Source organism: Watersipora subatra, chromosome 3 (genome assembly GCF_963576615.1).
Source record: "Watersipora subatra chromosome 3, tzWatSuba1.1, whole genome shotgun sequence".
NCBI lineage: Eukaryota > Metazoa > Bryozoa > Gymnolaemata > Cheilostomatida > Watersiporidae > Watersipora > Watersipora subatra.
In genome coordinates, this window is record NC_088710.1 from 20,799,293 (window position 1) to 21,012,390 (window position 213,098).

The window sequence follows — 213,098 nt, forward strand, 5'->3', positions numbered from 1 at the left end:
ATCGCAATAGCCAATATCAACTATAGCAATAATAGCAACTTAACGTGATATGATAACGATTATGATAGCAACAGAGCGTTTTAACCATGACCAAGTATTGTTGATTTTAATCTTGAAACATCTTGGCAGTCGGATCACCTCAAACAGCCAAAAACAACCGCAAACGATAGAAAAATATCGGTACTTCGATAAGATTTACTAAAACTCTGTGCAAGTTCTTTAATTGACTGTCCTCCCCACCTTCCTACCTCCCCACCACTCTTCCCCCAAGCATTCCTAGCACAAAGAGTATTTGGTTATCTGTGTAATTTACAACAAGGTATACATAAGCTCTTCCTTAGAATCAATTTCTTGTTCTGTTTAACGATCATGCTAAGCAGATGTTAACTATAGAGATATACCTATCTCAGTCAATTGAGTGAAACATGCACCATTGTGCTCAGGATCGACCTAAACATCAGCTTGCTTTCAAAAGATTCACAAAATTCATGAAATATCCCATCGAGACGCCTACATACATGTTACTGACAGAAGTTATCTATATACTAAGCAATAAAACTGTCTATGCCGTACACGCTGTAGGCTAAGGGTTGATACGTCATAGACTGATTTCTATACACATATAAAAGGTCGGGCAATGTTGCTATTTTTGCAGTTTGTTTCACATATGTGTAATCATGAACCCTCTCCATCGGGTTAAAATTGTCAACACTTTTGGGTCCGACAGTTAATTTTTGTCCAACTGTTTCTACATTATTCAAGACAAGTTTTTTTTAGATATTTAAGCAGGTTTGCGTTGAGTTAATAAATTTTTTATTTTAATTTTTACTACTCTTATCTGCTATATGCAAATGTGTATGATTGATTAAGATTTTTAGCATTTCTTGCCAAGTGCGACAATAAAAGCTGCCAAGCGATATCCGAGTATTCTAATGAAAGATTTAAATCTCTAATTCGATGAGTGATTGTTTGGCAAGTTATTCAATTGCTCAGCCTTCAAATTATTTCAAAGTTTAAACATTTCTTAAAAGTTTAACAATAATGTTTGAACTGTGTGTGGCTCGAGTATTTAAAAAAGGATTCCAATTTTTGAAGTTATACGATTAGGTTTGAGCTGAGTTACTTAACTTTACATTTCAACATCATGCAATAGCTCTTTATAGTGAGTTTCCACCAAAGTTAGGTGTATGGCATTGTCAATAACTTGAAACATGTTGTATTTGTAGTCCTGTAAAATAGTTCATTGGAATGAGGAGATCTTCAGAGGTATGTTAATTACAAAAAGCTACACTGTAAACTAGAGAACAGCAGAGCAGCCCACTTTTGCGCACCTGCACATTAGTAAGCAATTGCGCATTACTATAATAAGAGCTTAGTCTGTGCGTGGGTTCGGCGCTACGGTTTAAGGTTGTAGAAAAATAATTGCATCCTACTGGATTCAAACACTCAACCTTCAACTTGGTAGACCAAGGCTCATTCATCTACACTAATCAACCACCTCCTGGAACTTCAGAATAATTGTACGTATAGTTATTACACCTGATGATCTCCGGCAGCACACTAAACTGCCAAGGTACTAGTCCATATCACGATGGTAATACATAGCTTTTCAACTTTTTCAGGCTAAATACCAGCACACAGCACGCACTAACCTAATGACAATACGTCTAAAAAAAATTTCGCATTTTCTTTTTTGTTGATTATGTTGTGGTGGTCCCTTTTTCTGATTGTCTAAAAGTTAAAGGTATGCATAGAAACGATTGAGTTAAACAGCAGAGTTGAGTCCAGTATATAGACGTACTTTATGTACATCAAATGATGTGCTAACCAAAAACAAGTTGGTTAAGGTTTCATCACTATACTCTTTTAATCTTTGTGTGGAATAACCTCTGTTTTCCTCTTCCTTTACCTCTTCCTCTCGCTCTCTGTATGTGTGCGTGTGCGTGCGTGTGTGTGTGTCTCTCTCTCTCTCCCTCCCTCTCTCTGTCCCCCTCTCCCCCTCTGTCCCCCTCTCCCCCTCTGCCCCCCTCTCTCCCTCTGCCCCCCTCTCTCCCTCTGCCCCCCTCTCCCCCCTCTGTCTCCCTCTCCCCCTCTGTCTCCCTCTCCCCCTCTGCCCCCCTCTCCCCTTCTGCCCCCCTCTCTCCTCTACCCCTCTGCCCCCCTTCTCCCTCTCTCACCCCCTCTCCCTTTCTCACCCTCTCTCTCTAACCCTTTCCCTCTCTCACCACCCTCTCTCTCTCACCCCCACTCCTTCCCTCTTTCTCTCACCCTCTCACATCCTCTCTCTCTCACCCTCTTTCTCTCACCCTTTCCCTCTCTCTCACAGTCCTCCTATCTCACCTCTTTCTCTCTCATCCTCTCTCTCAGTTCAGCATTTTTTGTGTTTCGTAAGACGATTAATTAAGACGATGAAAAAATTAATGTTTAGTTTAGTTCTAAAACTTAGCTTTAAGTGTGTGTTTAGTAAGCTAAATTTATTTATGTTAAATGCAAAGTTTATGTTATATGTCTGTCTCAATGGTAACAACTCCATATGGTACGTACTGTACACAGTAGTGTTACATTTTACTGCAGACCGTAACCACTAAATATACTAAAGTTACTGTGGGTAACTATAGTTACTAGGGTTCATATACTCTTTTGTTACTAATTTTTAGTAATGCCCAGTATGTACATTATATAAAGTTTTCATGTTTATTATCAGAGGGTGTTTGCATTCTTATTTACTAATGGTTTCGATACCTCTCCAGACGACATTTTCGCCTTATGATGCTAACACCGTAACGCGTTAATGTCAGATGGCAGGGTCCACTGTACTTGTTTTGTTATCCATATGCTGTAGACCAGCTTATGTATTTGCATTACTTAGTGATATTCACAAGGTTCAAACATACACAAGTATTATTAACACAAGTTCAAATCCCGTATGATGCAATCTTTTTTGTAACCTTCAAAAAAAGACGGACGTACAAACACGGCTCTTATTATAGTAAAAATTCTTTTTCAGTTTGCACATAAGTTTATTAGTCAGCAATAGCGAAAGCTGCTACCAATAGAGGTTTACACTCCGTGATTTTCTAAAAGATTGTAGAAACCACAACTGCTTCAGCCTTACAGACCACACTGGCTTGCTTTACCAAATACACTTTTCTCATTTATTACTGTTATTATCTGACTATTTCCTTTTTAAGGATTTCAGTTCACTTGTAATTAATTATTTTAAAGGAAATGGGCCGACCGGCCATTGACCTTGTATTACTATTGCCTGTAACATATTGATCTTTCTTGGACCATGTTAAAATAATTTAACCTCAAAATAATAAAGCTACAAAATAATTAATTATGATTTACCCAATTTATCAAGAAAACACTTTACTAAAAAAATTAAAATTGCTTTTTGAAAACAGTGATGGGAAACTGACAACTTAGAATAGAACAAGGTTTGCGATAAACAAGTCCATTATTTCCCATCTCATCGATGCTATCAGCTACCTTCAGCAACTCATTGGCATGTTTTCACCACTTTGCACATCTACCAATGACACTAATTAGCTCGGCTATTAGTCACCATGTTCCAATTAAATGGCGCTGTTTGTTTTTCACTAGACCAATCTAGCTTTATCTTTTAGAATTTGGGTAAACCTTGACCTTGACCAACAATTGCCCTGTTGAACCATCATGTTAGGCTATTTGTGTATACCTCGAATGCTGATATAATTTGAGTCGGGCATGAGGTATGCCAAGTTGACAGAAAAAGAATGGGACAATGAGAAACGCTGTCGATTATTCTCTCATTCCATCAATCATTCTGCCATTTTTGTCTGCTCTACCACCACAGACATTTCCATCTAACGTCAACCAGTCATTATTCTTCTACGGGGCCTTAAATATTTACACTTTGAGCTGATGTTTTTTGTAGATGAGCGCTTTGAGACAAGATAACAAAGCTATAATTTTCGCAAGATGCAGACTACCAAAGTTCACAGTGGCAGCAATCGGGTACAAGTCACAAGTATACAGGAATCATCATAACAAAATCAAGATAATGGCTTGCTTTGCTGTACACTTAGTGCGCCTTCTCAGTATTGTTTTTAGGTGGATGAAAACATTTTCAAATGACTGGTAGGCTTTCAACAGCTTGCAAGGAACAGAATCATCACTTTTAAATTTTGAGTTTTTGAAAAAGATTGAAGGAGCAGATGCTAAACAAGATCTAAGTTTCACTTTGGTAATGCTGGTCACCTTTTTGATGCCGCTAACTTACCGAATCACGCTTGTTGAAGTAAGTTGCAAAAAGAGAAACATGTGTAAGTCCATGACCATGTCAACTAGCATATCAACATTTTCAACAAGAACTGTGACAAGTGAAACAGGTGCTCTGTAGGACTTGTAATATACAGTAGAGCATAGTTATATTATACTCTTCGAAGTTTTCGAAAAATGTTTTATCATAGGCAACATTCTCTATAGCCAAGATTGTTCAAACGATTTTCATAAAGAGAACGATACCGCTATGACTGGTGTAGTTGTGATATAGTGTGCGTCATATACATCATGTATTATTAATGTACTCATACACTGTAATACGATAAAACGGTTCCATAAAAGAAAAAGTCTGTACAAATGCTGAGATGTAGAGCTGAATGGTTCGATGTTGTAGAGCACCGAGAAAAAGTGAGAAATGGTAGAAGCCAGTAGCTAGCCGATAAGTAAACATTTGTTAAGTAGTCATTTGTTTAACTAACTACTAGCTGGCAATATTCCATAAATAATGCTTAAGAAGAGATCAGACCCTTATCAGCTAGTGATGGATTGAGCTCGGCGTTCTTGTTCAATGTTCAAGGATTGCCCGAGGGCACTCATCGCCGGACAATGAATAAACTCCTCTATCCAGTTATCTAGCAAAAATGAAAACTTTGAAATCATTAAAAAGCCGTTGGCTAGTAACTTGACACTCTCGATACAAATATAAAAGAATATGTACAAGGTATTCAAAAGCCAAATAGCAGGAGCGCTTGGCATCTCAAAGTAATGGCTGCGGCTGTCTTAATGAAAACCGGATCACTTTCCAGTTAAATCAGCAGGGTAGCTAATTTAGCGTTAGCAGATGCTGCCGTAAATGGAGTGAGTCATACGGCTGCTTCTCTAGGCGCCATACGGCAGCAACAGCAACAAATCTTTCGAAAGACCGAAGCCCAAGAGCTCATTGTCTTATTTGACCATATCCAAAATCCGGAGGTTATGCCCACGATGAGGTAACCGAGATATTTGAATATGAAAGAGGTAAAGTCTGGTCTGCCACCTCTCTGGCTCCCTACGGGACATGGTATGAACCCTTCAGAACCGGGAGTCTTACAAGCTTCCGAGCGAAATTGCTCCAACCATTGATCTCTATTCAGCAACTCGTATAGATTACAAGCTATGACTATAATCGCAGGAACCGTATAGAGTACGGAGAAGATTCCAATGCGAACCATTAATTTTTCTAGTTTATTCGTCTTTGTTCCGCTGTGCTTGATAACGTTACGAATATTGAAAAGGGAAATAAAGCCGGCAACGAGGAAGATGGTGCCGAGAGTGAGGTAGGCGACAAGTGGAGCTATTATATATCCAATCAGAGAAGTTCGATCCGAAAGTCCTGTAAAGCATATACCTACAACATAATAAAAGTATAAATATAGTATCACAGATATTCAGTGATGTTTGCTTACAACTCTCAGGTTATAAAATACCATGCTGCCTTCAAAAGTATGGGGATAGTTTACACAGTTTCGCACTGTTGCCTTCATTCTCAGGTTGTTATTATCATCATAAGGCCAGCACATGCTTTCGGAATATCTAATCTTGGCTAACTTGTCCATAAAAATTACATGAACCAAATATGTCTGCAAATGGAGTCGTCTGCTTGACTAAGTCTATTTACTAATCCTCAAGGTCACAAGACGATTTTGTCATAAGTCTACTCAATGAAACTTTCAATATCGACTAAAGCCTGTGTTCTATAAAAATATAGTCTCACTCTTTGGGGTAATTTATTTTTGACCCAATATATGAATGTCATAATTGTATTAAAGTTACGCGCTCAATGTTTATTCATTTGTTATTCAGCCAATACAAAAAATTACTTGTGGATGAACATTTTTCTTAATAATGCTCAAAATTTTCATGATTCTTTTGCTACGATAATGAAAATATTTCATATCTGGATAATACCTACAACACTTGTGAAGTATATTATCAAAATATTTTATATCTGGATAATACTTGCAATGCTTGTGCAGACATTATCCAGATATTCCATATCTGGATAATGCCTGCTAAATGAAGATGCAATGCTTGTGCAGTGTATTATTCTTGTCAACAATTTTTGGCGCTCAGCTATATTTTATCAAAGTCTAAAATGACCGATGAATGTTGAAAAACCTATATTGGCCATCTAAAAATGTTCTCAACAATCGCCCACAACTGCAGTTCTAGTTTAAAAACAATTTTTAAACTTTTAAACTTTTAAGTTTTTAAACTTGCCTAGTTTAAAAACAATTGTTGAGTTGCAATAACCAACCAGAGCAGATAAAGTGAAGTTCAGTTTTCTAACCCAGCCCTAACTGGAATGCGTTAATAGCTAATAAGAATGACGAACATATACAAGTGCGGCATATCAATCAGCAGTATAAATCGATCAAAGTGAAGCATATTGACTGTCGCAAAAATGGGCTGAAAGCTAATAACAGATTACTAACTAGTGTACATACGACTTGTGTTAGAACAAGTTATGTTAGGGTAAGTTATGTTAGAGTAAGTTATGTTAGAGTAAGTTATGTTAGAGTAAGTTATGTGAGAGTAAGTCATATGAGAGTAAGTTATGTGAGAGTAAGTTATGTGAGAGTAAGTTATGTGAGAGTAAGTTATGTTAGAGTAAGTTATGTTAGAGTAAGTAATGTGAGAGTAAGTTATGTGAGAGTAAGTTATGTGAGAGTAAGTTATGTGAGAGTAAGTTATGTGAGAGTAAGTTATGTTAGAGTAAGTTATGTTAGAGTAAGTTATGTTAGAGAAAGTTATGTTAGAGTAAGTTATGTTAGATTAAGTAATGCTGTATATTTTTATCGCTACAACTACCGCCCCTAGCGGTAGTATTTCTCTTCTCTTGTATCTCTCATGTACAGTAAATAAAAACATTTTTTCTTGTTATGCTTACCATTAATAGTGCATTTGTTTTATTTCTATGTATAATTACTTGCAATGTATATTAAAAAGATATCATAGGTTTATCGGGCTGAGGAGTGATGTAACTGAATTACAATGTGTTATTATAAAAATATTTACTTCAACCTACGACCGATTTAAAACACGAAGCAGGTATTAAAATGAATCCACTTTATATGTAGAGACACGGCAGTGTATTCTCTGTTTAGTTTAACTTTTTGTTGTTTTCGGATAATTTGTTGTTCTATCAGCTTTGACTGTATCAGAAGAAACCTTGACCAATAATATTTTATGGCTTCTTGGAATTATACTTAAACAGGGACTCATGAGTACGGCATTAAAAGTCAACAAGAAAAACAGAGCCATGAAAAAAAATCGCACTATCGCAATGATGAATAATGTAAGATAGATGACATGTCGAGGCTAGAAATAACTGATGAATAAGAGGAGTCTGTGGTTAGATTGTCCCACAAATTAGCATAATACTGACGGAATGAAAAACAATCACTTGGGCGCACTAAACAAAGAGCCTCACTCCTGGGCTGCACAGTTAATGTGTTTATAGCGATGAAGTTCATCTTGTCGATTCACTCGGTGCAGCCCTATTCAGTATGACCAGAATCAATTTAAAAGGGATTGTGAAGGAATGGCCTTTCAATTACAAGCTAGCCGAACAATCCGCTACATTGTTTCTAACAAATATGGCGAAATATGACTAGAGGCGGGTCTTTAGTCGAGAGTTTACAAGATAAAGTGAGGTTACGCTAGAGAAATACAGCTAAGACAGTAACTACCATAACAAGATTTATACTGTCAAAAATGGCGGCTTTTGTTAAAATGAATAGTTGAGATTTTCTGCCAATAAACTATTACAAGTTGCTCAAATATGCCAATATTTTATTTAATAAAACATGTTTGATGAAATGACAGTTTTGTTGGCACGTGTTCCCTCTCACTTGTTGTCTACAGATGCCGTACTCGAAGACCTGCCATTACCACAATTGGACATCCACCTTGAGGTTGCTGCGGTAAAGTTATGACACCCCTGACCAATTGATTTGATTTTGTGGTGATGTTTGTAACCAAGGGATCACTCTAGAAACACTGAACAACAGCTGAGTCAAGGTCGAATCAAGCGCTCACCCCTCGACCACCAAAAGGTTTTTACTAAGCTAAATCAAGCTTGCTTCTAAAACTGAACACGGTTGGTTCGTAACACGGCAAAAAAATGCAACACGTTTTTACTCATCTAATCCAACAGCCTTGTGTGGATAATTATTCATACGGTCAGGTCATAAGGTCATGGTTTATAGGATATTTCCTGTAGTACTTATGGTGCATAAGAAAATGTACATTTAGTAGAAAAGATTATTCAAACCATTGTTGCCGAAAGGCTATTGGTCGAAATTGAACCAGTAAGAACCATTGTTTGCTGCATAACTTCTGTGAATTTAACCCAGACGAGGCTTGATCAATTGTAATAGACCTCTGAACACTTTATTTTTTACATTCTAGTTTGAAACTCTGTCAAAATTGTCTACACTTTGGTTCAAAACTGTCAGTTTGTGAATTTGTAGGCACAAGAAACAATATAGAACTTCTGCCACAATACCCAATTTTTTTTTCAAAAATTGGTCACGATACCCATATTTTTTACCACATATCGAGATACTGTGAATTTTTGTTTCATGGTAGGCTACAGTTCTTGTTTTACAAGAAGTACACATAACATTAAAATTGGTCAATAACCCTATTAAATATTGAAGCGTATATTTAGGAACAACTTAAAAAAATATCGGTGAAAACTTTTCCGTCTTTGTTTATGCTTTTCAACTAAATTAGGGAGGTATTTTATAGTACATTTTTCGCTGTTATTTTTTATGCAAAAGTAAAAAAATGTTTTGAATTTTGCCATAACTTTTACTTTAGTCAGCTATGAGTTGTATGTAACATGAGTAACATTAGCCATGTTTTGTTCCATGATCATGCATGTAGCCATATTACGGAGATTGAATCAATCATTTTTCACACCATAATGACCAGGTGGTGGAGGATGTGTTTCAGTCATTTCATGAAAGTAGGTCAAACTGGTACTATTCAGTCTTCTTAGAGAAATATAGTCTAACCAAAGGGATGACAATGAAGCCTTCCTACCTGATAAGACATCTCCATCGATAGATCCTAGGGCTATCACTGTGATGGTCTTGATTGCTGGCACTGCCCATGCTGCGAGATGGAAGTATTGAGAATTCGATTCAATAGCCTCGTGTCCCCACTTTAAACCTGCTGCCAGCACCCACGTTAAAGTCAGAATGACCCACCAAATGGATGATGCCATGGTGAAAAAATAGGTCAACATAAAGAGAATAGTACAACCTTCATGCTTTGTACCCTGGGTAATTACAGATGCACCTCCGTCAGCCGTTACGCACGAGGCCTTATCTTCTAACGCAAATCCAACTACATAACAGAGAGAGATTACCAGGTAACAACCTGATATGAATATAATCGGACGCTCTGGATATCGAAATCGTCTCATGTCGATGAGATAAGTAAGTACAGTGAATAAGGTCGATATAAAACAGAGAATCGCCCAGCCACCGATCCAATATCGTGCAAACTCCTCCTGTTGTCGATCAAACATTACTTCGTGGCATGGCAAACCGCAGTCCTTTAAAACGTCATCCTTAGAAAATATGAGTTGGTATTTTCGCTTTCGTTCCATTTTCCACGTGTTAGGGCAAGCATTTGGAATTTTTCTTATAGGTGAAGGTGGCCTTGTAGTATGCTCTTGGCCAAAGTCTGGAATAGTTCGGGGCAGTTCAATTTTGGGAGATTCTAAATCGTCCTCTTCAGAAGATGTTCGTTCTGGTCCTACACAGAGTTCTGGCGTATCTGGAAACTTTTCACATGCCATATGCTCTGGCCAATTGTGACCAAAACGTTTCATTAAATCACTACATCCATCTCTGGCGGCTATACAAACACTCCTGCATGGTGGCACCGGCTCGACTAAGATAGTGCATACAGGCAAGTAGAGAGCGCAGAGAAATAGGCTCAGCTGCGGACTACAGTTGATTTTAACCAAGGGATGGTATGTAGTTACTTCTAATCCAGCATCAGTCTGTGTTTCGTGTCCTAACATATTAGGCATAAATGTTTGGTTATAACCGATACCTTTACATAGTGGAATTGTTATTGGTTCACATAATCCGTGTGTTGGTTCTTCAGGTCCTTGACTTTGACTTCTGCGACTTCCAGTATCCGATTGCACAAATGAGTGTAAAGTGCATGCTAATAGAAGCAGTCCTAGAGACGTATTTACAAATGATAACTTCTGTATGGCTGTCATCTTTAGTCTGTTCTAGCTGCTGTATTCCTCTTACATGTGACCCATTGTATCCTTCTTGAACATTTCAGCAATCGTTCTGACTCGAAACAATCACAAAGTACCTCTCAAGCTCTATCCTCATGGGACTAGTAAGCATATCTATATACTACAACAGATACCAATCAGCAACTACCTGCGCGCACCTGCTTATTGTGAGCTGGCTTTCCTTTCTTTGTAAAATTGCCCATTAGCGTTTGAGATTGACCAATGAACGACGTTCAATCACCAGTGCGTTTGTTGATTAAAGGTATCCGCATTGTAATTTTTCGATTATATAGTTCAACTAAAAATGTTTGCGGGTCTAACACACAAAACTACGTTAGTCCAAACGCATAAGTATGTAGGCAGGTTTTCGATAAGCTATTCACGTACTAATTTAAAACGATAGCACCTATGGGCAAACTAATACCTTAATAACTAATACCTAATAACGAAAGCTTTAGCAAATGTAAATATATTATATCGTCCAACATGGGTCGAAGACACGGCGCCAACTGCACAAATGGCAGCGTATACACATATCATGAAAAGGCCAAAGACAAGCGGGAATCTGGTTGGGGGAGCTTGGCGGCCAGACTAGGAAAAGACTCAGTCAAAGTGCGCGAACTCCGTTGTTTATGTATTCCGTCTATCAATTGCGATTATAAAGGTTTCTCTATGGACACAAACTAGGCTTGTAAATGCTACAAAATTTAAATTTTAAGCAAATTTATTTAAAAATATAAGCATGCACATTAGAAAGTACTGGCCTGCAGATGGAATATAAAGCTATATAGATAGTCATATATAAAAAATAATTTATGCAACTATAAGCGAGGGCATCGTATTTTCCTAGATAAGTAAAGTCAAATTTGTTATCTTGAATTGCTATCACACCTTACCAATACAGTATTGGACTATTCTCATATTGCATAAATATACGTAACTTACTTTACAATAAAGGCTGATATTCACAGCTTCTGATCTTTCCTTTTTTAGAATTTTGATTGTTGCTGTCTCACCTTACAGCCATGCCAACAGCCTGTGGTAACGTAAGTGTGATATGCATCTTATTATTTTTTAAGACTTGCAATATCTTTATTGCAAAGGCTACTTTGGTTATGCCTGGTATTTTGTTATTTCTCTTCTCAGGCTAGAGGGATACTTGTTTGACAAAATGGCAATAATTGAATACATGGTTCATCAGAAGAAGGAAATTGCTCGTAAACTAAAGGAGTATGAAAAGCAAGTCAAGAAAATACAGGTGAGGGTAAATAGACATGTGTTGCTGAAGTAAACTAAACTAACACCCAAGAAATAATTGGTATGACTCATGGGTCCTAATCTTGTTCCTGCAACCTTGAAAAAATTAAATCTTGTGAATACTTAAAAATTGCATTGTCAAATGGTTTCGAATAACAAAACTGATTCTATACCTCGGCGTACGAAGTTCTGATCTGTTCTGATATTTGCTCGGCATGTTGAAACTATCATATGTTGAAGCAAGTACTTTTAATTAGTAAATTGTATTTTGTTTAATTCATTCCAAAGCTCAAAAACTTGACAATAAACACATCAGGTCACCACTTATAACATTAATACAAATCCATCATATAAAACAATGGAAAAACTAAATGTTAACAAACTAAATGTGAAAAACTAAATGAGAAAAAATGTGAGAAAAATAAATATGAAAAGCTACTGTAATACTTCTATTTGAACGCCATGGCGTTGTATTTTTCAATCCTTTTTCTATAGTGACGTTTGATTAGAGGTAACATTTAAATTGAGGGTGGCGCTATATTTTTTGACTAGCTCATCAGAATTTTGGGAAAATAAATTTAACAATTTTATGGGCAAAGCAATGAGAATATCGGCTATATTTTGCACTCTCCCACGGGCGGAGCAACATTAATGCTGTCAGCCTGTGCATTTTTGCTAAACTGTTTTTCATATATGTCGAAGTATCAGACCAATTAAAAAAAAACTACATTCAGACGAAACATATTAGCTGGATACAATTATTAATTATTTTGATGGTGTTGCTTCAAAATTCTAAAGAAAACCCCATAAAGCTTTAAAGTTAAAAAACGAACTTTGATGCGTCATAACAATGGCTGCTATTACGCCATACGGTGTTCCGGAGTAGTATTCGCATAGTTCATCAAAATGCTCTAAAGTCTTCAGGTCAGATTGTAAGCCACATTATGGATGAATCTAAAAACAATGGATCGGATTTAGACCTTAGTGACTTCGAATCAGAGAGTAGCTCTGATAACTGTGATAATCAATTTTCTAAAACCATGACAACCAATACAGCAACAACAAAAGAATTAATTGTTATTGATGCAACTGAGTCATTATTAGTGGACACTTTTTTACTGATCACTTTCTATTACGGGTTCGTAACGATGAAAGAATGTCAAAGTGGCGCTCAAATAGAGGTGGCGTTTAATTAACGGGTGGTGCTGTATTTTTCAACCCTTCTTCCATAGTGGCGTTCTATTAGAAGTGACTTTCAAATAAAGGCGGCGTTCAAATAGAGGTTTTATGATAAATATGCAAAAACTAACATATATTGAAAAAAGAAATAATTCAAGTAATAATCAATAAAAACAGGCTTTTATTGGAAAATTACTTGTAGAAACAAGTGAATTGAGGGGTGGCCTTGTCCATACAGTAAACGAATGGTACTGCTTGAGTAAAAGTACTGATGAAGATATGGAGCTAGTGTGATTGAAACTATGCGAACATTAAATTAATATAACTCATTCATATCTTTTTTGTATTCAATATTTTAATGTTTTGTTTTTAATTATCACAGTCTCTCCACATTCTTTAGTTTCACTGTTGCTTCGAGTCTATTTGTTTGTGTTTCATTTTCACTTTCTTCCTCACAATGAATACTAGATAGCTTCAGAGATCTTTTAAGGAACTTGGCCTAAATTCTAAATGTTATTGCCACAGCTGTGCAGACGTGAAGCTGACAGTGATTTGAAAAGGAATTTTTTGCTGTTAAAATTCTCCACCACTTAAAAAGGCAATTTGAAATAGTAATTTTTATATTCAAATCAATTTTTTTTACAAATCGAGTCATTTATAATAAATTATTTTGAGGTTGCATAGGTACGAAAATGTGTTCAATATTTTTTGTTATTAGTTGTTTTATTTGTATTTGTTTCCTTTGGCCTTTCTCACAAATCCTTCAGCTTGCACCTTTATCTTCTCCTGGATCTGCGATTATAAAACTAAAGCAAGTAACGCAAATTTGATTTGAGTTCCCAAAGTTGGCCCTGAAATATCATTTTTTCTCTTGTCGCACTTGGCATCGCAAATGACGCGCAGAGGTAGCTCCATTCTATATACTAGCACTCTGGCAGTCTAGTGGGCTATGAGAGATCATCAGGTGTGCCGATATAACAAAGATAATAAGTATGTGCACAATTATTCATAAATACTTAAAGGTGGTTGACTGGTGCAAGTGTTAGAGTGTCAGTTTACCAAACTGGTTGTCACGGATCAGAGTCATCACACTTTTATCTTAGCATCTAACCTTGGCTTTGGAACAACGGACAGACAGACACTACTCTTATTATAGTAAATATATTTTTGATTAGTATTATTCGAGTCCTATGAGAACTATGTACTATGTGAAGGAGTACTGCATGCGTATGTACATATGCTTTTATTGTATTTTCATAGGATTACAAACAGCAATGTTTTGAGAAACTTTAGACACTGTATGTTTAAATTACTTTGTATGTCAAGACAAATCTTTGCTCAAATTTTATGCCATATGCCAAAATTTTCATATGCTGAGGTGAAGGTCCAGTTTGGCTCTAGCGAGAGCATGGTTGTGTTGAACAAAGTTATGTAAGCACGCAACTGCATATATTTCCCAACATCTGATGTTTTGAGCTAAGATGGAAATGAATTTAACTAACAGTTTAAATTAGCAGGCTTAAGGTATGGATAATCAACCACTGATGTCAGGTGACCTGCTAAGTTAATTAAATTATAAGCAAAAACTGAAATTTAAACAGTTTAGTGAGTAATAAAGTACAATAAACCACAAGACACGGGATGGCGCAGAAAAAAATCGAAATAGGAAATTAGTGGAAGTTGAGCTAATGATGTATTTAGCATTGATCTAATTTATTAGTTAAAGGCTAAAGAAGTCGAATGATTTTTCAAGTCACAATAACAGCAGAAATAAATTAGATCAAGGCAAGGCGTGAGTTGATATACCGTATTGAAACAAAGAATATTGAGGAAAATGAACAATTATGGAAGCTCCCGTTGATGTTTTTGCGTTTTTTCCTGTTTTCTTGACATGTCTTGTCTGATGACTTAGAAAAGACATGGTGTAAGTCAAGGAGCAGATGTGCGTGAAGTTTGAATGAAATCAGCCGAAAAATGTAGAAACGCAGTGTTTACACAGATTGACAGACGCACACAGTCTAAAATTGAATTTATTAATATCGATTTTAAAAATATATATACTTAACTTTTGTTTTTTAAATATACAACAAACATATTTTTGAGCCACTAATCCTCAGTATGCTAATGTTTTTCACATGGTGATAGCTTGTCACTTTTAAAGCCTCATGCATGAGTAATATGTTAATAAACATGTTTAATCATCTCTCTGTCCATATCTAAGTGTCAAATATTGTCAACCTGCATATCTATATTCATCATCAATCAGTGCCTGCAGGTTGCCTGTAAATCCTCGTTCAGCGTGATACATCATCAATCCACTTGCTGGTATATCTTGACTGTATTTGATTAATTCTTATTGACGGTTGGTAAAAGCAGTTTTTTGTGAATTATTATCTCTATACATGTGCCAGTCCTTGTTGCTTAGCTCTGGAGGACAACCCCTCCTCTAATTACTGTAGTGTGAGAACTGTTTGCTGCTTCTAAGATATAGACCCTCATTCTTTAACCAATATATTTTGTATGTATAACCCTTCACTAAAGTCTAAAGACATTGTCACATATTTAAACATTGTATGCTGAAAAATTACCGTACAACCTCCAATTGAATGCCATGGGGCTCTATTTTTCAACCCTTCATAGTGGCGATCAAATAGAAGTGACTTTCAAATAGAGGGGCATTCAATTGGAGGTTTTACGGTACACGACATGTCGAGATAAATATCTATCATAATCTTACATCTTATGTTGAATATTCATACGTAGAAGTGACAGACCTTTCAACCTGGTGCTATGCAAATGAGGGAGAAATTAGGATCTAAAGCCTCGCGCCAGCGGACAAGTTGTTAAATGGGGACCTAGGCAGGTTAACATTGGATTTCAGCTCTAAAATTATGCTTAACCCACTTTCAAACTACCCTTAGTGCTTGATGCAATGAAGGCAGGGCTGTACCTACCTGTTTGAAAATGGTACTGCGGGGAGAGTGCGAGAGGGGTGCCGAGCGCCCTCTCGGTGGGGGTTTCTCCCTCAGGAAATTTTTTAGTATATCTAGTCAAAATGGTGCAAATCTAGCACACTTGGCTCCTGATGGGGTACATATTCTAACAGTAAATTTGACATTATAAACCAGGTTTCTAAATATAAAACTGTTTATTGAGATTGTCTTTAACAACGCTTATTAAAAATATAATGTGAATGAAAGCTGCTAAAGGGTTGGCCACAGCTAGCATGAGGTAGAATTATCACCAGTTACAATGCTGAATGGTGTAGGAGACAAGTAGTCTCCTATGAAATAATTTAATTAAATAATATTTTAAAGTTAAAAAGTAAAATTAATAGAGCTCCATGTTAAATATAATGCACATACTATAGTCTACAATACTGAGCAAGTAGTAGATTTAAGTTTGAGCTATGCGTGTTACATGCGTATCTCAAACTTGAAGTTATTTCTATGAACAAAATACTTTGTACGTAAGAGTTAATTTACATATATACTACTACAAAAAAATACAACCATGTACAATTGTTTCTGTATGAAATGCTTAGAAGCGTTCCTTTCAGTAGAGTCCAACGCTATAACGTTGTCGCGCGAGCTACCATAACGATAGTTTTTCTCTGTATATTCCAAGTATAATAAAAGTCCAAAAGTTTTACATCACTTCTATCATCTGAATTATTTTTATTCTGATCAGACAAAAATCACTAACGATCGCAGGATCAAATAATTTTTTATTTTACTGTTTTGAAAGTCAAGCCGATGTTGACTGGGTTTTCCAATTTTTATTCTTTTCCAAGGAGGCGCGATTTCTTAAGCTTTTAGCACAAAGCAACCTCTCTAAGATAATCGTGTCATATTGTAATTCATCGACTAATATCTTGTTGATATTTAAAACTCACTAGCATTCATATCCTTTGTTTAACGTTACTAGACGACAGCTTTATAAATGTCTACCGAAAGCGACATAAATGTCGTTTCCCCACGCAACCGATAAACGACATTTTGGTCGTTTCCCCAGCCAAAGGTTTAAAATCAAGTAAAAATGACGTGAATTCCGGGATTTTGAGCCTCAAAAATTGGGACTGCCATGGCAGTAACCGCAGTATAGGAGGATACGGCCCTGAATGAAGGGCCATTCTTTGGTCCATTCCAGTTTAAATTTTGATGCGTACTTGACTTTTTAGCTTGACTCCATTTAGCTGTGCTTCAATACTGGAAAGGTCAATGTCATTTATTCCAAGTAGGGTAGAAACGTGTGATTTTAACTAACACGCACATATAATATTTTAATACATATTATGTAATTATATGTAATAAAATTAATTAGCGTAATAAAAGTAATTAAATGTATTATATTAATATATTGCTAAAATATATTGCGAGTGAGATTGGTCTTTATTTTTGAGAAAAAGTATAAGTACAATACAAATATGTATAATAATATAGTATAATAAAAAATGTTGGCACACTCTAAACAGTGGTAAAAGGAGCTGGCTAGAATGTCTAGGTTATCGACATGTTCATGAGTCTACGCTACAACATGCTCTATAACAGAAAGAGTCCACCATGAAGGCTTCTGAGGGAGATGTGCTTGAAAAGAAACGCTTCTTGGAAACGGAGAGCAGCATTAAAACTAAACAAGCCCATGCATCAACATCTCATGGTAAGCTTCTCTCCTGCTCTCTCTCTCTCGGGAGCATGGTTCACTTTGATTCACACTCAAAACTCACAGAAAACAATGTATGCGGAATGTATGTGAGAATATTGACGTGAAAGATGCATGGCTTTTAGTTTTGGTGAAGCTTTTTTGTCCCGCCTAGGCAGTGTGAGCCATGACAAAGTGTGTGTGGGGTTAGAGAATGTTCAAGTGAACCAGGCTTTTGGGAAGTTATTGGTAACACCATTTAAAGAGAAAAGGTGCTGCGGGTAAATGTGTATAGATTTTTGTCTCGAAAGGTTGTGGCAAATGTCAATCGTGTTTCAACTAATGACATGTTTGTCTACAGCTATTTATTGGCTCAAGGGTTCTGATGTTGAGAGTTTGGTCCATGTCCGTCTTGTTCTACCTGTTAGGTGAGGGTGGAGCGAGGGCTAAGACAGTTGCCTCGGTGTCCAATATGTCAGATGGGAAGGATAGGCAGCTGCCGAGTTTCTGGATCCCTAATGAGACCCCAGACAACAAGGAAACTGTCATACAAAAGCCAGTGGGTTTGTTATTTTACTTCCTAAACATTGTTATGCATCCAACAACATGGTCTTCCAGAGTCATCTGTTGGTTCTTGTATCAACACGATTAATTCGGTACTAGCCCCGTCTGTAGAACTCAACTCGCTGTGTTTCTGCCATTCTTCATGCATTGTTGGCTACCACACTAGTGTTGGCAGACTTTAGACAAGACGGTTGACACTACCAATTTGTATGGCCAAGTGGTTTCCAACCTTGTGGTATCGATGTTTTTTTTTAGTCAATTTATTGCCTTTCCTGATGCTTTTATTGCCAAAAAAAATAGACTTTTATTTCCTTATTTTTTATCAATGTACAGCTGAAGACCATATCCTTCTTTTTGGCTATTTTATTTATTTGTAAACGTTTCAAACTATTCACAATGCAACCTTCCCTATTGAAGACTGACCCTGAATGGCTATTGCAACCACAATCTTTTTACTAATATATTGCTGGAATACAACATTAAATAACTCGGCACAAAGGACCTTACATAATCACACAGATTTACATTCCCTTTGTAGAATTCTTAAGCCACACTCGACATACTCTGATATGTCAGACATCATCAAACTTGGCCTAGCGAGTTCGAATTTTTAATCCATTTTCTAGCAGGGTAAAGAAATTTTCATGTAGTGCAGAAGAGTGCTGGAAACTTATAAAGATAAACCAGGGAATTTTATTTTTTACCCCTAAACACCTTCATCTTTCAAAGGATGGACACCGGGCATCGTAAAAGCAATTGAGGAATAGATAATAAACTTTTATCTCCAGTGTTCTTTTAAAAGTCAATACATTAAGGGGATCATACGACAGCATACTTATAAGGGATGCACGGATGGGTCTAAATCTACCCATTGCGGCAGTTTTATCTAAAAAGACATAATTAGTTAGGATGGTAAGCCCTATATTTACATAGTTTGTAGTAAATGCATGTTATAAGTTATTGCAAAATGGAAAAGTTCTCCTTTTTTAAAAATCTTTTGAAAGTTTTGAAAGATATTTTGAAGTTTTGGAATTATGTGTGCTGAAGGCATTAGAACAGCTTTTGAACATCAATACCTACAAGAGCCATCTAGTTACTTATTTCAGCTCTATATTCCGTATCAACATATCAACATATTCCGTATCAACATATCAACATATTCCGTATCAACATATCAACATATTCCGTATCAACATATCAACATATTCCGTATCAACATATCAACATATTCCGTATCAACATATCAACATATTCCGTATCAACATATCAACATATTCCGTATCAACATATCAACATATTCCGTATCAACATATCAACATATTCCGTATCAACATATCAACATATTCCGTATCAACATATCAACATATTCCGTATCAACATATCAACATATTCCGTATCAACATATCAACATATTCCGTATCAACATATCAACATATTCCGTATCAACATATCAACATATTCCGTATCAACATATCAACATATTCCGTATCAACATATCAACATATTCCGTATCAACATATCAACATATTCCGTATCAACATATCAACATATTCCGTATCAACATATCAACATATTCCGTATCAACATATCAACATATTCCGTATCAACATATCAACATATTCCGTATCAACATCGGCTGGTTGACTTCCTGAGGCTCACATAGAATAGAGTTGAATTACTATATTGCCAACTACAATCCGAGTCAAATCTTTACAAACGATTTTAAAGTTTAATTTTTATTGCTCTCACAGCAACAGATAACATTACAGATTGAGGGTTGTAATAATATATTTGTGTAATTCTGACCAACTACCAGGTTTTATTAACATTTTGTCACAAAGTTGGACAAAAAGGTTCAAGATATTTGCAATATTTTTTGCAAACAGTCGCAGCTTTGAAAACAGCTGCGACGCTCTATACAGTCAAACATGGATAACTCGAACTTCACGGGATCGAGCAAAAGTGTTCGAATTATCAGAGCGTTCAAGTTATCAGAGCACTGTCACAAGTCCATGTATTTACTTATTTATTAGTAGATACATGTACATATGCAAACTATAATATACATCAAAAGCACAAATGGCTTGTTTCAAATTAAATGCTTCTAATGTAAAGTTTAAAACGTTTTTATCAAAAAGTATAGAGATTTTTCTATCACTTGAGATTGGTTTGTTGTTTGAGGTGATGTTATTGCCAGGACGTTTTTTAGATTGACATTGGCAAAACTTGATCGTTGTTGAAATGCTCAAAAGAAAAGACATCTTTTTCTTTTGAGCGGTTTACCCACGATCAATTTTGCCGATTTTTCTTGAAGTTTATGCAAAGATTACCTTACTTTACCTGGGATTCGTTAAGAGCAACACTCCGAGGCAGTTCAATTAAAAGTTTTATGAGGTTTTACGGTACATTCTATATCACTCACGCTTTTTGAATGGATACTTATTGAATGTACACACGTATTCTGTGTTTAGGTCAAACAATGAATAGTTTTTTTAGCTAAGACAACGTAAGACAACGCGCTTGTGAGTACAAGCACTTTCCGGTACATTCTTGGTGTCGCAGAGTGGCGAGTCATGATTGGCGTGGCATGTCTTATTTGAGAGAAGAAAAGTGGTGCTTGCCATTGCTCTTTAGGCTATAAGACTTTTTTATTAAAATGTTCGATGCCATTTGTGTGTAAAACCAAATGAGCTGATTTCCATTCACCAAAAGAAACCGGGACAACAAGACCTATGCTGTGGTCATTTTATTCTAGTTATTTATTTTAAGTTATTCTAGTTAGTTTATTCTAGAAAACAAGCTAAAGAGTATTACCCGCAATGCTAACCATTTGAAATAAGAATATGGCTATGATGCTTGCGTGAGTAAAAAGACTCCTCCAAAATGATGTCAGTAGTCAAACTTCCTGTTTGCACCTCTCGTTGTGACATCGGCTATTGTGTTCAAGATGCAGTGCTTCGCAAGTCACTATTGATATATTGTATTTTGTATTTACTCATGATTGTTGGAATAAGAATTCAAATATGGCCTCAGATCCTTTGCTATAGATGTTTCAAATGATTTAAAGATAGTTGGTTAGAATTTTGCCAATTTTTTTTTCTAAATGCCGTGTAAACATATGAGTACCAAAGGCTGATGACCTCATATATTTATCACTTATAAACAATATGCACAACTATTGACATCACTTGGAGAAGTCTGGCCACATCCAATTATTTTGAGCGTTATAACTGCGATCCATTTTTTCCGATTTCACCTTTGAAACAGCCTGGCAGTCAGATCACACCAGAACAACAAACAAAATCTACAATGGTAGAAAGATATTTATACTTTCCGATAAAATCCTAGAAATTTTGACCCGAGCGACCTTCTAACCTCAACTAGTAGAGGCAGCTACACATGTTGTTAGACCACTAATAACTTGCACTGCAACTCGTGGTCAATTAGTCAGTTGTGGACTTCCTAACCACTGCAGTAGTGATCGTTGTGGGAATTTGAAGCACCTTTATAGTTTTATGCCACTGTTGACATTGACACTAGCCAACAGTTTTGACTTGACCTACTACAGCACCATGTTAGGTCTCTTGTGATCTTTTCCCTCTCTACCACAACTACAAGGCACAGCTTATACAATCCCATAAGTAGAGTTTCACAATTTCTAAAAATCACCAGATGATTTGATATTGAAAATATACTTCATGATATAAAAGGCTTCGTGATATATCGTGATATTATTATCATGTAAACAAAACTTCCAATTTTTTGTTAACATTTGTTTGTGTACTTTAACTTAAAAAGAAACTGTTTTGCGTTCGTGATAATCGGCAACATCTATTTCATGAATACCATCTGCGTGGAAGGCGATGGAATGACCTGATTATAAGGCTAGATGGACTAAGCGTTCTAGTTCCAGTATCGCTCACTCTGGAAGTCATCAGGTGTGGCGATTTTACGACTACACGATTATGCCAAAATTACACTATTATATCATTTATACGATTGTCGATATCTCTTTAAAAAGTGGCAATTTTCAAATTGCCTACCTTAAAAATCACTACCTAACAAATAGACATATCGGGCGCAAGCACTTGCGGAACTGACTTTACCTTGGATTAATCTCCCTTCTACAGACATAGCAGTAGACAGACATAATGAAATGAGTTTAGCACCTAAGATAAGGGGACACTTGGGTTTGTCAAAATTCTAGTCTTGGATGTTCTAGTTTTGCCAGCTGCTTGGCTGGTTTAATGGTGAACTTGAACAAAATTTTAGAAGATTTTATCAGAAAGTATCGTTTTTTATTATTTGCGATTGCTTTTATGTTTGAGGTGATCTGACTGTCAGTTTCAAGATTAAATTTGACAAAACTCGATTACGTTTAAAACGCTCTGATCAAGTGAAAGTACGAATATGACATCTATAGCTGCAAAGAGACCAACAGAATAGAGGCTTGAACACTGCAACCTGAACGCAATAGCTGATATCAACTATAGCAACGATAAAAACTAATGATGTCATTTTGAACGTATTTTTCTTCTGAGCATTTTAACCAAGGTCAAGTTTTGTCGATTTTCGTCGTGAAACATGCTGGCAGTCAAATCACCTCAAACATCGAAAAGAATCGCAGATGTTAGAAAAATACAGATACTTTCTGATAAAATCTATTAGACTTTTGTATAAGCTCATCTTCAACATGTAGAGTTCGTGGAAGCTGGCATAGAATTATAGCTGAAGAATACATCAGCTATTTAAAGTTTTGTTAAGTCTCTGAGGAGAGTCATGTTGAGAAAAGAGACGATGCAAGCATATCCTTTTGTTATTGAGCCGCATCCTGTATGGTTGGAGCACAGGAGGGGGTTGTTTTAGTTTCAGGGTCGAAGTCTGGAGTACTTCCAGTGTGTATCTTGTCATGCGTGTCATTGATCTCTTCGTGCGTGTCATTGTCGGAGATCATCTTTATAAGCTCACTGGAAACCTTTGTATTAGGTTGTATTCGAATTTGTAAGAGAGGCTAGAATGCCGTTTCCTGTGTCAGCCTTACCTTACTAGACCTCGGTACATTGTGTAGCTTAATATACTGTTACATCTTTGCTCTTGATTTAGGGGGATGGGGGGGGTGCGGCGCCTCTTGAAGTAAAAAGTTCGAGTTTACTTTGAACCTTACCAAAGCAGTCATGGCCTTGTGGAACACCTGAAAAGCAAACAACAGGTTAGAGTTCCAATGAAGCTACTGGTGGTGACAGGAATGATACCAACCTTAAATTGCTCTCCCTTGAGCAGTCTCCAGTCGTCAAGGTTCCCTTGTAACTAGATGCAAAAATGTTTATCCAAGATTACAGAACCATTGTTTCTACAACAATGCTCTTAAAAACCACAAGCATTGCCTTCCCAAAATGCACTGTACAGGTGAAGGTCAGCACTTTCGAGATGGCATGGCAGCGGCCATTTTTGAGCAATCACCAGCGATGCAGCTTTATGTGAACATTAGCCGCCGAGCCTAGCACTGCAAGTGTTTTGTTGCACGAGAGTACCGCCAGGGTCTCGCATTCGATTTGGGAACCAGGCTTTAGCTGAACAGACATCCAACTCGATCTTCGAGAATTTACTATTTTGGGCTGCTGGCTGGTCTGTAATAAAACATACCAAATTATTAAATATGCACTACTCTCTCTTCTGGTAAATTGAAAAAATTGGTAAAAGAAATGTATGGCTGAATCTTGATATGGTAAATAAGGTGTCTGGCGCCAGCGACACTTGGCAGCTGCATATTACCGCTGACTAAACCACTGGACCAAGGTGCTAATGCAAACCTAACACCTTCACGCCATAGCTATTGCACAATGTATTAATCCTGTCAATATTGACCTCCATATGCAGTATTCATCAGTGTCATAGCAACAATACCATCTGGCAATAATTGATTGACGAATTTCATTCTCTCTGGTGTGAGCAGCTGCATCGCTTGGTGTTCTTTGGCTGAGACCATTATAATTTCGCTATGGAACTATTTTTGGGGAGATGTCACGTGATAGATATTGTCTCACATGATTGCCGGCTTACTTGGGACATCTGACTCATCTGCTGTTTATTCTTCACCATAGCTTTGGGTGTTCACTCAATGTGATGTCAACAGAGGATTCCAAATTGATCAAGGGTCAACTTAGTTTAAGTCAAATTGTATCATTTAAATGACTTGGCACTTTCTAACACATTGTTGGACAAGATAGCTTCACTGCGCACTTGGCAGATGGAATGGAGAGGAGGGATGGGTTAGATAATTTCAAAACAATATGTCAGACAAGATTTTGTTCCATTAACCAAGTGCTTTGTAATTGAAGCATCACCCACTTTTACACGCGTTTATTGGAAGGAAAGTAGCACTGGTTATGTTATCAAAATTTTTTCTGAATGTATTGAGTTTTAAACAAAACTATGGATCAAAGGCTTTTGAAAGATTCGATCCAGATTGTCTAACAGTCAGGACCGGGAGTACTTAGGGGTGTGCAATGGGTACACGGTGGACATTTAGATTCTTATCGTGTACCCCTCGCATTTGTAGGAGATATAGTCATACTTCGACTTACGAGCTTAATGCGTTCCAAGACTGAGCTCGTATGTCAATTTACTCGCATGTTGGTGCAATTTATTTATATATAGAACAATTAAATATATATTGATTGGTTTCCATACTCTAAAAAATGCAAATAAAACACTCAAAACAAGATATTGTAGCAGAAAGAACATGTTGGTTATTGTCATAATTTACCAAATGCTTTCAAAAAGCAACAAATAAAAAATAATGCAAGAAAATGTGATTAATTAAAATGTAAAATTAAATACTTACAATAGCAGCTAACGCTAGCATTTGCCAGAGAGGGAGATATAAGTTATCCTTCATTACAACAGTTGACTTTGATAAATTTGGATTTAATCAAAGTTTTAAAAGACAAACTTAGAAGCAAACCTAAAAGCAAACTTTCATTTTTAACTTGACATAATTAAAATTTCTTCGGCGTTCATAGTTTTAAGTTTCTCGCTGGTTAGCTAATTTTTCCTTTGTTTTGCTTTCACGACTAGCCGGCCGTTTTAAGATGAACCTATTCAAGGACATTTGCCTTTGTCGCCCTTTCAACATGTTGCGATTAGGACGAGCACAGGTGTCATCACAAAGGGTTACTGCACGACCACTAGCCAACTTGTCCGAATGTATATTTTTATAGTTTTGATAGATAGCACCGGCCTTTTCACACAGCATTGTTTCAGTTACGCTGTTACCGGCCAATTGTTTATCTTCTTATCCCATGCCTGAGCAGTCTCTCCATCAGCGGTCGGGAAGATCGCTGCGCCGTTTAGAAACTATAGTTAGTCCTTTTGCGAACTAAATGCCCTAAATATAATCCTTCTGTTTGATAATTGTGGATGTATTTCAGTCATATTGCTGAGCTAGCTCAATCACACATATACATTTCGCATATTTTTCAATAATTTTCCGTTTAATATCAATTGTTATCATTTGCATTATCTTTCATTTTACTGGCAAACTTTCGGTCTACGCACAGTACTTTTAATTCACATAATTATGCACTGAAAATCGCACACAAAAAATACGGTACAAAAGTATAACCTGATCAGTTGAAAAATACAGAGTGATGCTATTCTCATAAAACACCTCCCGGCATACTTGGCAACTGACTCGCGTGCTCGTATCTCAAACATGGCTCGTATGTTAGTGCTAAAACTTGCTTAAAAGCTGGCTCATATCTCAAGTTTCTCGCACGTTGGAGCACTCGTAAGTTGAAGTATTACTGTATATGGTAGGTTTCGTCTTCATTGGAATACATGATGGTACCAGGTTGGGTGGGATAATTTTACAGTGCATAGTGACAATGCATCTGCCAAAGCCGTAGATCAACATCTTTATAAATATGTTTATGTCTGTAGGCTATGATAACCGAACACTGCCTTTATAACAAATTCTTTTAGTGTATATTAAAAATGAATTTCCACAAAATTTGAGTAGATTTAATCAGAAAGTATCGGTATTTTTTATGATTTGCAATTGATTTGATGTTTTTAGGTGATCTGACTGTCAGGATGTTTCAAGATTAATTTCGGTAAAACTTGAACTCGGTTGAAACGCTCATATCAACCAAAAGTGCGATTATGGCGTCCATAGTTCGATAGAATAAAAACTTGTAATGCTACAACTTGACCACAATAGCCGATATCTACTATAGAAACGACAACTAACGATGTAATTTTACACAATTTTTTTTCTGAACGTTTTAACCATGATCAAGTTTTGTTGATTTTAATCTTGAAACATCCTGGCTGCCAGATCACCTCAAACATGAAAAAACAATCGCAAATGATAGAAAATACCGATACTTTCTAAGAAAATCTGCAAAACTTTTGTCTAAGTTCATAATTAAAAATGTTTGATTAGATTCATTCATCAGATTAATAACAGCATCATGTCAGCCACATATCCCTCAATATTAAAAGAAGATAACTCCAAGTTTATAGTTTATGGGTACTAATGGGACAACGAATGTTGATTGTGTACCCCATTACATGATAGAAATTTTCTCAATATTCCATCACTTGCACTTCTCTATAAACTCCAAAAGTATCCTTTCACTGTTATCATTTATTTATTCTTGGAGTTGTCTTCTGACTGATTCAATACTCTTGACCAAAGAAGTTGCTACAATCTAAAACGTAGTCATCTGAGTTTGATTACTCAACAATACATAACATTACCTTGCGACTGCTAAGTCTATGGCGAAAACAGTGCTTACATGTTTTTTTACTAAATAGGTTGTTACTAGTGCTACTTATAAGCATTTGGTAAGTTTTTGTTTTGTTTTCTTCTAGTACTAGTAGCATACCTGTGCACCGTCAGAGATCGCCATGCATAATCATTTTGTACACAATTATTCCATGATGCTGCTAGGTGGTCCAGTGGTGCAGTAGGTTGTGTGATTGGATGCAACGCTCAGATACCCAAGTTCAATTCCTGTGAGGGCAGTGTTTTTCCTTAATGCTCTTAGCGTGGCTTCGGGTGTTAGGGGCTCTTATTATAGTAAATATTGAGCTGTAAATGAATACCATTGTTGTATGGTGTGTCCAGTAGATTGGGATGCCCCACGAAGCACATCATTTGAGAAAAACGTTTTTTGCGGGTGCTCATCCAGCGTGCCGCCAGCGGGATTGCCCAGAAAAGAGAAGCGAAGCGCTCTGCTGCTCCTTAGTCTATAAGTTATAATTACTACTGAACAGCCAAACAGTCCTCATAAATAACAGTGAAAGATCACAAACATATGGGGCCAGATATGCTGCTTCATGTTCACGACACGCTGCTTCATGACACGCAATCATTAAACATCTCCATTGTTTAGAGATGGTTAGCAAAAACCGGGCAAATTTATTAAATTTAAGCTTTTGAAACTCGCTTTAAAACAGTAAACCAATAAAATGATCAATCATAAAAATAGACAACCTGCATCACCAGAATCGTGCAGATATGGCTGTAATCCTATTGCAAAAGGAATTGATTGATCAACCAATTGCTGAGTAGAAAAGTTATGCTGATGATAATTTCAGAGCCAGGCCGACTATCTGATTTACAAATTAGAATATTTAAATCATCAAATGTTCTTGTGTCAATCAGTGTGCAAATATTTAGATGGCAGGACAGGAGCACGTGCCCGCTGTCAAGCCTCGAGATAGTCTCATCGGATCTGCTTGGTTGGGACTATTCTCATCGATCAATAATAGCCGACTCACTTTGTTTCCTGCACAGGGATTATTCTAATACAGTCATTTTTGTGTTCCCTATCATAGCTCCACCTTTGCAGAAGCATGCAATTTATGTATGTTAAACGGATGGCCACATAGTGACTGAATATACGTTTTTTAAGGGTATATATTTTAGTGGTCGCGACAAGTTTTCACATGACCCTAAATCGAACTGATGAAATTAATATCGCTCCTACGATTTGCTCTTACGATTTGCTCCTATAGTTGTTGAGCGATTCCATTTTATTCTGAATCACATGTAAATCAACTAGTTATGGGAACGTGAAGCAAACATAGCGTTCACTAATAATCAGTTGCCCAATCAAATTTGAGGTTTTTTTATGGGTGATGGGGAGAATTTGAGTAAGACGGATCCAATTTGGTTTCGACTGCATCTGCTCATTTCTAAAATAGTGTCAGAAACTTCACTTCGGCTGCTGCGTGTGCGCCCTTTTACAGCGCACCACTTTTTGGACAAATTAATAGTCGAAAGTGCCACCGGTTAGTCTTGTGTAAATGTGTAAGCGTTCTAAAACTACAGAGTTAGAAATATGTGACAATAACCTGTTGGAGGGACACTATTATTTCTGACATCTGATCAGTGCGCAGTCTGAAGGTTTAGCCATACCAAATTTAACATGCTTGCGCTTCAATCGAAACAATCAAAATTTGTAATAGGCGCTGGGCACAGCTAGTAATGAAACTCAAAAATTAAGATCATTTTCATTTGATAATTTTTTGTTTTATTGCAGCGTGATTCCATTTGTATTGTTCTTTTTCAGAGTCACAATTTAATCAATCATTTCTCAAAAATAAAGCAAATAGTACGTTTGTCGATAGGAAGTTGTCCAATCAAACAGAAGCCAAATTGAGGTTTACACTTTGGCTAACATAAGTCAGCTTCATCTCCCCATTGTAGCTTCCGTCGTCCAAAACTCTAGTTCATTTGTCATGTGGTCACCCATTGGTTAAAATTCTAGTTCATTTGTTACGTGGTCACCAATTGGTTAAAACTCTAGTTCGTTTTTCACGTGGTCACCCATTGGTTAAACGGTAGCAAATGTGTCCACTTCCATTTATTTTCATTATACGAAAGGTTTTTCTATTTACTCAGCGTTTGTTTGTCGGAAATTTCTAACTCGAGCTCAATAGTTGCAGGTGATTGCATTCGATTTATCAATAGCAAACACTTTATAGAATTTTCAACACGTTGCACTCATCAATTACATGCCAACCGTTCAATATCAAAATGCTATTGTTAATATGGGTGCACCTTGAACTCATTTTGGGTTGCCTTTTGACGGTTGCAAATACGCTTCCCAGCAGATAGGCTACAGACGTAAATACAAATGCTGTCGGATGGCCAAACACTTCTCACATTTCTTTTAGGTAGCATCAACAAACACTGCATGGTATTCAATGTTGCTATTAAACATGCTTGGAACTACACCAACTAGTGGCTACCTGACTGAATAACTCATTGGGAACATCTTTTAGGACTAGAGTCACACAAATTTTAAGCTCTTCCTGTTGTGAATACTGTGAGGCGTTGCTGCGTCGATGCCTTGGCTTGCTTTTTGTTGTTATCGAGTAGCGCCATGATTTTTGCGATTTCCTTATCAACCGAAAATTGGGCTTGCAAAAAACGGTATTTTATTGATGATAAAATCGCTTTGTAAACTCAAAGGCAACTGTGTGCTCCACTTTTTGTTGCATGGAATGACCAGCTAGTTGTGGGCTCATTTGGCCTCAAGCCAGCTGGTGAGTGGTTCCTTCGGGAGCTTCCATCAACTTTTTCTCACATGCTCACAACATGTCATGTAGCAACAGCAATTATTATAAACGCCTGGATTTAGCATCACCATGATGACAGGAGGCTTGGCTGATGAGACGTCGTGACTGACTCATTGTTAGGCGTGCTTCCTATCTCTGCTATCCTCTGACCAATAAACCCCTAGAGGTCGTCAACAAGGGACTTATTGCTATTAAGTTAGATTTCCTCGGTGTAACCTCGGATCTTCCGTTTGGTTTGGAGCCTGCCACTTTCTGCCCACTTATGGGAGGCTTTGTTTGTTTAGTTCTTGCGTATATGGCTTGACACATGAATAAGGTGATAAGTGGCTGATAAGCTATGACAAGTAACCATATTGCTACTATTAGGCTATTGAACAGGACTTGACACTTTCTGTAATGAATAAGCAGACTTGGATGGACGGGTCACTGGGTGTTGTTATGTAAGGGAACTAACAAAGAAGATAAAATAATGGTCAAAGTTCTCACCGAGACCGTATAATGCACAACCGTTCCTCAGACTCCTTGCTAGACACGAATTTGGTGTTTCAATCGACTGGCATGTCTATTTCTATTGAAAATGAACTTACACAAAATCTTTAGTAGATTTTATCAGAAAGTATCTGTATTTTTTTATCACTTACGATTGTTTTTGATGTTTGAGGTAAACTGACTGTCAGGATTAAAATCAACAAAAATTAATCGCGATTAAAAAGCTTAGATTCAAGCGAAGATGTGATTATGACGTCACTAGTTACTCGATTGCCCGTTTCTCTCATTATTGATATCGGCTATTGCGTTGATGTTGCAGCGATAGGTGTCTCTATTCTGTTGTTCTTTTAAAACTAGAGACGTCATAATCACATCTTCGCTTGAATCTAAGCTTTTTAATCGCGATTAATTTTTGTTGATTTTAATCCTGGCAGTCAGATCAACTCAAACATCAAAAACAATCGCAAATGATAGACAAATACCGATACATTCTGATAAAATCTACTCAAATGTTGGGTATGTTTATCCTTAACCGGAGGTTTTTCTCACAGGATCCTGTTGAAGCAGCTGTTGAATGAGGATAAAAGGGTGTATAACATGAGTATTCATTGATTAGGCATGAAGATAAACGGCAGCGCTGCTTGATGCTCGCTGTTGTGTCACACCTGGCTTGGCCCATTGATTTCCTATATATTTCAAACTATCATGCTTGATTATGGCAGTGGAATCTGGTTTAGTCAAATAACCGCAGCTGACTCGGTAACCAAGTTAATAGGCTTTATCATAATCTCGACTAGATTGTAAATCAGTTTAGTTGCCCTGACTGAGCTGATTCTTCATGGCTCTGTTTAATTATTATTAAGGTTTTCATTACAAGTATGTGGTTACACAAATCAGCATTACCACACGGCTCTGATGGCATCAAGTCCAGGTACTGGTGTTTATTTGGGATGGCGTTACGATGCTTGCTACCCTTCATTGACTCTTGTGGAAAATTGCTGAAAATCATCATTCTTTTTGTGATTAATAAAAATAAAGATAATGGTTGTTGAATATAGACCTCAATGAATAACTTTATTGGTCAATATAATGCCAGTATCAAATTTCATTGGTTGATAGGTATACTTTTAGTATTTTAATTTTATTGGTCAATATATCGTCAGTATCGTAATTTCATTGATAATTATATTGTCAGTATCGCAGTTTCATTGGTCGATATATTGAACTTTATTGGCCAATACATTATTACCTCATAGTTTCATTGGTCAATATATTGTCAGCTCACAACTGCATTGGTCAATCTATTGTCAGTACTGCTATCAATGAAAAATAATGAATGCGTATAATTCGACTTTTGGCTTGCGTAGCTCCTAAGGTAGCGATGCCACATCTTTTGAGGTTGGTTTACATTAGATTAGAGATATGGTGTAAACGGAAATGTTTGGTGTGCTCAAACCGTTCCATTTGTATCGTGCATCATTTTCGTCTGAATGATGACAAATATGAATTAGCCCTTTGACCAGGTATAAGCCCCCCAAAAACAATCGGAACTCATGTAATTTATTTTCGAAAATATAATAAAAGCGATATTTTATGAACATGCATAGCTCAAATCTTAAATTTATTTCTATGAACAAAAATTTTTGTACATATACATTCATTTACATATCTACTACTCAAAAAAAATTACAACCATGTGCAATTGTACCTGTATGAAATGCTTGGAAGCATTTTTTTTTCGGTAGAGTCAAACGCTATAACGTAGCCGTGCGAGCCACCATAATGATCGTTTTCTCTGCATATTCCAAGTATAATAAAAGTCCAAAAAGTTTACATCACTTCTATCATTTGAATTATTTTTATTCTGATCAGACAAAAAATCACGAACGATCGCAGGATCAAATAATCTTTTATTTTACCGTTTTGAAAGTCGAGCCGATGTTGACTGGTTTTTCAACTTTTAATCTTTTCCAAGGAATCGCGATTTGTTTAGCTTTTAGCACAAAGCAACGCCTCTCAGATAATCGTTTCATATTGTAAATCATTGACCGATATTTTGTTGATGATAGTTAAAACTTACTAGTGTTCATATCCTTTGTTTAACGTTACTAGGCGACAGCTTTATAAACGTCTACCAAAATAGACATAAATGTCGTTTCTCCACGCAACCGGTAAACAACATTCTGGTCGTTTCCCCTGCCAAAGGGTTAAGCTTAACTGAGCCGCTCAAAAACATTAACTTTTTATTTACCACATTGACATGTAAGAATGACTACAGTTGCGAAAAAGAAAAAATGACAAGCGCCTGTTTGGAGAACGAAAGATGGATTGAAAATTTGCGTTTGTTTGCTAAAATGTTTCATTTCGTACAAACTAACCAGCAACTTCTATATGCGCCTGTTTAAAGCTGGTATATGCTTGTTGCCTGTTTCAATTTGGTCTAGTAACACCGAATATGTAAGCAACCAGATTTAGATTCTCTAGGCTCGCTGTCAGGGAAGTGAAGTCATAGAAGTGTCATAGAAGTGTCATTGAAGTGTTCTTGTAGGCTGGTATGAAGAGTCATGAGGGCTAGTAAGTAGAGCTGTACAATAGAGCTATGCCTACTGTATAGGAGCTGCTAAGGAAATAAGCCTATTCTTCATCATTCTATCATTGTCTGCCATCTTTATAGACAACTTTTATCGTTAAAAACACGAAGCTCCTAACATTAATTGTTGCAAACAATCCTTTAGTTTGCAAGTTTTTTTATTTTAGTATCAAAACAACACCGAAAAATACTATTAATCAAGAGAATGACGATCGTTTTCTACAAAGATGGTGGCTTTTTCGTGGATGAGTGCATGTGCAAACAGGGTGATGACGTCAAAAAAACGATGGATAGTCATTAAAGGTCTTCTATAGACATGAAAGGCCTATAGATATAGAAGGCCTATAGATATGGAATACCTATATACATGTGTGTGTTTGTTATTTAGGAGGAGAAAGTCCGCTGTCCGATGAGTGGGAAGGTGCTGAAGATGAAGGACTTAATAGATGTCAAGTTTACTATTGCTAAAGATGAAGATGACAAGAGATCGCTTATAGTGAAGGATGATGAACGGTACATCTGCGCTGTGACTCGAGACCTTCTGAGCAACTCGGTAGGCACTCTGAATACTAGTCGGCGTTACTTTCCTACCAAATCTACCAAACCACTCACTAGGCCACCAAATCCACCAAACCCTTATTAGATATCCAACGGAATATACCACTCACTAGGTCACCAAATCTACCAAACCCTTATTAGATATCCAACAGAATATACCACTCATTAGGCTACTAAACCGTTGCTAGATACTCAACATTTCTGAATCTGGTCTAGTAAACACAATAGTTCACTATGCCATTAGTGCAAGTTTTATGATTAAACTGTAAAGCTTTTTGCTAGTTAAATTTGTAGTTTGAAGTTGTCTCATTTGTCTTCTTGTCATATAGAGAGGACAACTCCATTATTATATTTTCTCTACATTCATTACTAGGTTGTTCGCTCGATAGAATGATTCTGCTGAACACTGCCAACTCTTACAGGTGCCCTGTGCAGTTCTAAGAGATTCGGGAGATGTTGTAACTCTTGAATGCGTAGAAAAACTCATCCGGCCTGACATGCTAAACCCAATCACAGGTCAAAAGCTCAGAGAGAAAGACATCATACAAATACAAAGGGTAGGTAACTTGTCCTTCCGGCCTAACATTCATGCTTGCATTTCTTGTCTAGCTCAAGTAACTTGTACCAATGGTGATAGTGGTGACTAGTAACAACTTGCTGTGAGTCTAGTAATGCCGGTATGATTGATGCATGTAGTACTAGTAGCAGTGATAGTAGTTGTAGAAGCAGTTTTAGTAGTAGAAGTAATGGTAGCCTTGTAGTAGTATCAGCATTCGTAGTAGTAGTAGTAATAGTAACAGTAGTAGTAGCATTAGTAGTAATAATATTAGTTAAAGTAGTATAAGGAGTGGTGGTAGTAGTAGTGGTAGTTTATTTGGAACGCCTAATGAAGAAACACTAGGTGTGAAATCTTATAGTAATGACTATAGGTTTTGGACAATACACGGTTTATTTAAAAGTGGCAGCAACGTGTAGTTTCTTTATCATTATGGCAGCAATACAGAAAACCTGTTTTTTCTCTTAACAAACACGCTTTTTTAGTCGTTTAAATCACAGATTTGTGGGGAACATTTCCATACTCTATTTGCTTTTGTCTCCGACAACTCATATCCACTCTGACACTGCTTGCTCTATGCAGGGAGCGACTGGATTTGCTGGCTCAGGAGTGGAGCTAAAAGCAGTCAAAGCTGGGGCAGCCATGCAAGTCGCTTGAATCTCAAATGGTTTAGCTGAAGCAGTGAAAGACGTCTGTGACTAGAACCACCGGGTAATTGACTAGCTTGTATCAGACTGCGCGTATGTCCTGATATTTAGCAGAGGATGTGACATCTGATGCTTGTCATTGTGTACCCAGTTTGCAAAATACAATATATTATTGAGTCTATCAAAATATATGGGAATAATATTTAAAATATTTCTATCACTGTTGTTCTTTGTATATAGCCTACTTATAAATCATTTTATATTTGTTCAATTCATGTCGATTCCATATTTTAGAACCTCTACAATGCATAGCAAATTTTTATTATGATTATTCAAAAGAATTACATTGGTTTCAAACCAATCTAATTATATATGGGTTATAATTCAGTAGATAGCCATGCTACTGTTATAGGACAAACATTACCCCGGGGTTCTGATTTCCATTTTTTAGCTAGCATTACCATTATCTTAAGACAGGCATGAGGCTGTGCCTGATTCCCATTATCAATATCTCAGTACATTCATCACAAAATAAAAGCTGAACGAGGTTTCAGTCTCTTTGCCAGCACTTAGTATTGCTACTGTCATAAGACAAATGTTAAACGGTATTTCTATTCTTCCACCATCTAAAATAACCACTGCATCACAACAGAAGCTGGGCTAGATTAAGGTTTAATCCATTTGCTAGTATTACTACTGTCATGCAACAAACATTAGACTAGAGTTCTAATCCTTGCTACTACTTACCTACTTAATTCCATACTCTGCAGTCAATGTGGGTGTGCAATTAAGTAGGAAGACGTTGATAATTAGTTCCAAACATTCTATTTGATATGATGATAAAGGCAGAATATAAACAAGAATGTGCGTATGTACATTAAGTGGAGCAGTTATTGTCATGCAGACTAAAGTGCACCCAGAGTGAGTAGATCTTCAAAGAGATTTGTGTGGAGAAAAATTATGTGGAGAGAAACTGGCAAAGAATAGTTATGATGCTAATCATAGGCTAGAAATACATGAGATAACACATCGATTAGCTCAACATATATCTACCAAAAGAAAAGAAAATGCTATAATTGTAAGTTATCCCCCTGATTTAGATACAACTTGGCTGCATTACACAAGTGCGCTAGCAGAATGTGGAATAGCCTTTGGATTAGTTCGTATAGATGTCCTTTTGTTGAAGGTCTCTTGTACCAGCTCGCAACCACGCACTCCAACCACAGGCTGATCTGTAAAATAAAAACTAGATATATGCAACGTTTCACAAATCGAGACTAAATGAATAGGGGAGGGATTCGTAAAAGTTTATTGAATGTCTCCTGGAACTTTTAGGACAATAGGTTGTAAATACGAGTACTAACACTTTTCTATTACCGGTATCATAAATAAAATTAAGAGTTGTCTCCTAATTTATTAAAACATACTAGAAAGAGCAGACGACTCTCAATATCATGCAAACAACGTGTCCATTCCAAACTTCAAAAAATCATTTGGTTAGAGGTTTCTTTCTCTATTGTCATTAAAATCATGAATCGTAATTGATATTGATTTTATGTCCAAATACGTAAATAAAGACCTATGTATTGGCTACCTAGACATCTTCTAGTCTAGGTAGGCAATAATTCTATTAAGGTGTTTCTACTTCCATGTCTACGCCATGGTCTCACATAAGTATTACCATTCATCTGAAGTACTAAATATATCACATAATTGAGTATCCCTCGGGAGGGCTTAGTCATGGCTCTGTTTGACAAAACCAATGAATCATTTTCTATCTTTCACAACAATGAAATTTAGCCAGACATAAATTTGGCCCTCCCCAAAGCCTAGCATCTATGTCCTTGACATGGCTCACTGATGATAAATTAGTGACTTCCGATCAGTAAGGTTCCCTAATTAGTGGCTCTGTAGAGTAAACCTAGTAAAAACACTAAATGTCAACATTTGTAAACCTGAACATTCTGTAAAAGACATTGATCTTATGTGGGACTCTTTTTGCATAGTAGCACTAGGCTTGTCTCTAAAGGTTCAGTCGAGTCAAATTTTAAAACATTTTATCAGAAAGTATCAATATTTTTCCATCGTTTAAGATGTCATTTATTATTTTAAGTGATCTGACTGCTGGAATGCTTCAAGATTAACATCGAAAAAGCTTGATCAATTTTAATATGGAAACACATCCTGGCAATCGGATCACCTTAACCAACAAATGAAATCTCAAATGATAGAAAAATATTTGTACGTACTTTTCGATAATATATTATATAATTTGATGTGAGTCACATTTTAAACAGACGTTTTGTCAGATCTGTAGAGCTATACTGAGAAGGCAAGGCAGTGGCAAACCCGATGCATTTAGCAAAATTAGTTCTTATGGAACAATATATGCATGCTCAACACACTTGCACACAGTAAATGGTAAATTAAAAAGGTAGGGCTTGAGAGTTGTCGTTCCAAAGTTTAATATATTCAAGGAACCACAATTGCCAACAAAGCATGTAAACATCCATTTATTCAGTGAGATCTAGGCTTTGGTTGAGTAAGTGTAACTAAATATTACATACTGGGCTTCAGTAAGTGCACGGCTTCAGGTAAGTCAGCAAAGTATGCGTGTTTCATAGCTTCGGCAGCACCAATTCTCTTTTCTGGATTAAGTTGTATTATCTTGCTAGCTAGGTCAGCGGTATGTTTAATGGCAGCAAGCCTTGGTACAATGCTGACCAAAGAGCGACTTGAGAACCTCTGCATCGTAGCTGTAAGGTCACAAAATACTAAGTTAGGTATAATCACTCATTTTTTATACGTAAAGTAAATATTTATAGTGAAATACGTCGTTATAAAGGAAAGATAAACAAACAGTCTGAACAAAGATGTAGACAAAGAACTTATTAAAGCAGCCAGCGGAAATTTCACCAATGCTGACTTTAGCATTCAATAATTTTGAGCAGCCCTAATTAAAACAAACAATGAACAGCGTTTGCCATTAGCCGCTGACTATAAAAGCAATCTAGCTCTGCTCAGCTGACTCATTGGATGCCGGAGCCATTCACAGGGCCTACTATAAAACCACATAACCATTTCCATTCACGGTAGAATGCATATCCCTAATAGGCTGACCTAGGTTATATCACAAAATAAGTAGACATTCCAGACTAGATTCTCAGATCACACCCAGCTATCACTATGCCTTTATTAGTAATACAAAAGAAGTCTGCTTACCGGCTTTATAGTTGGGTAAACTCTCGACTTGAGGCCAGTCAGAATTTGTTGGGGTACCCAGCACCTGCAACATCATCAGTTTTATATTTTTACTTTATACAAACTAAAAAATTTCTGGAAAGTCGATTTTTTTTCACTACAAATCTGTTTTACTGTGTTGCTCATCAGGTGTTTTCGTTAAAACAAAGACACCTGACAGCGACACAGATTTGTAGCAAGGAGAAACTCACAAATTGCTTCACTACAAATCAGCTTCGCGGTGTCGTTAGGCAGGTGTCTTTGCTTAAAACCAAGACATCTAAGAGCGACACTATGAAACAGATTTGCAGCAAAGAAAAATTTAACGTTTTAAAATAAGTTTAGTCTAAACAATTACTCCACTTATTGGCATTAGTGTAGATAATGCATAGTGTAGTGTAGATAGTGTAGAGTTCTTTTGTATAATTGAATTTTACTTTATCTTATTTAATTTTTCACATAACTAATTATTCTTATATTTTATATACAGTCAAACATGGATAACTCCAACTTCACGGGACCGAGCGAAAGTGTTCGAGTTATCAAAGCGTTCAAGTTATCAGAGCACTGTCACAAGTCCATGTACAGTATTTATTTATTTATTTATTTATTAGTAGATACATGTACATATACAAACTATAACATAAATCAAAAATCATAAATGGCTTGTTTCAAATTAAATGCTTCTAATGTAAAGTTTAAAATTTTTTTCATCAAAAAGTATAGAGATTTTTTTTCTATTTTTTTTAGAGATTCTTATATTTTATATATATTTATTTATATTTATAAATTTTATGGCAAAATGGTAGTTACATGTTGTGTTGTACATGAACTATGCCAAAGTAGTTCAACTGTTCCGAGATTATTCTGAACTTGCAAAAAAATCTGCTCTAATTTGAATTAATTGTGAGTTTATAGTCTTGCTTTCTGTTAGCTGGGAGTTGGATGTGTAGGGAGTGACTCCTCAATAGCTAACCGGTATATACTACAGATAAAAAAAATAAAAGGTCCACTATAATTATGAAGCTACTGTCAAGATAAGCGGGTGCTTTGCACCCGTACCCTCACCAGTGATAGAGACTACTGTCAAGAAAAATAGGTGTTTGACAAATATGTGATATACTAATAACAAAATCATTTCCAATTCACCAAATGTAAAGCCATGAAGTACTTTTTGCCTGAAAATCTAGCACCTACCGGCAAGAAGGTACAGGAACTCCATGAATAGACTACTAACACGGAGTGCGGATAATCCACATAAAGCCGAAGCTGACGCTTACCCGAAATATTTTTTCCATTTGATCATATGCATCCTTCATTCCTTGGAAGGCAGCCACTCCAGAGATCATCTCAAGGAATATGCACCCAACACCCCTGCAACAGATCCAAGCATTATTTGCAAAAACTAACGCAGGCTCTAGCATGCAGATTAACCAGATAAACCAGATAAACTTTGTTAAAATTCATGCTGATTGATTTGAGTGAAAAAAATTTAAAACAGTGGTACTCTTGAGCACATACATCAAGTCTCACAACACCAAATTTTAGTCAACTATAAAATTGAAACTAAAAGGTTATTTTCTGTTAACGTTTGGAAGCCTGAACCCGAAATAACTCGGTGAATTGCTTTTCAATGTGACAACAATACTCAGCTTTAATCACAACTTTCCCAAACAACTACCAACGATGCAGGTTCCCAGCAGGTGAGAACCAGGCAACTTAAGAGGGACAGCCGCCTTCAACCTCCTAAATCCAAGTTGCTCAATGATCCTTAGATTACAATGAATTATTTAAAACAAGAATACTCTGTGGCCATATGACTTTGCATGCTTTATATGACAATTGTTTACTGTACGTAGTGTCATCTAATCTATTTTGTCGCCTTTACGGCTAATATTAAATTATTAACTATTCACAAATATGTATTTCGATTAAATGTGATTTTTATTGTTATGGTTTGTGAATACTAACAGAGTCAAGCCAATCATTAACCTCATCATTTCATTTTCTCAGCTACTTGCTCAGCATGATGTACAGGGAGTTGTTTTCTCACCACTGCTCTCTGAGGTTCTCGTCTTCTGACTCGCTATCTTTTTTCTGAATGTTTGACTGACCCTCAAAATGACATGAAGTAAACGAGGCTACAACTAATTTCAAGACCTTGAAACCATATTATCTCAATAGAGGAAGCCACTTGTTGACAATAGATACGACTGCTGACGTCTGCTGGTGTTGTTCAGACACTTTCTAAGTGCCAAGCTAGAGCAACTATCAATTTCACGCCACATCAAACAGCACTGGATAGTCAGTGCTCTGGTGCAACTTAAGATCAAACCACCAGCAATTGAAGAGCAATAGTGAAACCAACAATTAATCAGTTTGGGAGGACGTGTGACACCCTCGCACCAAAGTGATCCGCGCAAGAGGTTACCATGGCAATGACTAAATTAATAGCAGAAAATTTGTTCTCAGGATGATTTCAGCCGAGAAACAAAGAAATTGCATGTTATTCAACAATTATTGTTATTATAGTTTCCTATTCAAGTCTGTCAAATAACAATGCGGTGGTCTGCTCAATAACTCTAGTACCTCAACACCATTGTCTTTGGAGAGGGGTACACTAGCCCATGCTTGTAAACATGAAAGTCTTATGTGACATTGTTAACAGGAAAGTCTTATGTGACACTGTTAACAGGAAAGTCTTACGCTCATTGTTAACAAGAAAGTTTTACATGCCATTGTTAACATGAAATTGTAGGTGAGCCAAGTGAATCACATAGATATTCTGATTGTAAATTTTAGGTGTTGCTGGTAAGTAAGCTTTATCCAATGTCTATCTCCATAACCTAGTATAACTATTACTTCTACTACTACCTGGCATCAAGTGTGCTAATAAAACACAGGCGATCATTATCTTCACAATTAGTCCATAAAGGCAGTCGTTGGTTGATTGGTGCAGCTGTTAAAATATCAATCCACCAAACTACAAGTCATGAGTTCAAGTCCTATACGATGCAATCTTTTTTGCCAATTTTCTGCCATAGCTTTGGACAGACAGACGGCTCTTATTATAGTGAAGATTCTGTTTGGTTACTGAGAATGCGAGCTTTTGACTGTGACTATGAATGAAAAATGACGAGGAGTCATCAACAAAATCGCTTTCTAGTCAAAAGAGCAACGATGCACACTATCTGTTCTTTTCGTCAGCTAATACTCATTAAATTTTTCTTTGACGTCTGCACATCTTTAGTAATATTCATAATGGTGCTAGACCCACTCTACATTATCACCTGAGTTGAATAACAGAAGCTAAACATAAATCTTGGGTTTCAGCACCTATAGCGTCACACTGTGAAACGACAAGGTTTTTACCAACATTTCACCACATATTATAAAAAGGATCGTAGGTATTATTTCTATGTGAGAGTAATGATTGGTCGTGGTATAGGATGACAATAAAATTTATTTAGACCTCCCAGAGTAGTGGTCATACATAGACCTCCCAGAGTAGTGGTCATACATAGACCTCTCACGAGTAGTGGTCATACATTCATTATAATGCAGCAAAGGCATGCTTCAACATTTCCACCTACATGGCACACCCAGCCCTGGGCTTTTTATGTAACAAAGATATGAATCAAGCTACCTGCTGCCATAACACTCTGCTTCTAATCTAAAACAGACAAATTTCTTGGCTAGCTACTCCTTCATCTATCTTGCTATTCAAGCTGATTCAGGCTGCCTAATGTGTCTGGCGGACAGCATTAATTGCGCTTCTTTAGCTAATCAGCTATTAGGCAGCTAAAATACACCATCACATTAGGAACTAGAAGTTTATGCTATGAAGAGGAAATGAGCGAAACCGTGTGCTAAGAAATTGACATTATCACCTCCATTAAGTTGCCATGCAGTCGAATTGAGCGGAATAATTTATGCCTGATCGCTGAAGTGGAAGTCGGCTAGGAGGAATAATGTCCAGTCATGGCTGTAATCAGTGGCCAGCACCAATGTATTCTGTATCGTTACCAGATACAACATGTTGATGTGTTCTGTATGGTTACTAGGTACAACATGTTGATGTGTTCTGTATGGTTACTAGGTACAACATGTTGATGTGTTCTGTATGGTTACTAGGTACAACATGTTGATGTGTTCTGTATGGTTACCAGATACAACATGTTGGTGTGTTCTGTATGGTTACTAGGTACAAGATGTTGGTGTGTTTTGTATGACTACTAAGTAATTTGTGTTAGTCTTTGCCTAGAAAGCTTTCACATCACTCACATCTCATTGGCTGTTTGGTGGTCATGAGTCTGCGTAGGTAGACCTATTGTGTTTAGGGAATTTTATCAAAAAATATATAAAACAATATTTTTGCGACTAATGAAAGGAAAGTAGCACTTCGAAAATATTTGCGCAAATATCCTTACCGGTCAAGATACAACCAGCATAGGCATCAGTGAAAGCATAACAACCACTGATAATATATCTACTGTATAGCCACCTTTAATAATATTGGCACTTTCTAGCCACCCTTAATAACATTGGTACTGTGTAGCCACATTTAATAACATTGGTACTGTGTAGCCACATTTAATAACATTGGTACTGTGTAGCCACCTTTAATAACATTGGTGCTGTGTAGCCACCCTTAATAAAATCAATACTGTGTAGCCAGCCTCAAGAACTTTGAGTAAAATAATAAGCTCTCACCACATATCTAGGGAAGCACTGTAGGTAGTAGAGCCGAGGAGAACATCTGGAGGTCTGTACCAAAGTGTCACTACCTCGTTAGAGTAGGTTTTGCTAGGTATCGACTTGGCCCTCGCCAGACCTAGAAGCAGCGGTCAAGTATGAAATGTCCATTTGCATGAGTTAATCTTTGAAGCACTCATCGAAAAACCGGAGATGCAATGTGCTAATGCCCATTTGATAGTTCTACCGCGTCACTGAATGAGCTAAGAGGTCTCTCTGGTCCGTAAGAGCCAGACAAATGTTATTGTTGAAAAATACCGCATTACTTTTAACACACCAGTAACGGTTTATTGATTACAAACATCTATCATGCCCTATTGGTCTACTCTCTGTATAACGACAATCGTTGAATCATCTCTCATTCAAAATCTTCACATTTTAAGAATGAGTCATTTTGACTACTTACCAAAATCTGCCAGCTTCAGTTCACCGATCTCACTGATGAGCAAGTTCTGCGGTTTCAAATCCCTAAAATAGTTGAAATAAATCAGCTAAAACTCGGGCTGTTTGGTAAAGTTATCCACTAGTTTGAATCATGATAGCATTGAGAAATAAACAGCAGAGCGTCAAGTTATGTTCTGGTCAGTCAAGTTGAGTATTGGAAGTCGTTTCCTCACACTAATCATCTCTTGATCATTAGATGTGATTAATAGGCTACGCAAGATGAAGGTGTGGTGAGTTATGGCACACTAGAGAAATATAGAGCAAATTTGTTGGTGATTCCACCAGGGGTAACGCTGCAACTGATTCTGGTATGAGTATGTGTATTAAGATGGTCCGATAGTTCTGCCTGCAACTTTGTTGCGATTGTCAGGAGTATGTTAAAAATAAAATGCCAAATGTACACCGAATTGATTAATGGTGCAAACTGAATTGCTTTAAAGTAATATATTACAATTTAGAATGAAAATCATCTTAAAAACACTTATTGAAACGTTTATTATACATATTATATCTATGTTACAAGGATCATCATAGAAGCTGATACGCATAGATGTCAAGGACAAAAGATTCAGATAGAGATTGCAAAAATTGCATTGCAAAATTAACACTAGTATAAGAATTGTGAAATGCATTCTTATTTTGGCCCCAGTGTTATCCCATCTTTAAAACAAGCAAATAATTTTCGGGTGGATTTCGATTTACTAGAAGTTATAGCTAAAATTATCCATAAGCAAAATGATCAAGAAAACAAATAGTCTACTAGTTTCTCTGGTCCGTCACACTAACGATTTGCAAATGACTTACTGCGTCAACTTGAAACATAGAGTTATCTTTCTTTGAACAACGAAAAACATTTTAAAAAAAACTGTGGACCATTTTAATATTGCCTTGCAACTTTTCTACTGACATTGTCTATACATTGATGACACCTTGCAGCCTTTTACAGCAGACTGAATTTAATAGTATCTAATTACGCAACAAGAGTAGTCCGTGACTGTTGCGCAGGTTTATTAGCCAATTATATCTAGCTACTCAGTTAGCAGCAGATGTTAAAGGTTAAAGTTCAACACGCTAGAATAGCACATCATTGCTAAAAGCTACCATAATTTAATCAGTGTGATGTGTATGTGTTGGGAATCCCACACCATGAGTGCTACCCAAACAAATTTGATATGATTGGTCTAACTATGGTTGGTCAAAATTCAATTGGTCTAATAGACCAATTCGTCCAGAGACATTTGGTCCAAGACTGATTTGTCAATTGTATAATTATATTAGTTGTTTTTAGATCAATCATGTTGTTGAACCAATCATGCCGTTAAATGAGTTGATTTCACACAAATTAGCTTTGAACAAATTGGAATAGGCCTACTCATCGCACCAATTGTCTTGGGCCAACCTCAAATACATAAAAAAATAAAAAAGATGAGTCAGCTCTGGATAGTAACTTACCTATGCAGGATTCTTTTATCGTGACAGAATGCCAAGCCTCTCAGCAATTGAAACAGAAAAATCTACAATACAACACACAACAATACATATCTATGTCTGGTTGTGATTTGAAGAAGCACATTGATTTATAAAACAATTAAAGTGAGAATTACACACAGAATGAAAGCGACACCAAACAAAACAGATACTGAGTTCATAACTTGCACATCTGGCTCAATATTGCTTTGACAAATTAGCGCCAATACTCTGGATGACGCTGGAGACTTTCTAGAATGTTTCAGAATAGTAGCAACATTACTAGTAATTAGTACCATTATGTTATTAGAAAGTAGGATTCCAGGAGCCGCATTTATCTCTGAAGAAATAAGCTTATTAAGTCATGCATTCATAAGTTACAGTCGCCCAGCCTTAAAATCTTGTCACATTCTCTAGAAATCTTTCGACCAAAGCAGCCCGTACTAGAAATGTTAAAAAACTTTTCATCAAGCAATTTTTTTAATATTTCTGTTCTTTTTGTCTCCTAACTAAATCAATAATTCAGACTCAGAGATACATTGCAATGGGAATGTTTAACATTAACGCGTATCCATTCTTAAAGATAGCATGTCTAACCTCTTTTACTCAAAATGCAACAAATTTAACCATTTTAATGATTCCATTGTTACTACCTACAAGCTGTTATGATGCCAACATTGTATGAATAGAAACGAACAAGAGAAACTAACATGCAAATAATTTTAATAATTCCTCCAATTTACCCTCCGAATACTTCAACATCGCACCTAAGTTCAATTTACCGCAGAACGTATCGCAATGACGACCGCTCATTCTCATAAACCTATCTTTCATGGACAGCGTTGAACACTAGGTGTGTGTATAATAGTATAGGAGATACAAGAGAACTAGATTTGACATAATAGTTATTTCCGCTACGAGTGACAGATCAGCATCATTTAATACATATTAATTGTTCTACCTAAAACCATATTTTCAAATATGTGAGGTTTTCAGAAAAATAATGATATTTAAGTGTAATTTAGAGCAAGGTATACTTATGTTGCTTTTGTTGGATAGTCAACTGAGTTGATGCACCAACACGCTATTAATAAGTTTTGAAGATATTGAAATCATTTGCGACCTTGCTTAACTTGCAAGGTCATATGAAGGATGGGCAGCCTAGAAACACAGCTTTGTGTCCAAGAGTGCAGAAGACTAGAGGTGGATGGAAGTTAGTGATAAAACCTAAACCATATAAGATGGTCGTTGTGGAAATGACCAACTGCAAGAGAGAGAAAGGGAGAGAGAGAGGGAGATGAATCGCTAAAGCTAGCATCAGACTCTTAGCAGAGATTCTACAAAACACACTGAAGATAAAATTCATATACCATCTTTTGTTTCGTTATAAAACTTGCGATAAAGCGGAGATACTTTTTAATGATTTTATTCACCAAAATGATTTTTATTTTTTATGTTCAATTGAATTTTTTTCAACTGGCACGATTTGGATTTCATTTTAAAATACAGGCAATCATTGGCCCAATCTCCAGAAAGCAGCCAATGAAAACACCAAATACTGCAAAGTACACATAAATGTGCTGCTGCACTTTTTGCACCAGCGACAGCAATGTTTAAGCTCATGAAATTGCTAAAAGTTTCACACAACGCTTCCTCAACTTGAGAGTGCTTGAACCTTGACAGCTTCCTTTGACCTTGACACAACGCCATGAGTTTGTGGCTTTTACTTTGACTATCATACAGGGTGTAGAATGCATGGGAAGCAAATCTTACTGGGAAATGACTGCTATACAGAATAATGATAAATACGGGTAGTATATCCAGGCTATCGCACTGAATAATTAAAAAGGATTTTTAAGAAACTCGAGCCACTCAAGCGAATATCTTGAAAATAAATATTTACAAATCCTAAATAAACATCATAAAAGTATAGATTATGCAATTCAAAAGTACTATAACACACTCTAATTCTGGAGTGTCTACAATCTACAGTCTGATGGTACTTGATGTAGATTATGCGCTACCCCAAGCAGCATTGTAGCGCATGGTAACTAAATCAAAACTTCTCAAACACAGCACCTAGTTCAACTGAACTAACAGAATGTTAGCTGGAGTACGAACTAGGAAAATTTGAACAGTTCAGGTTTTTTCATCTAACTGTCATGCGATTCTATTTGTTACAGTCTGAACCACGATTAAATCAACTGCTTGTAAAGAACTGAAACAAATATTGTAATTGCTAAAAATAAATTGTCCAATCAAACGAGAGTGTGAATTGCATCTGGCTGAATCTAATTGATCATGATGGAAGCCGTTTGGTTGCAAAAGTTTTTTATCATTTATTTCTTTGGCGCTTTCAACTATATCTTCCAACATTGGTGATTCATTCCTGTTGTCATGTGACCATCCGTTAAGACAATACCTGTTTTTATATTCAAGCAGGAAGGAATATATATAGTCATTTGTCTTAGAATATGATCAAAAGTAGTTGCCAAACCAACATAGGCATCAATCACAGTGTCTCCATGAGATGATGCTCTCTGACTATCAATATCTCATATTGCTTAGCACCGTCATAGAAATGTCATTTTTTGAATCATTTTAAAGATGGAGCTGTCTGCTCTAATAACGCATTTAGTTTATTAGCTGCATTCAAATGCAAGGTCACATGAGTGTTCCCCCATAACTTAATTCCTCCATCTATAAAGTTTCATTTTAGCGGTGATTGGAGATTTTCATACGAATATTATCTTCAATCTTTTTATTATTTCAGGTAAGTTAACGTTGAAGAAACATATTTAAATGGTTTACAGTATATGGTACGACACTCAGGGTTTCAATCATGTTTTGAATCTCTAAAAAAATCATCACCCTATGGAAATGAAGTGACTACATAGACAAGTGCCACAAATTATCTATGGTACTAGTCTGTACAGAATCTGACATACACAGCAAGGTGCTTCACGCCTAAGTCTTTAGGAAGTGACACATGTAGTGTAATGTTCTTAATGACACGCGTAACTAAGTGAAGGTGACACATATGATATCGTGTTCGAAATGACATGGGCAAGCGGGTGAAAGTAACATTGTGCTAGTGCAGTTTAGGCGAAGCTCAGAGCTGGAGAGGAAGCGGAACTTCGGACCACCCAGGTATAATTTGCAGTCTTACCTTCACGTTATGAGAATGCAGGCCTCCAGGATGCCGCTCATTGTACTGATTAAGGTCTGTTTGCTATAAAAGGCATGTGAAATAGTGACAGTTCTCTATATATGCACGCCACTGACTAACATACTAGAGAGATGCTTTCTATTGTTGTTTACATGAAAAGGTGAGAAATGAAATTGCAAGCTTCCTAGTCACCCATCCCGAGTCAGGATTAAAAAATCATCTCTGCTAGGTAGATTAACAAGTAGTTTTGCTAGCTAATGAAATCACAGGCCATCAGGAGAAATTTTTAACATTGTCGACACTTCTTATTATCGAAACTAATGTGGGCTAGCTCATAACTCTAAATATTTCCAGCTCAAATCGCTCCATGTCACAATTTTTTTTCGATGACTCGCTTAACATTCAAGAGTGGCTCTGGCTGCTCCCCTAGAGCTCAACATATCAATAATAATATGTCTGAAGAACATGTAGAAAATAATAACAACCTCAAAGGGAGTTGAGATCAATTTAATGAATACGACCAGCTTGACAGAGGAATACTATCTGATGTGGGATTACATGTAACTTTATCTCCCAGAATTATCCATAGCTAGCTCCATAATCGAAGGAATTAGGAATGGATTCGCTACAGCTTATGTACAGAGATAAGTAGCACCAACGCACTTACCACATATTCAAACACAAAGGTAAGTGTATCCTTGGTGTGGACTATATCATGAAGGGTGACTATATTCGTATGTCTCAAGTCCTTTAGCAAAGAGGCTGAAACAAAGATGAAGACATGAAGATTGTAAAGTGGCGTCTGTCGTGTTAATAAAACTGAAATTTAAAGTGTCTGCCGCAATTCATCAGACCAGATGAGGGGCAATAAAGTGCAGCAAGCAGAGCAAAAATTGCTGCATTTGAAGTTGTCAGCCCTTAATGGCACGCATTCAATACATCCAGTGATGAGCTTGCTATTTAGGTCCCATTTGCGATTTTTCTAAAGTTTCAGTTTGGTTTGGTTTGAGTTTCAGTTTGGTCACACAAATGATCAATCAGAATGAAACCCCGTTAGAGTGGAGTTCAGTCAGACCTCGACTTACAAAGTTAACTCGTTCTTATATTTCTATTTTTTGTATGTAAAAAAGCATTTTGTTTATTACTAATGCCAATAAAAGCTATACGTACATACATGCATAAAAATTATACATACATGCTTCATTTATTAAAACAGTTGTATGTTAGAGCAAATATTTCCCATATGACAACAAATACTGCTGACAATTGGGCATTAGATTAAGCAGCATAATAAAAAACTCATGCGAACAACTAAATGTAAAAACTAAACTAATAAACTAATAATAAAAAAATGATGTTTTCTTGTTACTTAGAGACACGTGAACAGAAGTGAAGTTCGGTGTAACTTACTCTATTTACACTAGGTGAAAGCTCAAATAATTTAGCTTAAATTGTTTTGTATTTTCACGGTTTTTATATTTTATTATTATTTTTTGTTAGCCCATTCAATTTTACCTCGAAAACTGCCAAGTTTTGAGAAAATTTGAGAGTTGTATGTTAGAATTATCTCTGGTATGAAGTTAAATATTTGCCGACTTTTGTGTCAAGCATTGGACAATTTGCTGGAATGAGCATAAGCAGAGGTTTGACTGTACTTTAAGTAAGCATAAGCAGAGGTTTGACTGTACTTTAAGTAAGCATAAGCAGAGGTTTGACTGTACTTTAAGTAAGCATAAGCAGAGGTTTGACTGTACTTTAAGCAAGCATAAGCAGAGGTTTGACAGTAATTTAAGTAAGCATAAGCAGAGGTTTGACTGTATTTTAAGTGAGCATAAGCAGAGGTTTGACTGTATTTTAAGTGAAATGTCATGGCATGATCAAAACTGTGGCAGTCAGCTATTTAGAGATAAAACTGTCTGTTAGCCAGAGAGCCTCGAGTTTGTTAGTCGTTCACCAAATATAGAACTATATAAAACCTGTTTTAGAAGGTGCATGTTTACGCCGACATTTACAAAACTATCAGCCAATCAGGTTTCAATATATAGATAGATTAGAGGCTCAGCCCTCTAGCTGTTTAACCAGGATGCTGGAGACCGCAGATGTTGAACAGCTTCGCTGACTCATGTAAACAGCATAAGCAGCGTGAAAAGACTACAAATTGACACAAAATTAAGAAAATTGGCAGCGTACCAAAACAGCCATAGATCCTTACCTTCTCTGATGGCTGTGAAGGGCGCCCCTTCCTCCTCCTTCAACCTTGTTTCCTTCAGAGCAACTATCTGCTGAGTTAATCTACAACGACAGATTAGCAGTAAGAGGGAAGCTACGCCTCTTCAGCCTACCTGGAAGTGGCTAAGTGGCACTTGGGCTAACGCCTAAATGTAAGCCAATTTGACTGAAATAGAAAGGGAATTGCTAAACCAATAACTGTACGCTGGGTTAATACGCAGGAGTCAATGTACCTGGGGATCAGATAAAGCTTATTAGCATTCTCGTGACTTGACATTTGCCTGCGAGACCAAGCCATGATATGAGAATACCTTTGAGACTACATCTGATTACATTACACAGTATTGCATTTTTAGATACATTTATTACAGATAAATTTTGGTTTAACAGCATCGGAGAATTTTGTTCAAGTTGCACTGAATAAACATTACTGTTGGAACTGCTAATATTTTGGATATAATGCCCTTTTAGTGCTAATAAATCATAGATATACATGTAAATAGCATTGCTACAAGGAATACTCAGGAGGCATAGCCTTACACGTTCAGCCACTATGTAGTTGTTCACAAAATTGTCTTCTAAACTAAAGAGCAATGGAACAGCTCGCATCCATTTTTCATTTTGACACAGACCTCTTATAGTATGCCTACTGCAGCACATGCTAAATGAAGAGCACTCTAGAGATAATACCTTTTCCCCAACCAGTTCATATGGCAACTTTCAAATTGCCTATACATGTAGGTATTTTTGTCTTAATGTTTTGGAAGCCATTGCAAACTCTAGGAAAAAAGTAATGCCAGGAGATAACAGAAAATCTCATGACAGACCATTCTTGCAGGTTTACATAATAGAGCAACAAAGAAATATTATAGTATTTAAAATGTTTCTAAACAAAAACTTGCAACATAAATTTGACTACAGGATTCAATAGATGTGTCATATAAACATTGAATGATACATCTATTGCAAAAGTTAAATGCCGATTGAAACATACGAAGGTTACCATAAGGCAATGTTACATAAACCTGAATAATGCACTTTTTTGGTACTTGAAGACATCGGTGAACTGAATTGCATACATTGAAAAAAATCTTAGTTTTGCATTTATATTGGCATTGAATAAGATTGCACGGTGACAAACTTGAGAGTGTAATACAAAATGAAGAGAGCTTATTCTGCAACTACCGTTATTCATTTATTCATACTAAAAAGTTGACATGTGACTTGATCAACTTCTGGCTGTACAAAAGACAGAAACTGAACAGCTAAAGTAGTTGATCGGAAATGACATCAAAATCGAAACACGAAGTACTGGTTGCTAAATAGCTCTAGCATAATCCTACTCGATGTCTATGATCTTTGAATAATTGAAAAATTATTAAATAATTTGAAAGGCATTAAAGGAGAATATGCCAGATAAAATCTATGAAAAAGGTATAGAGAGATAAATATACAGAGAACCTATTGGAAAGGACTTGCAAAGAATGGAAGAGGTATGAGTGTGAACACAATTCTTGGGCCATCGAGGATTTTATGCTGAAGCGTAAATGCGTGGCTATAAGACAGGGTCAATGCATGCTATATATTAGGGTCAGCCTATACTATATAAAATACAGGGTCAGCGTGTGCTATATATTAGGGTCAGCATATACTATATAAAATACAGGGTCAGCATGTGCTATATATTAGGGTCAGCATATACTATATAAAATACAGGGTCAGCGTGTGCTATATATTAGGGTCAGCATATACTATATAAAATACAGGGTCAGCGTATGCTATATAATACAAGGTCAGCGTATGCTATATAATACAGGGTCAACATATACTATATAAAATACAGGGTCAGTATATACTATATAAAATACAAGGTCAGCGTATGCTATATAATACAGGGTCAGTATATACTATATAAAATACAGGGTCAGCGTATACTATATAAAATACAGGGTCAGCGTATGCTATATAAGACAAGGTCAGCGTATGCTATATAATACAGGGTCAGTATATACTATATAAAATACAGGGTCAGCGTTTGCTATATAATACAGGGTCAACATATACTATATAAAATACAGTGTCAGCGTATACTATATAAAATACAGGGTCAGCGTATGCTATATAATACAAGGTCAGTGTATGCTATATAATACAGGGTCAGTATATACTATATATAATACAGGGTTGGCGTATGCTATATAATACAGGGTCAACATATACTATATAAAATACAGGGTCAGCGTATACTATATAAAATACAGGGTCAGCGTATGCTATATAATACAAGGTCAGTGTATGCTATATAATACAGGGTCAGTATATACTATATATAATACAGGGTCGGCGTATGCTATATATGATGTGAATTTGTTTAGTAAAGTATTTTAAAATAGCTGCAATAGAAGTTGGCAACTAACTTGCTTCTTTACGACAGCGTTTTGTAATATTCTATTCGATTCATTTACTTTTAACATTGGTTAATAGAAGTTAATATGAAGCAGCCAATAAAAATCTAAAGTTAATATACAGAATATCTGTTCCTCTCTGAAGATACTGTTTTGCAATCAAATATCACAAGGTGATCAATATTCATGTTGGCACGCATTTAATCTATTTACACCAAGAATTTTCAGACTCAATTGTTTTTTTACTTGACCAATAGAATTGAACATGAAATTGCCAATGGTAACCAATAGTTTCTTTAACAAATAATTACAAATGGGCTGAAATGTTCACAAGTGGAACTGTTCCAACTATAAAGAGAAATAAACAATCAATGAAAAACAATCGAGGTCAACCTATGGCAAAAACTTTTCTAATTCCAGACAGGAGGAAGTGGGGGGTGATGAAAATTTCTAGTGACTCAGGGTTTACTAGCCTGTGATATGATATTAGAGAATTGTTGATAAAATTGCTGAGCAAAAAGAGGGAGCAAGAGCACCTACTTGCTGATTCCTTTGTAGACTGTAGCGTAGGAGCCTTCACCTAGCTGCTCAAGTTTCTCATAGGCTGAGACCTTACCAAATGGTGAGTCAAACTGAAAAAGAATAAATTTCAACACTTATAAATAGATGAACACAAATAGATGACACAAACTTCTTTAACAGTAAAGAAACAATCTTACTACACTTCCAGCACTACTACACTGTTACACTTCTAATAATATGTATAAGAAACTTTTTTTTAAAGTAGTGAGAACTTCCAAGGAATTTTGGGTAATATTTCCCTGATGTAGGTTATACACCCGAGACCCAATAAAAGGCAGACCGATATGTTGTGAGACCAGATATAATGCAGTCAGAAAAAAGGTAAAAAATAAAATAACACCGTGATCATTTCTATCATCAACATAGTAATAAAACATCTACCGTACTTTTCGAACTATAAACCGCACCCTTATATAAGCCGCATCTGCTTTATTTCCCAAAAAGCGATAATAAAACAATACATAGGCCGCATCTTTGTATAGGCCGCAGAACTCAGAATGGTGCTTTTTAATGCGGCAGCAACTTTGCTGTTTAAAACGGAACAGTGCTTAACGGCACTGTTCCGTTTTAACCGACGCTTTTTAACCTAGTGCCTAATGGAACAGTATCGTTAGGCATTGTTTCGTATTTTCTTTCCCCGCTAGAGGCGCACTAACCGGAGATTCTGGTTAATGCGCCCTAGCAGTAAAAGAAGAAGCCACAGATTAGCCCACCCTTATATAAGCCGCATGGCTCAAATCATCAGAAAAATGTAGCGGCTAATAGCCCGAAAAGTACGGTAGTAAGGTTTAACAAAAACTTGACAAAAAAAGAAAAAAACTTCCGGGAAAAAGTTAAAAAAAATCTAAAACCCCGTTATAAAGTGGTGTCAGCTATAGCATGACCGACATTTTGGAGCCTGTTGTCCTCACAATACCGAGCCCAGGGTGTACTTAGAATATCCCTAAAACTACATGTATAGTTTAATAACATGTGCAAAACATTTCTCTTTTATATTTCGCATTACTCCTTAACCCACTTACTCCAAAGCTATAGCGTTTTCTGTTCTGTTGTGCTCTGTATAGTGATTGGTTGAAGCCTTCAGACTTAGGACGACTGGTATCGAGATCGGTTCGCTCATTGAGCATATCCCCAGTGGAGTAGTGTCTTTTTACTCCATTCTTGTCAGTCAACTGGCCCTCTGTGACATTAAATGAAATCTAGATTTTAGAGCAAAAAGTGTGACTCAACCTCTGGCAGCTAATGGGCTAATCTGGAGCGTACACAAAGAAATGCCTAGTTTGTATAGCCCACATGTGGCCAATGCATCCCTAAAAGCTGTACGATATGCCTTGTATAAAAAAACATGTTGATTTATCATATAGAAGAGATTGTTGATTAAACCAGAGTTGATTCGAAACAACCAGAATCCTGATTCCATTTTATTCATTTCTAGTATTAGTAGTTACATTCAAAAGAAAAGAGTAAGACTCAGTAGTCAGTACAAATAATGATTCATAGCCGACAAAATTTTTCGCACCTTGAACAGTTGTGTCATGGCTGTTGTTGCTGATTGGATCTAGGGTATTACAATATTTCCAATTACAGTCATGCTTCAACATACGAGAAAATTGAGCCACAAGTAGAATTTTGAGAAAGTTTTTTTTTATAGATATGAGTAATCTTTGAGATACGAGTGTACGACCCGGTTCTCGATGGCCACTATATGGATGGTCAAGTATGTGTGATGCTTTTCTTTAAGAACAGCATTGCTCGATCTTTCTTCTCAAACCAGTTTGAAAAAAGTTGTTAATGAAAAGGTCGACTAAAAATGATAGCGAACGCAAGGCAAAAAGCGCCAAACCGAAAACAGATAATAAAATATTAAGACGGCAAAATTAAAGTAAGTTTAGTAAAAGATTAAAACTTAGTTTTAAGTGTGTATTTAGTAAGCTAAATTCCTTAAAATTAAATTTCAAGTTTCTGTTATATAGCAACACAAAAGTTTAGTTTACCAAAATCATTGCTGTCAAGTCTCTCTCAGACCGCTGTTAACCAATAAGTCTGTCTCGAATGCAAAAACTGTAAAGCACATCGTGATGTTACATTTTATTGCAGATTTTAATAACAAAATAAGTATTTGTTACTTTTTTACGATAGATACTGAATAATAATAATTAAAAACCCGTTTTTCTACCATATTATCATGTATTATGTGTTTTCTTTTTCATAGTACAGTAACGGATTAATCTGTATTTAGTTATTTAATACAAAAAATAGTGCCTTGAGACACAAGTAAATTGACATACGAGCTCAGTCCCAGAAGGCATTAAGCTTGTATGTCAAAGCCTGACTGCATATGATAGCCACCAGTTTACAACGGTAAAGATTTGTTACAGCAGAGATTAATGAAGAAGCGAAAGAAGGAGAATAAGTTTCAGTAAGAAGAGAGGGACAATAAAAAGGGAGATGATACAGATTAGCAGAGCTCAGACCAGATCAACTGCCTTGGATACAGATATAAGTACTTAAGATTGAAACCTCAAATCTTAACTGAGTGTATACTACTACTAGGTAGCTAACTCCAGACACCTACGAACTGAATGTATACTACTACTAGGTAACTAATTCCAGACACCTACGAACTGAGTGTATACTACTACTAGGTAGCTAACTCCAGACATCTACGAACTGAGTGTGTACTACTACTAGGTAACTAATTCCAGACACCTACGAACTGAGTGTATACTGCTACTAGGTAGCTAACTCCAGACATCTACGAACTGAGTGTGTACTACTACTAGGTAACTAATTCCAGGCACCTACGAACTGAGTGTATACTACTACTAGGTAGCTAACTCCAGACATCTACGAACTGAGTGTGTACTACTACTAGGTAACTAATTCCAGACACCTACGAACTGTGTGTATACTACTACTAGGTAACTAATTCCAGACATCTACGAACTGAGTGTATACTACTACTAGGTAACTAATTCCAGACATCTACGAACTGAGTGTATACTACTACTAGGTAACTAATTCCAGACACCTATGAACTGAATGTATACTACTACTAGGTAACTCATTCCAGACATCTACGAACTGAGTGTATACTACTACTAGGAAACTAACTCCAGACATCTATGAACTGAATGTATACTACTAGGTAACTAATTCCAGACACCTACGAACTGAGTGTATACTACTACTAGGTAGCTAACTCCAGACATTTAAGAACCGAGTGTGCCCTACAAGTAATAAAATTGCTATATTTCATGTTTTCTAGAACTTACTGAATCCTAAAGTTGTACTGACACAGAAATATCTTCCAGTTGTCTATGACTAAAGTAGTGTTCAGCTAGAGCTACAGCCATCTAGTGAACTTGGGATGAAGAAGCGGTATGAGTCAGACTATATCATATAGGAATATATAAGAATATATAAGATCATTGTTCAGAATCGTGTCAAATATAATGAAGATCATATGTTATAATTTTCACACTTTCCCCTCGTTAGCTTCCTATGGAAATTTTTAATGAATGTATTCACAGGCATTGTTGAAGATGGATGAACAAAAACATCTCGCAATCAACATTCATTAAGTTCCTTATACTAAACTAAGTATACAAATAAAACCAAATCTCTAGTAACTGTAGTCTTAAGTACAGATTTCCAACATGAAACATTGAATTCAAGCAAACATTTGCCTCTAGACTTAAGTACATTCCAACTTACACGGGCATCGCAAGTTTCCAAACGTAACAGTTGTGTAAGTGAACATGAAAAAGCTGAAGGTGAAAACTAAAATGAAGCTCTAAAGAATAATAGATAGTGACAAATTGACAAGATAGTTTAGTTTACACTAGACTCAGTGTTACAGTAAATTACACTATATATTTCTGTTACTCTACCACTGAACATACACAATACCAAGCCTACTCGTCAGTTTACCTGGCTCTAAGGTAAAGAGCAATAACAACCTCTTGTTATTGATTATTTCTTTTTTGATTTATTTTTATATCTCTCTTTTGATATTTGATATTAATAGGTTAATGTTGTGCAGCCTCAGAGCTTTCCTGATACAGCCAGCAGCCCACGTATTGAGTAAGGTATCCATTTACCGGGTGATACATGTTTTCAATCAAACCAGTTACTAGTAACACACTTCCTCATGTTTTTATTGCTGATGTAATTACTGAATTATTTCCCAGATTTTTTATGAACAGCAGAGAATGTGCAAATAAGGAAAGCTATTTTGAATGATGTCACTTGTAACTTTATAGTTGAAACTGAGAAGTATGTACACGGACCAGGCATGGGACGGCCAAGTTGAAATATCAGTAATACATACACCCATGCATGCATATACGCACACGGACAAAGAAGCGGACAAAGTGCCAGTGACGTTCAATATATTTTAACTGAGCCACTACATATGAATATATATATATACACAGCAGGAGGGATAATTCTACTATCCAACAGAAAAACTAAAAATGAGTGATGGAGACAGATCATAAGGCCTGTCAGGTCAATGGCATCGAGTGTTCTAAAAGCTATTATTAAATCAAAACAACCTGAAAAATGGAAGGATGGGTGATGGACGCACTTCTAGTTCTGCTACTTAATTTTTATATCAATGTTAACGAATTGTAATTACGTTAAGAAAACACTGATATTGCTGTTTTGCTGTGGCGAGAAAAATTGTACACATGTATGAATGAATAGATGCGTTCACAGAAACATCAACAGACATGCATGCATGCACACATAGAAAGGTGTACGCATACCCGCTCACGCGTACATATTTGTTTATAAGCAAATGAAGAAATGCCCACCGATTGTCAACAACATAAAAATAAACAGCATTTTATGTGACACAAAATAAAATCAGTGTTTGCGCATTTATTGACGTTTAACTCTCAGTATGGCTGCCTCAGATTTACACGGCGCATCGTATAGCCTTAGCTGCTATAAAGAGCTTCGCATATTAAGATTCTCTATACTTAAAGATAGGATGAGCGTTAGTATTTAGAGATGTTCAGCTACTCTCTTACTCACTGACAAAGTGTTAGTCAATGAGCGCCTGATAGTTTACATGTAAAGCCGTGGTCAGACAACAACCAAAATATAACGCATCTCAAGCGCTGCAACTAAAGTTTGCTAAAGACCGCCCACGCTGGTCAGAAGTATTAAAAAGACAAGCGTCATTTAATCTTTATCTTATCTTATGGTTGTACAACTCTGCTTGTTGCATGTTGAATCAGCAATTAATTGATTATAAAGGAATAAAGTGAATATCGGATTCGTTAAAAATATGTTGTCCAATCAAACACGAGTTTCGGAACCAAATTGAGCATGACTGAAATTATTTGGTCACTACCTTTTATACTGCAACCAGTCGTCCCAATCATTGACATTGGAAGCTCGCTCTGGTTCATATGTAGGTTAAAAATAGCAACTTGTAGACAGAAACTGTCATCACATACATTCAGATTCTCACCTTGGCTAGCATGGAGGTGGTTATCACTTGTGGCCATAGTTCCAGAAGTAGCGTCCATGTTGAATGAGACATGGGAATGGGAGACGGTAGCATCTGCTGACCTAGGCCCTGTGAAAAGCTCTCCACTGCATGACATCTGCAAAAAATATTTATGTGACACGGTTTTCTTCGAGAAAATCCTGCATGATTTCTAGCTGATAGGCAGACCATAAAATTATCTTCTCTTGAAACATAAATTAAGCGCCATCTTGGGATGTTTTTATGGTCTGATTATAGTAACAGCCATATTACTTGAGAATATAAGCCAATAACCCTTTCACCATCCTGATGGATAAATATCCAATTCGTTATCACTAATCAATGCCGTTCGAAGCGCATTAGACAAGAAACAAGTAAAATATAGAACAGTAAAGTAAAATTAGGTGTAATGAAAAAAGTTTTTTGCATAACGTTGCTCTATAATGTGTATTGGCAAGGTGTTGGTGTCTGGTATAAGGTATGGTGGATATTTTGGGAAAGTAGGAATGTAATGGATGGTGAGGCAGGTTGGAGACACGATCTGAGTAGTTAAAGGCTGGTTCATACTATATCGCCGTATCTCGGCGTTGATGAGGCAATACTTCGGTGATCGTCGATGATAACAATGTTCACACCATCACACTCATCCGCGTTTGCATCAAAAAATACTTCGTGACGTAGCGTTTTCATTATTTATCTTTTTAAATTTTCGCGAAGAAACCTTTTTGTTTTCGCGTGACTGAAATAAAATACTAGTCCCACAGCAACAGTCACAAACGGAAATAAATAAATTACAATAACGGCGACAGCGAATTACTATCGCCGAAAGTTGATGCTCGGCGAAAGATCGAGAAAGTTTGAGAGCTGTAAACTTTTCCGACATATCCGCGTTGCTCCGTCGATGCCATCGGTCTACGGTTCACATAATCCGACGATGAACGCCGAAAGGAAAATGCCGACGTACTGTGGTGATATAGTGTGAATTTAGACAGCAAATACCTAGGAACACAGATAATTGGCAATATGGGCATTTAGACACTGATCGTAATTGTCCATATCAGGTATCATAACTCTAAATATGATTTTTGAAAGCATTTAAATGTTCCTTTATCCATCTTCGATACAAATGTATGCAGTTTGGAGCAGCATATGACAAAATAGACAATATATGACTCTGGTAAAAAGTGATATACGCAATAAAAGGTCCTTGACAAGATCGCTCTCGGTACCATTCAATCCAATAGTATTGCTTTAAAAGAAAAGCACTCTTTAGCCGAGATAGCTACATGTCTATGCATCAATGTCTATGCCATGCCAAATAACAGGCTGGTAACCATGGTTCAATATTCAGCTGGCAACTTAAAACTAGAATAGTCAATTAGATTCACAAAATTGTTGCTAAAAATACTTTCTTCCTGCTCGAAACAGGGGACTGACCGATCCTGATGAGCCATAACTAATTTACATAAGAATATGCAGTAAACAGCAGGTCTATAACCTACATACACCTAATGATAATCAGTTATTAACTTTTGACCACTGACATAAAATTAATCAAAATTCGATGAATCAGGGTAGATTAAAATTTACTTCCCAAACTACAAGTTGTTGACACTCCTGCACATGTCTCTGACATAAATTACCGATATTTCTTTTTTATTAATTATTTTACTATTTTAGGTTTTACCTCTATATTGTTAAATTCCTACTTCTTCATTGTGTATGTGTGTGTGCGTAAATGCTGTACGATTCCACAATTATTGGCCGATTTCATCTAAACTTCTCAAACATATACTTTCACCTGGTCGCTAAAAATATTCAGTTTCATAACTCCATCTAGTTTCTGAGAACCATCTTCTTAAACACCCACCTGCAGACTATCAGATTTAAAATAAAAAGATTTCTTGGCATACTTGCACTTACTACTAGTAATAAATAAAGATATAGAATAGATAAATTCTATTCTATAAATAATAAATCCTGGCCAAAGCCAGACTTACTACTAATTTTATATAATTTTTTACATTCATTGTCAACGACCTTGCATCTAATGTTATAAAGTCTATTAGTTTTAATACACTGTGTAACATCTTGCAGTATGTATCACCACGGTATTGCTGTATATATTATATCACTTGTAGTATATATTATATCACTTGTAGTATATATTATATCACTTGTAGTATATATTATATCACTTGTAGTATATATTATATCACTTGCAGTATATATTATATCACTTGCAGTATATATTATATCACTTGTAGTATATATTATATCACTTGCAGTATATATTATATCACTTGTAGTATATATTATAACACTTGCAGTATATATCACTTGCAGTATATATTATATCACTTGCAGTATATATTATATCACTTGCAGTATATATTATATCACTTGCAGTATATATTATATCACTTGTAGTATATATTATATCACTTTTAGTATATATTATATCACTTGTAGTATATATTATATCACTTGTAGCATATATTATAGCACTTGCAGTATATATTATATCACTTGCAGTATATATTATATCACTTGCAGTATATATTATATCACTTGCAGTATATATTATATCACTCGCAGTACATACTTTTGGGCTGAAAAACAAAATATTATAGGTATATTCGCTTTAACGAATCATGGTTTTAAAACAAACCAAAACGCCTAACAAGTTATATAAGGGTTTGACTGCAAACAATGCTTAGGTTGTAGATAGAGTACCGCTGGCCAGCCACACGGAAGTGCAGCCTTATTAGGAGCTCAAAACTCTTCATGTTTATGACACTATGTTGTTGTTTAGCTAGGTTGTTTAGGGAGTGACTTCACAGTCAGATCAGCTGAGGGAATTACGATGTTAGTTGACACCACAAATCACCTGTTGACACTAGCAGTTTGTTTACACACAGCGCCGGGCAACGGCATTGTTGTACATCAGCCAACGATAAGCATTAGAGGGAAACATGTAAGTTCCCTTTAGAGATGAAGATGGAGGAGCCAAAACAGGTGATACCATAGAATGGGTGAAAGAAGGAAGTGGAATTAGTGGATTCATGTGACCCAGCGACAATGGGTTACAAGTGGTCACGGCAAGAACAGCGTGTGCAACCTGTGATTTACTCCTAACTAGTGCTGGGCACAAGTAATAAAACTCGTTGAACCCTCGGGTTTATCTTCTCTCGAGTCTCGAGTAATAGAAATTTTGAGCATTTCGATCTTGCGTGCTCGGGTTTTGACTTACAAGTTCAAATTTTGGTACACGAATCCGTCGAGTAGAGAGTGGACAAAAACTCGGTCTATTGCGCCCTGCTCTCTAAGCACTGTTTAACAACCCGCCTGTTAACGCTGCGAGCACGAATATCGGTTGATAGAAAATAGTAAAAAATAATTAATAAATTGAATAGAATTATAATGGCATCGCAAACTTTAAGATATGTCTGTTGTTTGAAAATTTTAGACATAAAACCCGTATCAACAAACCCAATACCCGAAAAACTCCTCGCCAAGAAGTAGTCGTGCCCAGCCTTACTCCAAACCCAACCGCATGATGATCTTAGCTACAGAAAGTTATGGCATAGAATAAACTCCATGTCTGGTTGTAAAACTAATCATGATAATAAATATTTATGATCAGTTATAACTTGATCATAAATATGCTAAAATTGATTAGAACTGATCAATCAATAACCGATCGTACGGGTAATTTTTACTGTTTTCTGTAACATATTAAAAGCACACACAGTCAAACCTCTGCCTAAAGGTTCGACTGTGTGTGCTTTGTGTGTGTGTGCTTAAAAAGAAAGTTCATTAATTTTCAGATCTGGTTCCGATGTTAAACTCAAGCTAAGATGAACATATTATGTTAGAACCTTGTATATGTTGGAGTAAATATTACCATAGGAATACACAGTACATTTTTGCAAACACGTATAACAAATCCCTAATAAGTGCTGTAAATAATTACACATAGTATTAAAATAAATGCATAGTAGAAAATAATGTGAATACAAACTTATATACCAAAAGCTGAAGTACTACAAGTAATGTAGTTATTAATCAAAAATGGTTTTATTATTACTGTAGATTAGTGACTGGTGAACAGAAGTGTAGCCCTCAAAGCTAGACGTGATGATAGAGACACGGGCCATAACTCACTCTAACTTAGGCTATGTAAAATTTAACTACCACAGCTTGTTTTTATAAATTATTTTATGTTTTTTGACACATTTTTAACTTTCACCAGCTTATCCCCTTTCAGTTACAAAACTGCGATTTCTGGAGAATATTGTAAGCTGGGAATTACTTTAGGTATAAAGTGTGAATATCTACTTGAATTTCACTTTGTGCGTAAGTACGGTCATTATGTTAAAGTGATCATGTGTAAAGGTTTGACTGTATACACTGTGTTTTCATTGTAAGGATGATTTTTTGAGCACATTTTGAGTTACTGGGCGATAAGTGTTTCCAATAGCATTTCCATGTTGCATGCGAATTAACGAGGGTGCTTTTTTAAAAATATAAGAAATTCTATGCCAGAGGTCATAGCGGGGCACTCCTGTCTCGCTTAAAAGCGGGCTTTCGAAATTTGAATGATTTAAGTGTGGAAAATGTTTACATTGGAATAGCTAGTCAGGCATTTTCTTGTGCATCATTTGCAAGTTCTGCTTCCATCTTTCGCCAGAATAGAACATTCGGTGAAAATTTGCGAGTGACAAAATTCGTTTGACTTTTAAGCTTTGGCTATTTCTATCCTACGGATGTCACAGACTTGCAAATTAACAGGACATAGAAACATAGTGATAGTTTCTGGGCTTATCTTGTGCAAGACAAATAAACAACAGATTATATGTTTATGCATGAGATGTGTAATAATATGCAACATGTTATGATCATTTGTTCATGTATTACTCATAGGAGCGAACAACAGAGTCGATAGAAGCTTGTGGTTCTAATAGTGCAGAAATGAAACTACCAACTACATTTTCGTTGGGCAGATCACAAAACACAGCAAAGGTGTGGAAAACTGAGAAAGAATCCACAAATATTTTGGGTTCATTTGGATTTCCTGCAGATTAGCCCAAAATTAAAATATTGAAAATAGTATTTATCATTGTATAAAGTTACGCACTTAGCGTTTTTTTGGCCAAAGTCTATCTATAAACTTGGAGTTAGCCTCTCAACATCACTTTCAACAAAATGCGAAATTGACGCAGTAACAGTTCTATCGACTAGAGGATGACCCACAAATGAATCCACTAAAATCGTTTTAGTATCCACTGAAGCATGTGATTATCGTAGCTTACAACCATTACATATTTGTAAAGAAATCAGGCTATGGCTTTTGGTTAAACATCTTCTACCTAATATTTATTTTCTTAGTAGAAAAAGGTATTTTCAACGCTGTTTAACCATTTATTTGATCGACTAGCTGCTGATTGCCCTTTACCTCTTCTTTTCTATTATTATTCTTGTATAGCATAATTTTACAAAGTTTTATTTGAAATAAAATTACTGCTAATAAAGTAATATATAACACCGACAGAAATATTCATATCCATCATCAACAATACCTACTCTATGATGTTATTGCGTAGAAAAGGTTTTGTTGCAAATGGATAAGAACATGTCTGTCGATGTTTAACCAAAAGCCATGGTCTGAGTTCTGCGTTGAAATACATGAAGGTGTGTGATTATCGCGCACAGTCGCGTATTCCAATCAAAGTAAAAGCTAACATAATTCGTCCACAATCAGAAGGGGTATAGTATGTGATTGGAATCTAGAGACCATTCGAGTATCCTGTATTAGTATTAGTATACCCTGTCGTATAAACCTACGCATGGGGAACCAAAACACCATTAGTATACCCTGTCGTATAAACCTACGCATGGGGAACCAAAACACCATTAGTATACCCTGTCGTATAAACCTACGCATGGGGAACCAAAACACCATTAGTATACCCTGTCGTATAAACCTACGCATAGCGAACGGAAAGCAACCTCAGTTTTATAATATTGATTCTCAAGATAACCACAGCTTATTGTGATTGCTAGACATCAATGTAGCAATTATCCTAACCTATCACCAGCAGGTAAATTAAGCAAGCACTCGAAGCTGAAGATTCTCAGTCTATATCCCTGCGGCACCCAGACTATGAAAGCTAAGTAGAATATTCAGTGTTTCACTTCAATTTGCGCCTATATTGTATAATATAAAAATATATTACATTATAATATAACAACAAAGTTTGAAATTTTATATTATTACACTTGCTTTTTGTTATGTGACATATTTTAACATATGTTTCCGGCTTGATAGTTCTGGTGTACTTAACAAGCTATTTCAAATTTGAAGGAAACCAAATAAAAATGTCCTCTAGGTCACATGACTAGTTGTAAACCAATCAACTTTAGCATCATTGTATATCTAAAAGATGTTTTCTAATTAAAGGTTTTCCACTTGAATGCATATGTATGGTAGGGCAATTCTACAAATCCATTATTACATATAATAGGTTACACCAGAAGCTATACTAAAATTTACAAAATTTACAACTTTTATATGAACTGACCCACTTTCGATCTTATCATAGCATTCAACGTGTACCAAGTCTTTACGGCAGGAACATTCTTTAGAAACTGAAACTTGCAGCAAAAAAAACATCTGCGGCTTTCTTTAGGGAAATGCATCAAACAGCAGAAGCGCTTAACAAATCCATTTTGAGCGAATCTCCGAGGACATAACGATGAAAAGATGAGAGGCAACTGAAAGCTTGGTTCCACAGTCACAAGTGACTCTCAACAAAATATTGATTTAAAAATGTCTACATATCGCTTCATTATAGCTATTCATTGTGCCGGCTGACTTGTGCATGCAATACTCATATTACCAGCGTGCAACTAAATAATTAAAACGTGTTTGCTATCTAGCTGTTCGACTTGTAATTTACATCATTCTGGACTCAGTAATGTCATGCCACGGCGGAAGCCACTATTACAAGCGAAGTTACAAGGTACCTCCTTTAGCAGGCCCTTAGATAAATCTGGACCACTATTAAACTTTATGGTGGCCTACGGATTCATTATGCATCCTTGAGAGGGGTACATGTGACAAAATGTAAAAGTCTTTTGTGCAATAAGCCTTTGTTTATTCATAAGCATGTCTATAAATATGGAGTTATCCTCTACCAATGATATGCGACCTACTCTATCAATAACCAGCAAACAGATGAAGTAAAGCATGTTTACAATACCATGAAATAGCTTGTTTGTACGACAAGAGATCGATTATCGTAGCCTAAAAACATTAAGATACTTGTGAAGATCTCGAGCCACGGCTTTTACTGTTGCATCACCATGCATGTAAAGGGTTTGCTGACATCCACTGTCAGCAAACCCTAGCCAGGTCGGTTACCATGTTCTCCTGTGTACCCTAAATCGAGCAAAACTATAACAATTTGCCCAAAATTGTAAGGGTTACATGATTTAAATTATAACGCCTCATGTTGTTAAAGGAAACTGAAAACACCTAAAGTCTGTACGTATTGTGAATGGCATAGCGATATTCTTCCAATAAAGTTTATGCATTGCGGGTTGGTAGGCCTAATTTTGTGTTCTGTAGTCAGAGCATGACTATTTTTACTATTATGTTTTATCTACTACTAATCATGTCTTTTGCTAATGAATTTACGATGATAACAAAGCTACCTTAAAGCCTAAAAATGAATGATTTTCACCATTGTTTTTTACATGGTATGGCCCACTAGTAGTATAATATATGTCTGTTACAAACAACATCAATCAAAATATGATTCCTTCTAAATAGACCGCTACAGAGACAACTACAATAGCACTCTCGACCGTTCAAGTGAGCATCAGCGGATGCTAAGGCTAGTTCACACTAAATCGCCGTATGTCCCACAATATATCTGTGATACATCTGTGATAACATTGTTCACACTATCACAAACCATCCCCGTTTACATCAAATTCGGCGACATAGCATTATCAACATACAATGTAGGCGCTGTAACGACAAAATAGTAGTCCCGCAGCAAATATCATGAAGGAAGAAATAGATTATGCAATCCGCTACAACCAATCGCCATCATCAAAAAGGTGCACATTGCCCAGGCTGTCATAGACGCTCGCCGAACTATCGCCATGAAACAGTTGCCACGTTTCCCAACAAACCTGTGTTGCCTCGGCGATGCAAATAATCGCCAAGAGGGCAACCTTTACACACAGCGATACAGTGTGAACCAGCCTTTAGCCAACATCTAGAGAAAGTTATGTGTTGGGGTTATGCATATAGTTAGCTAATTCAAGACACCTTCTGGTGTTTCCGTATTAACTAGCATAATTGTAAACACGAGGTATTACGCTGATGGGTGCAAGAGATAAGCCCACTAATCTGGTTCATGTGTGAGTGGAAGCAAATGGGAGGGTCTTGGTTACAGCATGAATCATAGCCAGTGTCTACTAGATTAGCCAGACATTCGTGACAGGTTGCTAGAACAGACTGGCATTGAAGTGTGCTAACAGGTGCTTGCTAGCTGAAGCGTAGCGGCCAGTTTTTCATTCTTCATTAGCGAACAAAATTCAGGTCTATACTGCAGTTCATTTCCGATTTTCACAAGATTTCCAGGTTACTTGCCCACCCTTCCTTCAATGACACATGAGTTGGCAACTAGAAAGCCCAGATTGCCTAGTTGCCAACTGGATCACCGCATAAAGGAGGGTAAACAAGAATGTGTTGAAAGGCAAGGATGTGACTCAGATGATCAGGTTGTTGGGTGATACTAATTCATTTATGGGATGGTCTATGAGAGATATGGATAATAATGTAGAGTGTGTGAGAGAATTCTGTAGGATAGTTCTAACCATTTGTCATTACACTCGCTGTTTCCATAGGGCGGATGATGTGTATTTGGAGTTATGCACACATTGAGTGACTATGTGATAAGCGTCGCGATTGACATTCGCATGTTGCGAACTAACATTGATGCTTTGTTAAAAAAGATAACGAGTTCTACACTAGAGGTCTTAGCGGCGCACTCCTGTCTCGTGGAACTGCTCGAGTCAAAATACGAATGACTGAAAAACGAAAAATGTTTAAAATGGAACAGCTTGCGCGACATGTTCTTGCCCATCATTCGCAAGTGCCATTCCCATCTTTCACAAGCAGGAAACAATCGATAAAAATCAGCAAGCAATAAAACTCTCATGAATTGCGGGTTTTTGCCCGTGTCTATCTTGCAGATGATGCAAATTTGTAGATTAACCCGTGTTATGGAGACATAGTGATGGGACAACTGAGAGGAATCCAAAACAACGTACTAACTGGGGTCAAGCCTGGTTGAAGGGCCACTAATCACTTCAAACAAAAATGTTTACAATATTTATAAGGACAAGGTGCGCAGTGAAAGATCATCATTTGTAATAAGTATGTTCACAGTTATGCCAGAATTTTGCAAGATAGTCATAGGCGCAGTTGGTAGTGTGCCTGGCTGCAAACCCAATTATCTGTGGATAAATGTGGATAAATATGGATAAATGTGGATAAATGTGGATAAATGTGGATAAATGTGGCTGATTGGAGTAGTGATTAGAGAGCCAGTCTGCAAAATGGAATATCCACTTTCAAGTCCAAGGCAATTTCAATCCTAACGTTCAATCCAACTTTCAAGGCAATTTTTTTCCTAACGTTCTAAGAGTAGCATCAGACGGATGGCCACGGCTCTTATTATAGTAAAGATTGTTACTATAGTATGGGATTCTATGGTACTCAATCCATAACAGGCTCATTCCAATCTTTAAACAATATTCAAAAGAGATGCATTCAAAAACATGGCAAGGGAGACAAATACTAATATCCAATTTTGTAAGCCATTTTGTCAAAGGCCAAAATAACAATATTTGATCGTTGACAAAACACTCTATCTAGCGGTAATCATCGAGCAATGCCGATGTTGAAGGATGCCTGATCAATAACATTGTTTCTCCTGCAAAAGTTCTACATTTTGCTTCCAGTACTAAGTAATGACTGGTCTGTGAAACTCAATTCCATGCGGACAGCCCTGGGAAAGAGATGGCAGGTAGACGAATGTTGTGTAATAATATTGAGTTCTTATTACCTGCTTAGACGTTTCTATCGACTGACTGTCAGCTTTTCCTCTCTTAGTCCGTGACACATCTTCCCGAGACAATGCTAGTAAAACATCAATATTTGTCATGTAATAGATATCCATACAATGTAACTGAATGCAAGGGGAAAGCAAACTAACAGCAATCGTATCAATAACACTAGGCAACACTCTGTACTAATTTCTTGCTGTAGGATTGGTTTAAGGAAGTCATCAATGTCCTAAGGTTGGCGGAGATGATATGTACATTCAACCTGATTTTCAAATTTACATTTGGGGTTACCTTCTTTCTAGAACTAAACTTCGTAACCAAACTTGAAAAAATCAAAAAGATGCCAGAGACTTGAAAAAAGTTAATTATTTTTGCCTGATTTAATTTAATTAGCCTACATTAAAAAGAATTTACTATTGGCTTGACGCTGCAGATCTCAGCGTTTCCTTACAGTAGGTACTATGGAGATGCAACTTTTGCAGCAAAATCTTTTGAAAAAGATAGCAATACAAGTTGGCATAAGATTCACCTATTTATACCAAGTGATTTGTGTACATTCGCGTTGAACAGTAATATTCTTGATTATATAAAAAATGGTCTATTAATGACAAAAATTGAGGGTGAACAATATGACCATACGATTGTACACAAAACAACAAAGTATATTACTATCTTACTAAGTCTGTTGCTGTTACGTAAAACACTGGGAACTGTGCCAACTACTAGATCATTCAATGTGTGACTAATCAAGATCGTACATAGCATGAGCCAATAGTAAATTTCAAATGAAATAGAGCTGTTTTTATGTTACGCCTTGCAGGTCCAACACTCTTAGTTTGTGCGCTATCTTAAAAGTACAGCATTGTTATTTTTTGGAAACAGAAAAATTGATTTTTCAATCGTGGTTACAAACAAAAATGGTGCTCCGATATCGACAAATCTACTTCATAAACTAAAGAACTAAAAGGCTATGAAGCGTCCCATATTTTCCCTGATGAAGCAAGCCGTTGCTGGTGTTCCAGCTCGAGTACGAGCCAGATAACCAACTCACTCAAAGAATGTTCCAGAAAAAATTTCTTCGCGCATAACACGCCCAGTGGCTCGCACAAATCTGACTTGGCATTGAGCGCGCCACATAACAGTAAAATGTAATAATGTTATTAGAATAAGTAGCATTGCATCTAAATTACAGATAATATTACAGATAAAATTACAGATAAAATCACAAAGTAAAATTACAGATAAAATTTAAGGATAGCAGTAATATCTGGACAATTCAGCATTTTGATATTATGATCTGGAGATTAAAATTTCATTTCAATAACCCTTTAGAACAGCTACCAGAGTAAGCTTGTGTGCTGCTATGGCAAGTTCAAGGTCAACCATTGTGTCATGTCACTTTTTGATGCATAAATGAAATATTGTGAATATCCATTTGACCTTTTCACCTCAAAACCCCTTAATTACAATAAATTCGCCTCACTCTTTCTGTTAAAAACAGATTGTGGTGACTGCAGAATTTTAAGCCATTATTGATATGAACTTAAGGTTATAAAGAATGCTCTTGGCTGATCAACTCAATCGATTGTGAATATGTAATAAAAAATAGCGTGGGAGCTCAACTCGCCTTTCATAGAATTGAGCAAAGAGTTTAGCAGTTAACTAACCTATGGCTTGAATAACATCCAAAAACTTGCTTTTCTTAGAGATGAACTTGCACAGAATATTAGAAGATTTTATGAGAAAAGTATCAGAATTTTTCTACCATTTGAGATTGTTTTATATGTTTGAAGTGATCTGACTGCCAGGATGCTTCAAGATTAAAATCGACAAAACTTGATGGTGGTTAAAATAGCAACCATGCAGGGATATTATTTTGCACATATTTCTTTTCTGAGCGTTTTCACCGCAATAAAGTTTTGTCAATATTAACCTTGAAACAACCTTGAAACATCCTGTCGGCAAATCACCTCAAACATCAAATATGATTGCAAATGAGAGAAAAAAATACCGATATTTTCTGATAAGATCTACTAACATTTTTTTTATAAGTTCATCTTTAAGGTATGAACACACTAGTGAGTTTTGGAGCATTATTGAGGGCTGCATTTTAACCTTAACCTCTAATTTTGGAAAATGAAATTTTGCTCGAAACTCGTTGGCTGTCCAGCTCGCTGATTGGTTAGTCTATGGAAAGGCCTAACCAACTGCGCTGCAATACCAAACAATTTATATTGAAACATTTCTCGAGATGATGAGAGAGCAACTGATTTTCTATGATCCAAAATATTCTTAAAGGTTGACTTGCAACAAACTTCACATTACAGTTATTTGGTATCAAAAGTTTCACCATCTCTTACTCTGCTGTGTTGTAGGCATTGATTGTAGGCATTGATTGTAGGCATGATTTTCTATGATCCAAAATATTCTTAAGAGCTTCACAATTTTCAAACGCCACCAGACGATTTGATATTACAAATAGATGATTCATGATATGTCACAATATTATTATCATGTAAAAAAAACTAAATTATATACAAAAGCTAAATCACTAAAGTAATAGCAATCGACAAACATTTTTTTATTGTTACTTTATGATAGTGACAGTGAGTTATGGAAACAGGAGGAGTGGCTCGCTTGATTATCATTATTATATTTATTTCCATTTTATGTTTAATTCTTAACAGTTTCTTCTACTTTACGTACAAAATGCGACATATTAGGAAATATTAGAGATGGGCACTCGAATTAACATGCCCGCTCGAGCAAATCGTAAGGCTCACTTCACAAATAAATTGAAAAGAATCGATTCTCTGGTATTTTCTACTTACTGTATAATTGTATCGGCTCGGGGCATCTTACTAGGAAAAATTGAATTCAATCGAGTCTTTACTGTCACCATAGAAAAATTAACTCGATTCTCTAGTTTCAATAAACAAAATGACTCGAGTCAAACTGCATCAATCCTTCCCTTCCTAATTACTGGGTTGACGGAAAATCCATAACGGACATTGATTTCCTAAGTAACACAACCTGTTACTTGATGTGCGCGACTTTTAAAAGTCTTTGATATCAATGTGTATATTTTATTGGTCAATATGTACTACTACTTTTATGGTTTGCCTGCGCGCTGACAATAAGCTTATTTATAAGCTTTATAATTGCTCACAAACATCGTTCATTCTACCAAAAAACCTTTATAACGATCTGCCTTTGTAACTATACAACAACAACAACGATCACGGATCGCAGTGTTTTCAGACCTACCAAAAAATTTGCAACAATAAATTTAAGAATTTAAGTTATTATGTTGTGCCAAAAACAAATGAGTTGCATAGTTTTTCCTTTACTCACGGAACACAGCATTAAATTGTGATTTAGCTTTTTTTAATTTCTGAATTGAATGGATGAATTTAGAAAATATTGTAAACAGCGACCTAAAAGTATTTCTGCTAGTGAAATCCTTCAACACTGGACCAATTATATATTTGGCTACCACATTTTTATATAAGAAAAAGTGTGTCTGCATTTTGGTTGAACTGCATAAATGATAGAATTTTTCTTTTGCAGCCGGTTTTATTGAATTCAATTCACATGAATTGAGTCATTTTTCAAAGCCTTATAGACATCTCTAAATCTTCAAACGTCATATGTCACACTTTGGCAAGTAAAAGATTTGCTCAAATAAGGTGCAACTTATAATGTTGAGGTGATCGTAAGTAGAGGATTGGCTGTACTAGGGATTGACTGATTTGTTCATCTTGTTCCTAGTTTCACTCGTGTTCACTGACTGATGCATTTCTGACCCTTTTAACTTACTGATTTATTTAGAGAATATGACCGACTTCCTTACAAGGTTTGCCAATGAGCTTTATAAATATGATATGCACCTAGGTGAATTGTGCTGAATTTGAATTGGGGTGGATTGTGCTGAGTTTGATTTGGGGTTAATTGTGCTGAACCAAGATGCTCGGAACAGAAACCATGTATCTGTACCTGGCGCACTTTTGTGTCTTTTGAACATTTTGGAACATTTGACCTCAATGTTTAAAAGACATAGTAGTGCTCCAGGTACAAATACATGGATTCCACTAGGAGCGTCTTGGTTTTTACCGACAGCGCTTTGACATCCTTGCATTAAAGAGAAAAACTAATAAAATTTACCACATTGGAAGAGCGGTTTGTAATAGCAAGTTTTATAAAATGCTTTTTATACGTGTAAAATCTTTGGAATTCACAAGTTGTGCCAAGTGTAACTTTTGCGGCTTTCATTACAACTTACCATCTATTTTTTTATGTCTAAAATTGCTCCAGATTGCCTGGTATGAGTACCTAAATAAATTATTCTATTTAAAAAGCATTTTTCTGTTATTTCATGCTTAGGTGATACAATTGATAGGAGCATTTCAAGTGCTTTCGGAGCCATGTGTCTGCTACAGGGGATGAGAGTTTTTGATTATGTTGCATGTGAGCTACATGTATTGTTTATAGCATTGAACAAGTGACTTTCTGACAACATGTCTTGAAAAATTGTGCCACAGTGTGTCACAATTTTTCATGACATGTTATTTGTAATTATAATTGTTCACAACAATTTTTCAATTTCTGGTCATGTACCCCTCTACAATCTTGAAGTGTAGATGACCAGAATGCGAATGCTATTTATAAATTCCATACGTACCACTCTACATGCAGGAATCCGCAAGCACCCTTGTTGTGATAAAGTTGAATTGCTGTCGAACACATTTTTGAGTAGACAAGGTCAAACTGTTAATCGCAAGCTACAAAAGTCCTGTGACAGGAAACACAAATTACGATTTTTTTGTTTAGAGGTGACAAAAGGTGCTTTCAAACGAGCCAGATGCTACGGAATAACTATGATCGTAGACTTGAATAACTATTCACAGCAAAATATGAGATCATCTCCCCTGTCTCATGTGTAAACTCGTTTATGAACATTTAAATCACCGAGAACAGAGGATTTAACTATGTTTTCAAACAAAAAAACACAAGCACACCTCTACAGTGTATCGACATAAGTTTTCATACTTATGCAAAGGCTGCTGCTGGATACCAGCGTGTTTGTGAACAGCTTCGCATCGCTCACGTCTCATTGGCGTAATGCTCTTAGTTACGAGCACACTTTTGTGTTTATTTTCGGGACTGTTAAAAAGAGGATAGATTGAAAATAGACTTGATCACAACTTCATTGGCTGAGATATAAACAATGCTGGCATGAGTACAAGTGAATAAATAACCATCAAGAAAACATTAGCGCCAGTCCATCTTCGCTGTCAGGAACATGTCAACCTGATGTCTCTTGTTGACATGGGTGAGCTAATAACTGGCTTGCACAGCGACCCTTATAACATCAGTTTGTGTAATGACCCATAATAACATCGGCCTGTGAGCCACATCTTTATCATTGTGTATTTATCTGCGTTAAACTTTGAAGCCCAAATTCTCAGAGCTAGTTGCAGCACTCATGAGACTCAGGCAGCAGATATCGTCATAAATTGGTAATTTAAGATGACAGTCTGGAATGGTCCAAGTCAGATAGTGTCTAAACATCGACTCAAGTATGTTTGAGTGTAAAATATGAACTTGACACAAGCAGTGCACCCAACCACCACAGTTCCAGGGGCACAAGAAGGGCTATCATATTAATACTCTAGTGGCTACACACGACAATCATACAAGCTAACGATTTTTTTACAATGTTTCATACGAATTTATCATTTTTTTAATAACACTCACTCAAGCAATAACTCGTCCAATGCTTTTCAACAAGACGCTTTATTTGTGCTACATGTAGTTGCAAAAATATTTACGATATGATGAATTTAGTGTTTCGCGTTATTCTTAAAAAATGAAAAAAAATCCGCTTCGTCAATAACCGAATTAGCAAATGAGATGCGAAGGACTCAAAGATTTTATGCGAAAAAGGTGAGATCAAAAGCATGCACCATCTACGTCAGCACTAGATACCGGTTATGAGATCAACTAGCCAACAGATACCAACCCCTGTAGCCTAGTTTCCTACTACACCCAAGCAGAGCAATTAATCGCAAAAGTTTATTTGATGCAACAGGCTACATTTATACCTGATAATAATGCCACAATTGAAATTTATGGCCAATTGTTCTATATATCTCTTATAGCCAGCATTCCATGGCTTATCAACTTCCAATTACGAAGACAAACAGAAGCGGCCGGGATCGGCAGCATTGACTAATGACTTGGCATATGCTTTATTTACTTACTGAGCTTGTTCAAACTCCGTGAGATTCTCCTCTTTAATTTGGCAAATCTACTACCTAAGTGATGACTAGAAGATTTGTCGACAGCCTCTGGCTTGTTGTGGGGGTATGCTGCCGACAGCGCACCAGCTGAGCTAGCCGGCTGGCTGATGCTGTGAGAGAGATGGATACGTTTGCTAGCGAGGTTGTGTTCACTTCGCGCTGTCGTCATAGATGTCGTTGTGTCCATTTCCTCTTCTTCTTTAAAGAGAATATGCATAGTTACCTCGGCTGATCCCTGACTAACCATTTTACACTATAAACTAAATGCATATGAATTCAGAATTTTTCTTAACAATAGATATGAACTTTATCACTGGCCGAAGCAGATCAAAGCAAACTGGATCATGAGACACAAAAATAAGGATCAGTCCAGTAAACTGTACCTATTGGAAGAAAAAGCTATATTTGCATGAAGTTGCTCTATAATGGGGATTAGCAAGATGATGGTGCCTAGTGTAAGGTGTAGTGGTTCTTTTGGGGAAGTAGGAATGTAATGGATGGTCAGGCAGATTGGAGATGTGATCGAGTACTTAAAACAGCGCATATCTAATGACACAGTTAGCTCATCAGTATCAAGGGAATTCAGACGCTGACCGTTGACAGCGATCAGACGAGTAGCCTAGTCAATGTAATTGTACGTAACCTAAAATTCAGGTCAAAAGAGACAATTCCTTGTTTTATTTTTCTTAAGTCAGAAGGTGTTGTTGCCTTCTAAAAGTTGGATAAAACCGATAATCCAAACAGTATGGACATATGAAAAAGTTTTCTAAATGTTCATATACTGGAGTACTACTACTAATAGCTGAATGCGGCATGATCTTCTGAATTTTTACTGTCCCTGGACTTTTGACTAAATAAACCTCAAAAAGTGACACTTTTTCTATTATGTTGTGCTTTTTCAAACCCAACAAAAGTAGTCATTCAGGTTCAGCGTACATTCAACCTGAATCTCACTAGGGCATTCTTAGAGGTCAATGACCTTTGAGACTGGTTCCACTAATAGTCCTACTAAAACTGGTTTCAAGGAGGTGAGCAACACACAGTTTGTATTAAAGCAGGTTTACGTAGGTGATCGAAAGTCAAGTCCTTAAGTCAAGGTCAAATCGCAATGTATTGACATGATTAGCTGGTTGATATCAGCGTTATGTTAACTTGACAAATGACAATGGAACAGCCAATGATAAAAACAAATTCAAGCTACGCGTATCCGTATGTATGCGTATGCGATGTTCCCAAAAAATTAAATTCAAGAGAAGTAGACATTTGAACGTAATAATGAAAGTGATGTTTGTATAACTTTTTATTGGTATTAACCCTTTGGCTGGGGAAAAGACCAAAATGTCGTTTACCGGTCACGTGGAGAAACGACGTTTATGTCCCTTTCGGTAGACGTTTATGAAGCTGTCGCCTAGTAATGTTAAACAAATGATATGAACACTAGTAAGTTTTAAATATCAGCAACAAGATATCGGTCGATGATTTACAATATGAAACGATTATCTGAGAGGCGTTGCTTTGTGCTAAAAGCTAAACAAACCGCGCCTCCTTGGAAAAGAATAAAAGTTGGAAAAAAACCAGTCAACATCGGCTCGACTTTCGAAATGGAAAATTAAAAGATTATTTGATCTTGCGATCGTTAGTGATTTTTTGTCTGATCAGAATAAAAAAATTCAAGTGATGTAAACTTTTTGGACTTAATATACTTGGAGTATACAGAGAAAACGATCGTTATGGTGGCTCGCACGGCTACGTTATAGCGTTTGACTCTACCGAAAAAAAATGCTTCCAAGCATTTCATACAGGGACAATTGCACATGGTTGTATTTTTTTAGTAGTAGATATATAAATGAATGTTTCTGTACAAAAATTTTTGTTCATAGAAATAAATTTAAGATTTGAGCTATGCTTGTTCATAAAATATCGATTTTATTGAATTTTCGAAAATAAATTACACGAGTTTCGGTTGTTTTTGGGGGCTTATACCTGGTCAAAGGGGTAATAATCATTGACAAAATGGTGTTTTTCGTTACAAGCCAAAAAAATACAAAGACGAAAATCAGGAATTATTAAGTGAGTTAAACAGATGTGTTTTAAAAGTTGGTAATCTATTAGTATCGCAGAGGAGTTGGGATAGTGGATTGTAGGTTGTAGTAATAAAATTGTTGAGTGTAGTTGCTAGAAACACAATAGCGGCCTGTGATTGGGCAATTCAAACATGCATTATCAGTAGCTACAACTCACAATTTAGTGCTTACAGATGAGATTTTGGTAGCAGATGAGATTGTGAAAGCTCTTATGAAATCAACTAGCCAACAGCCCTTCAGAGTTCAGCCTACGTAATGTTTAACTAAAATTCCTTTGCTAATCAACCAATGAAACATGCTATTAAACTGTATATCAAACACCTATGGCATGGTCATGCTGCTGGTGGAAATGGAAATGTTTACCTATGTAATAGGAATGACATGGGCTACTGGCTATGTAACCAGTTTCACATGCTAATTTACTCTAAGTAAAAGTCATTCAAATTCCATCCCACGTTTGAGCCATACTAACATAGTCAGTGTTTCTATCGTGCAGATGACATAAATGTGGAATTGTGCACACCTTGAGTTATTGTGCGACAAGCGTTTCAATAGACATTCGCATGTTGCAAAATAGCTCATGGCTTTGTTAAAAAAAGGTAGGGAATTCTACGCCGGAGGTCAAAACGGCACATTTGGTACTGCTCAAATCGAAATAGGAACGACTCAAGTGTAGAAAATGTTTAAAATGGAATAGTCCACGCAGCTATATATCGCATATCATTCATAAGTTTCACTTCCATCTTTCGCAAACATGAAACTTTCAATAAGAATTCGCCAATAACAAAACTCGCTTGACCTGTGACCTTGACCTGTGGGTGTTGACTGTTTCTATATTGAGGGTGATGCCAACTTTTGGATTAACCGTGTCATAGGAACATAGCGAGTGTCCTGAGTAAGTTTTTGCTCATAACTTGTGAGACCCAGAGAGTTTTACGTAAGGTGAGAATCGTATAGCTCAGAAAGTCAAATTTAGAATGAAATATTGCAGCTGAAAACATATTATAACGTCGGTAAACGCAGCGATATGCAGGCGCATGAGATTCTCTAAGAGAAGGCATAGTACAAATGAGCTGCCTCAAGAACAGAAGTAATACGCATCACAGCTTTTTAGTTTTCAAGGCTACGTTGTTGTTAACAATTACATGCCAGTTTTGTTCGTAATTACAATAATAATGTTACGAATCACATTCGTAATCCCAGATTTACCCATTTACCATATGTGTTGCATGCTACCAAAAGATTAAAAATAGTGCTGCCACGTTTTCGCAACCAAAAACATGCTGCGGCATATCGACCAGCCACGCTTAGCACAATAAGATTAGCTCAACTACACAGCTTTCTTAAACTTTAATAGTAGCTCGTGACACTAAGATTGTTTGTCGTAATTAGTGACATGACCAGTGATCTCCTAGGTATTGTAGCTCTTGTAGTGTTCTTCTCACTGACGTAGGCCTACATGCGATATTGTTTATCGTTTAGTACTCAGGCTATGGTGTGTGTTGTACACGCAACACGCATACACGTCTGTGGAATAGCAACACATACACTGAGATTCACATATTTGTGGGGCACGCTGTGCTTTTACCGCAGCTTGTATTGAGATAATATGAAAGAGAATCATAATTTGAGGTACAGAAAATAAGGAGTAAATACGATTTCTGAGGGCATTTTTGGGCCCTCAGGAGGATAATAACAACTGAATATAAAACAGCCAAAAATATGCTTACGACTTATTTACATAGAGGATGGCTTATTTACTCAGTGGATGGCCTATTTACTGATAGGATGACCTATTTAGACACAGAATTTTCTAACAAAAGTTGTTCAGTTTAACTAGTCTGTATTAAGTTCCTGGATAGAGAGAGATATTACTGTAGTGACTGTCTGAGAGAGACTTCTTGAAAGTGCAAACTATGGCCTCATATTGGCACCTCTCCAACTAAATATTTTGAGCCAAGCTATAAAATTATTGGAAAATACAATTATCTGCATGACCAGGTTTGTTTACCATCAAATAAAGCATGATAGTCCAAAATGTTTGTTCAAATAACAAGTACATGTTAGTTTAGTCACATGGAATGATAAGTAGAGTGATGCAGTTGGTGAGCTAACTAGCGGATTCCTCGCCCTGTTCCTATTTTAGAATATTCTCCAAGGTTCAAGCCACTAATACTCTAGTAATCCCACATTTTTCGCAGTTTATCTGGACCAGCGGCTTCGTGAAAAATAAAAATCAGCAAAATAGATAATAATAAACTCGTATCGAATAAAGCCACTTTTTCATTGATTTTAAGCATTTTCTTCTTTTTCTTAAGTTCATCGGACGATTTTGAGAGTCGAGGGCTTGTAAGAGGTACGACGAAGGTACGACGAAGGTACGACGAAGGTACGACGAAGGTACGACGAAGGTACGACGAAGGTACGACGAAGGTACGACGAAGGTACGACGAAGGTACGACGAAGGTACGACGAAGGTACGACGAAGGTACGACGAAGGTACGACGAAGGTACGACGAAGGTACGACGAAGGTACGACGAAGGTACGACGAAGGTACGACGAAGGTACGACGAAGGTACGACGAAGGTACGACGAAGGTACGACGAAGGTACGACGAAGGTACGACGAAGGTACGACGAAGGTACGACGAAGGTACGACGAAGGTATGATGAAGGGTGTCACAAGCACTTTTCACTTTTACACTTTACAAAATGTAAAAAAAAGACATGAAACCATGAAATCACAATCATGCTCACGGAAGGATATCACTAGTTCGTTCAGAGTATTAACGAGATTCATGCATTTTATATATTTTATTATTTTCATTATTAGTTCTTTTCTGTAATATTTAATTTCCTTCTGAATATTTTTTACCCCATAAAGTACTGAAACCGCGAAAGCGTAACCACGACGTAATGAGGGATTACTCTATAGTTTCAGTGAACGGTGTGAAGGACATAAAGCTATTCTTATCGTAAATGTTATAAGTGACAGTCGACACCACTAGCCTATTTTCCATCGTAATGACATATCGCTGATAGTAGTTTACTTCGATTGTGATTACAAATGAAAACAGTACTGGAAAAAACTGCTTTAGTAACCAGAGTGGCGCACTGCTTTTTTCTCACAACTCACTCATAGTTTCCGATTTCTGTCTTTTCATGTTTTTGGCATGTAACGAAAAACATCGTTACAACATGACTAATGTTAATAAAGCGTTATAATACATGCATATATGATTACGAGCGGCGTTCCAGCTCTGGAGTGTCAAGGCGCTTACCTAAAGTTTTTCTCATATGGTATGATAGGTGTCCCGTGCCAATTTTCTGTGCTAAAGACATTGGCATATTTGATAAACTCAGCATTGTCTTTCCCTCCAACAGGCCCTTTCCGTCATGGAGGATATGCATTGCATCATAAAAAGGAAATGAGAGGAAATAAGACGTTACCTACCTGGTGTTGTGACCATCAACTCCACATGACTAGCAGATCTGTTTGGTAAGTGACTCATCTGTGGGTATCTTTCAACTATCGCCATTTTCTCCAGACCTCCAGGCCTTCCACAAACGTCACAGATCTGTGACAAGCAAATTAAATTTCATCACAACCAATAATTGACGTACGTTTACCTCTAATCCATATAGATGGCCATTCTGGCTTGTCCAGAATCTCAAGACACTATTTATGCAAATTCTACTGAGATTATTCGATAAGGCAATGATGACTTTGAACTGGCAAAGCAACAGCTGGTTAAACGGTTTGATTTATTCCCGTTAGTTATCCACAGTGATTCTCCTTGTCACTTCACCAATCGTAAATCAACTGTGAAATGATTTAAGTGATGAGCCAACAACACATGGACTGCTTCCCACGTCATGCATGAACTTCCAGTTTGACCACATGAGCAACTAGCCACCGTCTGAAGAGATTCATACTTGCTGATGAATCTCAAAGATTTAATCTCAGTGCAGACGACGAGACCCAAATGATGGTTAGTGTTTGGTACCCTTGGTGTCTCTGTTACTTTAGGTACGGCAGGTAGTTGTTCAGTGCCACTGTTTAAGATTAACTTGCACTTTTAGTAGATTTTATCAAAAACTATCGGAATTTTCTATCATTTGCAATTGCTTTTGATGTTTGAGATGATCTGACTGCCAGGATGTTTGAAGATTAAAATTGACAAAACTCGATCACGATTAAAACGCTCTGAACCAAAATACATGTGAAATGACGTCCCTCGTAGCTATTGTTGCTTTAGCTGATATCAGCTATTGTATTCAAGTTGCAGCGTTACGAATCTCTATTCTGTCTATTCTAACGTTACGAATCTCTATTCTGTCTATTCTAACGTTACGGATCTCTATTCTGTCTATTCTAACGTTACGGATCTCTATTCTGTCTATTCTAACGTTACGAATCTCTATTCTGTCTATTCTAACGTTACGGATCTCTATTATTGTCTATTCTAACGTTACGGATCTCTATTCTGTCTATTCTAACGTTACAAATCTCTATTCTGTCTATTCTAACGTTACGGATCTCTATTCTGTCTATTCTAACGTTACGAATCTCTATTATTGTCTATTCTAACGTTACGGATCTCTATTATTGTCTATTCTAACGTTACGGATCTCTATTCTGTCTATTCTAACGTTACGAATCTCTATTCCGTAGGTATTTTTGCAACTAAAGAAATCATAGTCGCATTTTCGCTTGACCCGAGCGTTTTAACCATGATCAATTTTTGTCAATTTTAATCTTGACAGTCATATTACGTCAAACGACATAAACAATCGCAAATGATAGAAAAATACTAATACTTTTCGATAAAATCTAATAAAATATTGTGAAAATCCATCTTTAAACCAATCGGAATCGGAACAAACGACGTGGCAAAATTGTCAAAATCTTCTTTTCAGCTCAACTCACAGCTTGGTCACTTAGTTATCTCCTCAGTTATTGCTGCCAGGCCACACGGTACGAGAAACTTCAGATTGGCACAACTAATAAAGTCATAAACACAGTCATGTGACATTGTGCTCTCTGTTCCATCAAGCTACTAACCTTTTCTGTGTAAACACCAAGTTTTATTACAAGGAGTAGGCGTGATTGGCCAAGCATGATGTTTGTTTTTATAGCAGATCATGCAGGATACACATTTGATATAAGCTTTTCTGAGCAACACCCACTGTATTCGTTGACAATATATGAATTAGTAAAAAATATAATCGTTAAAACAGGTAGAGTGAATGTCTCTTAAGCAACAGAACTTAGATGCGCCATCTGTAAGAATGATTAAGCCTACATGTAGAATGATTACATGTTATTGCAGCTACGTTTTTGCGAGCCAAATAAGAACTAGTCTTAGGAAAGCCCCTCCTTTGTTTGGGTGATGATATGCAAAAAAAACTTGACAAATGCATTCTGGGATCTTGATAAAATGCCTTTGCTTTAGATGGGATGCTACGCGATTGGGTAATTTATGAAAAAAAAATCATTAGATACCACTAAAAACTTGATGATTTACAAAAAATTGTGTTTTGAGTCATTCAAGTTGAAGTAAATATTATTATCATTACAGATTATTAGTAGTTCCAATACCAAATTATAATCCAATCATAGAACATTGAATAAGATGGCTGGCTGGAGTCAGTGAATTCCTACTCTGACAGACCGTGACAGTAAAGATGATGGAACAAAACTAATAATTATAAAATAATAATAATAGTAATTACGATGACAATAACAATCATTTGCCTACAAATATATATTAAAACTGTTATTGATTGTCTTACAGTTGATATGAATACCCATAGAATAACACACTGCTACAACAAACAAACAACCACAATTACAGCATTGAAAGACCAATGTATGCGGACATGTCAAGTCTGTATGAACTGGTCTTGCTCATGGAAGTGTCTGATCGAATGCTTATAAATGACGAAGAGTGGCTAGGTAGATGGGGACGACGACCCTAGTAGTTAGTTTACTAGCCATCAACTGTTTGACTCTCCCTGCCTCAGTAACCCATAAGCATTTTCTTCCTGTTCTACATCAAAGGTCATCCAAGCTGATGCTTGGCACATATTTTTGATATCACCGGCACTAGGTAAAGCTGTGGGAGTTTTTTTTGAGGGTGTTACAATGCTTCATTCATTATTTCTGTTACTGATGTGTGCATTTTTTGCATTTGCAAAAATCACCAGAAATGATATGCCCATCATTGCGAGAATACTCTTTGTGAGTCATGGATGTATAAATTGCCAGCCGAAAATAGCCAAGAGCGAGCAACCTCATAGATTCATGTAAAGCAAGGAAGGAAAATATTAAAAACAACAATTTTATAATAGTTGTTATAAAAATAACATTTACAGATAGTATTTGCTATGCTATGTGAATAGTTTTATTACAAATTGTATGGACAGCTCCTGTCATGTGGGGTGCCCCATGTGAGATTTTGCTAATTTTGTGGATCGCATGAGTTTTGGTATTTGGGCACACCTTGTAACAACGGTAATATATTGAAGCCTGGTTGACATTGGAAACCTTGCGACTCCATACCATAGTGCACATTGACAAGTGGAGCGAAAATGTTTAACCTAGTCGAACTTTTCTGTTTGTATCATGTCATATTCGAAGGTGATTAGGTGAAGGTTGAATAATACAAACCAGACTTAGGCATAAGTATGTTGAACCTAGGGAGCCATTGAAAACTGGGTGGTGGGTTGCAGTCTGAGAGGTCTACAGAAGACCTCACAGACTGTATACTGGATTAACTCAAAACAGTTAGTAGCCATTACTATCGATAAAAAGCAGTTAATATGCCATTGATAGACATGTATACATGTCAATATAATGGATAAGTCAGGGCAAATGCTAACAGTACTCTATGCTCTGAAAGTGCAGTTAACCTATTCCACCACCAGTTATAAATAACTGGTGGTGGAATAGGTTAACTGTACCTTATCTTTTTCCGATTTGGTATTCTTCTTTGGAGTCGCTACAGGTCTGTTTTGTGCTTTGGTAGTATTCAGGTGACTGGAATGGATTAATTACCAACGACCTGAAGAGTACCATAGCACTAAAACCAGCTGTAGTGACAACAGAGAGAAACACCAAGGAAAAAAAGATACGTGCAATACAGCATGTAGTTATTTGTCAATATGTCCGATTGCCACAGTGCTAGAACCAGTGGTTAATACAAAATAAACTCAACTACGATGGTTCAAGAGCTTTACTAGTGATGCTTTCATTTGAATTGTGCAGCATTCACCCGTGGCATAGTTCAGCTATGACTCACAAGATTAATTTGGAAGACCTTTATGATAGAAATGGAATTACACTGCATGATTAGCTAGGGCATGCATGAGATAATAGAAACTCTAATCCTTTCACTCACTGACATCTCATGGTCTTCCACTTACAGGCACTCAAAACTAAAGGAAAGACGATATGTTGGATCAATGCAAAATACCAACCTACTCTTCAACGAACCAAACCCTTTGACAGAGTAAATAGTAATTTACAATTTTTCAATGGTGAGTTGATTGATGCCTGATTATCTACCAAGAATACCAAACTGTGGACAAAAACCTTGTGACAAATTGACTGCGACGAAGAAATGAGAACATTACATCATGAGAAAATCCAAAAGCCCAAAACACCGTCACTAGGGTGCCAGTATATATTTACAGGATTTGCAAGAGCTAGCTAGGCACACTTCAGTAGTATATGTTTAAAACGCTATTGATGGAAAGAGTGAATTTTGGTTGAAAGAGATAACACTAATCAACCGCTTAGACCATCTTAGAACTACCCCTGGCTAGAGGCAACTTCTTTTCATTCAATTGTTAAAATAAAACATTGTTATTTGCAATTTGATTTCTGTAAATGACACTTCTGAGCACCTTACCTTATCTGGTTTCCTATCGCATGGACAATCACTGCATAGGTTGTGGGTCTAGATAAGTAGACAAATATAGCTTAGTACTCAAGCGAGTGCAGTTTGCTTTCAATCCTATTGAACAATCCAGGCCAATCCAGAGCGGCAGTGATTCCATTAGCGATACCCTCGGCTTACATCTATCCGACTGTCCAGTCGTGTATACCCTGTAATGACTAGCGAGGTTACAATGTAAGCGCGTAAAACGTCATTTTAAGCCCGCCCACTTCTAAACGGCTTAGAAAATAAACTTTTGGTTGGAATTATTTTTCCTAAAATTACTAAGACGACAACTCCGTTTAATTTTGCTTGATTTAAAAGAATACAATGTGTTGCGGTACCGCATATCGTACCCTTTTACTACCTAGTCAATTTCCGGTTTTCAAATCGTTCACCAAACTTCCCATAGATATACTAGGTAAGTCGTATAGTGTTGATGTTGTGAATAGGTTTTTAATTGGAACCTATTAATAATTGTGTAGAACTTAGTTTTGTTTTTAGGCAAAATGTAGTGCTAACTAAAACGTGTTAGAACACGACATTATTATGCATGGGCAATAATTTGCATTAGAGCTTTTAATAAGCTCTAAAAAACCTTTTACTAAAAACTATTGTGGTGGCAAGCTCTCTGAGTAAACATATATACGAGTGTGGATTTATTTTGCTATTTCATTTTACATTCTGCTCAGTATACTAATATTGGGATGTACCTTAAAATACTTGAAACTTCATCGTATCTTTTTTCGTGACATAAGAAATCAAACGTGCATATTTCATGCATATACTTTGCCAGTGTTGGTAAAACAAGTATACAACATGTATATGAATGCACATGTACAAGTTAACAAAGTTACATGTACTTTGTACAATATTACGTGTACGATGCACAATTGTTTGTACATGTTAGATTGTACAATGTAATATAAAACATGTACATTGTACAATATTACATGTGCATTGTACAATATTACATGTACAATGTAAAAATGTCTATAAATATGCAAGCTTTAGCAATTTAGAGCCTCTAAACGTTGTGTACGAAAAGAATGAATAGGCAAGGAAACACATCATATCTATCCAAGAAGTCATTTTAAGCGACATTGTTAGCACTCAAATTTACATAGCTACATGTACTTGACAACAGACTGGCAAGTTTATCTATGCGACAATTAAGACAATTGTGATCTCATGCATGGTGGTTATGAGCTACCAGAATGACAGTAGGCAGCTCCCGTCATAGCCCCACATAAAATGTTCTACATCAGAAAAAAAGTAGATAACAAAAATCAATTTACTTCACTGATTGTTTGGCCCCTATTGCTTATTGCGTGTCATTGTAATACTGAAATTAGTTGTGATTCATTTCTTTATGTGAGTAGTTATTTTTCTAGTGCCCAAATCCTGAGATTTACAGGCACATAGATGTTCATGTGGTAGACATGCTTGACAGTTGTCTGCAAAAAATCATAACCATTTTTGCACTCCCTCTAAAAGGCTAAAAATATCAGTTTTTTGAGACAGCTTCTGTGCCCCGGCAGAGCTGGCTTAGTATTTACTCGTCGTATGCGTAATGAATAGAGTTTCAATGTAGGCCTACCTTGCAGATTCCGCAATGAAATTTGGTTCTAATTTCATAAGACAATTAACTCTACTTTTGTATTGCATTGCTGTTTTGTAAATGTTATGCTGTATTAGGAAAATCATAATAACAATGTCATGGAATGTATAAATATTTATCGTTAAGTTTTAAATGATGAACTCAATACGTATTGTAGTTGAAAGATTTTCAATTATTTTGTATAAATATGTTTTTGTTGAAGATTCAATGTGAATTGAAAATAAAGTCATCGGTTCTTTTTGTAAACTCTCAAATTATATATATTATCCTCCATAATATGGGTTTATAATGTCTGTACAATCAATGCTTGGGTGCATCATAGAGAGAATAATGTTAAAGGTTGACTTGCAATAAAATTCACGTTACAGTTGTTTGGTATCAAAAGATTCACCATGTCTTACTTTGTTGTGTTGTAGGTGCCAAATATGTGGAAATGTGATTACAAGCTCTTAAAAGCTCAAAAACGAACAGTTAATCGCAGCCACGCGGCACCGCCGTAGTTTGGATTCTCTTTCCAAAACGGCTCAAATGTGACGCAGTTGTGAGAGATGGTTTCTGTTTACACTTTCATGCAACCTTATTCGTCGAAATATTTTTACAAATATACTTCACGCATTCAATAAAACCATGTCTATTGTTCTTACGCGTTTATTTTATCGTCATTGTAATGCTGTCACTTTTAGCAGTGATATCTTATAACTTACCGTAAAAATTCATTTAATTTTTTAACCTTACCTCGAAGGAGTACATATCATTGTCTGATAATCATGACAAGCCTGTTGGTCACCTGTGATAATCGAAAAGTGCTGCAAAAATTATTTTCGAAGTATTGGGTCACATGATCAGATTACGACTTGCCGATCAGACCAGGCCGAAACAAAACTGTAAAGTAGCGAGCATCTATATTTGATACGGGGTCTTCAGTAAAACCCGAAGTGTTTGTCATAAACTAGTTCTACGATAAGTTCTATATTGAGTTTTTTATTGGCCTTTCATTTCACGCAAGAACATACGTGACAAGACGATAATCAAATTTCATGGTTACGTCATCGAAATAAAGAGATTCCAATCTACGGCGGCTTTTCTTTTTTGAGCTTTTAAGAGCTTGTAATCACATTTCCACATATTTGGCACTTACAACACCACAGAGTAAAACATGGTGAATCTTTTGATACCAAATAACTGTAATGTGAATTTTGTTGCAAGTCAACCTTTAACGAATTCATTTTTTGTATGCGATATGTACCATTTTTAACTTATATATTGATCTGCATAATATGGTTTTATAACAATTATTGCTTCCTTGTATCATCGAGACAATTGTAAGCAATAATATACGCAAGTACCTTTTTATATGCCTTTATGTACCTCTCTAGTGCATGTTCCTCGGTGTTGTAAGCCCATCTACATAACTTTTTGTGAGTTTTTTAAATAATTTTATTTTCCTTAACTTGTATCGTTCTACATTGAATGCTTTTCCCTTTTCCATATGTTTTAGATTTGGGATAAACTATTAATCTCATCATGGGTAAACGGTCGACTACCTCCACAAAAAGTGGGAAGTTTATGAATCCTACAGATCAAGCAAGTAAGTCCGTCTATTTATCACTCAAGTTTGAACCAACCTTGGTCATCAGCTCAAAGTGTCGATAATTATTCTTGTCTTTTTTACCTGCAGAGTAAAAAATTTTTACATTTTTTACATTTACAATTCTAGCCTTCTTTTCTCATTTTGGCTGCAAACTTTGTAAATGTGCAGTCGAGCTACATAAAGAAATACATGCATGGATAATGGTCTAATTCATTTAAAGGAAAGGAACAGAGGAGAAAGGAGCTAAAAAAGAACAAGAAACAGCGGATGGCTGTACGACATGCCGTGCTCAAAGGAAAGGATGCACAAAAAATTATTTTTGACCTTGATGAGATTGATGACATGGGTAAGCAGGGCTATAGAGATTTTTCTGTGCTCAATTGAAATGCCTTTACTCGAGGTCTTTGTCATGTTAATAGTTTGTTTCGCATGTTCTACATAGTTGTGTAGACTGTAAAATGTTCCAAAGTTTTTTGTATTCTGTGAAAAGGGAATATATCATAACTTTATTTATATATTAAGAACCAATATTTAACTTGGTTACATTCAATTTATCAGGAAAAACTAATCACAAACCCGATTCATCTGAAGTAAAATAGTAAGGTTGATTTTCATAGTCATAAACATACCCAGAGTTTGCTTACAGATAAAGTTGATCAATGTTTGTATGTTAGCCTTTTGCTTATCATGTAGAGACTAGGGCAGGTCAGTGCTGTTACATTTCGCTGTTTATAGGTTTACAAGTTCTACTTTGCTTGTAGAACTAAACCCTGCCAAGGCACCACCTCTTAGTGAAAAGGTTCTCAAGGACAAGAGGAAGAAATTAATGGAAACACTTGACAGAGTTTTAAAACTTTACGTATGTAATAATTTAGGTATCAGTTGCTAAAATGCGTGGTCTTCAATCAGAAGGTCATGTGTAGTTTTGATTCACAGTTCTTATGATTCTGGAATAATCCTCTTATTGTCTTGGTCTGCTTGTATCAGGGCTCAAAGTACACGCAGACTCTGTGTATAGGCGACTTCACCTTTCGCTAATGTTTTTATCGCAAGAGTAGCAGTAAGTTTTTTTGCTTCTTCAAATGCTTATGACATAACAGGCACGCATCAGACTAAATCTTAGCAATATTTTGATGAAATAAAAGTTTTCATTATTTCACCATGATTTGAAATAATTTAAGCAAAACATGTTTTTATAGCAATAATAGATATTCAGTAATAGTGATCTCTGGTCGACATCTATAAAGATAATTTTAGAAGTTGTCTACTCTTTGCAAATCTGTTTCATGCTTGTTCCTATGGTTACTGTTGCCACGGAGTGATGACCAGTGGTCATGTATACTTAATGAGCTTTATGTAATGTCTTGGCAGGAAAGGGAAGAACCTGAATACTACAGTGAAGTTAAGGAGATGTATGACCAGTATAATGAAAGGCGCGCCAGGAAGCAGATGTATTTTGGTTTGTACACAACCATTATTCCCATTTCCATTGCCACGTCAATTTGTCGTAAGGCCTAAAGCTCACTAGAGACCAAAGAAGTGTTGTGCAACGCTAATAGTATCGTCAGCCATCTAAGAACTGCTCTGCTAAGGAATGTAGATGTAGAACTGCGAGCAGACTATTTTGTTCGTAACGTTTATTCATAAAAATTCTGTTATAACCCTTATCATAGGAAATTTACATATTTTTCTATTGTGTAAACAATTTTATGTAGATTTGCATTATATTTTTTTCACATAACCGAGTTATTATTGTAAATTAAATGAATATGAACTTCATTTACGACCAATAAACTTCATGCACGAAGCCAATAAGGTCATAGAAATTATGATAAAATGTTAAAGATGATTGCTGTCAATGAAGGAAAGATTAAAATAATGATTTGCTCATCAGAGTAGTGTGGCAGCGCGCATAAATTGTATCACTTCAATCTAAATTGTATTATAGGCTCTCAGTGCCAGCGAGTTAATTTTTAATTCCATTTTAAAACATATTCGTGGACAATCAGCATTATAATACTCATATATTTGTCAATATATTGTGCAAGTATGCCTCGGCCACAGGAAAATCTTTGACAGAAGTTTATTTCTGCACCCGAATGGAGTGTTTTACTAGGCCTAGTGATTGTACTAGGCCTTTCTATTTAGCGGAACTTAGTGGTTAAGTGGGTTAGTGGTTAAGTGGGTTAGTTTAACATCGATGTTGTAGATGACGAGAAGGTAGGTTTAGAGAATGCTGATTCAAGCACATTTTTCTGCAGTTTTTGCACTACAAATGCTTTTCTCTCTATTGGCAATGCTATAGTGTTATCGTCGTGGCCTATTCTCCATTTGGGACCAGCTGGCTCTATGTTTTCAGGTATTTATGGTGGTATTAGAAAATGGGAATTAACAGGTTCTATTAATTCATAGCTGATATGACGAATTAATGAGGTATCGGTCTATTGGTCGTCCTGAATACTTATGCTGCTTTTATGTAGATGAGGTGAAGACAGCTGAACGTGTGCTGGTGGATGATATACCACTTCCAGAAATGCCATTAGCCACCCCCCTCGCACCCTATGATATTCCTCTACCTCAACCTAAGAGCATCCTAAAACGACTTCCACACACACAAGAGTATGTTGTTTGCTTTATATATATATATATATATATATATATATATATATTGTGTCGGTGACCTGTCACTGGCTGTCATATGTCATTCGATGATGCATGCCACCTGCCTCAAGTTATACTGAGTAATGATGGCTATTGATGGCCTGCTAGCCATCTGACTATCTGTCACTACATTGTGATGGTTGGTTTTATTTTATCTCAACTTTGCCTATGTATGTACTACGTAGTATATTTAAATTATGCTGGTTTATATCTCCTGCAACAATAAAGATAAAAATAGGCTTTTTAAAAGGTTTTTATGACTAAGTGCTTTCGATCAACATATTGTTAAGCCCTATTTTCTTCGAAACTCTTTAGAGTGCCTAAAAATTCTCGAACATAGACGGTCGACATACTTGCAAATGGCTCAGTCTTTCTACAGCCATTCTTCGCAGACTTGTGAACATTTTCATTCTATATTTCACTCTAATATATTTCATTCTAAATTTTACTAAAACAAGACATCTCGCAAATATTCTAAAAATACTATCTATGCCAGAGTAACTATCCAGAATTTATCCAAAATATCACAACTTTATGGAGTGTTTTAAGGGCCATTTGTGTCAATTCAACATTGATCTTGACCTTGCTGATAGAAGATCAGACACACTTTGTGATACGCTCCTACCAAACATTTAGTTGTCATGGCTGTGAGAAGCATGGTTTCTTTAGCAACCAAATTACTTCTTCAAACTGTTTAAATTTTTGATGTACTTTGCTAACGCATTTAAGAATTTTCAAAGATTCTAATTTACCGTCTTATAAGTTCAATTGCACACTGACAATCCAGTAGTTGAAAAATGTCTTTTATCTTTCTGAGTAATTTATTAAAAAAGGTTTAACACAATACTACTTTTACCTCTAATAATAAGCTAAAACGCAATAAAAGTTTATTATAGATAGACAACATATTAACTGTTTAAAAACTACTGGATTGTGATTGCAGTTGCCATGACAAATTAGATATTATTAGACAAATTAGACAAACCATATTTAAATGACTCTTACTAACCAACTGTTTCTCGTGTCACATTAATAGTTGATGAAAATCTTGATAAAAATGCAAGGAAATGCAAGGAAATTGGCATATTAAAATCTTCATATTTTCGCTCTACATAAAGATATAGCATTTAAATTGTTTCTTGATAGAGAGAATAATTTTAGTCTCACATAGCCGTCCAGTTTACCAGAAACTATATACTTGTAAAGCTTGCATAAAATATATTACATTGTTGTTGACTATGTGTTATACAACAATGTTGAGATATAAGTCATAATATGAATTGTTACCAATAACTAAATCTCTATTAGCGTGATTCAATCCTCAGACTTTCATTCTATGTAAAGGTATAACATTTGAACTGTTTCATGACTCTATGAGAATAATTTTTGTTAATTTCTAGCTATTGAAGACTTGCACACTGTCTAGTAATCATCTAGCCCAAGAATGCTATTTTACATAAAAGAAAACATATTTTTTCGGGCTTCTCAAAAGTATAGATGCTAAAGAGGAATGCTGGCATCTTATGTTTAACATCGATCATATCTAGTAAAAGTGTTACGAAGAATCGTTCATTTTTATTTGATCGAAAACTGTTAAAATGGTGTGTTCAAAAGGTGCTTATGCTCCAAGATGGACTTTTGAGATGTTTATGAATATGTTTGTGAATCATGTTTGTGCTGACTTCAATGCATAAAATCAAAAGTTGTATAGTCATTCTAATTTCTTTTTGCTCACTGCTGCCGATTTTGGTCAATGGGAGCTCTAGTTCTTAGCCTTGAAGCAGGGGCCAACAATTCCAGCAACACTTTAGAAAGATTTTCAACACTTCACAGCAAGATTTAGAAAATCTTTCTAAATACTGTCTTGCTCTTTTGGTATAAGCTGTACAACAATAGCAGGTAACTGTTCCCACTGTTGGTATAAGCTGTACAGCAGTAGCAGGTAACTGTTCCCACTGTTGGTATAAGCTGTACAACAGTAGCAGGTAACTGTTCCCACTGTTGGTATAAGCTGTACAACAGTAGCAGGTAACTGTTCCCACTATTGGTATAAGCTGTACATCAGTAGCAGGTAACTGTTCCCACTATTGGTATAAGCTGTACAACAGCAGCAGGTAACTGTTCCCACAGTTCACAAGGTACTATAGTTAATATCTGTGATCATAAATTCAGCGATGGACGGCGGAAACCTCCTGGACCTCCTCCTGGCGCCCCTCCTGCTCTGAGTGACTCTGAGGAGGAACATGAAATGGACACAAAAGGTATGGTCTTATATATGTAGGTTCTTGGTTTCATTACTGGATGTTTTTAGCTTTTTTGGTATATTTAACTCTTTAACAGGAGGAACAACATTTTTGTCTACGCATTGACCACGCATGGTGGATATAGCGACGACTTTGCGATTTCTAAGGGCGTCTTTTTGTAAGGCTAACCATGGTTGGTCAGTTTTCCTTATATGTTTACATTTTCATCCAATAACAATGTCTGATATAGTAGCATTAGAAAATGGTAAATTGGAAGAGTATCATGACGCTAAATATTCTTTTTACCGGCTTATGATGACCAAAAACTCCCAAACTTTTGTTGTCATAAACGAGATTAACTTTCATGTATGTCTGTTGTTAGTTGTCATTGTTTTATAATGTTTGAGCAGCTTTGATGACTAGTTTTTTATCTTGGCAAGTTTTAAACAAAGATTGTGGTGTAGGAGTTTGCAAGAGAGAATGCTTCCAAAAGCATCGCACATAATGTAACACAATCAGACTAACATTGTCATTAGCTTTTGTTTAATTGTAAATACTGTCTTGTCCTGTATGTTGGAAGCATAGCGCTTGTAAATAAATAGATTAATCAAAGTGAATCATCTATTTTGAAAAGTCTACTCTTTAGTAATTAATTCCATTGCCCCACGTAGTCTGAAATATCTTCAAAAACTTACCTGCGAATGAATCAACATGTAGAATTGATCAAATTATTCACTCAACATACATGTAGGCCTATACGTACCTTGTGCTGAAGCATATTTCTGCATAATTGTTGAATAAATATCATACCTTCAATTGTTTATATGATAACAAATAATGGAAATGTAACCAGAAGTATTGTTGTTGGATATTTACTGTTGAGATAAAACATCGGCTAAGAACATTGGTGAGGGTGTCTTCTCTTTAGTATTTAACTGTGATGGTGTGACTTTCTTCTGTAAGCTGCCATCTTGAATACCATGGTCTCTTGATATCTGATTGGCTTGTGATGTTGTATCGATGAGCGAAGACACAAGAGCATGTATGCGTTGTTGTTTTGCAGTTGAAAAACATCGCTCTATAAGGTTCGAGGATGAGGAGAAGGCATCGTCTGAACATGAGGATGACCAAGAAACAGATTCCAAGGAACCAAAGGTAGTAGCTAAACCAGTCACACCTCTGCAGGCGGCCATGTTGCGCATGGCCGCCGAAAAGGCAGCCAAAGTTAAGGAAGAAAGTCAGAAGAAAATAAAAGATGAAGAGGTATTTATTCTTGTATCTTCGGTTGGTGTTTGATCTTGTCATTACGGCTGAAGCGATATAGTGGAATAAAATCTTGCATTGTAACCCTTTTATTATATTTCATTCATATCGAGCATATACAGTGGAACCTCCACAAGTTACTAAATATCCTCCGGTAGAAATTTTACTTCGACTTTCGAAAAATATTTCCCATTTGTGCTTTAAAGCCTGGTTTCAATATGACAGCGCAAGGCGAGCAACAAGGCGCACGACGTCGTGTGTAGGCCAGCTGTGATATGAAAACGTCAACGTACGCTGATCGCGCGACGTGCGTACGCTGATCGCAAGGATCCAACAGAATGGATCCTTGCGATGGGTGCGCATGATGATGTATCCCACAATACACCACTCGACCTTTTCAACTTATCCCCCAATTCAAACGGAGAGATGTTTCCTGAAGAAATCGGTCTCCCGTACGAAAGAGTAAGCCTGGTTTTCATATGATAACGCAATTTCGCAATGGAGGGCTATTTTTCCGAAGAAATCGGTCTCTCCTTCGAAAAAGTAAGAAAATTACCCACCATGTCCAATGCAAGCATGGCGCCTACGCGCGATATGGAAACACTGCAACTCAGCCCAAGAAAGGCATTGCGCACGATCACTGGGCCGCGCACGATCATTGCGCTGTCATATGGAAACCAGGCTTAACCCATTCTTTAGTTTCGTGCCTTGGCCATTCTTTTTACCTTGTGTCCAACTTATAACTTGTATAACGCCTTCACTCAGTTTATTTTGTTAGCGATAGACTGTAAAGAACAAGTGTTTTGTTCTTGTCCGTTGCTTTATTTATTCTGAGCAAAACAAAAGCAAAACAACAATACAATACCCGTCTCTTCTGACCGCCATCTTCCAGCTTCTTGTGATCTTTTCTTAGCCTAGTCTAGATGGCCAATGCCAAGGTCAACAAACAAACCATTCGTAGTTTTCATTATTTATTTGTATGGTTTTTTTACCTTGTACTTTTTTCTATTTATTTGGTCATAATTTAACTCTAACCAGTATTTACTACAGGTTTTAATCTTTATATCTATTTATAAGTTGTAAAAATTTTATATCTGAGTTTTGTGGAGGCTTGGAATCGATTATGGCATTTATATGGTATAATCAGTTTCGGTTTCCGAAACGACTTACTTTTGTAAGTAGAGGTTTCACTGTATATATAGAAATCTTTCTTTTATGCCTACTAATCATGCGTTGGTTGTGTTACTCCGGTGGACATGATAGCTTTGTTCGTATGAGTATTAAAGCTTGTTGCTATGGTATTTGATATACCATAGCAAAAAGCTTTAATGGTAAACTCTCTTTGTAAACTCTAGGTGTTTGCTGAACATGGAAATGTGAAAAATACTTCAGAGGAGCCAACATTTGCTGTGACACAGGATGTTGATCCAGAATCTGTGCCTTTACCTCCCTCAGGTACTCCTTGTTCTACATACAAGTTGTTGTAGTCTATTTGATGCTTTTACTAAATCTCTCTCTCTCTCTTCATTGCAGACTTGCCACCTGGTCTAATTCAGCCAATGGTCTACCGAGGGCCAGGAGGTGCGCCTGTCATTGGATTGATGCCTCCGGCAGCTGGTATTAGAGCGCCCGGTATGCTTCCTCCAGGTCCTCCACCAGGGCTACCTCCAGCAATGAGGGTGCATAGACTTCCTGGTGGTATGTACTCTAGAATACTGCAGGAAAGCTTTATCCGTCCTAACTGAAGGAGTCAGTTTCTTTGGGCTAGTTTCGTTCCGTTATGATTTTTAATATTCGGCTTACATGTATGTAGTTGTCTGCTTGAAAAGAATCTAATGTGTAAAGGCTTGGGAGAGGAGTTATCTGCTCTACTAAAAAATATGCATTTACAAGATTTATGAAAAAGGTCTCTGAAGATCGCATGAGTGTCATAGCTTGAGTCAATTTGAGCGTGTAATCTGTAAATATTTAGCCTAGTTTTATTGTATAACAAGCTGTTAGAGTGATGTCATTCGCATACAACACTAAATAGAATAACATATTCTTCCAAATTAAACCACCCAAAGTAGAAGTTATGCAAAGCAAACTCACCAGTCTCATGACTTTTTTTATTTGAATGTCCTCCAGCTCATAGGCAGTCACCCTTGAATGATGTTATTAATGATTATTTGCTGATATTTTATATAAAAATCATTTGTCACGAGTAGTGTACCGTTGTATGTTGTCACGAGTAGTGTACCGCTCTACGTTGTCACGAGTAGTGTACCACTGTACGTTGTCACGAGTAGTGTACTACTGTACAATGTCACGAGTAGCGTACCACCATACGTTGTCATGAGTAGTGTACCACTGTACGTTGTCACGAGTAGTGTACCGCTGTACATTGTCACGAGTAGTGTACCACTGTACGTTGTCACAAGTAGTGTACCGCTGTACGTTGTCACGAGTAGTGTACCATTGTACGTTGTCACGAGTAGTGTGCCACTCTACGTTGTCACAAGTGGTGTACCACTGTACGTTGTCACGAGTAGTGTACCGCTCTACGTTGTCACGAGTAGTGTACCGCTCTACGTTGTCACAAGTAGTGTACCGCTGTACATTGTCACGAGTAGTGTACCACTCTACGTTGTCACAAGTAGTGTACCACTGTACGTTGTCACGAGTAGTGTACCGCTCTCCGTTGTCACAAGTAGTGTACCGCTCTACGTTGTCACAAGTAGTGTACCGCTGTACATTGTCACGAGTAGTGTACCACTCTACGTTGTCACAAGTAGTGTACCACTGTACGTTGTCACGAGTAGTGTACCGCTCTACGTTGTCACAAGTATGTATAGTCATTGCATTTCTTTGTCTAAGTTGGCATCTTGAGTCTTTTTCCAAGTTGTCTCTATTTATCTTAACTATGTATCTCTATCATTCATGCTTGTTACACTAACATCTACTCTCTCTTTCTCTCTCATTCTCCTCTATTTCTCTCACTCAGCTATTTAGATGGATCTTAGTGAATAACTACTTCTCCTTTCACGTTAATAGTTGATGAACACGCGAGGTAAGCTCCTCAAATATTCATTTTATATAAGTATATCATTTAAACTGTGTCTTAACTCTATGAAAATATGAAAATACTATTCATAGTCCCACATAGCAGTCCATTTTTTCAGACTCTGCGTAAAGTTGTAATGCTTACATATATTATATTACATCATTTTTGACTTTGTATTATACAACGATGTTGATATTTAAGTCGTGGTGTGAATCTGTAGTAAGAAATTTATTTGTGATCATCTTCGTTACTCCAAGTGATAACTAGTTACTAACTAGCATATTATTTGCTGCCATTACATTGCTGATTTTGTGCTATGATAATAATTGGATCACCAGCGGCAGCATGCAGACTTTCACTTGCTGAACATGTGTTCCATATTCGCATTTGGAATGAGAATTGGTTGTGCACTGCTCTTTGCCACAGTGAGTTCCATTGTGCTAACACTATAGGACTTTGTTGTTTCAAAGAGAAGATGACTCCAATTAACATTGCATCACCACTATTAAATAGTAATATCTTGAGATATGAGCTTAATGCGTTCTGAGATCCCAGCTCGTGTGACGATTCATTTGTATCTCAAATCGATTTTTTCCATGTAAAATAACTAAAATACGAATTAACTCACTCCCACCCTCTAAAAACAGCTAAAACGGGATATTACGATGGAAAAACATTTTTTTAATTGTTGCATTTCAGTACCTACACTCACAAAGTAGCAAGTACAGTACTCATTTAGTGGTTATGATCAGCAATAAATGTGACATTATCGTCTACAGTACTGTGTGGAGTCCTTACCTTCAAGACAGACGGTAGTGGCTAACAGCGGTGTTTGTGGAGGATTGAGAGAGAAATTAAATTTAACTTAAATGAATTTAGCTCACTATACACACATGCTTACAATAAGTTTTAATCTTACATTACACAACCTAATTCTAGTGTTGTTTTTATGTTTGACTTTTCTTCTTCTGGCTTGGCTCAAACTGATATGACGAGAAAGACTGATCGATTTTTTTCTCGGATGCAGCCTTTCACATAGTCTATAGAGAAATCTATGAATTCCCAAATCGGTTGATGCGGGGGAGTTGGGTGTGGTTAGGACATCCAGAGTAAGCCAAAAAACTTGAGGACGAGAGTGAGGTTATCGATTTACTTTAACGCTTTATTCAAGCCTGACTGGATATATATTATGTAACAGTTTTTGAATAATCAATGTCCACTTTGTAGTAAATAATAAGTTTGCTGTGTGCTATGAATAAATTATTTTTAGTTCAAGAGGATTCGCAGGTTTTCATTGCTTTGATCAGTTCCTGACTCGCTCATCCTTTATATCGTCTGCACCTCAGGTCATCTTTTATATTGTCTGCACCTCAGGTCATTCTTTATATCGTCTACACCTCGGGTCATCCTTTATATCGTCTACATCTCATGTCATCCTTTATATCGTCTACACCTCGGGTCATCCTTTATATCGTCTGCACCTCAGATCATCCTTTATATCGTCTGCACCTCAGGTCATTCTTTATATCGTCTGCACCTCAGGTCATCCTTTATATCGTCTGCACCTCAGTTCATCCTTTATATCGTCTGCACCTCAGTTCATACTTTATGTCGTCTGCAACTCAGGTCATCCTGCATGTGGTATGACCACAAGCTGACTGCTCTTTTACGTCTTTATACCTCTTGTAGACTTGCCACCACGACTAGTGCGGCCCCACATGAATGTCCCTCCACCCGGTATGAGGCCAGGAATGCAGCAGATCCAGCAATCGAGCACACTCTCCGCCCCTCCCAGTATCATGAAGCCTCCTACCGGTAGGAGCTCAGGCCAGGCTCAGCAGGTATGTCGGCTTTCGCAGTGTATCGATGAATATGGCAAGAGAATAATGGAAGTGTATGTATGTCATGTATTCAACCAATCATATTCTTTCGGCCAATCGAGACTGGATTAGAAGAACATTGTTTTAGTTCTTGATGGACAGTTTCATGTTGTACTAAGGTTGGACTATGGATAGATTCTGGTGAATAATTTCAATAGTAAATTCTTACATTAATTCACTACAAAGGCTTCATGTTAGAGTGATGATGCTTCATAAGGAGAACTATGAAACTAATCTGATACTGGTAACGATACTAGATCGTAACCTACACATATTCTTCTGTTATCAGTTTGTTTACAATTAAATGCTATGATTATATATGAACTGTAGAGTCTTGCTGGGTGCCATATTTATTACTACTTAGAGAAGCTACAAAGTCTCTGTGGTACAGTTATCATGCCTTATAAGGAAAATTATTACCAATGATTGGAGGCCCTCGGACTCGATGAACTTTTGATATTTTCTAATCTCTGCTGTCTAAAGTACTCTAACAGACTATCCCTTATACTCAACTACCCAGTGCATAGCTACAAACAAAAACTACTGAGCTCACCAGACACAACCCATTTACCCATCCTATACCTAGAATATCCTTTTATCATAAGAATTTATTTTTTATATACTATTGAGTTACCATGTTATTATTTTATTTATTCATTTTGTTGAATTTTTGCTACATGTCCTGATTTGCTATTATCGGCATTGTTCGGTGAAATAAACTTAAGCTCTAATTTGAATTTTCTATTTCTGTCCTTTTAGAAAGTCTAGATTAAAATTATTTTTTGTTTTTATTGTTACTGACTTTAGCTATAGTTTTATATTCTGCAATGTATGTTTTAGGATTCACATGCTACGATATCAGCAAAGCCAATCATAAAACACCATATTGGTGATGTCACTCGATTCACTCCAACAGCTCTCAAGATTAAACGAGATGGCCAGAAGAAACCAACGGTGAAGACTGGTAAGTGTAGACAGTTGTACTCTGGTTATGTAACAGATGTACTCTGGTTATGTAACAGATGGACTCTGGCTATGTTATAGATGTACTCTGGTTATGTAACAGATGGACTCTGGCTATATAACAGATGTACTATGGCTATGTAACAGATGTACTCTGGTTTGTAACAGATGTACTCTGGTTATGTAACAGATGGACTCTGGCTATGTTATAAATGCACTCTGGCTATGGAACAGATGTACTCTGGTTATGTTATAGATGTACTATGGCTATGTAACAGATGTACTCTGGTTATGTAACAGATGTACTCTGGTTATGTAACAGATGTACTATGGCTATGTAACAGATGTACTCTGGTTATGTAACAGATATACTCTGGTTATGTAACAGATATACTCGCTGAATGCAATATATGTCAGGACTTCTTTAAAGGTTTACTTGCAACGAATTTCACATCACAGTTATTCGGTATCAAAAGATTCACCATGTTTTACTCCGCTGTGTTGTAGGTGCAAAATATGTGGAAATGAGATTACAAGCCCTTAAAAGATAAAAACGAATTATCAATCGCAACCATCATGAAAACGTCGTAGATTGGAATTCATTTCCAAAATGGCTCAAATGGGACGTAGTTGAACAAGATGGCTTCCGTTTACACTTTCATGCAACCTCATTCGTCGAAATATTTTTACTAATATACTTCACGCATTCAATAAAACCATGTCTATTTTTCTTACGCATCTATTTCATAATCATTGTAATGCTGTCACTTTGAGCACTGATATCTCAATACCTACCGTAAAATTTCGTTGAATTTTTTAACCTTAGCTCGAAGGAATGCTTATCATCCTCTTATAAACATGACGAGCCTGTTGGTTACATGTGATAGTCGAAAAATCCAGCAGAAATTGATCGCGCTATTTGGCAAGATGTACGGGTCACATGATCAGATTACGTCTAGATGATTAGACCAAGCCGAAACAAAACTGTAACATAACGAGCATCTATATTTGATACGAGCTTTTCGGTAGAACCCGAAATGTTTGCCATAAACTAGTGCTACGAGACGTTTTATATTGAGCTTTTTATTGGCCTTTCAATTTACGTGATAACACCACGTGTTGAAACAATAACCGAGTTGGCTTGAGTACGTTAGCAAAATAATAAGATTCTAGCCTGCGGTGCGTTAGTAATGGCTGCGATTAATCGTTCGTTTTTTAGATTTTAAGAGCTTGTAATCACATTTGTACATATTTGGCACCTACAACACAGCAGAGTAAGACATGGTGAATCTTTTGATACCAAATAACTGTAATGTGAATTTTGTTGCAAGTAAACCTTTGAAGAAGACCTGACATATTTTGCATTCAGCGCGTACATCTCTTACAAAACCAGAGTACATCTGTTACATAGCCAGATTATACTGTTGGTATTAGTTCTATTACTAGTTACTATTAGTACTGTAGAGGATAACTTCAAGTTTATTGATGCTCTAAAATTTCTTATTGCAGACCTCGAGTTAGTGATAGATATATTAATGCCTGCCTCTGAGGTATATGCATGGAAAATCTTAAAGCAGCTTTATTTCTTTGCTCGCCTGTATATCTGTGGTTATAATAGTGGCTGTACACTCAATCAATAATAGCGCTACAAGTAGTTACTATAGTATTGCATTGTATGAAAGTAACTGGCAGACTGTACATGATATGTAATTTCAACTCCATAAAAATACAAACAATGACCATAGAAGTTATGCTCCATACAAGTAGTGAACTTGCATGCAATTGCTATAGAAAGGCTGCCATTGTTTCTAGGCATTGTTATAAATACTACAGAGATCTTTCAGCTGTTATGAACTTGTATCACAGTGCGTGGGTGGTTACGTTACACCCGAGTAGCTGCGGCTTGAGCAAATGCCGTAAGTGTTATATTTGACTTTTTACCAACTTGCTCTGCAGATGTATAGCAGTATACATTTATGTCTTAGGTGCGTCAGCGCCAACCCCGATGCCATCTAGGAGTACTCAAGGTCCTGCTGGACTCACTAAAGACGATGCATATGATAGTTTTATGAAAGAGATAGAAGGGTTTATCTGAAGGAGAGACGGCCTATGTATATTGTATGATGTATATTGTATAGACACGTGTAATACCGTATAATTTCTTATCTTTATTTTCATGTTGCCTGGCAGGTATTTACACGGTAAAATAATCACGGCTTATGATAAGTGCTGCCGTTCTGACAGGTTTCTTTGAAGTGAATGAAATATAGTGCCATGCACGAAGACAACCCCTGATTGATAATATCCTATTTTGCTACTAAAAGTTCTATGACAGACCTCTGCCTGCTAGTCACAGAACAGCACTATTTAAATTCTATGCCCTTCTCCTCCAGAAATCTAGATTCGCTCCATATTACAAGTGTGTGGCCCATGATTCGCTCCGTATTACAAGTGTGTGGCCCATGATTCGCTCCATATTACAAGTGTGTGTCCCATGATTCGCTCCATATTACAAGTGTGTGGCCCATGATTCGCTCCGTATTACAAGTGTGTGGCCCATGATTCGCATGTTAGACACTTAAGCACAGCGGTGGTCTAGAATGCCAGACCTGCCAACAGGTTGGGGTAGAATTCTCAAAAAGAGGCTGCTGTTGGTGATAGAAACGACATCCATCCTTTAATTGCTCTTCGCAAATGGACATGTCTCCAATCGTCGAGGTTCCCTTGCCATCGGACTTGGACATGTCCAGCCAAGATCATAGAACCATGTTCATGAAACAATGATTTTGAAAACACACACAGACTACACTTGGCACACCCAGACCACACTTGGCACACTCAGACTATACTTGGCACACTCAGACTACACTTGGCACACTCAGACCACACTTGGCACACTCAGACCACACTTGGCACACTCAGACTACACTTGGCGCACACACAGGCTACACTTGGCAAACCGACTACACTTGGCATATGCACAGACAGACTACACTTGGCACCATAACACACAGACTACACTTGGCACACAGATTACACTTGGCACACGCACACAGACTACACTTGGCACACGCACACACAGACTACAATTGGCGCACACAGACTACACTTGAAGTATGCAAAACGGGCATCACACTTCAAGTATGCAAAACAGGCATCACACTTGATTTTTTAGCTATTGCCTACACATGACACTGGAGGAGGCACACCCTTCTCCCGCCGATAACTTTTACCTACAACTTTTGCTGTACTGGGTCTTCTCTCTTAAATGTAAACATGCATTCGCATCTTCCACTATGTGTTTAGCTAGCTTTGAAGTTTCAACTGGGATAAAGAGTTAATGGTGTCAGTGCCATTCATTGGCGGCAGTGGCAGCATGGTGTGGTCTAGAGTGACTGCACTGCAAACTCTCTATCTGAATATTTGTTTTGTACCACTAGGCCATTGGGCAGGTTTAAGATGAAGCTACATTAAAGTACTCACTTCATGCTGTTATTAGCACTAGTGCTGTCGAATCACTTGAGCAACGATGTAAATTTTTCCAGCAGGATTACACGTGTACACATTGTTCACTATCTTGTTTAAAGTGGAAACAGGAAGTGGTAAAAATATTGAAATAAATTGATAATAGGCATATTATGTCATTTGTATTTAGTTCATATAGTTTTTAGTATTTAAGAACTAAATATATTTGAACTAGTTTTTGCTCCAGCTTATTAGTAACACAATAAAGACTTATCTTGTGCACTTCTATGAGAGGTCAGATTTAGTAGTTGCGACACTTGGAAATTTACTCCAAAAACTTTATTATGAGCCTAAACCTTTGAAATACTTAGTAACTGGTGATCGCCTTGATATCAATCCACATATTTTTTTATCAAAAAGCTAGTAATAATAATATATTTTTATAATACAAAAATATAGAACATGAAAATACATGTAGTAGCATAATATATAACAGTGAAAATATATAATAAATATGATTTTGTTCTATTGATTGAGCTGCATGGCAATGCCTTCTCTAGTAAGGCTTTGGTTCATAATAAAGTCAACATCTGCAAGTGTAGCAATTGCATCATCAATGTCAGATTTAGCTTCGCTCCACGGATGCTGGTCGGTCATGTTTGGCTGCGTATTTCTGTGGGGAGCTGGGCTAGCCTTGATCATTCCCGCTAAACCTTCATGAGTAAGACTGTCTGCCCACCACTCAGGAGGGTCGATCTTTGTTCCTTCGACTGTTAGTGAGCTCGCATGTGTCGGTAGGTCAATGTCATCTATTCGTAAAAAGTCATTGAGATCTATGGAATTCTCATCTGAAGTCGGGGGACTGAGAGGAAAGAGGGGAGACAGTGCTCGCTTTATCTCATCCTCGCTACTCGGTGTGCTTACAGATTCATTCTCCTGTTTCATTTTTCTACTTTTCTTTTTGCTAGTGCCATCATCGTCTCCTTTCTTCGAACTTTTGCGCTTTTTGGTTGTCGTTGTTTCGGTTGTATCATCGTGATTTGGATTCATTCTCCAAAACCCTCCTTTTCCAGGCTCATCTTTTCGTCTGGCAACTTTTTCAAAACATTTATTCAAGGAGAGATTATGACGGATGGAGTTCTATAAAATGAAACATGACACGTGTAAGCATATGTCCCCTACAGGACGCATCACATAGGCACCTTCCTTGCACTCATTATTACTAATGTAAAAACTCTATTGAGAAACTTCAAACCATGCTGCCAATTTTAAAGCATTTATTTAACATTGATCAAGAATACCTCATTCAGACAAAACTGCGCAGGTAGTTATCATTTAAACAAGGTAAGGGCTTCTATTTACCTGCCAGCTTGGGTCAGCCATTCTATAGTACATGAAGTTTTCAGTTATCCAGTTGTAAATGGCAGAGAGGGTTATCTTTGCTTTCTTGCTCTCTTTCATAGCCATGCAGATGAGGGAGGCGTAGCTGTATGGAGGTTTCACATACGGATTGTTTCGATAGTCTATTCTCTCATATGGTAGATGTTGGCTGCCTACCTCTATTCTATCATACCTGTAGTTATTCACAGCGAGTCCAACTCTCGCATGAGTAGGTAGTATTTGATTTGGATTCACTTTGAAGGTGTCATTCATTGCGGGGTCGGCAGCTAGAGGTGAAATCGCCGCTGTGTTTGGTCCACCCGTCATACAGCTAACATTCAGGTTCTGTAGCCAGTTAAGGCTAGTGAGACTGTCATCGAGAGAGTCCTTTTTTCCACTGCTGACGAGTTGCTGAACACGAGGGTGTGGACTCGCAGTTGACCAGTTCTGTTGAAGACGCATGGCTAGATTGTCGTTCTGTATTGGCATAATACGTATCGAGTTTCTTTGAGTTCTCTTTTGTTCTTCAAGGAAACGTCAGTAGTGAGATAAAGCTCTGCAAAAAATGAATCAATTATAGCAATGTAACAAATGCATGCGTGAAGTGAGCCAAGATAAACAACTCCATAACTGATTTAATGGAGCTGATGCTACTACCAAAGTGTACATGTCAACAAAAGGAAGCAGTTTCTGATTGTTCTACACTACGTGACAATGATTCTTCTTACAGTATTGTTGGAAATATTCTACTGAATACCTGTGAGAAACTATCTATCTCAAGGAAAGCCAGCATAAAGTGTTAGATAAGAGTGTTAACTTACCTATCATTCAGCAAATAAATGAGGTGAGAGCCCTAGTTTTATTTTGCAATAGCACTTGACTATTACTGTTGGAGAGATTTGACTAAATGGTGTGACCATGTGGCTCTCTCTACTTTATAAGCGCTCTCTTAGATACTAGTAAATAGTAAAGTTTGTTTATCTGTTGCCAAGAGGTTGCCTCCTGTTCTGATTGGCTGGTGTCTTTGCTTGCTTACACAGCCGCTATGCTAGATTAGGAGCGGGTCGATGTAACTGCCAACCGTCAACCTATCATTCAAGCGGTTGCTAAGCAATTTGTAAACGCTGTATCCGCTTGTCATACCTGAATTAACGCAATAGCGCAGTGTAATTTTCTACTGTTAAATTAATCAAGATTGGTAAGCAGTGCTTTTGCACCTTTTGTGCCGTTTCCCATATTTAGGTCATACCTATCATGCTTGCATTGCATGTAGCATTTGTTAAATACACTGTCCTTGTCTATAAACAAGAATTTATGCTAATCATTTGTTATGAATAAGTGTTTGTTCATGCTTGATGAAATATTACGCAATTTCTACTTTCAGAAGCACTCACTTGTGAGCCAGGGATAAAATTTGTCTTGAAAATTCTATAAAGTCTCTAAAGCTGTTGCTCTCTATTGACAGAGAAATGTTTGATATCGCCTTGGGTGCAGCTGGCACTACAGTTAGCTTAGCCTCCTCTTCAGACCAGAAGTTTCCTCCAGAAAACATTATCGATGGAAAGTCAGACACATTCTGGTTAACAACCGGAATGTTCCCTCAAGAATTTGTTCTTACCTTTACATCTGTCATGACAGTAAACAGTGTAAAACTCACGTGTCACAATGTGAGGCGGTTGGCACTAGAGAAGAGTATGAAGGTAGGTGGGAGTTAAGGGGCGAAGCATGAAGGTAGGCGGGAGATAGGGAGTGGAGCATGAGGGTAGGCGGGAGATAGGGGGCGGAGCATGAGGGTAGGCGGGAGATAGGGGGCGAAGCATGAGGGTAGGTGGGAGATAGGGGGCGGAGAATGAAGGTAGGCGGGAGATAGGGGGGAGCATGAAGGTAGGCGGAAGATAAGGGGCGGAGCATGAAGGTAGGCGGGATATAGGAGGGCCTATAGGAATTCTGATAACAAAAACATCAACTCTTTAGGCATTCATAGATTAATGCTTTCTACAGATACAGACATCAGAAAACATTTGAGACTTTGATATTATGAGATTGATACCAGTCTGACTAGTATACTACTAGTACATATACATACTGCAATGACTATATATCACCTTATTAATAGTATAGAGTAGACACTATTATGGCTATATATCACCTTATTAATAGTATAGAGTAGACACTATTATGGCTATATATCACCTTATTAATAGTATAGAGTAGACACTACTATGGCTATATATCACCTTATTAACAGTATAGAGTAGGCACTACTATGGCTATATATCACCTTATTAATAGTATAGAGTAGACACTACTATGGCTATATATCACCTTAGTAATAGTATAGAGTAGACACTACTATGGCTATATATCACCTTATTAATAGTATAGAACCGACACGTTCTGTTTGACTAATTCTGAATGTCCGTCTGTTCATGTTTCTTGTAGAACAACCCTGTTGACTTTGAGCCGGTGAGAGAGGCTAGCTTAGAAGGATCCGATGGTGAGATCCAAAACCATGAATTTAACTTGAGCGATGTTAGCGCAAACCATCTCAGATTTAAAATTGAGTCAGGCTACAACCATTTTGTCTCTATTCATGAGCTACACATAGACGGCAACGCCTCAAGGATGTGACTCTATCATGGCCTAGCTGTCAGCACTCCAGTCTTTGTTGCAATATTGTCGGGCAGGCTCATAATTTTATTGGAAAGTGTTAGCATCTGAGGCTTTTAAGTTGAATGATGCAATAGTTTTCAACTCTAGTTAGATGTAGATGTTATATAATGACAGCAATTTTTACTCTCAATTTTAAACCACGAGGCAATTAACAAACGGATGATTTTGTGGTTATAGTACAAAAGTATGTATAACTAGGAGCTTACTTCCATGCAACATATAAAACAAACTTTAGAATACTCTATTATCCTTGATACATCACCGATTCTAGTACAAATACAATATTTTTTTTAATTTTGGATGCCGCATAACCAATATAAACTTGATGTGAACACCAATAAGGTCACATTACGTACTTGTATAAGCTCTTTCATGTCAACTACGTTCAACAAGGGAAATTGTAATTGCTATATTTATAAATCTGTGAATATAAATACTTATTACGTATAACTTTTCTAGCTTCGCTTTCACACAAATAATCACATGATAATTATTGAATCTGAAGCTTCTTGCTTCAAGTCATCATAACGCGACAGCATGCTGCCACAGCAATTCTTATCATTTATTCCTTCTTGCAAAAATTGATTTGATTTTTGTGTTTTTGTCATTTATTTTCATCAACAAAATTAGTTAAACAAAAAAAAAGCTGGAGAAGTGATGAAGCCCATAATACGCAATAGCATAGCTAGTCGAGGCGTTGGGCTTGTCGTCATTGTGTAATCAACGTCAATGTTTATGGGTAATTAGGTTTCATTCACCTGTTAAAAGATGCAACTTAAATTCTTTCTTGAAACTGGTCACCTTCTTTATACTTTTAATAATCTTAGGGAGTTGGATCCAAAAAATGGCCTGTTGGTAATCCACCCTGCGATGGCCTGCACGAGAAGACGATTGTGGGAGATTTAGACAGAAATTTGAGAATCGAGTTTGATATATTGTGCGAGTGATGTAATTACAATAAAATTCTGGGTGGGCTTAAAGTATAATGCGGTAGTGAACTGATAGGTAGTATGGATGAGGATTTGAAAAGAGGTTTGTTGTGGGTGAGGCGGGTTTTTTGTGTGAATCGTCCTTATCATGCGCTTTTGAAGTGTTATTAAATTCAAAAAGATGGATGGGAGGTGCATTGCTCCATGCCTCAATGCAATATGAATGTTTGGAACATAGATATATAAACCTAGATTGGCCAATAGGGAAAAAGCCTGTCAGACTTAAATAGCATGACGTAACGCCATTGTATTGTACCCCACGCTTGACTCCACTGTTATTAACAATGGAGCTAATCAAGAGAAGGTGACAAAATCACATTTATTTTCACATAAAAACCTTCTTAGATACATAATCCAGTAAACTAAAGCAATTCTGTGATAATATCTGATAACCACCTTAGATTAAAACTATAAAAGCTATGAATTGTTGCAAACAAGTCATGAGCCATCAAGGCTTTCTTTGCCACCCTCTCCTATCCCCATTCTCTCTTTTCCCCTTCTCCAAAGAAGAAGTGAGAAGGGGAAAAGAGAGAAGGGAGAAAGGAAAGGGGGGAGCAAATAGCCCACCCACTCAAAGAGCCAGACCCTGGCTAGATAAATAAACTAATATCATGCTGAACTAAACATGACGAAATATGATGAGCCTGTGAAGTTTTGATCTGATCAGGGAATTGGAATCAATGGCTTTCTTAGCTAGAGCTGGAACGAGACCAAGGAATTCAGGGTTGGACCAGACTCGGGGTCAGCAATGAGGGCCAAGATCGGGTCGGACCGGGTCAGCATGCGCAATTTTTTATTCATTTAAGGTTAAGAGATAGTTCCATTACAGCTTAATGTTGTGACATCAATAAACTGAGATGAAAGAAACCCTTATCACACCAATCATTATATTTTGTGGCTTGGTTTATAGATGCAATCTACAATTTATGGCTAGACATTGGTGGATCAATGCTATTCAATGGGTGATAGATTAATGGCATGATTTGGCTAGTGTTTTTATTACAGATTTTGTTTTCAACTGCTATTACAATCAACAAGAGATTAGTTAAGAAATACTTTACATATATAGAAATAGATAACCCAGCATTGTGGAAAGCAAAAATCCATCACTTCCCTAAAACTTCTGGTATTAGTGAAAGAAACTAAAAACAAAATAAATTTGCTAGATTGAAGGTTCTTAGACGTGCTTTTAAGTTCCTCAGGATGACCTCGTTGTAAATGCCTCAATAGTATTGAGGTGGACCGTTCTTTGTAGCTTAAAGGTTGACTTGCAACAAAATTCACATTACAGTTATTTAGTATTAAAATATTCACCATGTCTTACTCTGTTGTGTTGTAGGTGCCAAATACGTGGAAATGTGATTACAAGCATTTAAAAGCTCAAAAACGAAAAGCCGCCGTAGATTGGAATCTCTTTATTTCGATGACGTAGTCATTACAGTTTGGTTATCGTCTTGTCACGTGATGTTCTCACGTGAATTGAAAGGCCAATAAAAAGCTATATATAAAACTTATCATAGCACTAGTTTATGACAAACACTTTGGGTTTTACCAAAGTTCCCGTATCAAATATCTATGCTCGCTACTTTACAGTTTTGTTTCGGCATTATTCAATCGTCAAATCGTAATCTGATCACATGACCCAATACTTCGAAAATAATTGTTGCAGCACTTTTCGATTATCACAGGTGACCAACAGGCTCGTCATGATTATCAGGCAATGATATGTACTCCTTCGAGCTAAGGTTAAAAAGTTTAACGATTTTTTACGGTAAGTTATAAGATATCACTGCTAAAAGTGACAGCATTACAATGACGATAAAACAGATGTGTAAGAACAATAGACATGGTTTTATTGAATGCGTGAAGTATATTTATAAAGATATTTTGACAAATGAGGTTGCATGAAAGTGTAAACAGAAACCATCCTGTAACAACTACGTCCCATTTGAGCCGTTTTGGAAAGCGAATCCAAACTACGGCGGTCTCGTGTGGCTGCGATTAACTGTTCATTTTTTAACTTTTAAGAGCTTGTAATCACATTTCCACATATTTGGCACCTACAATACAACAGAGTAAGACATGGCGAATCTTTTGATACCAAATAACTGTAATGGGAATTTTATTGCAAGTCAACCTTTAAACAATAGCATGATGTTGAATCTCAGCAACTTCTCCATGGTAGCACTTAGTGCTAGCCTGGGAAAGTTTTTCACCAATTCAGCACTACTAAGCAACACTTTCGTCACTTTCTCACTGTGGTTGCAAACCTTAATCACCACAGGCGAAGACAAAGTCAAGCCACCACGATTCTTAACTGTGATTAGGGAATTTGTTGCTTGGTTTACATCATAGTTGGTAACATCTACGATGCTAGTGACACAATCATTACATTTCAGCTTTGGTGACCTAGCCAGCTACATAGCCAGCTGTAAAATAATCATTCTGTCTCATTTTTGACTTAAGACATACTTGCATACTCATCATATTTAGTCATGTTTAGTTCAACATGATATTAGTCTATTTACCTAGCCAGGGTCTGGCTCTTTGAGTGAGTGGGCTATTTGCCCCCCCCCTTTCCTTTCTCCCTTTTCTCTTTTCCCCTTCTCACTTCTTCTTTGGAGAAGGGGAAAAGAGAGAATAGGGATAGGAGAGGGTGGCAAATAAAGCCCTGATGGCTCATGATTTGTTCGCAACAATTCATAGCTTTAATAGTTTTAATCTATGGTGGTTATCAGATATTATCACAGAATTGCTTTAGTTTACTGGATTATGTATCCAAGAAGGTTTTTATGTGAAAATAAATGTGGTTTTGTCAAATTCTCTTCATAAGCTCCATTGTTAACAACAGTGCAGTCAAGCGTGAGGTACAATACAATGACGTTACGTCATGCTATTTAAGTCTGACAAGGCAACCGATAGGAATAGCTATTATTGGCCAATCTAGGTTTATATATCTATGGTTTGGAATTGTATAATAAAAGCAGAGGTTTGTGGGGTAAATATTCAGATGTGCGGTAGAGTAAGCCGGATAAGGGTTTCAGTTGTTTTAGTAAATATTTGATGTGTTTGTTCCAAGTGAGACTAGAATCAATAAAAATACCTAAGAATTTAGTGTGATCTGTGTGACAAATTGGTTTGAATGAAAAAGGAAGTTGATGTTGAGTTGGTGTAAAATGATGAGGAAGTGGGCCAGTTACCCGTCTACCTATTTGAACAACCTTACAAAACGGAGGCTATCTACAGCGGCAGCTGATTTTCCACAATTTTAATGGACTTCGTTTAATTTTCTGGTTTGTTGTCAATATATATGAGCAATCTTTATTGTGGTAATCAATAGTCATATTTTACAATATGTTTTCCACAAGGTACCACAGCAAGTAAACTAATTAAAAAGCGGTGTACAACAAAAAAATAAAAAGGAACGCAAAGAAACTATAGTCTAACTAAAAAACTAGTGAATAGTCTAACTAATATAATAATATTGGAACTGAATGCATAAAATATGTAAAACGCCAGCTTGAGGATTGATATGAGTATTGTTTAAACAAAAAGTGGACAAATAATACCTCTGTGAAAATAGTATGCATACCTATGACAACAATTTTCTAGTTTTGAAAACAACGTGTAATATAAAAATGTTAAAATATTTAAGGCTAGATGGTGAATGGTATTATTGGTCAGAGGATAGTAGGTGTAGTTTGAGTTTTGTTTAAAAGATTGCAGAGGAAGAGTTCTTAAATGAGTGCAAAGATTATTAAATGAATTTAGCAGGTTACTGTTGAATTTGTTGTGGTTTATGGCACTAGGTAATTTGAATCTGTTTCTGGTTTTGTGACCATGGTTTAGGGTTTGAAAGCTATAGCTCAGATATTTAGGGCAGTTATCGTGGAGTATTGAATGAGCAGTGAGGCAGGTAAAGTAATGTGATAGCTTAGGTAAGGGAAGAACACAGGTAGTGCTTGTTATTAAGTTGGTAGGTGGTAAGTGATGGTTTTTATGGTCAATGACAGGGCTATTTTAAAATTAAATTAGATTTGATGCTTCATGCAGTGATAACATACAGAATACCAAATATATGAATCATATAGTAAATAGACTGTAGGTCATTTATTACCATCAGACAATTGTGAACTTTGGGCATGTCAAGGGGAGGGGAGAAATATAATTGGTGAAACGTGTCATTATACAATAAGGCAAATCGATAAATAATCTGGCTCGAGGCCCTTGAGAATAAACATTTCATGTAAACTTGTACATTTCATATAGAATTGCACACTTTATTTAGACTTGTACGTTTCATATAGACATACATTTCATATAGACTTGTACATTTCATATAGACTTATACATTTTATAAAGACTTATACATTTCACATAGATTTGTACATTTCATATAGACTTGTACATTTTATGTAGACTTGTACATCTCATGTAGACTTGTACATTAATACGACGATTTCTCTCCTGACAAGTGTTAATATGCTTCAAAATTCTGAATGTTCAAATTTATGGTATTCTGTTATGCACTTCTTTTAACATCTGCAACAGATCGGCAGTTGTACTACTAACTTTTCAACGGAACCTTTACTGCTCCCTTAGAACCAATCGCTTTGTTCGAGTGTAAGGTATATATTTGTAATAAAGATGTAAAGTACAGTCAATGGTTTGTGCATACAATTAACTGCACTGCATAGGATGAAGCCTTCCTTTGCTCTGCCCGCTTTTGTTCATCATGCATCCTTATACATGTATATGGGCTAGGCCCCGCCCTATTCTCTCGGAGTCGGACGGTCCTCTCAGTGCTGGCCCGCTAGATGGCCAGTCATATTACTGCCGTCCGGTGGCCGACCGGTCATGCTCTCAGCCGGGCTGGTCTTTTCTTCCTTCGGCCGATTTGGGTCGTCGGCTACCTCTCGGACCGGGTGGGATAAGCCGTCCTTCTGCCAGCAGACCCGGGCTTTTGCTGATTGGTCGTGTCATTGCCCAGCTGGGAGATTGACTGTCGTTCTCTATACATCTTCGGTAAGTTTACTCCGCAGCTATTAAATAAAATAGCTGAATTAATAGAAAGAAGGTTGGATTAATAGAAAAAAGGTTGGATTAATAGAAAGCTCATAAAGTAAAACATGATGTTGGATGTGTTAGTGTCACGGAATAAAAAACAATGTCTGTCATATGTTTGCACATAATTATGTCGAAATAAGCAAGTTTGTAATAAGGAACTATGTTCAAATATTTTATGATGTGATCAGTGGAAGTATGGTGAGCTGGAATAAGGGATAGATTTCAAGCTGAGACATTAATGAAGAAAGTGAGTGTCTAATACACCAAATTAGACACAAATACAAAATATTTTCAAAAATCTCCCAAAACTGGCAAATTTGTAAGAATACTATCATTCAGCTCAATTAAAAATATGTGCCAATAGCTTTGTCAAATAAATTACATGTAAAAAACTTTCTTTGTAGGTAGACAGCTATTGGTTTAGCATGTAAATAATGTATATGTACTTACTTTATATTGTTATTGTCATTGATAAAAAGAGATTTTAATGCCCAATTATGCAGGTGCTAGTAATTCCAGGTAATAGATAAGGGATAAGGGGAGGGGAGAGGAAGAGAGAGAGAGAGAGAGAGAGAGAGAGAGAGAGAGAGAGAGAGGAAGAGAGGAAGAGAGAGAGAGAGAGAGAGAGGAAGAGAGAGAGAGAGAGAGAGAGAGAGAGAGAGAGAGAGAGGAAGAGAGAGAGAGGGAGAGAGACCAGTATTCATACCGTATCTCCACGCTATGTGTTTACTATGTGATATCCCGCTTTAAGGGATAAGTGCGTCTCTCCCTTTTATATTCAGACAGGAAGTTCACAGAGATACGCTATTACAGGAAGCAGTACCTTTGGTGGCCAACCATTTTTGACCATATTTCATTTTGTACCTTCAATAGGGTAGTATGTATATGTATACCATTCCACAACCTTTAGTCAGGACCCAACAACATTGTTTCTTTAACTATAACGAGTAGAGTACATAATAAACTCAAGTACGGTACTTTTGATTAGACAGGGTACGTTACTATGTTTATATGACATCAGTACTGAAAGTGATAAACATTCGTAACTTAATCAGCTATGACAAACAATAAAATCTAGCAAAATTCAATATGAATTCCACAAGATTTTATGTAATTACAAGACCTGTACTTAAGTTACGGATAACAAACGATGAGAGTAAATATGAATCTTGTAAATAATGATAGATGGAATAATAATAATAATAGTAATAATAGATAGAAGTGTAACTGATGGTTAATTTGTAATTAATACGGTAGCATTTTGGTATAGTTGCAAATAGAGGGTCGATACCCAAGGCACCCAACATAGTTATAGCTTCAATTTCATCTACTTCTTTGATTTTTTTAGCTTCCCTCAGATTTAGCAACACCTCATACATAATATTTTTGAGCCAATATCCTGATAGCATTAGCCAATCAGTGCATGGTTTGTAATATGTTAATCAGTGCACAATTTATACAATCATCAGCCAATCAGGGGATAGGTTTTAGTATTTATTTTTAAACTGGCCACCATTTCTAAGAAGTAGGCTATCTATAACCTGGTTACGTTTGTAAGCTAAATTCTATTGACAAAAAGTAATTAAATGTGTTCTCCCTGAAGGTCACATCAGTGTTACATTGGGATCTTACCAGAGGAATGTAATTGGACAGTCTGCAGTCTACAAATAAACTGAAAGTTTTTATAACAAAACTGTTTAAATTACTCTGTTGCTATACAAAACTGTTTGTAAATAGTTACTCTTGTGGGTGACTTGTTACTCTTGTGGCGTTTCGTAATAAAAGTTATACTATAGCAACTTTTATTCAAATATAACCTAATAGGTTATATTCATATAAAACACTAATATTCTCTAATATTCAGATAACACCAGCTCATGAGAATAGCTGGCAGTAGGTAAGTAGTTTATCATCGATGATAACCTTTTTAAAAATACGAAAAGCTAGTAAAGAATATAATCTACAGTCATAAATCAGGTTTGGAATTTTTTAGCAGCTTTGAATCTGTATAAATCTTTCGATTGCGTTTATGTGCAAAGCCAAGAAATATAGTCATGTATATTCAGGCTAACAAAGGTTATCAATTATTACTCCGATTCTGAAATGAAGAGAGAAAACTGCCAACAGTCCACCTAAGCCTATATATTACATTCTTCTAACACTGCCATACCATGGGCTAGCATTATCTGGGTAATAGGGACAAAACTACCTACAGCTCATCTAGACCTACAGTATGTTGAATTCTCTTCCATACACAGCCATACCATGGGCTGGCATTATCTGGATAATAGGGACAAAACTACCTACAGTCCACCTAGACCAATATTAAACTCTCCTCCATACACTGCCACACCATGGGCTGGTATTATCTTGATGTTAGTTTATGCCAATAAGAAAAGTGTCAGTTGTCAAATTAAATGTTTAACATTGTCAAGCATATTGTTTGACTGAAATTAATGTTGCGTCGTCAAAGTGTTCATAGCTCAAATCATGCCTCGTCTGGGGCTGTAGATCCTACATTTATAAAAACTGTTTTCTAAAGTTCTTCAGCCACCTGCTTGAACGTGTCACTAATTGTGCCAATTGAGATGCATCAGATATTTATAAAGGCGGTAATGTTTTTGGCTCGAGATCTAGCGACTCCGGGACTTTAGCACTGTAAACAATCTCTTCTTAACACCAGCTACCACTGTTTAACTACACGGGCCACCGTAATATTCTCTCTCGCCTTATCTCAACAGATTTAACCCTGATGACACATCCCATCAATATCCACTTGACTAGCATGCCACTGTTCAAAGTACAGATTTCCTTATCCAAGCTTCAATACTATCGGAGTATCAGTGCTGTTCTCTCGGTCAACTTGGACTGCCTGTTGCTGTATTTTGTGCCTAGTAGCTCTACTCTTCAACAATGGTGTCAGGAGTAAGATTATTTCTTGCTATTGCAATTGTTCTGGTGTTCAAAATTGAGAGGAGTACATCTCAGGTGACAATTGAGAGCGTGAAAAATGGGACGGAATGCTCTGCCCTCGTGTTGACGGATGACAACCAATGGGAAAAGGTGGACCTCAGTCCGTTGAAGGGCAGAATGTAAGTATTACATTTAAAATAATGTAGCTGTGGCAACGCTTTTGTCTAATCAAAAATTCTGGCTAAATTGAGCTTCATGTAGTGTGTTATATTAGGACTTGGCAGTCTGGAGCGCTGTAAGAGATTATCAGGCGTAGTAAGCTATACATACAACTATTCGGGAATGCAATACTACTGCGGTTGATTGGTGTAAGTAGTAGAGTGTCAGCCTATCAAGGCGGAAGCTGCAAGTTCGGATCCCAATACAAGCAATCTTTTTCCTAGCCGCAAAACTTGGCATCGAACAGATGATAACGAATTTGCAAAGATTGATGGATTGAGTGAAGGCAAAACTTAACAGTTGATATGTACGGAAAAGATAATTTGGGTAGTGATACATTATCAAAATTTTTATGAGATACTTTCTGTTTTCTGTAACATTTTTATTAGCAGCATAATCTCTGAACCATTTTAGTTGTCACAGTTGATCTCTAATCATAGTCTTGTTTTTCATATTTTAGTAGAGTGTATTCCTGAATAATGAAGGGAAGGGTTAGCCATTTTAGGCTAACCAAATAGGGGAGTTAGCTTCCTTAGACTAATCTGTTGAATTGGCAGGCGGAGCGATTTTAGATCAGATACCCTCTCTGTCACTAGAAGTAGCCTTTCTAGAAATTGAAAGTTATTTCTAGCAAGTCAAGCACTCTTGGCCATTACACAAATGCAACATCATCACCGTCTAAATACTATCACTTTATTCCACGCTTCGAATGGGTTCGGAGTTGTTTCCACTCCGAATCATAGAAATGGTAAAATTCGAATGCTTTCAATGCCATTTCACTTCGCTAAATTTGTACGAAGACATTTGCTGTGAGAGTAGTATTCGATATGATAGAAACGCAATTATGCTGAATGATACATCGGAAATCTTGGAAAAATCTGTATAGCGCAACTCCGGATCGTTGAAATGGTAGGGTGCGAATTCGTTGGCAGCGGGCAACTCTAAACTTTTTCAAGTATGGAAGTACATTGTATATTGTTACTCTTCTAGGACAGAGAAACATTCAGTCTCAACGGTAGGAATACCAGATACGTAGGGAAAGTTATACTGCAAAGAGAGAGACCTAATAAATAAAGTAAAATTTAAATTAATTTTCTGTTAGCGAATATCCAGAGCTTCATGAAAAACCTTCGTTGTTTTATTAAAGGTTCAAAATGATTCCCCTTGTTTGATTTGATCAGGAACGATGGGATACTGATGGGATACTATTTCTAAGGAATATGGCTCCACAATTGCTCTTGTGGGTCATACAAGTTTACCATCTATGTGAGATATTAATAATCATTCTACGCAGATTAAAGATGATTTATTTTAGTAGAAGGATGTAAGCCTACACCCGCAGGAGAATAAAAGTATAAAAGTGGACTTATCGTAGCTAACTCTGTGTTAAGATAAAAGATGTGTTAAGTGCTCAAGAACAATAGGCTATTGAGAATCATGGAAGTATTATCTAGTGGCTGCGAGGGAAGAAATTTCCATTTTTGATGTTTAAATCTTTAATAGAAATGCCTCTTCAGATGTACGTACACACTGTAAGTATGTATGTATGTACGTACACACTGTATGAGTCTCTCTAAGCTTGTAACCGTTGTTGACATTTGCTGTATTCGTGTACATATATAAGTGTATATGTATTAGTGTACACATATAAGTGTATATGTATTAGTGTATACTAAAGGAGTATATCGATTTGTGAAAAATAACTAAAATATGCCAATCAAATGAAGATAGCAAAGAAATCAACCAACGAATGACAATAGACTGAATATTCAGACAGTATAGGTCATTCTCCAGAAAACAGGAAGTGCAAATCTACAAATTTAAAAGAGACATGGTGGCTTGCAAAGCTACAGAAGCAAATCTGCACCTTAACTGAAAGGCATAGAGAGCTATGTTGGATGACACATACAAGGATATGAAATAAATTAAACCTAGTGAGACAGGGAAATCATGCTAGAATGAACAACTACAAGTGAACTAGGAACACAGTGCAGTGAAGACCGAGATAAGATATCAGTGACCATTAAGAAACGTCTAATGGCCTCTAATAGAAACTGGAGACGAGATTTTGAAAAGGTCAAAAGTGGCTCTGAGCTGATCGGTTGATGCAAGAGTGCATAGGCTTTATGTTGCTATTTTTAGACAATGTTTTCACTGTTTTGAATACAAGAGGTAGCTATATTGAGAAGAGAGAGGAAAGGCAAAAGAACAGAGAAATAAACGTAATGAAACAAGGAATTGGGGAACGGACAGAAAGAGGGATATTGCGAAGAATGAAGGAGAAATAAGGAGATAGGGAAATACTCTAAAATAAAAGAGGAGAAAGGGAGAAAGGGGAAGGACAAAATAATAAAAAGGAAAAAAGATGAAATAACAAAGTTTGCGACAGTAAAATGAGAAGCAAGAGAGACAACCCTATGACTAAGGGATAATTGTAAATATCAAGCCTGGTTGACGCACTTTCCGCAGTCTTGTATAAAGCAGGCTCAGCTGGCAGTTAATTTATCATGACTGCGATGTTTGGCCCATCGCATGGATTATAGGCAAATATTATTTTAATACTCACTTGTCAGGTGTCAACAAGTAGTCTGCATGTGCTGGTATGTTCAGAAAGGTAACAGAAAGTGCTTGCTCGCAAAATGTAGACAATTCAACCTTGGAAACTTTGAAGAACTCATGAATCCTAGAGCGTGTTTTTTTGGTCACCATTGTTTGAAAATATAGCGCAGTTAAATTTTCATATATGGCAAGCAACACTTCTGCCAAAGTATTTACAGCCAAAGCATTCGCATGATTAGTCAACAGATGCAGGTGCATGGTACGTGGCTTGTACAGATCTGGTACTATGTTATGGCAGCAAATGCCTACGGAAGGCAAGTAACAGTTAATGAGATTGAAGCCACACATGAATTTGAATTAAGTTTGTGAAGATACAGCCATGATCTTTAGAATACTGTATAGAACGAATATATCACAGTAATATAGTTTATTTCCTCAACAGTACATTATAAGTCAATGATGTAATTAACCTACCTAAAGGTGTGTTTGTACTAAGTGAGTGTGATGCCCAGCTTTTGCAGTTAACTATTCCTAGAAGCTCACTACACCAGTTGGGATACTATACATTTGTTTATATCAGTGATTTAAAGTTAATCCTTTGTTTATCTCACAGAACAGCAAATAATCTTTACTATAATTAGAATTACGTCCGTTCGTCTGTCTGAAGACACGTTGAATGTTAGAAAAAAGGTTGCTTTCAACGAGAATCGATCTCAGGATTCAGTTTGTTACACCGCCTTCACCCTTTTTGGAATAATCATGCAATTAATTATTACATATGACGATCTCTCACGACACACCGGGCTGCCAGTGTACTGGTCTCTAGTATGTATAATCATAGCCGTGTATGTTCATACGAAGCCATGCTCAAAGGTTAGGAAAAAAGATTGTTTTCAACAAGATTCGTACTCACGACTTTTAACCCAGTAGACAAACACTCTATCACCTTCGCTGATCGACCATCTTGTCATATATAAAAATAATTGTGCACATAGTTATTACACATGATGATCTCTCATGGACTGCCAGGGTACTAATAATAATAAAAATAGATCAATGTCAGGCGTGTCCACTTTCTTTTAAATATAAATTGTCAGCAAGTCAATGTATGGTTACTCAGTAAAAGTGGCAAATGACATAATGGCTGACCGAGATTGGCCAGCTGACAGCCAACAGCAAATCTTGACAAATTTAATTGCTGACAACTATAATTGCTGGTACAGTTGATGTCATAGTCAGCTTGCTGTTTACAGGTGCAATTTTTGTAGTAGAGGACTTAAAACTGTGAAATAGTCTTACGTGAACGAGCCTTGATATGTAGCAAATGCTGATTTATTTCCCCTGATAAGTTTGAAGGTAGAAGGAAGCGATAAAGAACGCCCAGGAGAAATGTACCAGCTGAGTCTTTGCCAGAGAAGGAATTTTACAGAATACGGTTCCTGCCTGAACCAAATGGTATCAACTACTCTTTACATTTGGAGAAAACCACATTCCTATTTGTTCTCTAACATAAATAAAAACTGACGAAAAATTATAATCTTGACTATTTCTCTTTACACAATTTGACAAAATTAATTAAAATTAATTTCTCTTCAAAAAATTTGACAAATGCTAGTGTCTAGCTTGTGGAGGCAGTCGTGCTAAGTAACTTTTATGACAAGCAGAATATTTTTTTATTGTTGTTACAATGTATTATCATTACTTGCGTTATTATTTGTACCATTAGAGCCCCAGTAGTTATGCTAGCCATGGCTACATTACAGCTCGTCTATGAGAACTCAAAAAACAAGGAATGCTCAAGCATGGGAAATGTTTCAAGGCTAATGATGGAGAGGGGCCAGCTCCGACTGCACGTTTACCACTCACACGAGTTAGTCATGTCTTTATTATAGAACCATAGTCGAGTAACCTGAGATAAATCTACTATGAGATGATTGGTTACCGACAATCAAAATATTCATGTTTGTACAATTTGCACAACTTTGTTTGTCCCGTAATACTACTGCTACAGCTGTCAATGCTACTACTACTGCTTCTGCCAGTATTATCAACACTGTTCTACTATAACTACTAGTGCTACTGATATTACTACTGTTAGTATTAGTGTTCTTGTTACTACTACCGCCACTACTACTACTACCACTATTATTACTACTATTACTACAACTATTACTACTACTAGTACTACCACTTCTTACACTGATACTACTACTATTACTACTACTACTACTATTCATATTACTACTGTTACTGCAACTATTCTTACTACAGCTACTCCTATTACTACCATCACTTCTACTATTATTATTATTACTACTACTACTATTTTTGCGACCCTAGCAGCTATATACATGTAGTTTTACTATTGCAACTACTGTTGCTGTTACTATTATTGCTACTAATATTACTAGTGCTACTACTACTACTGCTACTACTACTACTGTTGGTGCCTCTGCTACTACTATTGCTGTTACCACTACTACTGCTAGTATTACCATCAATGTTACTACTGCTGTTACTGCCACTGATACTAGCACCGCGTCAGGAACCTTCACCTCTCGTATATACCAGCATACTATTTACATAAGATGCCTATATCTATATATAGGTCATTGCGACCTATTTACCATGTTGTTATCATACTGATTATGCTCGTCCACATATCTGTCTCAATGCTGAGACAATAATATCATACTGAGGCAAATTGGAAAATGTGTTTAACACAATGTTTAGAAGTGATATTAATGAAAACTACTGCAGACACGGCCTTATTTAACTTGTAAGAAGTGTGTCTTACAAAACAAGTTTTTAATCCACTTGAGACATTTGTCAACAACTCCAGTATATTCTACTATTATGCATATACATTATTACCTGGCTCTGTTAGACTGGACGTGTTGCAAAGGCACCCTTCAGGTTAATCTGACAGTTTCGGAAGTGGTAGATACTGAGAACTGGGTCACCTCTTCTCTACCATACTGCCTGATCCAAGCATACATCGCTAGTCTGATGTAAGATGCAAGTCATTGTCAAAAACGACAGACAGCAAGACAATCTTATGCATATACAGTACTTATTAGAATGTAAAATTAGAAACGCAATTTTTCTGGCTGTGATAACCTTCGTGTCAATTACATTTAATTTCATGCCATTCATAGAAACATACAATATTGATAATTGGTATACTTTCAGTTCCCACAAAGAACTTTATATCGGTCTGAACTGCAGCAGAGAGGAAGCAACTCTGAAGTGTAAGGATCCTAAAGAATGCTCCGCTAAGACGGTGAGTCCGGCTTATGTACATCAGTGACCAAAGGTTAAGATGCAGGCATTATTGCTAAAATAACACCTGAAGTTTAGGATCCATCTGTCTGAAAATATGGTTTTTCCGATGTCCTAGTGTTAAATATCTAGCTTCTGTAGATGTAGGACCACTTTAAACATAGATAGTAGTTTGCTGAAGCAGAGAGAATAATATTTCTGTGAGTCCTCCCAACTCATGCAATACCTATACTAGATAGAACATTTAAAGTTTTACCCGCAAATTATTAATACAATGTTGCAGAGCGCAACATTAGTGCAAAGTTTAATGCTGGTCTCTGCAATGTTATGGACAGTGATACAGAAGGATATGCTATGGAAAGCTGCTGAGACTGGTTGAGATGGTTTACCCAAAATCAGCCATCTCAGCAAGTTTTAATCTTAAATAAACATCATGCTTATGTAAGCGTGTGTTTTATTTAGTAAGATCAATTTATGCAAAAAATCGACCAATCACAACATCAGTGAGATCAATGATATACAGCCCAAAAGGATAGCCGACGGCTATCATATGGGCGGGGTTTAATAATGGAGCTCTATTAGGATTGTGCTAACCTGGGTTTCAAAGCAAACACAACTCTCGCGGGGCGGTCGCGTTGCCTTGTTAGGTTTTAGAAAACACGAATCGCTGTTATCGTTTCATTAGCTTATTCAGCCAGTAGACCCCGCGGGTCACAATAGCAAACATTGAATTTCTGCAATGTAGGGGTAATACCTAACCAAAATAATGTATCTATTCAAAATAAAACATTTCAAATTACCTACTTTTAGTAATGTTAAAATTAGTAAAGGTCGTAGTATATGCCTAAAGTTTAATATAATTACCCGAACAACGGCATTTTTTTTCTAGTTTTTGATTAATATTTTGCCACCCCTAATATAAAATGACAAAGTCTTTCATCGGTTTCACATTGTTTTACCTTGCCAATAAGATGGGACAGCAGGCAAAGCTGTGCAGTGTAGTTTTCATACTCAAAATCTAAATGCAAAACCGAATTTGAGCTATTTTACGATTGTGACTATTAATATCACGAATGCTTGTGAATGGCAGCTGACTGATCATAACGGTGACAATATTGGGATACTATATTTATTTGACAACAAAATGAATTCAACAGATAAGTAAAATAACCACTATAGTTCGTAATATTCGTAAATTTACAAGGTGCTTTATTCAGCATATTTGTTTGTTCGGGTGCCGTGTTCGGGTTAATCCCAACAGAGCTTCATCATAAAACCCCGCCCATATGAGCGCCGTCGGCTATCCTTGGGGGCTGTATATCATTGGTGAGATAAACACTACAGCACTTGAAAAGGATTTTATGTGATTATTGATTACTCGCCAGTTGAATATTCTATTTGTTACACTATAACCTATAAATTATCATGATATATCATGGAACATCTATATATATGTATATATCATGGAATATATTTATATATATAAATTAAAAAAATTGTTTCCTCACCCCGGTTAACCCATATGGGTGGTAATTTCTGCTCTAACTCGGGTCTCCTACCAGAGACCTGGGAGTTTGAGCACTCGCCTCAAGATCTTAGCTGTTCTCAATAGTGCACTTTTCTGCAACTCGTGAGTTGATTGCTGTTGGTATTTGGGCAAGCCACATTTTATGCACCAGTGTTATTGCGCCCAGTGCCCCAATGACTACTGGGATTACAGTTGTTCTTACATCCCAGCATTTTTCAATCTCTTCTCCAAGAGGGAGATATTTCTCTACCTTTTCTTTTTCTTTGCTGGCTATATTGTAGTCATTAGGTACTGCTATATCTATTATAGTAGCCCTCTTGTTCTCTTTGTCCACCACCACTATATCTGGTTGGTTTGCTAGAACATGCTTGTCAGTCCGGCTGACAAGCATGTCCTAGCAAACCATGCTTGTTATATATATGTATAAATCTCAAAGCTCATCATTCGGGCTGTCTAGCTATAGCTATTAAAACCTAGAAATAAAACATTCACTTATTGCTGGATTTGATCTCGGAACCTCCTGTTCAGCAGGCAATAATCTTACCAGTTAAACTACACGAGATGCGACAATTTGAGTAAGGCGATATGAGCTGTTATGTAGGTTAAAATACACATAGCAATCTGTGTTCCGCAATGTCACTAAAGCTTGCTCTCACGGCTCATATTGGTAAATTTAGCAATATAGATAGTAGCATACTCAAATTAGTAAGTGGCATTGTGCCAAGCTAACGGCAAGTGGCAGGCAACTACATTACCTGCCACTGTTTATAAGCTGTTTTTAATACCCATGCACTGCCAGACATTTAGCTAGCTGTATACTAAAATATTACATAATATAATATAGTACATTACAACATATATATTTAACAAAATAATTATATAGCATAACGTTAGTGGCATAACATAACTCAATATATAATGTGTAATATATAACATAGTATTTCTCTCTTTCAGTTGGTCATTTCGACAATGACTATCGAATGATAGACGTCTTTGATTTCTAAATGTCTTAGCACTGATTTCCATGCAACTCTGTTTTCCACCTTCTCTTGTCATCTGTTCGTCTCTAGTTTTCTTAATTTCATGTTAAGCTTCGCTACATCTTTGTAGTGAGGTATAATAGTTATCTCTGCAATATTTATATAATAATCATCTTTATAACATACTATAATATAAAACAATGTAAAATAGTATAATATCATATAAAATAATGTATATTATTACATATATGACATATATAATATGCAAAAAATTAAAAAATATAATATAGCATGAAAAGGACTGTGGTCAGGACAGAATGGCTAGTCTAAGATTAGAGATTCATTGCTACCAAGATGTATTGAGTTATTGTATGAATACAGTTTGTTATGAACTGCTGCAGAGCGCCTCTTTATGACATGACACCTGTTTTAGCCTGGCAAGTACTCCTTTGTGCTTAACTCCAAGCTTGCCTGCTTAAAAGGAATACCCAAAGTGTCCGCAGTGGAGCCAACACCAGCATACAAAAGAGATTGGCTTAGACTGAGTCCAGGGAGCATAGTGCTGATAGCGTAAGTGGAGAGGGTGATAGAGTATTTTTAGCCTTAGTGCGTTGTGTGTTCTATCAACAGCTCATAGATAAGTTTCACTCGATCCTATGGAGATTTAGAGTCTTCTACCAGATGGAACATGCAGTGCTTGAGAAATCTTACGAGGTCGCAGACTGTTTTGTTTTCTTATTAAAAAGGGTTGGGTTTAAAGAGTCATTCATGTTTTAAAAATATCTTATTCAAATTTAACAATATCTTATTCAAATTTAACAATATCTTATTCAAATTTAACAATATCTTATTCAAATTTAACAATATCTTATTCAAATTTAACAATATCTTATTCAAATTTAACAATATCTTATTCAAATTTAACAATATCTTATTCAAATTTAACAATATCTTATTCAAATTTAACAATATCTTATTCAAATTTAACAATGTCTTATTCAAATTTAACAATATCTTATTCAAATTTAACAATATCTTATTCAATTTTAACAATATCTTATTCAATTTTAACAATATCTTATTCAAATTTAACAATATCTTATTCAAATTTAACAATATCTTATTCAAATTTAACAATATCTTATTCAATTTTAACAATATCTTATTCAAATTTAACAATATCTTATTCAAATTTAACAATATCTTATTCAAATTTAACAATATCTTATTCAAATTTAACAATATCTTATTCAAATTTAACAATGTCTTATTCAAATTTAACAATATCTTATTCAAATTTAACAATATCTTATTCAAATTTAACAATATCTTATTCAAATTTAACAATATCTTATTCAAATTTAACAATATCTTATTCAATTTTAACAATATCTTATTCAATTTTAACAATATCTTATTCAAATTTAACAATATCTTATTCAAATTTAACAATATCTTATTCAAATTTAACAATATCTTATTCAAATTTAACAATATCTTATTCAATTTTAACAATATCTTATTCAAATTTAACAATAGGTATCTTATTAGAAAGTAATACAATATCTTATTCAATTTTAACAATATCTTATTCAAATTTAACAATATCTTATTCAAATTTAACAATATCTTATTCAAATTTAACAATATCTTATTCAAATTTAACAATATCTTATTCAAATTTAACAATATCTTATTCAAATTTAACAATATCTTATTTAAATTTAACAATATCTTATTTAAATTTAACAATATCTTATTCAAATTTAACAATATCTTATTCAAATTTAACAATATCTTATTCAAATTTAACAATATCTTATTCAAATTTAACAATATCTTATTCAAATTTAACAATATCTTATTCAAATTTAACAATATCTTATTTAAATTTAACAATATCTTATTCAAATTTAACAATATCTTATTCAAATTTAACAATATCTTATTCAATTTTAACAATATCTTATTCAAATTTAACAATATCTTATTCAAATTTAACAATATCTTATTCAAATTTAACAATATCTTATTCAAATTTAACAATATCTTATTCAAATTTAACAATATCTTATTCAAATTTAACAATATCTTATTCAAATTTAACAATATCTTATTCAAATTTAACAATATCTTATTCAAATTTAATAATATCTTATTCAAATTTAACAATATCTTATTCAAATTTAACAATATCTTATTCAAATTTAACAATATCTTATTCAAATTTAACAATATCTTATTCAAATTTAACAATATCTTATTTAAATTTAACAATATCTTATTCAAATTTAACAATATCTTATTCAAATTTAACAATATCTTATTCAATTTTAACAATATCTTATTCAAATTTAACAATATCTTATTCAAATTTAACAATATCTTATTCAAATTTAACAATATCTTATTCAAATTTAACAATATCTTATTCAAATTTAACAATATCTTATTTAAATTTAACAATATCTTATTTAAATTTAATAATATCTTATTCAAATTTAACAATATCTTATTCAAATTTAACAATATCTTATTCAAATTTAACAATATCTTATTCAAATTTAACAATGTCTTATTCAAATTTAACAATATCTTATTCAAATTTAACAATATCTTATTCAAATTTAACAATATCTTATTCAAATTTAACAATATCTTATTCAAATTTAACAATATCTTATTCAAATTTAACAATATCTTATTCAAATTTAACAATATCTTATTCAAATTTAACAATATCTTATTTAAATTTAACAATATCTTATTCAAATTTAACAATATCTTATTCAAATTTAACAATATCTTATTCAAATTTAACAATATCTTATTCAAATTTAACAATATCTTATTCAAATTTAACAATATCTTATTCAAATTTAACAATATCTTATTCAAATTTAACAATATCTTATTCAAATTTAACAATATCTTATTCAAATTTAACAATATCTTATTCAATTTTAACAATATCTTATTCAAATTTAACAATAGGTATCTTATTAGAAAGTATGAATATTTGTCAATCATTTAAGATTTTGTTTGTAGTTTTTGGTGATCTGGCTGCCAAGATTGTTTCAAGATTAAAATCGACTTGATAGCAGTTAAATTGTTCTGAAGGAAAAGACGGGTCCGCTTTCCCGAAAATGATGCTAATAGTTGTGAATATTGTTTATAAGTTATAAATATGTGATCTCGTCAGCATCTGGTACTCATATTTTTACACAGCATTTAGAGAAAAATAATGGCACAAACTCTAACCAACATATTTTTCAATCACTTGATTCTTCAATAGCAATGTATCTGAGGCTATATATGAAGTTTTACTCTAAGTTTTAAGTTTTACACTTACAATCATTAGCAAATAAGAGATAAAATATATGTCAATAGAGGCGCGTAACACTGCAACTTGAACGAACAATAGATGATGTTATAACGAGAGGGACAAACAGTAACTGCGATTATTGAGATCATTTTCAGAGAAATTATTTTCTTCTGACCGCTTTACCTTAACCGCGAATAAGTTTTTTTGATTTTAATCTCTAAACGTCCGGAGAGTCAGATCACCTAAAACAATAAACATAATCTCAAATAACAGAAAAATATCTATACTTGCTAATAAAATCTTGAGTGGCCCTTTAATTTTAACCCTTTATGGTGTGATAATTGGGCTAGGCAGAAGAACACGAATCCATAAATGATTGCACATAGTACGGAAGCTAATTATATATGATTTTAAAAACATAGCACCAATATAGAATAATTTTATAACATAATGTAAGATAATACAAAATCATTATAATCCAGTATAATTATTTTTATTGTAGCTTCTATTAGTTCACAGATTCCTCTTAAGGTTTAGAGATAGACCTCTGTAAGCATGTATATATCTGAAAATGCATTGTAGTGTGTGTACTACTTTAATAAATATATCTTACTTTTAAACATTCATACTGCAAAGATACACAGAAACCATCTCCTAATTCATGAGATGATTCCAGGAGAGGAAAACTCCTCATAAGCTTACAACGAAATTGGTTACTATTGTATCTATATACCTGTAGCTGCAAGCATAGTCTAATATACTGAAGTTGAGCTGTGTTAATATAATTTTTATATATTTATTATTTAAAAGAACAAATAGCTTCTCAATTGATATTTGGATGTAAAATGATAGTAAAATTTTAATTTGACAATTCGTTGCAATGTATTGACATAGTCAATTAATGATAAAGAACTGCTATAATTGCAGAGTGGCAAGCGTGTTTGTCACCTATATGGTGATTGGCGTCGCTTATGGTACTGGTATGGGAGAGAAGGGCTTCGACCGAATGCCCAACTCTGATTTCTGGCAAGAACTTCCACTATTAGTCAAGGTTTGTATTTATTCTAGTGTTTAATTATATACGATCTCATAGTAAAAAAACAATACGGATTTTGAGGTCAACAGTAAAACGAATAAAAGGCTGCAAAAAAAGAGAAATAAATAGAGCAAGAGGGAGGCTGAAAAAGAGAGAAGAGTGAGAAATAGTGAGAGAGATGGAAAAAGAGAGGAAGGTGAGGAGAAAGAGAGAAAGTGGGAGGAGGAAAAGTAAAAAGGATGCTGAAAGAAAGAGAAATGGATGGAAAGCTGGAGAAAGTGAGGAAGAGAGCTACGGGAAAAAAGAGATGGAGAAAAAGGGAGCAAGAGAAAGAGAGATATGGAGAAAGAGCGGAAGAGAAGCTGGAAGAAAAAAATGATGAAAGGCTGGAGAGAGAGCAAGGGACAACAGGAGAGAGAGAGAGTGGGAAAGAGGAGGTAGAAGAAAGCTACATCCTCCCTCCTCCTACCATGTTTACATGCTGAAACTCTGAACACTAGCAAGCTTTAGTGAATTACTAACTGCATTAAAAGTTACATTAAAATGAAGTTTGAATATACTCAGAATCTCTTAGTCAAAAGTTCATCAAAATGTATTATTCTAACTGATTATTCTATATGCGGAACCTGAAAATATGGTTTGTTCAAAGCGTATGCCGTGTATAGTTACAAAACAGTTGCACATGTATAACCTACAAAAAGCTAGCTACAGAGGGTCAATGTAGAGATGAATACTCCTCATTTTTAGCTATTTTGTCAAAAAATAATTCACGATTGATGTGCATAATGGGCTGATTTTTATGGCCTCCTGTTGTACGAGATGAACTGTAATAACATAATTCCCACACATTGCGATTTGAATAACAAAGAACAGTTTTAAAGAATATGGATTTCTTTTTTACCTTGTAATGTTTAATGCATTTATACTTCTTCATTAGGTCGAAGAATGCATGTTAATGTATGAAATATTAAATAACTGAAACGAAAAGAAATAAACTAAATGTTTTAAATTATTTAAAACTATTTTAATTTTCTCATTTGCGCTGTTCCATTCACTTTTATTTTAACATTACATAAGAAGACCTAGCTTGTCATTAATGAAGGTTGACAGTAGACCAAAGAGCCTTGTGATCAAAGATTAACATTTGAATTGTTCAGCAATTAAAAGCAACCTAATCCGCCAACCTTTGGAAGCCTTGACCTGCATTTTACGATGCCTTCCCTAATGGCTTTTATAATTGTACACCATCTGCTGGAACCCTTGCTTCTATGCATCAGTTTCCTTAAGATAATTATTCACCAAGTGTTCCATCTGAAGCAAGTTTAGTCGTATTATTATTACTTGAACAGTATTAATTGTTTTGTTTCTATTGGCCGTTTCATAGTAAATTTTATATTCTATTGGTTAACAGCATAACTGAACAGGTTATTTGAGTCATCAGGTGAGCTGCACGATTTTCCCAGAATATTTTACCTAATATTGTTGCATATCAAAACCCTGTTTTGTGATAATTCTAACATGTATATACGTAAACTAGCTGTGCTACCCAGCATTGCCCAGGTAATAAAAATCAGCGTATAAACAATGAAAAGTAATGAGAGTTGTCTGCCACTTGCTATTAGCCTGACATTTTGCCCATGAAAAATTTGAGTACGCTTACTAATGCAAGCTATCTGTCTCATGTTACGCAATCACCCTGCATAGAACGCAAAGCCGTTGAGTATTTGCTGTCATATAGCGGCATATATCGGCTAGTGAATATATCAGTCTTGGTGGTCTAATAGGTATGGCTTTGGTCTAGTGTAGGAGAGGGACTGAGAGCAAATATCCTTTGGAATTGATTTTTTATTCCAAGATTTTAATAGCTATAGCTGGAATGCAGCCATACGACATAGGCTGAGAAATCTATGTATGTAGCTTCTTATGAACCATTAATCAAAGAATAGAAAACTCCAAAACTTGTTTAATATTTGCTTATACAGCATCTTGAGTTTAACTCTGAAACTAAATGCTAATTGTAAACTTGTAAAGCAAACATTCTATATTGATTTCATATAACTCAAGTAAAATTTTTAAAAACATTTATTGTTTTGATTGTATCAAAGGAATGAGAGATCGTGATAGTATGCATATAAAAATATATATTTTTACTCCTTTGTATACTTGTTCGGACTCATTCAACATGATATGACACAGTCATGCATAAGCCTATGATATTATATTGACTAGATCAGCATACTGTTGGTGGCTGCATCACGCATCTCCCTCAAGACATTAATTGCTGTTGAGCTCCTTCACGATTATGCAGCAATCCTATGTACAGACAATCTGTTTTTCTTGGTCTCCTTTATATGACTTGTCATTACAGGATGGAATCATCTTTACATTTAGATGTAGGATTCCCTTGAACCGAGGCTACTCTCTTATCAAAGAGTCGAGAAGTGATCCAGCACCAGCCGATGTCTAGCGCCAATCAAAAATCCCTATTTTATTCTAAAATATTTTTAGCACCATATCATCAGACAGCCTTGGCTCAGGAATAATGACTATATCAAGACGGAGCTCAGCTAAGCTCTTGTAAATGCTTCTATAAACCAGGTTTTTTCACATACTGTTTCCAGCCTTTCTATAAACATAATCATCTACTAGCTACTAACCTATTAATAAGTAGTGAAATATCAGCTGTAAGCTCTTATGTCTAACAGATTTTATACCTTTAATACAGCCAGCTAACAACGGAAGGGCCTGTGTGCTTAGCTCACGCGTTGGCTCATCATATGTGACTCTACAACAGTGCTTTGCGCTGCCTTTTTACGCAGCTAGTCTTCTTGCTTGGCTCTTGTATCGTCAGGACAAAATTAAGTAATTCTCGTCGTAATTAAAGATTACATAGTATATTCTTGATAATAACTATTTGGTCCATTTATAAAATCTCTATTTTTTATGATTTTGAAGAGACACACTCATGGATTATGCAATACCATTTACTAATATAATGGGCAGTACACAAGCGGTTTGTATGCAAATATAAAACTCTGAGTACTTAGAAGCCTGTCTTATGTTGGCAGGGTATGAAAGAGGTTAAAGAAACTATATGTGTGAAAGTTGAATGACCAATCATCAACCAAGATAGCTCAATTATGAGCTTTGTGACTGGATAATTTTTGAGAAGCTCAGGAAGGGGTTAGTCCTATTAAAAGCATTTAGCGAATCCAGAAATCTTTTTTACTTCGATAAGAGTTGTGTTTGTTCATCTTTTCAAGGCCATGACTAAAAATGGGAAAAAATAATTGCATCATGCAGGGTTCAAACCTGCAACATCTAGCTTTCCTACCCAGTAGTTTACCATCTACACCAAACAACACCCATTAGTATTTCAGAATAATTCTACGTATAGTTGGATTAATCATGACATAATGCTCTTTTATAATTTTCAATGAAAATTTTGACATGATCGGTAGCCAGCGAATCATTTTAATTAGACGATTCATATGTTGATTGCCAAGCTATGTCTGCCCGCTTATGTAGCATAGATAATGTCAAAATTGTTATAGGCTACTAGTTGAGTTGGTGTTTTGTTCCCTCTCAAAAAGCACTTGGTTTGTATGCTTAAATATATTGCTTTATTCACTGAAAAGGTTAACCTACATTATATTTTGAGTATTTTCAAAGGAAAAATAGTATATTTGTATATCATAGCAAAGACAGAAAGATTTGGGTAAACACATTATTCTAGCAAAGAAGTGATTTACTTTTTGGTTGAGTTCAGCAGGTTGTACTTTAGGTAGAATCGGGTAAAGCAGACCCTTTGGTTGCAACAGGTATTACACTGGGATAGTAAAATACCAAGCTCAAGAGTGAGAGTGTTTTCTCTTTCTCCGCTTTTAGACTGTTTCAATAGCAACAATGTTTAATTATTTTATTGTAAATGTTGCATCAATTAGATGTGCATTCAAGTGCTTGTGTCTTTTCTTGTTGGTATTGCTGACTGTGTACTAATCCAGTCTACATGCTGATATGTCTTTTCTTTTCATCTAGTCATAACATGCAGAGTGATCATATATTAAGACACATAGATCATATACGGTATTTACGGTAAATTTAATAACATGCATATTAATATCAATTGCTCGTATAATAGTTAAACAGACTGCAGTAGGTCTCTATTCAAGTTAACGCGACTATGATTCAGAAACGATTAGCAAACGTGTTATAAACCTATGAACGACGATTGTATATCTGGTCTCTTCCAGTTGTTACACATGTGATAACACTCACGAGTGTTTACTGATAGCCGTGTAGCTTCACAAGCTGAAGCTATACGGCTCATAGCGTGTATTGTTCACTAGTCTCGCAAAAATAGTCGGATTTTTTTCGAAACACTACTATTGCTCAGGGCGAAGGTCATAGTTTGTGCATCAGTAGCTCATTTTCTAGGCCGTACCAGGATTGCGGCGAATAATTAATACTTAATTCTACGAACACCTGTAATAGCCATACAGGATATTAACATATGCTGTAAGTAAGTACAGGAAAAGGTAGTATATTGCTTACTCGCTATATATTTCAGATCTCGAACTTCGATGCCTAACGTAACCTATTGAATCTTCAATGTTCTCGCTCAAGTCTCTGTAATGTGTTTTTAACGTTGATGGCTAGTGCTAATTTGTTTCTTTAAACTTTGGAAAACGAGTCATGCTATTTATTGATTAAAAACTATTTTGCATGCACCGAATTTGTGCTTTTCCACTTTGCAGGTCTTGTGATGGCAAGGTTTAGGCCTACCAGTTTTTATTTTGAAGTATCTAATTTTTGAAACATAACAAGTCGTGATTAGCCAAATACTTAGCCAACAATTGTCAGAGAAGAACTAGTAAATATTGGAGAAATTAAACTCGGGTTTAACAGTAATTGAGCCGTATTTTAAGTGCAGCTCTAAATATGATGTGGATTTTTGAAGGAATATCCTCAGATTCTAAGTTATAGAACAAGGAGTCTACTTAAACAAGATGTGCAGATTATGAGTTAAGCAGTAGGTTGTTCTAAAATGATCTCAATAAAATTGATCTCAAGAATTCAAGACTTATTGGAATACAAGGAATTGCTCCTGATTGCAAGAGATAATTGTATAAGCCTTGTTGCTGGCCGCAAAATAAACAAATTGTTATATTCCTTACTCAAAAATAAGGCAGGTTTCATTAACAACTAAATGACTAAATTTGTTGAGGCCAAAACAAAAAAGCACAATCAGTATGAATAAACAATACTACAAGTTAGTTAGTATTACAAGCAAACCTTCACTCTCGATAGGTTGTCTTCGATTGACTTGTTATTTTCAATTATTGTGGTTTCAATCACAAAAGCTGGTGTCTCTGTAGGCCATTTGATGTAGCTTATGATAGAAGTTAGAAAGGAAAATATACAATTTGTATGCACATGCTATTAGCTATTTTACTTATTAGTAAAATAATATGTTCAATTTTTAGAAAGTAATAGGAAAAGGAATTAAGGCTAAGGGGGTTGGTGGGGGTTGTGTCTGGTCTGTGTTCTTTTTGTCATTGCCCTGTACTTTTCACTTTAAATTTAGGACTTAGATTTCATGTTTAAGGCATGATATGGATGTATGTAGGCATATATGTAAATTTGATTGTCGGGTTGATGCTTCGTTAGGTTTGTTAAAGTGCACAGATGACGATTAGCAACTCTGTTATGCACATCTCATTTTGCAACATTAGTTAGCCATGTTAGAGAACTCTTTGAATAATGGCAAATTGTTATTTATAATCTTTTTAAAATAAAAAACATTCCAAGCGATGATGAATTGTTCAAAGAGAGCCATTCTTACTTGAGTACAAAAACTATTTTCTTATTTTAGCAAACAACAGAATGACTAATAGAGTTGAGAGCAATCAGCAAACCTTGTGAAAGTGCTATTGATAATTTTATATTTAATGTGCTCAGAAACCATTCGTTCTCTGGCTAGTTCAGCTATGCAACACTGAATTTTTTTAGATGCAACGTATTTGCTCTAAACTAGCATATAATTAAGTAACGTTTCAACTTTGCCACAGCTACTAACTGCTACATCATTAAGTAGCCATATAGTCTGTTTGCCACGCATTATTATTGAGTAAACAGGAGGCAGAGAATGGGTCTATGGGAGATTACCATTTTTAGGATCTTTTTGTCCCAGTAATTAGTAATCTGATGCCCTAACACTTTTCAATTAATAAGCTTGGAGTAATTAGACATTGAAAGGGGAGGAAAAATACAAGAATAAATTTTTTGTTACGTCATGAACAATTTTCTGAATCGGCCAATCAGATATGTAGATCCAAATCTATGATATTTTTAATGCGGGGGTTGTTTTGTCACATTGATAGCAATCATGTTCTTAGTCTGTTTCTTGTATCGCTCTGTTAGAAGCTGTCGCTAACACTGGTAGTAACAATGGATATTTATTATTTCTACTTAAATTGGTTCTCGCAGCTAGCTATCATGGATTGCATATTACAATTACAACCGAGTATCACATCTTAATGGGCTAATAAGCCTTACTAATGTATAAAAGCCGATAATCGAACATTTTTGTGAGCTGTGAAGCACCATTTACAAAGTGCCTGATAGGTCCATTGCAAACACCGGCGCCATGTGCATTGCGAATGATGGAAAAGAAAGAGAGAAGGGTAGGCTATATTAAAAAAATCACACCACCTCATTCTCTTTTGCAACTGCTCACAACAGAAAAATAGACCTCAAATAACCTAGGAATCAAAAGTTTTACCAATCAAAGCACTCACCTCTTCCAATGGTACTAAACTTTTAAAACTACAAGCAACAATGATAGAGGTCCAATGTAGACATTTACCGTAAAACCTCTAATTGAACGCCACTTCTATTTGAACGCCACCTTTATTTGACCGCCACTACGATAAAAGAGTTGAAAAATAGAGCGCCACCCTCTATTTGAATGCCACCTTTATTTGACTGCCACTTTGACTATCCTTGATATTTATGAACCCATAATATCAAGTGATCAGTAGAAAAGTGTCCACAAAATTGTATTAATAAGGAATCGTGTACATTAATAACAATAAATTCTCTCGATGTTCAACTCCAAAGCTTTTCACTTTTTTTCATTACAATTTTGAAAGTGACACCATAGAAATAATCAATAACGGTCTCAGGCTATTAGTAGTTCCTTGTTTAACATGGTCTTTCTACTTTGAAATAACCTACATATATAAAAATCGATTTAAATTTGCGTTTGTAAATGAACTATGAAAGCGACATCATAGAAATAATTGTCAACTGTCTCAGGCTAATAGTGGTTCCTTGTTTAACGCAGTCTTAATGCTTCGAAAAATATGCGTATAAAAACGGTTTGCAAGTTTTGGGCCAGAGGTTATGTTTCGCGAGCAAACTTTTACGGGCTGCATTTGTGCTAAATGCAGCGCGTAAAAGTATTTCTATGCTAAAAAATTGCTTGGACGCTAATATCAACTAGTTCAGCAGTGCAGAAAAAGAGTTGAGGCCAGAAGATATTGTGGAAGGTATTGGACAACTAAAAGATGTTCGTTTCACCGAACACAGCTATTCGAACAAACGATGGAAATATCTTTGTTTTAAAAACGTCAATTTTTGTTTTTGCATGGAATATAAGTATGGTTCGTTTATGTCATTTGTTCATGAATATATATTTGTATCATTTGGTAAATTATCATTATACAACTTATAATCATGCATATTTATAGCATGTTATTTAATAGCATCCTTGCGGCCATTCTAACACAGCTTACGATGGATCGATGCTCATAACTTCACTGCTATTGCACATAAAAAGCTAGTTTTGGCTGCAAACTGTAGCAAACATATCAATGAGTGTAATGAGCTTTTATACAACATTGTCAAATATAGATACAAAATAAAAATATGTCTTCAAATTTGGAATGGAATGAAAATGTCAACAAATTGCAAAGAAGGACACAGGCTGTAATATCATCGTAGGTCTATTGCAAGCAATAAATATCAATGGTAGAGATATTTCTCGGTTTCTTGATGCATATTTATTAGGAAATCTTTGACAATTTGGAGGTAAGTTTGCAGATTTATTGCCTCCATAAGATTTTATAATCGCTCCATCGAAAGAAGAGAGCAAAACAAGTGATATACGCTTCGCCCGTAATAGGGCTAAATTTATCTTCCCAAAATCCTAACGAGCCATTTGAAAATATACCGCCAGTCTCTATTTGAACGCTGCCTCCAATTGATCGCCACTATAGAGGAAGGGTTGGAAAATAATAGAGTGCCATTGTGTTCAATTAGAGGTTTTATGGTATATATCTAATTTTGATATACAGCAGCTGCGGTAAAAGATTATGTAATGAACTTGTCATCTCTCCATTGGATTGGCTACAAACATGTGAAACTGCAATACCATGATGTTTACATTTAGCCAAGCATGTGGTTGTAGCCAATCTAACGCTTTTTTAGATTTGTGTGTTAGTATCGCTGTTTCTGACCTGATTATACCATGGTAGCCAAGCCACTAGATCGCCTGATAGCTTGAACGAAGTGGAACAGAGAAGGACTCCTAGAAGCGGAGAGCATTTCTATTCGAAGCACCGGTGCTAGCCTACCCAGATCTAGCCAAGTACTATATACTGGATACATATGCTACCATGGATGGTGTTGCAGGCGTATTCTCGCAAGTTCAAAATGTGAAAGAAAGACCGATTGCCGATTACTCTGAAAACCCTTTCCAGTAGGGAGAGCAACTATGGCACCATCAGAAGAGAACTCCTTGGATTAGCACTTGTGGTGAAGAATTTCAGACCATATTTGTATGGGCAATAATTCGTCTTGCGCACTGACCATACTTCACTGCAGCAGTTATACAGCTCCTACATTGGAATGGCCATGCTGATGGACTCAGCAAAAATTGTGTCGAATGCAAACAAGTGAACATATGGAGGACAGAGATGGGGCCTACTAGAGCCGAACTACAAGAACGGAGATGTGAAATCAAACTACATACAGAGAGTGTGGCTCCAAATACAGAAAAAGAAGCTGTTGCCAGTGAATTCAGACTGACTGATTCAGTAAGCCAGGAAATTCCGGCTTTGCAATGCCAAGCTGGTGACAGCACAGCTTATATTAGCGCTGCCCTAGAGTCAGGTCAGACAATCGATCGAAAGACAATTGACCCAGGAGAAAAAGCAATTAGAAAGCTAACAGAAGAACTGCACTTATGTCGAATAAAGGAAGGAATCTTACAGATAAGCGGGGACCCATAACAAGCAAGCACACTGGGTGATCGTTTGCCCTATGAGGACTCTCGTCATGCAAAAAGCACACACTGATTACCGAAATAATCTGAAATAAACAAAACATACAGACAATTACGGCTCGCTTGATACTGGCCTAGGATGTCTGATGACATTCGTTGGAGTGTAACGGCAAGCGAGATCTGTCAAGCAGCTAAGAACGGCAGACACCCAGCCAGGGCCAATACAGATTATTTGTGGGCTGACCCTGGGAAGTTGTGTCCATTATCCTTGTAAGACCCTTACTTCCACAATGAGAGGAAATAAAATGATTCTGGTTTTATTGGATCATCTCGCCAGATGACGTTATCGCCATCCTAGATGGGACAGCTGAAACAGTCGCAGACATCCTAAATCAAAAGATTTGTGCTTATTTCGGACTGCCTGAGAAAATTAAGTGTTTTGGGTACTCAATTCAAATCCGAACTCAAGTATGAGCTGTGTAGCATGTAAGGGGCACGTCACTAGCTATCACCCACAAGGCAATGGTATGATAGAGAGTGTCAATCATAACCTGGGGGCCCCCTCAGATCGCTGTTAGTATTAAGATGTGAAACTGTTTGGAATTTGATACTACTCCAGGTGGTGCGGTAATTACATGCACCACCACATTCACTCACCAATGAAACCGCTAACTTCATGAATTTTTGGTGAAAACTGAACTCACTAGATACTCTCATCGCTGGACCTAGATATCTGAAACAGTCAATGAGCGATCACGCAGCAAAACTCAGAAAGAATGACTGATAGTCAAAGATTTTTTGGCGATAAGCAACGTGACATCAGGAAAGCTGACCCTGAAATAGAACCAGAATCCATGCAAGGGGAGGGAATGTGGGTGTTAGCCAAGCGCTTAAAAAATAAGCAATTCCAATTTACAACCAAAGTATTACGGGTCATATGTAAATGTAGCATCCTGATCAGTAGCCACCATTACTGGTTTGTACAGATTACAATTTCAGCATTCCTTCCATCTTAATAATGGTTATTGATTGTGCAATTAAATAATATAATAATTATTTTATAGAATAATTGTAACTCACATTATCTCACCTTAAATGTTTGAGTGGTAAAGCAACACAAGTTTAAAAAAATACTCACCTCACTGCGTTTTGCCTATCAAGCTCGATCTTGCTGTTGTTGGTCAGTCTCTGATGGCATGCTCTGTGAATCGGAGAGCTCTTGCAGACAAGTTGAAGGCATACACCATTGGAAACAGACCTTTCAGGCTCTTTAAAAGTGCTTTTCCAGCTTTCTAGACAGCTAATAAGTGTTTGACTTGTGTGCTTGGTCAATGTTTATTGAATTAATTTCTTTAGAACCATTTATGTGGGCTACACAAGCCATGTCAAAGCTCCAACCATGAATGCATGATAAGAAAATAAATTACAGCAGACGATGCTTTGATCTTGACCTTCGTAACAAATGGACAAACTGTGGCTCACTTCGTAAAGAGCCAATTACATTTGGGTGTGAAAGGAACAACTCCTTAAAATCTACGAAATCTAAAATGGGAAAATTCTCCCACTAGTGGGAATGGTAGGCGTGGTAACTCATTAGATATGAATTCTACACCATTGAATCTATTTACTAAGTGCAAAAAATTGCCACTGAAATGAGGTGCCAACGGATATGCAAGACAAACTGCCTTGGGCCAAGGTCTACATTGAGTTGTGGAAGATTATTCTGTGGCCTGAATTTTTTGCAGTAATTGTAATGGTTTTATGTATGTAATGATTTGTCTGAGATTAGCATTATATTATGGATAATGTTGAAATATTAAATTTAAGGCCTCTCACAAAACCTTTGCCTTTAAGAGGCAATAATTCTATAGTTTCAGCTCTTTTCTTTCAAGTTCAGCAGATTGTAATTTAGGAATCTGATTACTACCAGAACTGAGTTATGACAGGACAATAGAATTTGAGTTATGAAAGCGGCGGAGTTGTCCTAGCTTGGTTTGCATCATCATTTGCACAAAACTGTTGAAGCAGTGCATTCTTTACAGTGTCTAATCATGTGTATATCTTGCAGATAATTATCAACGAGAGTACAACTCCAATACCAAGATGAGCTTTCAGTGGACTGCCATTGCTGTTGTTCTTTACTGTGAAATTGCGCTGACCCTTTTCTTCTTGCTTCCTTTCATCTCATCACGACGGTTTGTCGTTACATTTAGTAACTTTAATACATAACAAAAAATTCTATTAAGTCAATTAGTTGGATAAAACAGCAGTCTGCACTGTTCTGTCTATCAATACTGGTGAGAATTCTAGATCGCAACTAAGTTTTAAAATTTAGGCAGCCATATTTGCATTCTGGTCTCTTTTGAATGCGAGCTCATTCTTTACTAAAAAGGGTAGAAACATTTGACTACAATTGCTCCTGTGCAGAGTACACTACAATTGCTCCTGTGCAGAGTGCACTACAATTGCTCCTGTGCAGAGTGCACTACAATTGCTCCTGTGCAGAGTGCACTACAATTGCTCCTGTGCAGAGTACACTACAATTGCTCCTGTGCAGAGTACACTACAATTGCTCCTGTGCAGAGTGCACTACAATTGCTCCTGTGCAGAGTGCACTACAATTGCTCCTGTGCAGAGTACACTACAATTGCTCCTGTGCGGAGTACACTACAATTGCTCCTGTGCAGAGTACACTGTCAGAACTTTTAAATAAATCTTTAAAGACAATTTGCTACTGCAATTGTCATAATTTTAATCAGTATCATATTACATTTATTTGCTGTATTTACGAGTAATTTGTATTATCTTCAAGCTAATAAAAATTTGACAATATGCCAGTTACCATATCACATATTTTTACAAGTATATGCCATGGATGAAGCGAAACACGTCGTTCACTAATCATACATACATCACACTAGATGAAAACTGCAATTTGGACAATATTTACAAAATCTTGTCTAAATCTTTCAAAAATTTTGTTACTTCACTATCCCGCAGCTCATGGAGCAGGCCACCATTTGTATTGTTAAGGGACTGCAACTGCAGTGATTATGCAGCAAAGCCTAAACTGAAGAAAAGAAAGAGGCAAAATTGAAGATTTAAAATCTATCCAACTACAGTTAGAAGTTGGTGATAGTAGCCTGATTATGCTGTATCAGAAGGGAATAATGATTAAATGCAAGAATTCTTTTAATCTTCCAATGCTTGATGATGACATCATTTCAGCTGCTCAGGTGTTTAGTAATCATGCTCGGTAATCTGTAAGTTTGTATTGAGAGGTAGTTTCTTCTTAGGCATTAACAGTACCTAGTTATAGATGCGAGGAAGTGTTAGATTTCAAGATCTTTCATGGTTGGTCTTCTCATTTATTACATGGCAATTACAGGTTTTCGACTCATTTTAGCTTACATGATATAAACGAATTGCATATGACCGCTAACAATTATTTTGAAAATATCATTGGTAGCTCCTTTGACCATAATACTTGTTGTCTTAACAGAGAAAGCTTTTTCAATGCTATATGTCAAACTATTTATTTGATTTTATTGACTAGCTGTTGCCATTTTTATGTTTCTTGTCTGGCATAATTTGGAAAACTTTTCTGTTTGAAATGAAATTATTGCCAATAAAGTAATACATGTATAATATAGTATTGAACATATTGAGTATTCTTCTTACATTCTCATTTTTATTACTCTTTTCTTGCAGTTGATTTATAAATAGAGCAGTTGATTTCTTAAACTCATGTGGCTAACAGTTTTCTGCATTTGTTTTTCATCTTAGAATGGAGTTGTCTTTCGTAATTTATTGGCCACTGTTGCACTTTTGATGTTACACTTGGTTAGTCTATAGTCCTTTGTTCATCAGATGTAGTACTACAAGCAACACATTCAGTGCTATGCCTACTACTAATAGCTGTCGACAAACTGCAACACTCTCATGTTTTAGTTGGAAGAAGATTCTGCAGTCAAGACTCGTGCAAACTGTGAGCAGATTTGCTAATTATTACTTCAGCATTTTCATGGTACTCCTTGGGCTCTGCTTCATTGGTAAGATCTGTCGCACTATGGCTATGCAGAGAAAATTCTGACTTTCTACGACGCTTGTGTCATTAGCCTGTCTTGACAAACTGTTGTTTTTGCGGAGTTGTCCTCCGTCAAGCGGGCGAGCAACACAACTGTACTGTTGCTCACCCGCTCGGCGGGGGAACAACTCCGCTAAAACAACAGTTTGTCAAGACAGGCTAGTGTGTCATGCAAGTTGTATGATTATTGTATCCAGTGTTTTAAAGATTCTTCATTTCTTTACTTTGTCAGAGACCTGTGGTCGAACCTCTAGGGTAGCCATAGCAGGAAGCGGTGTGATCTAGCCAATCAAGGTTTGCTTGTTTCAACTTTTCATATTCACCGTGTTTTCATGATACGGCTAAGGCGCAAGTTTGTGTCATATGCGAGATGGAAATAACAAAAGCCCGCAAGTCAAGCAAGCTTTATTACTTGCGAATTTGCAACCGATGGAAATGGCACTGGTGATTGAGGCGCAAGAAAACGCTGCGCAAGCTATTCCATTTTAAACATTTTTTACGCTTTAGTCATTGTTTTAAAAGTGTGCTGCTAAACGAGACAGGAGTGCATGACTATGACCTCTGGCATAGAGTTCTTTATCTTTTTTATCAAAGTGTCCGTGTTAATTCGCAACATGCGAATGGCCAATCAAATACTTATCGCATGGTAACTCCAGGTGCGCAAAACTCCAAAGCTGCGTCATGGAAACATAGTGATTAGCTGGTGCTGGTTCGCATGATACAACCGTGATCTGCTGGTGAACACTGCTAGCCCTTCCCTACCATCTCTAGCTTACAGCATAGACCGTAGGTAGTAGTAGACCTAAGTAGTAGTAGACCGTAGGTAGCAGCAAGACCTACAGTAAGGCAGTAGTAAAAATTCTATGGCTGATTATGCTAGCTTTTATCTAGCAACATACACTGCTGGCTCATTTCTCACTATCATCATTCAGCTTTTTTTTTCATCAACACTTGGGATGTACTTTGAGAAAGTAGAAGATGGCTTCATGGGGTGTATTTTGTATGGCACTCATGTTTAGCAAATGGCATCCCGCTAATGCTTGAGCTGATCACAAGCAGTTATGCATGTCAATCTTTTTTATGCTTTCTGCACATTCATTATTTCAAGATAATTTCTGCAGTGACAATACATTGACCAATGAAATGAAAAGCTACAATATAGGTACAGTATATTGGCCATTGGTGTTATAAGCTGACAATATTATGGACCAATGAAGTTATGAGCCGACAATAATATTGACCAATGAAATTATTGATTGACAATAATATTAGCCAACGAAATTATGAGTTGACAATATATTGACCAATGAAATTGTGAGGAAACAATATATGGACCAATGCGGTTAAGAAGTTAAGCATTGAAGTCTAGTTTCAATATCTTATCACAATGATAGATAAAGTGTATTTTGGAAGAATTTATCTATCATGCCAGTGCGCCCGCTGATAGTGAAACAGGTCTTGGACAAACTCCGACATGTTTAAGCTGATATTGATGCAATAGAAAACATGTTTCGATCATTTAGGAACTCACAGCTGCCTTTGTATCCACCCCTCAATTCGCCAATAGCTAAAAAGGTGCGAAATTATTTCTGCATGAAATCGTAAACTATTTTCAATTCTCGCCACTTTTTAAAGGCACGCTGTGGACTTCAGGTACTTTGATTAGCTTCTACGCTGTCAGTTCAAACAGGCATTACATTGTATTCATTACTCGTATCAGAATGATGGACCTGTGATTACATATTGTGGTATGACTAAAAAAGAATGTCTCTATATGAACTAGCAGGTAGCGGTATAAAAATGCAGATAATTCCTATTCAGATTCCATACGAGAAATGAGAAAATACCAAAATATGGAGAAAGCCCCCTCCTCCATGTCAAGCCCTGTTGGCACAATTGAGCATATCAACATGAGACTGTTTCGAGCTCAGAGGAATTTTTATATCGCTGGATTCTCTCTCTTTCTCTGGTTGTGAGTATCTTTTACCCCCTTCAAGCATGCCAAGATAAAGTCCTTTATCACAGGGGTTACCAACCTTTTTTGGCCTAGGTACCCCTTCGGAGTCAATTTGCAAAAAATGTACCCCTTTGGAAGACACAGTTCAATCAAGGGTATTATTGGTCTAACTTCATTAAAATGACATGTGTGCATTATTGAAATGTGTCACTTAAACAGGTAAAGAAATGTGGTATGGTATGAAATTGCTATTTATTAAAATAATGATAACTATGCAGTACAACTTTTATACATCGCAGTGTTTTGTTACTTTCCCACTTTATTTAGGTCAGTCTAATGGGAAGGCTGTGCCTGCTTTGCGTCAGTGAGCTGTTTGATGTTAGTTCAGTAACAGATAATGAAACACTGAGGTCGTCATCAACATTTAATCGTGAGCAATATTTGCTTTTCATGTACAAAAGTGAGGAAAACTCTTGCTCACACTTATAACTACTAGGAAATATGAGCAACACTTTTAAAGCTACCTCTGAAAGCTTTGGGTAGGATGTTATTAGTGAGCACCAGAACTTGCTAAGAACGCAATCTTCAAATGTATCATATGCACCAGAGTCATATCAACTCTTCTCGCATGTCACTATCGATATCAGCTACATTTAACTTAAATGGTTTCTAACCAACTTCAAATCTGTGTCATTTAAGTCAGTAAAATATTGTTGAAACTAGGAAGCCATCTGAGAGAGGTGGTCTGCAACCAGATGTTTCATGAATGAAATTGAATCATGTGAAGGCAATACTTCTGACAAGCTATCAAACATATCAAATGATCCAGCATTGACTTTCTCCACATCTTTAGTTTCATGATAAATGCTCTGAGCTCGTCTGTAAAATCAATTATAGTGGTAGAGTTCCCTTGAAGGGATGTGTTGACAGTGTTTAATCTTAAGGAGATATCTCTCAGATATGCAGCTTTCCATTTCTATTCTGAAGTCCTTAACTTCTCACTGAATCTTGAAGCTTTCTCAGAAGTCGTGTAGCAAAGAAAGCTGCAATCTCATCAATCAGTCCCACAAATAGATTCAGGACATTGCCTTTAGAAAGCCATCTCACTTCTGTGTAGTAGAGGAGGTTTTCATGATCTGCATCGCAATCTTGATATAATTGATGAAACAACCTTGTGTTTAGGGCTGATGTTTGCCTATGTTTGTCTGAATGGTAAAACTAGTTGGCTTTAAAATGATACCAATAATAGCTCTATAGCCGAGGTTTCAGAAAATTTATTAATAATTAGAACCAAATAAACCAAAAGTTTATTAAGATTATAACTTGTATTGTACCCTCTAGTTTTCTAAAATGTACCCCTAGGGGTACTTGTACCCCGGGTTGGGAACCCCTGCTCTATCAGAACCAGCTGAACAGTTATTGCTTTGGAGTTTTCTTCCCTTTGTTAAAAATTGCATTTAGGTCATGCAGCTTATTCTTTTATTGTTTGACGAAGTGCTTTGCTGAAAAGATCATCTCATAAACATAATATTTGCAAACAAGACTCATTATTTACAAAAATAAATTTCTACGTTAGCAAAAATTTGTTACGAATAATTTGATACACTCACCATTGAACGTTCTAGAAAAGCTATTTTCACAAATGACCAATTTTGCTATAAACTAAATTTTGAGGTTGTTTAATCACACGAGCATGTTAACTGATACAGATATGCTTGACTGCATGTGTGTACATAATTTAATCCAAATATGCTCTACACTTGCCTTTAATTATTTTGCAAATTTAATATTAGTATTAAAGCAAATTTAATACTTTTTGTCGTAAATATTTAAATCAAGATATTAGTTAATACTTGCACGAAGCTCTAATAAGTACACATGTACAGATGGTCATATCCTGTATACTTCATATTATAAACTTCATATGGGTACAAACATGTTTCTAATCTTATAACATGATAGACTCATCAGACTTCCTATGAAGAGACTTCATTGTATGTTTCAGTTTATCAACTTTCTGTTACTACAAACTACAATTCACTATCCCACCTCCTCCACAATACTATTAGATTATCAACTTTTAAAACATGTCTGTTCAATTCACTTAATTATTCTTGATATCTGTCTTTTATTATTTTTCTTTTACATGTAACAGAAAACCTCATTTTTTGATGACTACATATGCCAATAAAATGTTAGACATGCATACAGGAGGCATGCTATATATATATATGCTTATGGTAAAGTACATATATACCTATATAATTAAAATTTGTGTGAAAAATATAAATATACAGTATGTTCAATATGAAAGGTGATGCTATGAATATATGTATTTATTTCTTAGAATATATGTATCGACTTGAAATAAGCAAATAAAAATGTATGTGGTGTAATCATATCTGTACAGATTGTTATTTTCAACTTTTAAAACATGAATGGTCAGAATTTAGCTTACATAATTATTCAAAACCATTTTATAACTGTTTGGTTTACATATATGAAATTAGTACCAAATGAGGATTAATTTAATGTATAATTTATGACTATTGACTAACTTCACGGAGTAATACTGTTGTAAATGAGAATTTTAGTTTTCCTACAAAGGTGATCCATTTTATTTCATACACTACTGTTTATAAAATATTTTACTCACCTTTGCTACATATACAGTATATAGGTTTTAGAGTATCTCATAATAATGCATGTGCGTACATCTACCTTATTTATAGACATATATTGTAAAACCGGTATTTTAATGCTACCTTTATTTAAACGCCACAATGAGAGAAGTGTTGAAAAATAGAGCGCCACCCTTTAATTGAACGCCACTATCTATTAGAACCCCACTTCTATTTGTCCTGCACTATTTGACATTCTTGATCTTTATGAACCCATAATAGCGAGTGATCAGTAGAAAAGTATCCATAAAACCATGCTACTAATAATTACATCTATGACTCGATTACATCTATAACATTACGAACAGAACGTTGTTGTTGTTCGTATTGCAAGTCCGTTTTTCAACTCCAAGTCTTTATATGGTTTTTCGCTAAAACTTTAAATGCAGCAGAATAGAAACAATTAGTAGCTGTATCAGGCTGATAGTGGTTCTTTTTTTTTAACGTGAACTTGATGCTTTTATGTACGTGAAAAAAGTTCTTTCATTTACGATAAAATCTGTGCTGCTATTTTGAGACTTGAATTTTGAGGCTATTTTTATTACACGCAGTTTCTCTCTATTTGCGCAACCAGTTTATATTCTAAATTGCATAGCGTAAAAATTTTACTTTGCTAAAAAATTGTTTGAATGTTAATATCGACTAACTCAGCTGTGCAGAAAAAGAGTTGAGGTCAGAAGACACTGTGGACAGGCGTGTATTCCTGGTTGCAAGTTGGGGCGGCAAATGTTAGGCGACTAGTTATGAACACTTGGGGGTTTAGGGGGTGGTGTTAGCCCCCTTCTTCAACGGGGTACGGGCAGGGCGCTGGAGCTCTGAACCTTTTAAGCATCAACAACCCTCAAAGTATGCATAAATGCAATCAATTGTAAGCATCGAAATCTACATAAATATATTGCTTATGGTTCATGGTAGGCAAAACATTTTCTTTATTCAACGAACGATATAAAACTCATGACTACAGATTTCTGTAAAAAAAACATTGAAAGAACAAGAGCTATTACTTCTTTATTGCAATAGCTCTTGTTCTGTCAATGTGTCCATGGCAGAAATCTTTCACAACTGATTCTGTATCTATTTCAACATCTTTATGTATATACGAGATGTGTAATATTAGAATGTGTGAATATGTATGTGTATATTAGAAGATTATTTAGACGAGCCTGTCCCATAATGCTCCTCATCGACGTTCTGATTCGGTTATGTTATGATAAGGAAAATGCAAGTTTGGGGTCTTCTTCACACCCCCACTATGATAAGCAATAAAGTTCAGTTTCGAAGTCTTAACAATGTCTCACAAGATCACTCATTTGGCAAGATCACCACAGAGACAATATAGAATGCTAGTTGCCAGTAAATTAGTTGTTGGAAATTCCAAGTGAATGAGCTTAGATTACAATTCTTAGTACTTAGCCGCCGAAAATCACTAAAACGTTGGGGCCGGCCAGCCGCCCCAGGGAATGTGGGCCTGTCTGTGGAAGGTATTCATAAGCCAGAAGAGTATGAAATGGTTTCAAACGAAGGCAATGATCAGAACACAACTGGCCGTGCAAACGATGCTAATATTTTTGTTTTAAAAATATTAACTTTTTTTTTAATTATATGGTTGAATTGAATATATGGTTTGTTTATACCACTTGTTTTTTGAATATACATTGTATTTGTAGTATTTAATTAATTGTTATTATATAACCTGTAAATTTGCAGCTTGTAGCTTATTATTTGATAGCATCATTGCGGTAATCTGAACTCGGCTTACAGTGGATTGACGCTCATAATTCCTCTTCTGTTGCACATGAAATGCCAGTTTTGACTGCAAACATATCAATGAGTGCAATGAGCTTTTATGCAACCTTGGTAAATATTGTTATAAAATAGAAATATGCCCTCAAATTTAGAATGAAATAAAAAACTTGAAAGCTCCAACAAATTGCAACGGAGGCTATAAGAGGCATCGTAGATTAATTACAAGCAATAGATATAAACTGGTAGGAGCATGTATCAGCTTCCCCGTGTATATTTATTTTGAGATCTACGACAAGTTGGAGGTAAGTTACCAAATTTCCTGCATGCAAAAGGGTTAATGTTGCTCTGCCCAAAGGAGAGTGCCAAACATAGGCAAAATTCGATTCGCCCGTGAAAGAATAAATTTATCTTCCAAAAATTCTGACGAGGTGTTTGAAAAATACAACGCCGCTCTTTATTTGAACATCACCTCTTATAAAGCGCTACTATAGGGAAAGGGTTGCTAAATAAAGCGCCATGGCGTTCGAATAAAGGTTTTATGGTGCATATATACCAATATATTTATATTATTTTTAAGTTGTTTTAGAGTTCTTTCAATTGATAGCCTGTGTTTTAAGATATATATATATATATATAAGAACCAGATTGTTAGATTAAGTACCCATATCTTAGACCATAAAATGAGATTCTCACGCGATATTTCAGCAATGGTGTTGTAAATAAATCAACATTTCTTATGTAATAACACAGCTCTGGCTTACATACCCGATGACTCAGTTGTCTTGTAGTGTGCTGAGAAGATTGGTCACGCTTATTATAGCTGAATCCAATCAGCTAGATATCATGCAAGAACGGGAGGCAGCAATGCACGATGTGAGTCAGCTTTATTCATTGTTTATGTGGGTTGTTTTGGCGATTACCGAGTGAAAAACACCTCCACTGAGATGATAAGGGTTGGAAGGAAATATTTGTTGCTGGAGAACTACTTACAGTGGTGATCGTAGTTATGGGACTGGTTGAAATAAATACGGCTGTTTGTTATTAATTTATAGTATGTTATTAATTTATTAGATGAATTATGATATTATACACATCATTGGAAAGCTAAGATGTTCTATTCATGAATAGTATTAAATATTAACTGATATTTGCCTGTTAATCTTGATTTTGGTGTAACATGGCCGTATCTGTGCATTGTGGCAGAAAATCTGATTAGAAATGTAAGTTTATATTAGTTGACAAAATTGGCCAAATTTAACATGGTATTTGAACATATGCATACATGTGACTATGTGAAAGTAAATTGGTGGCATCTGGAGTATTAGTAGCCTTTTAATATTTAGTTTGACAACACTTATTGACAGGATAGGATAAAATAGGTGCGGAATAGATTATAATTCATGAGAATGCTTCTGGTGGCCGACAGAATGTCTATCTACAAAACCTACTTCTCAAATATGTATAGTATGTACGATCTGAGGTGATAAAGTATGTTTATGCCATGACAAAGAACACAAAAACAATTGCCGAGTGGTCCCATAATTCCGATCATCACTGTAATAAAATAAGCCTAACAGTAGACAGTCTGCATAGATATGTCATTTGGGTGTGAAAAATATTGCTATTTTTGTCACCCTGCTGCCATTTGTGCTGTACTCCATGATCTCTTAGAGCAAAAATGCCTAGCTGTCTTATTGTACATACAGTGTAATGAGCAGCATCGCTGAAGCATATGTGCCGAGTGATGATATCAGCATGTATCATGAGGCAGCTTCAATTTCACAGAGCTGTAGGCTAATGAGCACAAATCTACTGTTGAATTTCAGACCTCAACTATGGTTTGTTTAGGAGATGGAGGCACACAAGACAAAAGTAAGGGAGCTAACGGAGAGACTCGACCAGGCTAATGAGGCAGCGATAGCTGGTGACTCCGCTGACAATGGTGCCCAGGAACTGCACTCTACATATGACAGACTGAGGGGTCAACTCGAAGCCAACAGACAGGTGGAGGTCAGTAGCTTTACGTATGCTATGTTTAGTCTCAGGATGCCAAAAGTACTTTAACAAAATTCTATTAGTGTGCTATTGTTACTGATTGTCAGAATTTAGGAGATGGAAGTACAGACAGGGAACTACAAGATGAGTTGCAAGCTACAAAGGAACATTTAGATGCAACTAAGACTGAATTGGCGGATGCGAGGCATGAGCTGAGAGATGCTCAAGAGGAGCTAGAAAGGCTCGTAACGGACCACCAACATCTAGAGGTAACTTGTGTGCGCCGTTTCCCGTAACTCTGGTCGTCAACTCTTGATGTCACTTGTGTATCGGGTGTAATAGACATCGGATATCAATGCATTTTATTTTAACTACTAAAATTTATGTCAAGGCTATATGAATGTTATTTGCTGGTAAAGCAACAGAAAACACCGCTTATTTTTTCCATTTACAATGCATATGATTTTATGTTGAAATGGTTTTTTATTACATACGCACACTCGGTGATAATTATATCATATGCGATGTGGTGTAATTGTAGTTAAATCTGTATCAAAATCGGTAAGCTACATGCATCGACACTTGATAAAAGACAAGCATTTATTTATCTCGCAGGTAAAGTACAACTCTTTAGTTGAGTCAGGGGGAAACAACACCGAATGATGCCTCAGCGATGGAGAATATCGAGACAAGCTTATGGCTCACCACCTCTAGCCCCTCTCATCATCAGAACAAGTAACAAGATCACATTTATTGGATATTTTACCAACCTTTGTGACAGAAAATTACCTAACAGAAAATTCTTAAGATATGTGAATATATACAAAGAAGATTTCATGACAACCGTTTGCATATTTCACTTCACTTATTTGTTTTGAATATTGGCAGTTAATGAGCAGCCAATATCAACCCATATTTGAAGCCTTCTGCTGTAATCTGTTCAATATAAACTTCTGAGCATCTATAAATCTACAAAGATGAAATAATTCATAATATATTATGGGTGAAGTTTTTTGGTCAAAATGCCACTACTTACTGTTGTTACATTTAGATTATGATTTTTTTGTCAGTCATGGAGAGAAATAAATTGTAAAAAGGTTAAGCAAAGGTCTGTTTCATGACAAATACTTATATGTAGGCTATGTGCTTTCCTTATACCAAAATAATACAACAGCTCATAAAAATACAGAATTCTCTTACCACTATAATTTACAAATTGCTAGAGTTAACGCGAACCTAGGAAACATTCTCTGATGATATTACATTACCTATAGCCTACAATATTGCATATTCAATATTTTGTATGACAATAACATTGCTCCACAATCTTCACCAGAGCTATTAAGGTTATATCTACTCCCTTGGCAGAAAGCCGAAGGCAGAAGCTGTACCGAGTGCCTAATTTGTTACCGACTAGTATAGCATTCGGTGTGATAAAAAATCATTCGTGGATAAAATAGGTAGCAGAATTTCATGGATAAACTTTACTATTAAGTGAGCTATGTCCGTTCCGTGATTGTGAACAAAGATTGCATCATACAGGATTTGAACTTCCAGCTTGGTAGACCGGCACTCTAACAACTGCACCAATCAACCACCCATCGGCATCCCAGAATATTTGTATGTATAGTTATTACATCTGACAATCTCTCACAGCATACTGGACAGCCAGGGTACTAGTATGACAGGCTTTTGACATGTCAACAAACATAAAGCCGCTGCCAACAGCACACCAATGGGTTATTTATGACTAATCGTGTGACCGACTCAAACGAAAAAAACTTAGTGACCGTGTAAACTTAGTGACCTTACCTTCCCACGCAGTTGGTAATGCAACCTTCTGTCCAGCTGTCCAAAGATGATGATGGTTTTCCCGTGATGCATTTGTCATAGCACACATTATTCACCTTCATGATGCCTTCTTGCAGAGCCACCTAAGAAAATAGCAAAGCTAGTCATTTCTCAAACTGATGTGATACTCCCATGAACAACCACGCCGAAGCAAGGTTGCTGAACAAATTCATTGTTAAAGTAATAATAATACCAAGGGAGAACAGGGTATTTTACATCTCTTACAGTTGAGCAAAGTCACTATGGCTAAACGAGGAGTTGTTCTTTCTCAATATGAGAACATTTCTAACCTGAATGCTAACTTTCTACATGGGTACTTTACGATAATCATAGCCACAAACAATAGCATGTGAATCAATCAACATAAGAAACTGACAAACGCTAGTGCACTTTGAAGTGCACTTTTTAGCAGATACAGTAATGAGTGACATCGAAGTCTTTGCAATTGTAAGCATCACAATATGAAAGCAGCCAACTCCCTGCAATTTTGCTATTGCTGACTAACACAAAAGATATTCGATGAGCATCAAAAAGTGCTTTATCTAAAACTTTTTGTTTTCAAGTATATGGTGGAAAATTCAAAAGTTTATGATCAGTTCGTGTGTTTATAAGGAATTGTAGAGAATTTTAGTTTAGTTCAGTTGCCTAATCTTGAGTTGCACATTTATCGAGCTAGTAAAATTGTTACCATAGTCTGTTAAAATCCTACTCTCGATTGTACTGATTGTAAGACTCTTGTATGGTATTGTAATACTCTTGGTTGGCAGACAGAATGAGCATTTGCAAAACAGCAAAATATGAAACTGGTTTGACTTTTAGGAGACTGTCTCTGTAAAAGCTTTACTATAGGCTAGGGCATTATGTACACGTCTATTAATCGCTCAGAGAGCAGGGCAACAAGCCATGGAAAACGAAGCAAATCATGTAAATCTTCATCAACTTTATCACTACAAACTCTGATGTTTCTTTATTAAATTTTTTAGTTGCTCGTGATGCTTATAAAAATAAACCATTAAGTGAAAAAATGATACCTGCGTGCAACAATGATACATCATCTTGCTACCATCTACGTGAATGCTCAATGAAAACTCTCTTACCCTTTGTTGCTGCATTTGGGCAAACTGTGTCATCTCGGAGTCCATTAGATCATCTGCCATTTTTATGTTATAAAGCCACTGCTGTGCCTTGAAAAAATTAAAATACCTCACATACTTACAGGAGTCTCAAATTGATGCAAAGTGTGAAAAAATGTTAAATGTGCACCTTGAGTACTCTACATTTGGTGCACTTGTACTGTGGTGTTAAATTGATTGGTGACACAATGTACAATTCGATTCGCAAAAAAATTTGCATGGTTTTAACTTCAAGGATAATAATCGCATTAAGGTTAATTTAGCATCAAAATCTGTAGAATCTTCACAAATTTGGAAAATTGTAAAACTCAATATTCAAGGAAAGATCAATTTGACTGTCTAATTGTGAGGTGAAAACCTAAAAACTAATAAAAATGTCAATCACATTACATTTAAAATTATTTAGTCAACATCGCATGGGGTATTACAATAATAAATGTAAAAGTCATGCATCTCATGAAAAAAATTCCAATAAAAAGGTTTTCAGGAGTAGTCACATTGTGGAAACAATTGTGCCGTACACCAACACTTCATAAAGAAACAATTCAACTTTCTCCATAAGTCAAACTCACACTCGTGTAATCAATCAAGCTGACTATTTGAGTGTAATCAGCTCACAGCAAGAATCTGATGACTTGAAAAGTTTATTTCTAGACACAAGTATTTTATAGAAGTATGCTATAAGTTTAACATTATAGGTCAGTAAGTTTCTCAAGAATCTTACTGACTTATTAATTCAGTATTTGAAATAATAACATGTAGGATTGCTACGTACTGACACTAACTCTCCGAATATGACGTTTTGAAAAGTTTAAGGCAAACATGTGATGAAGTTTGCATAAGGAGACACTTTTATGCATTATCCTGTAAATTAATATTAGAATCACAAAGTGATTATAATTTTGTTTTTGTACGCATGATGATTTGGTTCTATCAATTAAGGCTCAGCAGTTCCGAAAACTTACCCTAATTGTAATTAGAGGCCTTAAAAGACCCCCAGAATTTAGATATGCAAAGCCACCAAGAATGCTATAGCAGAAGAATGCTTATGAATACTTATGACCTTCGTATTTTTAAAAATTAAGCAATTGTTTGCTACACATTTAACAGAATTAGGTAAGCCAGAGGCTTTGTGGGTACTAAGGTGTTTACTTTTAAACAGAACATGCTAGCATGAACTATGGATGGGCATGCTTAATGCATATGAAAATATAATTTCAGTGTGCTACACAACTTGTTTAGCAGTACACAGCTCTGCACATTTTTCTCTTGTTTATATATAAAGCTTTGCCACCATAGCATTGTAAATAATCACTCGAGCAGTTGCAAGCTAGATATTAAGTATACATTTTACTGTACATCTCTTCGGTAGTAAGATGAGTGTACTACCCATTTGCCAGTCGCTGAATTCAAGTTAGTAGGTTGCCAAGATCTAAAGCTTATTAAGGCCAGATGCAGTCAAGGCCAATTTCTCACACAACCTGGTAAATTAAACTATCCTTATAGCTATGATGTTAGCCTAAGCACAAGCTCTTAAGAAAACAAATATCTGTCTTGACATGGTCGCAAATAGCTGCAGTTATAGCCGATTATATTTGATCACTTGCAAAAATACGAGGCCCAGAATTGCGCCCTCTTTACGTAAAGGGCTAATAAGTGAGAAATATATTATCACAGCTTTAGGTTCGATCACCCTTGCCACTAATTACCCAGAATTAGTATGATTACTACACTACCCTATTGAACTTTACTGAGGTAATCAGTAGAATAGGAATTTTTTTCAGTGTTGCATTGCTTCATGAGCTACTATGACCTCAACAGACTGCTATAATAGTGTTCTTAGAATGGACTGGTGATGAAAATATTTACACAAAGGGATGTGTCCGAGAATGCACATAAGTGTGTTGTAATGAAATATGTCGAACTTGACCATGAGCACATTTGATAAAAAGTTAAACTACTACTTATATCTACTTTAGCCTGTAAATCTTACAACATACAATGTAAAGGTCCAGCAGATATTTAACTCAAAACCTAAAGTAGTTTAAAAATAGGACATACAACTTTTATGATGCAATGCAAGTTTGTGAGCAAAATTGTAAACGAACAACCTGGGAAAAAAACCCAATAAAAACTATAAAGATAATAAAAGGAATAATGGGTAAGTTGGTTTAAACTTTATCTTGTCCATAATAGATAGAAGTTATGCTGCTCTATTATCAGCTACAAGCTAAAACTTGAACAGCATCAAGTCCAGACTTGTTATGCATCTTTTTAGTGAAGTACTGAAAAACAACATTTTCTATCAATTCTTATTTTAATAATTTAGTTTCTTCTATAATGCCTCATATAATACATATTTAATGCTACATGTATGTGTAATTGTCTGTCAGGTCAGGTGATTATGCCTGCTACAACCTGTCACGTGGGTCGAGTGGTCAGCAACTAAACTGACCACCAGGCCTTCGAGCCTGATGGTTGAGACTGGACATCCTGACATTCGTCACAGGTCTTTGGTGGGTCATGCCAGTCAGTGTGATGTGACACACGCAGCCACAAGAGCAGAGATTAACAAACTTTTTGTCTAGTCGGTCACTACAACAGGTGAGGGGTTCAGTCTGTCTTGGCATGTCCTTGCCAATGATAACTCTATCACTACCAAGTGTGAGTTACTTGTCTAGCAAAAGCTAGTAGCACCTTAAACCCTTTTGCAAGCAGTTCTCATGAAATGGTCTTACAGGAACGGTTGGCAAGAAAGAGCTAAGAATAAAGATGGTTGGAGATATTTGATCAGACCAAAATGAGGATCGTCATTGTCGCATTGACAGACATTATTAAGGTGCTATCAAAGGTTTTTTGGCTGTGAAGCAGTTTAAATGAACTACAGGGTATTCTTATAAAAATATTTGCTACGACGTATGAATTTTCACACACAAAGCAGATTTCAGAACACGTTAACTTCATATGTATAAGTTTGAATGTATATCAATCAGTGAACATATATATAGTTGATGTTGACTTATCCAAATGCAACAATATTCATAAGGTGTTGTTTACGTACTCAAAATACCAAAATCTCATAGATCTATTAATAATCTAGTCAAGTCCTCTGTCAAACTGTTATCCATAACATTTTGTACCCTAGCTACATGGTAAATATTTATGAGCCAAAAACAATGTTAGTGACAAAAGCTAAATAATATCTATGTTCTTTTGTAGATAAAATAACTCCAGCATTTTCTTTTCTAGCCTCTTCCACTATGTAATCGTCTTGGGTAGCGAAATGCCTCATACAAAAATTGGAAGACAAATATTTTGCACTACGCTCTCTTTAGCAAACAGTTTTTCTTGACATTATTATAGATTAGTACATTTCAATTTGAGAATTTTTGGTTTTGAGATGGCTTGACTCTACCTCTTTCAATTAATCTCACTTTTTGCGTCGATTATTACAGTGACACTGCGAACTAGTGCTGAAATAGACGATTTCACAATTAACTTGTTTTATAAAAAAAACCTAGCAATGCATGAATCATCTTTTGATATGACTGCACAATACTTTATTTCAACAGTTTTTATTTCTATCAGTCTGACACGATACATGTTTTAGCCTATGTGGATTTCCACCCAACTTTCTTCAAATCGCCCCCTTTTGCAGCTTTCACCCTCTGTTCCAGGAGTCTTGCTATCTCCCATCCTTCTACACCTATCTTTATTTTTCCCAAGTCAACCAAAATAAGTCACATCATCATTCAGGAAGTAAATAAACACCCTTTCATTCAATTTTTAGATATTCTTTTGACTCGTGAGCAAAACCGGGCAAGACGCGAGGCTTTCACATTGGTTAATGACCTAGCTGTGATGATGCTTCAGTTGCGGCTGTACACAGGTCATTCCGACAATATTATACAAACACCGGTTATTGTTACGCAGTTGTCTGCTCCTTTGTAGTAAACTATACTCCAATGAAGCCTTCCTTATGACTCATCTGATTATTATTCCACAGCGCCAAGACGCCAACGCCAAACCATATCAAAAGATGGAAGCACGAAACAAATGAGAGATTAAATGCCTAATTAATTTTGACACTGTTTTTGTATCACTAGATTTTATTCCCTCGCCGTAGCCTTGGTCGTGTAATGAGAAATGTATGAGAACATAGCTCTAACACTCTAAGTGGTAGCATATATTTCATTACTCACTCTTATCAGGTGAGTTTAACTGTATAATACCACAATATAGCAAAGGCAAGCAACTTTATGAGATATACATGAACAAGAAGAAGAACAGGAAGATTGATGAGAAATAACTATAAATAGAGATGACGATCTTTAGAAAGTGGCAACAAAAGTTTGCTATTCGAGACAATGAAAAGAAGATTTAACATTCCTTTAAGAAAAAAATTTAAGAGAACATCACGAGAAAGCCAAAAAGAATATATTTTATTTTTTGCCAATTCTTTTAAAAGTGGCCAAGGTAAATCCAGTCATGTAATACCACCACCAACAAGATGCCTATATTGAAAAATAAATACATTAGTTGCTTTCTATCGAATGAAAATAATAGTAAATATTGCAAAAACCTTCCATTATTCTTCAGAAAATCACCTATTGCAGTAATAGCTTTTAACAAGGTTTGTAACTTATACATATGGACCCTTATACATTCATAGAAGTTATACATATGGACAATCGTTTGAAGTGACTGTTGCATATAGCTAATACATGTATCAGACCATGAATTTTTATGCCCATATCATATTAAAATCATTGTGAAATCCCAGTCATATCGATAAAAACTATTTTTGTTTGATCATTTTAAAGACCAGACACATTTATGTTTGTGACAAGGCTTGAGAAATAAAGCCGTCGTACAAGTAGCCTTTCAGGCTTTAATTGAATGTACCTCTATTCAATCACTGGTTGGGTGATACATGTAGAGCATATCTAATGTAAATAAATAACTTAAAACTTATCAAAAATGCTTGCAACAGATCTTTTTGGCATATCTTTATTTGGTAAAAAAAAATTTGGAAGTTATGTTCACATCTTACAGAACTGAAGCTGATTAAGTGATCAGAGTGTGTCATAGCATTGCACTCAGAAGCTGCTTATCTTAATCTTTTTTCAAACAAAAACTTGTTGATAGAAATAATGTAACAACTATGTAACAAATATTTCCAAATTCCTAGTGTTGGCAACCTTTTCTTTAACTCAACCTAAGAAGCATGAGATCAAAACCGGAGTTGTCTTTTCCAGTGAGAGATAACTCTCAACACATCACAAAAATGAATTCTCATCATGATTCAGCGATAATGATGGCTACTCGTTTATACAAGGTTATCTCACAGACTGAGAAATATTCCAAACAAAAGTATAGAAAATGACAAGACTTATTGTTTGACTATAAAATAATGCCAAACTTATAATGTGTGCAGAATATGCTATAAAATACTACAATTATAAAAAATACTTTAGTGCGAGTAGCAGTACAAACTAGATATGAAGGCTAGTGAAAGTAGAACTAGTTAAAAATGTTGGCAAAGAATACACAAGATTCAAATAAGGGACGGCAGTAGAAAAGGCTCGTACTTTCCTAACTCTATGAGATACTTTATGCGCATAGACTTCTTTTCTTCTTTTTCTTCTCATAAAGGTCTTTTGTTTTGGTCACTTCTAAAACATACAGATTCACAAAAGTGAGTATAAATCCTAAAAGTCAGAACAATATTCAAAAGTTAAACACAAACGATGAAAACCAAAACAGCGCAGCATACCAGTAATTTCCTTTAAAATGGGATAAACAATCAATCAAATATCCCATAAACACTTGTCATCAAAAAGACATCTAGTAGAAACTAGATTAATAAAACCTATCAATTGTATTTAGTGCATGGCGACATGATTGCTGGTTAATAAAAGATTTGATGTTCGTTACAATAAAGTTGGTTAAAACCACGATTAAAAAAATTTATCGTACATTTGGTAAACTAGTGTGATTTACTCTTGCAATCATTTTGTTTTTAGTACTCTTGAATATTAAAAATAAATTCAAAAATTATACTAAATACAATGTGATACTGTAAATTGATACTATTGTAGTGATTTCCCTTTTTTTATTATAACTTCAACAGAATAGTATTGCAAAAATCCCTCAGTGTCCATGCGGCTACAGCTCTTCTATTCTATTGAGGTATGATGACCAACTAGTTGACCAATGTCTCATTGTTCTAATCTGTGAACAAAAAATCTTCAGAATAAAAAGGACAACAATTATACTTATAACAATTCATTTAGTTTTTTGTGGAATACCGTGAGCCCTACATCACTTCCTTAAAACTAAAACACTTATGCCAAGGAATGCTGGTAAGTCAATCAAAAATCATGCAAGAAAATTCAGTGCATCATTTGACTCAACATCTCATGAGCGTATCTCATATGTATGGTACATCTCATGAGTGTATCTCATATGTATGGTACATCTCATGAGTGTATCTCATATGTATGGTACATCTCATGAGCGTATCTCATATGTATGGTACATCTCATGAGGGTATCTCATATGTATGGTACATTTCATGAGCGTATCTCATATGTATGGTACATCTCATGAGCGTATCTCATATGTATGGTACATCTCATGAGCGTATCTCATATGTATGGTACATCTCATGAGCGTATCTCATGTGTATGGTACATTTCTGAGCGTATCTCATATGTATGGTACATCTCATGAGCGTATCTCATATGTATGGTCACCAACAAGATTCTCAGTATATATCAGATGAACAGCCTCAAACCATTGTAGAAAAAAACCAGTTTAAAAAAAATTTAAATCGAACCAGTTTTTAAAGCTGCATTGTTTTCCTTTGCACGATCAATTATTTTGAGGAGTTGTCTTACTTACTCAGAGTGCCAATAGATTTTGTCGTTTGAGCGTTCCTCTCTGACATTTCAAGCTTTACCATCTGGTTGAAGGTGAGGGCCACCAGACGGAACATTAATTGCTTTACAGACTCTCCTACAATAAATATGAAATGCAAACTTGAGGCAGTTGTTTTCCAGCGAGAAAACAACTCCTACTCTAGCAAGTTTGCAAACGAAATTTGAATTTATTGATTTCATCAATAACAAAGTTTTTGTTCAGATCACCAATAAAGCAACCATATTGAGTACCAACTTTAGGTTATTAGCTACACAGTATTTGCTTGGCAAATAGCAGCTTTATAACAGACTTGAAAATAACAACAATAAATTTTGTTTTCATAGCTTGAAAGCTTTAGCTTCCTATGAAAATAATAACTATGATATCTATATAATGGTAAGTCCAATGTTGTCATTGCGTGTGTGTGTTAGTCTGTGCAAACTCTATGCAGTTCCACATTTTATGGCTGATTTCATTCAAACTTCACCAGCATATGTTCCCCGCCTTCAGCTAAGTCACTAAAACATTTTGTGTCAAAACTCTGCCTGGTTCCAACCACATAACTCAAGCAACGCTAGTAATCACTAGGAACAAAAACTGTCTCGCTTTAACCATAAATTATATCCCCTCTGAACCTAAACTTGACACCATATGTTATAACGCACTTTTGCATCTGTTAAGAGTGTGTAGAAGATGATTGCTATGATGACATCATCACTTAGAAAATTCAGTTTATGACATCATCACCGAGTTATCACAAGACAAACCACTTTCACTTTAAGTCAACAGAGTACAAGCAATTATTCTTGAGAGGATATGACTCCCAAGGTTTAAATTTGGTTTCTTTATCCATAAATAAAAAAGGTAGTTTGTTAGGCCAGAGCAATGCTATCAATACACATCCGTACGGATGAAAAACAAATCCAACAAACTAACCTGTCATGGAAGATGTTGCCCAATACTCTGCTCCAATTTGCTCTGCCAAACGCAAGGCTTCAGCCTCTGTGCTTTTATATGCAGCAGGAGACTACAAAACAATAGTAGAGAGTCAGTACACACCATTGACCCACTTAGATGTTTACAAAATATTTCTGATTATAAATATTATTATATTTTGAGGTAAAATTGTAATCATGTTGATAATATTAGGAAGAGCATTCAACCAAGTTCTTTCCTGATCTTCAAGGCAGACCGGATTACATGCACTGTAATAGCAAATACTTATGTTATAAAGAGGATGATACACTTTAAACTAATATCATTTGCAAGGGAGATAACTATATATATTACATACAAAAACAAATTTGTGTAGAAATAATTAATAATAAATATAATTAATATAATAAATAATATTAAATAATGGTAAATAGATTTTAATACGTAATTTATGCATGAGTGATAAGCACACACAGGTGTTCAAGGAAATAACTCACTATAAATGTTTTATGCAAGGGCAATCAACTTTAATAATAGCAGAAAGAGGAGATAAATCACCACAAGCATTTTAATGAAAGGAAGACAAGTCTTAATAAATATTATAACCAAGGAAGATAACTAATAAATATTGTATGAGGTGAATAATTTTCAAACTTTCACATCCATTTTTCACGAATATTTCCAGTTTGTAGGTCCTTCATATGAATACCCGAAATGTTTGGTTTAAAGTTTAAATAAATCCAACAGATTGAACATAAGAAAGACACAAATAAATAGCAAACACAAAAAGCATTCAGCTCAACTCACCAGCTTGTCCTTTTTCATCCCAACGAGAAAGACAATTGGCTGATCAGCAGCTTTGGCAGCATCCTCATACCAGGTGCGCGCTGTTTGCAGAGTGTTCACATCACACAAATCAAACCCGACTATTATTGCTATAATACAACAACATGAATCAGTTAACTACATAATGAATAGTCTTAATAGACACAAAATAAAAGTACTTCGTTGACAGCGGATAAGGTAATAATATCTCCGAGCTAAATGGTTTCTTTTGTATGACAGACACACAACTGAGCCTGAAGGAAACTAGAAAACGTTGAAGTATCTATAGATTTTCTGGAGGTTAGTGGTAAATTAGTGATGCATAGAACTTTAACCATTACAGTAATTTTTAATACAGCGCACAGTCAGCTAAATGTGGATTTGCTTTCTCTTACATGCCATGTTCACAGAGCATAGATCAAAACAGTTATAATTCAAAAGCAACAGGTCAAACCGGTGAACTGTGCAGTCTTCAATATGCTTGTGATGTACTGTTGAAAAATGACATGCCAATGTACAAATAGTGAAACAAAGAGCTTTGTAAATGCAAAACCAACTTAGATAAAAGAGACTCACAGTTGAACCGCAAAAGTTACGACAAGACAGGATAAATAATTTAACTACATTCAACTTTTAATGATTATTATTTTTCTATATTAACATAAGCTTCGGCAGCAATCTATGATTCATTCTTTTTCCTTTACAAAGGCCTTTGTAGGCTATCAATGTATGAATTAAGGGGCCTTCAGCCATTTGCAATTAAGGCAGTGAAGTAAAAAGATATCTAGCTAGATTCGCCTCTTCCCAGAGCCCTTCATAATTCACAGCACTAGACATCATAATTTGTCAATATTCAGGCCGTACACGAAGCATGTAGTGGCCGTATCACAATCTGAATTTGATCAAAAAAACTCACAGAATAAACTGGTTTGGCAAATAAGACCAGTTACAGAAAACACTACTAGATTAATAAAGAAGTACCATACTATACTTTTACTTGAAATTGGAAGCCGTGGACCTTGTAATCAGACAGTTAATTTAATAATTACCGGTAATAATCTCAGCACCTTCATCGAAAAGAAATACCGCTTCATCTAGCCAGGCAAAGCTAGAACTCTATGACTGGCTCAGTAATATGCCAAAAACACCCTATTCATAAAGTGCAGAAAAAGAGAGTTGACGACTATTTGTTTTATCGCAGTTACCATAGCAACAAGACTCCAAAATTTTTGCTATTAGCAGTGTTTCAATTTGTTAGAATTAGATAAATAGGGCAAGATTTCACAGACGAAGTAGTGGGGTACTAGTTACTAGTTAATAAATTCTCTAATGATGTTGGTCTATGCTTAAACTTGTGTAGACATTAAAAGTTGCCGGCTGACTGAGTTCTTCAGACAGTCCATGGGCAATAAATAAGACGATTAATGACATTTCCGTACTACCTACTGCTTAGGGCTCAAGTCTATATGCATTTTAATTAATGCATACCCACTACGTATAACTAAACTAAGTAACTAAGCTTTCACTAAAGGATAATACAAAGCTGTTTTAGTTTATGCGCCAGGCATTGACCACCCAAGGTTCAGTTTACGTATCATGCCATGATCACCAAAGGTTCAGTTTATGCATCATGCCATGACTACCCAAGGTTCAGTTTAAGCATCATGCCATGACCACAACAGTTGTGTAGATGTTGATCAATTCTTTCATAGAGGACAGTTAGTATTATACCTAGTTACAAAGGACTTTAGTTGAAAAATTAAAGCTAGATGCTTTTTCTTACTGCATTCAAACTGGGCATTAAACTCGGGTTACTTGACCCAATCCTAGATACTGATGTGTAATTCAACTGACCAATGATAAAAGATACAGCGTAAAAACTAACGAATTGGGTTAAGTTAGCAGAAAAATAAGTCATTTTGGAGTTGTGCTCTCTTTTGAAGTAAACATTTGCATAACTTCCAATGCAACTTCAAGCTTAAGTGTGAGGTTTTGCTTGTCTCCGTTAAATTTTCTAATTTGATAGTGCACTTCACAATCTAGACACCCTGTGTGATTCACTGCTTCTGCTTAGAATGAATGGCAGTCCATCTGTTGATCTTGGGTGGTCTATGGGTCTTGTGTGGTCTGTCTGACTTACCAGTGTTATACATTTGATTAGGTGTGCTTGAAGTCATTGCTCTGTCAGCCTTTGAGCCAACAAAATGTAGTTTTTCAGCTCTATTTTTCAATGCTTTTTTATTTGCATTAAATTTCATCATTGCGCCAATGTCATATATCATCAAGAATTAACCAGAAGGGAATCACATACTATTTAGCAATCTCCCACGTGTGTTATTAAGGTAAATGTTATATTCTTCATTTTATGTGTTTTATTTTATATGTTAACAATGGCTTCACAGATGACCATCTGTATAATTAACATACTTTCAATAATCCTTTATCGACGATCAAGTTATTGTTTTATTGTAGTTTCACGGTGTTGACAAGCATAAATAACAAATTGAATAGGATATGCACTGTGCCTCATAACCCGTATGTGACAACATAACTATGAACCAGGGGATCCGCTAAATCAATGATCCATTCAGAAGCAGCAGACCATCCAATTACATTTATAATTTATCACAGTAGAAATGACTGGTTTTAGAAGTTGCCCCCTTTTTTTAATAACACATACCATTGGCTCCTCTGTAGTATGACGCTGCAATACATCTAAACCTCTCTTGGCCAGCGGTGTCCCAGCTGTAAATACCAACAGCAGACAATCACATTAGGTCAGCATACACCAAATGACAATAAATAAGTGACTTGACATCCCCTTCTAGGATTTTACAAAGGAGCCAAACAGTTAAATTATCGCAAAAGGAACAGTACAATTTGATGCTAAGAAAATTTGGTAATTGTCTGGATATAGCACGGCCACACATCTGATACACTTTCTCCCAGGTGCATTGAGACAACATTTTGAGACGGTAATACAAGCTCATTATTTTTTATCGAATAAATAACCTTTGTTCAGAATAAAAAAATTCAATGTTTTTATCCATTTCCCATTAAACTAGTAGGTGTTGGCCTTACCCAAAAACATCTTAATTTGAAATTGTATATTCAATTATGAATTTATGGGTGAATGTAACAAACTAAACAATGTATTCATCACTATGCTTATCCATTTGTATAAATGTCAACTGTCGCACTTATTTCAGAAGCATTTTAATCCATTCAGTTCAACATATGATGTCACCGGATGTGCTACAGCTTGGGATTTTATAATTTTTGTAAATCTAAAGATTTTGCGTTACTTTTAATAACCCCAACGTAAAATGAATAATGACTTATATGATTTACAATTGCTATAGTCGTCACACATTGTTAGATAAATAGAATAATTGCATTACAGTGCATTACTACATTGCAGTAGGTTACAGTACATTGCATTACACCGTATTACATAGCAGCACATCGTATTACATAGCAGCACATTGCATTACATTGCATTACATCATATTACATCGCATTACATAGCAACCCATTACATTACAGTACATTACAGGCTACAGCACATTAAAGTTATTGCTTAGTGAGTATCGAACTCAAATGGAGGCAAAAATGTGACTCTTGCAGTGCATACTAAGTGATAAATAAATCACAGTCACATGTATCTGTTCATCTCATGCTTTCAGTTGAGCTAATTTTGCAGCTAACTATGAGAGAGGCAGCTAACATACCAAGAACTGGTACAATATCACAAAACTTGTCTGAAAGCAGAGCATCAGTCCTTGCAATACGACTCTATGGTCAATTAATTTTGTTGATATGCCTGTAATTACAAATTTATCAAGGGTCTTGTTGGTTAACTACAACATACTGTAAAATTTAGACCTATATACATCAAGTGACACGGAACTCAACTGACAATGAAAACTAGGATTTGTCAGCACATGTCACACTTTTAAAGAATTTCTAAACATGATATAACCATGATTCATCATCAAACATCGAAGCCATATTTAACTAAACAAAATTGACTGCACAATGAACCACTGCACCATTGTTACAATAGAGTACTTTGAACTTCAGTGCATGTAATCAGGCAAGAGGAGATAATAAGCGATGGCATGAATCACGGTGTTTAACTCACATTGACTACTTGCCAACATGTAGTATTTATGACCAGTTTAAGGAAATGCTAAACGTTGATGAACAAGTCATAGATAATGAGTCAGACCAACTAGGCTTCTCATATTTGCTCGCAGGCACCTGTAGTGATTGAATCAGCTTGTCATAGTAAACCAACTGATATCGCATTGTGAAGTGTTTCTCAGCTAATAGGCATTTCATGTACATATTATTAGTGTTATCATATGATGCACTAGAGGTGAATATTGTGGTAGGAGCCAGCTGGCTCGTAGCAGGACCAGCTCGGATAGGCGACCTAGTCAGAAGACGAGCCGACTTCCCACGTACGGATCGGTACAAGGCTGACTCTGCACCTTGTGAAGCCTAACCATCCCGAAGAATATATATATATAAAATATATATATATATTCTTTGAATATATATATATTTTATATATATATATTTCTTTGAATATATATATATATATATTCAAAGAATATATATATATTTTATATACAATGTATATATATTCTTCGGGATGGTTAGGCTTCACAGGGTGCAGAGTCAACCTTGTACCGATCCGTACGTGGGGAGTCGGCTCGTTATCTGACTAGGTCGCCTATCCGAGCTGGCCCTGCTACGAGCCAGCTGGCTTCGACCACAATATTTTATATATATCTTATATACGAGAGCGATCAGAGAAAAAAGACTTTGAAGTACCTGGTGACTTCTGTGTACATGTTTGTATTATGATAACTATTTATCTGCAAATTTATACTCATAAACTTCAACTACGGGTTATTCTGGAGATTGCTGTGGTGAAGTAAAGAGTCAGCTGACTTCCTTTACAATACTTTGCCTTATTTATATTCAATTTTTTATTGTGTGAAAAATATTTAAATATCAAAAATGTTTAAAATTTTAATGATTCAAAACATGTTTTAAATGTTTATTCTAGTACTTGAATAAATTTTAAGTGCTATTGACATTACTTAAATGTAAAAGAATATTCTGAGAATCAACAATCATTATTAATGAGGGTTTGAAAAATAACTGTATAGGTGAACTTGAAAAATAAAACAAATTGAGCCTTAGCAAATGACTCATACCACTAAGTGAACCTCATAACAGGTTTCATAGCTGGCTTTTTAAAAAGATCTGACTACGAATCTTGTTTCTCAAAATTGACCAGTCAGCCAACCTTAACAACATGAGCATGAGTAACAAAGATCTAAGCAGCAAAAAATGCTCATTATTGCTTGAATCATCCACAGAAACAAAAGCTAATGATTAAAAAAAATTTAAACAGACAATCTTTTAGTAGCACCGACTGCATCTATGATAATAAATAGTCAGCAACTGTATTGGCTAGACTGAGACAAATGACCAATAGTAGCCTGTGTTTGAAACGAATGGCCAATGACAGAGGTGTGTTGAAAACAAATGACCAATAACAGATTGTTTAAAGGTTGACTTGCAACAAAATTCACATTACAGTTATTTGATATGAAAAGATTCACCATGTCTTACTCTGCTGTGTTGTAGGTGCCAAATATGTGGAAATGTGATTACAAGCTCTTAAAAGCTCAAAAACGAACAGTTAATCGCAGCCACACGAGACCGCCGTAGTTTGGATTCTCTTTCCAAAATGGCTCAAATGTGACGTAGCTGTGGTAGATGGTTTTTGTTTACACTTTGACCTTATTCGTCGAAATATTTTCACAAATATACTTCACGCATTCAATAAAACCATGTCTATTGTTCTTACGCGTCTATTTTATCGTCATTGTAATGCTGTCACTTTTAGCACTGATATCTTATAACTTACCGTAAAAATTCGTTTAATTTTTTAGCCTTAGCTTGAAGGAGTACATATCATTGTCTGATAATCATGACAAGCCTGTTGGTCACCTGTGATAATCGAAAAGTGCTGCAAAAATTATTTGCGAAGTATTGGGTCACATGATCGGATTACGACTTGCCGATTAGACCAAACTGAAGCAAAACTGTAAAGTAGCGAGCATCTATATTTGATACGGGGTCTTCGGTAAAACCCGAAGTGTTTGTCATAAACTAGTGCTATGATAAGTTTTATATTGAGCTTTTTATTGGCCTTTCAATTCACGTGAGAACATCACGTGACAACACAATAAATAAATTTCATGACTAAGTCAGAGAAATAAAGAGATTCCAATCTACGGCGGCTTTTTGTTTTTGAGCTTTTCAGAGCTTGTAATCACATTTCCACATATTTGACACCTACAACACAACAGAGTAAGACATGGTGAATCTTTTGATACCAAATAACTGTAATGTGAATTTTGTTGCAAGTCAACCTTTAAAACAAATGACTAATGGCAAACTGTGTTTGATTTTTTATTTAATCTATTACTGTAATAACAAGCGACTATTTTCAGTCGCTGGTATTTAGTCTGTACAACTAATTTCAACAGGAAATAGATAGCTATTTCCTGTTAATGTAATGTTGGATTCTAGTGGTCAACAAACATTACTCAACAGTCTCAACATGATAAGCCATACATTATGACTTATCATGTTGAGACTTAAAAAGGTTCGAGTATGAAATATAACCCTACATATCAGCAATATAAAGCTGGCTGAGACTGATTAAGATTGAGCTATAAGATGGCGTCCAATGGCTGTCACTCTAAGATCAATAAGACTGTTTAAAAGAACCGAAAAAACCATAAACTTCCATGCTTGAAGGTTGAGTCAAATGTGAGTTAATTGATTGCTCTATCTGTGGAGTTATCTTCTCTAAAAGTAATCGGTGAGGAAAATCACACATTATTTATTTTATATACACAAGTAGCCTTTTGATTTGCTAGACCATTCTATCCAACACTGCAGATATAACTATTTTAAAGCGTCTGTAATAAAAGGAAATGACATCATGTAAAGCTTCAAAGGTGGTTATATAGGCCAATATTTTACAGCGATGGTTCAGCTCACATTTCTGACAGAAAGTTACTGAAATACGATAGTCTGTCACTAATCGTTACTTATCATGACGATAAGTTGACCATCACGGAAATTTTATTAAACGACTGCAAGTACACAATAACCAATAAAATTGTTTTCAACCCAGAGCTTCATGAGTCAACCCACAACTAGTGCTGGCTTTAATTGAAAGATAATGAGCCTGTATGAAATGTCGACTAGCAAATATGAATAGCCTGTGTACCCGCTAACACAGATTCCCTTAAACATAGGCCTGCATTGTCACTTCTTTCAACAGAATAAACCAAATGCTATCTCTTCAATACAAGTACAAGTTAAGACCTCGTAAAATACTCACAGTTGTACAGTAAAATACTCACAGTTGTAAAGTAAAATACTCACAGTTGTAGGGTAAAATACTCACAGTTGTACGGTAAAATACTCACAGTTGTACGGTAAAATACTCACAGTTGTACGGTAAAATACTCACGGTTGTACGTTAAAATACTCACAGTTGTACAGTGAAATACTCACAGTTGTACAGTGAAATACTCACAGTTGTACAGTAAAATACTCACAGTTGTAAAGTGAAATACTCACAGTTGTACAGTAAAATACTCACAGTTGCACAGTAAAATACTCACAGTTGTACAGTGAAATACTCACAGTTGTACAGTAAAATACTCAGCTGTACAGTAAAATACTCACAGTTGTACAGTAAAATACTCACAATTGTGCGGTAAAATACTCACAGATGTACGGTAAAATACTCACAATTGTGCGGTAAAATACTCACAGTTGTACAGTAAAATACTCACAGTTGTACAGTAAAATACTCACGGTTGTACAGTAAAATACTCACAGTTGTACGGTGAAAGGCAGCGACATTACATTGAACTTTTCCACTTCAAAATCAACTCCGATAGTTGCCTTGTAGTCCTTATCAAACAGATCGTGACAGAATCTATAAAACCAAGTGACCTCATTATTGGTCACTTCCTATAGCTACCTGGCTCTGGACACGAGCCAGAAGTAAACAGATTATAATCCTAATAGCACATGGTGTGTACCATTTGGTCACATGTTTCAATTTTTAAAGTAATCCAAAATTTAGTGGAGATATAATGTTTAGTGGTCGCCAACCATTATAATCAAAGTATTACTAAGCAGCGCCCAGGCAGTTTAACATGCCGTGAGAGATTGTCAGGAGTGCCAAAAAAGCGCAGAGAAAATGTGTTTGCATAATTATTCTGATATTCTGGAAGATGGGTGGTTGGTGCAGGTGTTAAAGTATCAGTCTACCAAACTGAATGTCACGAATTCAAAGTTTATTCCAATCTCTAACCCTGGCTTCAGACATGCACGGCTCTTATTATAGTAAGTATAGTAATCTATTATATTATATAAAATTACTAAGGAAACAATAGTATTTATTTTTTAGTCTTTGATTTTATTTAGTTTCATGGCCTGTTGCTGCCTATATTCACATAAATAATTAATTATTCCAGTGAATTAAGAGCGTCTTATTTCTATTTTTCTAAATATTAGCCACATGATAGTATTTTATATACCTATTACTTTCATAATATGTATACTTTCATTTTATATATATATGTATTACTTTTATAATATGTATATTCCTGATCATAATATTCGCAAGAACTACGTAAAATCACTGATTTGTGATTCATTACGAGTAGCCACAGAACCATAACCATGTCTAGAGGTAAAAGCTCTGCTCCTCCACCTGTTAGGCAAAGCAGCGCCATGACAATAAAATTATCAATGAGCTAGTTACATGCTGACTTATCAGAGGTGCTCAGGACAAATAGTGAGTAGACTGGAAACTTACCAATTAGGAGCCTTGACTAAACATACAAAAGAGCATGGTACAAAACATTGAACGAGACTCTATATTTTATAGTTGTTGTCAAACAAATGTTTGCTGTTGGGTGCCAAGATGATATTTGTTACGGCGTTGTCATGGAAATGTTTATGGTTATTCTACAAACCTAAAATTTATCGTTTGGTTGTCAAGGTAAAGCTTGTTGTTAGTTTGCCAAGGTAACGTTTGTTGTTAAGTTGTGAAGGTAAAGTTTGTTGCGAGGTTGTCAAGGTAATGTTTGTTTTTAGGTTATCGAGGCATTGCTTGTTGCGAGGTTGTCAAGGTAATGTTTGTTCCTACATTGTGAAAGTAGTGTTAGTCGCTGTTGTGAAGGTAATGTGCGTCAATACATAGGGTTTGTTTATCGGTTGCTAAGGAAGACTATCCTGCCAAAATAAAATGATGCAGTCAAGTATTGCAGAGATAGAAAAGAGGCATAAATATAAAATAATACTTGATAAAGCATTTAAAACTTCAACATTGTAAGATGGCTGAAAATTTAACACTTTATGAATCACTGACCTGTTCACAAAAGACGTTTTACCTATTGCTACATCCCCGACCACCACAGCTTTGCATAATTTGACTCTAAAATCAAACAATAATAGATGACTCAGTGCTTAGCCAGTAATCACAACAATGGTAAATGCAATAACCTGAGTTCTCTATTGAAAGCACACACTTTAAAACACAAATCGAACACATGCTAAGAGGAACTAGCAACGACTGTACTAACCCAATATTAGTTCTGTCTCTTTGACATGCAGACCTGACGATGGGGTCATAATCCATTGCTTTGTAGGGAGTTGTCTGTACATTGTATGGCTGTAAGAACAGTGAGAGTGTAAAACAAGCCTTCAATGATGAAAATAGCTGCAGATGTTATACCTCGACACACACAGCCACATATCCACTTAAGATCACCTCAACAGGTAAATGGACAACGTAGAATTTGAGAAAATCTATGTTTATTATATACATGCAGTAATTTCAAACATTTCAGAGCTTCTCAAATCACTCGAGTTTTGCAATTGAAAGTACATGTAAATAGGTTGGTGAAAATGTAATGTACATGTAATTCGTGAAGTTATGCCATGTATTGGCATCTCTATCTCCAAACCTACGTGTCACCGAACCTACATTTATATTCTTCTGTATCTAACGTACAGCAACAATAAAAATATTGTTTATAAATTAATTTAATAGATAATTAATAGACTTTATTAATTTAGATTCTTGGATATAATTTAATTATTCCAATTTGGTTTAACATAAATTTATGTTTAACATTTTTTAACTAATTCACAGTCGTACATAGACTACACCCTACCTATTAGTGATTTACCATAGGCGACTACAGTCAAAATTTAATACAGATATACACCTCAACACCTCATACACCTCAACCAAATCTCCACTTAGGATCGTCTCACCATGCAAGCATACAACATGACGTATACATTGAGCAAATATATTACATTTTAAAAACTTCTCAAAAGACGTGAAAAAGAGAGTAAAGAGGCTGACGAGAAGTAAAATAGACCATAAACCAATATAAAACTAATAAAATACAACAGCTGAGTTACTTTCCAGTTTACTTAGTCTAAATTAGAGTAAGTTACGCAACATATATCCATCCTCTAGTTCTGAACCTAGGCTATGCCAAGTTTACGCTTCTGTTTATGTGGGAGAGATCATAAGGTGGGCCCATCAAATGCAGATCCGTAATGATTGTCCGCACAATTAGTGTGAAATGTTGGGAGGTGATTTAATTTAATAAAATAATGCTGGTGAAGACTTATAATCAAATTTAAATTTAATTTAGAATAGATAATTGATTCGTTGGAAAAATATAAAGTATATTGCCTAATTAAGAAATATTGCATAATTGTGTTTTCCATTGACGTCTAATGGAGGCATGATTTAATATTGACCTCTAATACTAAATAGACGCACGCAAATTGTAATCTCGGACATGAGCAAAATCTTACTTGACATTTACGTAAAATTTTAGATTTTTTGACAATTGCATGCTAGTGCCCAAGGGGATTTGACAATCATAAGTGCTCTGAATCGTTGAACATTGGTATGTAGGTCCTGACAACCTCTCAGCACCTGCTTTTCGCGTGCAAGGCTAACCGTCGCTTTAGTACTTGTGCATTTGCGTGTAAGTACTGAGGGCTTCTTTGCACCAGTATGCAAGTGCTGAAGCGTTCGTGACACCTATGTGCAAGGGCTAAGGCCCTTTTGACACCTATCTGCAAGTGTTGAAGCCTGCTTGACACCTATAGGCAAGTGTTGAGGTCCTTTTGACACCTGTATGCAAGTACTGATGCTCTCTTGACACATGTATGCGAGTTCTGAGGCCCTATTGACATCTGAATGCAAGCGCTGAAGTCCTTATGACACCCGCATGTAAATGCTGAAGCCCTTTTGACAACTGTATACAAGTGTGCCCGCCCTATTGACACATGTACATGTATACTAGTGCTTAAGAGTACTCTGTACATACACAATTGATTTAGTCTTGACAATTATGCACAAAATATTGTGTGACATTTGCAACAAGTACTACAAGCTCCTTGACATTCATATCTGTGCTAGAGATGAACTATGTAGATTGATACACGGCATACTCAAAGATGTTCATATGTGAACACTTCATTTTTGTGCTCAAAAGAGTGAAACAAACTAAGGCTACATTTATTCTAATTTCAGTTAATGTAACTATACAGCATGTAATTGCATCCATTGCCTTAAAATTAATACGACATTATTTTAATTCCTACTAATTTACAACTAAGCCTAGAGCCAACTTAGATCTAAACTAACATTAATGTAGATGGCTCATATAATGATCTAATACATTTACAGTGCTTTCAAATGAAGGCACAGAGACTAACCTTGATTGAATGGCTTAGCATTTCACTTAATCAAATTAAAGAACCAGGGTTTCCCTCAGTTGAAGGGTCACTCATTTTAAATATTTTATCAGAATGTTTAGATATTTTTCTATCATTGTAGATTTGGTTTGTTGTTTTAGGTGATCTGACTGCCAGGATGTTTCAAGATTAATATCGATACTGCAGGTAAAGCGCTCAGAAGAAAAAGACTTCTCCAAAAAGTGATGTCAATAGTTGCACTTCCTGTTTGTTCGTATTGTTATGACAACGGTTATTATGTTCGAGTTGCAGTGCTACGACTTTAGTGAAAAAGGATATCTAACCATAACTTCCTGTGACTATCCACTAATTACATTATTATAATTACTAATATGTTATTACAGACTACTCCATTACCTTAATTAGAAAATCTTGTTAAAAACATCTACTAAGAATACCATATCATTATTGGTTTGAGCATGTGGCCTTTCATTTTGAAGATTGTTCATAAACATTAGCCCAAAGACTGCAAAAAATATCTAAAATTATAAAACCAAGGCAAAAAATTAGACTCATCGCATTTACAACGACTTTTACCGAGTCAAAAAGCAAACCATGAAAGTATGTTTGAGTGTCACAGATGGAAACGGTCTAGAAACCAAAACATAATATAAAACTTACCCGTGGAAAGCTAGTTATGACCCTGTCCTTGGCAACAATAGGCTGTCCTGACATATCTACAGTTTCTTACTGTACGGTTAGGACAAACCAATTGATTGGAGATAAGTTAAGCACTCGAATGCCTTAGATAGTTGCCTGTATGTACGAACCTAAAAATAACTTGAGTGATTTACACTGACATATCAGAGCAATAACTATATGTATTTATGGTGGTCAGAACAATAGGGTGCAGCTCATATCTAAAAAAACTCAGGTGGTGAAAAAAATAGCATGCAACGTCAAATGGCTCTCTTAATCAATATAACAAGGCAGATTAGTTATTAAATAACAATGTAGATTAATTATTATATAACAATGTAGACTAGTTATTATATAACAATGTGGATTAAATATTATAAAACGATGTAGACTAGTTATTATATAACAATGTGGATTAAATATTATAAAACAATGAAGAATAATTATTATATAACAATACAACAACTTAGATTAATTATTATATAACAATGTAAATTAATTATTATATAACAATGGAGATTAATTATTATATAACAATGTAGACTAATTATTATATAAAAATATAGATTAACTATTATATAACAATGTCGACTAATTATTATATAAAAATATAGATTAACTATTATATAACAATGTCGACTAATTATTATATAAAAATATAGATTAACTATTATATAACAATGTAGACTAATTATTATATAAAAATATAGATTAACTATTATATAACAATGTAGACTAATTATTATATAAAAATATAGATTAACTATTATATAACAATGTAGACTAATTATTATATAAAAATATAGATTAACTATTATATAACAATGTAGACTAATTATCATATAAAAATATAGATTAACTATTATATAACAATGTAGACTAATTATTATATAAAAATATAGATTAACTATTATATAACAATGTAGACTAATTATTATATAAAAATATAGATTAACTATTATATAACAATGTAGACTAATTATCATATAAAAATATAGATTAACTATTATATAACAATGTAGACTAATTATTATATAAAAATATAGATTAACTATTATATAACAATGTCGACTAATTATTATATAAAAATATAGATTAAATATTATATAACAATGTAGACTAATTATTATATAAAAATATAGATTAAATATTATATAGCAATGTAGATTAAAGATGCACTCAACATTTGTATTGTTAATTCTTCCTATCTTTTGTCAAAAGAGTTAAAATGTATACATAAGCTTAATAGATTCAAGTTTTCCTTGTATAAATTTTTGTTTTTGTGTTTATGACACCAGATGACAATACTTTTTTATTTATTGATTTTTTTGGTGGCACCATATGTAAAACAGTTTTACTACAAAAATAATTATGAACTGCCCAATAAAAGTATGATATTAACATATATGGTATATATTAATGTTCGAAAAGTGTATGTTAAAAGATGGAACAAGTGTACGATAATCCAGACTTTGTATCATCATCATTAATCATTTCGGTAATTCTATTATAAAAACTGAACCAGTTTGTACACCAAGATCCAACTATATCTCTGTTACATATACGCTGAACATAAGTAAGAAAACTCTTTAAATGTTGCTTGTATTATGTAAAAAGAGTTGCGTAAATTTAAAAATACCTAATAACAGCAAGTGACATGGAATGAGACTGACAATGAAAACTGGGATTTATCAGCCCATATCACATTTTTAAGGAAATCCTAAATGTAATATAACCATGATATTTACTAGCAAACATTGGAGCCATACTTGAAGGTTGACTTGCAACAAAATTCACATTACAGTTATTTGGTATCAGAAGATTCACCATGTCTTACTCTGTTGTGTTGTAGGTGCCAAATATGTGGAAATGTGATTACAAGCTCTTAAAAATTCAAAAATGTTAATCGCAGCCACACGAGGCCGCCGTTGTTTGGATTCTCTTTCCAAAATGGCTCAAATGTGATGCAGTTGTGAGAGGTGGTTTCCATTTACGCTTTCATGCAACCTTATTCGTCGAAATATTTTCACAAATATATTTCACGCATTCAATAAAGCCATGTCTATTGTTCTTACGCGTCTGTTTTATCGGCATCGTAATGCTGCCACTTTGAGCACTGATATTTTAAAACCTACCATAAAAATCTGTTTAATTTTTTAATCTTAGCTTGAACAATTGCAAATCATCCTCTGATAATCATGACGAGCCTGTTGGTCACCTGTGATAATCGAAAAGCGCTGCAAAAATTATTTGCGAAGTATTGGGTCACATGAACAAATTACGACTTGCCGATTAGACCAAGCCGAAACAAAACTGTAAAGTAGCGAGCATCTATAATTGATACGGGGTCTTCGGTAAAACCCAAAGTGTTTGTCATAAACTAGTGCAACGATAAGTTTGATATTGAGCTTTTTATTGGCCTTTCAATTCACGTGAGAACATCCCGTGACAAGACAATAACCAAATTTCATGACTACGTCAGAGAAATAAAGAGATTCCAATCTACGGCCGCTTTTCGTTTTTGAGCTTTTAAGAGCTTGTAATCACATTTCCACATATTTGGCACCTACAACACACCAGAGTAAGACATGGTGAATCTTTTGATACCAAATAACTGTAATGTGAATTTTATTGCAAGTCAACCTTTAAGTAAACCAAATATATTTCTAGTAAGACATTTAAAAACATGTGAAGTATGCATGTTTTTTTTTGAACAAGTTAACATGTCCTACTAGTGAACTCTCTTCAAAGTGAACATGTTCTCATTGCATTGTCCACCCACCTACACATAGACACGTGAACTTAATCAATGCTTCATAAGTGTTGACAGTTTTGTGTTTATTGACTAAACATAACCAACTATTATGCTAATGTGTAATGAACATTGTTTAAAAATTATGTTTTCAAGATAAAAACAAGTAAAGAATTAACATAAATAAAAAGAATGGGGTAATAGAAAGTAGTACAAATTTCTTTGATACAATCAAATTCTCAAAATTGGCAATATCACTAAGGTTGCAAATTTTTTTGTCTGTTGTTATGTGTTCTTTGACCCGTTTCTAAGAGAGGTGTATTTAAAGTTTCTCAACGTGTTAAGATTGGGAAAAACCTATATAGCACCACTTCGGTTGCTTAAAAATTATTTTTTCACCTAACTGCAACCCAGGCACAACAGCCTACAGTCAAGTGCAAAAAGTATAGGTTAACCTACAATAATCTAGTATTGCTTAAATATATATAATCAGCTGTAATTCGTCTTAAAAAACGACAATTTAGAAATTTGGTATAATTTTGATGCTCAGAAACTCCTCTATCTGTTTTCCTTATTTACTAGTTTTTAAAAATAATACTCTGGTTGTTATGTCGCTAGCAGTGTTAAATGTAAATTTTTTCACTAACGACAATTTTGGGAAACAAGTGCTTAAACTGTCAAAAATAACTGAATCTATACTGTAAGGGTAGTAGAAATGTCAAACATTAGAGAAAACTTCAAAGAATGTAGTAAAATGGCTTGAAAGTAAAAAGTATCACCAATTAACTTTGGCTAATGTTTCATTAATACAGAGCAGATCTCATCGCAAAAAAATCTTATGTAATTCGAAGTAAAAGACTTTGACTCTTGGTCTTGGTCAATCGAACCCTAAGACCTCGATCCCCGAGGAAAAAAAGGGCCATCATGTACGTATCTAGATCTAGTTCAAATGTTTTCAATAAAAGTCAAGTAATATTCGAAGTAAGTAAAATCATGACTATAAAAAGTGCGTTAACAAACTCGCAAACAATACAATATCAACACAAAACATGTAGACTTTCAAGAACAGTAGACAACTTTCTTTTATTAACGTTGACTATAACATATTTAATTATTTCTATAATTCAAGTGTATACAAATTATAAAAGTTATTTAGCGGTCTTATACTTTTGCACATGACTGTATGACAATATCTTGTCACAATATTTGTGCAGTTGAAATCGAGCAGTTGAGCTAAAACAATCTAATTCAAACGCAGATGACCAGCATAGCCGTCATCTGAATAAATCAAAGTTAAACTGACACACATGCCATGATACAAAATTTACAAGCTACGAATTCAAGATGAATCTAGGAGATTAATTAAAAAACCAAGTACCGCTTCTCTTATGATCTGCAAGCACAGATAATCTAGCAGAGATATGAAAAAGCTAGAAATAGGTTAGGCCTACTGACTATTCCACTTGTTTTAGAATGAACAGTGCAAACTAGCATGATACTATTGAATACTGATGTATATACATTGTGAAACCGAGTAAAATGTAGCAACCGTAAAACCCTCGAAAATATTTGTTAATATACGAGTACGTGAGACTGATCCTGATTAGAAAGATATTTAAAATATTGGTGGTGTTAAGACCTACAGTAGCGAATATCAAGAAACAATCAACTCAATTACTCATAAAAGAAGCGAGTTTTGCTGAATGAGATTTAAACTAGCCAGTGAAAATTAACATTAGTATATATCGATTGTGAAGACAGCATGGATCCTCACGATAATGTTAAACATCCATAGCAATTATTACAACTTCCGCGAATGAATGGCACATGCGTAAAGGTTAGAATTAATAAAACAATTTCCGGTAGTTATTTTCTTTCTTTGACGACCCCTTCTCTTCCTTTGAAACATGGTCGCGACAGGTAGTAAAGGGAAGCCTGCCGCTAAGGGTAAGTTGCCCTTACTTTACATATACTGTCTGACAATCGTAATGGTTTCAGTTTTGACTATTAATGAAATATTGAATGTAAATGTGTTCATTTTATTGATTCAATAAGCTTTCAAAGATCACATTGAAGTATAGCTTCTTAAGACTCTAAGTTTCAGTATCCAGATCAGTCAAATAAAAGAAATTTTTGTTGAGATCACTGTTAAAGGTTTTATAGTACTAACAGCTTTATTCAATACTGAGACGGTTAGCCTTGGCAGTGTGGAGTTGTTAAAAACTTCGTTTTTTGATGTAATTATGATTATCATATGTTACACCTAATGTCGTGAATGTGATATTTTTGATAAGCTGTCGTGTCACTTGATGCAGTTATCTAAGACAATGGTTTTGTTCATCTCAAGTTTAATGCTATCACAGCAGGCAAGCCAGCTGTGGATAAAGCTCTCAAAGCCAAGAAGGCTGTGGCTAAGGGAACTTTTACACAAAGAAAAAAGAAAGTTAGAAACACTGTACACTTTAGAAGACCAAAAACTCTCAGCTTACCACGATCTCCAAGATACCCAAGAAAAAGTGCACCCGGTAGGCCCAAGTGAGTGCATAATTTGGATTGTATATTACAACGATGGTTGCAATTGGAATGACTACCTATTTGTGTATTAATTTAAATCCAATGCTTTTGTGTATATATATATGTGTGTGTGTATGGTTGTCTAATTATCAGCTAGCTCTGCTATAGGCACATCATGATAATTTTGCAGGCTCGACCAGTTCAAAATTGTCAAGTATCCCTTGACCACTGAGTCGGCTATGAAAAAAATAGAAGACAACAACACATTGGTATTTATTGTTGACAAGCGATCTAACAAAAACATGATAAAGGCTGCTGTAAAGCAACTCTATGATATAGATGTACACAGAGTGAACACTCTCATCAGGTAATAGTATTTTTTTGCATCTCCCACAAAATGTCCTTCAGATATTAAGCTAACGATCAAGATAAATTCATGCCCGGTGATGTAACAGATTGAGTGAGGAGGGGCAGTGCTGATGGAAACTTAAACTCTGCTATAAATCGCTAGTCTCTCAACATATGTTGGAGACTTTCACCAGAGTTTAGGCTAGTAATCTGCTACATGCCTGATTTCTCCTAGGATTTCTAGATTATGAGAGCTGAGGGCAATATTTTCTCTAAATTACCCTCTGTTCATATCTTTACTTTCGTACTCAATTATTGTTATTGCTCACACAGGCCTGATGGGGAGAAGAAAGCGTATGTTCGACTGGCTCCAGATTATGATGCTTTAGATGTGGCCAACAAGGTGGGAGCAATTTATTATTAAATATTTACTCTTTGGGTCCATAATATATTTGACCAACATTTGGTGTTAAAATAGTGCTTTCTTGATGTGGTTGCAGTTTGTACAAGTTAACTTTTAGAACATTTTAATGATCTAATTTCTATCTAAGCGTTGAATCGGGTGAAGTGTAAAAGATTTGCTGTTGAAACATCAATTGAAGTTTTAAAAATTAAGCCCACTAAAATCTGTTACTTTTACAGTTGCCCACTGTTACTAAAACCTTTTATTAATTTTGAAATACCACCGTGATATGTACGGCATCTTCTTAAATAAGGCAGCGGTGATGTATGGGTTCATCAAATTTTCAATACTCACATGACTACAATTAACAGAGTTCCTGCAAAAACTGCTGAAAATCATTCACTTTCACTATCTTGGCAACGCTGACAGATGCAGGTAGGTTGAGGGGAAAACTATTTTCATAGTTTGGTTTAAAAATAAGTCATCTGCCATTGAGCCAACCTTTAGAATAAATGAATATTTAACTAGTTATCCTGATTCAAACACTTCAAATTGAATTAGGTTTTTATGTTGACAAACACCACGATTTTAATATCTATTAGGTTTGCATCACCACAATTAGTCTTTTGATGGTTATTTTCACATCGGTTTACTTCAAAACAAAAGTTGGTAAAAAAAAATTTGATTTACTAATGAAGTTAATAAGCCATTATTCAAGGCCTTTACATGTTTGTAGTTTTTATAGTAAAACATCAAAACATTTGTTTTCACTACAGCATTGTTTTTATAAGCTGTCCACCAATGCCAACAATATATTCGATATATATTCCACAGATATTCGTTACAATGTGTCCATTCTGAAAGTTCTAAAAATAAAATACTTTATAACATCGATGGATATCCATGGTTTCCCAAGAGCTAAGCTTAGGCATTGGTAAAAATGTTAGTTAGCTTTTTGTGACATTTGAAGTATTCAAGTTTGACCCATACCTACCCGCAAAGATATACCACCGATTTCGCTCGGGAGAGAAACAATAGTGCTTACTTTCACTATGTTTCCATGATGCGCAGTGCTTCGGAGTTGCGCTATCTCCGAATCATGGAACCGGCGTCTTCGCACTGATCAGTGCGAAGCCAGTGCAAATTCGCAGCAAGGAAACAGCGACTGCGCATAGCTCTCCTGTCGTGGAGACAGATTTTTCGATGGCCATAAACTAGTACAAAGGTTGTCCTGCTAATCTTGTTTTTTCACTATTCTTCCGATCTTCTTTCACATAAATTTAATTATAATCTGCATTCACGAGGATGATGAGGTGATTACTTTCCTGGACTTTGTTATCGATGCCAACACTTCGAAAAATAGGTGGCAAGTCCTAAATTAACGTTTAAATAATATATTACTTAAAAATACTTATTAAAAATATATTACTATGTAAAAAGTGTGTTAAGGTTTGTAAAACCTTGTGAATGTGTATTGTAAATAAAAGTATAATGACGACAGAACAATAAAAAAGACTGTTTATGACGTTCGGTATCCGTGATCGATTCTATTTCTCCATCAGGCGATTCGATTTATACAATTTCTCTTCTCTGGCTAATTTGCGGTATTTGCTGAAAACCACTGCGCAGCATGGAAACGTACAATCCCCTCGACTTCGGAGGGGGCTGCTTCGCAGTACTGCGCACCATGGAAACATAGTGATTAACTAATCTGCTTTAGGTGCGAATTCCTAATAAACCCTTATAATTTCAAAAAATGATTACGATTAACCAACACAATTGAATCAAACTAGATTTGTAAATCGTATAAATCCTGCTTCTGTTCCCAAGTTTTAATTTAGGCTCCACCGCAATAGTTGTGTTTATGACCTAATGAAGCAGTCTGGAACAAATTCAAAGTCAATTTTTAGTCAAATTGACATTTTTTGCAATATGAAGTTTCGATTAGTTAATAGTATTCTGCCATAGGCAGGTTCCTTGTATCGTGATCTTCTCCAATCGTTTCGATTAGAGGTGTCATGAGTTTTCTTGGAAGGGTATTGAAGTAGTTTCCCCATTGCCTGACTCAGCTTCATTGTCAGAGTTGTCTCCCTTAGTACAGGATCGATTTAAGACCAGATACCCGTCCTAGCATCTTGTATCGGGACTCAAAATTCTGACATGCTGAGTGACAGTCCATAATGCTAACTGCTACACCAAAAAGGCGTGACAAGTTTAGGTGCTTCGGCAGTATGGAAAGTTAATACTAAATTTTTATGATATTTGCTAGAAAATCTAGTGACAGAACTAGATGATTCACTACTAATCATTCTCTGCACATTCTTGTGCTATTTTGGCTCATTTTCAACCGTACTAACTTTCATGTGATTTACTTTAAATACTGGTCATTGCTCAGAAAATTGCTATAATTTAAGTTACTACTACAAAAGACGGCGTCGAGATAAGTTACCCATTCAATTTTCACAATAATCAGCCAAGTATCCTCTTTTATGCGGTATCAAATTCAGATAGAGAACTCATATTACTTACATGTTGACCTGTGTATCAAAGAAGGTAGTTTCAGCAAATTTTCAATTTTTGAAAACCTTCATTTGCTGAAACAAAGGCTTGCGCAAGAGAAATAGTAAAGTATAACCAGTTTAGCTAAAATAATGTCTTATTATGACTCAATACCTAGAAAGTGCATTTTTTATTAGATCATAACTCAAATCAGCATAATGAAAAGTTGATAATAGCTTTGAAACATTGAACTTTTTTATTTAATTTATGCCGACTTTTACTGTCTCACCACTTTTGACTCGGCGTATTCATTTCTAGAATTGAAAAAGTGGATCGTGATCGAGAAAAGTTCAAGTCTTCATGTTTTTCGGTTTAGTGTTTTGGTTATAACTATTGCCCAAGATATCATTGAGTCATAGTTGTAAGTTTTATTTTTATTTTACATAGCCAATCAAAAATCTTCTTTAACCTAGAAATAACTCTACATGGAATGGGTAAATACCAAGGTGAGATAACTCACGTTTGGAGCCTAGCAACGATGAAAATTAGCATGAGTATCCACTATGGTTGTGTATGAGTTTAAAAAACCTCATAAATTTCATGGCGACTGAATGTAGTGAAACATGCATGGTAAATGACTATTTGTTTTCCTTTGACTAACCATTGTTGAAATAGTGCTCTAGCAGATGATAACTGTTCTAACAGATGTTTAATAACAAAGTTCCTTTTACAATACTTAGTGAGATGGTGTTTTTGTTAGGCATTTCTTTATAAGAATAATCAGGTTGTTTGTGTAGAATCCTGTCCTATCTCAAACCTTGAAAACAATAGCGTATCATATTCTAGCTTGTCACTCAGTTTTGTTCCTAAATTAAACATTGGAGACTACTCACACTCTTTCTAACAACAACGTACGTTCCAACTGAATCATCACTTGAGCTATGCGTGCAATGTTTGCACTAGTATATGAAGTTGTCTTCTCGTTATTATTTACATGTCTGAAAAGATAGTCAGCATAACAATAAAAACAGTATCTGAACAGGACGTACTTGTCTGGTAACTGTTTTTATATTTTTGTACACATTTCATATGCGCATATTTGTAACAAAGATTGTTTTGTTTATTGTTTACGCTTACCCTCAAGTCATTTGCTATGTCGTTATAGTTTCCATGTCATTGTTGACGTCATGAACCAGCCATACTAGACATTTTTGCATTATAGAAACAACTTTGTATATTCTATGCTTCTGCGCTCGTATGATAATTATGGTAAGTAGATTTTCAGTCAGAAAACATCTAATTGGCATGGGCAATCCTGAAATCTGCATGTCAAGCGACACGTTAGCAATAAAGTTACTATTTATTCTTCTTATGATCATATCCAGCAAGCTTCGTTTTGTTTGCAGATTGGAATAATCTAAACATCTAGGAGGCAGGAAGATTGGAAGATACTTGGTACCATCTTGTTGAGTCTTTGCTGATATATTTGGTGTCTATCATACTACCATCAATAAAGACATTTGGCGATCATTGTCTTCATTTATTTTTCTCCAAGTTATTATTACCTTATAGTAGTATCCAAATTGAGAAACATCATGTTTCCAGCTTTAGTGTCATGATGTTACATGGCAAAGATCTTCATTATAGTACATTAGGGATTTTGTGCTGTGTGCTCTAGAGTTAACTTAGTTGTGTGCAAACAAATAAGATGTGTTTGGATTTTCTAAAGATATAAACAAACTATCGATGGTGCTTGTCAATAATAAGTAATCGGGTTCAAAAGAATGCTAAATCATGTGTAATATTTGTCTCTGTACCTTAGGATGTGAACAATTTGTTGACGAGTAGTATATGGCATCAAAAAAATTACCAATTATTAACCAGTGAATGTATAACTTAGCTGTTCAGTTACGTTGCCTGGTTTCAGCCATGATGGATTTGGCAACTGATAATCCTAATGCTGTGCCCTAAGTTTGTTCTAGCTGATGGTAAAACTACTGAAGAAAGTGAAAAAAGATGTGATATTCTATCATATTTCATTTAACACATTGGAGAATAGGAAGTCCCTTGATCAGCCATTCAATAACATGCCTATCCTATGAGCATAGATGCATTACATTTGTAGTTCAATAAAGCTTTGGGAAGGGCTACCTGCAATCTAAATAACTGGTACTGTAACTATCTAAATAACTGGTGCCATGGTATGTGCATTGAGACTACACCTTGATGTCTAACAATAGCATCATGTTAGAACTGTTTGTAACTGCTTAGAAACCAATGAGCTTGTATTAAAACTTTTTTCCTTTGCTTTCAGAAAGCACATCGCAAACCGAATGCTTTCTGAAATCCTGCTACCCATAGCTATTGGGATAAAGAATATTTCTCTAATAAGGAATGGCAAAAAAGCATCATTTATCCATTTTGATTATGAAGATAGTTCGATATAGATAAAAAAGATATCAAAAGTTCTAGGTGATGCATGGTGCTAACAAAGAATTCATGGTGCCAGTTTTTATCAATCCTGTTTCCAATACTACGTTTTATATGCCCCAAGCACTGAATGATAACTTTCCGTAAATTCATGAAAGAGCTTGGATATTTCGTGTCATATGCCATTGACCTGTATTATCTTGTCATAGCATAAAATGACAAGCATATAGGTTGTTATCAGTTGCGTAAGCCTATGGCATAAACGCGAAGGATTGTGGGTGAGCCACCCCTTGATGATTCAAGCAAGAGCTGATTTATGGCAAGGGGGCGTACCAAAGGTTCAGTGCACTAGCATCTGTGTTCTTTGGTGAATAGGTCATTTTACACCCACCGTCTGACTTGTCACTACTCAATAATGGCAGTATTAGATAAAGATTCCATCGCAGCAGCTTATGAGGATGTGAGGAATGATCACAGTGACACCATGTGGTGAGTTTTACACTTGTATGTGGTTACACTTGTTTGCTGAACTGAAACATTGTCAGGGTACATTTTTACATTGAAGCTCCCAATCTCTTAGCCTTGAATTAGACCAGAGCTTTTTAATTTTTTTTGTCAAAACTCCACCCTCTTTCCAGGAAAAAAAAACATACAGCACCCTTTCCCCACCACGACTATAACTAGTGACATTTGTTTATAAAATTGTTATAAATGCACCTCTGGATAACTAAGTATCCTTAACGAAAAGATGAATAACGAGGAATATGGACCAACTTACAACAAAGAATAACTTTATTCATTGTAACAGTAAAAACTTAGCACTTCATACTCCTGCTCAGTGCTAACAAAACTGTCACATCGCAAACCGAATGCTTTCTGCGCACGCACCAGCAATGAGTGCGCTACTGCCCCTAAAGTAATGTATGTTCAATTGCATTTTAATCTAGGACAGTAAAAATCTAAATAAAATTGCGTGCTATCAGAGGTCAAACGCGCTCTTTGATAGAGCCTCGTGCCCCTTTGGTTAGCACATCCCACTATTTAAGCAGCACTGGATTAGACTAAGGCAGCCTTACGATGAAAGTATTAGTAAACTGCAAAGTGAATTCAACTGGATGTAGTCTTGTGCAAATTGCTTTCCAGTCTTGGAATATATAAAAGCTGCAAAGAGATAGCCATGACTTTCACAACTTGCTTAATGTCTATACCCAATACCTCAAAAATCATTCGTGTGAATCCCTTCCCAAATAGAAGTATTTCAAAAGTACTGAGGCTAATAGTAGACTATTATTGCCCACTCGTGTTCATGTCTTATTTTATAGAATAGCCATTGATTGTGATAACGACCATTTTAAAATAAAGCAATTGCGGAAACTGCCACAGCATGAACATCTACCTCTCAGCACTGTTTTGTTCTGCTCCTTAAACCAAGCAACTGCAATAAGTCCTAAAATCACAAATCTAACCATAAGTTTAGCAAAATTTGAGAGCAGCTGAGCATATCGAATCGATAGATGCTTAGCAACCCGGTGACATGGCAAGAGTGCTTCTCCAAAATGTGAAAAAACTGTCCAAATATTGGATATGAACGTGTTCAGAGATAGAACATGAATACTTCCTGTATGTTTCTAGGTCACATCAACTAGCTGATAGAGTTATCTTAACTTTATTAGCTAGTTAATGTGACCTAGATCAGCATATCAGCTATTCTATCTTAACTAAATGGGCTTCTCAAAAAGTTTTAGCATAAATCAATTTAATTACCTGAACCCCACTCACCATTACAGCACATAAGCACTAGGGCCATTGTGAAATAGAGATATTCTTCACGCCTCAAAGGCTCTGCCGAGTGATCATTATTTTAGACGCCAACACATGGTACAAGCTTGGCTATAATAAGAGCGGTGTCTGTCTGTCTGTCCAAAGCCAGGCTAAGAGCATTAGAAAAACCTGACTCACCTGAGAATAGAACTGGGATACTTCTATTTACACACCGGCGTGCTAACCACTGCAACCCTCAGCCACCTCACAAATTAATTATGAACATAGTAATTATGCATTACGATCTCTCACGGATACGCAGAATGGTCAAGCGTAGTAGTAGATATAGCTGCTCATTCTGATTGTGTTGTAATACTTAGTGACTCATTTTCAACCTCATAGAAGAAGATCCCGGATTTGACTTTAATGGGCAACATCAATCATTTCCTCTACTTGAGTATGAAATATGTTTGTAGTAATAAAAATGATCACGTTTGTTTGTCATGGGATTCAAAAAGATGTCTGGCAGCATGGGAGTTGATGCCACGCCATAGTAGACCTATAAAACTTGACTCCTTTTCATCAGAACCGTAGTGTAGCTGATATGAAACATTTAATTCGTTTGTTATCATTCTTTTCGTGGGCAGGTCTACATTTGCATATGAAGGAAAGGAGCTGGTCCATGATGCATCCGGATCTGACTTTGAAACATTCCGCACAAAGTTCACTCGTAAGTAGTGTACCTTCACCGGGCTGTTTTTGACACGGTCTTTCAGATGTGACACTTGTGCGAATGACCTAAATGTTAACTTGATGCTGATTAGATCACGACAATGCATATAATCTGTATTACGTCATTAATGCTCATCTACCAGCAGCTCATGCCAGCATGCATTGTGTGAATACTTTAGATTACTCATCTATGGGAGGGGGAAGTTATCACTGCTCTATGGTTGTGTCTTTGACTTACCAGTATTCCCAAAACTATGCTTCATGCATGTAACCTGCTTTTTGTGTACAGTTTCCTTCTTGGTAAAGCAAATTTAGAGAGTTATGCTTGTGATGCCCAAAACAGTAACTGAACTAGTCTCAATGTTTGTGTTGCATGTATGAGTGATGTTGTCATGTTGGGAGTATGGTACCTGCTACGTTACTTGCTGTGCAAACATTTGTTTTGCCATCGTAACTGGGCATGTCTGAGCCCAGTGATGAGAGAGCCTTAACAGCTGAAAACATGCTAATAGGAGAAAGGAGTTTAAGTTCGCCTTTTTTAAACTTTTTGGGAGTTGAAACCTATTCATATTTTATGTGCTCTAGTCTACTAGGCAACGGCTGCTTTCAAAATCCTTACCATTTAAAAAAAGTTGTTTACTTATCTGAATCAACCCTATCTTGGTCTGCATTTAAACAACTCTCATTTAGCCATAATTACCAATAGACATGTAGGAGGAAGTAACACCAGCAGTGTTAAAAATAATTGTTGTGGTGCACGAATACGTTAAGACAGCTCAGTCAAAAATATAACTGTGCATTGGCATAATAGCTATAAAAATGTCATATGATCGGTTCAATATTCACTCAGATATTAAAAATGTTAGGGAGGCTTATACTAAAGTGAACAATATTGTTTGTTTTACTTAGACATGTCTTTGATGATAATATACAAACAATCAACCTTGTGGTTCAATAAAAGCTTCATAAACAAACACCGAGTTGCTCTTTTGTCTAGGACAAAGCTGTAGCTCAGATTGTGTTGTATTTTAAAATGTTCATATTTTAAAATATCGTAACCTGAAAAAGGTAACAATAAATTGGGTTAAAATCAATTAATTTGAACTTTTACATTTTCTATTTGATTTATTTTAACTAAACTCATTAAACATATTTAGAATGAACACAGTGAATAATTATAAACTTGAAAGATTTCTCACATGCTTTCAGAGCCAGCCACGCTTTTTAGGACAGATGCCACTTTTGTTAGAAATTAAAAAAGATTTAAGCAATTGTGCATATTTGCAATAACAATTTTTTACAACTACACCTTTTTGCTTAAGTAAAAGGTCATTTAATTTTCTATTCAACTACTAAATTCACTAACCTAATATTGTAGTTTGTTGAAAACTTAGAGTTATTTTTCCTCAATAGTAATGAAAAAGAAAGCACAACTCCGCATAAGAAACTAGTTAATATGCTTTGTTTATATCGCCATAGCATAGATAACATTTTACATGTGCTGTCAGATAAACTACTTATTACTATGGCAATTCATTCGTGAATAGAGACAAATCTAGAATATAATTTAGGAATATAATCTAGGAATATAATTTGTCTACTCAGGGGATCGTATGTAAATGTTTGATTGTACTTCCATGCAGAGTGTAAGCAAAGACTGTGTTCATTGTAGCTGAAGATAGAGGGTTTGCTTACTTGCGAGTCATCACTGGAGATGAAATGTCAAAAAGGGTCAAATTTGTGCTAATCAGCTGGTGCGGCAGCGAGGTCGGAGGCCTCAAACGGGCTAAACTTGGCACAGATAAAGCAACTCTCAAACAAGTAGTTAAGGTATATAAAATTGCACAGTTTGACCTTGACCTTAGCGTTTGTTCTACACTACATGGTGGTATATATGTATTACTGAACAATAATGGCAAATAAATTGTTACAACTGAGTACAAAGGTTACAAAAGTCGGAAACTTAACTACCTATAAAAAAATTACATACCAACTGGAAATCTCTATGCAACATCACATTGGCAGCAGACAGCACGAGCAAGATAAAATTTGTTGGCAAAGAGATAAGGCTGTACAAATTGCATTGGTCGTTAAAAGTATAAAGCTTTATAGGGTTGTCTTTTTATTGTACTCTAGCAATCATAGTTAAAGATGGAGTAATGTTAACACTCACTCAAATTGGTCTCGCTTCTTTGTTTCACAATATAACACTATAACTACTGTGTTCTAAAAAGGAAAGACTCAAATAGGGTGCTAACTTGCTTTTTAAAATCATTATCAACTCACAAAAGCACTGGCCAGAGATTTGTGACAGTCATATGCACGATGCATGGTTTGGTTATTAATATTTAATATTATTAATATTTTACATTATTTTAGTTTAGTTATAAAGTTATAGAAAGTCAAAAATATTATATAAACTTGGCAAACTTTTTGTGAATATTGTACCCGACTTCAAAAAAGCACCAATAGCTTCAAGCATACACACCATCTCAAAAGAAGGAAAAGCCAAATTTGATTTAAAAAGTTGACTCTGCGGTTGTTGGCTGACATGGTCGATCAGCAATATGTGATAACTATATATATAGAATAACTAACAAATACTAAATTTTCATAAAGCGATAGTGTAGCGACACATCTCATATAGCGCTGCAATGTCATCATGTAAATAGCTGAGTTGCTCTTATTCTGCCATGATTCAGTATGTTGAAAGTGAAACAACCGCGCGATGCGCTATCTTTGTGCCATGAAAATAGCCTCAGCGACCATCGCCGTCGTTCTTGCATAGATATTGCTTTGACTTTGACATAAGGCATTGCATAGTCATGGCTCTATCATAGCGCCTTCTAAAACCTTGATCCGCTTGTCAGCCCAGCGTAGCACTTCAGCACTGACACATCCAGGTGTCACTACATTATCACTGTACAGCAACTTAGCAATGTGACATAAGATATCTGTATTGTGAGAAGAGTTTGTAAGAATAATAGCTGATTTCTATCAAAGGTCAAAAAGCGAGTGTAATCTTATTTACCTTTTTTGTAGAACTTCGCAATCGAGATGCTACTCTCTGAACCCTCAGAATTAGACTACGAATCCATTGCGACAGAAGCACGCAAAGCGGGTGGTGCTAACTATGGCACCGGACAACGATAATATGTGATGGGAACCTAGTTTATTAATATTATTTCTGTTTATATTTTGCCTAGAACTATTCTGTTTGTGCAACAAACTTATTCTATGTTAAGAATATTTAGAAAGCTCTGAAAAAATCTATCTTACGTTGTAGATGAATTTAGTAAGCAAGCATCTGATATTTATGATAGTTTATTCATTTATATAATAAAAGAGAAAAAGTAAAGAGAAACAGTGTATACTAACCATAGTCTCTGTTTTGTGTTGATAATATGACAGATAGCTAAAAGATCCAGTAGAGTAAATTTAGAATAGTTTATACTGTGGTAGAGTTGTTCTCTCTTGTACAATTTAGCAGCCAACTACATATGTTATGAAACAGTAAGCAGAACGGATTTAAATAATTACCAAATAAAATTACTATTCACTTACTTTCCTTTTAAATTTGTTGTATTTATTAATTTACCAGCACAAAAGTTAAACAACAAAAGCGTAACGGAACAGATTTTAGGTATTTTTACAGCATCTGCTAAAAATATTGAGGCTGTTGCGCTGGATCCAAAAAGTTTTTAATAACTAGGATCTCCTAGCAACAAGAGCAACTCTTTTTGTTCATTTTTTATTTGCTAAGGAATAATCTTCTAGATTGTGTATTTATTGCCTCTGAAAATAAGTGTCAATACCTATTAGTAAGAGAAGAATACTTGCAAACAAGGCTTGTAAATATTTTTCATATCATAAAGTGATCCTACACGTCCTACTTCACCAGCAGATTTCTTTACTAAGTTTTCCAGTTTTCTCATAGACACTTTTTATGCTCATATAGCTGTCTTAGTTGCATTTTGACAAAGATTGCCTTATAAAATATAAGCAATGTTTTAGACATGTAAATTTCTGTTACCTTGCTGGAAGTGCTTAATGCACTTGTACTGATACTTCTGAGCTAAAATTTTTTGATGAAATATTAACTTGGGCATGCCCCCAAATAGTGTTTGCATTTTATAACTCAATTTTTAATACAAAGCAAGCCTTAACCGGGACTCTTCAATTAACTGGATATAAACTGGTTTATGGAAGAAGGTAACACGGAAATAATTGTTACTTGTTCATAACTGTTCGACATAGATATTTTCAAAGCTACTGGATGTGCATGCTTGCACAATTTCAATTTCACAGGTTCTTTGCATGCTTTAATTTTCTCTATTTTCATAGTCTCTGCATGTACATGTACATGTATTCTGTACTTCATATGCAACTCAGATTACATTGAAAAACAATTAAATTAATTTTAGAGTTATCTGATCACTAAACAAGAGAATACAATTTCTTATAGATGTATTCTGCATTACTATTGTTCACACAATAAATATATTATAATAGTCTCTAATTGTAAAAATAAAATAATAATTTTAATAGACTGTACCACTATATCACAATGCAGCAAATTTAGCATTAACAATACATGGGAGTACACAGAATTTCATAGACCATTACTTGCTCATACTAGCAGATACCATAGGAGAGATCTTTTTTAAAATAAGATAATTAAATTCTAATTTTCGTAAAAAAATTTTGACCAAAATTGTATATTTACTCATTTACAAGAAAAGATAACTTATTGGCCAGGTAACAGTAGAAAGAGATAAAACTGCCCTGTCATAGTGACTTAAACAACTAGATTATAGTGAGCTCAACAAAGAAAGCTACGGTCTTCAGAGAGCTTTTGCCGATGATGTGAGAATCGTCTGTTCTGGATTTTGATGTTTAAACTGAAAAAGTAGTGATATTTGGGACGGGACGGGGATGCTGTGTTCTACAATGCATTGATGTAGCCTAGATACCATAAGCTGAGAGAGTGAATCTAGAGGGTCCATAAGGCTGATGACCCGTGAGTAAAGATGTGGTCGATTCTGAGCCTCAGGATTATAGGTGCAATGATCTCTTAGTGAATCGATCACCTTAGATTCTGCTGATTGGATCTTGTGCAGACCTTTTAGCCCGTTTCTTTCTGCAACAAGTCAAACAACAATCTACATATATGTACGTACATATTTTATTAATTATTAAATAAGAAATACTTCATATCAATAAATATGTCTTAATTCATTTTATTTCAAATAATGAATATAATAACTTGTTCTTTTCAGACGGCTTCAAGTAGCCACCAGTTAAAAAATACTTGAACTTGACTGTATATTTCATTTTATCTGTTTGTGATAAGAGCTTTTGTTCAGTAGCATCTAAAAAATTGTACGATTTTAAATTTTAATTTTATTGCAAGCTCAAAATAATAAATAGGAAATAATATATATACAATATGCAAAGTAAATAAATTTTGCTTTGCTTAATATTAAAGCATTTTTTCAATTATTGAATGAAAGCTTAAAGAGATTTTGATTACTTGGGATAAATAATTACTGATTATTTATTTTGTCGATCTCAACCATTTTGACATATTTTTGCAAGAATTTCAACTTTTGTATGAAGCTTCATAGCTAAATAGATAATGATTTGATGGGCGCTTTGAGAATTGCATTGCCTCTGGCTATCATTATAATGATCCAATCTCGCAGCGTGGCACACGACAGACATTAGCAGGTGCTTTCATTCTCTAACAGATACAATGGCTCATTATGCCGGCTCAGCTTCATCTAACCATACCAAGGAAATTAGATGAATTAACCGCTCCAACACAGAGTGAGCAGCATTGTGTGGACTCATTTGAATGACACTGCCACTGTGACAATATTGTTTAGCCGATATAATTAATCTGCAATTAACTCATCAGCGAACTTAGTCCAGATACGCTGCCAAGAAAAACCAGCCACACTAAAGTGTATCATTAATACATATTGTAGCAGTTTGACCGGATGAAGACTAAAATAGACTTACCTGTGAGTACACTTAAGATGAGCATGCATGAAAATGAAGGTAGGTCAATTTCACTCCTTTGCAAATCTACTGCAAAGTCAGCGATGCCACGTATGATGTCTCCCATAGTTCCTTGCAATTGTGATCTGTGATAGGTTGTTCCATTAGGTAGTGTGATCATATCGACATTAACCTTTATTCTAGAATAATATATTATGTAATAAAATAAAACATCAAAGTTTGATGTCTTAGAAAAAATATTCATGAACAAGTAGTGCTAGAATTGTGATGGCTGAATTCTTATGTACTGAATAAAAAAAATAATACTTTTATATACTGTTATTTTTCATCAAGCGTTTTTTACAGCTAAACTTTGAATAATCATATACACAAAAATTGAAAAAAGTAGAAAGGAATAAATGATAATAAAAATAACATTATAAATTAAGTTCGATTTTTTCCGTGTTTGGCAGCTTTCTAGTGAACTAAAAGACATGCAAGTGGGGACAATGTAGCTCACTCACCTTTGTGCATAGCGTAATAGGAAAAAATGGAAGGAGCGAAGTTGTGAGATTCTATCCTTGTCATCGGCATACAGCTCTGAGAATGCTCCGTTTCCTCGAGTAAAAAATATCTTAATTACGTTAACTGTTTGTGTGAGATGATCAAGCAACTCCGAAATCAGCTCCTTCTCTTTGCATTGTCCTCCCACCTACACATAGACACATGAACTTTATCATTACTTCATACGTGTTGACAGTGTTGTGTTTATTAACTCAACGTAACAAACTATTATGCTAATGTGTAATGTACATCGTTTACAAATTATGTTTTCAAGATAAAGACAAGTAAAAATTTAACATAAATAAAAAATGGGATAATACAAGGTAATACAAATTTTGATATTTATAATTAAATTCTCAAAAGTTGGCAATATCACTAGGGTTGCAAATTCTTTTGTTTGTTGTTGTGTGTTCTTTAATCCATTTCTAAGAGGCTTGTATTCAAAAAGAAACCATCAAGTGGCTTTAAATAAAGTGAAACTGAACTCTTTGCAATAGCTGGAATTATCTTTAAGATCTCAATTCATTTTCTATAAACCGACATATTTTCTATTGGCCTGATGAATCAGCAGAGGTAGAACTCATTTAGATGTAGCCTGAGGCCAAATATCATTCCCTCATGACAACCTGGCATTTGCCTTTCGCTTTTATCTACTCCATCGAATGCGTTTGGCCGCTAAACACAAAAAAATAATTACGTACTAATTATAAAACAAACTCAAAATGAATGCGGCTAATGAGACGGACTTCGATAAAAAATTTTTATTTTGTGCTTGTGTTTACCGAAGGGCTGGTTACGTCAAGGAGGCCTTATATAAACACTCATCGCGTGCTCTGCCCTCCACGGATAAAACCATTGGCCAATGTTACATTCTTCTCAGGCATTTTGAGAGGTTCCCGTCTGCTGCTCAAATCGTCTCTCCTGCCCACTGGTGCTGATTAGCAACGTTTGCTTTAGTCCATCTTAAGTTAATTTCTCTCTTTAGGATATATATAATTAGCCCAGTTGTGCTTAAATTATAATGAAGACTCAGCGGCTCGGTTAAAATCTAATTAGTTTGTACCGAGCTTCCTGCTGGTGCTCGCTCATTAGAGAATGACTCCAATACTGTAATCATTTACCTTGTTTTCAGTTCAATTCTGGACTTCAAATTTTTTATAACCCTCTATTATATGAAACAACATATTATGCAATTGCATATGAATTGAGTTAGTTGAAAACCAATGAACAGCCTAAAAAAATGTCTACTAGGAACTCATAGCCCCTGACTATCCATAAACCTAGACAACCCAGTAGTTCCTTCACATTACTGGCAGCAGTTATACAGTCAGCAAGAGATAATCACCTTTCTTATTGTTTACAGCATTTTATCTAACTGTTAGGATTGTTTTTGTAATATTTCTAGAAAATATCTCCCATGTCTGTCATCAGGTTTTGTAGCCTGAAAACCTAGCAGATCCTCGCGTAGAGTTTATACATAAACACGTTTCTGAGTGCCCTCAGGCTAATGCATACCCGTACCATCTCTTAGTAGCTCACCTTGACCTTGACCTCAACATAATGAAAAAATGGCCAACATATGCAAGCTTACGTAAAACATTCCGCTTGGAGTGAAGAAATTATAAAACACAATAAAAAACTAACTATTTAATGAGAATTTAGAGTTTAAGACAATTTTAATATTTTGGGATTGATATAATATGTTTTGTAAAATTAGATTCTCAAAAGCAGAGAAGTCTAGACTCACAGAGAGGAAGTTAGGAATATCTGTGGCCTGCTCCAAGTGGGCCCTCATCAATGTAGTTATTAGAGGCAGGGGAGCAGCGACTGGTTTATCATTTGGTGTCTTTGGCTTTGAAGGTAATCTTCCTCGTCGTCCTTTTAAACTGTCAGACCGCACAACTAAAATAAAAGTCACAGATCAAATTATAATGAATTAAAATGATCCCTATTCATCACTTTCATGTGTAAAGCAGACAGCAAATGATATGAAGATAAACTACCTTCTTTCACCATACCGACAGCGAGACACTTTTGGAATCGGCAGAACTGGCAGCGATTTCTTCGCCGTTTATCAACTGGACATTTTTTCTCTGCTAGGCAGACATATTTAGCTTTCTTTTGAACTGTACGCTACAAGCAAAGAGAAGATTTTAGAAGTCCCAAGCATATCTGCTTAGACGCTACCAGAGGTCTGATTATAATCGCTACTAATATGCTCCGTAAAATTACAAACCTTAAAAAAACCTTTGCATCCTTCACAAGTTCTGACTCCGTAATGTTGACATGCGGCGTTATCTCCACACACCGCGCACAACAAAGCTGAGTTATCCCCCCTCTGCATCATGCTACCATTTGGAGACTGCACGAACATGTTTACATATTTTTGACACTCTGGACTGTAAAAGAATAAATGTTACATATAATTGATCAGCAGACGCATTTCAGAAATAGAGTATTCCTAACGGCGTTCTATATATTACAATTAATAGAGTATTTATAACAGTATTCTATACATCACATTTAATAGAGTATTTATAACAGTATTCTATATATTACATTTAGTACTTTTTAGGAAAAAAAGAATTGACAGCGTTTCACGACAACATGAATATTTTAAGCAAATTTACTTTTTATATTTTTAGCATTGAATGAATGGAGAACTGATCATTCCAAAACTTGAGCTTGTATTATGTATATTGCTAAAAGTACTACTTTTATATAAACTTAACATTATTTTTAAAATTTTTTTGATTGCATACTACTTCAAATATAAAGAAAAAATACAGTTCTGCCTAAAATATTTTGCAATAAAATACCAAAAAGCTTATGCAACGGCATAAAGTTTTGACTTTTTGGTGCGTTTTTAATCATTGTTAAATGGTTTGGTCATACATTCCATTTGATTGGCTTCTATCTTAGCCAGATTAGCACATTTACTGGTTCAAATTAGCAGACAATATCTAAATAACATCTTGCAACCAGGTCAATGGCTGTTATGGATACCAGCATTCTTCTAGATGGTATATAGCAGCTAATCTGTTAAACCTTTGAAAAGATTTGTCTTGCACATAAAATTTGCTTTTATTGATATTTTTACATGTCGCAAGCTAAAGACAGACCTTTAGAGACAAGGTCACCATAAAACTAGAACCATCTTTCCCGAGCGCCATTGAACAAAATGGCCAGAGTCGTGCAAGCAATAAAAACAAACTAAACTTTTACTATCTATAGAAAAGCAAGTCGTAATCACCAGGAGAATTGCAAGGCTTCCTAGGCATGCGGGAGATAAAAAAGCTTTTTGAAGAAGGCCATCAAAGTTACGTAATGCGCTGAATAAATAAAAGCCTTTCCGGTAGAAGCCATGATTTCGCAACATCTAGTTTGAAGTCTTATTGCTCAATGTATATTTTAAAGAAGAAAGAAAACATCTTGTTGTTTTGTTTGCCCTTGATTTAAAATTTAAATTTTGCCACAAACTAAAAGAAAACTAGCGAAAACATTGACCAATCAAAATGCAATATTTCCTGAACTCTAGGTTGAGTGGTTAAACTTTCATTTCGTTAGTTAAGCATTGTAGGGCATTTTACCCTTTTTGAAGCTGTGATAATCTAACTGGATGGAAAGATTTTAAACTGTTGGCCTATTTAATTGTAAAATACATTCACAAAATTCTAGGATGATAATTTAAAAAACAATAGAATTGAAACACTAAGTTTAAAATGTTTCTCAATAAAAATTTTGAACCCCTAACAATATTGGGGAATCCTAGGCTATTAGGACCAGAATTAAATGCTGAAGCTTCAATCCGAAGAAGCACAGATATTTCCTGATACTACGTTCTTGGCAGAGATTGATGCTTGTATATATACAAAGAAGATTTGGTCAGAATCAATTAAGGCAATGTTTGTCGGTGCATCAAACTAACACAGGCTCTCGTGTCAATCTCCGAGAAATATTCAACTCTCTTATTTCTTAACAGAAAGTGACAAGATTGGCAGACCACTGAGTCAAACCTGACAATTGCTGCCAAGCATCTGCTGCAGCTAAACAAAAACATTTTTAACCTTGGAACACTCTGGCTGTTAAAGGCAGCGAGATTGTGGCTTACATATATATATCCCTTCTAATTACTTGACAAAACCTGACAATTTTAGAGCTCACAGTTGTTGGTGGGTAATCTTAGAAGAGGCTGTTAGCCGCTGTCGCTAACTGCTGCCGGTAATATGATCAGCCATACACACGCCAGCAACTGCTTTTCTGAGACATTGCAAATCTTTTAGCCTCTATCATAAATATTTGGTTCAATTTATTGCAGTGCAAAGGAGGAGTCTGCCAACAGTGTCTGTCTCTAAGCCAGCTCGTCTCACGGCTGTTTACAAGAAGACAGCCACATGAAAGAGTTTTTAATAGTCTATGATTAAGAATGGCTGCTGTGACCACGAGCCCACCCGCGGCACGCTTTCGTTTCGGGCCATATAACGTAACGTAACCCCCTGCAGGGGCAGTAAATGGTGAGTGGTAATTGCATACTTCATGTCTTTGGGTAGTCAGCGATGCTGTCGATGTTTCATGTGAAATAAAGGAAAGAGATATGTTGCTAGCCTATCTTACATTTGTGCGTTTTTATCGCCCCTCATAATTCATCTTACGGGACAGCTAATTAGTCATTCTGCTTCACTAATTTGTGCTAACGACTTTCATTCCTGCCTCTGCGAATCTTCTCTGTTTATACGATTTATCTTGGCTCAACTCGAGAGCTACAGGAAATGGCCGCTGCCGGAATTTGTATAATCGCCTTCTTAAGCTCTCCATATGGGCTGCTAGCAAGTATTGAAATTATAATCTTTTGATGTAAACATGAAAGATATTTGTTTGACCTTAACTGATAAACGCCTGTTTGTGTTGATGAAATTCATGTTTTTTATTAAAAAATGAAAGCTGATTTTTTAACATGTCGATACCAATTTTTTGGCCTCACCAACAACCAACTTAACAGAAGCTTGCTTTTTAGAAATTTCCGCAACTAACAATTTAGAAAGTGACCATCATCTCTACCGGTTATTTAGATCCACAGCCTTTTTAATAATTTTAAGTATATAGCATTTTACACCGACAAAGGAAAGATCGATTTTTTACCTGGAAGGCAGTGGTGATCTATCTAAGGAAGGACGACCAGATGAGCTTGTACTGTGGTACCCTTCATTGCTGGCCTCATAGCCTGTGATAAACTCCTCTCCTACAATGGTGCATAACTCATAGACTGATAAACTCCTTTCATACAGAAGTACATCACTCATAGACTGTGATAAACTCTTCTCATACACTAGTGTATCACTCATAGACTGTGATAAACTCCTCTCATACAGTAGCACATCACTCATAGACTGTGATAAACTCCTCTCATACAATAGTATGTATTCCTCATTGCGTAAATTTAGAGTATTACATTCGTTACGAAAATAGCTCCTTTAATCTCGAATATAGTCTAATAAAGTGAACGGCAGGTTAATGGCGCAGGTTAAGGTACCACATAGACTAGTAAGCAGTTGTGCAAGGAAATATTTACTGTAGTTGTTTAGGCCTACCCGCCATTAATATCTCCCTTAAGTACTTTTTCTGTTGCTTTATTACTGTTTTCACACCCAAGGCCACGATGTAAACTATATGTTGTTTTTTGTATGATTTTATTATTGATAATGGCATACTAGCGTGAGGTTAGACATATTACGCTTTTATGTACTGTATACGTTATAATCTACGCAGCAAGATGCTAATAGCAAGGAATGCTGGTACAGAGAGAATTTCTTGCAGTGCTGCCCAAAAGCAGTTGAGGAGGTCAAGTTAAGCAGATATTGGCTAAAAAGATCTCAGGGGCCAGTAAACTTTCTGATGTAACAGAAAAAATTTTACGTTCCGAGGCAGCAATTCAGTATGAAGGCAGCTTGAACCTGTGACCTCAAATCCAATTGTTTTTTATACTAAATTGGCAAACATTGAATTCTGAATAAGCTAACCTGTGGACGATGCTGCGAAAAGACAGCTGAGATTTAACTTCACCATTCTCAACAAGATGTTCTGATTAGGAGGAAGTCAAACCAGGGCTGCTCATCAGCAGTGTTTAAAATTGTTTTTTTTTCATACTATTATTATAGTTTATTATTTAATTTATTTAAATTGTAATTAATTATACTTTATTATTACTTATTATTTATGTATATTATTATATATTATTTTCAATTTGGTTGTTAAGAACTAGTTCATGGTGGTTACTGGTAGTCATCTACCTTGTACTACCCTCTACTCACCCTTCATGTGGTGTCTACTGATACTCCTTAATGACCCACTTATCCTAGTAGTTGTGTTCCCCCACAATATTCTATTCACCCTGTCCATGGATCCTGCTTGCAATATTTTACCTGCATTTTTCGTGATTTCTGCCCGCCATATTTTTTTCACCTCATTCGTATCCACGAACAAAGGGAAAAAAGTGACGGGCAAGTACTATCTAGGAATTATCTGTTCAGAACATTCTTCTACTTTCAGCGTGATGTCTGCCCACAGTGTAACACCCACCTTTTCTATTGTGTCTATCCATAGTAACCTATCTACCCTCTCTATGGTGTCTACCCATAGCAATCTATTCTTTTACTCCCTCTACCTTACCACAGTACTGCACTCACCCTCTCCGTGGTGTCTGCCCATGTTGTAGTAGAGCTCGGGATTGGCTGCTTGCTGTTGATAATACTGTTGGGCAGCTAGATGCTCAGCTGTGTAGCCTATGCTCTCATGTGTCTCTGGAAAGTAGCTATTGGTTGGTGCGGGCGGGTGATAGCCTGGTACGTAGTCGCCCGCTGGATATGTTGGATATGAGCCTGAGTCCGTAGCCAGATATGGATAACTGTCCTGTAAAAAGATTGTAACAAAAATTAATTAATTTTAAAATTATACATTATTCTATAGTTTATATTTTAATACACTAATGATTCCTTTAGCTATGACATACTTTTTTAAACTGGTCTATTGTGAGTCATATTTTTAGCCCAGAAGTAATAGTTTAGTCAAATAAACAGCAACATATTTCAACGGAAATATTGTGTGCGCTATGGGTTTGTGCATAAAGCTAAGCTGACAATGGATAGAAAACCAGGACACAGGGTGTGAGAGGTCAAAAGTAACAACACAATATTGATAATAATATTACAAGCAATTATTAATTTACCTGTCTCGAGTCTGCTAAATCATCAGAGGCAGCGCTCAGGAATGCGATGGCAGACAAGCTAATCAGCTACGGGCATCACGCAAATCAGTTTACTGATTTTATGAGTAAAATTTTGATAATCTGTAATAATGAAACTTCTGCTATTTTTTATTGAATTATGCTAGGCAAAGGTCAAGGATGTGCTTAGTAATTATTACATTGGGTAAGGGGAGAAACTGGTGGGAACATTTTGTTATTAAATTTTTATATATCAACCAGTGATATAGCTATCATTGTTTACAAATTTTCAACCTTTCGTTTCAATGATTCTGTTGCAACAACTACTAATAGATATATTGTAAAATGAAAATAATTATACCTAGTTTTTTTCACAACCAAAGTATATAAATTTTACAAATTTTAATAACGTACCTGTGTTTTTCTTGCAGCAAATATATATTCAGCGTCTGTGGTAGCCGAGTTATGCATGTACTGATTATAGACCCTCATCTCCCACTCTCTATACTGGAGACTAGAACTATCTGCGGAAGCCTCAGAACCAAAACAGTTTTCACCTCCTCCATACACGCCTTCCTGATATTGATGTCGGTACTGATCAGCATCAGGGGCCATAGGCTAAGAACATAGAAATATTACTCACTTTGAAGATATTGCTGGTTCACAGAGATATTTACACAGAAGTTTCGTTAATATATTAATGTTTCCACATTCATTCATACGTCTCTACAGCTATTGGTAAACAACAGTAATAGCTCTTCGGCAAGACAATGTGGGAACATAAGCGCAGGTAACTTATAGCGCAGGTAAATCATCTCATTGCCGTAAGCTTTTAATGACCAATTACAAGCAACACAAAAATACACATAAAAAGCTCAAATGGCCGCGAGGAAAGCAGTTAACAGTGCTGAAGAACGGCAGCGCATTGTTATGGCAGCACAATTGCTTTAGTTAGCGGTGGCGAGCTTCCATTAGATGGGCTCATAAAGCATCTTCTTTCATAAACATGTTTCTCAGGCTATCGAAGATTCACAAGCGACTTACTTAGATGAATATGAAATTTTAGAATATGAATCAGACAAGAATAGAAGATTATAGTCAGCACGCAATGCTGCCTGTGTGAGTCATGCTGACTAGCGAGGTACAAAAAGTGTAAAACTAATGTATTCTACTCTTTGAACCGACCCAATGACAAAGGAGAGGTTTTTGTACTGCTCGGTGACAAATAATTAAGGTTTATTGTTGGTGGTTGTTTTTATCATAGTAAAAGATCTCTTAACTACAACTGGTAAGTCATGCTGCCAGTGCTGCCAGTCATGCTGCCAGGTCAATGCGCAGTCGTGAATCAGAAAAGAGGTAAACACATAAGGACTGACAGAAATCAAGGTGGAGCTGTGGGAGGAATGGTGGAGACAGACAACCGATGAACAACCTAAAAAAATGTCTAACAGGAACTCAATGGTTCCTGACTATCCATAAACCTAGACAACCCAGTAGTTCCTTCACATTACTGGCAGCGGTTATACAGTCAGCAAAAGATAATCCCTCCTCTTATTGTTTACAGCGTTTTATCTTACTGTTAGGATTGTTTTTGTAATATTTCTAGAAAATATCTCCCATGTCTGTCATCATGTTCCGTAGCCTGAAAAGCTAACAGATCCTTGGGTAGAGTTTATACATAAACACATTTCTGAGTACCCTCAGGCTAATGCATACCCGTACCATTTCTTAGTAACTCACCTTGACCTCAACATAATGAAAAAATAGTCAGCATATACAAGTGTAGAGCTTTAAATATGAGTATAGCTAGATTTCAGTTTCTAGCTCGAGCATCAAAACCAGTTCCCCAAACTTGTAGTCTATACCGCACCAAAGAACTAAAGCCAAGTTCTAACATTACCAAAAGAAGGCTAGTAATTTACTACCCTTAAAACAAATTTTAGAATGAAACTTAAAAAGTCACGTTTGAATAAATAAAAAGGATACAAAAGGCGTAACATTTACGCAGTGTAAAATAGAAACCAAATATAATGGAAAGGAGAAAGGAGATAATTCCTATTATTCCTGCAAAAACAGTCGGTTTTCTTAAGGTTGAAATATCTTAGCACTTCTCAAGATACATAAAGTAAAATATAATAGCATTAATAGGGTGTTAAAAGTCAAAAAGAATTTCAGTTATGGCCTGTGACAACACAGTAGAGGTTATACAACCCATCTCCATAGCAGCATCACAAAAAGTCACATATATAGATATGTAAAACAATAAATAATAACCAAGTGGCATTCAAAGTGTTTTTACAAAACTTTTTTTTCTAAATTATATAATTTCTGCTTTCACATTCACTTAAAGTAACAAAAAAATGAATGTGACCTTTTAGATTAAAACACTGAACAAGTTGATATCTATGTTCTCACCTGATGGGCAGGTGTGGCAGGCAAAGGTACTATCATATCGTGGCAGCGTATGGCAGCGTATGGAATGCAGTCTTGATGCGCTTGATTCTCTTTATCAACTGGTCTAATGCCTGCAACACGCCAAGCCAGTAAAACCTGTGCTAATAGCTGGCTGCAGTGATAGGATCAGCGATAGCAGCAATTTGATTGGCCGATATATCACATCCCTCACAGTGTGTATATTAACTGAGCTAGAGATGTAAACACTTGGAAATAATACCTCCCCCCCTACACACCGCTTAACAGCAGAAAAATAACCTGCAGATATGAAATAACAAAATTTTTTAAAAAGTTGGTAGACAGAAATATTTTAATTGCTAATTTGTTTGGTTATGAAATGCCTTTGCCTAATTTGAGTTCTGATTGGTTGTGCATTAAGGAGACGGAAAGAATGCTGGCCAAACAAAGAACTGACAAAGTGTGCCAGTGGATTTAAAAAATTGTGGTTTTCTTTCATCACAAAGTTTTATTGCGGCAGCACGACGGACTGATAAGGAGAAGCAATGACATTGAAATTCTACCAGAAAACGACTTTCGTCACAAAACTAAACCTTCAGATATCAGTGTACTTACTTTGAATGGCGGTGTCTGCACAATTTATAGCACATTTTGTTTCTATCAAGTCTCTCTGCTGCCGGAAACTTATGAGATACAACAGAACTAAGTTAGCACAACTGCAGGTTGGAGATTTTGCGAACTATGTCTACTACTTTGAAAACCCTTTTAGTTGATCTTGCTACCGAGTTAAAACATGACATCAAAAAACTAACCAAATAATTGTGTTTTTCAGAATTGTGTTTTTAATTGTGACAGATTTCATTTGATATTACTATTTTACTACAAATGTAATAATAGTTTGTTCATCAAGTAATTTTTACTATAAAGAAAACTGCATCCATCTGAAGCCATGATCAGATGTTGAATAAAGTTTACATCATGCAGGATTTGAACAACGAACTATCACGTAGGTAGAGTGACGCACTAACCGCTGCACCAATTAGTCACCTTCCATGTTTTGAAAAATTCTACGTATGGCTATTACGCGTGCCGACCTCTCATAGCAGACTAACGCTAAAACTACTAATACTTGGTGATGGATGTGGTAAGAATTTTGATGACTTTAGGCTCAGAAAAAGTTGAAAACCTTCCTGTACACCCTGCTTAATATAACTTACTAAAGAGTTATGTGTGCAATCTCTCGAAGACAGAGTATGATGCCTGCTTAGCTTACTACAGACAGAGGATGTGCTTTGCGGCACAAACAATGGCTCAGTGATCTTGGCTGAACCTGTCTGAGTTCAGTAGCAAGGGAACGTCGACAATTAGAGACATAAACATGACCAGTTACAGAGAGAAGTTTAAGGTTGGATGTCATTCCTGTCACCACTAGTGGCCTTTTTTGGAGAATTCTACTCAAACCGGTCATTTGCACGATTTAGACCACCAAACCATAGCAGTGTTAGGGAATTGTTAAACAATAGACAGCATTTTGACAGAGTATTTAGGGAGAAATTGAAAGGATTAGATTATTACTCAAAGAGGCAATGCGGCTGAGCAACAGGAAGCTGCCTGTTGGCTGAATCACTCGCGGAGAGAAGAGATCAAGGCCTTGTGCTTAGATTCTCCATAATAGATTAATAGCAATTACAGCGTGCCTAAAAATCTAGAGTCGGAGGGACAGCTTGGCTCCTGCTGTGTGAGAGTCAGCTAAGCCCCAGTCAAGCAGGCTAATCACCCACACGCGTCTCAACCGCCGGCAGCCATCTCAACCGCCGGCAGCCATCTCAACCGCCGGCAGCCGCTAGCCGAGTTTCCCCGAAGGCCTCAGAGCGGAATCTCCAAAACATTGAGACCTTGTGACTATGACAAGATGCAATACGTTTTCTTGTTATTTTGCGTCATCGCGAAGGAGACATTGAGAAGGAAAAGTTAAACAGCACCAAAGCAGTCAGAATGTTTTTATATTGAATATAAAACAGTGAACCATATTTAATGTGTTTTGTACAAACTTGAGGAGGCAAAGTTGAACAACCCCAAAGCAGTTAGGTTGCTTTTACATTGGAATCTATTTAGCTAAATTTACATAGATAAATTAACTGCTTTCTAAAAGTTTTTCATTTTCATTTTTAAAAATTTTAACACATCGACACAAAAATTACAAATATATGAAACAGATCTAATGAGTAAATCAGCCAGTCTATCAAAGTGAACCAGAAAAAGTCGCATTGTCTTGTTCGCGGCAGCATCAATGTAGCCAAAGGTCAGTACCTAAAGGCTATATCAGCCCTAGTCTAAACCAAGCTTAAAGAGCCATGAAACAACAAAATATTTCAACAGTTACATATTTTTAATCTCAGCTGTATCTCATTTTTTAACGTGTTATTTTAATACATAGTATCAACAATCTTTTAATATTCTGGATAGTTTAATAAAAAGAAGAAATTATAATTTAATTAGAAAGTGGACAAAAAAACTTGGTCTGTAATGAAAATTTTTAATTAACACTCATCTCCTTAAAATTGTCTCATATGGCTGTATTTCAACTCAGATATCGATGACTATGTAACTGTTATAGACTATAGCTGAAAAACATTGACTTGCCCCGCATATATCTTTTCTTTAATTGTTTTAAATTTCAAGCAAGTTCTTGTAATTTTTTACTAGTTTGAAAAACTTATTGATGCTGACAATAGGCTGCCACAGTTCGGCAGCTTCCATGCAATTGCAAGAGTCTACATGTGGCATTTTGTTGATTTTTATCAAAGCTATTAGTAATGACAATCAAAGGCAGGTTTGCTGTTTGTTTCTCGGATCATAAGAAAAGACTAATGAACAAAAAAAAACTTTTGTAATAGTACAATTATTTATTATTTTTAATATATGGATACTAATATGTCTGAGGAGGAGGGAAAGAACTCTCGGACAGAAAGGCTGAAGGGACGCGTCAAAGCTAGCCCTGAGGTTGGCTTCTCCGCATGGAATTAGACTAATAATAACCCTAGTAACTGGCTCACTGGCTGCCCTTTCCGGTAGAGTCAGCGTTGAAGCATCAAAAATAATTATATATAGATGCTATCACCAGAATTGTCAACAAACGCTTTGGTGCTTTGTGTTATGAGTATGCAGTAAATTTTAATACATATATAACGTGTAGGCGGCTATTAATGTATATATATAACTTGTGAAATGGCCATTTGCGATAGAAATGCTCTTCCTAGACATAGAAATAGTTGTCAGCAAAATTGGAAACACCCACTTTTTCGGAGCTCTTTGTTACATGCGCTGGCGTACTTACGTATTTGCGCACCTGTTGCAGAGAATTAGCAGATTCTAGACAGGTAATGTTGCAAATGTCATCAACTGGTATGAGTGTACTTAATTTGATCTCAGTTTTATTGACTGTTTTATTAATAAGCGTACTTTAATGATGGTATTATAAAAATGACGTTATGTAATCGCATAGCTAATGACGATGGCATTTGATCCTTGCTTCATATGAAACATGACCTGGAAAGGAGTAACGGCACTTTACTTCCTTACGTAGGGGGAAATTAATTGTTTCCATGACAACAGGACCAAATTAACTAGTCCTTAGAATTCTTTAAACCTTCTCTACCTGTGGACAAAATGTACACACGAATGCGACACCTTTGCCTATGTAGGTGACAAATATCACTTAACGTCTCTCATGCTCAAAACTAAACATAAGTGATTCATTAAATATTTAGACTCATTACTAATATCTCTGTTGTTTTTGAAAACATAATAGTTTCCAGCATTTTAACATGGACTTTATACAAGAATGCCTTTTGAATGAAGCCAATTTAAATCATCTTATAACACATGAAAAAATGTGATATAATAAATATAATAATATTAAAACGAACAAATGTCTTTATGCTGCTGCCTTGTTCTGTTGTTACTGTATTTAAATGGCGTGAAGCTCTCTTATAAAAGAGGTAACTGGTAATCAGAAATAGTGACTGGAATTTATTACTTACATGCATGTTAAAAATATGTCCAAGAAATAATAATAATAATAAAAATAATACAAAAATGTAATATATAATAATACCAGCTTTAGCTGTGATAAAACTGATAATAAAAATAATAGTAATAATAATAATACTAATAATAACAATGATAATAATATTAATAATAATACTAATAATAATAATAGTAATATTAATAATAATAATTATTATTATGCTAATATACCCATGAACTACCTCAGTTGCAGCCTTTTACACCACACTTGGTGACCAGTTCTGTTGATCTGGTGAGTTTGGGAAATTGGTCTATACATAATTGCATGACCTTTTCATTTCTGCCTTATTCAAGAGTTCAACTTAGAATTCTGTCATTCCACCACTACCCACTTAACCATTAGAATAGTATGCAGTTATGAGCTTTTACATACATGTGTAGATGAAATGCACATTATTAGACATTGCAATAGAAGTAGGTCAAAATAATTATAGTTTGTTTTAAATTGTGTTAAATTTTTTAAATAGATTTGTAACACAAAATGAGAGGTAGATTTGTGAACAAGAGAGTTTGGTAAGATTTGTCCAGACCTACTTAGTGGAAACCGCTATCACATCTTACAGGGATAAACAGTGATAGAGAATTGCCCATAAGCTAGCGGATATATGTGTCTGCTATAGGAAGCCAGACCTGGCAGAAAGGGGAGACCTATTCATACCACAATTCAGAATACGAATGAGATTTTTAACACGTTCTAACACCGAGCACGCGCGCATCTTCCCCATTAATCCTTCTGTTTACCTAAACAATTGACTCGACCAGCTCAGCTGTTTATATACAGCTTTGAAAATCTGGAATTATTAGCAAAAAATATACGCCGCACAGCTTACAAACAATAAAACTGCAGACTGATTCAAGGTAAATCATCCAAACACTTTCTCTGTCTATTCGAACGAATAACTTCTTTATTTGCACAAAACCAGAAACTGTAAATATACGGGAGGATATGCGTTAGCAATATTGTATTCATTGACAGGATGGCCATTGTTGGGAGGGCCAAATTGAGCTTAACAATGTCTGCATGGAAGTTCAGACATTTACGTGATCATGGTTTAGAAACACTTGGTTAGACAAGAGTAATATTTAAAGCCATTTTGGGGGGTATGTATTTATTTATTGTGATTGCCTAACAGTATAGTAAACTTTTTTGTTTTTATGCACTTGTCGTATCTTTAAAAATTGCTTTAATGATTAAAATCCAGTAACTTAAATATTTAAACATTATGTAAGAATAAATAAATACAATAATATAAATAGATATAACCTTTACTACTAGTCAATGCAGTTCAAAGCAAATTATACCATGAGACAAAAATACAGAATTGTAAAGAAAAAATATGTGTATTGGAAGAAAAAACCATTTTTGCATAACGTTGTTCTAATATGTGGATTGAAAAGGTGCTGACGTTTGGTATAAGGTAGAAAAGTGTAAAAAGTATAAAGTGGAGCTTGTCTCGTTTTTGTAATAAAAAATCAATTTGTTGTTACCATTTGTCTCTCTGGTTAGTCTTTCCTTCTAATGAGCATATTCACTATAGTTGAAAATTAAACATGAATAGGTGATAAATTTTAGAATTTTTTCTGTCTGTCAATATTTGTGCTCCGTTGTCAGGAAGGAGACCTTTCCAATCTGTTGATGCGTTTATGACGAACAATGACTAAAAATACACTTCTGACTAAAACTGCTGCCCAGAAAATTTATTTGACAAGCGCATTAGTTGGTTTTACAGCTAATTAACAAGTAAATGAACATGCACAATTATTAGAAAAATACTTTAATGATATGTTTGTTAAATTAGTTAACAAAGATGGTTGCACCTTTGAGAAGAAACACGAGTTTTCACTGATACCTAAGTACATATTGGCTGACATTGCCTGAGACCAGCTTTCATCAGAGAAAATGTTTTTGATACAAATACGACTATCTATTCGCATACACCTACTCAATCTAAACAAAAAGGGCATTGGCTACACCTGCCATGTAATATTCTCATACAAGTGACAACTGCCATGACTAGCTCACCTGTGCGGTCCTCTCAACGCACCGTCACTCGTCACTCAACAAGATCGTAGCTGTCAATTCGCACAACACCCTCACTTTTATGGTTATCAAGGCTGCAGATATCAAAGCCAAAATAGCAATAGAAGAATGGGTGAAACAAATTACGGCAGCTACAATTGGCTATTATCTATTTACACATACTCCAGTATTTGTAAGTTTTAATTTCTGATAAGCTACTACCTACTCCACTATTGAATCCTATCAGGAGGCCTACAGAAAGGCTAGGTGCAACTACATTAACAAAATTTAATTATACGACTCGCACGAGGCAAATAAACCAGTTATCGCCTGTCCTGACGGCAGCCGATAGACTTATCAAAAGAAGTCTTAAGCTCTCTGGTTACTTTCAAGATTTAGCTGATCAACACTTTCTGAAATCTTTGTGTTTCACATTCCGGTTGCATTCTGAGCTCTTTCTCTTCAAAGCGTGAACAGTAATATTCACTGATAGGAGTTTGTATGTACATGTGGCTGACTAACGGCCATTGAACATGAGCTAATCTTAAACAGTTTGACTTCAACCCATCGACAGTAACTAACTTTAAGGATATATTCGTGCTTACTAAATTAATCCAAGGATTCACTTTGAATATTCTTTCCCAGCTTTGACGCTCGGAAGTGGGATATTTTGAACATTTTGTAATTGCTACTACACACTGATAATGGTAATGGTGATCATTGGAATAACCCAAATACTGCATTTATAGGGAGTAATATTCGACAATCCTGTTCAAAATATTATTTATGCTAACCATATGAACTACAGGCTGGGGTTCAAATTCTCAGAAAGGTCACAGGTGGTGACAGAAAGGGCATTTGAATTGTTCTCTCTGCCTAATCGCCAAAGCAGATTAGTTGGCAATCTCACTGGCGATTCGGCTAACTGAATCTTGGTAGAAAACATTATAGTAATAACAATAATATTAATGTTTAACAATACAATTTGCACTCCTCCTACATGTAATTGTAATTTTTGTAGTAGATGAAAAATGTTTTTTAAGACACAAAGCAAACAGCAAGCGGACTATATTAAAAAAATTGTTTTTCATCTGATCTGAGCCGAACTAGATCAACAGCAGCATAATTACTTCCTTACCGCTGCCTCAGCTAGCGGAATAACTTAATATTAAAGATGCATTACTGACGACTATATAAAGACCTCAAATATTGCTGATGGCCAAGGACTTTCACGATAGCGCAAATATTCTCAAAAAATTATTAATTTATCCAAATGAAAGAAAAGATTTTCCTCCTGGCGATCAGGCGGAGAGAAAGAGAGCAAGTCAAATGCCCTTTCTCTCACCACCAGTGACCTTTCTGAGGCTTTGAACCACAGCTCATAGTTCATATTGTTAGTATAACTAATATTTCAAACAAGATTATCGAAGATTCCTCGTGTTCTTTATCAATACATTTAATTTATTCTGTTTAGTTCCAAAGGGGTCGACTTTCAACACCGGAGTCCTACGCCACACAACAAAGTTTCTGATCACGATAATACTGATTCTCACAATTACTGCATTTATTCAAAGGGTTCACTTTAACTAACAAATTGTTCATTTGAATGTCATAGCAAGTCGCTCACAGTTTTCATGGTAAATAAGCATTTAGTTAAGCTATTATTAAAAGGATTGAAAGATAAAACGACTGCTGATCATGCGCTGCCGGAACCTCACGGGAGATGGCATTTACGAGACTGACATCAACAGCAATTGCGAGGCGATTGGGG

General features: G+C 35.8%; 12 protein-coding genes across 15 annotated transcripts; 6 read left to right on the forward strand and 6 right to left on the reverse strand.

The window, feature by feature from the left end:
- Positions 1 to 4,534: 4,534 nt before the first annotated feature.
- LOC137391880 (frizzled-2-like) lies at positions 4,535 to 10,741 on the reverse strand. The gene is made up of 2 exons (XM_068078428.1): positions 9,358 to 10,741; positions 4,535 to 5,653 (listed from the first exon to the last, which is right to left on the reverse strand). The coding sequence occupies exons 1-2, from the start codon at positions 10,553 to 10,555 to the stop codon at positions 5,130 to 5,132; spliced, it is 1,722 nt and encodes a 573-aa protein (XP_067934529.1). The 5' UTR covers positions 10,556 to 10,741; the 3' UTR covers positions 4,535 to 5,129.
- Positions 10,742 to 11,002: 261 nt separating this feature from the next.
- Positions 11,003 to 35,197, forward strand: LOC137389942 (nitric oxide synthase-interacting protein-like). Its single transcript, XM_068076136.1, has 8 exons — positions 11,003 to 11,191; positions 11,573 to 11,625; positions 11,726 to 11,837; positions 17,566 to 17,674; positions 18,085 to 18,215; positions 33,283 to 33,447; positions 33,875 to 34,009; positions 34,591 to 35,197. Exons 1-8 carry the CDS (start codon positions 11,066 to 11,068, stop codon positions 34,663 to 34,665), a joined length of 906 nt encoding a protein of 301 aa, XP_067932237.1. The 5' UTR covers positions 11,003 to 11,065; the 3' UTR covers positions 34,666 to 35,197.
- Positions 35,198 to 35,463: 266 nt separating this feature from the next.
- LOC137389769 (cyclin-dependent kinase 14-like) lies at positions 35,464 to 85,080 on the reverse strand. Of its 3 annotated transcripts, XM_068075861.1 has the most exons (18): positions 84,901 to 85,080; positions 83,951 to 84,051; positions 80,439 to 80,562; positions 74,862 to 75,098; positions 68,598 to 68,671; positions 58,432 to 58,567; positions 53,969 to 54,126; positions 52,905 to 52,996; positions 49,943 to 50,022; positions 48,398 to 48,492; positions 47,731 to 47,793; positions 44,547 to 44,608; positions 43,057 to 43,118; positions 42,609 to 42,729; positions 39,176 to 39,269; positions 37,878 to 37,941; positions 37,223 to 37,411; positions 35,464 to 35,887 (listed from the first exon to the last, which is right to left on the reverse strand). In XM_068075861.1, the coding sequence occupies exons 3-18, from the start codon at positions 80,521 to 80,523 to the stop codon at positions 35,772 to 35,774; spliced, it is 1,728 nt and encodes a 575-aa protein (XP_067931962.1). In that variant the 5' UTR covers positions 80,524 to 80,562; positions 83,951 to 84,051; positions 84,901 to 85,080; the 3' UTR covers positions 35,464 to 35,771. The 3 variants fall into 3 exon arrangements, with proteins under 3 accessions (XP_067931962.1, XP_067931963.1, XP_067931961.1); XM_068075862.1 differs by lacking the exon at positions 83,951 to 84,051 and having other exon boundaries at positions 74,862 to 75,095; XM_068075860.1 differs by lacking the exon at positions 83,951 to 84,051.
- Positions 85,081 to 85,297: 217 nt separating this feature from the next.
- On the forward strand, positions 85,298 to 102,480 carry LOC137391253 (WW domain-binding protein 11-like). The gene is made up of 13 exons (XM_068077668.1): positions 85,298 to 85,348; positions 88,047 to 88,136; positions 88,360 to 88,485; positions 88,901 to 88,998; positions 89,511 to 89,598; positions 90,620 to 90,758; positions 92,973 to 93,061; positions 94,107 to 94,306; positions 95,662 to 95,761; positions 95,840 to 96,004; positions 99,039 to 99,190; positions 100,070 to 100,193; positions 102,178 to 102,480. The coding sequence occupies exons 2-13, from the start codon at positions 88,073 to 88,075 to the stop codon at positions 102,285 to 102,287; spliced, it is 1,455 nt and encodes a 484-aa protein (XP_067933769.1). The 5' UTR covers positions 85,298 to 85,348; positions 88,047 to 88,072; the 3' UTR covers positions 102,288 to 102,480.
- A 1,662-nt stretch (positions 102,481 to 104,142) lies between these two features.
- Positions 104,143 to 105,541, reverse strand: LOC137391584 (forkhead box protein J1-B-like). Its single transcript, XM_068078097.1, has 2 exons — positions 105,020 to 105,541; positions 104,143 to 104,797 (listed from the first exon to the last, which is right to left on the reverse strand). The coding sequence occupies exons 1-2, from the start codon at positions 105,524 to 105,526 to the stop codon at positions 104,183 to 104,185; spliced, it is 1,122 nt and encodes a 373-aa protein (XP_067934198.1). The 5' UTR covers positions 105,527 to 105,541; the 3' UTR covers positions 104,143 to 104,182.
- A 628-nt stretch (positions 105,542 to 106,169) lies between these two features.
- LOC137390417 (uncharacterized) lies at positions 106,170 to 133,257 on the forward strand. Its single transcript, XM_068076750.1, has 11 exons — positions 106,170 to 106,235; positions 106,503 to 106,737; positions 107,480 to 107,664; positions 116,025 to 116,166; positions 116,665 to 116,858; positions 120,807 to 120,912; positions 121,221 to 121,327; positions 122,650 to 122,740; positions 125,681 to 125,817; positions 129,500 to 129,623; positions 131,977 to 133,257. Exons 2-11 carry the CDS (start codon positions 106,507 to 106,509, stop codon positions 132,073 to 132,075), a joined length of 1,416 nt encoding a protein of 471 aa, XP_067932851.1. The 5' UTR covers positions 106,170 to 106,235; positions 106,503 to 106,506; the 3' UTR covers positions 132,076 to 133,257.
- Positions 133,258 to 134,004: 747 nt separating this feature from the next.
- On the forward strand, positions 134,005 to 152,117 carry LOC137391194 (B-cell receptor-associated protein 31-like). Of its 2 annotated transcripts, none has more exons than XM_068077583.1 (8): positions 134,005 to 134,126; positions 140,966 to 141,092; positions 142,849 to 142,949; positions 144,806 to 144,956; positions 150,157 to 150,241; positions 151,217 to 151,378; positions 151,471 to 151,632; positions 151,979 to 152,117. In XM_068077583.1, exons 2-8 carry the CDS (start codon positions 141,001 to 141,003, stop codon positions 152,024 to 152,026), a joined length of 801 nt encoding a protein of 266 aa, XP_067933684.1. In that variant the 5' UTR covers positions 134,005 to 134,126; positions 140,966 to 141,000; the 3' UTR covers positions 152,027 to 152,117. The 2 variants fall into 2 exon arrangements, with proteins under 2 accessions (XP_067933684.1, XP_067933685.1); XM_068077584.1 differs by having other exon boundaries at positions 134,018 to 134,130.
- LOC137391196 (mitochondrial import inner membrane translocase subunit Tim8 A-like) lies at positions 151,946 to 154,398 on the reverse strand. The gene is made up of 3 exons (XM_068077585.1): positions 154,312 to 154,398; positions 153,176 to 153,297; positions 151,946 to 152,332 (listed from the first exon to the last, which is right to left on the reverse strand). Exons 1-3 carry the CDS (start codon positions 154,369 to 154,371, stop codon positions 152,269 to 152,271), a joined length of 246 nt encoding a protein of 81 aa, XP_067933686.1. The 5' UTR covers positions 154,372 to 154,398; the 3' UTR covers positions 151,946 to 152,268.
- A 4,956-nt stretch (positions 154,399 to 159,354) lies between these two features.
- Positions 159,355 to 175,707, reverse strand: LOC137391235 (ras-related protein Rab-34-like). Its single transcript, XM_068077647.1, has 9 exons — positions 175,564 to 175,707; positions 172,737 to 172,825; positions 172,523 to 172,588; positions 170,978 to 171,079; positions 165,713 to 165,777; positions 163,015 to 163,142; positions 162,208 to 162,298; positions 161,254 to 161,367; positions 159,355 to 160,022 (listed from the first exon to the last, which is right to left on the reverse strand). Exons 1-9 carry the CDS (start codon positions 175,615 to 175,617, stop codon positions 159,961 to 159,963), a joined length of 771 nt encoding a protein of 256 aa, XP_067933748.1. The 5' UTR covers positions 175,618 to 175,707; the 3' UTR covers positions 159,355 to 159,960.
- Positions 175,708 to 180,190: 4,483 nt separating this feature from the next.
- On the forward strand, positions 180,191 to 185,627 carry LOC137390120 (large ribosomal subunit protein uL23-like). Its single transcript, XM_068076381.1, has 5 exons — positions 180,191 to 180,280; positions 180,697 to 180,868; positions 181,038 to 181,214; positions 181,529 to 181,598; positions 185,504 to 185,627. The coding sequence occupies exons 1-5, from the start codon at positions 180,241 to 180,243 to the stop codon at positions 185,516 to 185,518; spliced, it is 474 nt and encodes a 157-aa protein (XP_067932482.1). The 5' UTR covers positions 180,191 to 180,240; the 3' UTR covers positions 185,519 to 185,627.
- Positions 185,628 to 186,885: 1,258 nt separating this feature from the next.
- On the forward strand, positions 186,886 to 192,384 carry LOC137391419 (coactosin-like protein). Its single transcript, XM_068077885.1, has 4 exons — positions 186,886 to 187,016; positions 188,936 to 189,018; positions 190,693 to 190,850; positions 192,063 to 192,384. Exons 1-4 carry the CDS (start codon positions 186,943 to 186,945, stop codon positions 192,171 to 192,173), a joined length of 426 nt encoding a protein of 141 aa, XP_067933986.1. The 5' UTR covers positions 186,886 to 186,942; the 3' UTR covers positions 192,174 to 192,384.
- A 1,237-nt stretch (positions 192,385 to 193,621) lies between these two features.
- On the reverse strand, positions 193,622 to 203,392 carry LOC137391236 (probable nuclear hormone receptor HR38). Its single transcript, XM_068077648.1, has 9 exons — positions 203,221 to 203,392; positions 202,271 to 202,493; positions 200,727 to 200,826; positions 197,824 to 197,986; positions 197,591 to 197,720; positions 197,335 to 197,489; positions 195,548 to 195,735; positions 195,045 to 195,223; positions 193,622 to 194,160 (listed from the first exon to the last, which is right to left on the reverse strand). Exons 1-9 carry the CDS (start codon positions 203,296 to 203,298, stop codon positions 193,865 to 193,867), a joined length of 1,512 nt encoding a protein of 503 aa, XP_067933749.1. The 5' UTR covers positions 203,299 to 203,392; the 3' UTR covers positions 193,622 to 193,864.
- Positions 203,393 to 213,098: the final 9,706 nt, after the last annotated feature.

Coding starts and splice junctions, on each gene's coding strand:
- LOC137391235 (XM_068077647.1), bottom strand. CDS start 175,617: ATGTCAGGACAGCCTATTGTTGCCAAGGACAGGGTCATAACTAGCTTT. Junction 161,368..162,207: donor GGCAACATCTTCCATGACAG/GTTAGTTTGTTG, acceptor TATTTATTGTAG/GAGAGTCTGTAAAGCAATTA. Junction 160,023..161,253: donor AAAATCTATTGGCACTCTGA/GTAAGTAAGACA, acceptor TGTATGTTTTAG/AAGTGACCAAAACAAAAGAC.
- LOC137391419 (XM_068077885.1), top strand. CDS start 186,943: ATGGCAGTATTAGATAAAGATTCCATCGCAGCAGCTTATGAGGATGTG. Junction 187,017..188,935: donor GATCACAGTGACACCATGTG/GTGAGTTTTACA, acceptor TTTCGTGGGCAG/GTCTACATTTGCATATGAAG. Junction 190,851..192,062: donor CTCTCAAACAAGTAGTTAAG/GTATATAAAATT, acceptor CCTTTTTTGTAG/AACTTCGCAATCGAGATGCT.
- LOC137391236 (XM_068077648.1), bottom strand. CDS start 203,298: ATGAGGGTCTATAATCAGTACATGCATAACTCGGCTACCACAGACGCT. Junction 195,736..197,334: donor ATATTCCTAACTTCCTCTCT/GTGAGTCTAGAC, acceptor GTCTATGTGTAG/GTGGGAGGACAATGCAAAGA. Junction 195,224..195,547: donor CTATTACGCTATGCACAAAG/GTGAGTGAGCTA, acceptor ATATTATTCTAG/AATAAAGGTTAATGTCGATA.
- LOC137391253 (XM_068077668.1), top strand. CDS start 88,073: ATGGGTAAACGGTCGACTACCTCCACAAAAAGTGGGAAGTTTATGAAT. Junction 95,762..95,839: donor TGTGCCTTTACCTCCCTCAG/GTACTCCTTGTT, acceptor TCTTCATTGCAG/ACTTGCCACCTGGTCTAATT. Junction 96,005..99,038: donor GGTGCATAGACTTCCTGGTG/GTATGTACTCTA, acceptor TACCTCTTGTAG/ACTTGCCACCACGACTAGTG.
- LOC137391196 (XM_068077585.1), bottom strand. CDS start 154,371: ATGGCAGATGATCTAATGGACTCCGAGATGACACAGTTTGCCCAAATG. Junction 153,298..154,311: donor CCCAAATGCAGCAACAAAGG/GTAAGAGAGTTT, acceptor CTATTTTCTTAG/GTGGCTCTGCAAGAAGGCAT. Junction 152,333..153,175: donor ATTACCAACTGCGTGGGAAG/GTAAGGTCACTA, acceptor TCATCTTTGTAG/ATTTATAGATGCTCAGAAGT.
- LOC137390120 (XM_068076381.1), top strand. CDS start 180,241: ATGGTCGCGACAGGTAGTAAAGGGAAGCCTGCCGCTAAGG. Junction 180,869..181,037: donor AGTGCACCCGGTAGGCCCAA/GTGAGTGCATAA, acceptor ATAATTTTGCAG/GCTCGACCAGTTCAAAATTG. Junction 181,215..181,528: donor AGAGTGAACACTCTCATCAG/GTAATAGTATTT, acceptor TTGCTCACACAG/GCCTGATGGGGAGAAGAAAG.
- LOC137391584 (XM_068078097.1), bottom strand. CDS start 105,526: ATGCCAATACAGAACGACAATCTAGCCATGCGTCTTCAACAGAACTGG. Junction 104,798..105,019: donor TGGCTGACCCAAGCTGGCAG/GTAAATAGAAGC, acceptor TTCATTTTATAG/AACTCCATCCGTCATAATCT.
- LOC137391194 (XM_068077583.1), top strand. CDS start 141,001: ATGAGCTTTCAGTGGACTGCCATTGCTGTTGTTCTTTACTGTGAAATT. Junction 141,093..142,848: donor CCTTTCATCTCATCACGACG/GTTTGTCGTTAC, acceptor CTCATGTTTTAG/TTGGAAGAAGATTCTGCAGT. Junction 142,950..144,805: donor CCTTGGGCTCTGCTTCATTG/GTAAGATCTGTC, acceptor ATTCCTATTCAG/ATTCCATACGAGAAATGAGA.
- LOC137391880 (XM_068078428.1), bottom strand. CDS start 10,555: ATGACAGCCATACAGAAGTTATCATTTGTAAATACGTCTCTAGGACTG. Junction 5,654..9,357: donor CGATGGAGATGTCTTATCAG/GTAGGAAGGCTT, acceptor ATTATGTTGTAG/GTATATGCTTTACAGGACTT.
- LOC137389942 (XM_068076136.1), top strand. CDS start 11,066: ATGGGTCGAAGACACGGCGCCAACTGCACAAATGGCAGCGTATACACA. Junction 17,675..18,084: donor CCATGCATCAACATCTCATG/GTAAGCTTCTCT, acceptor TCTACCTGTTAG/GTGAGGGTGGAGCGAGGGCT. Junction 18,216..33,282: donor AAACTGTCATACAAAAGCCA/GTGGGTTTGTTA, acceptor TTTGTTATTTAG/GAGGAGAAAGTCCGCTGTCC.
- LOC137389769 (XM_068075860.1), bottom strand. CDS start 80,523: ATGGCGATAGTTGAAAGATACCCACAGATGAGTCACTTACCAAACAGA. Junction 43,119..44,546: donor GATAAAAGAATCCTGCATAG/GTAAGTTACTAT, acceptor CAACTATTTTAG/GGATTTGAAACCGCAGAACT. Junction 42,730..43,056: donor ACTGAAGCTGGCAGATTTTG/GTAAGTAGTCAA, acceptor CGCTGCTTCTAG/GTCTGGCGAGGGCCAAGTCG.
- LOC137390417 (XM_068076750.1), top strand. CDS start 106,507: ATGTTTGATATCGCCTTGGGTGCAGCTGGCACTACAGTTAGCTTAGCC. Junction 116,859..120,806: donor AGTCCGTTGAAGGGCAGAAT/GTAAGTATTACA, acceptor TCCCCTGATAAG/TTTGAAGGTAGAAGGAAGCG. Junction 122,741..125,680: donor AAGAATGCTCCGCTAAGACG/GTGAGTCCGGCT, acceptor CACCTGTTTTAG/CCTGGCAAGTACTCCTTTGT.